This window comes from Callorhinchus milii, unplaced genomic scaffold, assembly GCF_018977255.1.
Source record: "Callorhinchus milii isolate IMCB2004 unplaced genomic scaffold, IMCB_Cmil_1.0 Scaffold3, whole genome shotgun sequence".
Classification (NCBI taxonomy): domain Eukaryota; kingdom Metazoa; phylum Chordata; class Chondrichthyes; order Chimaeriformes; family Callorhinchidae; genus Callorhinchus; species Callorhinchus milii.
Window position 1 is genome coordinate 28,183,315 of NW_024704744.1, and position 213,333 is coordinate 28,396,647.

At 41.7% G+C, this 213,333-nt stretch overlaps 6 protein-coding genes across 15 annotated transcripts; 3 read left to right on the top strand and 3 right to left on the bottom strand.

The window, feature by feature from the left end:
- The first annotated feature begins 15,164 nt into the window (after window positions 1-15,164).
- LOC103184994 (24-hydroxycholesterol 7-alpha-hydroxylase) lies at window positions 15,165-30,517 on the top strand. Of its 2 annotated transcripts, XM_007903286.2 has the most exons (12): window positions 15,165-15,330; window positions 17,943-18,078; window positions 21,270-21,444; window positions 24,910-25,059; window positions 25,892-25,985; window positions 26,157-26,252; window positions 26,732-26,822; window positions 27,060-27,193; window positions 28,050-28,145; window positions 28,989-29,077; window positions 29,646-29,733; window positions 29,911-30,517. In XM_007903286.2, the coding sequence occupies exons 3-12, from the start codon at window positions 21,320-21,322 to the stop codon at window positions 29,977-29,979; spliced, it is 1,032 nt and encodes a 343-aa protein (XP_007901477.1). In that variant the 5' UTR covers window positions 15,165-15,330; window positions 17,943-18,078; window positions 21,270-21,319; the 3' UTR covers window positions 29,980-30,517. The 2 variants fall into 2 exon arrangements, with proteins under 2 accessions (XP_007901477.1, XP_007901478.1); XM_007903287.2 differs by lacking the exon at window positions 28,050-28,145 and having other exon boundaries at window positions 29,911-30,501.
- A 3,109-nt stretch (window positions 30,518-33,626) lies between these two features.
- On the top strand, window positions 33,627-44,856 carry slc25a27 (solute carrier family 25 member 27). Its single transcript, XM_007903284.2, has 9 exons — window positions 33,627-34,016; window positions 35,981-36,169; window positions 37,478-37,562; window positions 39,321-39,443; window positions 40,391-40,503; window positions 41,458-41,542; window positions 43,072-43,164; window positions 43,508-43,610; window positions 43,704-44,856. Exons 1-9 carry the CDS (start codon window positions 33,938-33,940, stop codon window positions 43,773-43,775), a joined length of 942 nt encoding a protein of 313 aa, XP_007901475.1. The 5' UTR covers window positions 33,627-33,937; the 3' UTR covers window positions 43,776-44,856.
- On the bottom strand, window positions 44,856-48,850 carry tp53i3 (tumor protein p53 inducible protein 3). The gene is given in 6 exon segments (XM_007903282.2): window positions 44,856-45,114; window positions 46,013-46,063; window positions 46,065-46,216; window positions 47,181-47,393; window positions 48,000-48,267; window positions 48,707-48,850. Coding segments are annotated over 6 exon segments (1,017 nt in total). The 5' UTR covers window positions 48,845-48,850; the 3' UTR covers window positions 44,856-44,919.
- Window positions 48,851-50,491: 1,641 nt separating this feature from the next.
- Window positions 50,492-60,973, bottom strand: pfn4 (profilin family member 4). 6 transcript variants are annotated; one of them, XM_007903296.1, is made up of 5 exons: window positions 60,733-60,973; window positions 55,686-55,820; window positions 52,826-52,960; window positions 52,152-52,257; window positions 50,492-51,221 (listed from the first exon to the last, which is right to left on the bottom strand). In XM_007903296.1, the coding sequence occupies exons 1-5, from the start codon at window positions 60,787-60,789 to the stop codon at window positions 51,193-51,195; spliced, it is 462 nt and encodes a 153-aa protein (XP_007901487.1). In that variant the 5' UTR covers window positions 60,790-60,973; the 3' UTR covers window positions 50,492-51,192. The 6 variants fall into 6 exon arrangements, with proteins under 6 accessions (XP_007901487.1, XP_007901489.1, XP_042189597.1 ...); XM_007903298.2 differs by lacking the exon at window positions 60,733-60,973 and adding an exon at window positions 60,596-60,722; XM_042333663.1 differs by lacking the exon at window positions 60,733-60,973 and adding an exon at window positions 56,769-56,931.
- On the top strand, window positions 58,810-74,527 carry fam228a (family with sequence similarity 228 member A). Of its 4 annotated transcripts, XM_007903289.2 has the most exons (8): window positions 58,810-59,212; window positions 64,761-64,895; window positions 66,070-66,147; window positions 66,266-66,448; window positions 66,533-66,613; window positions 67,187-67,274; window positions 72,648-72,792; window positions 74,136-74,527. In XM_007903289.2, the coding sequence occupies exons 1-8, from the start codon at window positions 59,069-59,071 to the stop codon at window positions 74,179-74,181; spliced, it is 900 nt and encodes a 299-aa protein (XP_007901480.1). In that variant the 5' UTR covers window positions 58,810-59,068; the 3' UTR covers window positions 74,182-74,527. The 4 variants fall into 4 exon arrangements, with proteins under 4 accessions (XP_007901480.1, XP_007901482.1, XP_007901485.1 ...); XM_007903291.2 differs by lacking the exon at window positions 72,648-72,792; XM_007903294.2 differs by lacking the exons at window positions 72,648-72,792; window positions 74,136-74,527 and adding an exon at window positions 67,649-68,279.
- Window positions 74,528-75,515: 988 nt separating this feature from the next.
- LOC103184995 (intersectin-2) lies at window positions 75,516-198,436 on the bottom strand. The gene is made up of 40 exons (XM_042333599.1): window positions 198,383-198,436; window positions 171,533-171,596; window positions 155,787-155,879; window positions 151,988-152,051; window positions 150,506-150,669; window positions 150,060-150,260; window positions 148,090-148,186; window positions 146,119-146,255; window positions 145,105-145,168; window positions 143,450-143,587; window positions 142,526-142,617; window positions 141,127-141,389; window positions 140,033-140,182; window positions 137,617-137,757; window positions 135,962-136,049; window positions 130,665-130,804; window positions 128,455-128,535; window positions 122,078-122,217; window positions 119,908-120,371; window positions 117,135-117,262; window positions 114,970-115,145; window positions 113,667-113,811; window positions 110,067-110,272; window positions 109,772-109,833; window positions 109,019-109,185; window positions 104,763-104,808; window positions 104,205-104,326; window positions 103,640-103,736; window positions 101,002-101,196; window positions 92,939-93,060; window positions 91,665-91,771; window positions 90,757-90,940; window positions 89,176-89,274; window positions 88,128-88,295; window positions 87,516-87,731; window positions 85,616-85,737; window positions 83,929-84,011; window positions 82,137-82,220; window positions 80,957-81,130; window positions 75,516-79,867 (listed from the first exon to the last, which is right to left on the bottom strand). The coding sequence occupies exons 2-40, from the start codon at window positions 171,558-171,560 to the stop codon at window positions 79,710-79,712; spliced, it is 5,406 nt and encodes a 1,801-aa protein (XP_042189533.1). The 5' UTR covers window positions 171,561-171,596; window positions 198,383-198,436; the 3' UTR covers window positions 75,516-79,709.
- Between the last annotated feature and the right edge of the window lie 14,897 nt (window positions 198,437-213,333).

The following is a 213,333-nucleotide window of genomic DNA, read 5'->3' on the forward strand; positions in this document are numbered from 1 at the left end:
TCAAAATTAGCCAAATCAATATTGTCCTTATTAAGTATTTTCTTATTTGTAATGTATCTTTCACATTAGTCATGCTTTGTCAACAGTATTATATTCTACATATATCTCATTAACATTTGATTAGTAAAAAGTATTTTATTAGAGTATAGTTTGTATTTTTTGTGCGGTTGGGGTTTCAGGGTACCTGCCCACCCTCTGGAACACCATCCAAGAGTCCCTTAGACTAACCCTTCCCACACCTCCTTCAAAGTCACTGGATAGTTACAATAGTAATAATAATCCTTGCCTTTGGTGCACCCTAAAACGTTGAGAATGCTGTTATGGTGGTGTGGAAAACTCACCGCAGTGATTCAAGATACAATTTCAGATCGTCCCTAATTTTTTTGCAGATTTTTACCATTCTATCCTCCTCTCCTGAAGGGACTAACCCACATTAGTCGTGTGTGAGTTAAGGCAACATGTTTTAATAGACTATTCAATCGAGAAGGGTATCACAGCCAAGCTCATTCCCATCCTCATCAAACATCCATACACATGACTTTCCAGCAGGGATCATCAGACAGTGAACTTGTTGGAATCTGACAACTGGAATTTGTGTACCATAACACAGGGCAGTAAGGTTAACTGCTGGCTATCAACTGGGAATATCAGCTATCAGCAGGAGTTCAGATATTGAATTTACCACCTTCTGGCCAGAAAGTTTATTGGTGGTCCCTTTACACAGAGATAAATTCTAAAACAGATAATCAGTTGATATGGATTTTCAGACCATTTCTACATTTCAGTGCTAAGCTAATTGGGTTATCAGGGTGGGTATTGTTTTGATGCACAGCAGTACAGGGTTCAACATGCAGAACAGAGAAGGAATCCTTCGTGGAGTCCTGTAGCTCAGTGGTTAGAGCACTCGCTTTGCAAGTGAGAGACCTGAGTTCAATTCCAGGCAGGGCGAAACCTTGGGCAAGTTTCCTTACTCCACACACCTAATAATAATCCCTCCAAAAACAAAAACAATAATAAATTGGTCATTTTCAATCTATGACTGTTTGTGGGACATTGCTGTGTGCAATTGGCTGCTGCGTTCGCCCACAAATATACAGTCAATTCACTTTGCAGTGTGTTCTTTGAAGCGCTTTGGGACGTCCTCCCGACATGAAAAGCGCTATATCAAATGCAAGGATTATTATTATTAAGACCATTTGGAACATCTATCTTAACAAGAGACGACTGTTTTGAAAAGTAATGTGTTTACCGTTGTGGGTTATTTCACAGAAGTTGCAGCAGTAGGTACACCATCTAAATTTACAATGTAGCATTAACACACTATATAAAGGGAAATATGACCCAAAATGTGTACCACAATATAAAGCATGTGTGCTCAGACATCAATAAAATCAGATATCGTGCATAGTTCTCTCTATGGAATGTAACTGTCATAATGTGGCTACATGACCACGTAAGGAAAGTCAATGTGAAAGAAGGTCACATTGCTCCAGAAGTCACAATAATAATCTTTGTTTTCCATATAGCACCTGCCAGGAAGGCAGCTCAAAACGCTTCACATGATTTACTGTAAAGTGTAATAATAATAATAATTCTTACATTTAATACAGTGCCTAATATTGAGAATATCTCAACAACAACAACTTGCACTTATATAGCGCCCTCTGCGCAGGCAGCATGTCAGAGCGCTTAATCAAAGCGCTTCACAGTTTCTGTAGTGCAGTGACTGTATTTATTAGGTGAATATCAGTTCTAGCCAAGCTCCACTGGCTCACTGTCGCCCAACGGATCGATTTCAAGATCCTCACGGTGGTTTTCAAATTCCTTCGTGCCCTGGCACCTCCCTTCCTCTCCGACTTGCTTACCCCCCAACCCACAGCCCCGCTACCTCCGCTCGACTGGCTCCGACCTTCTGCATGTCCCTCGTACTCTCCATTCCACCATTGGTGGCCGTGTTTTCAGCCACTAGGCCCTGAAACTCTAGAACACTCTTCCTCTATCCTTCCGCCTTGCCCCTTCCTTACCCAACTTCAGATCGTGCCTGAAGATCTTCCTATCCCCCTACCTACCTGTTCCTCTGGCTCCGGTCTGCTCCACATCCGCGCCCCAACCGCCCTACCATCGGTGGCCGGGCCTTCAGCCTCTCAGCCCCTAGGCTCTGGAACTCTATCCCCCAGTGCCTTCGCCGCCTCCTCCCTTTCCTCCTTCAAGGCCGGTATCAAGACCTTTCTCTTTGACCGTGCCTTCAGCTCCCCTCTCGACTCTCTACCCCCTCCTCACTCCCTCCCTTCCCTCCCCTCACCCTGACCATTTCCCCTCCAATGCTCGGGTCCTGACCCAACTGTCCAGCGCCTTTGGACGTCCTCCCGACGTGAAAGGCGCTCTATAAATAGAATCTTCTTGTTGTTGTTGTTCCTATTTGACCGTGTATATGGTCCCCTCCTCATTGGCTCGGAGTCGTGCTCGCCACTGTCAAATGCTCTGATGCTACCCTGCATGAGGGGTGCTATATAAAAACAAGTTGTTGTTGTTGTTGAATGTGGTAGGCAATTTGGGTACATTAATTCCTCCCCAAACCCGTCAAGAAGTGAATCATCAATTTTATTTGGAATATTCTTGACCAGAGAACTGGGTAAAATTCCCTTCTCTTTTTGAATAGCGTCATGGGATCTTTAACATCCACCTGAACAGGCAAGAATGGACCTCGGATGAACATATCATCCAAAGGACGAACTTTCTTCAACGCAGCACTGTAGTGAAGTGTCAGCCTAGAGGGATTGTGAGTTTAAAGTTCTGACATGGGGCTTGACCCCATAATCTCTGACTCAGAGGCGAGTGTGCTGCCAACTGAGCCAGAGTGACACTGAAATTAATAGTTGCCACATAAGATCATGGAAATTTATGCTGCCCTTTCCATTATTCATGAAAGATAACCTGGTTCTGACACTTCAATTTAATCAGTGTATTCAAACACTACAGATACAAATTATACAAAAAGGAGTCTCCAAGGTTTGATTGGCAAGAAGGCATTATATTAGGAGTCAATGTTTAAATGATGTTCCTTCATTGAAAGGGAATCAGGAGCTAACTCAAAGTCCTTGTTTCCTTCATAAGCATACAGGTTTATTCATGTTTGACTGCAAGTTCATACTGCTCCAGTTCTAGCCATCAGAGAGAAACATATTTCAATAATTTTGTCTCTTGAAAAAAGGCAGTAAGGTTATACATTCAATTTAGAGAAGCACCAGTGCTTCAGTCCAAATATCCAGAGGGAAAAGCATATCTAAAAACGAACATCCACCTAAATGTTTACGTCAATCAGTGTTATATTTTGCTCTGACATAAAACGCAGAGCAGTGCTCGGGTGAGCATACTCAGGTTTTGATCCTGTGCCATTAACGTCATCCTACCCGTGGCATCTGATTCCCAGAGGCTTAAAATGATGTCAGTGAGCGTTCATGACCAGAGCTGGGACTGTAATTGGAGGACAAGTAATAAGAAAATAATGAATGTCATCTTCTATAGGATTCATGACGTAATATTGTCCAACAAGGTCATAATGAATTGATGCATCTTAATATAGTGAAAATCAGAACTAGACTTGCAAAGCACCTTCAAGTTTAAAACATGGTAGAAATGAGTCTTATCCCAAAACAAAATTAAATCTATATAAATAGATGGCTGCTTTTTTATAATGAGGGTGAGTCATTAAAAATGCACAGAGCATAGCACAAAGAAACGTACTGAAACACTTGTATGCAAAACGAGGCACAAATGTATATAGCAAGATGATTCATTCTTCAATCAGTGAATTTTTGAACAAGGCCATAGTTACAGGCAATACTTTCTCATGTCCCCTGGTGACTTTCAGTGCTGCTGACATATACGCTTTAGAGAACTGCATCCCAGCAGTGACTCCTCTTCCCAAACAGCATGAAGCATTGAATTTCAAAAGATTGTTTTCACTTTTTGTTTCCAGATTGATCTAGTGAGATAAATACTTACATGATGGCAATTATTCATCTACGTGGTCCCTCAGCTATATCTTTAGATAGCTTGTAATCTTAGCTGACATTTTTTGAGAATCCTGCTAAATGTGTATTTTATCGCAATCAATGCATATTCTTTCAGATTTACACAGGAAACAACCTATGAAATTCATCAATGCTGAGTATATACAGTATTGCAATAATTCATATATTCTGATGTGATGCAAAAAATTAAATTAAAAAGCAATATTAGCGAACAACAACAACAAAATTACATTTGTATAGTGCCTTTCATGTCGGGAGGACATCCCAAGGCGCTGGACAGACAGAGTTATGGACCCGAGCTGAGGGTCGGGGTGGGGGAGGGTGGAGGGCAGGGGGGAAGCAGGGAGATCGAAAGCACGGTCGAAAAGGAGGGTCTTGAGGTGGGTCTTGAAGGTGGCGAGGGAGGAGGGGCTGCGAGATGGAGTTCCAGAGGGTGGGTGCAAAGTGGCGGAAGGCCCACCCATCGATAGTGGGGCGAGCAAGGCAGGAGAGGTGAAGCAGGCCGGAGCCCGCTGAGCAGAGGGAGCAAACAGGATGGTAGGAGGCTAGGAGGTTAGAAAGTTGGGGGGAGCAAGACCGCGGAGGGATTTGAAGGTGAGGACCAGGATCTTGAACTGTATCCTCTGTGTGATGGGAAGCCAGTGGAGTTGGGCAATGATGGGGATGATAGGGTCACGGAGCTTAGTGCGGGAGAGGATACGGGCTGCAGAGTTCTGAATGATCTGCATCCTGTAAAGGGAGGAGTTGGAGAGGCCGACAAGCAGTGAGTTTGCATAGTTGAGCCTCATACTTCAATCTCATACTTAAAGTAATACTCTGAGATAACCCTGTAAAAGGGTTGGAGAAGTTATTCCAAATGTAGGCAGTTTGATGCCCTGAGAAAAATGGCAGTCCCTAATGATAAGAGTACTCTGAGTGATATTGACACCATTTTTAAACCTCTCAGATATCCTCCTTGCAGAGAGATGCACTCTTTGAGGTACCCTGCTGGTGCGGAAAATGGCTCGCAGGATCCCAGCACTTGGGGCATTAAAATCCGGGATTCCAAAAGGGCACCGGGATTTCAACCCCTGCAAACGAGCCTAGCATAAGGGCAGCAGATCCTGTCAGGAGGATGCCTGAAACTTCTTGATGAGATATAATATAAAGTGTGTTTTTTTATACGCAATAGCCAATTTGCGCATAGCAATGTCCCACAAAAAGCCATGAAGTGGTTGACCAACTTTATTTGGGTCATTGTTGTCTAGCACACCATGATAAACTCCCTTCTCTTTTTGAATAGTGCCATGGAATCTTTAATATCAATTTGAAAAGGTCGAATGGGCTTCAGTTTAATGGTTCATCCAAAGGACGGCACTTCCAGAAATGCAGCACCATCCCCAGCACTGCATTGGAGTGCCACCTTAGATTACGTGAATTCCATGTCCTAATGTGGGACTTGAACTCACAACCTTCTGACTCTGAGGTGAGATTGCTCCCAACTGAGCCAAGCTGCTGTGCCTATGCACAATTGTGCTTAATATCCTCCTAATGACCTTCAACAGAATCCAAATAAATTCAAGTGGTATTTTCATATGTTCCTCCATTTTTGAGGGCAGCAATTTCAGATGTCCATGAATCACTTCCATTACCAATAAACTTCTAAAATTCCTCCTCTGTTTACACATCTATAGTTTTTCTAGCCTAGCAAAGAGAGGCATTTTGAGCCAATAATCCATATTTATAGAAAAGAGATGGGGAGAAGGATTTAATCTCTAACATATATTAAGAATCTGAAGTACAGCATATCAATTGACCTAGTTAAAAATCTTTAGAGGAATAATTTGCTGCAATCTATGAGAGATTATTGAACAACTGAATTAGTGAGTGATTTGTTTGAGATATTGTTAGACTCCTGGGAGTTTCTGTATGTCAGAGTAATTCTGATCTACTGGGGAAGTGTGCTACGATTGAAGAATACGCTCTCACCTTGGAATAAAGTCTGATTTATTACACAAGCAACGACCGTATTAAACGGCTTCTAATCTTCCACTGCGATGTAAAATCATTCCAGTTTCCTGTGGTTCACCATCTAAAGGTAGCCACAATTAACCTTGTGTTATATAGTATGTGTTAACTTTGCTCAGATAGATGACAATACATGTAGAGGGAATTTAAAATTTCACTTTGATGCAATGCAGTGTTCAGCTGACATTACGGTTCAGGTACAGTGTCACAGCAATATAAAAGCACTTTATTTATATTGAGTTTGATCTACACCGCAAACCTTTTTTTGACAGAATGATGCTGGCATTAACTACAAGCAACAATCATACATACATACAAAAGATTGCCTAGAAAAGCAACCTTTGCAATTCAAATGAAAACAAAGCACGTAGTAGCACTCCAGTGTGTACCAGATCCAACTATCTGTCTTATCTAAAGATCCATTTCCTAAAATTATGGGAGCTTGGGTTATCAAGTTGACGGTAATTCTAAATGTGACATTGAAACAGTTGTTAACTCGAGAAAACAGAGCAAGTCCCAACCTTCCTCCTTCCTTCAAACATTATGAAACCTTTTAAATATAACGCTTTGTTTCTTTGCCTCCCTCTACTGTTCCAAAAAGATGATTCTCACATCAACACTTCAAAAATAAGAATACTACACAGGCCATGAACTCTATGTTTAAACTGACAAGTAATTGTGAATTGCATGTCTTTAAGGTAATATTTATTTATTATGCTTCCTTTCATTTTCCCTTTCTAGGATCTCTTATGCTATGTAAATGTGCCAAATGAAAGTCCAACTAGGCAGTATAATAGTCCTTGCATTAGCATTTGATATAGCACCTTATCACTTCATTGAGATGCCTCAAAGCGTTTCACAGGATTTTACAGTAAAGTGTAGTGACTGTATATTTTGGAGGTGAATCCAGTACTCTCCTGGCCATGTGCCCATGTACCTCTACAATTGCAGGGAATAATCAATTGTCTGTGCAAGGCAATGTGGACCTTTATGGCATCCTAATGCCTATTTAATCATAAGGAATTTTATTCCAACAAGGAACAAATCAGTATACAAATATTGCTACAATGTAAAATATCCTGATTCTCATGATTAATTTATTGCACAAGATTCATCTAGGTCTGACTTTTTCCAACCTTCACCTCTGGAAGGCTGGTTCCTTGGCAATCTTCCCTGCCTTATGTCAACATGGCAGCTGACACTAATTTGGTATCCAAGAACAACAGCAAAAGTAATTTTCAGTCAGGGACTGAACACAAGTTGAAGATACTTTCAAAAAAAATCCACTGCCTTGATTATTCGGAAAGATATTCAGCAACAATATGATGGTTGAAGGTTGACCATTGAAGGTTGTTTAGATTGTAGTAGTAATGTTTCATGCTACAAAGTATTGCCAACATTAGGAATCCTGATGCCAGTGATGAAGTATAGGTAAAAGGGAGCGCAACATTATTGGACGTGTTGTCTGCAGTTGAAAGATTAAATGCAACATCCAGAATGAATGTTAAAGGTCCCATGAAAAGAGAAGGGAGTTTCTCATGGTGTCCAGGGAAACAATCCCCCAGATAAATTAGGCATTCACCTGATAGCTATTTGTGCGATGTTACTGCATGCAAAATTATTCCTATGCTTACCTACAAAAATAGTCACCACACTTTGACTGTAATTCCTGTTTGGAGATGCTTTGATAAGGTGCTGTAAAATTATGAGTTCTTTCTTCTTGCTAACTAATGCTGGATTTAGCTTACAAAATACACTTTAAAGTGAATTTTATGAAATGTTTGGGATATCCTCCCAACATGAAAGGCATATATGCAATGCAGGAATTATTATTATTGATTATTATTTGGAGTCTGCTGCATTCGGCACAATGAACTACATTCATTAGGGGCGCTTCTCTCTTTTTGTAGTTTTTTTAAAAATATTATTTTCCAATACCATACACATCTGAAAATGTATCTTTTCACTGCACTTTGAGTGATCTTTCCCTTCCTCGCCCACCTCAGTTTCCAACCCAGCTCCTGTGCCCAGTCAGAATTGTTAAGCGCTTTGAATTGTTCTCCTGACGTGAATTTGTATGTCAGATTGGCTCAGTTGGTAGCATTCCCATTATCTCTGAGTCAGAAGGTTTTGGGTTCAAGCCCCATGTCGGGACTTGGAACTCATATAGTCAATGGTGACACTCCAATGCAGTGCTGGAGGTGTGCTGCATTGTCGGAGGTGCCAGCATTCGGATGAGAAATTAGACCTGTCTGCCTATTCAGGTCGGTATTTAAAGTTCCTATGGCACTATTTGAAAAGAAAAAGGAGTTTCTTCCAGTGTCCTGGCCAACATTCCTAAAGCTAAAATTGGTTATTCATTTCATGGCTGTTTGTGGGACCTTGCTGGGTGCACATTGACTGCCATGTTCGCCCACCAAAGCACAAAGTCACAACACTTTACAGTATTCCTTGAAAAGCTGTGAAAAGCGCTATACCAAATATAAGGATTATTTATTTTATTATTATATTGTATTGTTATTTTCCAATTTCATTTCTAAACCAATGATGCAATCTTGCTATATAAGCAATGGCATTATACACATATACATACTATTACATACATAATAATAATAATAATCCTTGCATTTAATATAGTGTCGATCATGTAAAAATGTTTCAAACCACTTCTCAGACAATTCCTGTTAAGTGTAGTGACTATGTATTTGTACCCAGATGCAATAGTCAATTTGTGCACAGCAAAGTCTCACAAACAACAATGAAGTGAATGATTAAGTTATCTGGGGAATTGTTGGCCAGGACATTGTGAGAAATTCCCTTCTGTTTTCAAATAGTTTCATTGGCACCTTTAAAATCCACCTAAACAGACAGATGCATCATTCTAACAATGGCACCTCTTAGAATTCCACCCCATCCCAACATTACACTGGAGTATCAATCTAGACTATAAATCTCAAATTCTGATGTAGCCTAGGCTATGATTCTCCAGTCCCAAAATGGGACTTCAACCCACGATTTCTGAACCAGAGATGAGAATGCAACTAACTGAGCCAAGCCCACACCCTAACTTGCAATGTTCTGCATTTGCACAGAATATTGGTCAACCATTTCCCCTGATCAGCTTCTACCCAAATAATGAGAGCAGAGGCTGATATTCCAAGCCTGACGATTACTCCTACCCATTTCCTCACTTCCCCTTATATTAATTGGGTCTTTTGGGTGTTCCACTGTCATTTTACATGCAATAATAATAATTTGATGAGATGAAAATACAGTATGCTGATCTGAGTTCATTCCTCTTGTATTACCTTGGTGTCTAAATTTATGTTTCTGGACTATAGGTCAAGGATTAGTATGTAACAATAGCTTTTCGTCTTTACACCAACACCATGGAGAGTTACGCTATTTGTTCTTCGGTTTCTCTGCAGTGTCATCTAGTGGTTAAAATAAATCAAATCAATCAATATCATTACACCACCAAGTGGGAAGTACTAGATACTACAGGAATAAAAAAATCTCATGCCGTAAGCCTAGGTATTGCAGCAGAGCACTTTGGAACAGGAACCTGTAATTTATACATTTTGTTCCTAATCACTGGGAGCTGAGGAGAGCTCTGCACATTCATATCTTAATATATACACAGAACTATACTAACTAGCAGCAATTTGCACTTATATTGCACCCGTCACATAGGGTGAAGATCTCAAAGTGCTTTACAAAGGTGAGATAGTAGCCTGAGCTGGAAAGCAAGAAGGAGGAGTAGGGGGGCAGAAGGCGCAGTAAGCGGGATACATCTTCAGATGGATTTTGAAAACAGACAGGGAATGGGCAAGGTGGACGAATTTTGGACGAGAGTTCCAAAGGGCAGAGCTGTGTTTGAACGCTCACCCACCAATCGTGGGGTGGAGTGAACATGGCTTTGTGATGTTATTGAAAAACTACAAGTGGAAATTGGCACTTTGAACGAGTATTATAAGTCTTTTAAATGTTCTCAGGTGACTCAAGAAATTTTAAGGGACCATTTTAGAAAATAATCCACATGAATTTCCACCTACAGCTATATTCTTTATATTATTGAAGCTGACATCCTTCCCACTGGTATCCGACATATATTCACAAAGATACTTACAACAATGAATTCAAGGTTTTGTCGGTGTTTATTTGGAGCGATACCCTTTTATAAAAAAAGTTGACAAGTTTTTTTAAGGTGTAAGCTATGATGCCATACATTTTGTCAAAACCTGTTGTGTTTGATGTCAACATATTGAAAATAATAACATTTGCCATGATGAGAGTTCATGTCTTTAAAAATGGTAAATGAACCTAGGTTAGCCAAGAGCTCATTTCCACGATGAACAGCATGTCCTTCATCTGTGCCATAAATTTCTATGGTTCTATCTATGTTCAGTGCTAGTTGAAATTGTAACATAACTGAGTAAAATACTTTTCCTGTCTGAACTGCTATTAATCATCATCCTTGCATTTAATATAGTGCCTTTCACATCAGAAGTACAGCATTCACTGTGTGTTTTGGAGTCAAAAATGTCAGGCAATTTGCACATGGCATTAACAACAACAACAACAAGATTCCATTCATAGAGCGCCTTTCACGTCGGGAGGATGTCCCAAGGCGCTATACAATTGGGTCAGGACCCGAGCAAGGGGGAAATGGTCAGGGTGAGGGGAGGGAAGGGACGGAGCGAGGAGGGGGTAGAGAGTCGAGAGGGGAGCTGAAGGCACGGTCAAAGAGAAAGGTCTTGAGACCGGCCTTGAAGGAGGAAAGGGAGGAGGCAATAATCCCATTAATAACTTTTTTTCCCTTCGGTTTAACACCTCATCTGGAGGACAGTACCTCCAACAATGCAGCAATCTCCCAACACTTTATTGGAGTGTCAGCCTAGACTATCTGTCTGAAGGCAAAGGACAGTCAAGGCTATGCGCAGAGTGGGGGTTGGACTCCAAGCTGCTGATTGCAGTCCTGTGGTTCCATAGGCTCTCTCCCTCTGGTACCTCCCCACTGGTGATCCTAGTGAATGATTTTATTGGACTGTGGAAAGGCACCAATGCTGAGCCAGATACTCTTTTAACCCCAAACAGACTGGGAATCAAAACTGCAATTCTCAGGTATGAAAGGTCAGCGCTGTACTAGATGGTTCTGTTATTTATTGGGGCACCCTCTAGTCAAAGCATTGTTTTAACAATGACTACATTTTAACTACTACTGATACATGTCCAGCAAATTTTGATTAAAAAGGCAAACCTTGAAAACAATAAAACAAACAAAATTACATTTGTATAGTGGTTTTCATATCGCGACGACGTCCTAAGGCGCTGGACAGTCGGAGCTTTGACCCGACCTGGAGGTCGGGATTGGGGAGAGTGGAGGTCGAAGAGAAGGGTCTTGAAGGAGGCAAGGGAGGGTGTGAGGCAGACGGACTGCGGGATGGAGTTCCAGAGGGTGGGGGACGAGTGGCAGAAGGCCGCCCGCCATTGGTGAGGCGGGTGAGGCAGGAGACGTGAAGCAGGCCAGAGCCCTCTGAGCGGAGGGATCGGGCAGGTTGGTAGGGGGTTAGGAGGTCACAGAGGTAGATGGGAGCAATACTGTGGAGGGCTTTAAAGGTGAGGACCAGGATCTTAAACTATCCTCTATGTGATGGGAAGCCAGTGGAGTCGGGCAAGGATGGGGGTGATAGAGTCATAGAGCTTGGTGCGGGAGAGGGCACGGCTGCAGAGTTCTGAATGATCTGCAGCCTATGGAAGGAGGAGTTGGGGAGGCCGACAAGCAGTGAGTTTGCATAGTCAAGTCTGGATGTTATGAATACGTGTATGAGGATCTCTGCGGCCTGCGGTGTGAGACAGTGGTGGAACCCGGCAATGTTGAGGAGGTGGGGGAAGGCAAACAGGGGCAGGGAGAATAAACATCATGATTCAAATGCACATTCATACTAGCAAATTAGGTTCACTCATGCCCACTACATAATTGCATACTTAATTTTACATCAGCTTCTTGTTGCCATGTTAAGCATTTAGGGCAGACTACATATGGTGTATTCCAATCTGAAGTCTGTAAAATGCTACACTTGACTTCTCTTCAGTCTGGTAAATGCTAAACAACTCACTTAATCTGTCAGTTATATGCAATTTTTTAATCATACTTTGGATATTTTTACATAAGCAAACAAATATTTTGTGATTTGACAATGATAGAACCTGGAAGCACTACGCTGGCCTCAGCATCCAAAATTAGAGAGACAATACTGAACCAGCTCTGCTCCTGATCACTATTTAGCCCTGAATGCAGGAAGTGCTTGTGTAGAGATTGACTGTGACAGCCCCATCAAATTGACACCCTCAAGGCACCCTGGGCAAGATAACAGAAGTAGCACCTTGGAACTGTCCATGTGAATATTTATGAACTACAAATAAACCATAATACTGACTGGATTTAATTGCTGAATAAAATAATGAATTAATTAATAATAATAATCCTTGCATTTGATATAGCGCTTTTCACGACGGGAGGATGTCCCAAAGTGCTTCACAGAACACACTGTAAAGTGAATTGACTGTATATTTGTGGGCAAACGCGGCAGCCAATTGCGCACAGCAATGTCCCACAAACAATCGTAGATTGAAAATGACCAATTTTATTATTGGTTTTGGTTTATTTTTTGGATTATTATTAGGTGTGTGGAGTAAGGAAACTTGCCCAAGGTTTTGCCCTGCCTGGAATTGAACTCAGGTCTCTCGCTTGCAAAGTGAGTGCTCTAACCACTGAACTACAGGACTCCACAATTGAATGTGATATGAACAGATTTAAATAATTTAAACACTTCCTGACTGGATATAAACAAATAATGAGTAGGTTGACTTGATTTCAACTATATACAGTACAATACTAACTTTCAATGAATAGTTGATCAACTTCACTAAATAATTAAATAAGCACCAAATGAATTTAATGAATAGGTTTGCTGAGTAGGTGTTGTAAACCAGTGAGTTGAAGGCTAGGGAAACTACTAATTATATTTATCAAGTATTTGAACTGTGCAGCTATGACATCTACATCCTAGATTTCTTCTAAAGCTCAATTCTTCGTTATTTCTTTTTCTGGGAAGCTACTTGGCTCCTAACATGTCAATCTATGTGGCGACACAGACACAATGGGCTGAATTGCCTTCTTAGGTGTTTTAAGTTTCTATTGTGCCATGTTTCTAGCTGAGAGGTCAAGTTTGCAGTCCTTCTCCAGGTATCCCACCTTGCATATCTGGTAACCACCTGTAGAGTCATCTGGTTTGATGATTTGTGTTTATAATAACCCCTGTGTTTTAGCAGCTTATCACATCATTGAACATCTCAAACCACTTCACAATAAATTGTAATGACTGTGCATTTTGTGGGCAACCAAGTCACGCATAACATTGTTCCACAAACAGACATGAGGTAAATGATGAATTTTACCTGGGGAATTGTTGTTGTCCAGGACACCAAGAGAAACTCTCTTCCCTTTTCGAATACAACAACAAATTATATTTGTATAGCGTCTACCACGTCAGGAGGACTTGCCAAGTCGTTGGACAGTCAGGGATTTGGACCCGAGCAGGGAATTGGGATCAGAAGGGGTGGTGGTGTCAGTTTATGAGATTCTCACAATGTAATACAAAAGGCTGACTAGCATTCCTCAGAATGAAATTAATGCTTTAATACAGCAAACATGATAGTGATAAGTTGGTATACCATACATACAACCTGGGATGCATAGTTTGGATTTAAAGGTGATCCAATTCTTTCTCCGGGAGAGAAAGGTGACCACTTTGTGTACGTTGAACTGAACTCCTTCTCTTGCCTCAGTATCTTTCTCTCTCCTCTCTTTGTCTCTGGATCTCTTACACAGACAGTTTAGAAGGAGTTTTTCTCTCTCCGTCCCTGTATAAAATGGCGACCATCTATCTCTGCTTCCCAAGACACACTTCTCCCTCTCCCTAGCGGCTGCCTGATTACCCTACGCCTGCACCAACCCCTCACCAGGTGTCACATTCCCCCTATCAAAGAGGATGCCCCTGATCATGCAGCCTCCAAGAGCAACTTGTGTCTGCCACCACCAAACACTCCTTCAGCATACACATAGGCCGATACAACAAAGTCTCTCTCCCACAGAAACCAGCCCACCTGGGATGAAAAGGGTGGTGGGTGGGGGGTGCTGCAGCCATACCCTTTCTGCTAGGATACACCAAGTAAATCACCAAGTGCAACTCGTGCAAAATCATCAGCTTACAGTGGTCACGGAGGGTAGGGGTAGGAGGGTGGCCAAAGGCCAGTCAAAGAGGAGGGTCTTGAGACGTGTCTTGAAGGAGGCAAAGAGACTGTGGGATGGAATTCCTGTGGGGGCAGGGAGGCTGAAGAGCCGACCACTGATGGTGGGGCAGGCCAGGCAAGGGACATGGAGCAGTCTGGAGCCTACTGAGCGGAGAGAGCAGATAGGTTGATATGGTGTTTGTAGGTCACAGAGATAGGAAGGAGCAAGGCCGTGGAGGGTCTTGAAGGCGAGGATGAGGATTTTGAACTCTTCTGGGGGATGGGGAGTTCTGGATGATCTGCAACTTGTGGAGAAAAGAGTTGGGGAGGCCGACAAGGAGGGAATATCCGTAGGTGACGAATGCGTGTATGAGGGTTTTGGAAGCCTAAGGAATGAAGCAGTGGTGCGAGTCAAGACAATGTTGCAGAGGTGGGGGAAGGCAGGGTGGGTCATGGAATGGATATGGGGGAGATAGAACAGCTGAGGATTGAATAAGATGCCCAGCATGGAGTTGGTGTAGAATAGTGCAGCTAATCACTTTGTTGAAGCCTTGGACCAAAGATCAGCAGCCAGTAAAGATCGGCTTATTATATCAATCAAAATATAAAGTGGGAAATCCAAGATCAGAGGAACTGAAGTCTATGCTTAACAACTCATTTAATTACTAAGGCAAAAAGACATATAGTTTCACATTGATTCAATCAACAGGGTTGCAATAGGTAGGATTACAATAGACAACATTATGCTTTTATCCTCACATTTAGTAAGTCAATGTGATGACAAACAATATCAAAGTTCAGATGCAGCAGGCAAACATCTCTTGTTTGGGGAATGCTGATAATAGCAGGGAGAGGATTTTCAACTCTATCATTTTGCAATTGTGTTTTTGTAGCGTCAATATCTGTTTTTTTCTTTTTCTGATATTACCTAAATCTTGGAAGTTTAAGCGACTTGAATCTCGGATCCTTGGGTGGGAATTCTGCCTTCCTGGAGGTGCAATCAATATACTCACTCTCACATCAACTCTAACTGCTGAAGTGTAGCTCAGCTATACAGCTACACAGCTGTGCAGTATTGTGTAGTGGCTGCCCTGCCTTGTGTTGTGCAGTGTCGTGTAGGGCTGTGCAGTGTCGTGTAGGGCTGTGCAGTGTCGTGTAGGGCTGTGCAGTGTTGTGTAGGGCTGTGCAGTGTTGTGTAGGGCTGTGCAGTGTTGTGTAGGGCTGGGTGCAGTGCAGTATAGCCCTGCCCTGTGTAGTGTAGCTCTGCCCTGTGCAGCTCTGCCCTGTGCAGTGTAGCCCTGTGCAGTGCAGTGCAGCTCTGCCCTGTGCAGTGCAGCTCTGCCCTGTGCAGTGCAGTGCGGTGTGAGAGCGGCTATGGCTGTGAGCTGCGCTGAGTGGCTGTGGCTGGCGGTGCCTGTGGTGCTGGGGGCTGTGTTGGGGGCTGTGCTGTGGGGGCTGTGTGGGGGGGTGTGTGGGGGGTGGGGGTGGGGGCTGTGCTGTGGGGGCTGTGTGGGGGTGTGTGTGGGGGGGTGGGGGCTGTGTTGGGGGCTGTGCTGTGTGGGGGGGTGGGGGCTGTGCTGTGTGGGGGGTGTGTGGGGGGGTGGGGGCTGTGCTGTGTGGGGGGCTGTGTGGGGGGGTGGGGGCTGTGCTGTGTGGGGGGGTGTGTGGGGGGGTGGGGGCTGTGTTGGGGGGTGTGCTGTGTGGGGGGGTGTGTGGGGGTGTGTGTGGGGGGGTGGGGGCTGTGCTGTGTGGGGGGTGTGTGGGGGTGTGTGTGGGGGGGTGGGGGCTGTGCTGTGTGGGGGGTGTGTGGGGGGGTGTGTGGGGGGGTGGGGGCTGTGCTGTGTGGGGGGGTGTGTGGGGGGGTGGGGGCTGTACTGTGTGTGGGGTGGAGGCTGTACTGTGTGGGGGGGTGGGGGCTGTACTGTGTGGGGGGGTGGGGGCTGTGCTGTGTGGGGGGGTGGGGGCTCGGGCTCCCCCCTGTATCGGAGGTTGGATCCCATGGCTCGGAGCTACTTTGCGATTCGGAAAAGCTCCGCTTGAATTCATCGAACAAACCCGAGTGGAGGTAAAGCCGCGAACCCCAACACCATCTCCAGGAGCACAGCACACACTGCAATTACTGTGATTACTGCCTCCGAAAGGCCAGACTTAGTGACACTCGTTTGGGTTTAAAAATCATAGTCTCTCCCCCCCCCCCCCCCTCCCCTGCGCTGCCCTCCCTGCCATCCCTGCCCTACCATCCCTGCTCTGCTCTGCCCTCCCTGCCCTGCCCTCCCCTCCCCTCCCTGCTCTCCCCTCCCTGCTCTGCTCTGCCCTCCCTGCCCTGCCCTCCCCTCCCCTCCCTGCTCTGCCCTCCCTGCCCTGCTCTGCCCTGCCATCCCCTGCCCTCCCTGCCCTGCTCTGCCCTGCCATCCCCTGCCCTCCCGGCCCTGCTCTCCCCTGCCCTCTGCTCTGCCTCCCCTGCCCTGCCACCCCTGCTCTCCCCTCCCTGCCCTGCCCTGCGCTGCCCTCCCTGCCCTGCTCTCCCCTCCCCTGCTCTGCCCTGCCCTCCCCTCCCTGCCCTGCTCTCCACTGCACTGCCCTGCCCTCCCTGCGCTGCCCCGCCCTCCCTGGCTCTCCCCTGCCCTGCCATCCCCTGCCCTCTGCTCTGCCCTCCCCCGCCCTGCTCTGCCCTGCCCTCCCCCGCCCTGCCCTGCCCTCCCCCGCCCTGCTCTGCCCTGCCCTGCCCTCCCCTGCTCTGCCCTCCCCCGCCCTGCCCTGCTCTCCCCTCCCCTGCTCTGCCCTGCCCTCCCCTGCTCTGCCCTGCCCTCCCCTCCCCTGCTCTGCCCTGCCCTCCCCTGCTCTGCTCTGCCCTGCCCTGCCCTCCCCTCCCCTGCTCTGCTCTGCCCTCCCCTGCTCTGCCCTGCAAGACAAGCCTATCTGTGTTTAATTGTACAGCAGGCACCAGAACCAAACTGGTTCTGTCCTCGGGTGATACTGGCAGCTGCTGTCCTTTGCTTAAGAAATATAAGATGAAATGTACTGCTCTTAACTGCAATGGCTTTGTGCGCTTACGAAACGCCACGCAAAATGTTTGCAAAGTGTTTGCAAAATGCTGGTGGATTAAGCACAACCTTTTTTCTTAGCTTATCTATAAATCCCTTCATGCTCCAGCACCTCCCTATCTCTGTGATCTTTTCCCACTTCACTCTTCTGCTCACCCACTCCGCTCAGCAAACTCGAGCCTGATACCTTGGGAGATGTTTTGCTTCATTGAGATCCTTGGGTTTCCATTGGAAAAGAGCTTGGTTTCCAGTGCTGAGGGACATACATTGTAGACGCCACTGTGTAATGGATAGCTGGAGCAGGTTTCCAGGTAGGATGATTCAGTAAGAAACAACTTGATGGTGAATCAGGAGATAGTCGTCTTGGTTTTCAAAAAGCATGTGACTAAATGGCCAAGAAAACCATTCTTCACTTAAACCTCTATATGTTTCTCCATTTAATGGAGATTCCATGTTTACTCAGATACAGTATTAGTACATTTGTTCCTTTTTTTTATTTTTGACATTCAAAGTGAGAACATATCACACTTTCTCATGAAATCTAAAACTATTATATTTGTAGTATGGACCAATTTTTACGGTGCTAACTGTTGGAAAGAGACTTACCTTTGTTACAGAAGTGGATGATTTCAAGATATTCTTTGGATCCAAAGATGTTGACTTTCAACAAGCAGTACAGGATCCTGTAGAGCATACAGGTAAGAAATAATAGAAGTTAACCTTTGATTAAAAGGTTCCCAACACATCGATTTCAATTGTACTTTAGTTTCTCCCGGTGTCTGAACCAACAATCCTCCAAATTTTAACAAAAATGGTCATTCACTTTATGGCTAATTGCATAGATCACCGTCACAAAAAATACAATCCACAAATAAACAATCACTATACTTTACAGATATTACGTGAAGCACTTTGACCTGTGCTCCACGTCATAAATGCAATATCAAATGCAAGGATTATGATTATCAGTCAGAAAGTGTTATAACAAGGATGGGAAGCATTGTAACTTTTTGGCAGTGTTGAGTAGGTTTAGAAATTCCACTGAAAAGTGTCAGGAGTAAGAGGACCGACAAGAGTCTGACAAAGTACAATTTGATCTTTGTTTTACCGTTAACCCTGAGCTGTAGGATGAGTGTTGATAGCAATCTACTACGGTCCAACTGAACTGCAGAGATAAAAGAGTAAAATCACAAACAGCTTGTTGTAGACCTGTCAGGTCAGAGCTATATTAATTACATTTAACATATTCCAGCAACTTACTCTGTTGTGCAGCTAGTTTGAAGTAACATCTTGCTAACTAAAATCAATTATGCCTCGCTGAACAGGCCTTACAATAGCTAACTATAGATATTTTGCCCAACATAAAATACAGTCACAAAACAGTACCCGTTGCCTCCGTTCCCCTGGGTCTGGCCTCCTCCTCATCTTCCGAGTCCTCCGCTCCACCCTCAGCGGCTGTGCCTTCAGCCACTATGCCCCGAGGCTCTGGAACTCCCTTCCTCACTCCCTCCGTCTCGCTCCCTCCCTTCCCATTTTCAGGTCTCTGCTGAAGACCTTTCTTTTCGACCGCGCCTTTGGTCACCTTCCTCCCCCTCCCCGTGGCTCGGGCCCGGGATCCGTGACTGTAAAGCGCTCTGAGACGCCGTCCGGCGTGGACAGCGCTATATAAATCCAAGTTGTTGTTGTTGTAGTCAATTCACTTTACAGCATATTCTGTGAAGCGGTTTGAGACGTCGCAAAGACATGATAAGGTACTATATCAAATACAAGGATTATTATTGTTCAATATTTATGCTATTTACAATCTAGGATAAGTACTGTTGTGTATAAAACATAATTACAAATGATTTAGTATCACCTCTTTCATGACATTTACAATTTTTGATTTCCTCCCCCCTGCCCCCCCAAAAAATCTGTTTTTCTCATGAAAGGCCTGGCTGAGGTGCACCGCCTGCACTTCATCTCCTCAATTGGCTTCTCCTCTAGCCCCAGGACCGTCTTGTGGGGCGTTCCTCGGGGCTCTGTCCTTGGTCCCTTCCTCTTCAATATCTGTATGCTCCCTCTTGGTGACATCAACTGCAGACGTAAATGGTCAACTTCCACATGTATGCGGATGACACCCAACTCTGCCTTTCTGTCTCCACCCTTGACTCCAGGACCACTACTGTCCTGACAGAATGTCAGTCAGACATCAAGTCCTGGATGAGAGCGAACTTTCTTCAGGTGAACTTCAACAAGATCAAGGCCCTCCTGATTGGCTCCCGTCAGCGCCTCCTCACCTCAGGCGCTGACAGCATTACGATCCATGGTTGCACACTCCACCTTGCTAAGCCAGTCCAGAACCTTGGGGTCTTGTTTGACCCTCAACTATCCTTTCTATCCCACACCTGTGCCATGACCCACTCTGCCTTCCCCCACCTCCGCAACATCGCCATTGTCTCATACCACAGGCTGCCGAAACCCTCATAAACGCCTTTATTACATCGAGGCTCGACTATGCAAACTCACTGCTTGTCGGCCTCCCCAACTCCTCCCTTTACAGGATGCAGATCATTCAGAACTCTGCCGACCATGTCCTCTCCCACACTAGGCTCCGCGACCCTATCGTCACCATCATTGCCGAACTCCACTGGCTTCCCATCACACAGAGGATACAGTTCAAGATCCTGGTCCTCACCTTCAAAGACCTCCGCAGTCTTGCTCCCCCCTACTCTCCGACCTCCTAACCCCCTACCATCCTGTTCACTCCCTCTGCTCAGCAGGCTCCAGCCTGCTTCAAGTCCCCCGCCTTGCTCGCCCCGCTATCGGCAGGCGGGCCTTCCGCCACTCTGCACCCACCCTCTGGAACTCCATCCTGCAGTCCCTCTGCCTCGCCCTCTCCCTCGCCACCTTCAAGACCCACCTCGACCTTTCTCTTCAACCGTGCTTTCTATCTCCTTGCTTCCCCTCCTGCCCTCCATCCTCCCACACCCCGACCCCCAGGTCAGGTCCATAACTCTGTCTGTCCAGCACCTTGAGATGTCCTCCCGATGTGAAAGGCGCTATACAAATGTAATATTGTTGTTGTTGTTGAGAATTAACACTGGGTCTAGTGGAGACAGTGAACAATGTCACTGCTATAATCTGGTGCCATGAGCAAAGACTGTGTTCCCAGACAAAGGCCCACAATGTGTCAGTGTTAAGACCATTGTCTTCAAATTTCACACTGTGAAGAATTTTGAAAATGTTTTAAATTTAGTTTAATTAAGATGACTTCCATATTAAAACAGAAATTAAGCATTTTTCAAAATGATCTGCACAATCTTAAATTTTAAGAAAATGTGTCTTGAGGTTAAAACCATGAGAAATTCCAAGCCTCCTATCTCTTGTGATATCTGACTTTATCCTGGGTTCTCATGAATAAAATTCAGTCTTGATATTTTACCTCCTCGTTGGGATTTAACTGCAGCAGAACATAATGACTTTTTTAACGAGTGGAGCAAAAGCAGTTATTATAATAATGTAATAATAATCCTTGCATTTGATATAGCGCTTTTCACGTCTTCTAGACGTCTCAAAGCGCTTTATAGAATATGCTGTAAAGTGAATTGACCATATATTTGTGGGTGAAGCACGGCAGCCAATTGCACACAGCAGTGTCCCACAAACAGTCGTGGATTGAAAATGACCAATTTATTATTGTTTTGTTTTAGAGGGATTATTATTAGGTGTGTGCAGTAAGAAAACTTGCCCAAGGTTTCGCCCTCTGCCTGGAATTGAACCCAGGTGTCTCACTTGTAAGGCGAGTGCTCTAACCACTGAGCTACAGGACTCCAGGTCTGATCAGAGAATCATAGCAGATTTTAAACATTGCAGAGTTATTATTAAATATATTATTCTTTGTCAACAGCTTCTATTACCAAACACAGTTTTTATAAACACCACACAGAAATCCATGACATGATGAAAAGGAGATTGGCTCTGTCCAATTTACACCTGTTCATTGGTAATCTCTCTGAGGAGTTTACTGAGCGACTGACATACCTTGGAACTGAAGGCACTGATGACTTGTGTGACCTCGTCAGGTAGGTGAGCATCACTATGATGTGAAATTTCTATTGTTTGCATATAAGGTAAATGGTGTCTGATAGCAATTTCTAACTGGATTCAATTTAGGGAATCTGAACTTGTGTTGTGCTGACTCGCAAGAGTGCTTCTCAGATACAATCTGCTTTCAAACAATATTCACAATTTTTGTAAATAAAAAAAATCACTTTCCTTTTCATAACTTGCAGATTCATTCACTACATGTTTTTCAAAATTGCACACTGTCTAATCTGATCCTATGCATATAAATTGAGGATACATAATGAGACATCATGATACCTGAGTGACAGAGCTATGGATCCTTATTATGCATTCCGTCATGTCACTCAACTAATGGAAATAATAATTCAGTTTAATCATTAAATCATTCAGTAGATGTAATCAAAAGTATTATTTTCTGCTCCTATCAGCAAGACAAGTGGTAACTGAAACCATTTGAAAGTGACTGAATTACACAACAATTACGATTGCACAATTACTCCACTTTACCCTGTGTAACACTTGAAAGGAGCCATATCAAATGTAAGGATTATTATTATTATCTGCGAGCAGATACAGAATGTGGAGGATTTTTTTTTCATTTTGTGCCAAGAAAACTAAAGGTTCTCATTTATTCACAACCCATTCAAAGCACCAATTGTGACATTTGAAAGCCGACAAGGTGTGGGAAATAAAAGCCTGGAGAGAGAATCTGGCGAATATTGCAAATTGGACTCAAGAGATTGGAAAATCTGATGAATGGAGAGCAAATAGCTTTGAGAAACCTTGACCTTCTCACTTCTGGCCTCTCCTGTATTCTGCAATGATTTATTTGCAGTAATTTGACATGCTGTTCAGAGAGCCCAAATGTCCCTTTTGTATGGTACATTTTATACTGTGCAGTCACGTGGGCCTACTTTATGTCAAAACCCAGCCTCCAAACCAGGTGCCAGGATTGCAGAAGATTATGCTTGAAACACCAGAGTTACTTGTATTTGAGTCAGGCACTCATATTTTGAGTGAATTTGTCAGTATAATTTCATGGGAATACCTCCCCCCCCAACCCCCCCCACCCAGTCTTTCAGCTTTCCAATTGGCATTGCTGTCATAGACTTGTCCTCAACTGTGAAAGACATTGTCAATGAGTTCCTGTTGGGCAGTTGAGCCTGTAAAATGGCCATTGTTGTCTTTATAAGAATCACAGCATTTCCGCGCCCCCCCCCCCCCCACCCTACCCCACCTCTAAATTTTTCAGACGCACATAAAATAATCCTATAATCCTTTCATTTGATATAGTGCCATTCATGTCGGGAGGACTTCTCAAAACGCTTCATAAATTATACTGTAAAGTGGAGTGATCATGCCTTCTTTTAGTGGTTGAACTTCTTTACAATGGAATGTCTCTCCCTTCGACTATATTATGTGACACGTAGTAGACAGCTATAATCTGCAACTCTTCAGTGCAATGCTATTGTATCACACCACCCAAGTAGTCCAAACAGTAAAAACAGTGTCCTGAATGATGATGCAAGTACTCTTTTGCACAGGTTTGTAGAGTTCCTTGGCTGGGATCTGTGGGGGTGCCATGAACTGAGGGCATAGTCCCTATTCCCAACAAATCATCTTTGCTGTTGGAAGTGCAAAATGCAACCTTTACTAACCCTCGCCACTTCATTCATGGTAAAGAAGCCCTTCCTGGTTTTATATGACAAGAGGTATATGGACGAGCACAGATTGCCTCTCTATCACAGGAAACCAACAAACTCAAAAGAAACAGTTTTATCTTTTGGTTTGTTAGCATTGAGATAACCCAAATTTGATGTAACTATATTGATTCAGGTACATCTGCAGGGTCACCTGTTCCATGCTCTGGTGGGCTGCAAGTTGAATGACTCCCTCCAAGTCTCCCCCCAGACTTTAGATGGAGTCTGTAGCATATAATTGAGAGCTACTGTCCTGATGCAATTTCAAGGCATTGAGGTTGGGTTTCTGAGATCCTGCCAGCTCTTTCGATGTGTCCTTTGGCAGGTATGGTTGAGATATACATTCCTGCTCAGTCATATCCTTGAAGCTTCTTCTACTGCAGAATCTTCAGTGGAAGCTGTAATGACTTCCTCTGGGACCAAATGGCTAATGTTGTTCCAATTGGCGGACCATGTATCTCTTCTCCCTTTCAGCCTCTCCAGTGACGTGTGCGAGGCAACGTCTTGCTTCTATCCAATATACATACATCACAATTCAACAAACATTAGTGTGAGATATCACAAAGAATGCAGATTACTATCTAACCGCTAAGGCTGTGAAATATTGTAGTTTCCCCATTGTAGAAAATCTCCTAAGTTACAAACATCTGGCAAAATTGTGTTAGTAGGTACTTACCATAGACAGTCACTGCCAAAACAGTTTCAAACTTTTTTTTGCTGCTCCTGTAGGTTCCCCAGTGAAGTATTTGGAACTCTATGTTGATAGAGAATTATCTGGAATTTCTAGCCGATTCTTCCTAAATGTTTCTTTTCCTGTTTCAGTAGATTTTTCATTCACAGAAAAGCAGCACATTTATACTTGACTAGCTGTACCCTTTTACAGTTTAATCGGCCTTCTCTCTTTCGGCTGGCATTTTTATTTGTCCTTGAAATGCTTGATCTTCTTAGGCATCTTTATCCCTTAAGATTATGAAAATGTGGTATTGAACTTGTTAGCATCTCTTGTTCACATATTTGTACACATATCCTTTAGGGAGGGCTCCTGGTTGGGAGGGCTCCTGGTTGGGAGGGCTCCTGGTTGGGAGGGCTCCTAGTTGGGAGGGCTCCTGGTTGGAAGGACCTTGTTGGAGTCCATACATGTGTGATGAGCTTGTTTAGGTCACAATAGAAGATCCCTGAAAAAAAAATATGCCCATGAAACTCCCCCATGCAAAGACCTTTCCGATAGGTATGAATCATGTCTCTACGTCAATCGGTTAGGCAGACATTTTGTCTATTAGTATAGAAGATGTATCTCACCAGAAAGGTGTGTGACACCTTTCTCTACTTTATACCATGCATACCTTTTGGGGACTTAATTAAAGCATTTTTTAATATATTTTTTAATATAGCTTATCAACAATAGGAGATTTCCCCTCCCCCTCCAAAAAACAATGCCCATGACGTTCCCCCACGCAAGACCTTTCCGATGAGGTATAAATCATGTCACTATGTTAATTGATTATTGCATTCTTGGCAGACAGACAGACATTTTATCTTTATTAGTATAGATAGATAAGCTTCAGAAAAACATATTTCTCTATCATTTAGACAATAATAAGAATAATGTCCATGTAGAATTTAAATGAGTTGCATCAAACTTAAGGCTTATTTCAATGACTGACTGGGTGTGCTTTAATTCATATTAGCGGTAGAAGGTTTCTACATGATATGCATTAAAAGCCCTTTGAATGGAAATTATTTTCTTTTTTTCATTAACAGGCACAGTATGTATTCTGCAGTTGTGAACCAGCTGTTTGGTAGAGGTATCTGTATCACTGATGGAAACGCAGTTCGAGAGTTTGAGGATCACTTCAAGATTTTTGACAAAGGCTTTGAATATGGTAGCCAGCTGCCAGAGTTCCTACTAAAGTAAGGAATCCAGTTTGCTTTCTGTGTATATTCAAGATTAAAGATATTGCATACATACTTATATTTGATTCCTTTAATAGATTTTGTAAAATACAATGAGTACTTTACCCCTGTGGTATTGTCTTTCCTTTTCTCTGTGTTTCTATCCATTTTTCTTGAAGATGTTGGCTCCAATTAATGTAAATGATGAGGTTTTCCAGGCTAGTTCAACTGTTGAGGGAAGAGAACATTGCTCAAGTTCGCACTTGATATCTAAACACGCGTATGTTTTCCAGCTGTGATCACTGAGTAGTCCAACCCTGCCACTGCACAGCGGCCCGAAACATTATCTTATGTGAAGGACACTATATAAATACAAGTTGTTGCTGCTGCTGTTGTTGAATAACAATGATGAGAGCCCCTAGTTGATTTTTCATACTGTTTTACCCAAGATATACTAATCCCAATTGTAGTTCCCTCCAAAGCCCTGATTCGAAAAGTGCTATGTAAATTGTACTGTTTAAGGTAATTTCATGCCATGCTATATCTTCTTGCAGTTCTGGAAAACCTTCTATATTTATCCTGTTCATATTCAACAGCTGGTTTTAAAAAAAACACTGAAATTAAAATGGTCCTGATAACCTTGCATTTAAATAAGATGCAATCTGACAAGCTACAAACTTTGGGGTGTATCCTATGCTGTTCACCAAAAGTAGCAATGTTTTCACTATATTTAGTGAAATCTATCAAAAAAAATCTAGCGAACTGCCCAAGATAGACTTCTTAGCCTTTGATAAACCAAGATAATTTGCCTAAGGTAGACTCTGAGATAGACTATGATTTCTCTTTGCAGAAATTGGTCTAAATCGAAGCATTGGCTGCTATTACTGTTGGAAGGTGCTGCAACTAAAGCTGGAAAGACAATGCCTGCGGACAGTGACTCAAAGGTAATCATGGAGTTTTTGGAATATGAACCGAACTATTTTTTGCGGGAAGCAACTAGCCCGGTTTGTTTATTGTAACTTCAAGATGGTTTACTGAATACTGAATATTAAAACGTAGAAATCCTTAAGGTTAAAATGTCTATCCAATATCAATTTATGTTTCATATTTTTCAGACTTTGTTACAGCATCTTTTAGATATTGTGGATGGAAAATTTGGTCCCAATTACGTTTTATTGATGCTATGGGCTTCTCAAGCCAATGCACTTCCTGTAAGTACATACAGAACATTCATACCTGAGGTAATAATATTAGTTGGCACTTTTCTTAAACAAGATCTCCCCCTGGGCCTTTATTGGGACGATGCTTACCTTGTTTCAAGGTGTGAAACATAGTCGCAGTTTCTATATATTTCTCAATTCTGGCTTGTTCCTTGTTCATCTTATCAATTTTTTGACTTCATCATCTCTTCTGATCTCAAGTGGAATTATGACATTTCCATATTTGAAGTAGCCTCCTTAAATTTGAATTTATTCTTTCAATCTAGAAAAAAATCCCCTCAAAGAACTTGTAACTCTCTATATAGCTCAGGTTTGTCCATTACTTAAATATTTCTTATCTGTGAAGGCTCTTCTGGCAGCTTGCTTTATTCTTCTATCACCACTTTCTCAGGAACTTATGCATTGCAAAAATCACTGAATATTCTCCATCATAGATAAACTGCATTATCACTTGCTGTTTTGTTTTCTAGATTACATTCTGGTCTCTTGCATTTATAATTTCTGACCCTTCGATTTACAAGACTGTTATGAAGGAACTTTGTTCCGTCTTTGATAGCCAAGGTAATTGAAAAACTTGTAGGATACATGACTTAAGTTACTGCAGGCACATTTATTTATAACATTTATAAAGTTATGGAAGTTATCGAAATTACCGAACAGAAATATTTATATTTTCTATAGATCTGTACCTTTATATTGAAGTGAGAGAGAAATTAGCTTCACTGACATACTGCAGAGATTTTTGTTATGAGCAGGCAATGTATTCGTGCTCTCTTGTTTGCTTATTCCATTTGCCAGCGGACAAAACGATCAAAGTAAGTGAGACTGATCTTCGGAAGCTTCCATACTTGAAGTGGTGCATTTTAGAGGCAATTCGCTTGCGATCTCCTGGAGCCATAGCTAGAAAAGTGGTGCGGCCTCTGAAAATTAAAGTGAGTTTCCTGTGGTTTGATCTATGAGATGTGATGGGGAGGTCCAATGGGATCACATGGGGAAAGGTTGCTTTATGGGCACCCACAGGATTGATTGTTCAATCTTGAGATTTATTGACACCTGCAGTGTACTGCGATCACTGGGGAGGTTTGCCAGACCCACAAGCATAAAGTGCAGACATTAAGCGTAGCAAAGCATCGGGATATTAACATGGGGACAAGAACAATTAAAAGGAAGCACGTAGGGTATCCGAGTCAATGGAAAAATGGAGATAAGTTCTTAAGTTGAAAAGCAAGAGAAACAAAATCAACAGAAGAGAAAAAACAGAAAAATAGAATATGTCACATCAGCTCAGAATTTGCCGTAGATATTAAATAGTATATTATTGAGGTAAAAAAGAAGCACAATTCTCAGAGTTCCACAGGAAATTCTGCTGGTGTTAAACCTCCAACAATCACTCACAAATATATTTGGTCAGTCAAAATGTAGATCCTAGTGGAAGTGAACTGACTGAATAAAACTACCTTCTCATTATTATTTGCCACCAATTTGATAACTTCACTCAGATATGAGGGGATGGTCCTTGAGGGGGGATGAAATTCTGTGGTGATTTTACCTGTATTGTCATTATTTCAGATTGTGCTTATATTCACTCTTAAATTTGGAACTTTTTTTCTGCAATTTGTTTTAAAGAATTTCAGAAAAAATGGCTTTGCAAAAATTCTGCACAATCCAAAATCCTTCGACAGTTTTCTTCCACTCAAAAGTACTTCTTTTAGGACATTTTAAAGGGGGATAAAATGCTGTCCATGTATATTACATGTTGCATTACATAACTGTGATTTCTTACTTTAGAACTACATCGTTCCTCCAGGAGACATCCTGATGTTGTCACTTTTCTGGGCACACAGGAATCCCAAGTATTTTCCTGAACCGGAAAAATTTCTTCCCGTGAGTCAATTTGGACAATAATATTTTATTGCTGATCATTGTGTGTGCTTAATTACGAGGGACTATTCCCCATTTTCACTGCTCTATACAATGATAAAATAATTATTTTGAGCAATAAAAGGACACAAAATTAAATTTCATGAAATTAGACATCACTTTTTAATTTTTAATTTTTTTTATCAATAGCTGACCCCTGGGTCATAAGGTCACCACAGACATTACTTTCGCCCACAAAATGCAAACAATCCCATCACTTTACAGTACATTCTGTGAAGCGCTTTGAGACACTGCGATTATGTGATAAGGCGATATATCAGATGCAAAGATTATTATTAATATTGAATATTAGCAGGCACTACATGCAGGAAGTGACATTTTGGTCGTCAAAAAACTTGCTAAAAATCAAAAAGACATGGTACAACAACAACAGATTATAGTTGTATAGTGCCCTTCATGTCGGAAAGATGTTCCAGGTAAAGTAAATGTCTAAAATAAAAAAATCAAGGTTGATTAAATGTCAAAATAACTTACAAAACTCTGCTATTAAATGCTTCCAGTTTTCGTGTTCACCACTGTAGAGGTATATAATATGATTCACCCAAAACACACAGTATAAATGGGGGTTAGACATGAAAACCTGGAGCTACAGTCAACAGAAAAAGTCAGCATGTATTTCAGTCAATGGATGTCAATCGTTTACTCTGATTTGGATTTTAAACATTACCTGGTGAATGCTATAATGTCTCCTGAAAAGTCAATGTCTCATTGGTAAAACGTGAATGTATGCATTACATTATGATCTTGTTTGTGAAGTGCTGACCTGAGAAAACTTTCTTTCTACAGGAACGGTGGAAGGAGGCAGATTTGGAAAAGCATGTATTTTTGAATGGCTTTATTGGTTTTGGAGGAGGCAGATATCAGTGTCCTGGAAGGTTAGAACTTGCTCAGTTTCCTCTATTTATTATCTGTCCCAATTTTACATTTACTATTTTTGTATTAAATATTAACCATTGATCAACCCAAGTAAATATCATCTTGAGTTCTTTTTGCAAGATCTTGGCTGCTTCCTAAATCTCTAGTTTCAAGTTCCCTAAATCTTAATATATGAAAATTATTGACCTTGACTTAAGTTTGCAAATCTAGTCATTTAAGGCATTCTTGAAATGAGAGAAATCCTAAGACATAAATCTGAAGCAACCCACTCAATATCTCCCCCATTTTGACCAGGTTCCAGTTACTACTGCGCTCTGCTTCTTTCTCTCTAGGAAAATATTAATCCATTTATTTGGATATCCCAGCCTTGGTAACCACTGACCCTTTAATTGATAAAGAGTGGTCTTTTGGAAGTTTACATCAACTGCATGACATAAATTCCCACTGTCAATTTGGGATGTTATCACTTCAAAAAATGGATGGGGTAGTCAGTCACGATCTACCAAATGATTGGTCTGGATGCAGTTTTCTCTTTGAATAATTCTTCCTGTTTCCTCCCACTCCCAGGTGGTTTGCTCTGATGGAGATCCAATTGTTTATCGCTCTGATACTTTACAAATATGAGTTTACTCTATTGGATTCTGTCCCAAAACAGGTAAAAAAAAATAGAGACTCCAATAAAAGCAGTGGACATTGTATGGTCTGAATTTAATTAACGATCATATTTTTACAGTACCTGAAAATTGTCACCATGATGCTATGTAACATTTTGTGCAAGTAGGTTTGTCAATAGAAATATGATTTGCTGATGAAGTGTTTTGTTTGTTCACAGAGTCCTCTTCATTTAGTCGGAACCCAGCAGCCAATGGGTCCTTGCAGAGTTAGATATAGAAGTCGGTGATCATTATTGCTGCAAGTACTCCATGGGATTGAACTGCAGCCCAACTGCTGCACGTAGTGCTTTCCTTCCTTACTGTGTATGTATAACGTTTTACAAATTACTACAATTCGACTAGACTGTTCAAGGATGCTGGAACAGCAGTAGTAAATCTGACACTGTAAATCTTAACTTCCTTACATGATGTTGTATGTTAAGCAAAATGCTTTTAACTTCAGAACTTCAGTGATGATTGGAGTGGTGGAAATCAGACAACGGAATCTTTTTCTCCTTCCTTATTCATGATCAAGCCATATTGACCACGTAAATCTCTCACAGACTTAATCGTGTAAGCTGTAGGTTATAACTTGCTATGTGTTCTGCAAAGGCTTACCTTATAAAATTTGCATTGTAATTTTTAAAGTAAGGAATACTATGTTAAAATCAATCTTGCTAACTTTATGCTACTGAAATTATGAAATACAGTCATTATTATGGTTGTGATCAAGATAACTATTATCTGCATTGACAGGAACAGTGCAATAAAGTCGCTGTCAATATTAAATAAAATGTGTCCTATCCAGTTATTGATATCTCTTGAGACTTATTAGCAAGAGAAGATTTTCATTGTGGAATAATAGTAATGGAAGCTCTGAGACCAACAATTGTTCGTGAGATAAGGATGTAATTAAGCAGCTCAACCAATTTCTTAGACGTAGCAATGAGTAAAGGGCTATGCTTATGGCTGATAGAACTCAGAAAAATCTAGCAGCCATGAGATGCTAATTTTATGATCTCATCGGCACATACAGTTAAGGAGGTGCCATTATGTCCTTATACTTTGCCCATCCCTTCCCCCTTTAGCACAATGCGACATCAGCGTGCAGAATGTTTTAACGTAGAGCAACTGACTAAGAAGATTGTGCCGTTTCCAGGAACAAGACAAAGTTTTGTAAAATACAGCACAATAAATTTCTGCTAAAAAACAGGGAAGGAAAAAATGATCGCATGAAGTATTTACAAACGGCCCTCAAAAGATTGTTTTGGCTACAAAAAATTGCTTATTTATTATTAAACAACTCTTCCTCTATCCCTACACCTTACCCCTTCCATCCCCATTTTCCCAGTGCGCCTGACAGTGGTGGAGCACGACTCTGATCAGGGGAAGTCGGAGGTGACCATAGGCACAGTTGAATAGATAGGACTTCAGGCACGACCTGAAAATGGGGAAGGAAGGGGCAAGGCATAGGGACAGAGGAAGAGTATTCCAGGCACCGTGGTGAGTGATGCTAATGAGGCATCAGCCCAATGTGTGCAGGTGCTTTGCCGAAAAAGTCTATGGCAGGATGAGGACAACTTCAAATTTAAGGCTGAATTCAACAATTTGCCAAATTCTACACTCTCTACATTAAGAAAATGGAGTAAATCTACATCCAGGTAGAATTTCTCCCCAGCAGATAGTAATAATTTTTGCATTGATAAAGCTCCTTACCAGGTCAAAGCTTCTCAAAGCACTGCGCACAGTTCTGTAACAAGATTTTTGGTCAGCGAGATGGCTGACATATGCAAAAGGAATGAAATGCGCATTCTCTCTCCAGAGGAATGCAGTCTGCTTACCTAATTTCAGAGTGTTAGACAAGTTAAGGCTTGGGGACTCCATTACAGGTTTTACCTGTTTAAACTCCAGCAGTACCCCAAGCTAAGGTACTGCTGGAGTTTAAACAGGTAAAATCACACAAGTTGCTAACTTGAGACTGTCTGTCAATCTTCTCAGTTCTTCTCTAGCTTTGAACATCCGAATTGTTAGGGTTCGGCTTGTAAGACAAACAGGAGCTGAGTGGGAAGAATCCCAGTTCATCATACGAATGACAATATCCCCATTGAAGCCCAACGTTTTTGACCACACTTTTGGTCACTTCCCCCCCATCCCTTACTTGGCATCCAACCCCGCCACTGCACAGTGCTCCAAGTCACTGTCCTACATATAAATACAAGTTGTTGTTGTTGCTTACCCCCACCCCCATCCATCCAAAGGAAAATAGTAGTTTTCTGCAAAGTGCAGTGCCTCCAAAGGCATGGCAACACCACCTGGTTGAAGTACAGAGGTCCTGCAGCTGCTGGTGTTGTTCCCCACAGTGTCATGTCTCCCGGCTTCTCCCAACTTCCCAGCACTCATAAACAGCCAGGCAGGCACGCAGGTGTAGTGAATGGGGTGGGGGAGTGGGATCAGTGCCTGGGAATGTGGCGTGAGTCGGGCCAGAGCGAGAACAGCTGCTCCCACAGGACATGGTGCACAAGCATATCCAGTAGGTAAGTGGCAGCCACTGGAAAGCTTGAGAGCAGTGCGGAGAATGGGAGAGCCCGGCCTCGAGGCACCGTCACACAGTGGCACTGGGCACTCCTGTCTCTCCTCAAATTTTCACCAACTCCCAGATACAGCTCCCGTCACTAGATCTCCAGAACACCATATATCACCCTGGATGCTCCCCAACATGCTCTTCCCCCCATATATCATACCCCCAGACACCGCCATCATACCTCCCGGGTGCTCCCCGCCTCCCGATTATTTATCATCGCACAGGCGGCTGAGGTGTGGGAGGGGGCACAGCGTGGGGAGGGGTTTCAGTGTAAAAATTGCTCCAGCGCCACTGAGCGACTATATTTGTAGGTGAATGGAGCAGCCAATTTACACATAGCAATTTCCCACAAACATCCACAAAGGCTGCGTTTAACAATTTGCCAAGTTCTGGATGCTATGAAATGCTAACAGAGTAAACGAAGACTCAAGTGGAGCATCTCCCCCGTATTTCTTATTTAGTCCTTGGAACTACCTCGACTGTCACAATAATATAATAATAATAATAGCTTTTGCAATAGCGGCTTTTATGTCCGCGCCTCAAAGCGCTTCACAGGATTCACTAAAAGTGTAGTGACTGTTTATTTTTGGACACTTACTAACATTGAAATCTCCACCTGGGTGGATTTCTCCCCGACACAGGTAACAATAAATCCTTTGCAGAAAGAAAGGTTCGAGCTTTGCAAAACATTCGCAATGCACATTGTAAAACAATAGCAACAATATAGCAACATATAATCATTATTAATACTCATTATTAATAATGAATCCTGTAGCTCAGTGGTTAGAGCACTCGCTTTGCAAGCGAAAGACCTGAGTTCAATTCCAGGCAGAGGGCGAAACCTTGGGCAAGTTTCCTTACTCCACACTCCTAATAATAATCCCTCCAAAACCAAAAACAATAATAAATTGGTCATTTTCAATCTACGACTGTTTGTGGGACATTGCTGTGCGCAATTTGCTGCCGCGTTCGCCCACAAATATACAGTCAATTCACTTTAGTGAGTTCTGTGAAATGCAATATATATATATCAAATGCAAGGATTATTATTATTAATTAATAATAATTATTGGTAATCATTATTGTTAAAAGCTGAATGCAGAATGTAAAAGAAAAAAAGGAACGAGAGAGAGAGGGGGGGAAGGTGGATGGGGGAGTGTTCTGGTCTTCCCAATGTGGGTGGTTTGCAAGTGCTGTAACCTTTCAACGAGTTGAGTGAGTGCACAGAGCTTTCCTCCAGTGAGAAGTTAGGGGTTTGCACCATTGCCACTGTACACTGGGAGGTGTAGTGCTAACAGAGGACAGACCAGGCAACAACTCCCGGCCACCTCGCTGGGGGAAAGGAAGGAAGGAAGGAAGGGAGGGAGAAGCTTTTGCAAACTGGGAAGCTTGTTCTGCAGACCCAGTGGTCGTTGGTTTCGAACCATTTTTTGCTGCAATTTTTTTTTTTAAAAAAAATTCTTGTTCAAGGAGACAGGAGGGAGGGAGAGAGGGAGGGGGAAACTCTGCAGAAATCAGCGAACTGGCTTTTGCACAAGAGTGTGAGACGTTGTCCCTGGGATACAGAGTGTGTTGGTGGAGGCAGAGGGAGGTGATGTGGGTTGTAGTTGCTCAGTGACTGAGGAATGAGCCAGGAAGGGGGCAGGTGGAGACCAGCAACTAAGTTCATGCTGTCAGCCTGCGCTGCTGCTGTGGCTGAAACAGGTGCTGCTTTCTCACCTTTTATTATTATTATTATTATTATTATTTATTATTATTATTCTAATTCTTTCTTTTGGGCTTCACTTCTCAGGATTTCTCTCTCTTTTCAATTGACATCTCTCTCCCCTCCCCCTCTCTCCCTCTCTCCCTCTCTCTCTCTCACACACACACCCACACACACATGCACTTTGGATCCCAAAAGTTGCTTGTGATTTGCATACCTTCTGCAAAAAAAAAAGTGGTTGGATTTAGGTTTGGTTTTAAAAAAACAAGTGCAAAGTTTTGTAGAACGATTGTAATCCTCGCTTTCGGAACAGTGTCTTTCGCATCGGGAGGAGGTCTCGAAACGCCTCGCAGGATTTTTACTGTAAAGCGTAGTGACTGCTTTTTTTTACCCCACCCAACGCAGTTGACAATTTGTGCTCAGCGAAGCCCCACAAAAAGCCTGAAAGTGAATGAGTGATTCCCAGGACACTGGGGAGAAACTGCCTTCACTTTTCAAATAGTGTCATGGGATCTTTAATGCCCATCTGAACAGATAGAACGGGTTGTACCTGAACTCACCAACTTCACATTTACTCTTGGTTTTGGTTCCATACTCTTGCAGGAATCAAGTTTTGTTTACACAGTAGCTGTGGAGTTAGTTTGTGAGAAGTTTTAACTCTTGTCATTTACCCTCTTTTGACATAACCAGTGAATTGCTAAACTGGATGTGAATATGAAATTCTTCTTTTGTAAAACGCGTGATGTGGTGCCTAACTGGTTGTAGGGGCGTTTGAACAAGAAGAGTGATAAAATAGAGTTGAAATAGAATACACAGTATCTCCTTCAAAAACAACTACATGTATTTATGTAGTGGAAAATCCTGTATATATTTCCAATGGAAAATCCCAAGTATAATATTTTCCCTGAGTCTTTGATGTACATTTATGGTCTTACTACTCAGGACTGACAGAGGCTCAGGTCATCACTGGTGACAGTACAAAATACATCAACTTGCACGTCAGACCTGATGAACCTTGTGCTGATTGTTTGCAAACATGAAATAAGTGTGAGAATGCCTTTAATATAGTCTAATGTTCTGAAAGAGGGCATGATAACTAAAATTGCTGAGTTAACGCTGACATTTTCTCATGTGACTTGTGGTGAACAGTTTTTTGGTGAGGTCAAGGTTTGTTTGAAGTAGAAAATCCTGATGTAAAAACTACCTTTATGTAATCGGTGCAAACACTTGATTCAATTCTGTTTGTATTCAATGTCATCTTAGCACCAGCTGATGTGCTGGGTCTTATCTGAATGTGCTCATATTCCAGGTAGACACTTCACTGCAGTGAGAATTTAAAATTTAAACACAGAATTCCTTCACTACTGGTATCAACATTCCTCAGTTGGTGGCACTCTTGTGCCTGGGTCAGAATTTGTAAATTCAAACCTTGTGAGTTCAAGCCTGATATTGGGACTTTGAATTCACAGTGTAGGTTGATTCTCCAGCTCAGTCCTGCATTGAAGGAAGAGCATTATTGATCTCATTGATCTAACAACAATATTTTTCTATGAAATCATGTTTTGAGGTAATGTTGTGTCCTGGGTAGTGAGATGGGGCTTCACTGTGGGGTTTCCATTCTCGATTATGTGGCGATGGGAACTGCACTCCTACACTTCCTGATCTTGGGTTCCAAGCAGCTTTCTCAGAGTTAGTTAACTCCTGGCTCAGATTCTCTGGGTAGAATGCATTACTTTCTTTCATTCATTTACAAAGCATCTTCCCCTTACTGGTTGTTGCACAGTTGTACTATTCTTTGCTGACCCAAGATTTTAGCTAGAGAACCACTTGAGACACACCAAGATTATATTTCACAGGATTTGACAGGTTGGCAATGAAAAATCTATGAATAGCTGGATCTTAGTTTAATTGCCTTGCTACTTGTGACTCTAAAATGACCATAATCTTTTTTCTTTCTATTTAGTGACCTTTCCACTAGATTTGACTAAAACCAGACTTCAGATTCAAGGAGAAGCAGTCCAGGATCAGCATGGAGGCCGTAGAAGAGCAGTTCCTTACAGGGGGATGATCCGAACAGCTGTAGGAATAGTGAAGGAAGAGGGCTTATTTAAACTGTGGCAAGGCGTCACTCCTGCTATCTTCAGACATGTAGGTGAGTATTCAACTGGGTTCAGATTGAACTGGGCAACAATTTTAATTTGTTAGTAAACGATCAAATAGAGAGACGAGGATCTTTTTTTTCATGCATAGAGTGTTTAGGAGATGGAATACCCTGCTGGGAGTCAGTAGTTGAGCCAGAATCCATATTGACTTTCAAAAGGCAACAAAATATATATCTAAAGAAGGCATAACTATAAGGGTATTGGGAAACCGTAGGTAAATGACACTGAAAAGATTGCCCAAATGGCTTTCTGTGCTGTAAATTTATTTGATTCTATTTCTACGGCTCTCTGATTATGGACATATTAATCCCTAGACGTTCAGGCATAATGTCTCTGTTAGTATTCAGCTTATGCAATAATATCACATTAATATTATATTCAGGGTCACATGCATGAAATTAATATTATAAATGTGACATTATTAAGGCCTCTTCAAACATTAGGTATAGGTTTATCACTGTGATAGTAACATAAACTATGAAATTAAATTAATAAATGCAAATTTAAATAAATGTTGGTCATTTTACCTTGGCTTCCTCTGCTGTTGTTTTGATGGAAGCTGTTTAGTTGGTTAGAAGTGTATGGTCCAGATCCTATCAAAGGCTGTGGTGTGTTCAAAGTGATGACAAACTAATCCCCAAAGTGTTTCAAGCCAAAGCCACTCATTAATGTTGTAGGCGTCGAAGGCAAAATGCATTTGGGCATTAGATATACATTACTGAATAAAATTGTCTTAGGAAGCTTTCCTTCTTGCAATTGTGAATTTTTAAAGATTCCTAATTTTGCCTTTAAAGAAGCCATGTATGTCTTTAACTCAGCTGTATATTCGAAAGAGAAAACAACTCAAGAGGATGGGTCACTTTAATATACTTTAGTTTATATCTACCATAAACTTCAGATGGCTATGGTTACTTTTCTGAGATACTATTAACATTTTCAAAAATGTTTTATTCTTTTCAAAGAAGCTAGAAATGGGTCAACCTGCCACCTGCTAGTGGAAAGTGGTAATGCAACAACATGGGAACAGGAATAGGCCATTTCCTCATGTAGCTTACGGTGCCATTATGTCTATGACAACTCTCATTATTTCCATTTCCCTGTGATTCTCTGTATCCTCAATACACATGCTTACAAACTATCTTTCCTTTCAGGATTCTGTGGTACACACACCCACTTTGTCTGGAGCAACTTTATTGTGTTAGTTTTAACATAACATACAAAACATTGCACATTGTTACACACGTGGAATGTGAATATCAGTTTCACTGGTGACTTGTCTTTCCTATGGTGTGTTCCAGTGTATACAGGTTCACGGATGGCGTTGTATGAACAAATGCGCGATCTGGTATTCCGCAGGAATGAAGATGGCAGTTTCCCACTGTGGCAAGTAGCTACTTACTGCGAAGCATATAATACATGTACTTTAGTTGGTTCATGAATTGTTGTATTTTTGAAAATAAACTTGCATAATTCCGTTAGACCTGTAGGTCACAGGTTATCCACAGGACATCAGCTTGGATCAGATGACAGTACTCTTGCTTGTGCGTCAGAAGGTTGTGGGTTCAAGCCTTATGTCAAGATCAGCTCACAGTCACACTCCATTGCAGTACTTGAGGAGCGATGTATTGCTGGAGAAACTAGCCTTCGAATAAGATATTAAAGATCCCACCTGTCTGTTCACATGTATGTTGAAAGGTCCCATGATTCCAAGCAGGAAGCTGAAAGACCAATTTGCCAAGGGGGAAGCTGAAAGAGATCTAGAGGCTGTCAGTTGACTCTTCACTCACTGTCAGAATAATGTGAGGCAGCAATAAACAAGGCAACCAGGATGCTATATACTGTAACTATATTATAAAATCAGGTGAGTTCAGTAGCCCAGATGTCATTCTCAGGCTGTACAGTGCTCTGGTCAGACCTTGATTATTACATACAGTTCTGGTCACTGTGCCAAAATGGGGCTCCCCAGGCCCCAGAAGCGATACAGAGGAGAACAACAAGGATGATCCACAGTGTTAAGAGGAATATGAGCTATAAGCAAAAACTAGACAAGCTAGGGCTCATCAGTCTTGAAAGAAGACGACTCAGAGCAGACCTCACAAAGGTGGGATTTTAAAATGGGATAGAAAAAGTAAACCCAGATCATTACTTTAGGATGCATTATGACAGTACAACCAGAGGCTGTAGTTTAGATTTGTATAGGGCAATTTCAGGACAGATACTAGGAAGTTTTTCTTTACACAAAAGTCAATCAATGACCGGAACAGGTCGCCAGGAAAGGTGATGGAGACCAAGACATTAGACTCATTTAAAAAGCAGCTTGATGCAGTGATGGGGGGGAAAGGTAGGGTGAGTGTTATGGAGGGATGAGGTTAGATGGCTGAAGGGTCAGCTTCATCCAGTCTGTTCTTGTGATTCTGTTTGAAAAGTGAAAGGAATTTCTCCTGGAGTCCTGACCAAGATTCTTCCAAATTAACTGGTTAATTTGGAAAATTGCCTTAATTTGGAAGCCAGCTTTTCCAATTCTTTATAAGGCTAAAATCCCTTATGCCCACTTTCCCTCATATCTTTCTTGGCCCATTTTCCTTGTTTAGGTGTGTCCTTCCGCACTTTCTATCTGGGGTTGTGAATGTCCCTGAGACCCGAAAGATTAAGTACCACTTGAATAATTCCTGGCATTAGCTAACTTGATATCCATTGATGGGGTGGTGGAGAACTGTGGCCTGGATTGGCCTCAATGCTGAAAGGGGAATAATAATAATAATAATCCTTGAATTTGATATAGCGCTTTTCACGTCGGGAGGACGTCCCAAAGCGCTTCACAGAACACACTGTAAAGTGAATTGACTGTATATTTGTGGGCGAACGCGGCAGCCAATTGTGCACAGCAATGTCCCACAAACAGTCGTAGATTGAAAATGACCAATTTGTTTTTGTTTTTGGAGGGATTATTATTAGGCGTGTGGAGTAAGGAAACTTGCCCAAGTTTTCGCCCTGCCTGGAATTGAACTCAGGTCTCTCGCTTGCAAAGCGAGTGCTCTAACCACTGAGCTACAGGACTCCACTATGAATGAATAAATGCCAAATGGATTTAAAGATTAAAGTAATGAAACATTAACTTTTATGTTGTTTATTTTGTTTCAGGAAAGCCACATTAGTAGGAATGATGTCTGGTGCCACTGCTCAATTTATTGCCAGCCCAACAGATCTGGTGAAAGTTCAGATGCAGATGGAAGGGAAGAGGAGACTTGAAGGGAAACCACCACGGTGAGACACATAGGTCAGATGCTTATCGAATATATATTGCAATGCATATACCTAACTGCTGTGTGCAATTGGCTGCCGCGTTCGCCCACAAATATATAGAAATTAACTTTACAGTATATTCTGTGAAGCGCTTTGAGACATCTGGAAGATGTGAAAAGCGTTATATCAAATGCAAGGATTATTATTGTATTTAAGCCTTGATTTCATTGAGCATAAATATTTTGGTAACAAGCTAACTAACCATCCTGTAGTAATCAAGCTTACTGCACTAGGAACACAAGGTAAGGGAAAACACATTCAATTCATAATGTAGGAATAAATCAAGGATCAGAGTTTGAGGTCCATTTGACACTTGACCCCACCAGCCTCTTCTGTACTCTGTTCATGCTTGGGATGCTGGCAGTGTATTCCCTTCATATCGCTTACATTGGCTGACTCTGGCCTTGGCTGAATATGTAGTTGTGAGGAGCCACAGGAATGGGAGCAACCTTTCTTTCCACAAAAATCAACAATTACAATAAAAATAACCACATATTAAAACTTTCTTTTAACTGGATGACTCATTCAGTTTATTCCTTTTTTTCTGGATGTTTTGCAGCCCAGGTATCTTGCCTAAGTTATCATTCATCGTGTGAAACTAAATTACAAGTTTGACCGGCTATTTAGCTATTTAAAGGCACCATTATAGTTCCAGATGCGATCCTCATTTGATGTCCACAAATACTGTGGACAGAGATCAGGAATAATAATAATAACAACATAATAATCCTTGCGTTTGTTAAAGCTTTTATCACGTCTTGGAAAAACATGCCTGATTTTCCCCTCCTTAAGCCAGGGATCCGAAAACTAATTGAATCACCCTTCCACTACTGTCCCACGAGAGATCAGCTAACAGCGCAGACTAAACCCGAGAGTTTAGAATATTTGGCATCCTAATGTTGTTGCAGAGTCCATGGGATGTACCATGCGTTGATGAAGATTCTGTCTGAAGGTGGGATCCGTGGATTGTGGGCTGGATGGCTGCCGAATGTACAGAGAGCTGCCTTGGTGAGCCTGGGAGGTACAGCTTTAATTTTTTTAAAAAAGTGTGATGTAACAACACTGTGTGTTTGCAGTAATTGCATTGAGAAAATATAGCTCACAAAGGTGATCCTGCTGAAGGGGACTTTATCCCATTGTCCTAGCCAAAAATGCCTGAGATACAAATGATCATTCACATCATAGTCATTTGTAGGACATTGCTGAGCGGAAATTGGCTGCCACATTCACCAACAAAATACATTTTATAGTAATAATAATAATCCTTGCATTTGATATAGCGCCTTATCATGTGATCAAGAGGTCTCAAAGCACTTCACAGGACATAGTGTGGATTGACCATATTTTGTGGGCGAAACATAACACCCAGTTGTGCACAGCAATGCCCCATAAACAGGCATGGAGTGAGTGACCAAGTTTTATTTGGAGGATTGTTAGCTAGAACACCGGGAGACACTCCCTTCTCTTTTTGGATAGTGTCATGGGATCTTTAAAGTTCACCTGAACAGGCAGATGGGATCTCGGTTTAACATATCATCCAAAGGACAGCACCTCCAATAATGTAACATCCCCCCGGCACTTTATTGGCGCATCAACTTAGACTATGTCATTCCAAGTCCCGGACATGAGGCTTGAACCCACAACCTTCTGACTCAAAGTTGAGAGGGCTGACACACTTCAAAGTAAAATTCTATAAAGCACTTTGAGGGGTCCTGACATGAACGGTGCTATATCAAATGCAAGGATTATTATGAGTTTGGAATTGATTTGATATACAATTCAAAGTAGGAATAGACGTCAATTTATCTGAATAAGTTTTATCCATCTGGAGTACCCAACATAGTACTTAATCAAGTGGGACATTGAGAATATGCTTCAATTCTCTTTCCTCCCAGAAAAGATTCCTTTTTTTCCCCTTTCCATGTCACGATATATTTTAAGTCTTAACGTTCTTAACAATCTCTCCTGTTTCCAGATCTAACTACCTATGATACGGTGAAACATTCTTTATTGAGGAACACATCTCTACAGGATAACAGTTTGTGCCATAGTTTAGCAAGGTACCGATTCATTTTTCTTGAATATTTTGTGCAGCAATGTTGATACAAACAATAACAATAACAACTTGCACTTATATAATAATAATAATAATAATCCTTGCATTTGGTATAGCGCTTTTCACGTCGGGAGGACGTCCCAAAGCGCTTCACAGAAGACACTGTAAAGTGAATTGACTGTATATTTGTGGGCGAATGCGGCAGCCAATTGCGCACAGCAATGTCCCACAAACAGTCGTAGATTGAAAATGACCAATTTATTGTTTTTTTGTTTTGGAGGGATTATTATTAGGCGTGAGGAGTAAGGAAACTTGCCCAAGGTTTCGCCCTGACCTGCCGGGAATTGAACTCAGGTCTCTCACTTGCAAAGCGAGTACTCTAACCACTGAGCTACAGGACCCCATATAGCGCCCTCCACGCAGGGTAACGTCTCAGAGTGCTTATAGGGTGGCAGAGCCTGACTCCGAGCGGGAGAGGGGAGGTGGCCATGACCACGGTTGAAGAGGTAGATTTTCAAGCGAGACTTGAAAAAGGGTTGATAGGGGGAAGGCAGAGGGATTGCGGGAGAGTGTTCCAGAGTTTCGGGGTGTAGTGGTTGAAAGCACAACCTCCGATGGTGGGCCAGAGGGTGCGAGGGAGAGCAGGCGGCTGGTGCCAGTCGAGTGGAGGCACCGTGTGGTGGATTGGGAGTGAGGTCGGAGAGGTAGGGAGGTGTCAGAGAGTGAAGGGATTTGAACACGAGTGTGAGGATCTTGAAGTCGATCCGTTCGGTGATGGGGAGCCAGTGGAGCCTGGCCAGAACTGGTGAGATGTGGGCATGGAGTTTGGTCCGGGTAAGTATGCAGACTTCACTTGTAACTGAAAACAAAGCTTTAATTTACTTGGAATATGCTGAATCCTGTCCTTAAGTTTCCCCGACAATTCATTTGAAATTTGTTTTCTTTATAATTGATGTTCATTGCTGCACAATGCTCGAAAATAAAACTCCTCTCCCCTTCTCCATGCCATATCACATCAACTCACTGCAGAACTGCCAGTTCAGACAAAGTAATTTTGTTTTTGTTTCATTCATGTGATCAATTAAACCATTCGACATCTGTGATGAGACTATTCACGGCCTTGCTCCCTCCTACCTCTCCGACCTACTATCCCCCTACTTACCTGCCCGTACCCTCTGTTCCTCTGGCTTCGGTCTGCTCCACATCCCCCGCCCCAACCGCCCTACCATCGGTGGCCGGGCCTTCAGCCTCTCAGCCCCTAGGCTCTGGAACTCCATCCCCCAGTGCCTTCACCTTGCCTTCCCTTTCCTCCTTCAAGGCCGGTCTCAAGACCTTTCTCTTTGACCGTGCCTTCAGCTCCCCTCTCGACTCTCTACCCCCTCCTCGGTCCCTCCCTACCTTCCCTCCCCTCACCCTGACCATTTCCCCCCTGCTCGGGTCCTGACCCAACTGTCCCGCGCCTTGGGACGTCCTCCTGACGTGAAAGGCGCTCTCTAAATGAAATCTTGTTGTTGTTGTTGTTTCTCACTTCAGCATCTGCTCAGGTGTCGTCGCTGCTACGATGGGAACCCCTGCTGATGTAATTAAAACCAGGATCATGAACCAGCCAAGAGATCGTCAAGGAAGGTGAGGGTGTTGAGTGCAGCCCAATAGCCAAGCCAATAAAATGGTGATTTTTTTAAAATTCAATTTGTTACTTTATTAAGGTACCTTTATCCCACACAATATGGGATTCCAGTGGTTCTATGCATGGACATTTTTTAAATAGTTTTTTGAAGTGGGATTTAAGTAATTGTATAATCCTTAATTTGGTGTAGCGCCTTTCAACTCAGGAGATTGTTTCAAAGTGCTTCACAGTATATCCTGTAAAGTGGAGTGACTGTTTTTTGTGGGCGAACGGGGATTTGCCAGAATGTACATTGATTTTAAGATACCTTCACAGCATTGACTTTACTTTATTATTTTTTAGGGGCTTGCTGTACAAGTCCTCCTTTGATTGTCTAATGCAGTCAGTGAAGGGAGAGGGGTTCTGGTCATTGTATAAGGGATTTCTACCAACCTGGATGAGAATGGTAAACATTAGAAAATCTTTAGATATTTTTATTTTACCTTCAATGTAGAAAATTAGTTTTTGTGTTAACTTGATGTACGTATTTCTATTTCAGGCTCCGTGGTCACTGACATTCTGGATCACCTTTGAACAGATCAGAAAGCTAGCAGGAGTCAGCTCGTTTTAGCAGCTTTAACGTACAGGTTTTGAGGCTCTCAATTAAGATTTAATTTAATCAACATCTTCTACAAAAACAACAGTTAGCACCATGTGGAAACAAGCAAAGCTTGGAGATGTTCTGATTTCTGCGGTGTGTTCTATAAAGAGCCTGACATGTGGTTTACAACATTCAGGATATTTTAAGGGAAAAAATAAAACTGTCTTTAAGAGAACTAAAACCATCTAGTACTATATCTTGTTCCCCCTGAATGACTCAATTATGGTTAACAGTTATTCAACCTTTCATAACCAGTCTCACAGATATAACACGGTTGGAAATATCAGCTTTATTTTACAGCTCTGTATGGAGCACAACTTGAAATGTAATTGACAATTAAAGAAATTTGGAGTTTTAATTAATCTGATTACAATAAAGAAGTGAAGACGTAATGGAAATCAATTAGTGGGAGGTTAAGATGTAAGAGCATGAAACTGATTGTTTCCAGGTTCTCCAAACTTTAGTTCTTGCCAACCTGTGCCTAACACTTTCCAAGATTGGGTGAGCAGGAAGTGCCCCTGCCATTCTAGACAAACAGAATTTTCCATGCATATGTGTTTTGATACTCTTGTGCATAGTGATAAGTTTCATCATGCCTTAGAAGCCTGGTTGATGTACACATTCTGGACCCTGGATATTAGTTATGAACAAGAAGCACAATCCCAGTTTCATGTGAATTAAAGTATCCAATGTGATCACTGGAAGACAAAATGAATGTCAACTATTAACCAAGGTTATGCAACAGCAGTGCAATAAAATATTAAGTATTTTCTTTTAAGTACTCACAAATGTACAACATTTTTTTTTACTGAGGCATGGTTTGTTAATAAGATGTGAATGCAATTAGTGTCTTCGTTGGAATAAGTGACATTAGTATCCCATCAGTGGGCCAGGTTTGGAATCAAAGTCACTGAATTTGAAAGGAGATGTGATGGGAGAAATGCAGTGCTCCATTATCTAATGGAATTAAGACATTAGATAACAATGAATACTAGAACTGTTTAAACCTCGAGTAAATGAAGGCCGAATGTATAGATTTCATCCTTTCCAATGATTTAGCAACAGTCATGATTAATCACAGTTGGTTTTGTTATACCCTTTCAGAAAATGTTCTTCAAGGTTGAGAAGACCTTTCTTTCTTCACCTCAATAATGATCTTGCCTATGTTTCTGTTACATTCCATGCGTCTGTGGGCATCAGCTATCTTGTCCATAGGGAAAATGCAGTCAATGATTGGCTGAAGCAGGCCTTCGGGTTCAAAATGTGGCAGGACATCTGCTGTGAATGCTTTAACCAGTTCTTCTTTATGCTGGGGGAAAAATGCAGGAAAAATTCAGGTCCTACAGGATAACTTTTCTTTTGCGAATTGAGCTGTTTCACAATTTCCAAATACAATATAATATTCTTAAGACCTTACTTGTGCAGCAACTATAAGGTTTACTTTACCACAATAACATCCACTGCTTTTCTTTAATGATTGTTATTGCTTTACTGAGTTCCTGTATTTCAAATTTCATCAGTGGTTAATAAATTAATAAATTGCCAGATTTGTGCACAAATTAATAAATGAACCACCGATGCATCACTGACTTGCACTCATAAATGAAAGGTGTAGGTATTTCATAATGTTTTATTGTTTAAAGTTGTTAATGTACATTAATCATCAATAGCAGTTAAAATGAAGCCCAGCACTAGGAATATGGATTGATGAACAACTTCCTTTAGCACATCTCCACAGAGCAAAGATGTGTGCCTGTATCAGAGTCATGAGTTGAGTTTACTACTTTAGGTGTTCATTGAATATTATCTGATTCTATTGGGGACCAGTCCACTATGGACCTGGCATTTATAGGAAGATTTTCTGCCTTGTCAACTATCCTCCACATATTGGAAATCAATGAGGGAGGTGTCCCCTTTAATTTGGTGATTGACCTGACAAGAGGCAGCTGTTTCAGCCAAAGAGGTATTTCTTCAATGAACATACTTAAGAGGAAATTTCACACATTGTTGTGGGAGGAAGGAATAGAGGCTAGGGGAGAAGGCTTGTATGTGGTATGAACACTGTCACAGACTAATCGGACTGAATGGTTAGTTTCCATGCTGTAACGTTCCATATAATTCTGGCTAATCTAACATTTCAAAGGTGTGTTACATTAACCAAAGCTCAGGGGTTACCAAGAAAGATGTAAATAGCATGAAAGACCTACCTTCAAAGAACGTAACCGTAGCAAGCTAGTACGAATACTTCCTCTTTTGTCTTTTGAACAGCAGTTCTTTCAGAATATCTCCACGCACGTCACTGGGCACCATCAGTCCATACAGCACCCAACGGCCATCCATAGCCAGACACTTAACATTCTTCTCCCAATAGGATCCACCAACACAATCTAGTATAATATCAACTCCTTTATCTTAAAGGACAAAAAAAAACATAAAGGGCAACAGAGTCAAGGAACAGTCTGAATCAACTAAGCCATAGTTTAATATTCATTTTATCCCCCACAATTTTACCATTATGTTTATTGCAATTCTTTCAAAAAGATCAATTCAAACTAGGCGAACAGATTAAGTCCAGTTAACACCAGCCTTGTTGGTCCAGGGGCCAATGATATCTGGGGGATGTTCTGTGTGCCAATGGACTGCTAGCTGTGAGAGCTGTTTTGTGTGCCACTGGACTGCTGAAGAGTGGAGGGGATAAATGCCTGTCCTCAGCAACTGTGCGTAGTAGTGTGACTAAAATTTGCAATTAAAGATGGGGGCTGTGGTCTCCTTACTCCATAGTGTGGTGTGCTGGAAGCAAACTAGGAGAAGCCTTTGAGATGCAGCTTTCAACAAGTTGATGAGTAACATGATTCAGGCAGAACTCAACATCTGAATATCTAAGCTTTTTTTCTGGACAAGTACTTGACCAAACCAAGTGGATGCATAAAGGTTAATGGAATCTCCCAATGGCTCTGAATGAATGGACTACAAGATGCAGCACTGAGTCATGCTGACTCCTACATTTCTTCCCTGCTCTGTGGTCCTCTATTATTCAATATCAGCCAGGGTTTAGTGGGGGCAGTACAACTGGCCTCAACAATCCTGGTCTCAAATACATAATGAGGGTAGAAATTTTATTATTGGGCAGGACTGCTACATTTGACTTCAATGTGTTAACTCTTGGAAAGTTGAGGAAATTGTATGTGAGGGCAGAGTTGGGCTGAAATATAATGGTCTTCAAGGTTAAATAACCGACTAACGTATACACTGTCCAAACTTGTGAGGAATGGCTGCTTGGGTCAAGTACTGGAGTAGTGTTACTGACAGTATAAGTCTCAGTCCTAATGAAAGGTGCAAAGAAAAAAAATCTATGAGCTGACCTCTGTAACTCACCACGAGTAAACTCTGTTGCTCTTTCTAAGAAATCCTCTTCCTTGTAGTTAAATCCAGCAGCTGCCCCAAGTTCTGCACATATTCGCAGTTTCTCTGGTGTCCCTGCAGTTACTATGGGAACTGCTCCTGCCAAAAGAGTCAGCTGAATTACCGCTGTGCCAACACCACTGGCTCCAGCGTGGATCAATACCACGTCTCCTTTCTGCACCTTAGCTTAGCAAAAAAATAAATGATTACAAATTATAATCGCAGACCTGGATTCAATGCTGAATAATAATTTTATACACCCAATGCTGTCAAACACATAACCTTTTAAAAATATGCACACAAGGATTCTAATGTATGATCCAATTCAAGTCACTTTAGACTTTTTTTGTCCCTTCGCTTAAACCCCCCCCACCCCCGGAATAAACATTGGCACAGTTTGCTGTGCTGAGCACAAATTAGTTGCTGTGTTTCGCTTGCAAAACACAGTCAAATAACTTTGCTGTATATCTTTTGGAACATCCTTCTGATGTACAAGGTGCTATGCAAGGATTATTATCAAAAATTATTCTTGCTCATTATACTGTATCATAACACACTCTGAATGACTGGAAAATAAATGACAATGCATCCAGTAAGCTGAGACTTGACTGCACATGACTGATGCAAAACATACATTCTTTGCAAAGAGCTCTTGACTACCCATTACTCAAAATAGGTACTTGAATAAAGTTGATCGTAGTGGTTAAAAACTACACTGAAAGCACTTTCACTCGCACAGCACAGCTCCCCTGAGGGCACACGTTGTAGTCTTGTTGAAAACTTATTTCTTACCTCCAAAATGCAGCAGCTGATAAGCAGTCAACCAAGCCTCAGGAATGGCTGCAGCCTGGCAGAAGATCATATGACTTGGGACAGTCATCAGTTGTTCCTCAGGAGCTGTAACATACTCTCCATAGCCACCGCCTGCCAACAACACCATCACGCTGCTTCCAAGGGAGACGATTCCCTTACAACCATGTCCATGGCCCACCACAGTTCCTGTAGCTTCTAGTTCAAGAACCTCACTCTCTCCTTTGGGGGGAGGGTACATTCCTTTTCTCTGCAACATCAAAGCCACCAAAGGTTTCAAACTGAAACTAAAAGAATATCAACAACCACTCACAGTGAATATCAACTTCCCAATCCCAAAATAGCATTTTTTTATTGAAAGATTCCAATAGACGTCCTCCCGACATGAAAGGCGCTCTATAAATGGAATCTTGTTGTTGTTGTAGACCATATTTTTTTTATCCGCAGCAACATCTAAATAAGAAATGTCCATAAAACTTTTCCGCAGGTTTCTTGAAAAAATTCACCCCCTTTCTAAAAAGAGAATCAGATTTCAGTTTAGGTAATGCAATAATGAACAATTACTAAACATGTCTTCCTGGAGTTCTGACTATGAATGGTTCATTTAAAGACTCAAGGAGCTGCCTCTCTTCTAGGACAGCAAGGTCCTAATAATAATAATAATACATTTATTTGATAATAGAAATTACCTGCAGTAAATCAGCCCTGTTCAGAGCAGTGGCAAAAACGTTAATGAGCACCTCTCCATCCTTTGGCTGAGGTGTAGGCAATTCTTTAAGGTAAAGATTTTCTGGTCCTCCCGGCTGATCAAAATATACTGCCTTCATCTTGTTCTGCAATAAAAAATGAATTTAATAATCAGCTTTTTCTGCAACTGACCACTATTCCTTCTGTGGTCTCATTAAAATCTATTTTTGAGCAAACAAGCCCAAAATTCCTCTGCTCCCTATTGAATGGGGCAGAATTTTACGGACTCACACTGGGAGTTCAGATGTAAAAGGCTTCGTGACTTATTTCATTCCTCAAGAAAACCAATGCTGGCTGTTTCTTAAATGACCAGTATTATGTCACCATATAATTGAGTGTGTTTTTTTTTAAAGAATGTTATGGCATCACTTTCCTTAACCATTCACCCTCTGTGTGAAAAAGATTATTTGTTATAATCTTGAACCTATTGTTTTGGTCTTATTTTACTATTCTGCTTAGCATCTTATATTAGCTATAAGCTTCCCTCTGAGATATCTGTTTTCAAGGTTGAAGAGCATTAGATTATCATAGTTCATCCATCCAACAGTGCGAAACAGCTTTCAATGGGGATCCGTTGCTCCGAGTTTGTGCTACTGCAAAACATTCAAACTTTATTCACGTGCTATATAAATGCAATGTGTTGTTGCTGTACTACTGTCTGTTGGGCCTCTACGTGCCCCTTTTGTCATGGTGGTCAGCACTGAAGAATCCCAATGAGGATTCAACAGTACACTGTACAGACTGATCACTGACCTTTAGGGATCCACAGAGTCACTCACTAAACTCTCCATCGCAAAATACAGTAAGTGAATCACAATAGAAATTACATGCAGTAAGTCAGCTATGTTCATGTGGAAAAACACATTTAATAATCATCTTTTACCTGCAACTAAACACTACCCCTTCACTTTTGGAAGTTGTGGTCTCATTTAAAGCTTTTTTTGAGCACGCAAGCACAACATTCCTCTGATGTGAATATAATCCTTGTTATATCATGGATTATTTTATTATTTTCCATATTTTACTTCACCATAGATACAGTATGATTTGCACTTTATTTAGGACCTTTTAGGTCAGACGAATGCCTCAAAGCACTTTAACACTGGGTACCCGAGCTGGGGTTGAAGATGACCGAAAGCACAAAGAGGTACTGAAAGCACAGTAAATCTAAAATCAACACTATCCACCTTGGTGAGCAATCATACTATTGTGTATGTTTCTTACAGCATAAAAGGTATCAACAATGTTTAATATTATTATTATTAGTCAATGCTGTAAAACCCAGGGAGCAATCCTAACCTTTAAATGCCTCCATGGCCTTGCCCCACTCTACCCCAGGAACTCCTGAGATTCTATGTCTCCCACCCCTTCCTCTCCACCAAGTCTAGACAACTTAATTACCCCCAACCATTCATCATCCCTGCACTAGAGAGGATCTGGGCTGTGGAGCTCGTAACTTGTATGTGGAGAAGTTGAGCAGCGAGGAAACAACAAACCATACTACAATCATGTTAAGAAAAATGTTATTTATTCAGTTACAAAGGAAACATAAACACTCCTAAGGACCAGTCCAAATCAACCGAAATTTGACAGTTCAAAGGTGTAGCACATTTAACATAACATCACATTTAGGAGCAGGAGTAGGCCCTTTGAGCCTGCCCTGCCATTCAATCATGGCTGATCTTCTAATCTAACTCCAGCTAATAACCTAACTGTGCCTTATCCCCATATCCCTTAATCCCTTTTGCAATACGAAATCTCTCTATCTCAGTCTTGCACTAGCTTTTGAATTCTTAGAGATTTATAAACTAATCTAATTTTTTATATTGTTGGAAGTAAATCATGAGACTGAGGTTGACTGCCAGTGTTAGAAGAGCTACGAGGAATTATTAGATAAGATAGAGTCTTTAATTTCAAAGAGAAGTCTCAGAAAGCACCTTATAAAGATATATAAAACATGAATCAGAGAATGGAAATCTAGAACAGTGCTTTCAGATACACAGGATAGCAGGACAAGAAACCACACATTTATAAGAACATAAGAAACTCTAGCGAGAAAAGACCAAGGCCATCTAGTTTACCTTCAACCTTCCTAGCGGTCGCATGTACATATGTCCCGAACTACCTTTGTACTGTATCCCATAATATTATTTCCTAAAAGAAAACTGTAGATTAGGTTAAGATTTGGGTTGAGAAGGTAAACTATAGAACTGACATTGGGATTTTTTTTTACACCTGAAGGTAATAAACAGCTGGAAAGGGTTTCAAGGAATAATAGTTGAGAAGCAGCTTGATATTTTGATAGAAGATGGTAGGTCTGATATTATGGAAGGATGAGATGAATGAGTTGAAGGGCTTTCTTCACATGAACCTCTCTTATAATCTTGTGATGTCTGCAATGCATATAGTGCATTTGTCTTCAGGCCTTTTATTTACCCTTTGACTTGAAGTATTCAGCTAAAATAAAAAAAAGTGTTAGCAGATTCTCTTTCTTTTGTTGTAAAAGGACCATTGTCAGAAATATGCTTGTTCCATTTCATGCAGGGCTGTAATAATAATAATCCTTGCATTTGATACAGCGCTTTACACATCTTCTAGGCTCTCAAAGTGCTTCACAGAATATACTGTAAAATGAATTGACTGTATATATTTTTGGGTGAAACGCAGTAGCCAATTGTGCACAGCTGTGTCCCACAAACAGTCGTGGATTGAAGTGACCAATTTATTATTGTGTTTTTTTCTTGAGGGATTATTATCAGGCATGCGAAGTAAGGAAACTTGCCCAAGGTTTCACTCTGCCAGGAATGAAACCCAGGTCTCTCACTTGCGAGGCAAGTGCTCTATCCATTGAGCTACAGGACACCGTATTGTTAGTTGTATTTGTAAACAGTTTGTACACTTGCAAACAAAGACAGTATCCAGTATCATATTGTAATTCTGAAATTAATTTAATGACTTGAAGACCACTTACTTTCAACTACTGGTTAGCAAAACTCCGTAAGTTCATAGTCCCACTAACTAGCACTCGAAAGTGTGTTCTACAAGCCTTAAAACAAACCTGGTTTCAGGATATCGCCTTTGAGATCACATATGGCACCAAAGCAGCCATTCTGCCCAACTAGTCTGCACTTTTGGCACAACTAGTCTGTGTCAGGGATCTTACTCCCACACATCTGGGTATTTCAAATTCAATAATTAAGGAATCTCTAAATTTAGATCAGGTTAAATCCCATAATACTCTGTGAGGAATTTCTGCTGTGTCTGAAACCTGACATAGCTGTAGCAATTAAAAGTTTATCTGAATTTGATCTCAAATAAAAAGGTTCAGTTGGATTAGAATCCTTGTCTAATCTTGTTGCTTTATATTCCAAATGTCATCATACTCACCTAATTTCTCCAAAGCTTCAACACACACACTTGGATACATGCCCTCAATGTAAGTGCCGACAATCAGAAATTTTGCTGTTTTAACTATGACCATTCCTTTTCCTTCCTGTTGAAAGAAGCCAACATTCTGCCAGTGAACAGTTCAAATAGGTTTGCAAACCATTTGCTGTAAAAATTGCAATGCGATAATTTGCTGCTTCAAAAATCATGATACATAAATCCCAACCAAAAATATAGCATTTTCTATGATCAATTTCATTTTATTCTTTGTGCACTTGTACACAGCAAGCAAAAAGTCGCAGCGATGCTTCCTGCCATATTGTGCCCAAGAAGTGACTTTAGGAAGTCAATCATTTTTTAGTATGGGAAGCCAGGTGTCCCCAAGTCTACTGTGGATATGCACTTTAAGCAAGGCAGTGCTCTGTGGGGTATGCGTGCTGTATTGGGATTCCCCTGCAGAAAGATAAACAGAACTGGAAATCATGTTTTGTTTAAAATGGACTAAGACTAGTCAATCATAAATCAAAATAGTAGAACTAAATAAATTACAAGATCGCAAGAAAAATCTAGATGAAGAAGGCATTTTGGGCCATTTCATCCCATTCTTTCACAATATCAGCCATATTGACAGGTCATTAACTGAGTAGAAAGTTCTTTAATTCTTAAAGGCTTACGTTTCTAGCATACACTGAATGATTGTCGACTCTGACACAGCTGTACTTTTCATTCTGAAAGTAAATGCCATCATCTCGGATTACATTTGCGTTTTTGAAAGCTCTCTGGAGTGTTTGAATATCCTGTAAGCGTAGCTAATAAAAACAAAAGGATTTACTGGTAAATGCAACAATAACTTGTTTCTCAACCTCCCCAGCCTAAATTACAAACTCACTGAAGCAGTGTGCAACCTCGATGTCCTGTTCAATTCTCAGGTGTCCTTCCTGCCCACACTGATCTGCTCAGCCACCCCATCCACAACGTTCAGCTAATACAAAAGTTCTGTATCCTCACCCGCGCCAAACTCTGGAAACCCATCAACCCAATCCTCTCCAGGTTCCACTGACTCCTGTCTCCAAACGGAGTGACTTTAAGATGCATACTCTCTCATACAAATCCTTTCACACTCTTGCATCTCTCTGATAGAACCCGGCTCTCTGATAGTACCCCACTCTGCCCGCTCGATTCACTTAGCTGACACAGGCCTACTGCGTATCCTGACCCCTCCACCTCACCGTTGGTAAATGTGCCTGCTGTCATTGTACTCCCAATCTCTGAAACTCCCTGCTTCAACTTCGCCCACTCATTATCCATTTGTAATCCCACCTGAAAACCTACCTCTTCAACAGTGCCTATAGTCACCTCCTTTTCCCCTCCTCCCTGGCTCAGTGTCTAATCCCAGCACTGTACAGGTCACTGAGATATTACTCTATGTGAACAACACAATAAAAATATGTTCTTCTTGTTATATAGTACCTTTCACTTACATAGGGTAATGTTTCAAAGATGTTTTTCATTTACCTGAACATACTTTAGTTTCATACAAATATAACAGTGTACATACATGAGGTATGTATGTACCTCACTTCCTCCCTTGCCTCCTTCAAGGCCGGTCTCAAGACCCTTCTCTTCGACCGTGCCTTTGGTCTCCCTCCCACCTCTCTGCCTTCCCTCACCCCTATACCACCCCTCTCCCATGCTCGGGCCCAACACCTGATTGTTCAGCGCTTTGGGACATCCTCCCGAAGTGAAAGGCGCTCTATAAATGTAATTTTGTTGTTGTTGTTGTATATGATCAATGCTGAATAATCATTTTAGGAAAGTAAAAACTTGTATTCTTCAATTATCATATGCATAGCTTCACAATTGCTGAATTGCATGGACCAGGAATAAATTATTTGAAATGGTGGGAAATTATGGAATGACATCGCCTCTGAGTTGCAGACTTTGCATTTGACAAATCTGCTTTATAAATAATTTATTTAAAAATGTAGTCTCTTCACTGAAGCTGAATAAAGATATAATTATTTCCATAAACTCTGAAACAACGGTAATGTTCTTAAAATGGAATAATAATCCTTGCATTTGATAACCCACTCCCACACTCTCTCCCCATACCCCTACAAACTTGTCCTCCGCAAATAATTATCTACTTCTCTTGTAAAAGTTGTTATCGAATCGGCTTCCACCACCCTTTCATGCATTCAGATCCAAACAACTCACTGTGTGAAAACATTTCTCCTCACCTCCCCTCTGTTTCTTTCAACAACTATTTTAAATCAGTGCTCTCAGGTTACTGACCCACCCGCCAGTGGAAATAATTTCTCCTTGTTCACCCTATTGAATCCCCTCATAATTTTGAAAACTTCTATTAAGTCTCCTCTTAACCTTCTCTGCTCCAAGAAGAATAATCCTGGCTCTCTAGCCTCTCCTGATAACTGAAGTTCCTCATTCCTGGTACCATCCTGGTAAATCTCTTTTGCACCCTCTCCAATGCCTTGACATCCTTCCTAAAGTGTGGGGCCCAGAACTGAACACAGTCTCTCGCTGAGGCCTAACCAGTGTTTTATAAAGGTTTATCATAACTTCCTGACCTTTGTATTCTATGCCTCTATTTATAAAGCTTTGTATCCCGTATGCTTTTTAAACAGCTTTATCTACTTGTCCTGTCACCTTTAAAGATTTACTGATATGAATCCCCAGGTCTCTCTGTTCCTTCATCCCCTTTACCATTGTACCATCAGCTTATATTGCCTCTCCTCATTCTTTCTTCCAAAATGCATCACTTTGTATTTCTCCACATTAAACTTAATCTGCCAAGTCTCTGCCCATTTTACCAGTCTGTCTATGTCCATTTGCAGTCTGCTGCTATCCTCCTCACTGTTTACTACTTTTCCTAACTTAGTATCATCTGCAAACTTGGAAATTGTACTCCCTATACCCAAGTCCAGATCATTTATATAGATCAAAAACAGCAGTGGTCACAATATTGACCCCTGGGGGACACCACTGCACACTTCCCTCCAGTCAGAAAAACAACCGTTCACCACCACTCTCTGCTGTCTGTCTCCCAGTCAGTTCTGTATCCGCTGCCACTGTCCCTTTAATACCGTGGGCTTCTATTTTGCTTACAAGTCTATTTTGCTTTTTGCTTTTAAGTGGCACTTTTCAAATGCCTTTTGGTTTTGCCCTGCTGGGAATCAAACCCAGGATTCTCGCTTGCGAGACAAGCGCTCTAACCATTGAGCTACAGGAATCCACACTGTACCAAATGTAAGGATTATTATTACAGAAGCAGCACACAATGTCATCACTAGGGCATCCAATACATCATATGGTCCCATAGGAGGCTGCAACTGTTGAGATTGAGGATTTATTTTCAGTCAGTCACAAAGCAAAGGATCATTCAAGGACCACTATTTGGCATAACATAACTAATTTTAAAATGAACATGTGTAACTCAATACCATCATTTCATCTTGACATTCACCAAAACAATTACAAACCTGAAATGATTGAACTCATCACCTATATTCTTACTTTAAATCCTTTGGATGTTCCCACCACTTTGCCAGTTTTTATAATGACCATTGCACAGTTCTGTACATGATTTGTTGCAATCAGAGCATTCGTCAGTAGATTGTCTATTTGGTCTAGGGTCATTATTAAATTATACTGCAAAGAAAAAAAAACACTGAATGAAACTCCGTGCACCTAACATTAATATAATTTCAAAAATAGTGTGTGGCTCCAGAAAATACTGCAATTGCAACAATAGTTTACTGAGATTGAGGATTTAATTTTCAGTCAAAGTCGTAAACCATAGCATCATTCTAGGACCACTATTTGGTGCACATTGGAAGCCAAATGAAATAATTTTCAAATGAACATGTCTGGCCTAATATCATCATCATCTTAATGATCACCAAAAATCATTATTTCCAATAGAAATCAGCTAGCTGATTGGTCTGAATTATTAAATAAACTAACCTTAGCAATACTTCAGTGGGATGAGACCTTACTTAAATTTAATACAATATTCTCTACATTGTGCATGTCTCCTTATAAACTCAGTACTCTTCCATACCTACATTTTCCCTGAAGGCTTAAAACCTTAATCAACAAATTGTCAACTTTTAACAGTTATTCTGTGAAAAGTGATATGCATTTTGTGCAGTTTATATGTTGTTGTTAGATGCTACTTCACACACTATAAGTTAAATAAAAGTGGGAATGGAAATTAAAATTATTCTTGTTCCTAAAGGTAGCAACATATATTCATTACAGTTACAAGTTTGAGTAATAATTACTCAGTTTTTAATTGTACTAAATTAAAAATGACTTCTTGAATGACTGTACATTTCAAATAAATTGTAATAATACTGACATTATAAACCAATGTTAGGTAGGTATTATTTTTGAAGAACACTGGATAGTTTGTGCTAGAAGTTCAATAGCCTCAGTCCTGTCTTTATGTGCCTGAGTTTCTCACCACCTCATTCAAAACAACTGGTCCAAGTTCGAGTGGTGCATCGTGCGAGCTGGTCCTGTCTGCTGAGGAAAGTCAGCACAAAGACTGGCCATCATGGACTGTGGATCAGTGTAGCTTTGGGGAGGACTCACATTGATGAGGGGGTGTTCTAAAGGACCCTTCACCGGAGGGCAGAGGCCGGAGTGGTCCGAGTGCAGAGACTGAGGGTGTGAATCCAGAGACTGGGGGTGTGAGGGTTTGAGACCGGGGCTGAAAGAGGGATGTGAAGGCAGTGACTGTGGGGGACAGTGACTGTGGGGGTGAGGGCAGTGACTGTGGGGGGTGGGGGCAGTGACTGTGGGGGGTGGGGGCAGTGACTGTGGGGGGCAGTGACTGTGGGGGAATGAGGGCAGTGACTGTGGGGGAATGAGGGCAGTGACTGTGGGGGTGGGGGCAGTGACTGTGGGGGGCAGTGACTGTGGGGGAATGAGGGCAGTGACTGTGGGGGAATGAGGGCAGTGACTGTGGGGGTGGGCGCAGTGACTGTGGGCGGTGGGGGCAGTGACTGTGGGGGAATGAAAGCAGTGACTGTGGGGGGTGGGGACAGTGACTGTGGGGGAATGAAGGCAGTGACTGTGGGGGGTGGGGACAGTGACTGTGGGGGAATGAAGGCAGTGACTGTGGGGGGTGGGGACAGTGACTGTGGGGGGTGGGGCAGTGACTGTGGGGGACAGTGACTGTGGGGGAATGAGGGCAGTGACTGGGGGGACAGTGACTGTGGGGGTGGGGACAGTGACTGTGGGGGACAGTGACTGTGGGGGAATGAGGGCAGTGACTGGGGGGACAGTGACTGTGGGGGGTGGGGACAGTGACTGTGGGGGACAGTGACTGTGGGGGGTGGGGACAGTGACTGTGGGGGAATGAAGGCAGTGACTGTGGGGGGTGGGGGCAGTGACTGTGGGCGGTGGGGGCAGTGACTGTGGGGGAATGAGGCAGTGACTGTGGGGGACAGTGACTGTGGGGGACAGTGACTGTGGGGGGTGGGGACAGTGACTGTGGGGGGGTGGGGACAGTGACTGTGGGGGACAGTGACTGTGGGGGGTGGGGACAGTGACTGTGGGGGAATGAAGGCAGTGACTGTGGGGGTGAGGGCAGTGACTGTGGGGGCAGTGACTGTGGGGGCAGTGACTGTGGGGGTGAGGGCGGTGACTGTGGGGGGTGGGGACAGTGACTGTGGGGGACAGTGACTGTGGGGGGTGGGGACAGTGACTGTGGGGGACAGTGACTGTGGGGGAATGAGGGCAGTGACTGGGGGGACAGTGACTGTGGGGGGACAGTGACTGTGGGGGACAGTGACTGTGGGGGAATGAAGGCAGTGACTGTGGGGGGTGAGGGCAGTGACTGTGGGGGACAGTGACTGTGGGGGCAGTGACTGTGGGGGTGAGGGCAGTGACTGTGAGGGACAGTGACTGTGGGGGGAATGAAGGCAGTGACTGTGGGGGGTGAGGGCAGTGACTGTGGGGGACAGTGACTGTGGGGGACAGTGACTGTGGGGGGTGGGGACAGTGACTGTGGGGGGTGGGGACAGTGACTGTGGGGGACAGTGACTGTGGGGGGGTGGGGGACAGTGACTGTGGGGGTGGGGACAGTGACTGTGGGGGGACAGTGACTGTGGGGGGGGTGGGGACAGTGACTGTGGGGGAATGAAGGCAGTGACTGTGGGGGGTGAGGGCAGTGACTGTGGGGGACAGTGACTGTGGGGGCAGTGACTGTGGGGGTGAGGGCAGTGACTGTGAGGAGTGAGGGCAGTGACTGTGGGGGCAGTGACTGTGAGGGTGGGGACAATGACTGTGGGGGTGAGGGCAGTGACGGGGGGGGTGAGGGCGGTGACTGTGGGGACAGTGACTGTGGGGGTGAGGACAGTGAGTGTGGGGGTGAGGGCAGTGACTGTGGGGGCAGTGACTGTGGGGGTGAGGTGCCTCACGGGTCTAACAAACTTGGTTTTAGGCTCCGCCTTCTCTTTAATCCAAATGGCTGAACAAAGGATGAAGCGCTCCTATTGGTCACCTTCCCCGCCAGTCAGGCCAGTGGGCGGCGCCATCACGTTAGGTTGCAAACTAGTGCTTGAGTCAGAAGCGTCACCATGGTAACGGGGCCGCCTCACCCCCGCCCGCCCGCCTCCCATCTCCGCCGGCGGAAGGAGAAGGCAAAACCAACAAGACAACGTTCAGTTGCGCAAAGCAAACGGCGGAACCGTGCGCCGCGCAGTGGAATAAATCGAGTGCACCGAAAAACGGGGCGATGTGCGAGCGGTACATCGGTTGGCAGTGAAATAATTGGGCGAACTACTTGCTGTGGGCAATGATATTAAGGCGCGCGCGGGGAGGGGGGGGGTGTGTGTGAGTGGTGATGTGTGTGAGTGAGAGAGAGAGAGCCGTGCGCTCCGGGGACGATGCCGGTGGTCAGGGCGAAGCCGGATATCATCATTTTCCACAGCCCCGTGGACCATTACAGCAGCATCGACACGATACACCTGTTCGTGGAGAAGAAGACGGGAGAAGAGGATGAGGAGGCACAGGCGCTGTCTGATCCTGAGGTAAGGGGGGGACAGGGGGCGGACCCCGCGTGTGGGGGCGGAGTCACACAGACCCTCAGGCGGCCCCGCTACCCGCTTCATGGCTGACTTCCACCTCAACACCAACCCCACCACCTCTCACTGCTTACACCTCACCACCACCTGACATCTCACTACCCTCACCCCCCCCCCACCCCACACACACACCCCCACCCCCACTCACCCCCCACTCACAGCCCCCCACCCCACTCACACCCCCAACCTCACTCACACCCCCCCCCACCCCACTCACCCAACCCCCCCCCTTACCCCCACTCACACCCCCCCCACTCACACCCCCCCCCACCCCACTCACACACCTCCACCCCACTCACATACCCCCCACCCCACTCACCCCCCACTCACCACCCCCACCCCACTCACCCACCCCCCCCCACCCCCACCACCCCCCCCCCCCCACCCCCACTCACACCCCCCCCCCACTCACACCCCCACCCCACTCACACCCCCCACCCACCACCCCCCCACCCCACTCACACCCCCCCACCCCACTCACACCCCCCCACCCCACTCACACCCCCCCACCCCACTCACACCCCCCCACCCCACTCACACCCCCCACCCCACTCACACCCCCCCACCCCACTCACACCCCCCCACCCCACTCACACCCCCCACCCCCACTCACCCCCACCCCAGTCACACCCCCACCCCCACTCACCCCCCCCACCCCACACCACCCCCACCCCCACTCACACACCCCCCCACCCCACCACCCCCCACCCCCACTCACCCCCCCCACCCCACTCACCCCCCCACCCCACACACACCCCCCACCCCACTCACACACCCCCCACCCCACTCACACACCTCCCACCCCACTCACACACACCCCCACCCCATTCACACCCCCCACCCCATTCACACCCCCCACCCCACTCACACCCCCCCCCACTCACACCCCCCACCCCACTCACACCCCCCCACCCCACTCACACCCCCCACCCCACTCACACCCCCCACCCCACTCACACCCCCACCCCAGTCACACCCCCACCCCCACTCAACCCCCACCCCCACTCACACCCCCCCACCCCACTCACACCCCCCCACCCCACTCACACCCCCCACCCCACTCACCACTCACACCCCCCTCACCCCCCCCACCCCACTCACACCCCCTCACCCCCCACATCCCCCTCACCCCCCCCACCCCACTCATCCCCCACCTTTGTGCTTTTCGCCCACAAATATAGTCAGTTCACTTTACAATAATCTTCTGTGAAGAGCTTTGAGGCGTCTCAACGACAGATAAGGTGCTATATCAAATGCAAGGATTGCTACAATTATTATCCCCCCTCCTCTCACTGCCCTCATCTCCTTCACTACACCCCCACTTCTTACCTCGCCATCATCTCCCCCTGCGCTGCCGCCATCCCTCAGCACATCGCCACCACCTCCTCAACCAAATTCCCACCCCGAAGCGGTGCCTCGCTTTTGCTTTGCAAGTAAAAGTTGATCACCTGCTGTGCTGTACCTACCGGGAGAGAGCTGCTCAGTATCTTATTCAAAGACTTCAAACTCTCAATTTGATCCATGATGTTCTTCAAATCAGTGGAGAGGCAGATGGCTGTGTTCAGTGTGTATGATGGCAAGTTGCTATGGAGATGCAAACGGAGGCGTGCACCGTTTGACAACTAATTTCAACTGCAGTGGCTGAGGAAAATGTCATTTCACAACAATTTCTTTTATGATGTCAAAATCACTTATCCTGTGTCAACAGCGAAGGTTGAATGCAGAATTTCAAAAAAAGACACTTTGTCAAGAATCGAATGTGTTTTGGGGCAATTGATGGATGACCTTATTAAAAAAAATCAGTGAAAACAAAATGGTTTTATATTAATCACCCAGGATCAGTATCAAACTGCTCTCAGGTAGTTTTTATCAGGCTAATGACAGCAGTATAGTGTGTTAATAATAAACCTTACATTTGGTATACCATCTTTCACATCAGGAAGAGTTCTCAAAGCGTTTGACAGAACGTACTGTAAAGCAGAGACTATATTTTATAGGCAAAACGTTGTTATTCCAGCACTGCTGTGAAATATGAATTTCCCACTCACAGTATTATTATTATTTTTCCAAGAGCAGTATCGTTTCCTCTGAATTGGAACTGCTTTATCATAGTCTATTTGCTATAAAATGCAGTGTTGTGGGGGCATTACATTGTCAGAGGTCCCATCGTTCAGATGAGAGGTAAACCGGGGTCCCGTCTGCCGAGAGACATCAACAATCCCGTGGCACGATTCGAAAAGAGAAAGAAGTTTTCTCCCAATGCTCTGGCCAGCACATCCCTCAAAAAAAAATTGATCACTCATTCCATGGCTGTTTGTGCGACATTGTTGTGTGCAAACTGTTGTGTGCAAACTGGCTGCCGCGTTTCAGCTACAAAATATACAGTCAATCCACTTTACAGTATATCCTGTGAAGCACTTTGAGATGTTTTGATGACATGAAAAGGCGCTATATCAAAATTATTATTATTTGTGGCATCTCTCTTGACCGAAGGTGCTGTCAAAGAGGTAGGTCTTGAGATGGACCGAGCTGGGGCAAGGCAAAGGCAGAGGGAATCCAGGAAGCAATTGCAGAGATTGGCGGCTGAAAGCCTGGCTGCCGATGGTGGGCAGGCTGGGCAGGGATATGAAGCTGTCTGGTGCCTATTGAATGGAGGGACCAGGTGGGTTGGTAGTGTTTTAGAGGTTTCAGAGGTAGGGTGGGGCAAGAGAATTCGTACGAAAGAATGTAACAACAAATTACATTTGTATAGTACCTTTCAGGTTGGGAAAACGTCCCAAGGCGCAGGACAGTCAGGGATTTGAACTCGAGCTGGGGTTGGGATCACACTGGGTGTAGCGCAGGGAGAGTAGGGGTAGGAGGGTGACCGAAGGTGTGGTCAAAGTGGAAGGTCTTGAGGCAGCAAGGCGAAGGGACTGGGATGGAGTACTAAATGATGGGGGCAGAGAGGCTGAAGGCTTGACCGCCAATGTTGGGGTAGCTGGGTGAGAGTCATGGAGCAGGCGGGAACCTGCTGAGCAGAGGGTTCAGACAGATCTGTATGGAGTTAGCAGGTCAAAGAGGTAAGAAGGGATTTGAAGGTGAGCACGAGGGTTTTGAACTGGGGGATGTGGAGCCAGTGGACCCATGTGACGATAGGGGTGATAGGATCACGGAGTCTGGTGCTAGAGAGGATCCAAACTACAGAGTTCTGGACGCTCTGCAACTTGTGGAGGGAAGAGGTGGAAAGGCCAACAAGCAGGGAGTTAGCGTAGCCGAGCCTGAATGTAATGAATGAGCGGATGAGGGTTTCGGCGGCCTGAGGGTTGATGCGTGGTGGAAACGGAGCGATGTTGCAGAGGTGGGGGAAGGCAGACTGGGTCATGGCACGGATGTGGGGCAGAAAGGACAGTTGAGGGTGAAACAAGACACCGAGGTTCCATATTGGCTGAGCTCTAAGTGTGTGTTCAGAGAGAGTGAGAGATGTCATAAATGAGGTGCGACATAATTCCAATTCAGAAGAAACCACTTTGACTTGAAAAACAACATTTTGAGCTGGGAATAACTGGAGTGGACGTTTCTGCCCTCACTCTCTGCAATTCCTTCCTCTGCCTTGCGCCTTCTTGGTCAAGAGAAATGCTACAAATAATAATAACTGGGCTGGCAGTGGAATAACTATTTATGTACTCTCCATCATCTTTACTGAACTTCAGTTTGCTAGAATCTCATCTGGAAGCCAGTAATCCTTCTGTTGAGGGTGTGTTCATTATTTTCTATATTTATTTACTTCTGCTTCCTTCCATCACCTGGCACTGTATAGCATTCTACTAATTTATCCAAGAGGTAAATAAATCTGTTTTGATATACTTGTTAGTTTGAATCAAATTACCAAACTGTGACAGATGGAATAATACTGCTGAAACATATTTTTGAGTAGTCTTCATACAGAGTTCTGTATCTTAGTGGTTAGAGAACTCGCCTCGCAAGCGAAAGGGCCTGGGTTTGATTCCTGGCAGGGCGAAACATTGGGCAAGTTTCCTTACTCCACACGCCTGTTTACCTAGCAGAAAGTGGTCACTTAATCCACAACTTTTTGTGGGACACTGCTTTGCGCAATTAGCTGCCGGGTATTGCCCACGAAATACACTCTTTACAGTATTTCCTGTGAAACGCTTTGAGATGTCTCGAAGACGTGATAGGCAATAAGGCGATATATCAAATGCAAGGATTATTATAATAAACTGATGTTGTGAAACATTCAAGCCACTAGATGGAGCTTTGTGATGGAAAGATATTTAGTCTTCTTTGAAATGAATATTATGCAGTCCACACATTCCTTTACATATTGAAGTGCAAAAGACTCGCTTACCATTTAGGTTGCACTCAATCACTACTGAACAAACAAACAATCTTTCTTGTACAGCCATCTGCCATGCAATTTTTGTGCAACAGCTTTGTAGCTCTGTAGCCTCTGTTATTATATTGTAGACAGTAATGGGTCTTCCACCTAAGCTTTTTGCTGTGATCAAACTAAGTTTGTAATTAGATTTCTAATCATTGACAGTGATATGCATTCTGAATTTGTCCTGAATTGTGCTTTACTATACGCTACCCTAATACAGGATCTTCAACCTATATTTGTAACTGCGTTTTATCGAAGCAGGAGATACTTAACTGAAAAAAAACAATTTATTTGCCTCATTGAAGCCAACATCTCTCACAGTAAATGGCTAAAATAGATTGTGGCTGTTTGCTGCTCCCACTCCACCCCAGAATGCCCGTTTGCCTCGCTCCTTCCCTGCTTCAAGGTCCATCTCAAAACCTTCCTCTTTGTGCCTTCGGTCATCTTTCCTCTCCCTGCTTGTGTGCAATCCCTCAATTGTCCAGTGCCTAGGACATCCTCTTGATGTGAAAAGTGTTCTATATATACAATTTGTTGTTGTCTTATGTTTAAAGCTGATCATTTGTGGCTTACATTAGTTAGTATTGCAGAATTTATGCCAGTATTCCACTTTTTAATTTTTTTTATTTGTTACCATTAACTTCAAGGCCCTTTACGGACTTGCGCCCTCCTACTTCTCCGACATGCTGACCCCTTATCATCCTGCTCTCTCCCTCTGCTCATCAGCTCCAGCCTGTTCCATATCCCCCTCCTGACCCTCCCCACCATCAGCGGTTGGGCCTTCAGTCTCTTTGCCCCCAACCTCTGGAATTCCATCCCACATTCCCTTTGCCTTGCTCCCTCCCTTGCCTCCTTCCGGGCACGCTGCAAGACACTCCTCTTCGACCATGCCTTCGGGTACCCTCTCTGCTCTCCACCCTCCCTTATCCAACCCCCCCCCACCCCCCTCCCAAATCCCTGATTGTTCAGCACCTTGGGACTTTCTCCCGATGTGAAAGGCGCTTTACAAATGTAATTTTATGTTGTATTACTGTTTTGAAGGCAGGACTGATCAAAGTTGTGCTGATAACTTTTGAAATCTACGATGTTTTCTAATTCTGTTTCTTGGTATAGGCTAGTTCTGCAACAAAACCTCTCAGAGAATCAAGGTCGGAGAAAAGGGTATCAGATGACTTGAGTGCTTTTACAGATTTAACAAAGCAGGAGTGTCTAGCATGGCTTTCAAAGAAATCTTTTGATCATCTTCAGGTATAATTTTAATTAATTTATTTTTAAGGTGTTCTTCCGAAAACAGCAATGTTTGTCACATGATATTACATGAATTTGGTAGAAGAAATGAAAACTAACTGCTTAAAACAGCATATTTTATTTTCATGTCACTAGATTTTTCATGTAATTCTGTAGTTTTACCCTATTGCTTTATTAAAAAGCATATCAGCTCAGTGAGGTGGATGAGTTCCGGCAAATGTTGTCATTTAATGCTAATTTTTAAATGTTTTCAAAATGGTAGAAATGAGGTGTAAATAAAACTAGGTTAATCTATAAATTGGTTGGTGTTCAAGCAATCACAATAAAAACCAAGCAGTCTCGTTCATCAAACCATGTTGTCTACTTTCATTATACTTTTGCCATCTGTTCAAATGTAAATTAATTTGGCCGCTCATCTTGTTGTTTATGGAATTTTGCCAGTGCAAATTAGCTCTACATTTGCCCAATTCACTTCATATCTACTCAACTATATTTTGTGAAGCACTTAGATACTACATGAAAGGTGCTTCAAGAATGCAAGTTATTAGTATTATTTTGCAAATTAATTTTCTAAAATTTGATTAAAGGGCATGTTCTTTATTTTTTTTTAAAAAAGTGTCCTGATGAATAATGTGTAAAATTTAACGAGTAATTAAATATTTTTTTGAAAGTTGAACTTGAAAGTAGGCTATTGTAAGTTGGTGAAGCACAATTTAGAAGGAAAGTACCAACTGATGGAGTCCTGTAGCTCAGTGGTTAGAGCATTCGCTTTGCAAGCGAGAGACCCGAGTTCAATTCCAGACAGGGCGAAACCTTGGGCAAATTTCCTTACTCCACACGCCTAATAATAATCCCTCCAAAACCAAAAACAATAATAAAAATTGGTCATTTTCAATCTACGACTGTTTGTGGGACATTGCTGTGCGCAATTGGCTGCCACGTTTGCCCACAAATATACAGTCAATTCACTTTACAGTGTGTTCTGTGAAGCGCTTTGGGACGTCCTCCCGACGTGAAAAGCGCTATATCAAATGCAAGGATTATTATTATTATTAACTCTAAAAATTAAAGTAGTTTTTCCGAGTTCCTGAAATTATATTTGCACCTCAACTTAAAAATGCTGACATTTGAACGTTTCTGAAACTTGAAATTGCTTATTAAATATCTTCTTCAGGCTAAAGTAAATATGGAATACAGTGAATCTGATGCTCTTTGCCAGACAATTCGTGACACAGAAGAAACCTTTATAAAGGTATGAACTGTTAGATGCTGACTTTTAATCTTATATTTTCCTCTTCCAGAGATTTCTTCATTTTTTTACCTGTTCAGCAGTGGGCATTCTGTTTAACCATTTAATTTTTGTATCATAGGATGTGAATAAATACTTAGCCCATACAGACATGCTAAATCTGCGAAAGAAGGAGCTCCTCTATAAGAAGTGGACGGAGTGTGTGTACAACCCTCAGCAGCAGAAACTCAATGCAATTACAAACCAGGGAATTGAAAGGAGACGTGCTCCTATTTTACAATACTTGGACTACTGCAATAAAATGGTAGTGAGAGAAATATATTTGTAATTAATATTTGAATGCAGTCTGTCTATTGGTGGAAATATTTGACCATCTTCCCTTTAACAGGAACCTGTGCTTTTGGAAGATTATAACCCAGATGACTACAATCCATATGTACTCCACATGTGTAAACCTCAATACCTTAAGGTATGAAGTGTGAATTGATACCATTAACATCTGAAATGTTCTTGTGTTAATATACAATCATAGAATGCTAAACCACAGAAACAGGCCATCCAATCCATCAAGTGTGATGCATTGTTGTTTCTCTCCTCATGAACCACCTAATATAACCCCACTGCCAATGAAACATCTATCTAATTTCCTTTTAAAATAATACATGGACATTGGTTCAACTATGGCTTTGGCAGAAATTTCTGGATTTCAGCCACACACTCTCAGTGTAAATATTTTTTCTAAACTTCCCTTTAATTTTTTATGTTTATCTTAAATTTGTTCCATCTTGTTATTTGACTAGCCGACCAATGAAAACAAATCTATTTATCCTATTGAAACCTTTCATTCTCAAATTTTTTTATCAGGCTATTTTGTATCCTCACAACTCAAGTGAAAAGATTTACCTGCTCAAATTTTCCCTCATAACTGAAACCTCCCATCCGTGGTAACATTCTAGTGAATTAAAATTAAAATAACTAGATTGATCCTCAGACTCTGTCGGTTTCAAAGTAATTTCTCAGTAATAATGTCCTTTTTCTGCAGGTAAAGGATTCACTTCTCAAGAATCCGATGCATTTTCAGAGTCAGAGCCGGTTGGAGGAAGATAGTGTGTTATTGCAATGTCAAACAGGTTTGAAATTTTGGAAGTGAAAGTACGCACTTCAGCATAATAAAATAGTTTTGCATGGCCGTCTTTAAAATCAATAAAAGCAGGGGAAAGAAAGGAAGAGTTAATCTGAGGCAGAGAATGGTCCAGTAACTTTAACACGCTCTTAAACAGGAGAGAGTTTGTAGGTGCACTTATATTGGTAAAATCCCATTGTAACAGAGCAAAATAACTAATTTTCAAAGAATGAGAATGGATAAAATAATAATAATAAGCATTTAGTAGATGTTTTAAATATGTCATCAGAAAAATTAAAGGCGAAGCTCTGTTCTTGAGCCTGTTTCTGCAACTTCATTGTGATAAGACCTGTTATAGTTGGAACATCTGCTTTTCAAAAGGCACAATCTGAAGCATGGACAAAAAAGATGAATTTGAAGAAATGCCTTGCCATGAGTGCTAGGAACTTGTAATACACCTCAAACAAACTACGCGAGGTAGTTGTTCGAAGCCAATACCTGGAGACCCAATTCGATTTATTCGTGGAAACGGTGACAAAAATGCAAAGGATCACCTATTTTTGGCAGCAACTGCTGGTGGCTCCTGTGCTGAATGCAGCAAAAACAGCAAATGGTTCATCGCATATTGCTAAGGAGAATGTCAGCAGTGGAGAACGATTGACTTCAGCTGCCCACAACTGAAGTGAAGATAAGACACACAAATGAACAATTCAGACTTATTCAGTGGAATACTGAAGAAATTTGGCATATAATGTTCATAAAACAAAAGTCCTCCCCTGTTCAACATAAGGAAATGCGAATTTTCGAAAAGGCCTTGAAATTTGAATATTTATGCATTGATTAAAAACAATTGTAAAAAGTTGGGTGCATTTGTTGTGAAGGACAGAGAGGGTACACTTAAGAAAGTGTGAAGAGAACCACACGAGTTTTATGGATTTTCTCTCGAGTGGTAGAATTGCTGTGAAAGATGCTTCTTAAACATTTAGCAGTGGAGAGAGTTTTGCAAGACATCTGGAAAATTATGCTACTGAAAGGTTATGTTGCGATTCTGGTGGTCTACATTGCAACTCGTACCTTTCCGAGATAAAACCTGAAAATGCCATTAACTTGCAGGGCTTCCTCAGGCCACTGAAACTCTTTTTCATGCCTTCATCACCTTCAGGCTCGACTATGCAAATGCCCTGCTTGTTGGCCTTCCCAACTCCTCCCTCCACAGGCTACAAATAATCCAGAACTCTGCAGCCCATGTCCTCTCCGCACCAAACTCCGTGACCCCATCTCCCCCATTCTTATCCGACTCCATTGGCTCCCTATCCTTCAAAGGATCCAGTTCAAAATCCTGGTCCTCACCTACAAAGCGCTCCATGGCCTCGTCCCACCCTACCTCTGCGACCTCCTAACCCCCTACCAACCTGCCCGTTCCCTCCGCTCAGCCGGCTCTGGCCTGCTCCACGTTCCCCGACTCACCCGCCCCACCATTGGCGGGAGAGCCTTCAGCCACTGCCCCCAACCTCTGGAATTCCAACCCCCAATCACTCTGCCTCGCCCCCTCCTTAGCCTCCTTCAAGTCCTGCCTCAAAACCCTTCGACCATGCCATCGGTCACCCCCCCCTTCCCCATCCCTCCCTTTTCCCCCCTTGATCCCAGTTTGGGTCTGAAATGCTGTACACTGTCCAGTGCCTTGGGACGTCCTCCTGACGTGAAAGACGCTATAAAATGTAATCTTGTTGTTGATGCAGTGGTGGAAAAGGAGCTAGCTTCCCTGTACCAATTTGTATGTCCTTGCCCATGGCTTCAGAGATTGCAAATTAATAGAGTTAGAAAGACAAGGTCTCTCCCTATCTGTCTAAACAAAATGGTGAGCCTTCCTCAGTATCTGGAGAAGAGAGTCTTTGAGCAAGAGCAAGCTTCTCTCTTTGCCTATGATGACACAACTGGCAGCTTTGATGAAACATAAAGGGACTAATGAGACTTTGGAACTGTGAAAATGTGTAAATTACCTTCTCTTGCTATCAAAAGAAATTGCATTACCTCAAGTTATTTCCTGCTGAACCTCGTGTCTCTTTTGCACTTGCACTGAGCTTGCCTTTGTTCCCTGCACAAACCTCCATTTAACATAAGCATTGTAGAAGTTGAAATGCTAACTGCTAGAAGAGGGATTGAGAATGTGAATACACCCCATATCACTGCATACCTATCAAATGTACTGATTCCCAGAACTTGAGGATCCTGCTCATAGCCTTGTGTCGCGATTCCCTTGCATGGTTGCAAGGCCAAGAAGCTTGTTGAGTTACCCGTTGCTTGGCTCAATTGTTGGATGGTGTATTGTTGCTCCCAGAATTTAGCTTGTCTATTGACCTTGCACTTTTTTTTAAGTGGTCCTTTAAGCAACATCTAGTTGAGTGTATAAAATTACTGAACAGGTGGGTGGATAATAATAATAATAATAATCCTTGCATTTGATATAGCGCTTTTCACGTCAGGAGGACATCCCAAAGCACTTCACAGAACACACTGTAAAGTGAATTGACTGCATATTTGTGGGCGAACGCGGCAGCCAATTGCGCACAGCAATGTCCCACAAACTGTCGTGGATTGAAAATGACCAATTTAATTATTGTTTTTGGTTTTTTGGAGGGATTATTATTAGGCGTGTGGAGTAAGGAAACTTGCCCAAGGTTTCGCCCTGCCTGGAATTGAACTCAGGTCTCTCACTTGCAAAGCGAGTGCTCTAACCACTGAGCTACAGGACTCCACGATGTAAAAAAGGACTTTCTGACATGATATAATCAACAACAACAACAACAAAATTACATTTATAGAGCGCCTTTCACATCGGGAGGACGTCCCAAAGCGCTGAACAGTCAGGCGTCGGGGCCCGAGCCCGAGTTTGTCGGGGGGAGGAGTGGTGTAGGGGTGAGGGAAGGCAGAGAGGTGGGAGGGAGATCAAAGGCACGGTCGAAGAGAAGGTTTTGAGATCGGCCTTGAAGGAGGCAAGGGAGGAAGCGAGGCGAAGGGACCGTGGGATGGAGTTCCGGAGTGGGGGGTCAGAGAGGCTGAAAGCCCGGACACCGATGGTAGAGTAGGAGACATAGAGCAGGCCAGAGCCCGCTGAATGGAGGGAGCGGGCAGGTTGGTAGGGAAGTCAGCAGGTAAGAGAGGTAGGAGGGGGCAAGGTCATATATAGCCAAATAAGGTGAGGATGAGGATCTTGAACTCGATCCTCTGGGGGATGGGGAGCCAGTGGAGTTGGGTGAGGGTGGGAGTGATGGGGTCACGGAGCCTGGTGTGTGAGAGCACACGAGCTGCAGAGTTTTGGACGATCTGCAGCTTGTGGAGGGAAGAGTTGGGAAGGCCGATGAGGAAGGAGTTCCCGTAATCGAGCCTTGAGATGACGAATGTGTGGGTGAGGGTTTTGGCAGCCTGAGGGGTGAGGCAGTGGGGGAGTCTGGCAATGTTGCCGAGGTGGTGGTAGGCAGTGCCGGTCATGGCGCGAATATGGGGGAGAAAGGACAGTTCAGGGTCAAACAGGTTCCTGACTGGCTTAGTGAGGTTGAGTGTACAGCCATGGAGGCTGATGCTGCCATTGCCTCAGGTGCAGAGGTGCTGGCGTGAGCCAATCAGGAGGGCCTCGGTCTTGCTGACGTTGAGTTGTCCAGGACTTGATGTTGGACAGGCAGTCGGTCAGGACGTCAGTAGTCCTGGAGTTTTCAGGGTGGAGGCAGAGAGGTCGAGTTAGGTGTCATCCGCATATATGTGGAAATTTATTCCCAAGTCTGCGGATGACGTCACCAAGGGGGAGCATGTAGAGGGTGAAGAGGAGGGGACTGAGGACGGAGCCTTGAGGAACAGTGCGGGGGCTGGAGGAGCAGCTGTTTGCCACGAAGAAGTGGGGGCGGTGTGAAAGGTAGGACCTGAACCAGTCAAGGACAGAACCTTGAAGGTTGAGGTGGGAGGAGAGGCGTTGGAGGAGGATTGAGTGGTCTATGGTGTCAAAGACAACGGAGAGGTTGAGGAGGACGAGGAGGCAGAGGAAACCCTGGGGCAAGGAGGTGGAACTGGGATTTAAGGAGAGGGGTAGGAATGGGGTCGAGGGAGCAGTTAGTGGACTTCATGGAGGTTATCGTGTTGAAGACAGAGGAGGGCGTGACAGATTCAAAGGTGTGGAAGGAGGGATGGGTAATTGTTGGATGGGTAATTGTGTGGGGTGGAGGTAGGGAGGGGTTGGAAGTTAGGAGGGCAGTGGCAGCTGAGCAGATTCCCTTATTTTGGACTCAAGGAAGTCCAGCATTTTCTCGCAGTGAGAGATGGTATGTACAAGGTTATATAAGTAGGAGATTTAAACTTGCATACAGAGTAGGAGAGCAGTACAAGTAGAAAAAGCAGTGCAGAGTAAGTTTGTAAACCGTGTGTCTTATTATCAACAAAGGAATGGACCATACTTGCCATATTTATAAGTAATGAGCCAGAACTACTTAGCAGTCTGTTAGTAAGAAAGCATCTTGGGACGTCCTCCCGACATCCAGCGCCTTGGGACGTCCTCCCGACGTGAAAGGCACTCAATAAATGGAATCTTGTTGTTGTTGTTGTTGTATCTTGGGAATAGTGACCATAGCATGATTAAATTCAATATCAGGATTGAAGGGAAGAAAGGAAGATTACAAACCAAAATGCTGAAGGGCTGAGAAAGTAATTAGCTAAAATAAGATAGGAGCAATTGTTGATAACCACTGGTATCAAAGAAAAGAAGTCTTTAACTTTCATTTGAAAGTGCAAATGTGTGGAAATCAAAGTTATTGTCTGGAGCCATTTCGAAGTAGGCAATTATAAATAGTGTAAGTCTAGAAAAGCTGATATAAAGGGAGACATTTAGACATTAAGGGAAATTTGGAATAATGTGGAAATTATGAGTTTTACAGAGGATGTGAGATAAAAGGATGGATAAACATGAGGTGGGAGGATCTGGGATGGGAGGGTGGGGGAGTTCCAAGGATCAAATATTATAAAATTATGCATCAACAACAACAACAAAATGACATTGATCGAGCGCCTTTCACGTCGGGAGGACGTCCCAAGGCGCTGGACAGTCAGGGGTCAGTGGAAATTTATTCAAAAACGTAATTTGTACGAGCAATCCACAGACCAAGAATTGTAAAATTAAGCATCAATAAAAATTTATTCAAAAATGTAGTTTCATCTAGGTCAAGTAATCATCAGATTTCTGCATTTGAAAAGATCAGGAAAATTGCTCAAAACATTTTCAACATTCCACTAAAATACAGATTTAGGTTTGTACTTGTATTCTTGCAGCAGTCAACAGAGTATTTTGTTAGCTCGGTAATTTTATGTACTGCCTCTTCTCTCTCTCTCCCCTAACCAGGGAAGGTTTATACTCTGCAAGAAATTAATGAAACACAAAAGGCAAAGTCGTCTTTGATTCCACTGTGCCGTGAAAATATAGATCCTTCATTTTGGCCAAAAATACCACTAGGATATATTGATAGTGAAGTACGAATAAGAGCCAGGTACAGGATGTTTATAAACATATTTTTTCTTTTCCTTCGTCTCTTTCATTGCTGCACTGGAATATTCTTTCAATCTTTTGTGCTACAGTGAATTATTAAATGTAACCAACACCACATCTAAGAAATATGTTCATTATTCTCCAGGTGCTTGATCAGTTTGAATAACTTTATAAATCCTTAACTAAGATAGCGACTAGGAGATCTAAAGAGAATTTAGGAGAAACTTCATGCAGAGAGTAATACAAATGCAGAACTCGCTGCCCAAAGCAGAAGATAATGATACATTTAAGAAGAAGCTGGATTATACAGATGAGGTTGAACTGTATTGAAGGAAGTAAGGAGTGGGTGGAGATTCACGTGGAGTATATGAACCAGCACAGACTTATTGGGCTATTAATGGTAAATGTTAGATAGAAAAATAAACTTGAGATATATCTATAACATCTATGATATAGCTAGCTAGAAAAGAGCTGTACACAAAAGGTGTGGGAATCTGAGGAAGATGAGTGGGGAATATGAGCGACCCAAGACATGGTTCAAGAGAGCGGTTTTAATGGGGGGGAGGGGGAGTTGAGGCAGAGTGATATTGTGATGGAGTCTGAAAGTTTGGCTGCCAATGGTGGGGTGGAGGGTGCCGAAGGCTAAGTTTATGTAATGGAGGCAATGGAGACTGAAGCTGGAGGATATTTTGAAGAGGTAGGGTGTAACAAGGAAGTAGAGGAATTAGAAAGTCACATTCCAGCTTTGAAGTCCATCTGAATATTTGAATAAAGACCTATTATTTTATTATTTTTGTATTATTATCCTTGCATTTGATATAGGGCTTTTCACGTCTTCCAAACGTCTCAAAGCGCTTCACAGCATATAATGTAAAGTTAATTGACTGTATATTTGTGGATGAAACGCATTTAAATTTAAAGTCATGGATTGAAGTGACCAATTTATTATTGTTTTTTTCTTGAGAGATTATTATCATTATTATTAATTAGTAACAACTCACATTAACAAAGAGGGAAAAAAATTAAAACTGGATTTTTTTTACACAGCGAGTCATATGATTATGGAACCAACAGTTCCACTATTGACAATTATTCAGATTTATTCATGTTGTGTCGTGCCACTAAGTGTTTCAATTTAAATTTTTTTTTTTTTTTAAATGAAACTGTTAGTCTATTCAGTCTCATCCTTCCAGCAGGATAATCATTATTGCCTCATTCAACCATGCTAACTTTATATAAATAGTTGCATATATAACAGATTAAATATAAATTTTCTTTGTTTACTTCATATATTTAAAGCTTTTAAAATTGAGTTTTAACATTACTTTTTTTTTATCTATAAAGAGTACGAATACATTGGGAACCTAAGGAAACAAGGAAGACCAGTTGAGTTCCATCAATATCCATTTCGCTGAGAAGATGCAGATCTGTGGCACAAATTGGTGGGGTGTTCTCAAACTACCTGTTGTGGTGTGGAGACCTCAGACTTACCAGATGGAATTGTTGTTAGAGGCAAACTAGATCTTTTTCTATCATTTGAAGCCTCATTATGATCAATTTAGAATAATTATAAATAATGTAAAATATTTAATACAAAATGTAGTGATCAGTATGTTCCATACTGCTTATATGAAATCAATTAGGACTAGAGTCACTTCAATTGCCAGAACCCAAGCCCGAATGTAATTTTGGTGTACAACTTGTAAGCAATTAAAAGTAAATTTCTCCTCCTCTTATTTGGGATTGGTTATTCAAACACATACAGAAAGTTCTGTTTTTTTCTCGCCACCTAATGAAGGCTCAAACCTGTGTTTGTTTGATGTCAAATAACCAAATAGTGACCATCTTTCATTGCACACAGCTAGCTGGAAGCCTGAGCTGGGATGGAGTGGCTGAAGAAGGAGGGGCAAGGCAGAGGACTTAGAATGCCTGTCCAGGAGGCAGGGACAGAATGACTGAGAGCTCATCTGCTGATGGTGGGATAAATTGGGTGAAGGACATAAAGTACTCCAGGGATTGCTGAGCAGAGGAAGTGGTAGGAGCAGAATTTCTGGAAGTCACAGAGGTTGTGGAGGGATTGAGGATGAGGATCTTGAATTCAGTCTGCTGGGGGAAACCAGTTGAGCCAATAAAAATGGGATCGATGGGCTTGTCGAGCCTGGTGCAGGAAAATATATGAATGGCAAAATTCTGGGTGGTCTGTAGCTTATTTAGGAATGAGTAGAGGAATCCAGCAAACAGGATGTTTGAATAATTGAGCCAAGACATGATGGTGTGTATGAGAGTGGCAGGCGGGGGGAGCATGGTAGTGGAGGCAGGCAATGTGTAGGTGAGGGAAAGCCAAGTGAGTGAGAGCCGGGCATACCCGAGCAACAGAACAGTCACTGTTGGCAGGAATTTGTCTCACACAGCTGTTAACTCTGCGAGTCAAAGCCCTTAGGGGTAGGATGACCCTAGCTGAACAAACAGCAGGAAACATAACGGATGGTGCTTTCAAAGACGAACTGCAATTTAAATTGCTAAACTACAGCAGGACCGCACTGTTTTGGGGGTTTCAAACTTTGGCTCTTGCCAACTTGAGAACATACTTTGCAGAATTGGGTAAGCATAATTAAGGTACAAACCTCCAGGGGCTGCTTATTCCCTTCCAGATACAGGAACATATCAATGCATAGGTGGAAAATACAAGTGGAATCTTTGGCACAAAATGTGACAACTACCATCCATAATTCAAAACTGTCAATTTTATTGACACCATATCTATACAAAGACTTATCAAATTGCATAACGTCATACAAAGTGATTCAGTCTACAAAAAAAACTGATAGTATACAATTAGACATACCACAGTAGTGCAAAGAGATTCCCTACAGCAAACTGCATAGAAAGGGCAGTGCCATAAAATCACAGCAGTTTTATTTTTTAAAAGAAAGTTTTACATGATTTAATGTAAGAAAAACAAAAGATTTACACATCAAGACTTTTAGCACTTAAATATTATACTATTATTTCCAGTTCTATTTCCCCTATACTCCTTATGTTCAAATGCAAACTAAATAATAATATGACAGTGGTATGACTTATCAGAGGTTATATACCCCACAGTGTATTTCTATAATTGGTACAACTATTGGTCCTGCAGGGAGGAAAAATATTTGGCAAATAGACATTCTCATTTCCCTCATTTACAATAAACGTCTTAGCACTCAAAGTAGCATGGCTTAAATGCTTTTCAGAATTCTTCATACATTCCAATTCAAGGGTTAGAGAAACAAATGGCTTATGACCACAAAAGACACCATATACTTTAGGTAGTCATTTATCTTTTTAGCAGCTTGCTCAAAAATAGGACTGCTTTCATAGCTGTTTGGAAACGTATCCAAACAATAAACCGTTGAGTGTATACTATTTATACTGTGTTAAAGTTCAGTATCTTTTTGAACATGTTTATATTAATTAGGAATTGGCAGATTCTTTATATGGCATTTTCTTGCACATTTACAGGATGTTTTATCAGCACCATACTGGAGCTATCAAGCATTGCACTCATCAGCTTTTGCAGAATTAAGAGGTGCCTAGAGAATTTCTCCCCAAAAGAATATGGCATTGCCAATGTCTGAACGCTTGGCCGTATTCAGGGAATGTAGTCAGAGTAACTGTGCTTTAATCCTCACTTTCCTTTATCTTGCATGGACAAAAGCAACCTATTTTCAGCTTGGTTGAAGCAAGGCAGTTCAGAACTCAGCAAGGAGACCAAATTGGCCCAAGCTTTTGACCACCAAACAGACCGCAACAGTGACAGCACACAGAATGGTTTGCAGCCACTGCTGGAGTTGTTGACAAAGGAAATAATAATGAGGATTAAATTTGAACCCAAATCATATACTTGGCACTCCTGGTGGTTCAGTGAGCCAAATAGACCAGAGATGTTTAAAACATACTGTAGGGGCATCACAATTGATCTAAGCATCCTGGATTTGGGAAAATCAGTTAAGGTTCCTAATTGTAATTGATATCCAGTGCCACCTACTAGGAGTATAAGTGTAACCACAATTGGTACATCTATGATTCTCCTCTATTGTTAAAAGCCCATCTATCTATCGTCACTTTCTGGGTTCACACACAAAGAATAAAACTAGAGAAGCAGGAAAGGATGAGAAGATTGGAAAGGGGAGAATAGTATCTCTTGCCTGCAAATATCAATATATATTATATACTTTGGCCAATTGATAAGCATATTGCCTGAGGTCACACACATCACACAAAAATACACATTACATTTTTGTGTGCAATATATTGGAAATATTAAGAGTTTTGGGTGCAATGAAATAATTCTATACTTATGAGCCAGAGTGGTCCTTTATTTAACATTATATTGGTTACCATCTTACCTAGCTCATTTAACACAATTTGAATTCAATGGGTACATTAACCAGCAGTTCTATTAGCTGACATTCCTGTGAAATACAATGCACTGCTGCTATAACTTTTCTGATCTAACAAGTTCAGTATTTGCTGTGTTGCATTCATACAAAATCAAGTTGAAAGTAGCAAAATTGCAATATTACTCTGACATTGACTGGTAACTGAATGTTCATGGTTCTTCAAGTATTTTACTGCTGAGCTCATGACTATAAATTGACAGATATTTCACTTATTCACAATATTGGTCTTTGAATATCTCTAGTTACAGCCCATGTCTACTAAGCAAAGCCATAAAAATGCTATCTGTAATTTTCCAAGATCCAGATATTTTAGTGAGAATTCTTCAGTTGTGAATATCAGAATTCTGATTATTTAGAAATAATTATTTTTTGAATTGTACTACAATCTAACAGCACGTACCAAATCCTATGCTGCTAGTTCATATTGCAGTCAAAGAACATCAAGGAGAACAGCATTATTCCAAAACTAGTCATTTAAAAAAAACACAATTGGGTAGATTATCCAAGAATGTAACAGCAATTGCAGAATGTGTGTTTTGTTTGCAACACAAATTAACTAAAGGGGATGCAAACAAATATTTGAAACCTACTGGAACACAGTTCTGTATACTGTATCACAGACCTTCTAAACATTACACAGACTTATCAAGTAGAAAACTGATAAACCATGGATTCTCAAAAAACAATACCTATAAACACATGCAATATTGGTAAATAATGCAGTTCATGGTTACATCTCTTAACTTTAAATCCCACAGATTCCTGGCAGCAGTCGTTAGTACAATTTGGACAACTAAAATGATTAGTAGTTTCTCATGTAGATCGAATCTGCAAATAATTTCTCTTTGCTAATACTAACAACCCAAGTGTCTCTCACACTCTGGACAGAGGCTCCAGTTATTGCAAGAAGTGGTGTTGCACCAATTAAAAGTTGGATTACAACAAAGAACACTTTTTTAAAAAAAAACTTAAATGTACAACACGCACTAACCTAACTAAAGAGGTGCACCTCCGACATCAGGCATCAAACTTGGTCAGATCTGATAATAAAAATAGTTTGTTTTATAAAATGTGAGCTTGTATAGTAATACCATAAATTATGATGTTCTTTTCACAAGTCTCTATAAAATGTACTGACACTGGCTAAACTGTTAGTATACTTTATGCTTTGTTATATACTCTACAGATAGAGAAAGATTCAGATTTATCATTAGTTCACACCGGATAAAAAGATTGTTTTTTCAAAAAGTCAGGTCTCAATTTATGAGTTTTGAAAAAACTAAGGCAAGAAGGGAAGTTGCATTAGATACTGTTAAAACTGAGTAGGTAGACACTAATGTAAAAAGATGGGTTATGTGCCATGTTCTGTTATGAACACAATAACAAGTTTGTTTTGTTCAATGAAGGGAACAAAATTAAGTTCTACAATTTTTTTTTACACTTCTAACAGAAATTCAGTAGCTGAGAATTTTTTTAAAAAAAGTTTTCAACTCCAAAAAGTTTTCAACTCATTTTGCTTATCACTAGTTCAGCGAACAACCTGAGACATTATGGAACAGCTTATACTAGCCTAAGCTGTGATTTGCTGTCTGACTGCCATTGCTTATCCTAATTCATTTATCTCAAAAATATTATTCCAACATCAGCCAAACAAACTGCATTGAAACCATCCATTTTCAAATGTTATTTAGTTTTGAATTTTACTCATTACTTTAGAAAAGAGCTTGTTACATGCACAGCATTAGCAATTGTGGAGAAACATCACCATTTTCAGTGTTGGTTATCTTGAATTACAATTGGTTTAATCGTCCATTCTCATCTTGTACTTTTTGATGTTTGCACAATGCCTACAGTGGATTAATTTCAGTGAGAAGTTAGCAGTAAAGTTAATGTGTACTTTACCTTGACCCTATTGGATCTACCTGTTCTGAGCTTGTCACTGATATGGCAGTCCTCTCCCCCAGGTGAAACTTTTGGCTCTTACATACAGTGACTGCTGAGGCTCGAAATCCTTCAGGATTTTAGCCTCAAGATCATTGTTTTAAGTTTCAAGAATAGGCAGAACATTTAAATATTCTTAAATTCAATCTTTAATTTGATTTCTGCAATATCTGAAAAGAACTGCAGAATGCTAATTTCCAAATGACTGAATTTACAAATTTTCAAAAAAACTGTTCCATCCCAAATTTGAAGACGACGGTTAAGGCCAAGACCAGAGGAATTTCGGGACTCTGATGCCTATTTAAACTCCTCTACTGGCCTCTACTGTAACTTCACATTGCTTGAAGGAAATGCTTACCACAGCAAAAATACAGGTCGCTATTTGTCTACAATGAAGGCTGACCGCCACAGTGTACGTAGTTCTTTGTGAGGTTTTACTTGTTTGGCTTCCTCCACTTTTTGATAAGTTTTATAGATTTTTTGCTGCTTTCCTCAGACAGAAATATACATGGCCCCAACTGAAGCCTGTATTTCAAAGCAGTGTTTTCTGTTCGTACAGCTGGAGATCGAGCCGAACCCACACTTCTCCAGTTTGCACTTCATGCAAAAGAAGGCGCTTTGTGGAAGGTCCCCTGCCTTCCTGTTCCTTTTTGATTGTTGCCACTGGAATCTCCGTACGACCTAGAAAATCTGTCAAATAATGAATGAGAGAAGAGCTAAGAGAAATTCCTCAAAGACTTAACAAGATCTTTAGGTTCAAAAAGCTTGACTCGTTTTGATGGGTCCTCTTCTGAGAAGACGCTGTCTTGCTGGAGTTTGGTTCTGTGAGTGCTTGAATTACAGTAACATCAGGGGCCTCATCACTCCAGGATTAAGTCAGCCCCAGCTACCGGCAAGTGGGTTTGGTAGGAAGTGAGGTTGTTGGTAGGGGCACTTGGGATGTGTGTGATATTGGGTGAGGATAATAATAATAAACCTTGCATTTAACATAGGGCTTTTCATGTCTTCTAGACGTCTCAAAGCGCTTCACAGAATATACTGTAAAGTGAATTGACTGTAAAACTGGCAGCCAATTTTGCACAGTGGAGTCCTGTAGCTCAGTGGTTAGAGCACTCGCTTTGCAAGTGAGAGACCTGAGTTCAATTCCAGGCAGAGGGCGAAACCTTGGGCAAGTTTCCTTACTCCACACAGAGCCTAATAATAATCCCTCCAAAACCAAAAACAATAATAAATTGGTCATTTTTAATCTACGACTGTTTGTGGGACATTGCTGTGCGCAATTGGCTGCCGCGTTCGCCCACAAATATACAGTCAATTCACTTTACAGTGTGTTCTGTGAAGCGCTTTGGGACGTCCTCCCGACGTGAAAAGCGCTATATCAAATGCAAGGATTATTATTATTATTATTATTAGGTCATGAGGTCCTCCTGAAGGCCTTTGTTCTGTACCGGAGAGGAGGACACAGAGCCTGGGTATAAAACTGATCCACGACCAGTCTTTCCTCGGCAGACTTTATCCAGGGACCGGATGTAGAGCCTGAGAGGGAGTGTAGGACACCGACTGCGAACCCTGGTGTCTGCACCCCTTCAGGTCTCTTAGAGATTGTAAGGCTCCTCATGACTTACCCTGGGTCAATAAACTGTGACTCATGAACAAAGTCTGCCAGGCTCAGGTCGCAGTAACAATAGTTCACTTGCCGAGAGAGGGGCAGCAAAAATTTACAAAATGCTCTGCCCTATTATTATTTGAATCCACTTCAAAAATATTAAGCAAACATACCATCGGGAGAGAACTGATCCCTTTCAAACACTGTGATGCACAACACGTCTTGGTAAAGATCCTTGATAAAGAACTGGCAGTTGAAGTTCCACTTTGGGTTCAAAGTGTCTGACAGTGTTCTAGTTGTGTAACATTGTGATCCCATGCTGACTTCACAGAAAGGATTGCTTTTCCCTAGTCATGACATGGAACAAACAATCACAAAGGGTTTTAGGCAGAGATTTCAAAATGTAAAACACTTGCAAGAAGCATTGATCATTGAATCATTCAACGTCTTTCTTTACGCAGAGGGCGGTGAGAATGTGGAAGCAGTGGTTGAAGCAAAAGGCATTAACATTTTTAAGAAGCTTAATGCATACACGAGGGAGAAGGGAATAGGAGAGAGGATTAGTAGGAATGGAAGCTATTGTGGAATACAAGTATGGACTAGTTGGGCCAAATGGCCTAGTTCTTGCTGTAAAGTTCTATGTAAATCCCATCCCTTCTCACTAAACAGGAATCACTACTATCTGCAACAGAAGAGGCTGCAGTCTGTCAGATAACTTGCAGGCAGTGAGCGAGCTTGTGTAACCCACCTGGCACAGTTCTATTGCTAACTGCTGCATGAACAAACACAGTACTACGTTACCTGCCAAGCTCCTGTTTTCCCTGTATGCTGAATACAGTCCGAATTAAACCAGTAGAAACAAAGCAAAAATTAGGATTTGGGAATTTTTCTAGATAAAATTAAATATCCGCACTCTCCTAGGCCAAACCGCCCCCACCCAACTTTTAGCAATTGACCTACACCCTTTGAGCCTGCTCTGCCATGATTACTACAAGTTAGCCCTATATTGGCTCTAAATAATCTGGAGCCCACTGTAGGACTTACATTTTGTACAATTATTGCTTCAATTAAAACACAAAATGGGGTGCCAGGACTCTGAGTGGAGTAAAACACTTACCTGGAGAAATTGCTCTTAAATACCTTTTGGAATCCTGCAAATTTTACCCGGTAATTTTAGATGACACAAATACATTCTGACTTTTACAATTCTTGTTTAATTACTGTAGGATAATATAGCTTTATAATGACAACAAAAAGTACATGTCAAAGTGCTGCTCAAAGACATTACGGATCATTGAATCGAGTGGGAGGAAGCAGAATTTAAGGCAAAAACAATTTCTCTGTCATTCTTACCATTAGACCTGCAAGGTTTCAGCTCTGTGGCCTCAATAATGCTCACCAACAGTCGCCCTATTCCACTTGTCTTTTGTGAGCGTGCTGAAAGATAATAAATAAAACACATGGTCAGAGAAAGATGGTTTTGAATTGAAGTATCGGGTGAAACTCCTCATTGTACTAAGACTTTGAAGATGAGTATAATAATAATTGAAATGCCTGTACTATAATTGAATTTTCTTTTTATAAGTACACGTTACAAAAGCTGATACACTCAAAGTATGACAGAGATTAGTTTAGCTGCTCCTGAAGAAGATGAGCTTTAATGACCCTCCTGATCTAATGGAGAATGTCGTGCCACAATGCAGGGTGACAGGTTGTCTGAGGATTCTCCATGTGATGTACTGTAAAGTGGGTCCACAAAGTCCTGTTACCCCCATGTTTTTTCTCTATAATTTACTGACTAAGAGCTGAAACATGTGGAAGGATGATGATACTTAATTGTATTCAGTACAAGTGTTTAACTGTATTTAGAAGTCCAGAGGATCAGTGTGAGCAGCATCATTTTCATGATCCCTCACCATGTTCGGTGCAACATCTTCTGTAACATGATGGAGTGACGAGGGGAACTGCATCACTGACAGCTTGTTTCAGCTCCTCTGTAGTCTCATATCGTTGTTTTGTAACTTTTTTTTTTGGTCAGCTGGGTGTCTGACACAAAAAGAAAAACCATCCCCATGCTTAAAGTATCCAAACCAAACTGAGGTTTCCATGCATCCCACCTGCACATTGAAATCCCAGAGATAGATTGTTGGAGTGGAATACACACTCTCCCTGGAGGGACACATCCTATTTATCTAATTCTGGAAAGTATTAGGCGCAGGTTGGCAAGAGCCAGGGCTTAGGGACCCCAGAGTATGCGTTGGGATACTGCTGGAGCTAAACCCGCATAGTTTACCATTGATATTGCTGTCTGGCAAGCTTTCCTCCTGCTTGTCCAGCTAGGACCACCCTACCTGTTAGGGCTTTGGTTTGCAGGGGTAACAGGAGCTGAGTGGGATGACTCCCTGCCCCCAGTGACTGGTCTGCCCTTCCGGGTCCTGCCGATGAACCAGGCTGGCTTTGCTGTCATCAGCAGTGTCCTGGAATACTGTGGACCCCCCTGGATCAGGAACTGGACAACAGAGACTGCCACAGAAGGATAACCAAATCCGACATTCCGTTTTCAGGCATATCACCTTGGTGCCTGTTCAGTCCAAGGAGACCCTGCTTACCTCTCCCCCCTCCTCCCCAAGGATCATAGTCACTAATTGGTTGTTTGACATTCAACAAGTGCAGGTTTGAGCCTCACTAGGTAGATTGTAGGTACAAGGAATGCTCTGCGAGTTTCCTGGTGGGCAACGCATCTCAGCATGAAATGTGTGAAAGTATTACCACCATCTTCCTGTTCACAGCTCGGCACACATCCCTTCCCATTTGAGCGATGGTTCCACCAATTGGAGGTTGTTTTATAATGGGGTTAAGAGGACTTTGTGGACACTCTATACAATCTCAGCTGTGTATCAGGGAGAGCGACAAGACCAAGGTTCCTCATGTGGTCTACAATCTCAGATGTGCATCTGAGAGATGCAGCATATGGCTGGCTGGCTTCCCATAAGGACGAAGGAAATATACCTATTTACTCTTAACAGTTGGCTTGAGTAGAATTGGCAGACATCGGAACCAGACTGCTTCTCTCCATTCTCCAAGGAATATGTTTTTTATAGCAAGCAAATAAATCAAAAATATTTTAAAGTACTTTTGTATGTACCTTGATAGGCTTTCTCTCGCTTCCCTTTTTCAGTTTCTAGGAAGTGTTCTGATGCTGCCTTAATCTTCTGAACCCAGGAAGTCCTGTCAGGGAAGCCAGAGAAAGATAACTCATCAGTGTTACACGAGACTTAAACAAAAAACAACAAACATCAAATTGCATTTATTTAGCACCCTTCACGTTGGGAGGATGTTCCATGGTGCTAGACAGTCGAGAGTTTGCACCTGAGCTGAGGAGTTGATTTTGAAAGAGTGGAGGCCAAGGGAGATGGGCTTGAATGGGACTGTGACTGAAGGCACTGTCAAAGAGGATGGACCTTTAAGGAGCCAAGGGTACGGGTAAGGTGAAGGTTCTCTAGGATGGAGTTCCAGAGATTGCGGGTAGAAAGGCTAAAGGTCCAACCGCTGATGGTGGAATGGGCAGGGCAGGGGACATGAAGCAGGTCACTGCTTGGACAAGCCGGGCAGTTTAGTAGGATTTTGGAAGGTCACAGAAGTAGGGTGGAGCAAGACTATGGAGCGATTTAAGATTGAAGATGAAGTTCTTGAACTCAATCATCTGGGGAATGGGGAGCCAGTGGAGCGAGGATGGGGGTGATTGATTAAGCAGAGCCTAGTACAGGCGAGGAGAGGAACTGAAGAGTTCTGGATGGTCTGCAGCTTGTGGGGGAAGAGTTGGGGTAGTCTAGCCTGGACGTGATGAAAGCGTGGAGAAGGGTCTCGATGGCCAGAGGAAAGAGGTAGTGCGGAGGTGGAGGAAAGCTGAATAGGTCAGGGCAAGGATGTGGCGTTTAAAGGACAGTTGAGAATCGAACAAGGCAGTGAGATTCCACGTTGACGGGAGACAAGCAGGAGAACCTCTGTCTTGGTGACATTCGCCAGGAGGAAGTTAGTTCTCATCGACCTCTTCCTGGACCAAACGTTAACAAAAATAAACCAAACAAACTTTTGTTCATCTTGGATGAAAAGAAAAACTGAGCTGCTATGTTAGTTTGAGTGGTTTCATGGGTATATCTTACCTGAGTGGCTGGGTATTCATAGGTGATCCTGAACAGTAAATCTTGGTAAACTGTGTGAGCATCAGCCATTCTCACCTGATGTCCACATGTGAGCAGTTTCAACCTGTGACCTTTCTTCATCTATAACCATGATCAGTGAGTATCAGGAGGTTCAAGGCATGACTCAAGACCTCCTCCTCTTCGATCATGTCTTCGACCATTCAGTGAACCTCCTACACCCCCCCCACCCGCTCAGGTCGAAATCCCTTACTGTCCAGCGCATTGGGACATCCTCCTGACGTGAAAGGTGTTATACAAATATAATTTTTAATTATATTATACTGTATATATGTATATAAAAACCATCACAGCTAATGTTAATCCAATTTCCAATATCCACAATGTCTGTGTTTTAGCAGGTATCACAGAATAACAAGCAGGAGTGAGGATCCTAGCTGCACTATTATTGATAAAGTATACTATAAAACCATAAGATGTAGGATTAATTATTTTAAATTAATTAAACCTGTCCTAGCAGTAAGCACAGAACAGTTCATAATAGCATAAGTTGCTCGTAGGCTTTTGAAGATGTGGAGATGTGGCACTTCCTCATCTCAAGCATTCTTACTCTCTCAACAACCTGGCAGCAGCGGGAATATGTAAGTGGACTGGCATGTCAGTGTTCCTCACCTCTCATTATGAGACTCCAATCGAAGTGTGTGCACCCGGTCGATGTGAGAGATATGAAAGACGGGATCATCACTCGATGGATCCGTTGGCAGTTTCACAAGTACTTCATTCAGGAAAATGGGCTAAAAGAATGAGAAATAAGAAAATAAGACAATAGGAACAAAAGTCTGTCAAGCCTCCTCCACCAGTATGTTAGCTGATCTGAACTCAATACAATTTCTCTCGCCTTTCACAATATCCTTTTGTATCTCTGACTACCAAATATATCTCTCTCTCTTAAATATTTCAATTAACTCATATTTGATCTATAACGTTTTGGGGCAGTGACTTCCATATTTCCACAACCCTCCGTGTGAAAAAAATGTTTTCATCGAGGATATCAAGGGATTGGAGAGGAGATTTACCAGAATGGTACCAGGGATGAGGGATTTTTGTTATATGAAGCGACTAGAGAAGCTGGGATTGCTCTCCTTGGAGTAGAGAAGGTTAAGGGGAGATTTAATAGAGGTGTTCAAAATTATGAGGGTTTTCGATAGAGTAGATAAGGAAAAACTTTCCACTGGCCAGTGCGTCAGTAACCAAGGCACATAGATTTATTATTATTATTATTTAAGATAATTGTGAATTTGGACATCTATATCCTTTTGCCCATCCATCACTCCTACTCTATCCCTATTACAAATGTATCCAATTTGTCTTTCTTCAACCCAAAGTTTGCTACCTCACACTTCATTGCACAAACTCCATCTACCATAGTTCTGCCCACTTGTTTACTTTGTCTATATTTTACAATTTCCTGCTCCCACCTGCAGAATTTACTATGCCTGTAATTTAGTAAATTAATCCAGTTGATCAAAAACTCCACCACTCACATACTCACCCGTACTGAGCTCCATAATCCCATCACACCAGTTCTAGCCAGTCTCTACTAGCTCCCTATCGCCGAACAGATCGATATAATAATAATAATCCTTGCATTTGATATAGCGCTTTTCACGTCGGGAGGACGTCCCAAAGCTCTTCACAGAACACACTGTAAAGTGAATTAACTGTATATTTGTGGGTGAACGCGGCAGCCAATTGCGCACAGCAATGTCCCACAAACAGTCGTAGATTGAAAATGACCAATTTATTATTGTTTTTGGTTTTGGAGGGATTATTATTAGGCTCTGTGTGGAGTAAGGAAACTTACCCAAGGTTTCGCCCTGCCTGGAATTGAACTCAGGTCTCTCGCTTGCAAAGTAAGTGCTTTAACCACTGAGCTACAGGACTCCATAAGATCCTCACACTCATTTTCAAATCCCTTCATGCCCTGGCAACTTCTGGCAACCTCTCCAACCCACTCCCTTAACCCACTACCCTCTGCTTGATTGACTCCGGCCTTCTGCATGTCCCTCATGCCCTCTGTTCCACCATCAGTGGCCGCACATTCAGCGTCCCCAAACGCTGGAACATTCCTCCTCTGTCATGCCGTTTTGCCCCTTCCTTCCCCATCTTCGGGTTGTGCCTGAAGACTTTCTTCTTTGACTGTGCTTATGGTCACCTAACGCCCTCTCCCCGGCTCAGCGTCGAGCTTCGCCAGTGTTCAGCGCTCTGGGATACTACCCTGTGTGAGGGGCGCCAAATAAATGCAAATTGTTGTTGTTTGTAATGTCATTTGCAAATAGATATACCTCTCTTTACTGCTTCAATCAGGTTCTTTAACAAACTTGGTGAAAACCTGAGGCCTCACTACAGATTTCTGGAGGACACCATTTGTTACCTTCTGCCACTCCAAGAATGCAGGATACAGCTTGGCAATCTCACATAGTACCAGATTTCAGGGCATCTACAACCCTGACCATAGTCATGTAGTAAAAGTATAAATTTTCCCGTTCCCCTTGGGGTAAACCAGACTTACTGTTTTGTACATTTTAAACTGAGAGGTGCACTTGGAGCTGAATAGCTTGTCGGAGCCCGATGAGCTGAATGCTTGTTTCACTATGTAGGTGAGCAAAAGGAAGTCATTGAAGAGAAATGCGTACAGCTCCTTATTGCTCTTTGCTTTGTGAAGCTTCCCGCTGTGTAGCAGTTTCCTTGGCCCTAAGCAGTTTGTAATGGAGTTGAATACAATTTGCTGAAAAACAAAAGATACAAAGGTGTCTATGGACTCCCCAAACCAGACTGTGGTCACATTGTCAGTGGTGAGACCCTGCAAGCGTAGATGATCATTTAGCTTTTGGCTCCTCTCAGATGTCAGGGCCAGCATTTATTGCCCATTCCTGGTTGCCCTGAGAAGGTAGTAGTGGCCCTTCTCTTAATTGAGTGACTTGCTGTGCCAATTCAGACAGCATACAGAGACAACTATGTGGACCCAGTAGTGTGAGTGGTAATATTACCGATTAACAAAGATCCTGTGTGTTGACTTCATTTCAAAACAATAAACCAAAAAAAAGGCCATTTTACATTTAAAGCAATACAATGTATTTTACCAGCAAACTAAGTCTAAGAGAAGTGTCTGCTGGAACCTTACCTCTGCCAGTCCTTCACATTGTACGTGTGACTGCATCCACTCCAGCCTGTCCGAGTTCTCCTTTTCACGCACACCTTCATTCACATCGGAACACAGTTCCTCCGCACGCTCCAGAGCCTGCTTTAAATAGTTACGGTCTGCATGATTTTCAGGAGTATTTTCTAGGATCTGTAGAAATAAAAACATTTTATAGCATTCAGAACGTGCTGGGGTCAGCATAGAGTATCTGATGTCTATTTTACAACATCCATTTCTATTAAATACCCTTCTCTACCTCTACTAATTCCCTCTCGAATATTCCCGATTCCCTTCAATAAAGTCAGACAGACAGTCAAATAAATAGACAAGCAAAAAAAAAACAGATAAACAACCAAACCCTTCTCCCTTATTTAGGCAAAGATCAAATCTGTTAAAAAATGGGAGAATTTTAGTTGATAATTATCAATCTATACTTTGTTCTAAAATCCTCCACAACTGTGATTTTTGCCTGAAGCCTCTTTTCAATATTGTTCAGTTTCAAACTTTAATACCTTCTCAGTAATAGAAGCCTGGGAATACATATATCATCCCTGGAGGCAGTGTTTGAATGCAGCTTCACAGGATACCAGTTAAATTAAACTGACAGTTTATTTTTGGCTGCACAAATACACCATTCTCTGTGGTCGGAAGTAGGTCCCATCATTGTATCAAAACCAGAGGATATTCTGAACATGGAATATCCTCCCTTATAATGGAAATGCATTTTCAGGAAAAGCTCAGGAAACTTTGTGGAGTTAGTTATGAGAAACACCAAATTGTTGGGCACAATTTAAACTGGATTTTCATTCTTTATGACAATTATATTTCAATAGAAGTTGAGTACACATTGAATAATTGACACACATGGAATAATTGACTAACTACAAGAGCAGAAAAACTAGTTAACGATGAATACATGTTACATCAGTTGTTAATTGCATTGAAAGGCGTCATATATTTATTGGCTGTACTTCGAAAGGCCTCCCATTAAATATATGCAGTGACACCAGGATGCACTGTGTGCACTTACATTCTTAATGATCAGTGGATACCGTGTAATACGCTGCATGGGCTTCAGCAGAAAGCTGGAGAGTGGCATTCCTTTACAAGAGGGATTAGATGCTAGTCTCTGTGGAAAAAGTAGAAGATTTTTAAAAAAATCAAGAGATACATACTGCTTATTTAGTAACTTGCAATTTTGCTCAATTAATATCTTTCAGGTAACCAGAGGTCACGGCCTGCGATTGAAGGCGGGTAAATTCAGAACAAATCTGCGGAAACACTACTTCAGTGAGCGAGTAGTAACTGTGTGGAAAAGGCTCCCCAGGGAGACAGTGGAAGCAGAAAATGATGTTTGTTTCAAGAACAAATTAGATAGGTTTATGCTAGAAAATAATTTGTCGAGATACAGTATGTAGTTTTGGGACACGACATGTCAAACGACAGCCAGGATGGTGGAAGACGAACAAGATCGACCTTTAGTCGTTCCTCGCCTAGAAAATTCTTATGTTCTTAATGCTCATTATATTAGCTTTTATAGTTATTAATAAAATGGAGACTTGTTAATTGAACCGTTTTAATTAAACACCATTGTCATTACAACAATGATTTACATTTATAGGGCCTTTCACGTCAGAAGGATATCTCAAAGAGCTTCAGAAACAGACGATGCACAGAATTGTGCAGAATACACTTATATCAGCTATTTATAAGCTGCTCCATTAGCAATAACAAATTACATTTGTATAGCCTTTCACACCAGGAGGATGTACCAAGACGTTAGAGGGCACTACATATAGCCACTTTCATAGAGGATATGAGGGCATCACACAGCTGCCTCCATTTCACCAAAAAATTGGAAAAGATAGGCAGAGCACACACTATGAGGAGAAGCAGAAGAGTATTTTTAGTCATAATCAATTTAAAAGGGGATGCCTAGGCCTTAGAGTCAGTACTTATTTTGCAGTCAGCTGGGAGTTTGTTGTGAGTGGAATCTTATCAATAGGCTTAAAGGCAGTACAGAGGAGGGTAGTAAGAATTATGAATTGTGAGAAATGAGATGAATTAGGGCTCTTCAGCCTTGAAAAGCGATGTCTCTTCTATACAAGATGCTAAATGGGAATAAGAAAATGAATCTAGAACAATAACAGATAGCTGGATAACAAAGCACAATTTCAGGAACTGGAATCAGGAAAATCTTCAATCAGACCGGGAAGTGTACAGATTTTGTGCTTTTTCACCAGTTAGTGGGCTAAAAATGATTTCAAAATTATGAAAGTTTGAAGTAAAAATCAATTCTATTGACAAGGAATCAAAAAAGGATTCCCTTTGCTACATTAACATCAAAGATAACTGGTTCAGGTCCGAAAGAGCTGGAAGGAGAAACCATTCTCTCGTAGGTAAGGGGGTATTCAGTCCTAAACCTGCAGGTTTTAAGCATGTTTTTCATCACAGTTTCTGGACTGTGCCTTATTTATCGTGGGTGATAATTATGAAATGGAATGCATTTAGAAATAATGCAATTTTGACCCCACAAACTTTAAAAGAGAAAAGAAATGCATAAAATAGTTTTGAGATTTTTGCCAAACACAAAAAAACCTTTGTGTAATACCTTGAGGAAATCTTTAAACTCTGGCTCTTCATCAGTTCTGTGCTGCAGTATACCTGCTCCATTTAGCTGACAGCTGCAGAAGCGGATGTAGGCCTGCATGTGGGACAGCTCAGCCGCTAAGATATCGCCAATTATCTGCACTGGCATCTTCTCTCCAACAGTCTTCTTCCTCACACGCAGAGCTCTACAACCATGAATGATAATAGCATTGGCAAACATTTGCAAAATAGCCTGAAGTAAATGAGCCAGAAGCATTGCGAGCGATCTTTCTTGTATAAGATACAACAGACCATTAAAGAGAGCTGCTGCACTGCTATACAAGTAATTGCCTCATCTGTCAAGTGTGGTAATTTGCAGAAAATCATACTTTGAATTTAAGATCAGTTACAAGGTTATCTGTGCATTTTTATTTCTTACTTTGCCGTACATTAAAGTGTGTCATCTTCCAGACATTAAACTGTTAGCTGTACGTCTTTTTTAAGATTTGGGTATACAGTCCTACAAAATAGTTTCTTTAAATTTGTGTACAATTCTTGGAATGATCACCATAAATTGTGACAGTTCAGCTCTTTTCCTTGTCAGTTCCTTAATGAGATCGCCCCTCCCGATGTTTTATGTTGAACTTAGTCAAGACAGCAAGCCAGTGGAACTCTAAAAGCTAATACCATTCCATTCAAGAGTTGCACAGCAACATAGGAATAATTTTCTATCCATATCCTAGAATACCTGTATTTCTGAAGAATCTTCTTACTCAATCTTTGTGGGAAGAAATGTTCACTGGATCAGTTTAGCTCTAAATTGTGTCATTAAGATTACGAGGCCGGGATTGGCCCAAGACCAGACAGAGGTGAACCCAAGTTCCAGTCATTTTCTCCTACTGCAAAAATTAAAACCACGCGCACACTTACTTGAACAGTTTGGTGCTAGACATAATGAGTTCCTTCCAGTTCACAAAGATTATTCCCAGTTCAGCTTCTGTCAGAAGCCCAGATTCAGCCATCGGCTTCTGAAAAACCTGTGAATATATTATGAAATCTCACATCTGAATGTTTGCTCCCCTCCCTTGTTTGGTCGGCCACTTTTCTCCTTTTCAATCCTCTCATGAACATGTTTGATTCTATCCTCCATGACAGGTGCCCCTGATATTTGTGGTATCTCACCAAAGTGGTTATTATTCATATAAATAATTAGTGAGTGTCATGATGCGATTTAACTGCAGAGATGTCACGACTGAGCCTGATTCTATATTCATATGTGCACCTTCTATGGTGGGGGCATGTGTTGTTGCTGGAGTGTGAATCCTGATTGATTTTCTCCCCCCATCACAGAAATGAGCTGATTTTCTCTGCTTACTGGGAACCAGCTACTTGAAGCAGGTGGATTGAGAGATAGCACCTTTCTGGTTAGTGAGGTTCAATTGCTAAATGGAATAAAACTCTAAGATATTGGATTGGCAGTCAGTGGAATTCTGAAAGATTTTTTTTTGACAATCTCAAACTGACTTTCCTAGTAGAAAATAAAACCAAATTAAAAAAAATCGACCAGATAGTTTGTTTAAATATGACCTTTGACGATAAAATATTTAGAAACAAAATCAAACTGAGCTCTAGGAAGTTTGATTCATGCCAGTTGCTTTTTTTTTACTAAAAGTCTTTCCAGATCTTCTTTGGATGTGCAACTCTTGCTGACAAGATGCTGAGGTACTCTCAGCCTCCAACAATAGAAAATAACCTTTCATTTGATGTCGTACCTCATCATGTTGAAACATCTCAACATGCTTTTAGGCAATAAAGTACGTTGAAGATCAGTGGTTGTTATGTAAGAAATCTGTTCTAATCTGCTACAGAAACGTCGCATAAATAGCATAGGATGAATAATTCAGTTATTGTTTTGTGAATCTGTTGGTTTAACACTCTCTGGAGCACAATGCAAGAAGCCTGATAATCACACCCAAAATGTTACTCCTTTCTCCCCCTCAATCCCTACCCACATTGGGGGGTGGAGGGGGGAGGACAGAAACATGCCCAGCCTCTATCTTTCCTGAGCCACAGTAGGATTAAGAACTCAGAGGCAGACAGGAACCTGAGCCTGAATCTGAATGTTACGTGGAATAATGCGCTACCAGCACCACTGCTGCTTCCTCACCAAATGTTACACAGCTTATGTTTCGTGTTATGCTTACCTCTAGAACCAGTTGTAAATCCTCCAAGTACCTCTCTTCTGTCTGGATCAGCTCATGGATATAGCCCTGTCGCTTTCTTTCCATAGGGAGCATGGTGTCCAGCGACTGGAGGTCAGCACACCCTGCAGGTTATCACAGCTCATTACCCACTGATTTGCATATAACATTTCACTTCCCAAATGTGGTCCATATGGTTGAAGGATTATCTCAGCATGTTGCAACGAATAACTCTCCAAATGCTCTTAAGGCTACTAGAACTGTACGACAACTATTTTATCTGGATTCTAAATATTCCTACTTACTGTTGAATCTCAATGTTGAAAGTCTCGAAATGCAACAACTCCCCAGCTCATGCTAATGTTTATTATGTGGCACCTCAAATTGTTCCCACCATTACATTTGTTTTTAATACAGCACAAAATACTCTTTCCAAATACACGTATGTGTCTCTTATTTCAAGGAAATGTGCCTGGAAACAACAGACACGTAATCTAAAGCTGATGGTTGACCAGATTGTCTGGATCATCCATAAGATTTAGACATCCATAACATTTAGACATGCATTGAGTGGAAGCTCCTGGCTGGAAAGGTATTACTCTGCAGTTACCAGTTTTTAATTTCACAGTTATTATTATGCTTTGCTGATTTCCTAATTAAGAGTATTAAACACTTTAACACTTCTGTTTATTGACCCATCTGTAGGAGATCCTGAAGCCATACACACTGACCATGGATTCATTCGAAGAGCAAAGTTCATAGATCTTCATCTCAATTTTTCAGTGATTTCTTTCCTTGCCCTGTCAGGGTTCACATTAATGATGGTCATTTATTCCAGCTTGCTGGCATTCCTGCAGATGTGTTGATGTTTTCTCAGCAGAAGATGCCCTTCAGTGATCTAGTACAGTAGTTTTTTCTCCTAGTGATTGATTTTCCCCCTTTCCTCAGCTAACCCAATAGACTGGCAAATGTATCTGCTTGGAGCATGTGTGGCTATTTCTCATTTTGGTCCCCTTACATTCACTGTTGTTTGCTTCTCTGTTTTGCTGGAAACAGATACCCATTGAGCCACAAACTTCTCCATCTGTGTTGTTACTCAAATTAACCAGAAAATAGACGTGCATCTTATTTAAGCAATTTCTCACATGCAATCTTACTTCCCCTGCTCTCAACTCACCCCAGGTCATCCCTTTGACTTGGATGTTAATCTTCCTATGTAATGGAAAATATGCAGCCACAGCTTTTTTTTGTGTTTCAAGTCTATAATAATAATCCTTGCATTTGATATAGCGCCTTATCACATCTTTGAGACGTTTCAAAGCGCTTCACAAAATATGCTGTAAAGTGAATTGACTGTATATTTTGTGGGTGAAACACGAAAGTCAATTGTGTACAGCACTATCCCACAAACAGTCGTGGATTGAGTGACCACATTATCATTTTTAAGGGATTATTACCCCCGGAAAAGCGATCCGCCAATACCCCGGGAGTGCAATACAGTGCTGTGTAAACTAGCAAGTGAAAGACCATGGCAGTGATTCCACAAGCAGAGCTGGTCAATTTGCACACACGCACAAACCGAGCTTGATGAGCATGCAGAGGAGCTTGATGCATGCAGTTTTGCTTGTGTTCTAATAATTATATTGAAATAACTAGAGCTTATAAAAAGCAAATTGATCATAGTGTATAGCAATAGTGTGTTACATAAACAAAGAAAACATTGAATGGAACAAAAGCCATTTGCTTCAACAGGTTTGTTCCGTCCATGGACCACACAAAACTGACCCTATTGTGGACTCTTCTCCAACTGTTTCAATTTTCCAGTGAAAGTTCAGAATAAATACGCCTGATTCCTAAAAATAATCAGTCTTCTGAGACATCAGCCTATGTGAAGGGTTTTATACAGGATGAATCAATAGTCCTTATTCCTTAGGTCTATATCAGATGTTCAAACTGGAGGCCATGTAGGTGTTGACACACATCAACTCGGTGACAAAAACCTTCATGCACACAATAAGAGACATCTTCTGTAATAGCTGTTTATACTGTATCTATGTTGTCTTTTGAAAATGAACATAATTCATAATCAAATCTCTGAGTAAGGACTTATGATTCACCCTGTATAAATGCAAGTCTTTGGTGTTACTGTATTGTAATCCAGCAAAAAAGTTAAGACTAATCTCCATCAGGAAACCATGGTCTCCCTCCTCAGACAAAGATTCCAACCTGTCTCTAGCAGCAGTTAGTATTTGTTCTCATTCTTCACCCATCTTTAGATTCCCTTCAATACTGTTTCTAAGATGTTATGTATTGATTTGATTTTCTACAGCTAAGTATATAAATTGTGTGGTAAATTCAAATCCAAACCCCTCGTCTGTCAAGACACCCTTGCACTGTATGTGTTGATTACTTAACACGTCATGTTTTGGGAAGGACAGGCAGAATGAATAATGACCTGGTTGATTCTATCCAGTTGCTCTTAGCACCCCACCTCCCCACCCCGGTCTTGGCTATGAATCACATTGTTCATAACACACAACAATATTTAACTCTTTGCATCATTTAAACTGAAGAGTGCAATTTTTACTAACATGAAAAGAAACTACAGTATCTAAGTAAGAAGTACAGAAATCAAGCAAATAATGTTCTTTAAAAAAGGAAAAGTTCACAACTCTTGTACCGTCAAGTTTGTATTTAATGAAAACTTGCATAGTACAATAGTGATAAATGCATATACACTCAAGTTCACTTATATGTAAATGTGATACAGTATAAGCAAATTTTCTCATGTAAGCAAACCTTTAACAAATTCCTGGTTTATTTTTGATTTAGTCCATACTGGTATTTACACCCTTTCCTGTTGTATGCACATCTCATAAGTCGCATTTATCATTTGCTGAACCCACTGCACATAACAGGATAGTACTATACTGTACTTGCATTACGTTTATTGTAGCAATGCTACTTCTCAATCTTCATGCAATAATTTAATTACATACTACATTTGTACCACTTTAAACCTCTTCTGCAATAAGACTTAATACTGGGCAGAAATACACAACCACCAGTTTACGTATTAAGTTGCTTCAGCTTTACTGCCAACAATGAGAAGGTGAGCATCTTTGACCAAAAGTGAAGTGCAACTTTTCCAGCTTGCCCATTAGATTTATCTGGGTTAAAGCTGCATTGACCCATAATTACATTTCCCACCCTAAGTAAAATCCCCTGAAAGAAAACATATTTGAAGTGAAAAGTAAATACCTTCTAAATTGTTTCTCAATGAGGGCAATTTGGAAAATGCATGGTTAAGGAACTTATACTGTTAAATTCTGCTGTTCACTTTCAATTTTTGCCACTCACAAATCAAAGAATTTGTGAAACAAAGTGTAAATAGCAGAGACTAGCACCAAATGCAAGGCACATACCACCCAGTGTTAGTCCCTAATGGAACAAATGAAATACTTTTATGGTAAAATTTTATTTCAAAGGTGATTTGCAAGTTATTTTAGATAGCAAAAAAATGTATGTGGCAGCACAGCTTTAAGGACCCTACATTACACTATACATAGTCTATAAGCAGAAAGAAAATGAATTTAAATTGTGTATTATATTTCCTAGTTTAATACAAGCTGAATCATTAATAAACTCACAAGAAAATTAAAATCACTGAAATAATAAAAAACTGCACAATACAAGAGCAATGAATCTTATTTCATTTCCTTTCTTCAATAACACACAAGCTTTCAAACCTGGTATCATTTCCTGGTGACAGGGCGAGTACAGGCACCTGTACAGGAATCTCTCAGGTATCCAAGACTTGTTAGGTGACCATTCTGGAAAAACAAGCCTCAAAGGTACACCAATGCATTTGAATGGTGTATAAACCACGACAGAGTACAATGCTTGCTTTTTTGAAGGTGCAACATTTTAACACTTTCCTGCTTGTTCCAGCCTACCCAAGTATGAATAACAAATATGAAAATTTGAATATTATTGAGTAATTATTGAGTAAGCATGTTGTGGTACATTCGAGCCATTGCACTTCTCAAGGTAACCGACAGATTATCCCTTGTTTAACCATATTATTGACAATTTATTCTCTCTTTATCCAGTCTTAAAAAAAGACATTATTGGGAAAAAAATGTTGAAGGTCTTTCTCTCACTTTGTTACATAGCAACAGATTCACGTATTACTTAAACAACTTTAACTCTTTAACCCAGAACTTCTCTCATTAATGGTGTGCTCAGTTCAGAGGCCAACTGTGAAATCTCACTGTGCATGGCACTGTACTGGCACTGTTGGACAGCACTCAAACACAAATGTCCGAGTGATCCAAAAGAATGCTTAGAGCTGAACCCTTCTGATCGTTATGTCTTGTCACTGAAATTGAGATGAGCATCAACATGAGATTTCATAGGTTAAAGAGTTTTGAGGGATTTATCAAGAGTACGGGTGTACAGAAAGGCTCTTGCATTTAAAAAGGAAATGGTTCCAATAGTGGGTCTTTTTGTGACAACGATTAGCTCAGGGGGAGGTAGGGTCCACCTTACAACAGATGATACAAGACATAGTATTCCAATGAATGTACAAAGTCTAGATTGTCTGAATGGCGAAGCAAGAAAGCACAAGAACAATGAAGGTTACAGGAAAGAAAGCCACAGAAAGACCCACTATCCTTCTTTTACACTAGCTCATAAAACACAAATTAATAGGGCTTTCAATTTCAGAAGAAAAATATAACTTATTTTTTTAAATCAGCTAATTTGTACCAATCTTTATACTACAATGAGAACAGGCACGATATATTTTAAGACCAGGACTGCACTGTCACCACCTTTACACAAATGTACAGATGTGTATAAGAACGTTGGCAGTTTCAAAGGTGCATTTCCGTATTACAAATGCATGCAAAGATTGCAATAATAGAGTAAAATTCACTTGGAAACCGTTCGCCAATTGTCAACAGTCGCTAACCAGATAAGACCTCACCAGTAGGTTACCTGATTTGTCAAAAAAAAACTGAAAGCCTTCTAAGCTAAATAATATATACTGTATGTTCTTATCAGATGATAGTTTTCCTATAGAGCCTTTATTAATCAGTAGGATCAATCATGCAGCTTTCGTTTGATCAAGGCTGAATGCCCAGCGTCCACGCTGCAGTGAAACTGGGGATAGTGGGTCTCTGTGAGGGCTTTCATAGTCTGACTTTGAGAAGAAGGCAACAATACGGTCCTATAAAAAATGAGGAAACAAAAATAAGAAAACAGAACACATTGACAGATGAAAAGATAGAGATGCAGAATGAGGCACAGTAACCATGGACAATCAATGGAATTTTAGAGCTATGCTCAGTTATTTGCCAGAAAGCAGAAAGGTTGAGATTAAGCACTCAGCAACTGAATGACAATTCAGAAAAATAACTTTAAATCAGTGTGTACTTAGCTGATTCCATTAACCTTTAAAACATTGCGATAACATTTTTTTTAAACCATTCCTGAGAAAATGACTATGTAAATTTACCTACAAAGTGTCCCATCATAAGCTCGTATTTAGCTCTGAACTTTGAACCACTTTTACAAACCAAGTCTTGCAAATGGTCAGGATGATCAGATGAGAAATGGAATGGTACAGCCTAGACCATGGAAAACTCCTCAAGTTTTTTCTTTTCTGACTCCTGTTTAACAGAGCTCCCTAATCTATTACAGAGTTCCCTTTTTGGAATACAGCCCAATAAATAAGATTCAGTCAAATCAAATACCAATCATTTGTAAAAGGATAATGGAGGATTATCATAATAATAATCCTTGTATTTGACATAGCACCTCATGACGTTGTTGAGATATCTCAAAGCGCTCAAAGGATATAGTGTAAAGTGGAGTGACTTTATTTTGTGGATGAACATGGCAGTCAGTTTGCACACAGCAATGTCACCTAAACAGCTATCGAGTTTATTCGGAGTATTGTTGGCCAGGACACCTGGAGAAATTCCATTCTCTTTTCGAATAGTACCATGGGATTTATAATGTCCACATAAACAGGCAGACGGGTCCTCAGTTTAACAGCTCATCCGAAGGATAGCACGTCCAACAGTGCAGCACAACTCCAGCACTGCACTGGAGAATCAGCATAGACTATATTCAAGCCCTGTATAGCATAGACTATATTCTGGCTCAGAAGACCGAGTGCTACCAATTGACTCAAGCTGATACATAATCATTGATTAAGCAGGTGCATTTTATAAACACACTCTACCAGGGTATTAAATACTAGAACATAATTTCATATAGTCACAGTATTCTGGTAGACACAATCAAGTAAAGTCTACGCTTTACTCGGTGAAGTCTGCATTAGAGTTGAAAGTTTTTTTTCCCCCACACAAATCTATAGCTAATTTAGCAACCTTATGGTATCATCAGCACAACAGTGATAGGAATCGCTTCTGCAGTTCCTGACACTGAGTTCCTGATCTCAGCTGGCAAAACATATCCCTGACAGGTGGCAAAGATAGCCTGTTATAGACAAGTTATCCCAGGCTATTCCAGTGTCTCCTGCTGACTACTAATAGCAGAACGCAAGAGATCAGAAGCAAGCTACAATCTCAGACAGGTGGAAAAACATCTCAAAGGTGGAACTGAATCTCTAGAGAACATGTGGAGAGGAAGGAAGGAGGGAATCAATTCTCCTTTAGCAGGCAATCAAAAGAAACAATGAAAAGAAGTAATCAACTGGAAGTCTAACTTCCTGATCTTTTCTGTGATTCAGTGTCCAGCGATCAGCTTTCAATCAGAATTAAAGACAGAGCCTGAACCTGTAGCGTCCCTTAGAGAGGGAAACATTGTGAATGGGAGGGACACTGACGATGAGCATTAATAATACAAGTAAACATGAAACCTTTTCCAATCAAAGGTTAAAATACTAATTTTGAAGTCACACAGTCACATACAATTGAAACACAAAACAAGCGGAATGCTCTGCACACAACTAACTTCACTTTAACCCTGAGAACTCTAAAAGGTAAAGGGCTAGGAATTGTGAATTACTGCATGATAAACAAACACTTGAACAGAGCCTGATCATTGCTGCATCTAACAGTACAAACAGCTGAATGAATTATCAGCTTTAAAACCATTACACTACGTGATGCTTAGCTGTTTGACTTTCAGTTGAAATAGATCTTTGGTCAGGGCTAAGATTATTTTATTTAAGTTAACTTGCAGGTTACGTGCTTGCATCGACTTGTGCTATTTGCAGGCCAGTTAGAATTTTTGCATTGTTCCTGTTGGATTTACCTGTAGCTCATGCTAACTATTAATCATGTCCCTCTCAATCTTATTGGCAAGCCCTCATCACAAACTTGTTTTCAGTTAAATTCTGTAGTAGTGGCATACACAAATTTTCTTGATTAACAGACCATTTTTGATGGGGACTGTAAATAGCACTGGACTACAATTATCCATTTCACCTCCAAAACTGACAATACAATAATTCTTGTATTTAATATAGATTTTATTGCACCAAAATGTCTCAAAACACTTCATACAGCAACTGTGTATGTGGAGGCAAATACAGCAAGGCAATTTGTGCAAAGTCCCACAAACAACTGTGAAGTGATATCGGTTTTAATGTCTCATCTGGAACGAAGGCACCTTTGAGAGTGCAGAGCTCCCCCAGTATTGAACCAGAGTGTCAGCTTAGACTATGAGCTTGAAGTCTCATCAAGTGGCTTGAACCTACAATCAAAGGCCTCAGTGGTGAGAATGCTATCAACTGAACCACCTAATGGGTTGTGAAGACGTAGAAATAATCGGTGCCACAAAGAAAAGCTGAGCAGCAGGTTGTGAACATGACCAGTTAAAGTATGCAAGCGATTAGAATTCTGACTGGCACATGCGGAAATACAAAACCAACAATATTTTGCTCATGAGGTTAGTTCCAAGCAGTGGATATACTAGACATATCGTGAAATTATCCCTTAACCAAGGCTGCTGGAAAGTGGCCACAATTTGCCTCAAAATATTTGAATATTCTTTGAGATTTCAAATATTTGAAGTCTTTTGTTACTTACACTGTTGACTTGGGTCACAGTCCGTGGTCGTCATCTTGACGTAATTGGAAGGGAACAAGCCGGTCGCTCCATCTAATTCTCCCTGCCACCAATCCACATCGTCTTTCTTCAGCACATTAAGGACCTGTCCTTTGCTGAAAGTAAGTTCATCTTCATTCACGGCACTGTAGTCATACACTGCTATGACCTGGCACACTGTGGGAAGGAGGAAAAAAGATTTTAAAATTATGTGGCTGTATGTAGCTCAGTAGCTGCTGACAGTCTGTGGCTAGATCAATGGCTGCTTGTATCATTCAGGGAGCAGTCTGCCTCATTTGTCAGCGCCCTTGTCTCTGTGTCAAGAAGTTGTGGGTTCAATTTCCAATTCAGGACGTTGAATTTACAGTCGAGGCTGACACTCAAATGCAGTTCTGAGGAAGTGCTGCATGTTGGAGATGCCGGTCTTCAAGTGAGACATTAAACCGTGGTTCCGTATGCACATTCAGGTGGACATTTAAGAGTGTTTTCAAAAAGAGAAGGGAGTTTATCCTGATGCCAATCCACCAGATAAACTTGATCATTCGCGCCCGTGTTCGTCTACAAATACAGTCAGTGTACTTTACAGTAAAATCCTGTGACATGTTTGCAGGTGTACTACTAACTGAAAAGGCACTATATTGAATGTAAGAATTCTTCTTATTTTTACAGTTTTAATATTTTAAAGCAGGAGGATCAGTTCTTCACTCAGTGGCCTTCACCCCAAGAGTCCTGACAGTCTCGACATGCGGGAGGAGAAATCACGTTAACTAAATCTGTTACCTTCTCATACTTGGTCATGAACAAGTCAAGAAGATTAGAATTCAGAAGTCTGATTAAAATATTGATGTGATCTCTCCAGATGGCCTAGTGGGTAAGATAGTTCCAGTGGGAATCTGAAACTCTCTCCCCCAAAAGGCTGTCGATGCTGGATCAATCAAAATTTTCAAGACTGAGGTTGATAGATTTTTGTTAGGTCAGGGTAAAAGGGATATGGAGCAAAGGCAGGTAAATGGAGTTGAGGTATATATCAGCCATGATCTATTAGAATGGTGCAACAGGCTCGAGGGGCTGAATGGCCTACTCTTGTTTCTAAAGGCACCAGCCAGTGAGTCCTAACCCATGTTCTGGCCTTTGCTGTGTTAGTGGATCTAAACCTGGATAATAGTTGAGGCTATAATTGGCCTCAACACCCTGGGTTAGGAAGGGAAAATTGATCACTCGATTGTGGTTGGGCTTGACTGATTGGTCAAATAACCTGAGATACTCAAGTAACACGCAGGACACTTCCAGCGCCTTGGGACGTCCTCCTGACAACGAAAGGCGCTATACAAATGTAATTTTGTATTGTAACATTTTTTGAAGGTTTGCAAACATTTTTAGTATTTGTTGCTATAGACAAGTGTTGCAGCGGCAGCTGCATGAATTTAAGTGAAAGATACACTGGCAGGAAGAGAAGGGACAGTTTGTGTGCTGGATAAGCAATTGTAATCTACGGGGAAATCAAGGGAACACAGGAAATCCAGCCTCGCCCACATTTAACTTGGCTCTTTCTGTTCTTTTCATCAACTTTTTTGCATTATTTTATTCATTCTTTCCTGCAGTTTTCCATCATGTTCTCGCACATTTACTTTCACTCTGTAATATTGTCTTTTTTTCCTTATTGTCTTTGTTTTTGATTTATAAACCTTAGGCAAGTTTCCTTACTCCACACGACTGTTTACCGAGCAGCAAGTAGGAACCCAGTTGTTAGTCGATTGGCAAATAGCTTTTCCAGAGGTAATAATCCCTCCAAACAAAAAATTAATTAAAAAATAATAATAATTTGGTCATTCAATCCACGATTGTTTGTGGGAGGCTGCTGTGTGCAATAGCTACGATTCACCCACAAACTACAGTCACTACACTTTACAGTGAATGCTGTGAAGCGCTTTGAGACGTCTTGAAGACGTGATAAAGCGCTATATCAAATGCAAAGATTATTATTATATTACTTTCTTGCGTTCCTCTTACCAGGATAATCCTTGCATTTTTTTTTCTTGCATTTCAATGATTTCCCAGTTGGAGGCTGGCAGAGTGCCAGTCAACACAACCTAAATTATTAATCACAACAGCAGAAATCTTTCTTGCATATTTATTTGTCCTGCGGCTTTTTTCTTTGATGCCACTGTTTCTTACTGTTTTTCCAGTTTCCTTCACTCTTTCCAACTCCACTCACAAGGCTGTGGAAGTGGAAGCCATTTACAATTCCAGGCAATACTGCTTCACTGACTGCACAGATATGTTACAAAGAAAGAAACGTTTATTTATGATTAAAATTTCAGGAAAATGAGCAGCAAAAAGGTTATAAAAATAATCCTTGCATTTGATATAGCTCCTTAGCACGTCCTCAAGATGTCTCAAAAGAGCTTCACAGGATAAAGTACAACAATGTGCATTTTATGGGCAAAAGGTTGTGTATAAGAGAGACGACTTTGTCATCATTATAATGGGGAATCACCACTAGTTTATAACAGGGTTTTCTTATATTACTTTATACCACTTCAAAGACTTTGAAAAGGACTTGACATTGCTACGTAAATAAGAGTCAACAATGAACCATTCTGCAGCAGATTTTGCTCACCTGCTAGAGGAGCCGGAGTGGATTTGCCACTCGATTGCCCAAGCAATTTAACGTGACTGGCAGGAAACCATCCTTTTTGACGCTTTTTGCCTCTGGCCTGTGTGGGCAACAAAACCAAAACATGGTGAATGGCGAACTGGACAACATGTTTTCTGTCTCTCAAATTACTGTAATTTGATGTTGTCCTCATTTTCCTGCATTTTGTTCCTTTCCCTCCAGGTGGCGCTCAATGCAGCAGTCTTCTCAGTGTTTGTGTGGCTTGGTAACCAGGCTCTAGATTCATGCGGAGCCAAGCAATTAATTAGCCGTTGACAAGGTCAGTCATTCGGGCAACGTAACCTGATTTTTTTTCTAAATATCTCAATTCCCCTGGATAAAGGAACAATGAATTCACCAAAGCTGGGTGAACATCCCTCACTAAATTCACTTTTCAGAATGCATAAATATTCTTAAAAAAATCTTTCCCACTTTGACAGCGATGTTTTTAGAAAAGAAGCTAATTATTACATTTAAAAGTTTTTATTAAAAGTTAAACTAGAAATCGCAGGGTTTTTGAAATACTTACCTGTAGTTCGCCTTGCCACCATCCAGAGTCACTTTTCTTTAGAATAAGTATCAACTGTCCTGGGATTAAATTCAACTGCTCGCTGCCCGCTGCAGTGTATGTTGAGGTGACCTGAGCAATCTCTGTAAACATATTAAGCAGATTACAATGCAAACCTCAAAGAATGTCAGTCTTAATGTAATGTCATTGTTCTGACACAATGGAGAATCAATACTGCTCTGATGTTTTAGAGAACAGTTTAAAAGAAATCAGTCACAAATTTGATATTTTATTTTATTTTGCATGGAAATATTCGTGACTTGGAACATCGTGTTAAAGTCAGATTATAGCAATGCTGGAAAATAACAGAACTCCCATCTTACACAGCCATGAGCTCTGGGCGTTTTCTTCTTGCTGTTTACAAGGAGCTGTTTTGGGCTCACGCGGCTTTGCATGTTTGAGAAGGCAGAGGAAACACCACAGTAAGGGGGAGCATATGAATGGTGAGGAGAGGACCAAGTATTAAAAATATATTTCTATATTAAGGCTGATTTACAGATGGAACGTACAAACCAATACCTGGTTTCTTGTTTAATGTCCCGGTTCTTCCTGAAATACTTGATGCCTGAACAAAGAAAATCAAAGTCAGAATCAAGCGGCTTTAAACAGCAAAATGTTCAAAGGTGAACATATAAGTCAAAGACAACAAACTGATTCTCTTTCCAATGCAGCTACTGCTGTCTTCAGCCACAGTGTTGGCACCTATGATGTGAGTTGGGTAAGCCATGTGTATAAATGAGGGAATATATGGTCAACATCATTGGTTATGGTCAGGATAGGTCAATGGACAATCAGGAGGTCAGGGGGACAACGGAAAGAGTGGTAGTAAATCCGGCATTAACCTTGAGCAATAGATATTAGATCCTTGGAACTTGTATTGACAAGGAAGCCAGTGAGGTGGAAGGAAAAACTACTTCTAACACTGGGGCAAACGAGCGGATGGTTGTCGTCATTGGGGATGAGACTATTTGACAGACAGACACAATCATCTGCAACACCAACCAGAAGACCCGAAGGCTTTGTTGCCTCCCTGGGGCCGGGGTGAAGGATGTCTCGGCAGGGCTAGAGGACAATTTAAAATACGAGGGCAAGGATCTTGGTGGTACTTCACATAGGTATCAATGACATCGGTAGAGTTGGCCAAGATGACTTGAGAAGGGAATTCAAAGAGCTGGGGTCCAAATTGAAGTCAAGATCATTGAAGGTGGTGATATTGGGACTACTGCCTGTACCATACGACAATTGGTACAGGAACAAACAAATTAAGGACTTGAATGCATGGCTAAAAGAGTGGTGCGGAACTCAGGGGTTTCCTTTTATGGGCCATTGGCACGAGTATTGGGGGAAAAGAGAGCTCTTTCAGAGAAATGGGCTGCATTTAAATTGGGCTGGGACAAATGTCTTAGCTAAACGAATTAATAGGGAGGTAAATAGGAATTTAAAGGTGGGGGAATATATAGGTAAGAGAAACCATAAATTAGCATTAGAAAAAGTAAAGATGACAGTGCAGAATAGCATGCCACATAATAGGAATATGATAACTAGGGGTAAGAAGCTTGGCAAAGCAGATAAGGAATCAGAGAATAGAGGAAATGGTAGGAAATTAAAAATGTTATATCTGAATGCGCGAAGCATTCAGAATATAACTGATGAATTAAAAGCACAGATAGATACATATGGGTACGATCTAGTAGCCATCATTGAAACATGGTTACAAGGAGATCTAGGGTGGGAGTTAAATATTCCAGGGTGCTCAGTTTACAGGAAAAATAGGCACTGTGGGAAAAGAGGTGGGAGTGTAGCCCTGTTAATTAGCAGTGGAGAGGAAGGATCTGAAATCCGATGACCAAGAGCTAGAGACAATATGGGTGGAAATAAAAAATAAGGGGCAGAAAATATTAATGGGAGTGGTTTATAGATCCCCAAACAGTGATCACAATATAGCCCAAGGTATTAATCAAGAAATCAGTGGAGCATGTAGGAAAGGTAAAGCGATAATAGTGGGTGATTTCAATCTCCACATAGATTGGGAAAACCAAATCGGCAAAAGTAGGTCAGAAGAAGAGTTCATTGAGTGTATGAGAGATAACTTTCTAGAGCAGCATGCCGAGGAACCAACTAGGGGACAGGCCATCCTAGACCTTGTTTTGTGTAACGAAACAGGGCTAGTTGGCAGTGTAGGTATTAAGACTCCTCTAGGGCAGAGTGATCACAATATGATTGAATTCTGCATTAAGTTAGAGAGGGATATAGTTAAATCCGAGGCAAGTATTCTGAATTTAAATAAGGCTAATTTTGTAGGTATGAGGAAAGATTTAGGTAAAATAGACTGGAGAATCAGATTAAGAGGTAAAAATGTAGACCAACAGTGGCAAATATTTAAGGATGTAGTGCATAATTCTCAGTGGTCACATATTCCCTTGCGGAATAAAAGTACCACAGGGAAAGCAATTCACCTGTGGCTAACTAGAGCAGTTAGGGAAAGCATCAAATTAAAAGAAAAAGCTTATAAAACTGCCAAGAAAAGCGGCAAATCTGAAGATTGGGAAAGTTTTAGAAACCAGCAAAAAAACCCAAAAAAACGAGAAAAAGAACGAGAAAAAGGAGTATGAGGGTAAGCTAGCTAAGAACATTAAGTCTGATTGTGAACATTTTTACAAATACATTAAGAGGAATAGGCTAGTGAGGGTAAATGTAGGTCCACTACAGTCAGAGATGGGAGAAGTTGTAATGGGGGATAAGGACATGGATACTTTGCGTCTGTCTTCACCCTAGAAGACACAACAAGTCTGCCAACAATAGAGATGCACCAAAGGGATAAGGACAGGGAGAAACTTAGGGAAATTTTCATCAGTAGAGAATTGGTGCTAGAGAACCTGTTAGCAATAAAAAGTGACAAATCCCCTGGTCTGGATGGCTTGCATCCCAGGGTTTTAAAAGAGGTAGCTTATGAGATAGTGGAGGCCTTGTGTCTGATCTTCCAAAATTCCTTGGATTCTGGAACAGTCCCCATGGATTGGAAGATCACAAATGTCACACCACTATTTAAAAAAGGTGGAAAGGAAAAGATGGGGAACTATAGGCCAGTTAGTCTCACATCAGTGACAGTAAAAACTTTAGAATCATTGATTAAGGATGTGGTAGTGCGGTATTTAGAGGAGCACAATATAATTAGGCCAAGTCAACATGGCTTTACAAAAGGGAAGTCATGTTTGACAAATCTCATAGAATTTTTTGAGGATATTTCGAGTAAACTAGATAAGGGTGAATCAGTGGATGTGGTCTATTTGGACTTCCAGAAGGCATTCGATATGGTGCCGCATAAAAGGCTAGTCCAAAAGATACGGGCCCACGGAATTGGGGGGAGCATATTAAAGTGAATTGGGGAATGGTTAACGGGTAGGAAACAAAGATTAGGGATAAACGGGTCCTTTTCAGATTGGCGGGATGTGACTAGTGGAGTGCCACAAGGATCAGTCCTTGGGCCTCAGCTGTTTACCATCTACATCAAAGATCTAGATGAGGACATCGAAGTTAATGTATCTAAATTCGTGGATGACACAAAACTAGGAGGAAGTGTCAACACAGAGGATGACATTAAAAAAATGCTGTGCGATATAGATAGGTTAGGTGATTGGGCAGATAAAGTATAATGTAGGGAAGTGCAAAGTCATCCACCTGGGTAGCAAAAACAGTAGAGCGGGTCTTTTTTTAGAAGGGAAGAGACTGGAATGTGTTAGCATCCAGAAGGACTTGGGTGTCCTTGTACACCAATCACAGAAAGTTAGTCTGCAGGTGCAGCAGCAATTAGGAAGGTGAACGGTGTGTTAGCATTCATTATGAAAGGATTAGAGTATAAGAGTAGGGAAGTCTTGCTGCAACTGTATAGGGCCCTGGTGAGACCACACCTGGAATACTGTGTGCGGTTTTGGTCTCATTATTTAAGGAAGGATGTACTTGCCTTGGAGGGGGTGCAGCGTAGATTTACTAGGTTAGTACCAGGGATGAAGGGGATGAGTTACAAGGATAGGCTGACCAATTTGGGCCTATATTATCTAGCATATAGAATAATTAGAGGGGATCTTATAGAAACCTATAAGATCATCAAAGGGCATGATAGAGTAGATAGTGGGAGATTGTTTCCCCTGGTTGGAGAAACTAAAACCAGGGGTCACAACCTTAAAATCAGAGGCCAGCTTTTCGCACTGAGTTGAGGAAGAACTTCTTCACTCAAAGGGTGGTGAATGTATGGAACTCGCTACCCCAAAGGGCAGTTGACGCTCAGTCCTTGAACATATTCAAGACTGAGATAGATAGATTTCTTATTGCAAAAGGGATTAAGGGATATGGGATAAGGCAGGGTCAGGTTATTAGCTGGAGTTAGATTAGAAGATCAGCCATGATTGAATGGCGGGGCAGGCTCGAAGGGCAGAATGGCCTGCTCCTGCATGTTATGTTATGGCCTTGTTCCCTTTGCACTAAATTGAAATAATTAATCATTGGAAGGATTACAGGTAGTTTGGTAATTCTCTCTGCACAAATGTGCTTTTTTACATATGCATTTGTTTACCCACTCACATAATACACACAACCCAGGAGGTATGCAAATACAAAATAGAAATTGACACAGCATTACAATCTTGATTGCAGATAAAGATAACGAATTGACCAAAAAAATATATTCCATCTTTGAAAGAAAAAGGATTTTATTATACACCCCAGTCTTTGCTATGCATAGGGCAGTGATCAGTCATAAACTAAATCCATAATCTTACATCTGGATCCTTTGGTTTGACGTAATTTGAAGGAAAGACGCCAGTTCTGTCATCAATTGTTCCTGTCCACCATTCACCCTCCTTCTTTGTGATCTGAATAGTCTCTCCCTCAGAGAAGGTTAAATCTCCAGTTTCGCCACTCTGATATGAATATATTGCAACATACTCTACCAAGAAAGAAAACAGAAATATTAAAACTACAGAGAAAGGAAACAATGATTGAATGCATGTACATTCTTTTCAAATAGCTGGACCTTTTGACTTTTGTGAAGCTTCTTAAAAAAAAATCCTCCCTCCCATTGTCCAAGAGGGTAGGGATCTAACCTACTGCCAGGCTATTTTGGGGGGCATCAGCCAGTGTCTGTCACATGCGGAAACCCACACCTTGTTTAAGAGTATCCAGACCAAACTGAGATTTCTATGCATCCCACATTACAATGATTATGTGTAGTGTGTGATGGTTAGCACTCTGAATCCAGCGATCCGAGTTCATATCTCGTGGAATCTTTATTTCTCCTATTCGACTCCTGGCTCGGAGTCAGGCTTTGCCACTGTTAAGTGCTTTGAGACGCTACCCTGCGTGGAGGGCATTATATTAATGCAAGTTGTTGCTGTACATTCTGATCAGTGAGAATGAAAATATTTTCTCCCTTTGAAAGTGAGCAGGCTATGAAGAGTCCTTGACACATGTTGAAACCAGACAAATACAAGAAATTATGACAGTACACAGAAGAACAGTCCTGAATCTCTTACCTTCCAGGGGCTGAGAAGCTGGGCTGAAGCTCTTGTTGACTGCAGCGTAAACAGGTTCTGGTCTGTTGGTAGGTTATTGTGAACAATTAGATACTTAGCACAAGACAAACCTATTATATGTTTAGGAATGAAGTGAACCATATATAACCACAAATCCAAAGAATGCGCAAACATATTTACACATAAGGCAAATGGGACATGCGGTTTATTAATAAGATTTACACAGTTTAATTCTGAATCTACTTTGATGATCAGCATGCAAACACACTGAAAATACAAGCTGGTAAGAACTTACTCCACTGGCTGCTTTTCGCGTTCGGATATAACCTTGACGTACGACTTGGGAAACCAGCCCTTTCCACCATGAACCTCTCCAAACCACCAGTTATCCTGCTTCTCCAGAACCTCAATTATGTCATCCTTCGAGAAGTTTAAGTGGTTGTCTTTCTTTGCGGTCCATGAACAAAGTGCTAGTGCCTTAAAACATTTCACATGTTGGCCCTGAAAGATGAGGTTAATATATGATTTTTTTTCTTTACAGTAAGTCAGTGCCATGGATAAATTAAATCAGAAAAACATTTGTAAAAATTTTAACATTTCTATTCATATACATGGCACTCACAAATACACACACACACACACACACACACAGACATAAGAGCGGTTATTTTACACTTTTACTTAAATTTGATATGACAATAAAGTCCTTGCATTTGAGTAATCTGACACTCTACCCTATACGAAGGGCGCTATAAAAATGCAAGTTGTTGTTGCTGAAGTACTTTTCAATGTCGGGAGGACGTCTCAAAGTGATTCACTAGATTTATTGTAAAATGTAGTGACTGTATTTGTAAAGCGAGCGTGGCAGCTCATTTATTCACAGCAATGTCCCACAAACGGACATGAAGTGAGTGACCAGCTTTATCATGGGAAATTGTTGGCCAGGAGTACTCCCTTCCCTTTTCAAGGAGAATGTTGGGATTTTTAATATCCACCTGATTAGACAGACGGGACCTTCTTTGCATTGTTGGAGGTGCCACCCTTCACATGAGAGATTCAACCTACATCTCACCTGAAGAATAACACTTCCAACAATGCAGCGAACCCCCAGTGGTGCACTGGAGTGCGAGCAAAGGCAAACATGGCATTTATAACTGTGGGAGTTCAAAGTCCCAATGTGGGAACCCACACCATTCTGACTCAGTGATGAAAGTGCTATCAATGGTGTTATTCTGGTACACAGCAGGAGTATAGTCTACAGAGTAAAAGACTACAAACATAGTATGCACGGTAAGGTAATTTGGTTTGAGGACCTTGTGGTAAAGTTCAATCTCCCTATATGTTTTTATATGTTCTCTACACTTTGAAACAGTTTTTCAGATCATATAACAGCATATGTGAAATAGATATGTTTCTGTTAATAGATGGTGATACTGTTTTGTGCTGAAAGGCTGATGGATAAAATGTTAAGGAAATTCCTAAAAGGCAAGACATTGATTTGGGGAGTTCTTTTTACTACCAAAACGGTTTATTAATTTTACTAAAACTGATTCCTCCTGTCAGCTGGTCAAATTAACCTTTGGTTTGTGCTTCAACACAAGTTGCTTGCTACCATTTGATGCAGTCACACAGAAAAGAAATGTCTCTGACTTTTGAGACAGCAATGGCAAAGCACTGTGTTTAAAAATAATTTTTTATTCAATGCTATAATGGTCCATTTGTTTGGTCAGCCAGGTGCCTGCGGAAATCTATCACCATACTTAAGAGTATCCAAACCAGACTGAGGTCAGTCCAAAATCCATACTATTTGGATGAAAATGTAAAAAAACTCTCATAGACTTCAGTAATTCATCCTCAGCCCTAGTGTGCACTACTGCATATTAATACCGAGCCACTTTATTTGGCCCGCTACACAGCACACAGAATGTCAGTAATTAGCTACAGATTAGTTCTCAACAGCTGTTAACATGCACACATCTATCAAACACGCCAGAACTATTAACTATATTAATTTTCTCATATTATCATATAATTACCACTGTATATTTAGCACATATTAAGGATTGGAATGCAAATACAATTGGGACAAAAACAGACAGGAATAAAATATAAATAACTCAAACAGGGTACACATTGGGGTGAATTTAAATCTATAAATCAATCTAGGGATGAGCAAAATAAACTTGTCTCTCAATCATTATCACTCCAAGGGCTACAATAATTTCTATTTGTTCATTGAGGAAACACCTGTAGAATTTTGTTTATATTTGAACCTTTGTTTATGATGAACCTTTATAAAACACTGGTTAGGCCTCAGCTAGAGAATTGTGTTCAGAAGTGAGCCCACACATTAGGAAGGATGTCAAGGCATTGGAGAGGGTGCAAAGGAGATTTACCATGATGTCATCAGGAATGAGAGACTTCAGTCATCAGAAGAAGCTAGAGAACCAGGATTATTCTCCTTGGAGCAGAGAAGATTAAGAGGAGACTTAATAGAAGTTTTCAAAATTATGAGGGGATTCAATAGGGTGAACAAGGAGAAAGTATTTCCACTGGTGGGTGGGTCGGTAACCTGAGAGCACTGATTTAAAATAGTTGTTAAAAGAAACAGAAGGGAGGCAAGAAGAAAATTTTCACACAGCGAGTTATTCGGATCTGGAATGCATTGCCTGAAAGGGTGGTGGAAGCCGATTCGAAAACAACTTTTAACAGAGAAGTAGATAATTATTTGGAGAGAATAAGTTTGCAGGGCTATGGGGAGAGAGCGGGGGAGTGGGATTGACTTGGATAGCTCTTTTCAAAGAGCCGGCAGCGACACAATGGGACAAATGGCCTCCTTCTGTGCTGTATAATTCTATGGTTCTATATGCACAACAGTATATATGCATACACAGTACTTTTATTTTGCTTAAAGTTATTAAGCAGCTATTTTGTCAGCCTGGCTCAGTTGACAGCATTATCTCCTCAGAACATTGCGGGTTGAGGACTTTGAATTAATATTATCTAGGCTGACACTCTAATGCAGTTTTGGAGGGTGGGGTGTTGCATTGTAGGAGATACTGTCCTTTTCATGAGTCAGTAAACTGAGGTACCATCTGCCAGTTCAGTGGACATTAAATTTAAATGGCACCATTCGAAAAGAGAAGGGGATTTATCCCACTGTCCTGGCCAGCCATTCCCCAAATAAAAGTGATCATTCATTTCACGGCTTTTTGTGGGACATTGCTATGTGCAAGTTGGCTGCTGTGTATGTGCAGTCATTTATATTAAATCTTGTGAAGCATTTTGAGGTGTCCTCCTGATGTGAAAGGCACTGTTTCAAATATAAGAATTATTACTTGTAGTAGTGGTAGTAATGTGTGAATTATTATTTGTAGTAGTGGTAGCAATGTGTGTAACAAAAAAATCCAATTAATTTCTCGTGTGGTAATTTATGCAAAATGTGGCTTGAGGCGGCTCTGTGATTCAAGATGTCAAAACAATTGGTGATGTGTATTGGAAACCTACATGGAAAGTTTCTGTACTGTATCTATTTAAATATTGTGGTATGTAGATTATCCATCTTTTGGATGAGACATTAAACGGAGGTCCGTCTGCCTGTTCAGGTTGATGTTTAACGATCCTATGGCATTATTTGTAAAGAGAAAGGAGTTCTCCCGATGTCCTGGCCAACAATTCTCCAAATAAAATTGGTCATTTGTTTCATGTCTGTTTGTGAGAAACAGCTTTGTACAATTGTGTTGCCACGTTTGTCTACAAATACGCAATCACTCCACTTCATAGTAAATCCTGTGAAGCACTTTAGGACATCCTTCCGACATGATGTACCAAATGCAAAGATTATTTATTTATTATCATTATCTTGAGCAGACTAATACAGCGCTGGCAGACATACCTGGCCATGCATAGGTGAGCCCGAACCAGGAACAAGAGTTGGGGTAAAAGCAGATTTCTGCCAAATGGGACTGCCGCTGATGCCAGAAAAGGTTTGGTTTGACGGAAGGTTCCTTTCATCAGCCACTTTATTCTGAGCTTGTGGTCTGGAACAAGGAGACAGATGATTTTTCATTCTCTCATCACAACACCTTCAAGAATCTATGGTGGAAATTCTACCTGGGCTTACATTTACTCTATTAACTTAGGATTTTCAGAATATCCAGAATTTAGCAAATTGTTGAATTCAGTTTTAACTTTGAAACCCTTTTCAGTATATCTTGCAAGAGTTTACAGTAAAATGGTTTCAAAATGAAGGACTGTATTTAAGATCTACTTTTTCACGTTTACTCTGGACTCCAGTTCCACTGATGTTGTCTGTCTTGTCTGTCCTACTCCTTTGAACATGCCGTTGGCCACCTACCTCAGTGTCCAACTCTGTCACTATGAAGTGCTCTGAAATGTTACCCTATATGAAGGGTGCTACATAAATACAAGTTATATATGCTTAGTGAAGTGCACTCAACAACAATTTTACATTTATATAGCAACTTGCATGTCAGGCGGATGTCTCAAAATCACTTAAAAGCAATACCCAGCATTCATACCACAGTAATATTGTGAACCAGTTTTTCAATCCTGTGTCCGTGTGATCTAGTTTCTGAAGCACTGTGCCAGCTCAAGCTGCTGTACTGAAGCCAGCTCCACTTCCTGGAGTCACAGCAACTAAACTGTTCAGTGTCAGTACTTCAAGGAAATGTGAATTTTTTCACCCTCCCACTTCTTCTGCCTTTTTTTTTGTTAGCCGGGTATCTGACATACACTGAAACCCATCCCCATGCTTAAAAGTATCCAAACCAAACTGAGAATTCCATGCATCCCACCTACACATGGCCTACACATCTATCCAGAGATAGATTGTTGGAATTTCTGCCCTTTCAAGTCCTACCAATGGGCCAAGATAGCTGGGCTGTCATCAGCAGTTCCCTGGAGTACTGTGGATCTGCCTGGCTAATCCATGGTGTCCCAGACCACTGGGTTCCACAGTCAATGAGTACACTCAAGCAACTCACCCAAGTGCCTATTTGTGACGCTTGAAAGCAACTCACACAGTGAGTTCTAGCAGACAACTAACCACTGGGGGGAGGGGGCTTCACAGCTGAGTCCCATCCAGTGCTCACCCGATATCCATACACTGTCTAGTATGAGTCTCTGGAAAGTGGTCAGGGGTAGATCTGAATCAAGTCAACAATAGAAAGACAAACCCAGGGGACTTTGAGGTAGCTGGTGCAGATTTCGAAGGTGGCAATAAAGCCCTTCTGGGGGACAAAGGTACTTCACTTTCTGGCATCTTCTCCACATAGTTTGCTGGAAACCAGCCGAATTTTCCTTGTGCAGTACCATAAAACCAGCCTGGCTCTCCTACAGTCGTTTCATCAACCTGCGTGTTAAGGAATAAAATTAGATGATTCAGGGGTGCAGTTTAAGAGGCAAGCTCTTTGCTTGAATCTCATCACATCAATACAGCCGTTTTGCCTCTAACTTCCATCTGCGTCTGCCTCAGCATCAAAAGAAAAATTAGATATCCATTTCAAAAAAGCACACACAAGTGTACACGCACATGGTTTGCACAGGTGCAGGTTATTTCTACTGTTCAGTCTTTTTGTTTTCACACAATGTCACAGTAGGCGATTGATATGGCCAGTAAATGTTGGGGGATGTCATGATTGTAAACTTGCTTCATGATAATAAATGAGGCAATATCATGAGGAGGCAAAGACACCCAATGATGTGCCTAGATTAGGTTCCAGGAATCAACTGCGTATATGGGGAGAGTGAAGGTAAGTAACATGACAATGTTTCTCAAATTCAATTTTGTGTATAAAAAAATAACTTCTCAAGTAGTTCTGAACTAAATGCGTCTCGAACAATGCTACAGCACATATCGTGCACCAAAGAGGTACAAGAGGGTTTTAATTTGTGTGTGTGTGGGGGTGGGGTGGGTGCGAGTGTTTGAGAATGGTAGAACGTAATCATTTTCTGGCAGTCTGGGAAACGCTGAGTTCAGACCTGAAACAAACTATGTAGGGAGAAAGATTGTACGGTGAATCAACCCAGGTAGCTCTCATGTAATAAGTGGCTGTCGCTTGTACACATCAGTAACCTGGATTCAGACACAGATTATCATTCAATCACTATTGATTCTGCCTCCATAACTATTTGAGGCACAGCATTCCATACTTTACAGTCCTTGGTGTGAAAAGTCATGCTTCCTGACTTCAGTTCCAACCATTTCAGTTTTGATTTTAAGGCTATGCCCCTTTGAAATGGAGCAGAGATGATTTGGCAATAGAGCGAGTTAGATGGTCGCAAGTGGGTTGAATGGCCTCCTACTGTGTCATAGGTTTTGTGCTGTGTATTGCACAACAGACTTCACTAGAAATCGGAAGCCCTGGGTAATTTTTTACTTGCTAGTGTGAGTTATTGCAGTCAATTACAGAAGTCATAGTGGTCAGTTGACTCAAAATATCAGTTGTAATATGTAGATCATGATAAGCTGTTTTATCTTGTTCAGAATAGTACAACCAGAGGGCATGGTCTGCAATTGAAGGAGGGTAAATTAAAAACACATCTGTGGAAACGCTCTTTCGGTGGGCGAGTAGTAAATGTATGGAACAGGCCACCTAGGGAGACAGTGGCAGCAGAAAGTATCAATTCTTTCAAAAGCAAATTTATTTTTAGGAAATAATATCTCAGGGTCCAGTATATAGTTTGGGACGTGACATGAGAATGTGACTGCCAGGATGATGGAAGGCAATCTGAATGGTTCGTCCAGCAATTCTTATGTTGTTGAGATTAAAAATTGACATTGTGATAACCACCAGAGTCTCAGAAAGCCATTTCAATGGATTTTCATCAGTTATATGATTAAAAAAATCTACATGATTTTAAAAACTAAAACCTACTGCATAGAACAGATATAAAATCTCAATTCTGGCAATCCAACACAATAATCATCACTCAGATCATGATTTATAAGCCCATACATAGGGCTAATTTGTGAAGGCTGGAAGTTGAAGTTAAGACTTGTAAAAGGGAAAGTGTTCATTTGAACTCCTTGGTTGGCCTAAGCAGTGGGATTGGGATCAGACATTTCTGAAGGCCATCATATGATGAAAAAAGACTCCAGAGCAAAACGGACACCGATGGGGAGATGGTATTTTGTTTTTAACTGCATTTTAGTAATTTTCAGAAACCACAATTGCTGCTTCTCATCCCATTTGTGAACATCACAAATTAGCCGTTTATTGCTGCCGATTTCCGCTGGCCGTAACACAGCCGCTGGAAGGCTCCACATGTATCCACCTCAGATACGGGAGCAAAGTGACAATGTGTGAATGTGTGAAGATTCTGAAAGCAGAATTCCTACCTCTATAGGATCTCCAGCCTGAAAGTTGAGTTCATCACTGTTTCTTGCTTCGAATGGATACAGTGCTCGATAACTCACCAAAATGGCAGACTTTCGAAAAGTGGAGGTTTTACTTTTGCCCGCTGAAACTATAAAATGTGCAAAATTATTCACTGTATGAAGTTATCATCATACATAATAAAGTTGATGCATTTTGATATAGAGCCTTATGACTTTGAATATCTCAAAACACTTCACAGGATTTATTGTAAAGTGTAGTGACTGTGTATTTGTAGGCCAATGCAGCAACCAATTTGCACGTAGCAGTGTCACAGAAACAGCTATGAAGTGAATAACCAATTTTATCATGGGATAAACTCCTCTTCTCTTTTTGAGTAGTGCCATGGGAGTTTTAATATCCACCTGAACAGGTAGATGGGACAACAACACCAACTTGCATTTATGTAGCGTCCTTCATGTTGGGTAGAGTCCTGGAGAGCTTGACAGTGGCGGAATCTGACCACGAGCCAGGGTAGAGGGAGGTGACCATAAGCATGATCAAAAAGGAAGATCTTTAGTCAGAATTTGAAAGTGGGGAGGGAGGGGCAAGACAAGTGATTGAGGGAGAGTTCCAGAGTTTCAGGGCATAGTGGCTGAAGATACAGCTACCGATAGTGAAGTGGAGGGGACGAGGGACAAACAGGAAGCTGGAGCCAGCCGAGTGGAGGCAGTGGCTGGAGGAGTGGGGGGGTAACTGTGGAGGCCTATAGCTCAGTCGTCAAGACGTTTGCTCCACAAGCCAGAGGACTTGGGTTCCATTGCCAGGCATGGGAAACGTCGGGCAAGTTTCCTACTTCACACGCCTCTGTTTATCTAGTGGAATAAGACGTGATAAGGCACTATGTCAATTGCAAGGATTATTATTAATATAAGCAAATCGGCAAGGGTATGAAGAGATTTGAAAACGAGTGAGACAATCTTGTAATAATAATCCTTGCATTTGATATAGCGCCTTACCACGTCTTCGAGACATCTCAAAGCGCTTCACAGAATATATTGTAAAGTGAATTGACTGTATATTTTGTGGGCGAAACGTGGCAGCCAATTGCGCACAGCAGTGTCCCACGAACAGTCGTGGATTGAAGTGACAATTTTTTTATTTTTTTTGGAAGGAATTATTACCCCTGGAAAATCGACCCACCAATTGATTAACGAACGGGTTCCTACTTACTGCTAGTATACAGAGGCTTGTGGAATAAGGAAGCTTGCCCAACATTTCACGCTGCCGGGAATCGAATCCAGGTCTCTCGCTTGCAAGGAGTACTCTAACCACTGAGCTACAGGATTCCACAGATCTGGTCGATAATCGAACCGTTTGGTAATTAGAAACTAGCGAAGCCTGGCAGGGTCTTGTGTGATGGTGGTACAGAGTTTTGTGCGGGTAAGTATCCGGGCAGCGGAGTTTTGAATTTGTTGAAATTTGTGTATTGTGGAGTTGGGGAAACCAGCGAGGAGCGCATTGGAATACCCCAGCCAGGAAGTGACAGAGGCATGGACCACAGCACTGCAGTGCACCACCAGTCCTACATTACATGTTCAAAGTTTTGAGGTAAGGTTGAACCAACAACCTTGTGATTGAGAGTAGAGCATGCTGATACTGTGTAGTAATGTGATATAAAACAACATGTAGTTATATAGCACCATTCACGAAGGATTGTCTCGGACCATGTGGTTTGATGCCAAGCTGGAAAGAGATGGGAGGTGAAGGAAGGCACGGTCAAAGAGGAAAGATGTCAGATGTGATTTGTAGGCAAAGAGAAGGCAAGATGAAGAGATTGAAGCAGAGTTCCAGAGATTTGGGGCATAGTGGTTGATATAGCACCTGGGACACAAAACATCTGACAAGTAATTGTTGTGAAGTACACTAACTGCATTTATAGGTAACATAACTGTCAGTTTGCACAAAACAATGACCCACATACAGTCATCAAGTAGAAGACAAAATTAATTGGGGAATTCTCAAGACACTGGGAGAAATGCTTTTCTCTATTCAGGATTTAACGTTCACTTGAACAGGCAGGAAGGACATTGGTTTCATGTCTCATCTGAAGAAAAATGTCTTTAATAATACAGCACACCCTCTGTCCCAGAGGGTCAGCTTAGACTGTGCACTCAAATCCCTAACACTATGTGGGGCTTGAACTCTAAAACCTTCTGACCCATAGGCAAGAAGGCAACCAACTAAGCCAGACTGACTTAAGAGTGATGCAGCACTGCAGCATCAAGTGGTAAACAATCCCTACTGTTTTAGGGTTGGTACCTGAAGCTGGAGGCCACCATGGCATGAGGTTTCCGCACATTAGTTCTATCTGTCTGCCCATATGACCGAAAACAAACACAGCCAGAGAGAAATGTGATAAAGGAGACGCCATGGTTTTCAACAGGAGAGGACCTGATGTCATCAGAAACGATCTACCCTCCTTGAGATAATACAAATTTACATTCATACAGCGCCTTTCATGTGAGGACAGGCTCCTAAGCATTTAACAATGCTGGCTTGGCACCTTGAGCTGGGGGTGGAGAGGGAAAAGATGACCAAAGAGATAGGTCTTGAGATGGACCTTGAACAGTTATAAAGGAGAAAATGCAAGGATTATTATTATAATAATAATGAACAAGCACAGGTGTGGGTGACACCAATAGAGTCTGAAAAGTAAAGCCTGGATTGGAAAATTGTTTTAAAATATTTCAGTACTGACATCAAAACCAAAACTAGGGGATTTCATTGAATTACCTTCCTTCCTTGATCCGTGTATTGGCTTATCATCAAAATGTTTCAGCAGATCTTTCAGTTTCTCCTGCACGTCAGTTCGTGAATGACGTTTTTCAGACTCATCTCGTTTTACAGATTCTGCTCTTCTCTTCTCTTCCTCCTCTCGCTGACGCTTTTCCTCTGTTTCTCTTAGATTCTGAGCTCTTTGCTTTGCTTCGTCCTCCTGCCAGCGTTTCTCTTCAGCCTCCCGCTGAAGTTGCGCCAGCCTCCTTTTTTCCTCCTCTTCTCGGCGACGCTTCTCTTCTGCAAGGCGGTGATTCTGCGCCTCAATTTCTCTTTGTCTGGCGGCGGAGTCTTCAGCTTTCCTTTTCTCTTCATCCCGGATTTTCTCTTGAAGTCGCTCTTCCTCGAGCTTCCTTTGCCTTTCTTCCTCTTCTCTTCTGACTTTTTCTTTCCAAAGGTTTTCTTTCTCCTGTTTTGCTTTTCTAAGGAGTTAAAAAAAAATTCAAAATGTTCTGCTGTATTGTTGCTTATTGCGTTGGTAAACCTTTGCAAACAGGCCATTCCCAACCTCTCTGTTAGTGTCAACATTTGTGGTGTAGTGGAGCAAGTGGGTGAGGCTGTTGGTCCAACAGCCTCACCCACTTGCTCCACTACACCACATTTGACCTTTGTATCACCTGCCTCCACTGCCCCACAAACAGTGAGCAAGCTTTCAGACACTTTGCCCACGTTCTCTTGAACCCTGACCCTAAATCCCCCACTTCCCTATGTTTGACAAATGTGTCTACAAAACTCTTTTTTGACTGAACTTTCGACCACCTCCTCCCTGCTTCTCATATCCCATCCTGCTCAGACTCCCATTCCATCGCTGTAAAATGCTTTGAGGCATTCTCTAAAGTGGAAATCTGAAGGAAACATCTTCTTAAACAAAGCCAGTACCGAAATCAATCAACACCAGCGAAACATATATCAGCTAAAATGTCAGAGTGGCTTTAACAATCATTAACAGGGCTTTTATTCTGATTACTGACAAATATCTAAATAATCAGTTATTCTCTATCCATTATGAAATTGCTTTTGGATGCACTGCAAATATCATGAAGTGTTAGAGCGACACAGAATTAATTTATACAAATAGTATTAGGAAAAAAATGGTTTTATCCTTTGCTCAGTGTACCATGGGCTATCATGAGTTAGTATTACTGATGGACACAGAATAATCTCATGTCCAGTTAGTTGGGTGTAGGAGGAATTGGACCAGAATTATAAAACCAAAACACAGCAAGATTTGAGGTAACAAGTTAAAATATCCTGGAAGAATTTGCAATGCGTTTCTGTCAATAATTCATCTGGATTCTTTTAATTACTTAATAACTGCAGATAGGTTAAAGGACAGAAGGTGAGGGTTATCATAAACATGTCTAAACTCACTAATTGCGTGCAAGATTCTGAATGCCGATCAGAATCCAAGAAACTAGAAATGGCAGAGAAAAGCAACTGTATCTTACAATGGATATTGATATGGAAATACTGTACTTTGAAGTCCTATGTCTTGAACCCTCTTCATTTTCTTTCTAAAATGAAAACACGTTCATTTCTGCTGATATCTGCTCATAACATATAGACCAAGTCCTAAAATTATCACTGTCAAAGTTCTGTAACCTTCCCCAGTGTAATCAATATCCTTCTGACGAAAGGATGCCCAAAATTTGACACGGTATTGTGACTAAATGTAGCAACACTAGCCATCTACACTTGGTTAGAATAACATATTTTGTTTTATAGTCAAATAACCTTCAAATGCAACCAAGTATTCGATTAACTTTTGCTAATAGCTTTACATTCACTGGAAGATTTCAGAAGAACAATCAATAATCACATGAAAAACCCTTTGCTTCACCTCTACTATTGAGAATCTTTTGGGTTGTGAACACATACTTTACTGTTTTATTTTCTCTCATATGCCTTACCTTATATTCATCTACATGAAAATCCTTCTGCCAACCCATCTGTTTAATTGGTTCATCTTCCATTCCATGCTTCTTCCTTACATCACTCCTCTAGCCATATAGCTAAGTAAGTAACAAATGGCACTATTTTCCAAATCATTTCTTGGCTCTGGTCCCTGAAGACATTCAAAGCAATCTTATGAAATAAATATTTATTCCTTAACATAAAAATAAATGACCTTATGGCGTCCTCCTCTTCTCGTTTCTTCCTCGCTAACTCTTCAGCTTTTTTCCTTTCTACTGCTCGGATTTTATCATCTTTGATTCGACAGAGCTGCTCCAGAGCAAGCTGCTGTTTGCTGAAGCGCTCTCGCAATTCCTGTTCAGGGAAAATACACAGGTTACATAGGGCGATGTGCTTGCCCCTCCCCACCCACCTCCATGACCCAAACATTTTACTATACCGATTTTTAAGCTGCTGCCATTACACAGATTAGTTCTAAAAGCACGAACAGCACATGCGTTTTACAATGACCATTAAGATGAAAATACTGCATGTGCAGAGGTATGTGCACTCATTGCAGCCACTGCTTGCTGCACACAGATTGAACTTCACAGCAAACTGTGGATCCCAGTCATCCTTCAATGGTGGTAAATATAGCACTTTGACAATGTGTGCTTCTAATGGGAAATACCAATAATCATCTACACTGTCAAAGTGCGCTAAAACAAAGGTGTTTCTCTCTCCACCCCTTGCTACAATAATTATATCTTCACAATCCTTTTTGTGCAGCACATTATATATGCAAGTAAAAATATTTAAATAAACTGACCAAAGTTAGTACAGATCTCAGCAGAGGCCAGTTTGGAGTCAGTATTTTGGTAATGTCACTTTCACTGGTCCTTACTAACATGAACTGAATATTCCCATGATAAATTCTATTACAAGAGTTATGACAATTTTGCCCTCTTCCGCAAATACTTTATTCACTTTTTAGATTCTTATTACTTACTTAACATTTACTGCATAATATTTGCCCACATTAAATGTGATTTCCCCCTTGGCAGCTCAACACCCTATCAACCCAGATCCCCCTGTAACTAACCATTACTTGCAACTATCCGAGTTAGCGATCAGCAAACTGGCTGACAGGTTTGCTTCTGTCCCTTCTCCTAAATCATTTATACAAAGGTAAATATATTATTATAGTATTAAATACATAAATAATGATCATTATTAATAGTATGGGACTTTACCTGGATTCCCAAAGAACCACATGTTTTCTCAATGGAATACAATGTTATAGTGTGCCAGTTATGAATTGTACATTATATCTTCCTCCCCTTGAGTAACAATTACAGGTATTTGGTATCAAGAAGATTATGTTTACTAAAAAGACTATTTTCTCAATAGTGTTGAGATCTTCTCTTTCCTACCTCACCTGAAACTCCTTATGCTACCTGAATACAATTATGTTAGTGACAGTAACACTCTCTCATCAATCACTGAGCATTGAGTTATTTTAAAAAAAATCTCGGCAAGTTTTCACTCACCATGTTTCAAGACTATCTAATCTGTTTGAAGTCTTATTTTCCTCTGCAACCAGTGAACAATTCACTATAAGAATGTCCAGAACTGTGTGTTGACAGCAAGTAATGGGAGAAATGATGGACTAGTGAACATTTCCATCCCACCTTCTGATGGATGGGCCATTTGTTCAGTGGGAAGCACTTTATACTTCACATTATTCAAGTGAACAATGCAATTTAAGTCTTCAATAAATATAATGGCCGAAATTTTCCCCTCAATATCCCAGTGCTAACACCACAATGGTTGCTCTAAAGGATTTATATTTGCAACAGTGACACAAGTAATTCTTCCCACTATGAAAGGGGCAGAGCATTCGAAAAGGACGCAGAGTGATAACAAGATAGCATGACCTCAACCTTTGTGCCCCTTTCACCCATTTTTTTCTTTCTCAGTTTCAAAAAAAAAAAGATTTACAGGTAGTTTCATAATATCTAACCTTTTTTAACATGAGTTTCATCTCAAATTCAAAAATCCCATTGTAGAGGCATTGTCTTACTGGAAGAATTCCATATCTAATCCCATGCTGCCAGCAGCAGAAACAGAAGAACAGAAAGCTCTCTTTTTGCACTGTAAGTGCATTCTTAAAAAAGATTGCCAGATATTGACTCTGCAAAATCATCTTCTGCATGCACCATTCTTTACCTTCACTGGGTTGTCGTGGGAAGCTAGCAATTGGAAGTATGGGAGGATATAGGGCGGGTATTGAGCGAGGTGGTTTCAGGCCATTCACACCGACTTTGAAGAGGCCTTTTTCAAAGCAATGTTAGCACTGAGGCTCAAGTCACCTGTTTGTTTTCTCAACCAGCAACCAGAAAACTGTACATAGTGTCAGCTGTGCAACTTCCTTAAATAACTCAACAGCATTACAGAGAATACAGTTATTTTTGTTAGAGGCAAAAATGATGCATTTTGCTGTGCACCAAAGTAAAACTTTTTAAATCAGAGGGGAAAATTGAGGCCGATGTGAGTGACTTTAATACAAACAAAACAGCACAAGAGGAGAAAAAACAGTAGGTAAAAAAAATGTAAGACTAAAGTTAAGTTTAAACACGAGGGTAGAAAGCATTAGTAAACTGTGTACAAAACAAAGCGGCCAGCAATGAAGTATGTCTGAACAGAGTACATGGTTACGCAATAATGAACAGACTTCTATAGGAATTGGAAAATGCGGATTGTGCTTTACTGTTTATTAACATGACATTAATATATCACAGGCACTGAAACTCTGAAGATGAAATACTAAAAGCTCCAGTTTTCATAGAGATCCTGGATAGCAATCCCCTTGTACCTAAGCAATTGGTATTTCAGTGCAAGGAATTGCAGAATCTGTTGTGATGAATAGTTTTCTATTGGTCTCATCAGCATAGCCACAAAAGTCTGACAGAGGTGTGCAGGGCATTCTCTGCATGTTATTATGAATCATAGAATCCTCCAGCACAGGAGGCGGCTATTTGGCTCATAGTGTCTAGGTCAGCTGTGAAAGCACTATCCAATTAATCCCACTCCACCACTCTTCCCCATAGCCTTGCAATTTTTTTCTTTTCAAGTAAATATCCAATTCCCTTTTGAAAGTTATTGCTGAATCTGCTTCCACCCTTTCAGGCAGTACATTCCAAATCTTAATAACTCGCTGCGTAAAGAAATGTCTCCTCATCTCCCCTCTGGTTCTTTTACCAATAATCTTGAATCTGTGTCCTCTGGTTCATAAATGCCTTCATAAACTGATCGTGTTTTCTTTTTTTTAAAGAAACAGAGATAATCGTTTTCTTTGGATCTCCCTTTAACACAAACAACTCTTCTCTTTATATGACCTCCCTGAATAGATTTCCCTCTTAGCAAAAAAAAAGTATAAATAGTTGCAGCTCACAGTGAGAAGCAAAGGTTTCAGCGCTTTGGAACGTCTTCCCGACGTGAAAGGCGCTCTATAAATGTATTTTTTTGTTTGATTTTCTCTGTCCCAAGAATCTCCAAAAAAATACTAGCCTCTCCCCTGTTTAAAGTGTTGCCTTGTTTTTTTAAAAAACAGTGTATTTGTTGGAGCATTGGAACTTAAGTGGGTGTTGGAAAGTGTTATTGCACTTCTCAAAGAACTAGTAAAACTTGTTTATACTTTCAGTTCCCAATGTGCTGGGCTGCTCTTTTTACTTGGGAACAGAGACTAGTGAAAGTGAAGTCAAGAGGCAGGGGATCATTTAACAAGAGTCACAAAAAGATCTTGATATTCTGTCCTCTTAAAATCACAGGCGACACCTGACTGACTTTTTTTGCTCAGCTGGGTGTCAATAAGTCCAGAAATGCATCTTCATGCTTGAGTATCCAAACCAGACTGGGAGTTCTACCCATGTTTACTGCCTACACATAGAAATTTAACTGTGCGTGGAATGGAATGTGCACAGACCCCTGGAGCTGCACGCTGTGCTTACCGAATTCTGGAGAGAATCTGTCGTAGGTTTGCAACAGCCAAGCCTTGGGACCCCAGAGTATGTGTATTGGGGTCCTGCAAGTTAACCAGGTAAAATCTCATTGCTTGCTAGTCCTGCTCTTGTCCAAGTAGGACCATCCTACTTGTTAGTGCTTTCGCTTGCAGGTTAACAGGAGCCTAGTGGGAGGAATCCCAGCTCACATTCATCAGTTTACCTCTCCATGTCTTGCCAATGAGCCAAGCTGACCGATGTGCAAAGAGCAGTAACCTGGAATACCACAGATCCACCTGGTTCAAAATCACCACAGAGGGTTGAGCCGATCTGTCATTCTGTTACCAAACACCTCATGGTGAACTCAGCTCAGGTCCAAGGAGACCCCGCTTAGCTCAGCCACAAATGGCATTCAATAAGTGTAGGTTGGGCCCTCACTAGATGGATAGAGGTTCCAGGAAATTGTTGCAAGTTTCTTGACAAGCAGCAGAAATGCATGATAGCACTACCGTCATCCTCCTGTCCACAGCTCAGACATACATCCCTACCCAGTGAGCAATGGTTCTACCAGTTGAAAGTGCAGAGCTTCAGCTGAAGTTGCTTATATACCTCTCTATATACCAATCAAGGTGGATACCTTGGATATGTGGTGACTGACTGATATGTGGTGGGTGTGAAATTGAAGAATTTACAAAAGGAAACAAAATAATAAGAATAAAATAACTGATCAAAGTAATTGTAATACATTACATCCTCCAATTTTACAGGTAGGGAGATTGTAATGTGATCATCTCATGAGGTTTAGCAGTGAGCTGGTGAACAAAGATTAGACTAAGAAGAACCTCAGGCACAATAATGCTAAGTTATCTTGGTTTCAGCTTTATGCACATTTCCAACTCTCGTCAGCAACTAGTTTTATTTTTAAAACAGATGCTGTGAGAAAAGAAAATAGGGATTGAGGAGAGGCAGAGCATGAAGAGAAAAACAATCACACAAAGTTATCTGCCTAATTTCAATCTATTGTGTACCTGCTGGCATTTCACATTTCCAGAATTTTCCACATCCAGTCTGTTGTGAACATAAATATTTTTGAAGCAAACTGGAATGACCTTTGACATATTACAAGAAAAAAACCTAAACAGTATGTTATCACACATTTTGATGTGATGAGCCTAATTTATCATTTGCTGCAATATAGGCTGAGGCAGCTCATTATAAAAGTGTCTATTTTACTGCACAATGAAGGAGAAACTACAAAATGGTTTTGGGCGGTGCATTTCTATTTAACTTGTATCCATTCAGCTAAAAGTCATTAAGTACTATGAAGGGTAATACTTTCTCACTTAAGTTCCAGTCCTACATTGTGATTTGAGCTCACAGTTGTTCCTCTCGTACAGTAGCAGAGGAGTGTTCCATTGCTGAAAGTCCTGCCTTTGAATGAATCATTATGTTAATTCAAGGTCCCTTCTGACTGTTCAGGTGGATGTTAATGATCCCATGATAACATTCAAAAGAAGAAAGGAGTTTCTCCTTGGTGTCTTGGTCTATGAACAACCAGATTAATTGCCATTCACCTCATGGCTTTTTTGAGGACTTGCTGAAGCAATTGGCAGCCATGTTTGTCTACAAAAATACTTGTCTATACTTGACAGTAGTTACTTGTGAAGCGCTTTAAGATTTTGTGACATGATAAGATGTTATAGAAATGCAAGTTCTTTCTTTAGTCATCCAGTATCAGCATCAAGAGGATAGAGAATCATCCCCATCCCCCACCACTACTCTGTTCCTATTTTATCCCATAATATGAATCATATCTGATAAACCAGTAAAGTCTTCCACTTCCCATTTCCCACACCGCCTATCCTTATGGCCCTTTCTGAATGACACCAGGAAGCATTTCTTTACACCAGGGACAATGAATGGCTGGAATGGGATGATGGTAAGATGGTATTTTTAAAGGATGTATTAAGGATGCAAATTGGGTCAAAAGGCCTTCTTCATCCAAACCTCTCTCGTCATGTTAATATATAGAAGTATTTTGCAAAATTCATATTTTAAATGTTATTTTACAAATGCAATTAATAGCACTGGGTAAATATCACATTGATTTCAGTCTGTAGTTATCCAGAATATGACCAATAACAGTCTATGTTTCCAACCCTGCTTCTCCCCAATTCAACAGATTAAGTCTGGGTAACAAAAAGTGTGCAAAACTTTACAAAATCCAGTGTCATTAATTTGAAGTACTCATTAGTTAAATATGTGCCATTAGAAATATGTGCAGTTCCATTCACATTTGTTTGTATAAAATTCAGTATGTGTACCTTTCTTTCCTCCATGCAAGTTACTGTGGCTGTGTATGTGTGTGTGTGTGGGGGGGGGGGGAAGGCTGCACAGCTTGTGTACAGGAAAGACTGTCAGTCTGATCAGATTATTTCTCTTGTTAGGAAGACAGCGATTTTATTGGGTCATGGGAGATTTCTGGAGTATACTTAGAAACATGATCAGATGCACTGAGGATATATTGTCAATAAAGCACAACTGGGTAAGTGATTGGAGAAACGGTAAAACATAGAAGCAGGGAGAAAATAATACATTTCCAGCAAATAACCTTTAGTAAAAGGAACAAGTTGCTGAGACAGCCCAGCAGAGAGAGAAGGCACTCAAGTACAGATTCTTCAATTTCCTCACACTGTAAGATAACAAAGCAGGGGAAAAAAACAAAAGATCAGTTGTTCACTGAATGCATAAAGACTGTACTATGAAGTGCCAATAACAGAGGATTTCTACAGAAGAAAAAGGACATGCAAAGGAAGATTCAGATTTCTCACAGTTGTTCCTCAAAATTACCACTCCACAAGTTCATGCTAATTTTACCACAGCCAGAATCAGAACTGTGAATCACCAGTACAAAAGGCAGACACAAGAAGGCAATTCAGTAACTGGAGCATGTTGATTTAGAAGTTCAGGTTATTAAGTGTCTTGCTAGAAAATGTGTTTGCTTTTTAAAGCAGCTGTCCTGTGGATAAACAGTTATCAGAAGTGCGGTTCACTTCAGGGTTCTGGGTAGCTTCTGGCATTAAAAAATGGCCAACTCCAGATCATCAGGTGTCACATCTTGTCTGCTTGGCACAGGAAGTGTTGCTAGCGTCACTTCCCGCATGCTATACAGGCATAAAACCCCACAGGAAGTGATGGTGGTGGCAATCTGCCACAACCAGGAAATTGGCCATTTTCTCGCACTCCCTTTAAAACATGTAATCTGAGATCCTGGACCAGATGATTGCTCTATAATGTGTTACTGTAGCCAGTTTAGTGCAGCTTCCAACCTTCAATTTGTCAGTGTGATGAATGAATGGAAGAATATCATGGAATATAACAAGGGCACCTGACCCATCAAACCCATTCCTCCCACAGATCACATCTGATCCACTCAACCCAATTAGTCTCCTGAGGAAAAGTTATGAGACATTCCCCCCTCCGCCCAAAAATGTCAAGTGAAACATAAATTTCACCTGCTACATCTAACAATTTCATCCCAGACCAGTCCCATTCCTTGGCGCACATTTGTTTGATCCCAGCAGGAACCATCTGTACTTTATAATCTTTTTTTTCCCAACTAGGTATTTATTCATTCTTAAAATAATAATAATTATTGCATTTGATATAGTGGCTTATCACGTCTTCAAGATGTCTCAAAGTGATTCACAGAATATACTGTAAAATGAATTGACTGTGTATTTTGTGGGCGAATAATAATAATTAAGAATTAATAAAAAAGTATTAACTGGCACAGCAGTGACTGCACCACATACCCAATAAATTCCCTCTTCCCTGTGATCATCATCATAACTGTTAAACATTTTGTGAAGTTAATCATGAATGAAAGGTCCTATGCATATGCAAGCTGGTCTGTGACTTTGCTTGAGGTTTGTTAATTAGGTATCAATTTCCCACAAGCTACATGCCCACGGTCCAAGTTAAATAACCTAACAATCTGCATTAACCACTTTTCTCTCAACACCAAAAGACAAAGTCATACAAAAGCCGATCACACAGAGTGAAATTTGAGTGACCAACACTGAAAATCAGAACCTTCCGAATTTCCATTTTAAGGAATATGCTGTGACTGGTGTCTTAATCCTGATAGCTCTACTCACACATTTCTTACAGTGACTGATGAAAAATACATTGCACCCTGCACAACTCAGCATCATAAGGGAATGATAATAGAAAGTCTAATAAATCCTTACCACTTCCAGGATCTGTTTTCTAGGATCAAGCAAAACAGATATTTCTGAAACAGTCAGCATTCCACTAATATCAGCAATTTAAAAAAAATGTAGGCAAATGCAACACCTCACTCTTAAGAAAAGCAGTTACAAATTGAAATTGTAAAAAGGCATAATAAAATTAACTTGGAAAAGTAATACTCTGAGTTACCACAAAAATCTAATGATTTAGGTCTGATCCCATTCTCTCCAGTTAAACTACAGAAGGTTGGCGTTGGGTTAAGAGAAGGGAAATCAAACCTTTGAATAAATAGCCTTTAAAATCTCTTAAAGACCAGTTTAAAAAGTTGCATTGGCAGAGAATCTTGACTGCACTCTTGGCTCAGGGTAAAGAAGTGAAGAAAATGTGTTTTAGATGACAGGTTCCATTAAGGTAGAGAGAAGACAAACCTGTCTTGGCAACGGAGCACAAAGCCTAACATTAAAATGCAATTCTAGTCCCATACAAGACATTCAATATATCCTAATAAACAGAATTGAAGCTGAAAGGTATATGGACCATATGGGAATGATGGCGGAAATAGATTACCTTCAGTTGGCTGTTAAAAGCATCCATTTCTGCAAGTTTGTCAGCTGTTTGTTTTTCCAATTCGTTTAGCTGTTGGCGAAGTCGCTCGCAAGATCTCTTCTTCTCTGCATTACTCCTGTTTAACAGCACCGTGCTTGAATCTGAGGAACAAACATCTTACTTTGAACAACAACAGCTTGCATTTATATAGTGCGAATACCATCTCGAAATACTTAATAGTGGAAGAGCTTGACGCCAAGACGGGGAGAGGTGACAATGGGCATGGGTGAAGAGGAAGGTCTTCAGGTGTGATCTGAAGATGGGCAAGGAGGGGGAAGGTAGAGGGATTGAGGAAGAGAGTTTCAGGGCATAATCGCTGAATCAAGGCCACGATGGTGGAGTGAAGAGAATGAGAGACGTGCAGGAGGCGGAGCGAATGGGGCGGGTAGAGAATTGGGTATCTATTTCCCATAGGGAGAGAAGTAGGGTGTAGGCATTTCGAAGAGGTAGGGTAATGCCAGAGAGTCAAGTGATTTGTAGAGGAGTGTAAGGATCTTGAAATTGATCCAATCTGCAATAGCGGGCCAGTGGAGCCTGGCAAAGACTGGGGTGATGGGGGTATGGAGTTTGGTGCAGGTGAGGAAATGGGCGGCGGAGTTTTGAATTAATTGATTTGAAGAATGGTGGAATTGGGGAGGCCACAAAGGCATGGGGAGGCATTGAAATAATCGAGGTGGGAGGTGGCGAATGAGTGAATCAATAGGGAGACTTACATCAATCGGTTTTGTTTTAAACACTGGTTACGACACTGGTTACTGACTAGTGCATTGATAAGTATGACTTAAAGAGCTTTTATAGTCACGATATCAATGGCGAGATGCCAAATGATTCCCTGAGCTCCTGAGTAAGCCTCTAATAGACATTTCAGGATTCAGCCATCCTCTGTAGCAATTTACAATGCCAGTCAGAGCCAGCATAGTGGAGCTTACACCCATCATTACGTTCTACCTAACGTTCTGCATACAGTGTTTTAAAACATGGTTTACCAATCACACTTAATAATAATAATAATAATCCTTGCATTTGATATAGCGCTTTTCACGTCAGGAGGACGTCCCAAAGTGCTTCACAGAACATACTGTAAAGTGAATTGACTGTATATTTGTGGGCGAACGCGGCAGCCAATTGCGCACAGCAATGTCCCACAAACAGTCGTAGATTGAAAATGATCAATTTATTATTGTTTTTGGTTTTGGAGGGATTATTATTAGGCGTGTGGAGTAAGGAAACTTGCCCAAGATTTCGCCCTCTGCCTGGAATTGAACTCAGGTCTCTCGCTTGCAAAGCGAGTGCTCTAACCACTGAGCTACGGGACTCCACTTGGTGTGCAGTGAGACTTTTAACATACAATAATAATCTTTGCATTTGATATAGTGCAATACCATGTCAATGAGATTTCTCAGTGATCTTACTGTGAAATATAGTTACTGTGGACCCTACCCTGCACGAGGGGCGCTCCTTTCTTCCTCATATCCGCACCACAACTGGCACCGCCTTCCATCACCTCCGAAACATCGCCAGACTACGGCACTACCTCACCCCTCACGCTGCTGAAACTCTGGGTCCACGCCTTTATCACCTCAAGGCTGGACTATGGGAACTCTCTCCTCGCCGGCCTTCCGGCACCTCCCTCCACAAGCTGCAGGTCATTCAGAACTCTGCAGCTCGTGTACTGTCCCGCACCAGGCTTCGCGACCACATCACTCCCACCCTCGCTCGCCTCCACTGGCTCCCCATCCCCCAGAGGATTGAATTCAAGATCCTCATCCTCACCTACAAGGCCATTCACGGCCTTGCTCCCTCCTACCTCTCCGACCTACTATCCCCCTACTTCCCTGCCCGTACCCTCCGTTCCTCTGGCTCCGGTCTGCTCCACATCACCCGCCCCAACCGCCCTACCATCGGTGGCCGGGCCTTCAGCCTCTCAGCCCCTGGGCTCTGGAACTCTATCCCCCAGTGCCTTCGCCTTGCCTTCCCTTTCCTCCTTCAAGACCTTTCTCTTTGACTGTGCCTTCAGCTCCCCTCTCAATTCTCTACCCCCTCCTCGCCCTCTCCCCTCCCCTCACCATTTCATCCCTGCTCTGGTCCTGACCCAACTGTCCAGCGCCTTGGGACATCCTCCCGACGTGAAAGGCGCTCTATAAATGGAATCTTGTTGTTGTTGTATAGAAATGCAAGTTGTTGTTGTAGGGAAATATGACAGCCAATTTGTGCAGAACAATGTCCCACAAATTAGAATAAGCTCACAATAATAGGTGGCACACCGTACAAAGCACAACAGTGAGAATTTGGGTTCCTGTCCTCAGGCTAATTGATCTGAGACTGATTGTGCATATAGAATCATACAGCACAGAAAGAAGCCATTTGGCCCATCGCATCTGCGCTGGCTCCTAAAAGAGCAATCCAACTCAATCCCACTGGCTTGCTCCATAGCCCTGCAATCCTGTCCTCCCAAAATACCCATCTACTTCTCTTTGAAAGTTGTTATTGAATCGGCTTCCACTATCGTTTCAGGTAATGCATTCCAGATCCGAACAACTCGTTGGGTGAAAACCTCTCTTCATAACTAAGGTCCTTCATTCCTGGTACCATCCTGGTAAACCACCTTTGCACCCTCTCCAATGCCCTAACATCTTTCCTAAAATGCGGTGCCCAGAACTGAACACAGTACTCCAACTGAGGCCTAACCAGCATTTTATAAATATTTAACATAACCTCCTGACTTTGGAATTCTATGTCCCTATTTATAAAACCTAGTATCCTGTATGCTTTTTTTTTTAAAAACAGCTTTATCTACTTGTCCTTCCAACTTCAGAGATTTGCTTATGTGGACCCCCAGGTCTCTGCTCATTTGCCCCCTTTAAGATTGTACCATCAGCTTATACTGCTTCTCCTCATTCTTCCTACCAAAATCCAACACTTTGCATTTCTCCACATTAAATCTCATCTGCCATGTTTCTGCCCATTTCACCAATATATCTAAGTCTGGTGCTAGCTATCCTCCTTACCATTATCTACTTTTCCGAGCTTAGTATCGTCTACAAATTTGGAAATTGTGCTCCCTACATCCAGTTCCAGATCATTAATAATCCCTCCAAAACAAAACAATAATAAATTGGTCATTTTCAATCCACGACTGTTTGTGGAACACTGCTGTGTGCAATTGGCTGCTGCGTTTCGCCTACAAAATATATACGGTCAATTCACTTTACAGTCTATTCTGTGAAGCGCTTTGAGACGTCGAGAAGACGTGAAAAGCACTATATCAAATGCTAGGATTATTATTAATATAGATCAGAAAGAGCAGTGGGCCCAATACTGACCCCTGAGGGACACCACTACACACCTCCCTCCAGTCAGAAAAGCAACCGGTTACTACCACTCTTTGCTTTCTGAGGCATTTAGGCAACTGACAGATAACTCATAGTTCAGCAGACTGACAGAGGTCAGACACTCCCACATGGAGAGATGTGGGCGCAGAGATCAAAAACACGTGATTGAAAGTGTCTGTGGCCTTGCATCTTTGGTTTTCAAGTAGTACAGCTGATTAAAAACATTGTTTACCGATCACACTTGGCGTACAGTGAGACTTTCAACATATACTAATAATCCTTACATTTAATTTAGTGCCTTATCACGTCGTTGAGATTTCTCAAAGTGCTTCACATGATTTTTCTCTGAAGTATAGTGACGTAGGGGCCATTGAATCTTTAATGTCCCACTACATAGGCAGCCGGGATCTTGGTTTAACATCTCCAATGAAGGTCGTCACCAACTGACAATGCAGCCCTCACTCAACATTAAACTGGAGCGGTAGTCTAGACACTGAATTCAAAGATCCAACATGGGGCTTGTTCCAAACAGTTTTTCAACATATTAATCGATTTAATCTAGTTTTCTTTTCTAAAAGATCTGGAGCCAGTCCTCAACGAAGACTGAATTATACCAAATTCACATGTGGGATCTTCTCATAATCCTTAAATCTATCAGTGCCGAGTGTCAACAATGTATTATGGAGGCTGGTCAAACAGAATCAGAGCAGAAAAGGATTACTGGATAATGCTGCATATATACAAGGCAAAGAAATATGATCTGTTTTTACAAGAGAATTGATAGAAGTTGCTATTCACTCATTTTATAATAATCTTTAAGATTGTGGAGTCCTGCAATGTATTGATTAGAGCAACCCGAGTCTTCTCACTTGCCTCACAAGTGAAAGGACCCGGGTTTGATTCCTGAGCAGGTCGAAACCTTAGGCAAGGTTTGTTACTTCACACGCCTCCGAATACCTAGCAATAAGAAGGAACCCAGTTGTTAGTCGATTGGTGGATCGCTTTTGTGGAGGTAATAATCCATTCCCCAAAAATGTATAATAATAATTTGGTCACTCATTCCACAACTGCTTGTAGGACACTGCTGTGCACAATTGGCTGGTGTGTTTTGCCTGCAAAATATAGTCAATTCACTATATATATTCATAGAATATATATATATATATTCTATATATTCTGTGAAGCAGTTTGAGATGTCTTGAAGAATGATACGTTGCTATATCAAATGCAAGAATTATTATTATTATTTTAGCACCTTCACATTATCGAACTGTGTCAAAGAAATTCACAGCGATGTTATCTGCAGGCTTCCTGTTAACTTTATTGTTAGCTTCTCAAGAGGATGTCACCCAACTCTATCTCTCTGCCTTCCCCCATGATTCCAAGACAACAGCTATTTTGAATGATTGCCTCAATGAGAGCTAACTTTCTCCAGTTGAATGTCAACAAGACAGAGGCTCTCTGCTTGGCTCCCGTCAACACCTTCTCACCTTAGGCACTGACAGTATCAATCTAAACGGATGCGCACTCCAGAGCCAATGTGAAACCTCAACCCCTTGTTTGATTCTCAATTGTTCTTTTAAACCCCCATACCCTTGCTCTGAGCCATTGAGCATTCACCCACCTCTGCAACATTGCAACCTCCGTATCTACCTCTCCCCTCAGACCACTGAGATCCTTATCCATGATTTTATCATGTGCATCAATTACGCCAACTCTCTGGTTGCCAGATTTCCCAACACTTCCCTCGACAAGTTGCAGACCATCCAGAACTCTGCAGCTCTTGGCCTCTCCCACACTAAACTCTGCGAGCCTATCATCCCCATCCTTGCTCAAATCGCTGGCTGAACAGAGGGGGATGAGGGGACGAGAGAGAGAGAGAAAACACAAATGTGGGAAATGGACAATTACTCAGAAAGTACTTACTCTGGAAAGTGTTGGACTGACTGTGTTTTATTTGGTCGCTCAGAGCCTGTTTTTCAGGAATTAGCTGACTCAGCATTTTCTGATAGTCCTGCAAGAACAGATGTAGGCATGGAGTTTTCAAATGGATTAAAAGCAAGACAGTAAAAAAACATATTCCATAGCAATCTGAAATGCAACTTCTGAAAGATTACAGATGCTCAGATTAAATGCATTCAGCAAACATTAAAGAACTAAAGCAAATACTGAGATTCTAAATCACATCAGTATATTTATTCAGATATCCTGGAGTGACTTGGGGAAGCAGCAACACATTAATAGGATGTCAATCCAATCACTGAGTTAGCTGTGGAAAATCTGGAAAGATGGAGTTACTCATCTGAGCACTAAACTGCAGCTGAGTCCTCTGATCCGATCCATTCTATCTGGCTGAAAGGGTACGGACTTTGAAGAAAGACAATGAAAATTAAAAGCCGTGTTTCCTCTCTGATTAATTTGAGAATTTTTTAACAGTCACTGGCAAACCATGCTCAGGAACAAAACAATAAAAACTATGGCTTGGACTGATATTATAGAGCAAGACCAATTGAAACAAACGATGGAGATCCAAAGAAATAGAAAGAAAACAAATTGCTGGAAATTGTAATGAAACCAACAGCTAAAAAATGATAGGCCAATGTCTGGGTACGTCCTTCATCAGAACATTTATACTCAAATCCCACCTCTTTGAATGCACCTATGGCCACCTCCCTCTTCCCCCCTCCCTGTGAAATGTTGCAAGATATTATCCTATGTGAAGGGTGCTATACAGATGCAAGTCTTATAGTTTGAGAATATTAGGTATTGTGTACCCAAGATAAGTCATGCTGAACATTAGGGTGCATTATCGCCACACATTACGATGTTTCACGGAAACAGCCAATCTGAGATGACAGCAACGCTACCAGCTGGATCCAGTTCTGCATTGACATAAGCATTGTTACCCCTAAACCCACGCCTCAGTAACACAAAAGCTGAGCATTTACACAATGAGTCATCAAAAAAGACCTTTAAAGGTTTTAATTGAACTACAATTGGTTGCATTTTTCTACCTTTCCCTGCAGCACAGTTGAATCCCCATCCAATACAGGAACACGTTGGCTCGAGCTGCTCTTGAGCTGGTTGGTTAAAAGTACTGATCTCTATTTCCCTACCTGTTTGATTTCAGTCCCCTCTTAAAATATTAAGCGACATAGGAGAAAAATCTAAAGAATGTGGGATTAATAACAAAAAGTCAATGGCACAGATATAATGGACTGAACAGCTCCCTTCTGTACAGAACATTTGTTTCCATGTCAAGTTCTGTCAAATAGAAACTATCCTGGAAAACCATTCTGTGGCTTACCTTGTTGGAATACCATTATTCTGTGCCACTGTATTATATGAAGATCAAAACAGTGCAACCTTGAATGGGTCCATTTGTTCTGCATGACATTTAATCTGCATGGTTTTATACCAGCAGAAAGGCGAAAGCATTAATGTTATTTCCTGGGAATTCAACAGATTAAGCCTGAGTGAATCAAGGGTTATTTTCAGTAAATACCATGTTTTTGGTCATATGTCATCAAACAATGAACAAAACACACCTGCTAAAACAGGAATTACAGTGAGGCCATTACCTGGAGCTCCTGTTGTAACACATTAATTTCTGTTAGTCTCTGGCCATGTTTCTGATTTATCAAATTCAGTTCACTCTTTTGAATCTGTTTTCTGCTGTGAACATCCTGCGATCTGCTCGACAGCTTTTGCTGCTTTTCGGTCTGAGACAGTGAAGAGATGCAATTAAGCGACTTGTATATAAACACTGAAACAGCAATTTCACACAATCAATAATGAAACTCTACAATGTTACCAAACCAAAATTAATTGCTCTATATCAGCATGGATCATTAAGCATTTGAAGCAAGCAACAAAAAAAAGATAATTCAGCCCTTTATGCCTATTCCTTCGAACAGAGCATTTGCACGATTTCATTAACATGGACTCATCAATTTCACAGATAAAAGATCAAAGAGGAGATAGTTAGATTTTATCCTGCACTCCGAAAGGCAAATAGAACAATTATTCTGAGATTGCAACCTGCATTACTCGGCTCTGACAAACTGCATTCCACAGATAACACAGACAACATGGTCTCACATTCCAGAACCTATTTGTGTTGGAGAAGCTAAATGACAAGTGCATGCAGAATTTTCTGCAGTTGATCTAGCATCATTAGTTTATTTTCACAGTTTAAAATATCAGTAATTTTAAGAGTGAAATATATTTTTTAGTGTTTTCTCTTATTCAGTACTTCAATTTTCACACTTTTTTTATTTAATTTTACTGATATGGCTTTCTTCTTTCCTTTCAGTTTTTTTATGGTGAATTATTTTTTATTTATCTTGCTATTTTGAGCACTTCTACATCATGTATAGAATGATTAGAGCTCGCGTTCAAGCCACCCTGTACTGCAGGGTTTCCATTTCCCAGCTATCCTGGGAGTGAGTGACAAATAATATTGATTTATTGCTGAGCTGAAGCTGGGACGAGACTGCTTCAATTCATTTCACACTGAGCTCTGACAAACAATAAAGGGACTTTCATTCCAATCAGTTCGCTTTCATTTTGTGTGTGTTTCCTTCATTTGATCTTGTTGTCTGGCGATACATCACATTATTCATAATAATAATAATCCTTGCATTTGATATAGCGCTTTTCATGTCTGCTAGACGTCCCAAAGCGCTTCACAGAATATACTGTAAAGTGAATTGACTGTATATTTGTGGGCGAACGCGGCAGCCAATTGCGCACAGCAATGTCCCACAAACAGTCGTAGATTGAAAATGACCAATTTATTGTTATTTTGTTTTTTTGGAGGGCTTATTATTAGGCGTGTGGAGTAAGGAAACTTGCCCAAGGTTTCGCCCTGTCAGGAATTGAACTCAGGTCTCTCGCTTACAAAGTGAGTGCTCTAACCACTGAGCTACAGGACTCCATTTACTCTTATTTGTGGCTTCTTTTTAACTCATTGCAGCCTTAGGTGTGGAAGATTAGGCCCAGTCAGTCCTACTTTGGGTCTAGAAGTAGTATCATAGAATCATACAGCACAGAAAGAGGGCATTTGGTCCATTGTGTCTGCGCCCACTCCTAAAAGAGCAATCCAACTCAATCCCACTGTAGAAGTCTCTTCAATCAGCACTGAAGAATTATCACAATTGTAAGGACAAAAATAATCAAATGGATTAAAGAATATGGATTAGGGCAGGTGTTGGAGCAAGAAAAACGGCTTCAAAAATGAACTAGATAAGTTCCTGGATATTAAAATGATTATATGATGAGATAGCGATAGTGAAGAAAACTTTGGGGAAATTGGAAGGGCAAATTAGATGGACAACTGGTTTGTTGTGATAAGGTACTATATCAAATGCAAGGATTATTATTATTATTACTCCTGCCTGAAACTAAGAACATTACATTTCTCTTCTTACACTGTCATTTACAGCAAAACTCATAGTAATTGCGCACTTACTCTCCTTACTCGATTGTTACAGTGGAACATTTTACTATATTTGGTCAGTGCCCTGTTTTTCTCCCACACGAATGTACAGATTTTGTCTGGTGAAGGAGAGCAAATTAACGCATCATTAGTCGTGCTGATTCTATTGGCAGTTGGGGGATACAAAGGTTTCAAGGATTTCAAGGTCCCCAAACCACAATAGAATACTGGTACCTATTTATGAGATAAAAGTATTAGAATTTTGAAGTGTAATTCTGCCTCTACCCTCTTGTGAGCTGGTTTTGTTTAGCTGTAATTTATTTAGATGCAACAAATTGAAAAGATTTTTTTTCTAAGATAGTATGTATCATGTACATTAAACATCAGTATATATCACGTACATTAATCTTCTGAAAACTCTGACTTGTGTTGGGCTGCAGTTGGATATGAACTGGTTTGTCTCTTGTGCTTTGCCTGACTTGCTGGACAGTGATAAGTCCTTGCTATTTTTAATTGCTATTTTATCCCTATACTTTAATGTTCACACATTTACTTACTAATGCCTCCAGTTCTAGTTCCAAACTTTTCTTTTTTGCTTTTAACTGGACCATCTCATCTTGTTCCCGGTTCCGTTGGTTCAAAAGTTCTTGCCGTCGGATCCTCTCCCATTCAACCTTTCGTTGACGTTCGAGTTCCTGTTTAGCAGCCTAAGATGCACAATAAATGCATAATAATTGTAGTTAAGGACCACAAAATACAGGTAAATATGCAAAGAGCACAAGCTGACAATATTAGACTAACAAAAGAAGTTGGGCTATTTTCTTCAGTGGAATGAATGCTTTACTATAACCTGCCAAGTCTATAACTGCATTTAAAAGTCAATTGGATAAATGCTTGAGGAAAAATAACATTGAACACCAACAATTTGCATTTATATAGCATCCTTCATGTGGGATGGCATCTGAGCACTTCAACGGTACAGTATTGAACAGTACAGAGTAAGAGGAGGGGGATTTGAATTGGGTTGAACTGGGTTACAAGAGGTTGCTCTAGTGGGAAAGCTAGCAGCAGAAGAGACATTACAGACCCTTTCTGTGTGAAACTTTCTATGATTCCATGGATCTAAGATGAACAACGCTGGATTCCTACAAATTCTTCCATTTGGCACAATCAAAACCATTTCACCTTCAGACTACATTTTTTCCAATATACCGGTCACTAACTTAATCAGCTCCACAGTTCACATCTGTCCTACAGTTGACTCCATGAGCTCATCTCCCTATCATGACCTGGCTCCAGTCTCATAATCCCTCACCTTTCGAATCCTTGTCCTCACCCTCAGACACAATTTTTTTCCTGGCCTACTTTTTGATGTCCTTTGACCCTTCTCTCCTAGTGTTTCCCTCTATTCTGCCAACTTCATTCCCCCATCTCCTGCACCCCACCATTAGTAGGGGAGCTTTCAGCCACTTTGCTTCAATCCTCTGGAAAATTAACATTTCTTTCATCCCCACTGCCACCATAACAACAAATTATATTTGTATAGTGCCTTTCATATCCAGAGGACGTCCCAAAGCGCTATAAAAAGCACAATATAAAAATCAACCCCTTCAAAAAAGGAAGCATGTATTTAGAATTTGTCATTACAAACCTCTCGCCTTTCTACTTCTTTCCTCCGTTCCTCTTCCCTTTGCCGTTCCTGCTCTCGTTGTCTCTCCAGCCGTTTCTCGAGCTCAAGCTGCCGTTTGCGTTCTTGCTCTTGCAGCTCTCGTTCCCTCCTCTCTTGCTCCTCCCTTGCTCGCTGCGCTCTGCGGTTAGCCTCTCGCTGCTGCTGGTCCTGAAGCACCTGCCGCCTCCTCTCCAGTTCCATGTTCCCTTTTTGATAGTTTGCTTTTCTCTTATCCTCAAAGGTAACTGTAAAGATGTAAAGATAAAGATTGCTGTCAATCCTGGAAATCCTGGACAGCTGCTTCCAACACTTGCCGTGTGGATCCAATAAAGCAACACATTCAGCATTCTTTTCATTCAGGCTTCTTATGACAACTACTGTCAGCCGCTCTGGCCAAATACAATCGGTGATGCTCTTACCCTGCTCCATGTAATTTACTAACATGTCGGTTCTGTTCTGCTCATGAGGACAGCATAATTCATGGTGATTACTATGTGCGGTATACATTCAATCCCATTCACTTTCGAGGCTGGTAGGAAAATGGCCTGAAGTAATGTTATATCATGTGTTCAACTGGCCTCGACTAAGTTAATTTCACTTCAGGACCACTTTGCTGCAGGCCACAGAAGTGGCTAGCCATGCACATGACTCCATTACATCACACGCAGATAACACTGCTACCATCACGACTATGATCGGACGTTTCCCTGGTTTGGGTACAATCTCACAAATGATTATATTTTGTTATAGGACTGGTAAATTAAATCAAACTCATTATTTCCTCCATTCACCCATATTAGGCACCATAAACATGTGACTATTTAAAGTATTTATTTAGGTAGAAACAAGTTACAGCACCTATGTGTCATGTTAAGAAACACTGGGCAGGTTCCCTCCCCACATCAGCTAAATTCATGGAAAAGAACCATGTGGAGACCAGACACTTTTATATGTTGGATGGGTGAGGGGGGAAGGGAAAAGAGAACAAGAAAAAAAAAACTTGGTCACAAGTTAACCATTAAATTAACAACAACAACAACAACAAGATTCCATTTATAAAGCGCCTTTCACGTCAGGAGGACGTCCTTCAACCTTCATTCTGCCGTCAATAAGACACACTCTCTATTTGATGGGACGCAGCAAAAGTACCTACCAAATTTGGGCCAAAAAAACGAACAAATAGAGTGTTGTTCACTGCAAGCCACGTCACACAATGAAGCAGGTCCAACTATACAGCTTGAAATGGAAAAGGCGATGAAGGAACTAATGGACTGGATGGGAAACAAACAAAATGACCTTTTCCTCCCATGATCAAAAGTGCTTATAATTTGACCTTCCTGCACACAAAACACTCAATGTGCACAAACAGAAGATAACTTGCCTGGCGACTTTTTTGAAGGCTCCTGGATTTCTTCTACACTTTCCTGATGCTGAGGGGATGCTCCATTTACTCCATCGCCCCACTTGCTTGATCTAAAGAAGAAAGCGGACAGACTGCATTCTCCACTAAATGTTACGTGTGTTTATTGACATTGATTCACAGCTGAAACTATTAACTTTGTCAGGAATTTCTCTTTTACATACGTGATCAAAATACAAAATTTCTAACTTATCAACTAGTCAAATTCTATTTAAAAAAATCCAATGAAAATTACGAGAGGAACAATCTGGGAAACAAAGAGAATAACAGATACAAAAAACAGCACAAATCTGAATAAAAGTGCTGGAAAAGAATATCGAGTCAATCAGTATAGGAAAGAACTAGCCTTTAATCTTTAAAGTAAAGAAGGCAAGAGAGTAACTTTTCGTCTTTTTTTTGGAAAGCCAAAAAAAGGGACACATGAGGACACCCAATACCATAAGTGTATCCAAACCAGACTGAGTTCCATATATGCATGCACCTAGACATGAGTTTCACATTTGTCTGGAATAAAGTGTGTACCATCACTTTGTTGGGTAATGCAAAATTCAACACCATTTTCACTTCTGATTGTTTTATTTATTGAATTACAGATAACTGAATGAAAAATTGTTCACCTTCTTCACCTAATTCCATAAACTATTAGGAGCAGGTTGGCAGGAGCCAAGGCTTGCGCAGCAGTCTTTCCGCTGGGGTTCTGCTGAGGTTTAACCGGATAAAAGCACATAGCTTACCATTGCCTGGCCCGCTCCCTTCTGCTTGGCCAGCTAGGACCACCCTACCCCTTCAAACCATGCTGAATTAAAAGGGCTTCACTTGAAATGCGAAGCTGCCTTTTTCTCTCAGATGCTGAGTGATCCCCTTTTGTTGAAGAGATTCACATACCTGAAAGAAGGAGGAGTGAATTCTGGGGGAAGTGTGAGAGGAAGAGGTTGTCCTGATTTGGCCATGTCAATCAAATGCATCGCTAAAATAAACTCTTCGGCTTTGAGCTTTCCATCCTTATCAATGTCCGCCAGGTTCCTGCAATTTATTGAACAAGTCCATTAGAGGCAGGAGTTAGCAAGTTGCTTGCAAAATTAAAAGATGGAGTAATAAAATTAATAATTCTTGCAACTGATTAGTGCCTTTCATGTCAGGAGTCCATCTCAAAGTGCTTCACAGAGTATACTGTCATTTGGATGAGACGTTAAACCAAGGTACTGTGTGCCTGCTAAGGTGCCGTTTATGATCTTTGGCACTATTCAAAAAGAGAAGGGAGTTTCTTCCGGTGTGCTAGCTAACAATGTCTAGATAAAATTGGTCATTCACTTCATGGCTGTGTGAAAATTGACTGCCAAGGTTACCTACAAAATATAGTTATTACTCTTTACTGTAATTCTGTGAAGCGCTTTGAGGTATCCTCACGTGAGAGATGATATAAAATGTAAAGATGAATATAATTACTATTATAAACAAAGTACATTCAACTCATCTTACTTCTAACCAGCTTCGCTCCTGTTTTAAGATTATGAATGATTAATCATGGAGCACGGGGCAACCAATACACAGATGAACCTATTATCATTAACCCATTGTAAAATTTGAATATCATTTTCACAATTAATGTAACCTACGAATTTTAGTCGGAACAAATAATGTGGATGACATGCTGCTCTAAATACACCCTTAACATAGTGGAATGGTTTCAAGTCCAAATGGCTCATTTGTACTCTGTGTAAACTATGTGATGGAGACGAGTTAATGCTTTGGGTCCTATACATTTTACTGGCAGAGAAGCAATAATCTAAATAGTCTTACCTTAACAAGAAGATAGCGTACATGATGCCACAGAGCTCTAGCACTCGACAGTGCCATAGAACAGTAGGAAGGAGAATCATGCCTACAATTTACTAAAATGTTAGACCTTCATTCATGCCATCATAAGGTGGAACTGAGTGGAGGCTAGGCATGTGACTACAGAAAGGGAGTGGGAATTGAAAGGCAAATATCTGCCGTTCCTGGTGCTGGTACAACCAGTAGCACAGGCCCCTGGAATTGACACTGTAGAAGATACAATCTCTGTCCATTCACTTTTGGCATTAATCTGTTGCCCATGCTGAAAATCTCCTTCCATGAGAAAGGTTTCAGGTCATAGCAGGGTTTGAAATCGAGATGATTGTTCACATTAACCACTTTTTGTTCGTTGTAAGGTACCTTGAATTCACCCTAGGCATAATGATCCAGTGTAAAAGCTTGTAAAAATAAACAGGAGGTTTCAAGACACCCCAAAAAATCAGGACTGAATGTCTGGAACTGGATGCCAACCTCAGCAGGGTTCGCCTGTACAGATTTCAATTTATTTTATTAAAATGCAGAACTTTAAAAAAAATCGCTAATAGCAGAGTCATACAGTGTTGAGTCTTGCAATATTCAGCAAACCCTGACTGTAATTACATCCTAAATACAGTAATTGGATGGGGCACCACTGTGCAGCTACAGGTGGGAGCTGTTGATCAGAACAATACCTAGAGAGACTGGTTTATTACAGGTGAACTCACCATATGGTAGCGAGCTGGGTCTGTGACAGGCTGGACTGCACAAGCGCATTCCGAGCTTGCGGCCCTAAAATGAAATTGACAGCCTGAGTAATACAGAAGAATAACCACACAAAGTTTCCCTTTGTTCATAACTGTGCATACAGCTTCATTTTAGCTTTCTCTAAACAAACAGTAACAGGTATGATTTCACCAAGACATCTCAATGGGTCACTTTTAAAATTTGCTTGCACAAAAGGGCACACATTTAAGGAATTGACAAAAGTAATTAAACGAGGAGGTTAGGAAAAAATACATGCAGAGGGTGGGTAGAATGTGGAATTATCTGCCATGGTTGATGCAGAGTCCATAAATTATTCAAAAAGGAATTAGGTGTTGGAAAGAGAGGTATATTAAAGGATTTGCGGAGCAGGGAGCAGAGTGAGATTAGCGTAGGTGGTTCATTTGTGTAAAAAGAACACCAGCACAGACTTGAAGTGCCAAATTGCCTGTTTCTCTGCTGTAATATTCGGTGAAAGAAACACATTAGAGTAATTTTTCAGACACAACCATTGCACATTTACAATGAGCAAAATGAAATGAATATTTTGCATTTTGTGATGGATGGAGCACCAGTTGTTTGCATGCAAATGTCACGTACCATCAGAATACTGAAACTGCTGAAGGCTAGATTCTTTAAAGGTGTTCTAGACTGGGCTGCAATTACTTGCTTGGGCAATTGTTCAGTTGGCACAAACATAATCTGGCCCTAAAGCTTGCAGTCACTAATCCACTGAAGTGAAGTGAGCATCACTAGCATGCCGAATGGAAACATCACCTATATGCCAAGGGTACAACTGCTGCCTCTTCTCTACAGACAATTCCAATTCCAAAAAACAACAAAACAAATAGTGATTCAACTTGCAAATAAATAGGAGGCTCCCTAGTGATGTGGTACTAATTGTTAAATCATCTTCATTAAGTCTGCACCAGAGGAAGGTGGGCATGAACGATCACAAAGACAACTACTTTGCTGACCTGAGAGGTAACCAGACATGGACTTATCCAGGCTGTTAAAGAGCTGTCGATATTTAAGCCTGGAGGACTGAGGCACTGCCCAGTCAGTTGAGCTGATTTTGGGCGAGGTCAGAGAAGTCGTGGATGAGGATGAACTGCTGGAAAAGAGAAAAGAAAACAAATGTGTGGAAGCATTAGAAATTCAGAAAGTTTCAGCCACAATTGAAGTGCTTATATCAACCTTCAGCACTTAATGCTGCCGAGTACAAAATATCAATGACTGTAGGGTCCCCAGCTTGAGCAAAGATAACATAATAAAACAATAACAAAACAAAGACACGTTGAAACAAGCACATTGAATTTGCCGCATTTCCAAAATAGAAGACCCTTGACAGTGCTGACTCCCGTCCTTAGGTTGATAGGCCAAATGGGCCATTTCTGTGCTGTAACATTCTGTGAAACAAACATTAGAAAGTGCTTTTCCAGACACTACTATCCTACATTTATATCGAGCAAAAGGAAGTTCTGACGAAGGGTCGTCAACCCGAAATGTTGACTCATTTTCCTTTCTCCATAGATGCTGCCTGACCTGCTGAGTTTTCCCAGCTGTCTCTGTTTTTGTTTTAAAGGAAATTCATGATTTGTATGATCGGACTAAGCTGGGTAGCCCAGCAATGTACATTGGTGGTGTCTGGAAATGTACTTTGTAATGCGTTGATTCTCAGCAAGCTGTCAGGCTGGTTGCACTCTAGTTTCTGGTCTGTAGGTTGAAGGCTCATTCCCCAAGTTGGTGTTTTGAGCTCACTGTCCAGGCTGACATTCTGGGAGAGCTCTGTATTGTTATTCTTCAGATGAGAAGTTAAACTCAGGCAAAGATCCTATCTGCTTCTTCAGTTAAATGGCACTATTCAACAAGAGTAAAGTTTCTCCCAGGTAAAAAATTGGTCAATCATCTCAACGAAGTTGGTGGGGCATTGCTGTGTGCAAATTGACTGCTGTGTTCACCTACAAAATACAGGCGCTGCACTTTACAATGCCTGTGAAGTACTTTGGCATGACTTCCCAACGTGATAAGGTGCTACATCAAATGCAAGGATTATTGATACCAAGCAGAACATCTTAGGTAAGAGTGAACTAATAACAACATCAAAATATAAAAGCTAAGAATTAATAGCCAAGGAGTATCACATGAGGCTTACTCAGGTCTAGTTTTGCAATGATGCTTGAAACCAATACCGCAAGATTGAAAACCCAAGACTTTAGTACTTATGTGGCTCAGAGCCATACCATAATCCATTTACCCATTCAGGAAATTCAAATGCATTTTTGTTTAAAAAAAAGGAAATGTATCAATTTTACCTTGACTGCATAAACATTATTTCAGACAAAAACAGCACACTTCTTTTGATTAAAAACATTCTCAGTTTTTCTCAGCAATAATTTTTGAACTTTAAACCTTGCCAGGTCACCCTTCTGTGTAGTGTAGCATCACCCTAAAGCAACAACACAATCTACTGTGGTGCTTTGGATCCAATAACTCAGAGACCATGCTCTAAGTGAAACAGAACAAAAATGGCTGATTTTTGGGTGATCAGGTCGCTCCTAACATAATTTCCTGTTTGGTGTGTACAAAAGTTAGTGTAATTGTTGTCGCTTCCAGTGCTGATACCTATTCGTGAAGCCAGTGTTGTCAGATATGTTTCTTGCTTGCAGCGTACAAGCGCAGAAAATGACCTCAGCAGTGCTTCCGGTACATAAGTTTGTCAACTACTTTGAGATGTCTTCCTGACATGAAAGGCGTGATATCAATATAAATTGTATTGTTACAGGCCATGTGCGCAGAAAGTGGCAACTTGATGAACCTGAAGTGAAACAGTGGCCATTTTGTTTTATGAACTCGTTATAATGCAGTGTCTAATTTTTCTTGAACCGAGACATTGTATAATGGGGCTGCTCTGCCCTTTGGATAAAATAATATATTTTTCCTCATACCTGCTAGAGCCAAGATCGATCAGTGACCGTGCCTTGTGTAGACTGGTGCCACCAAATCCTGATAATGACTGCCTCAGAGACAAATTGGGTGGAAGTGCTGAAAAACAAGCACCAGGACATGAGAAACAAGTGGCTGAAGAATGTGTACAATTACACGTATTCTGCTCTTCCCCACCCCAAAAGTCAGCTATCCATCCAATCCAACATCTGAGATCAAGAACTTGCTGTACAGACATAGTGGGAATAGGTTGATATGTTCCTGAGATAGTATGCTGGTGTATTGAATCCACTGCACTGACATCCTATCCCTTAAGGTGACTTAAGAAATACTAACAAAAAATTATAAACTTGCACACTATAGATACACACTAATAATATATGTAGATAAAGCTATGAAGAAGAGCTCCATTTTAACACTGTCCCAACCCCTACCCCATTAAATCGAGGCCACAGTTGTTAGTCCATGCTTCAGCATTCACTATGCATTCACACAGCTAGCCAGCTCTCCTGCACTGAAAAGACGTTGAATTTAGGTCATGGACAATATCACTTCTCTGGCAACCCGATAACCCAGAAGTTGGCCTTTTTTTTCAGTGAGTCAGTGTCAGCAGTCCACACTCCCGACCATGCTAAATGCAAACCCGTATTTATAAGGAAGTGTATAATTAAGGGGTTATATTGTAAAGTTAGAGTGTAAACACAGACACATTTTGAACCATTGCACAATTATTTGTATGCTATTTGCCAGAACAAAGATGGAGATAGGTTCTCCAAATCATCAACATGTTTATCTGTCTTTGGTGGGTGACCAACAAGCAGTGAGTCAATGGAATATTTTGGATCATACAGAGCTCAGCTACTGAATGAGTTCAGAATTGCACTCAAGTCATGTATCTCAGTTATGCAATTACAGGCAGTGTGCATCCATTAGAATACTGAAATTGTGGGTTGATTCCTTCAATTTCCCACAGGGCAGGCTCCAGGTGGCAGCCGGGTTACCAAGCAAGCCTGTAGGCTCTTTCTCCTAGGAAAGGAAAGAAAGCCTCCAAACCGACCTCCAGGAAAATTTTAGAGTACCATGGGATGATGTACATCATTTTCATTAGTCAAATGCAACAAGAAAATTTATGTTAGTTTTCTATCCGTATTTATCATTTTCTGGACGTGCTGAAATGCTGAGCAATCAATGGTGTTGAAGGAAATTAATGGAGTTCATAAAGTCACAAGTAAGAACACTTTCCCATAATTACAACAGAGCAACAGGACTTGCAACACTGAAAGAGAGGTGGAGCAGGATATCAAAGGTGAGAATGTCAAGGTGAAGAGTATAACAATAGTAGTGGAACAAGATTAGAAACATCTTCATAGGTTAGACGCATAATGTGACATAACTGAGGTGCAGTAACCAACAAGAAAAAGACAAGCTGATTACAGCAAAGACTGAATAAGAAATGGTTTGAAGGTTTTGAAGGTCGTGATAATGAATGTTGTACTAAAATAATTTAGTAGAAGCAGGAATATCACTGGATTTTTACAAAAGGGCAGATTGCCTTTTTAAAAGAACAGTTAACAGGAATGCCCTTTGCTATTGATAAGGGAGTACATGCAGAGTGCATCATGATCTTCTTTAGTCACTTCACACCCGAGTTTAGGGCAAAGATTAAATAGTTCTTTCATCTCTCACCTTGCTCACAAAGGAACACGTTCATTTAACACAAAGCAGTAACTGATAAAATAATTAACACAATCCATCTGACAAACTTGCAAAGAAGTTTGCCTCATGTTTTCCTTGCTTTCCCAATGAACAGAGAAGACAATGTCAATGAAGGAAAAACATTGGGAAAATGAACAAAATTACATGGAACTTTTCATAAATACATGGATTAAGTGTTATGAATTATTACTAAACATAATTACACACATCTAATACTTATTTGCCTAAGTGTTAATATGCAATAGTTACTACTTACTTGATGTGCTCTGTGATGCTAAAGGTTGAAGAAGGGCAGATGTACCATTTGGCAATGATGGAGGACTAACAGAAGGCACCGGGGGAGTTGACATGCCCAAGGGTGGCAGGGAGATCACAGATATCAAGGATGATGTGGGAGCCAAAGGAGTGAATGAAGGCATGTTTGGAGGGATTGACAGATTTGGCATACTTCCCATCCCTATATAGAAATTTAAAATAGGAGCTATTTGTAATACATCATCATTGACATAATTGTGACTGTACAGTTGAAATGACAAAATGCTCTGTTAAATCCTCTAAATACTTGTTTTTTTCATTTTAAAAAAACACAAGTTAGACATTTAACACTAGATTTCAACAAAAGCAGAAACACCACTAACACACTGCAAACAAAAAAATTCAACACTTCAGCATATACTCTGCTTTTAGAAGGATTTGAATTACCAAACCGCGCCGAGGAGAGAGGTGATGGGATTGGTGGCTGCTTCATAATGGGTGGTAGAGTGGTGGGTACCAGGTGACCTTGCAGCGTCATCTTGATCAGTTTCATGGCTATGGAGAATTCCTGTTGATTCATCTTTCCATCGTTGTTTAAGTCTGCCAGGGTCCTACAGAGAGAAAACGGGAAAACTCCAGTATAGTCCTTTCGGCCATAATTCAGAGAAAATTAAAGTTCTTGTTCAGTGTTCATGGCAAAAAAAATGATCCTTTTGGACGAAAACTGCACAAGATAAGCTGAACAGCCGCTTCTCATTCCTACCTGACAGGCATAATTCTAAAGACACTAAAAAATACAAGTAGTGTCAAAGAGATTTGAAGGGAGAGAGTGAACAAGGCAAAGGAATTTTGTAATAATAATAATCCTTGCATTTGATATAGCGCCTTCTCACATCGTGGCGACGACTCAAAGCACTTTACAAAATATAAATAAATGATTGAATGTGTATTTTGTGGGCTAAACACATTAGCCAATTGACCACAGCAGTGTCCCACACACAGTGACCATTTTTTTTTGAGAGATTATTACCCCCGGAAAGCGATCCACCAATCTATCAACCAGGTTCCTACTTACTACTAGATAAACAGGCCTGTGGAGTAAGGAAACTTTGCAAGGTTTCGCCCCGCCAAGGAATCAAACCTGAGTCCTCTAGTTTGTGGGGCGAGCATGCTAACCTGTGCAGTCCTGTAGTTCAGTGGTTAGAGCACTCGCCTTGCAAGCGAGACACCTGGGTTCAATTCCAGGCAGGGAGAAACCTTGGGCAAGTTTCCTTACTCCACACGCCTAATAATAATCCCTCCGAAAAACAATAATAAATTGGTCATTTTCAATCCACGACTGTTTGTGGGACACTGCTGTGCGCAATTGGCTGCCGCGTTTGGCCCACAAATATACAGTCAATTCACTTTACAGTCTATTCTGTGAAGGGCTTTGAGACGTCGATAAGACGTGAAAAGCGCTATATCAAATGCAAGGATTATTATTATTTATTATTATAACCTATACTCTACAGGATTCCACAATTTTGGGACTGAGTGCCAGGGAGTGGGGCCTAATTTCTGACAGATCAGCCACCAGTGATGGTACGGAGAGGGTAAGGGACGTGTAGCAAGTCTGAATGGAGCTACAAGAGATGAAACTACCTTCCTCAAGAGTGGGATAAAAGAGGTAATGTTCTTTCTTTCACTGTTTTCTCCGCTGATTGAACAGGTGGTTCCCAAAACAAGGTTAATTTATTTGATTGAAGATTGCTGCAAGTAGGGTGGGTTCTTTTGAGATTTAATGGCATTTGGAGCCATTTCTTATATCCATCCTCAGCCTGAAAACAACTCATCTAAAATTCAAATTTCATGCCTCATTCACTTCCCTCAGAAACAAAAAAAAGTGTAAAGGAGCAGCCTGTCCTCAGTTCAGTTTTCCACACTCACCATATCTCCGCCAGCACCATCTTTGGCAGACCAGACTGCAGAAAGAAATTTCGAGCTTGGTCACCTATTACACATTGGAAGAAATAAACATTGTTATGCTATTGACAAAGATCAATGCCAAACCAAGCAGTCAATTCAAAAAGAACAGTAGAGACAATTATTGATACTAATCAGGACTGCTCCCTTATGGATAAGCGAAAAGTGAGGATAATTGAATAAACAATAATTAAACAATTAAACAACACATCATTTACATACTTCAGCCATCAATCAATGAATTCCAGTACCTAAACTCAAACCAAAATTGCATGGATGCTGCTGTATCCCTCTATAACCCTCACGTGATTGTAAAGGCAGGTGGTTTTACAGAGGTCCATGTTCCTGCTGTAGCACAGATTCAAAATTGTAAACTGAGGGTATGAGAGCTCTTTTATTGTTTCTTATAAATTCTTAGAAAAACAATTTGATTGTTTGTGAAGCAGTCTTTTATTTAGTACATTGTGAAACGCCTTTTGGAAGCTGAGATATACCATTTCATATGGCATCCCTTCATCAATTTGGGCTTATTTACAACAAAGGCGATAAAGTTGGTGAGACAAAATGTAACCTTTCTGAACCCATGTTGACTGTTATTTATTACAACAATAACAACAAAATTACATTTGTAAAGCGCCTTTCACGTATGGAGGATGTCCCAAGCCTCTGAACAGTCAGGGATCAGGACCCGAGCATGGGGAAACAGGTTTGGGATGAGGGAGGGAAGAGAGGGTAGGAGGGTGGCTGAAGACATGGACAAAAAGGAGGGTCTTAAGTCGTGCCTTAAAGGAAGCGAGAGAGGGAGCAAGGCGAAGGGATTGTGGGATTGAGTTCCAAAGAGTGGGGGCAGAGAGGCTGAAAGCCCGGAAAGCGATGGTAAGGCGGGTCGACCGGGAGCAGGCCGGAGCCTGCTGAATAGAGGGAGCAGACAGGTTAATAGGGGGTCAGCAGGTCAGAGAGATAGGAGGGGGCAAGGCCGTGGAGGGTCTTGAAAGTGAGGACAAAAATTTTGAATTCTATCCCCTGAGAGATGGGGAGCTAGTGGAGCCGGGCGAGGGTGGGGGTGATGGGTCACGGAGCCTGGTGTGGGAGAGGGCATGAGCTGCAGAGCTCTGGATGATCTACAGCTTGTGGAGAGAAGAGTTGGGGAGGCCGATGAGGAGGGAATTTCCGTAGTCAAGCCTTGACGTGACGAATGCGTGTATGAGGGTTTTGGCGGCCTGAGAGATGAAGCAGTGGTGGAGTCGGGCAATGTTGCGGAGGTGGGGGAAAGCAGAGTGGGTCATGGCACAGATATGGGGGAGAGAGGTTTGAGGGTCGAACAAGAAGCCCAGGTTCTTAACTGGCTTGGTGAGATGGAGTGTGCAAACTTGGATGCTGATGCTGCCAGTCCCTGAGGTGCTGAGGCACTGGCGCACGCCAATCAGGAGGGTTCTCAGTCTTGCTGACATTCAGCTGTGGAAAGTTATCTCTCATCCAGGACTTGATGCCAAACAGTCTGTCAGGACGTCAGTTGTCCTGGAACCGAGGGTGGAGGCAGGCAGAAGGAGTTGGGTGTCATCCGCATACATGTGGAAGTTGACCACCTGTCTGCGGATGATGTCACCAAGGGGAGTATGTAGAGATTGAAGAGGAGGGGCCCGAGGACAGACACCTGAGGAACACCGCACAAGACTGTGCGGGGACAGGAAGAGAAACCATTGGCGGAGCCAAATTGGAGGTAGTGTGAGAGATAAGACCTGACCATTCAAGGACAGAACCTTGAAGGTTGAGATGAGAGGAGAGGTGGTGGAGGAGGATGGAGTGGTCCATGGTATTGAAGGCAGCAGAGAGGTCGAGGAGACAAAAAAAATGTTGTTTGTCACCTTGACCAGAGCAGCATGGAAATACAATAGGAGGGACTAATGAAGGGAGAGATAGGAGAGGAATGAGTGAAGCCGGGAAGCAATGACTCTTTCGAGGACCTTCAAAAAGGGAGGTTGGAGATGGGCCGGTAGTTAGAAGACAGGGATGGGTCCAGAGAAGATTTTTTCAAGATGGGGCGATTATAGCTGTTTTTAGGGGGATGGGAACGGCGCCAGATGAAGGGGAGAGATTGATGGTGTCAGAGAGTAGAGGGATGAGGAGGCGGAGCTAGGAGGTAAGGAGAGGGGTGGGGATGGGGTCAAGGAGCAGGTGGGGTGTTTCATGCTGGATATGGTGGTGATGAGAGAGGAGGGGCAGACAGGTTCAAAAATATAAAAGGAGGGATGGATAGGGGTCAGAGAGTGGGTGGGAGATAGGGAGGAGGCAGCTGAACGGATCCCCTCGATTTTGGACACAAAGAAATCCAGCATCTCCTCACAGTCAGAGCTTGAGGAGAGAATGGGCGAGGCGTGGGAGGGTAGATGAAGGAGCCGGTTGGTGGTGGAGAATAGGAGCCTGGGGTTGTCTTTTGCCTCCAAGATTATTAGATTACATTTATATGAGTACTCTTCCATTTTCTTTCTGATGTTGTTCCATTACACGCAACACTGTTGACATTGTAGTAAAAAAACGATCCAAGATGTCATATCACAGATACTGTGAAGACCAAATTAAGTCATTCCTTTCCCTAATAGGTAAAGGCCTGTAAACACAAATAGCTTAACCTGAGCAGCAGCACTTAGAACAAAGTAATGACAATAATAAATATAACTACACGGAGCTCTCAAAATAATTCATCTCAATGCTGACAGCTAGCGTTAACTTCTGATGTCTGATCAAGAATGCATTTCATTTATCACGGCACCACATTGGCCAATAGCTAATAGTTAATTCCAATTACATTTAATATAATTTCTGGTAGGAGAGAAGAAGAAACGCGTGGAAGGTCGTCACCATTCCAGATTGCTGAGATACAAAGCCATGAAAGATTTAGTATCCCAGCTGATGCACAAGTCCGGAATTCCACTCTCGTTAGGCACATTTTTCCTTCCATTAATCATTACTGTAATACTTAATAATTGGAAACAGGAAAATGTAAATTTTGCCCTCCAAGAAAAAAACAACCCTCATTATGCTAAATACTCATTTGTCTGTACAGAACAGTGAAAGCACACTCAGGTGCCCAATAAATATGCAGATGAGACACATCATTAGCACAGCCGGCTTGGATGAAACTGCATCATCTGAGGCAGCACCACAGGGCGCAAACCGTGAGCAGCTCACTAACTGCCTGTTATGAATTATTTGTGTGCTAAAAATATTGTTGAATTTTTTAAATGGAAAAACAATTAAAACACCAGTGTCGCAAAGTGTGAATACGCTTGGAGGTAATTGTAGGGTATGGCTCCATTAAGCTTCCTGTAAAATTTTTAAAGAATTAAATCAAAAATACATTTTTTGCAGAACTTTTTTGAGCACTAAAACACCAACTTGAAAGCTGAAACCAGATTCTTCAAATCAAAGGAAACTGTTGGGTTAATCATCGCCCAGTTCAAAAAGGGCAAAAAGGTATCTCTGGGTGCATGAAGCAAGCCGAGGGGGCAAGGTATGAGCATAATTCACTTGTAATACTGCATCTTCTGTTTTCTGTCAATCATTTATCTTAGCTCCCAGTGTAATGAATTACCTAATCAAATACAGAAGGATGATGAGATTAGTAATGATAGAGTAAAATGTGAACATTTACTGGATGTTCTTACAGCGTTTTATACTGCAGCCATGCTGAAGTCAATGTTGCACTGTAGTGTGGAAGGGCAGGTATATCAGTATAGTCTCTCCCATTCCTACTGATGATTACCTGAAATTAACCCTCCAAGGGGTTTGAGACTTGAAAACTGCTGGTCATGTTTGATACGCTCCTCTGAGGTGATGGCCCACATTTTGGGGCCACCTGTAAAATAAACAAAAACACGATCAACACGCAGAACACTTAAATCACCTTACAAAACTACAGACAACACCAACTTGCATTTATAAAGCGCCCTTCATGCAGGTAGCATCCCAGAGTGCTTAAACAGTGGATGAGCATGATGCTGAGCAGGGGGGAGGTGAACATAGGCATGGACGAAGAGGAAGGTCTTCAGGCACAATCTGAAGATGGGGAAGGAAGGAGCAAGGTGGACAGATAGAGGAAGAGTGTTCCAGGATTCGGGGATATAGTGGCTGAAAGCTTGGCCACCAATGGAGGAACGGACGGCACAAGGGCCAGTTGAGAAGAAGCAGTGGGTTGCTGGTTGGGGAGTAAGCAGATCGGAGAGGTAGGGAGGTGCCAGGGCATGAAAGCATTTGAAAATAAGTGTGAAGATCTTGAAATCAATCCGTTCGGCGATAGGGAGCCTGGCTAGAACTAGTGTGATGGGGGTATGGAGTTTAGTGCAGGTGAGTATTTGCACAGCAGAGTTTTGGATCAGCTGGATCCTGTGTATGGTGGAGCTGGGGAGAACGGCAAAGAGGGCATTTGAAAGGTCGAGTCGGGAGGTGGCAAATGCATAGATGAGTATTTCGGCTTTGACTGGGGTAAGGTATGGTTGGAGGCCGGCAATGTGGAGGAGATGGAGGAAAGCGGTTCTGGTCAACAACAACGGCCAATAATATTGGTGCTGATCATCATCTACTGTACACTTAGAGGATGTTCCACATGTAACTGCAGATAAAATATATAGCTATACACATTTCTTGCATTCAGAGCAAGGGTTTCGATCCACCATAAGGTGGGAGGGGGGGGAAATATTCTTGGCGGTGGGGAAGCTGAACTGAACCACATTCTCCTCATACATCCTGACCGCACTTTGTGGAGGACTGTACATCTGTGTGTGTGTGTGCGTGTGTGTGTGGTACTGGATCCAAGTCCCGCTCACTAAACTATACGCTCGATTTATTTCACGTCCAATTGCACACTGAGGAAAGCAACGACCCTCTCTGGCCAAGACATATCATTAGACGAAACTGGAGATAAGGTGGATGGGTGTGTGAGTTTGGAGACTGAGCCTATGCTTCCAGGTCACATTCTACTTCATTGTTAATTAGATCTGATACAATATGTGCACTATTACTGCAAATAATAATAATCTTAACAAATTTTACAGCAAATCAAGATGAAAGCAGAGTACAGTATTTCTAAACTGGAGTTAACTATAGGAGATCAAGGTGTCCAATGATCTATTTTGTTTGACTTCAATGACTTAATAATTTCTTTCTGACTTTGAGTTTGCAATAAGGTACCTTTCATAAAGACAGCTTCCGAATGTGAAAACTCATTAACTTACTCCTGCTTTTACATCTTTTCGTGCCACCCCATACCATTCACTGTCTGAAGCCCCCAGGCAAGCTTCAGACAGAAGTGCTCTGCAAGCAGCTGATGGAAAGTACACAATAATGGTGCTACGATAACTCCTCGTCCTCCTCCTCCTGTATTCCCTTCTAGCTGAAGAGGTACCTAGCATTTATTTTGAGTTTCCTTTTTCTCTTCTGACCTGTAGACCTGTGTTACAAACAAAGGAAATAAGCCTCCAGCTGAGCACTCTCACAGCAACAACACAACAACAAAAACAAGATTACATTTGTATAGCTCGTTTCACGTCAGGAGGACATCCCATCAGCACAGCACATATGGATGTCTGTGCCACAATCTACGACAAAAGGTGACCTGAGGTTTCTTTTCCGCTCATATACTATTAACATAACATGTAGGAGCAGGAGTAGGCCATTCGGCCCTTCAAGCCTGCCCCGTCATTCAACCATGGCTGATCTTCTAATCTAACTCCAGCTAATAACCTGACCCTGCCTTATCCCCATATCCCTTAATCCCTTTTGCAATAAGAAATCTATCTATCTCACTATTGGAGAGCCTCATTTCACAGACACAACCACCATCTACTGACCCAAACCTTTTTCACTGACAAAGGCATCTAGATACTTGTGGAGCTGAATCTAATTACTGTTAAATGCAATCCAGTTTTAGTCTTAAAACTATTTGATGAGTGATGGTTTGATTACACAAGAGCCAGCTGTATATCTTTATGCAGTAAGAAATATTTGCACCAAGTAAAATTCTCTAGGAAAACAAAATCCCGCTGTGCAAAAATTAAATTCGAGCTGGGCTCATAATTGGTTCAAGGAAAACAGCTTGATTTTAACACTATTATATTGGTACTTTTCTCTCCCGGATTCATTCATGGGCTCTCTCAGTTAAGCCAGGAAGCGAGTTTGCAATCAAAACTCCCCAAGGGTAGCAGTCATGTCAAACAAACAGAAGAGACCAATGGTGTTTTGTTGTCAGCCTCATGCATAGCGATATGCAATCAATGCTAGACGTAATATTCAAATTATAACACATCTTTCGGGTTTTACATTTTAAACAAATGTTGTCTTTTAAAAAGACTAGATAAAGGAGGAAGTGAATAAATGAAAATTGAAATGTTCTTTTGATAAATAACCCTACATTCCTCCATGAGCCCCCATACACATCCCTAGGTTCCTCACATAGTCCTATGTTCCTATCCAGAGGGCAGTAAAGGGAATGTGAATTGGGATGCTTAAAATGAGGATGGATAGTTGCTGGCAAACTAAGGGTATTAAGGGGCACAGAGAATAAAATATAGGGAAGTGCCTCAGTTTCCTAAATTCACAATACTAAACCCCTAATTTCAGCAATATCACCGAGGGAATTGTACAATTATATCACTTTTTTTAAAAAAAACCTCTTTCCCTAACAGTTTCTAATGTTCTCAGTTAAGAACACAAGTAGTGGACAACTTGCACTACAAAGTTCTGCATCTCAGTTTTCTCCATCTAAGAGCAGAACAAATGGAGTAGCCAATAGAGTAGGATTCACTGCTTATTTGGAACCACACCGCACAATAATGATTATGCCATCATTGTGCAGAGTATTACCTTACCAATAATAACAACCACATTCTCCTGCTTACCTGGCTAGAAAGCTGTCTCTGACTAAAATTGTCTTTAAATAGCAATTTATTGTAAAATACTGAAGTACAACGAAGCAGCGCCATTGAGAATAGTTATAATTGAAGTCAGTTTGTAACCACTGATCTACAGGATTAATGTCACAATAGCCACCACACGACAACTCAAAACCACAAACTCATATTATGATATCATTTTGGCAACCAAGTATATTACATGAATAAATCTAGAGTTTGCAGAAATATTTTTTAGCCAGTGTCACTGGAGATGCCTGAGCTACTCTGGGCTCCACACACCATTAGTACTGAGAAGGTCTAGAAGGATAAGGGGGTCAGGGTCACGATAGCCAAATTTAGGCAAGCACCAGGAAGTATTTCTTTACACAGAGGATCAATAGTTGGAAAGAATAAGCAGGGAGGCTAGTTGAAGCCAAGACCTTGCTTAAGTAGCAGGAAGCGTCTCCTTCCCTTATTGCATTAACTGAAGACTAAACAGAGTTCTGGAAATCCACAAATGAGCATTTTCACAGAGTTCCAATATTAGCAGCAATAAAATTGGCCCCTTAAATATTCCTGGGATAAGTTCTGAGCAGAGTCTGGATCACTGTGATATATTACAGTTGTTCAAGTTAGTATGCTGCTGAAATGGTCACAATCCAATACGATTGTGCTGCTCTGCGGAAAAGAGATTGAATAAATCACAAAGAAAGTGGGAGGTATCCAACAGCCTAACCGAGAAAAGCACAAAGGCAGAATGAATGTCAACCTTCAGGTTAGGTTCAAGCAATCCTACTGCAACATCGTTTGGCAAATAGGATTCCCCAGCTGATTATGTCGTATTGTTTCCAAAAATATACATCCACAAAATATGCAGTCAATTCACTTTACAATATATTCTGTGAAGCGCTTTGAGATGTCTGGAAGACGTGATAACGCGCTATATCAAATGCAAGGATTATTATTATATATAATTAAGTTCTCTGTTTAAATTAGCAAATGAAAAAGAAAATCATATGGTACCAATTCAAAGTTGAGATGTTCTACAACGAACATCATCATAACTAGAGTGCAGAGTGGCCTGAGAGAACACAACCATTCTAAATACCAACGCTGCAATCAGGTCCAGAAATGACACGACAGACAGTGACAATGTGTTTCAACTACATCCTTCTGCAGATCCTGACGTTAAAATATTCAGGATTAGAGAGCATTTCAATAATAAAGAACGTCACTGTAAATACATCACCAAAATGTCATTGCGTAAACTATTTTTCAATGTTGTTGACTGCTAGAAATACTACACTGTATGGGGGGGGGGGGGTTCAAAATGCAAACAGTTAAACGAAACGCTGCTTCAAAAAAAGACATTACGTTGAGGCTTTGTAATGTGATTTACACCTCTGATGTCACAAACCTATTGTTCGTTATTGCCAATGGCCTCCTCATTGGTGAGGTCAACTCATCCTGACACAACACTGACTATTTGGGACAAAGGGAGGAAAGGGAAAGTAAAAGGGAACTTGTATATAATTCACAAACCAGCAGATGGTCGGTGTGAATTACAGATGTCTATGTGCTCCCTTGTTTATCTGAGGGTCAGGATGTATAGGCAGCTCTGCACTTCTGGCAGATGTTGTTCAGTCTCACACTGGTGTCTTCGTGGTGAGGCCATCTTCATTGTCCCTTTTCGTAGCCTTGGCCATCAAAGGATTCTGTTGTGCCAGCCAGGTGTCAGCAATGGCAGTCAGTTACACTGCTTCCAACATAGCCAACAGTAAGTGCTCAACAACCGTACCTGACTACTGAATAAGCCATCACGTGCACCTCTTCCACAACAGCACTGGGTCTCTGAACAGGTCTGCTAATGTTACCAACACTGAAAATGTCATTTGTTCCTGGATTTGTTGACGTTGGTCACATGTTGCTGATCTATGTTCCACACAGGGAAGGAGAGAAGCTGCCAGGTTTCTTTCCTCTCCCCAACCTTTGTTTTGTTGATCTGTAGTTTGTTGCTCTTGAGCATTGCCTAAGTGTCTTCTTTCCCGTCATTGTCCTTGACAAGCAAAGGATGGGGAGCAATGATGCAACCTCTAGACAAATGTGAGGGGAGCATAAAGATCTATTCACTGGTTCCACTCTGTGCTTCTCAGAATGCCTGAGGGAGACAACGTAAATTTAAACTGAAAACCAACCTGGTTAGAAGTCAGATTGGAAAACATTTCTTTACACACAGAATGATGAGAACACACTACCCTAGTGGGCTGTAGGTGCAGAATTATTGGGATGTTTAAAAAGGAGATACATAGGTACTTGGGAAATAAGAGCATCGTGGGAAAAGGAATGGGAGAGAAGGGGCAAAGCAGAGGGATTGATGGAGAGTGTTCCAGAGTTTTGAGGGCGTTATGGCTGAAAGCACGACCTCCAATGGTGGGGCTGAGGGTGCGAGGGATGAGCAGGAGGCCGGTGCCAGTAGAGTGGAGGCGCCAGGTGGTGGATTGGGTAATGAGGAGATTGGAGAGGAAGGGAGCTGCCAGGGAGTGAAGGGATTTGAACACGAGTGTGAGGATTCAAAGTTGATCCATTCGGTGATGGGGAGCCAGTGGAGCCTGGCCAGAACTGGTGAGATGTGGGTACGGAGTTTTGTCCGGGCAAGTATGCAAACCGCACAGTTCTGAATGAGCTGGATCTTGTCTAAAGTGGAGCTGGGGAGACTGGTGAGGAATGGGTTGACTAATCCAGGCGGGAAGTGATAAAACACATGCACGAGGGTTTCAGCTGCATTTGAGGCAATGTACGCTCGGAGGCGGGTAATGTGGCGGAGGTGGAAGAAGGCGGTCCTGGATAGGGACTGGATGTGGAGGAGGAAAGACAGCTAGGGGTCAAACCGGATGTCTAGGTTGAGCACTGGTTCGGTGAGTCTGAGGGGAAGCCCAGGGAAGTTGAGGAGTTCAGATCCGCAGGAGTGAAGACGTTGACGGGAGCCAAGGAGTATGGCTTCCATCTTGTCCATTTTCAGCTTATGCACTCAGGCACTGCCCTACGTGAAGGGCACTATATAAATTCAAGTTGTTATCAAAAAAAGGAGATGGAGACAAAAAAACGACGCAACTTTTTCCCATTCTGTTGCTCCTATCCATGGTGAAGGACTGGAAGACTATATTAAAAAGCTTGCAATACCTGTGACAGAACTGCACACAGTACTAAGTGTGGTCTAACCAAGGTTCTATAGCAGTTTACCACAAATTTTTAAATTGTATTGCTGATTCCCGAATCCAAATCATTAGTGTATATTGTGAACAACAGTGGTCCCAATACCGATCCTTGTGGAACACCACTGCCCACCCCCTGCCAGTCTGAGTAGCTGCCCTTTACCCCTACTCTCTGTTTTGAATCTCCTTTGCACCCTCTCCAAGAGAAACAGGGTTTTTGCCACTCGGATACCGAAACACTGAACAGCAAAATGAACTTCGAAACAAAGCAATCACAAGAGAAATAATATCTTGCAATTGAAAGCAAAGCAAGCACTCTGTAAGTGCTTTAGAAAACATACAAAACAAAACCTTTCCACATAAAACTTTGGTTCAGTATTGCACTCATTAAGGCCTCTACAAAATAGCTTAGCTGGAGACAATGCAGTACAGTGAAGTAACTCTTCTAATTAGATAGTCTAAGGACGAGAGAAGCAAACTGTGCCTGATGAAGACAAAGACCCTAAGAGTTCACAAAGCATATTCCACGGTGACATTAACAAAATAGCTCATGAAGAATGCACTTGTGTCTGCAAGGAATATTTTTCTTGTAATTATTTATTCCATGCAAGTGTAAAACTGGAATGATTTTGGATTTTTAAAACGGATCGACATTCTCCTCTCCCTCTACGTGAGGCACTTAACCCTGCAGACAAAGAACAGCAATGACAAACTATATTTCCAGATACCGTACTCAAGTTGTGGTAGGTTCCGGTAACTGAGATATGTACTTAGTATAAGGGTCCAGGTGGTCTTGTATATAATCAGTGCTGTTACTAGACATATTCATGACATTAATAAAGAAACAATTTCCATTTTACTGCATCTTATCTTAAGACATCTCAATGAACTTTTATAGTGATTACTGTCAATTATTTTTGCAGGCAATTTTTTTTGCAGGTTACTGCAGTTACTATTCTTTGCAGGCAATTATTTTATACACAGCGAAGGCCAAAGGACAGCCATGAGGTGAATAACCAATACATCTTTTGATTCCTTATCTGGAGGATTGTTGGTCAGGATATCAGAAGAAACTATTTTTTCAAAAATTACAGATTAGTTTATTTTTAAATGTTACAGATGATGTACTATATTTATGTAATCTTCATATTCTTTCATAGTTTTATATCCTAGGGTTGGCCACTTGATTGTGAAAAAAACAGATATTTGGAACCAAGTCTTCAGGAAAAATAATATCAATAATAATCTTCCTTACATTTGGTATTGTGCCTTTCACGTTGGGAGAACATCTCAATACTTTTCACAGAATATATTGAAAATGGTAGTGACTATCTTTTTTGGACAAATATAGCAACCAATTTGTGCACATCAATGTGCCACAAACAGCTCATGCTGTACAGTATCTCCCACAGAAGATTAGGTATTTCAGGACATGCTAGAAAAATATTGGAAAACAAGTCAGATCAAAGGATAAACTAAACAGAATGATTTAAGCAAATAGTGTAGTATTACTATTTTTTTTAGGTGTAGCGGGGCGAAATTCTGTTCTGCGTCCCTTTATTTTCATTCAGGAGTCCTATAGCTTAGTGGTTAAAGCACTCGCCTTGCAAGCGAGAGGACCTGGGTTTGATTCCCAAAACATTGGGCAAGTTTCCTTACTCCAAACGCCAGTTTACCTGGTAATAAGTAGGAACCTGGTTGTTAGTCGATTAGCAGATTGCTTTTCCGTGGGGGTATAATCCCTTCGAAAAACAAATAAGGAAATAACAAAAATAATTTGGTCACTCAATCCACGACTGTTTGTGGGACACTGCTATGCTCAATTGGCTAGCTCCTTTTGCCCGCAAAATATAAATTCAATTCACATTACAGCATATTCTGTGAAGCATATTGAATCATAGAATTGTACAGCACAAAATGTACTATATTTATGTACATTCGGCCCATCGAGTTTGTGCCGGCTCTTTGAATGGAGCAATTAATGTCAAACCCACTCCCCAGCCCTTTCCCCATAACCCTGCAAACCCGTCCTCCTCAAATACCCATCCACCGCGTTTTTAAAAGTAGTTATCGAATCGGCCTCGACCACCCTTTCAGGGAACGCGTTCCAGATTCGAACAATTCGCTGCGTGTAAAAATTTCTTCTCACCTCCCCTCTGCTTCTTTTAGATACTATTTTGAATCTGTGACCTCGAGTCACCGACACACCCACCAGTGGGGACAGCTTTTCCCTTTCTAACCTATCAAATCCCCTCATGATTTTGAAGACCTCTATTAGGTCTCCTCGTAACCTTCTCTGCTCCAATGAGAATAATCCCGGCCTCTCTAACCTTTCCTCATAATCAAGGTCCCTCATTCCTGGTACCATCCTCGTAAATCTCCTCTGCACCCTTTCCAATGCCTTAACATCCTTCCTATAGTGTGGTGCCCAGAACAGGGCCAGTGTTCTAACTAAGGCCTAACCAGTGTATTATATAGGTTAATCATAACCTCCTGACTCTTGTACTCTATGCTCCTATTTATAAAGCCTAGTATCCCATATGCCTTTTTTACAGCTTTATCTACCTATCCTAACACCTTCAAGGATTCATTTACCTGCACCCCCAGGTCTCTCTGTTCTTTTACCCCACTTAAGATTGTATTACCAGCCTATATTGCCTCCCCTCATTCTTTCTACCAAAATGCATTACTTCGCATTTCTCTACATTGAAACTCATCTGCCATGTGTCTGCCCATCTTACCATTCTGTCTATGTCTTCCTGCAGTTGGCTCCTATCCTTCTCACTGTTTACCACCCAACCTAACTTTGTGTCGTCCGCAAACTTGAGACTTCTCGAAGATGTTATACGGTGTTAAATCAAAAGCAAGTATTATTAGCTTATTATATTCAACTCGCTTTTCCCGTTCGCTTTATTCCAGATAAATTGAAATTTTAAAAAAATCTGTGGATCATGTAATTTTGTGGAAAAAGTTTGCAGTGTGAAAATAAATGGAGCATATACCTAGATTTCTAGTGTTTCTCCCTCCCCCCATTGCAAAAGAAAATCCACAAACTTGTTTTCTATTGTTGATACTGCAGCAATTATTCCATAATCATAATCCTTGCATTTGATATAGCGCCTTTTCATGTCGTTGAGACGTCTCAAAGCACTTCACAGAATATACTTGAAATTGATTGACTGTATTTTATGGGTGAAACGCGGCAGCCAATTGTGCACTATAATCTCAATTTTTCGGTATAGACACAACCACAGAGAAGGATGGCGTACTCAAACGACAAGTTACACAGCCTCAGAGTGGGGAAAAACACATTCAAGGCTGACTCACCCACACAAATGGCACCATGTATTTTTACAACTGATATCTGGGAACAACTTTAAGGATAGAATTTCGAAGGCCAACTAATTTATCATCTTCCATCCTGCAGGTCATATATTCGGAACACCACAACAAGATTAGAGCCATGTAATTACTCTTAGCTGACATCACGCTTCTCCTCCATGAATTATGTTATATTATTCACGAATTCACAAATGAGATTTAGATGAAAAAGTGCCTTTAGCCATCTCATCTCATGCTTCCTGAATACCAATTATTCCATCTTTCCATTACAGCAAAAAGCAGTTTCTTAAATGTGTCCAGTGTCCTGGCCCCAACTCCCTCCAACCTTCCCTTGTTTTTTCATCTAGCATCGTTTCTATCTTAAAATTGCCCTTCAGAATCCTAACTCTATCGCCTCTTATCCTGCTCCCTTGGTGTGTATTGACAAATCGCAACAGCAACATATTAGTGTCAATCCAAGCCACCTTCAACACTTATAGCAACACCACAGCAGAATACAGTTGGCACAATGAGCTCAAAGCTATAATTAAATCTTGAAATTCACATGATATCTGCAAACTTTGCTTTCATGGTATCTTATGTGAACCCCTTAAATAAAATATTTTTTTCCATTGATTCAAACCATGTGCAAAGCCTATTCAAAAACTGGATTTAATAACTTTCACAATTTCTTCTACAATATGTGCAATACTTGTGTTTTTTATTTTCATTAAGCTTATCTCAGCTAACTTAATAATCGAGTATATCAGCAAAACATAATTTACAGATGTAACATTGTAGAGCAAATCTAGCAGATTTGAAGGATATTAACATCCTGTCCTTGCAGTAAAATTAGGCCGATACAAAAGAAAACATGTTTTATTTTTAATATTGATTTTTTAAGAGTCATAGCACAACAGCACATTTTACTAGTCTTTAAAATGGCAAATAGATCACTGTTGTAAAAATGTAGAAACATGTCGCTCAAACAGCTTGCACAGAATAAAACTTTCACAATTTCTTCAATTTCCTTTCATTCCAAACTTTGGAATCCTGCTCTTAAGGAGTAATAAATCAGAACCTTTCAACGAGATACCTTATTCTGGAGCAGTGGATTTGCAATTGTTGAAATAATTTCTCTCTAAATTGGGAGAATCAGTCAGCGTCAGGTCAAGTTACGTCGATAGACTTCAGTATGAACCTTCAGCCACGATCATACAGAGCGAGATTACACAGCTTGAAATCTCAGACCACAGATGGAACATCTGGTTGAGTTCCAGAAACAGCTCGGTTTATATTCTTGGAATTAATTTTAAAAGGTTAGGATTTTTTACAATGTAAAAGGTTTCACAAAGTTTTTCCCAAAAGTTTACAACGTGCAATGTTAGTGGTATTTAACAACAGCAATGACTTTCATTTATGTTGTGTCCCTGACGTACAATAACGTCTCCGAGCGCTGTACATTTATGAGGTTGGATTCTCGCTGTATTAGCGGTTCTTTGACTGGCAACTGATGCTACGATATAGCACTGAACAAGCTTAAAAACAATACTCAATTTTCACAATGGCAATGAATCATTTTAGACATCCTGATGACCAAAGTGGGAACACAGAGGTACAATAATAAAAGGCTGAAAAACAGGCAATGCTAAGGCACATGGTGATCAGACATTTTCATGAAAGGGTGACTTTTGTTTATATAAAACAATGCAACCACTTTTATACTAGGAATTGTCTCTGGAGGAAAGCCTGCCTCAGGATCACCTTGCATTGTAAAGTCCCTAGTCACAGAACTGATTTTCTCAGCTCCTCTGTCACCTCCATGACGGTGGAAAATAACCAAGTCCGAGCAAGTGGGCTATAACGTATCTTGACGTCATCACAATGGGATTAAGGCACTCGCATGTGCACAAAACTGCCACTTTCTAGAATTGCTTTTGTGATCTCCGTCAGATGATAGTAGTGGAATCACGAAAGAAGTCAGCAACAAAGTCATCTAATTTCAGGGAGCACTGTCTGACAATCACCATTGTTATGAGGCTAACGACGAAGAAAGAAAATTCCAACCACAGCTAAAGCCTTGAATTACTATTGTAACAGTCATAGGACGACGTCAAGACATCAGCACGTGGACAGAATGGTCAGTTTCTGCAGGCAGTCCCCAGGAGCTCCAGAAGGCTTCGAAACATGTAGCGCTGGAGTACAATATCGCACTTATTTGTGGAACCAATACACTGCTCTGGTACAGCTCTTACAGAGGTCAGGGATTTTGAATCCGCAGGGAAAGTAAAGAGAAGGGAAGTTGTTCACAGCTCGACTGGTATATTTCTCCGATGATGCTTCTGGGCAGCAATGTTGACAATCTTTGCTACCTGCTGTGCTGCCCAAGAGATGGATGGCCATTATTAAATACACATTTCAGCAATATGAGTAAATGCAATAAACCTCAGCTCTAATTATAAGTCAATTCATAAGTCATTATTGCTGCACTGAACATACACTAATCATACAAAATAGTAATCTTATTAATTTGGAATCCTGTGGTTAAAGCCTTTCCGGGGAGGGGGGTAATAATTCCTTTAAAACATGTGGTCACTCAATTCACGACTGTTTGTAGGACCCTGCGCTGCACAATTGGCTGCCGCGTTTCGCCCCCAAAATATACAGTCAATCCATTTTACAGTATAGTCGGTGAAGCACTTTGAGACGTCTCGAAGACGTGATAAGACTCTATATCAAATACAAGGATTATTATTTCTTTATAATGGGAAATTTCATTATAATGATGTACTGAAAATATTGGTATTAGTGGCAATTAGTGTCTGTTAATTGCCTTGTGGAACAATCAGAAACAAAATGAAGAAATCGAGTGATTTAGTGCAAGCAATTTACTGATATCTACAATTTAACAGCCAGCGAGAAGCACAGCCCATTTTAACTGCCTACAACCTGACTGAGATGTCGGTTTCTACCCAATGCTTCAAGAAGGTTTTCAATCTGACACGTCTGGCTCGACTATCGGGGAAGGTTGGTTTCCTCCCTACTCCCCAAATTAGGTTAATAATAATAATCCTTGCATTTGATAATTTGACATAGCGCTTTTCACGTCTTCTAGACGTCTCAAAGCGCTTCACAGAGTATGCTGTAAAGTGAATTGACTGTTTATTTGTGGGCGAAATGCGGCAGCCAATTGCGCACAGCAGTGTCCCACAAACAGTTGTGGATTGAAATGACCAATTTATTATTTTTTTTGAGAGATTATTATCAGGCATGTGGAGTAAGGAAACTTGCCCAAGGTTTCACCCTGCCGAGAATAGAAACCAGGTCTCTCAATTGCAAAGCGTGTGCTCTAATCACTGAGCTACAAAGACATCATCTGCATAGCCCAACCACTGGCTCAAGATTGCCACATGCAGCAGATAGGGAGTACATGTGGAAGAAGTCAATCGAGCAACTCGCAACCTTCCCTTTCATAAATCTGCAACAAACTAATCTAAACCTTGTGTCTTTGTCTGAAGAAGTCTCAGGAAAAATAAACGATTACCCACCACAGAAATCTAGAACCAGCTCGGATCTCATTGTGCACAATTTTTAAAAAATTTCCTCCCAAAAAAGATGCTCAAAAATCTGCCATGTGTGTTCCAGTGCCATCATGCATATCTCAATAGTTTGGTTTGACTGCTCCAACATAGATTGTACAGCACAGAAATAGGCCATTCAGCCCAGCTAGTCTGTGCCAGTGTTTATACTCCACATGGGTCATGGAAAAGAAGTGGGGAGAGATTTTTTTCCAGGGGCGGTAGGTGATAGAAGTTGGTTGAGTAAGGGAAAGGGGTACGGAGGTGTTAAGGGAGCTGAAGTGATGATCCGAGATGGCTTTATGGTGATGTCTGAGATGGTGAGGCCTTTCTGGTTATTTTAACAGGTTGAGGGAGTGAGCGTAGACGTGGGTGCCGGAGTGGATGTGGAGGGAGAGGTTGAGGGAGGAGAGGAGGGAGGAGAAGTCAGCAGAGGTAGAGCAGGAAGGGGTGAAGTTGCGGTTGATGTCGACTATGATTAGGAGACATTCAGAGCAGAGGGAAAGATTGGAGGGTGGAGATGTCAGGGAGTAAGATGGGGGAGGGCTTGGGAGGGGTGATAAAATAAGGAGAATTTTGAAGGAAAGATTGGAAGGGTGATATAGAGGGTAAGGTGCTCAAAGGAGGGGAAGGTTCCGGAGAGGTAAGGTAATAGGCCAAGAGGGGACCGGGAGATGAAAGCCACCCCGTCACCACGGCACTTATGTCGTGAGGTATGATGGAAGGTGTAGCCGGGTGGTGTGGCCTCTGTCAGGGGGAAGGTGTCGCCTGCAGTGACCCAGATTTTGGTGAAGGCGAGGATTTTGATATTCAACTTCAACAATGGAGAGTAAACTTTTTAACATCAGTAAGATAGTTTAGTAACCTGAGTCGGAAGTGGGGGAGGGGAAGAAACATTCAATGGCAGAAATGTTTTCTCTTCCAAAGCAGAAAAATCATTGCTGATTATTTTACTCTAAACTGCAATAGCAGCAACCAGTGGTGATGGTTCTTGTGTCTTTTTTAAAAAAAAGTCTATTAAAAACATAAAGGGAAATGAAAAAAAGTGCTGGAAAGTGGGATAAGTTTTAAAAAAGGGCAATTTAGAATAAGAGGAGACATTGGCACAGACATGTTGAGCTGAATAACTTGCTCCTGTATAGAAAATGTCTCTGTTTATATGATTTGTGTGTGTGAGTTTCTTCCTCTGCTGCTGGTACGCTCGGCTGTTAGAAGCTACAGAAGCTTAATCTTGCAAGAGCTTTTAATTTAAATCACAGAGCTAAAAATACTTCAAACCCTAACATTTACAGACTCATTATCGAGGCCAAACATTTCCACAAACAGGTCAGCACCTGGAGAGCAGTAGTGACTAGTGGGTATTTAATGACAGTCAAAATCAAGACTTCAGTCAAGGTTCAACACACTGTGCTCTGGTAGTCATGGGCTACTGATTCTCAACTGGTGACATTTTTCCACGAAGACAACTTTAATCATTAGTCTAATCGCTGCAAGAAAAACTCAGTGATAGTGATTGTTTAACTTGAACTTTTCTGCTGGCTTCAAGAAGTACAGCTTGCCAAGAAACAACAAATGCCAACTCATCACTTGTGTCCTGGAGACATTGAGAATTTTGGCACGCAAACAATCAACCTGAAAAGCAAACCGCTTTGCTCTGTCCCCATTACGGATGCACAGACAAGACGCACAGATTTAAATGCATTTATTCTCACAAACAACCAAGTGTAAAAGGAAGACGCACCTATTTGAATTTGGTTAAGATAGCGCCTACTTTATATTCAGCAAAAATATTTACCAATGAAAAATCATTATGGATTACTGTAATTTACGTACCAAGCAATATTTTACTTGGAGTTTATTATGCAATGAACTAAGATCATGAAAACATATTTCTAGTTAGTAAACAGTAGTAGAGCCAGGCAGTGTGGTCAATCATTAACAATGTTGTAAAATACTGCAGACCTAGGTCAGGTATTGTCACCAAGTCTACTATAGTGATACGACTCAGTTCTGTTCTCTTTCCACCAGCCTGCTTAAACCCAGAAATCCCCCTCCCCGTCCCTCCCAGAGCATCGGGGGAAATCTAGAAACCGGTCACTTGCCATCTCTCCTGGCAGGTGTATGATGAATAGCATGATATATATATAGAGAGAGAGAGCGTTAAACAAATAACTGCTTTGCACAGTGAAACATCACGTCCTATCATTTGTTCCACTGTACGCTAACAATTTCACAGTCACTTGAAGCAAAGTGCTGATGTTTCATACTGGGTTCTATTAATCAATTGCAATAAGATAACCAGAATTCATAGTGTCTGACTTAATTTCCTAAGAGTGCATCTATTTTTCAGGATCAAACAGTTTCGATTATGCTGTAAGATTGATAAAAACCTGCTGCACACAGCTCTCTGCTGAATTTCTTGGGGAATCCTGAAGGTGGAAAGAAAATCCCTGCCCACTTCCAAATCACACAGTTGGAAATTCAAGTGAAGGAAAAGAATAAGCTGCTTACCATTCATGGCTGTGGGAATCTGAGCCATTGTGGTCCGGAGTGCGCCTTGCTAGCTATCAGCCATCTGCAACAAAAACATGTTCCATTAATAATGCATCAAGGACAGACGCCAGTTTACTGCCCTGCTGAGCAGAGAGAATGTCAGCTCTATCTAGCCTTTAGCTCACACTTCCGATAATGAACAATACATGGGTTCAGGGCTCTGCTGATGAAGCCGAATTCATCAACAAAAAGTTCACAGGATAGGCGGAGCAACTGGCAGGGTATTCCCAAAGAAAGTCCAGCAAACTTTGAGTTTAGTCTTGGAATAGCTCAAATCCCTGAAATGATTAGGGATGCACAACCCATCTCAGATACCCCCAGCAGGAAACCGAGATCATTATAACACAGCACAAAGAGCTTTGACTCAAAGATGTTAGTGAATGCTTCAGAATATGTTTGTTTGAAAAACAAGAACATAGTGCATACTGCTTTGAATGGAGTTTAGGAAACGATCAATAAAAATAGATTACTTGTATTTTTATGGCTCCTTATCAGTTGTGTAACATAACTAGTGTACACATTGTACTGGACACAAATACTATCAGATGCCCTACAACAACTTGCATTTACATAGCGCCATTCACCCAGGGTGGAATCTCACGCCTCCAGTGGTGGAGTCTGATGGCAAGCCGGGGAGAGATGACTGTAAGCAATGAAGAGGAAGGTTTTCAGGCATGATCTGAAGATGGAGGGGCTAAGATGGAGGGCTTGATCGAGAGTTTCAAAGTTTTGGGACCCAGTAGCTGAAAGTACAGCTGCCGATGGTGGAGAGGACGAGGGACAAGCAAGAGGCTGGAGGTGGCAGGTAGTGGAGTGTGGAGTAAGCAGGTCGGAAAGATAGAGTGCAACCAGGGAGTGAAGGAATTTGTAGATGTGTGAGGATTTTGAGGTCGATCTGTTCTATGATAGGGAACTAGTGGAGCCTGGTGAGGACTAGTGTGATGGTGGTACGGAGTTTAGAACAGGTGAGCATATGGGCGACTGTGTTTTGAATTAGTTGGATCTTGTGGATAGTGGAGCTGGGGAGGCCAGCAAGGACGGCATTGGAATAATCAAGGCGGGGAAGGTGACAAAAGTTTGGATGAGGGTTCTGGCTGCATTGGGTGTGAGGTACCAGGTCGGAGGTGGGCAATGTGATGGAGCTGGAGTAAAGCGTTCCTGGTCAGGGACTGGAAGTGGGGTAGGAAGGACAATAGGGGCAACAGATAAAAATGTAACTCAACATCCTCTCTCCCTTCCCCTTTTTGTATTTTAATGGAACTTGCTGTTGTTTCAATTACTTGAATGGAGGAAATACAGGAATTAACAGGATGCAGAGTTTATCCCAAGAGTGAAGACAAACCAGCATTCAACAGACGGAAAGTCACGAGTGGGCTAGATCCTGTCCAAATGTCACTGCAACCCAATGGTTAACTAGAACTTGGACAGGAGAAGTACATCCTGGTAAAACTACTGAATATGAATTCTCAGTAAAACTCCCTGTTCCCATTGTGCTCTACAGAATAGAGCAATGCTCTACCAATGCTGGCCAAAAGCTAAAGGTCAAAACCTAGTCATTCAGAATGAAAATCCCCAGTCATGCAGTCCAGGAAAGTTACTCTACGCTGTTAGCCGATATCAAGACAATATTGCAAATGGGATAGACCGATTATTGGTTTCAATTCTGCTATTTCTGAATCTCAGGATTTGGGGATTTTGATGCCCCAAATCTCAGGATCTAAAGGTGCTAAATCTTGCCTTGGAAAAACAGCAGGGAATTTGTCAAAGAGGATTGACGCAATACAAGATTACATTGTATCGCACCTTTCACATTGGGAGGACGTCCCAAGGCACTGCCAGCAACCTCTCTCCAAGCCAGTCAGCGACTCACCTCACTCCCCACCCACCTCAGCAAAACAGTGGCCTGACAACAACGGACTGACCAAGACAGGAAGGAAGTGCCACACACACACACGTGTAATATATACTATATATATATATCACACATATACATGTAGAGAGAGAAAAAAGGGTGACATAACACAAAAGGACTGAAGGACAGTTAGTGACACTGACTTTTTTTGGCCAGCCAGGTGACTGACACATGCGGAAACCCATCACCATGCTTAAGAGTATCCAAACCAAACTGAGATTTCCATGCATCCCACCTACACATGGAAATCCCAGAGATAGGTTATTGAAATGGAATGCGCACTCTCTCCCTGGAGGGACACATCCTGCTTACCTAATTCTAGAAAGTATTAGGCGTAGGTTCAGTTGCGACTGAATATAATTTGCCAAAAGTATATCTTTCAGACATCTAATATAAACACAGGGTAAGAAAACGCCAGTAAAATACAGGAGACTTTATCACCTTCATTGTTCTTCCAATACTTATTTTACACTCTTGCATATTCTAAGAAGCTATTGGATTTTTATAGTAGTTTATTATGACAAAACTCCTGAAAACACCTTACAGGTAATCGTTGTCAAGTGTAGTAACAGTTTTTGTTGGCAAATGCGGCAGTCATTCATGGCAACAAGGCCTCACAAACAATCATGAGGTAAATAAGCAATTACAACAACAACTTGCATTTATTTAGCGCCCTCCGCACCGGGTGGTGTCTCAGAGTGCATAACAATGGCGGAGCCTGAGGCCGAGCCAGGGGGAGGAGGAAGGTGACCAAAGACTCGGTCGAAGAGGAAGGTCTTCAGGCGCGACCTGAAGATGGGGAAGGAGGGGGCGAGGCAAAGGGGTTGAGAGAGGGAGTTCCAATTTAATCTAGAGTGTTGTGGCCAGGATTCCCGAAGAAACTCTGTTAATTTTTTGAACAGTATACATGGGGATTTTTAACATTGACTTGTACAGTAGTCAAGAATTTGATTTGCCTTCTATGAAAAACAACGCATCACAGCCTCTGTACTAGAGTGTTACGCCTTTCTCACCTCAAGGCTGGACTATGGGAACTCTCTCCTCGCCGGCCTTCCCGGCACTTCCCTCCACAAGCTGCAGGTCATTCAGAACTCTGCAGCTCGTGTACTGTCCCGCACCAGGCTTCGGGACCACATCACTCCCACCCTCGCTCGCCTCCACTGGTTCCCCATCCCCCAGAGGATTGATTTCAAGATCCTCATTCTCACCTACAAGGCCATTCACGGCCTTGCTCTGACCTACTATACCCCTACCTTCCTGCCCGTAGCCTCCGTTCCTCTGGCTCCGGTCTGCTCCACATCCCCCACTCCAACCGCCCTACCATCGGTGGCCGGGCCTTCAGTCTCTCAGCCCCGAGGCTCTGGAACTCTATCCCCCAGTGCCTTCGCCGCCTCCTCCCTTTCCTCCTTCAAGGCCGGTCTCAAGACCTTTCTCTTTGACTGTGCCTTCAGCTCCCCTCTCGACTCTCTACCCCCTCCTCGCTCCCTCCCTTCCCTCCCCTCACCCTGACCATTTCATCCCTGCTCTGGTCCTGACCAAACTGTACAGCGCCTTGGGACGTCCTCTCGACGTGAAAGGTGCTCTATAAATGGAATCTTGTTGTTGTTGAGACTGTAAGCTCAAGTCCCTGTGTGAGGCTTGATCCTACCCCGAGGTGAAAATCACTCATCACTATATGCCTTTTAAAAGGTGAGTTACATGGGACAAGCTTGAAGTCAATGGCTCCTCTTTATTCCCCAATTGAGCCAGGCTGACACCTCTTAACCAGTAAAAATAACTTTCCACTGCAGATTGTGGGCAGTGGATTTATTTGCCACAGGGAATTTTGCTGAGCAGGGCTACCAATATTTTACACAAACAGAAAGTTTTTGAATATCAAGCGTCACCTTTCTGAAAGCTACTTTCAACACACACGTGCACACACGTACACATGCGTGCACACGCGTACGCACACACGCATGCACAGAAATCTTTTGCTCTAGTAATAGTTTTTATAGCAAAATAGAGCAAAATGTAATGTTATTTCAAAATAAAACCATCAATTAGTTCTAATGGAAATCCCCAAATTCTGCACAGAGGAAGTCCTGAAACCTCAGTCAAGAAATTCAAAACAGAAAATTTTTCGCTTGAAACAGACCCTCAGAAAAAAAAACATTGTTTTACACCTTTTCCTGTGCTATGTCTGGGAAGCCAAGCAAAGACTCCTTATACAGCAAAGGTTTTGAGAATGCCAAGGTGCTTTTAGAAATATTACACAGGACAAATAGGTAGTATTGTAATCGTATATTTTCCTTTGCAATTTGGATGAAAGCACTTTTTCTGTGTCTGTAAAAGGCTGGAATTTGGACAGCTCAAGCAAGTTCCTTGTGGCACAAGCCCAAAGTACAGAATATCCCTTAATTTAATATGAACAGATATTCTCAGACTGAGGCCATAATAATAGTTGATGCGTAAAATGGGAGAAAACACCTTGTAAAATGGGTTGCCCTCAAAACCTGTCCAGCCTTTGCTCTGATAGTTTATCCTCATCAGCAGGCAAAAAAAAATCAGGAGATGTTTAAATATATTTCTGGAAAGAAGGGATTGTTCTCAACATTATAGACACTATATAAAATGTAAATGCAAGATATGGTGTGTAGGTGGATGGGGTTCACACCATTTGGCCTATTTGCATCTGTGGTTCTTAAGTTCTTATTTTGCACAATATCAGTCAATGATCTAACTATTAAAACTACATCAAGAATGCCTAACTGATTTGATTACCTTTCGGGTGAGGGAAGAAAAACTTCACCTCAAGTCAGCCTAATATGTTGTTTTCAGCACAAATACATTTAAATATGTTGTGTCCTTTTGAAGAATTGTTAAATACATGCAAATTAGAGAGGTTGTTCATATCAAATAGGATTTAGAACAGAAAGATATGAAACTGCACTAATGTATGAGGCATACATGATAGAGGGGTGTGGGCAGAGAGAGGTTCAGGTTGGTGGATCAGGATGGGTGGAGGCTAATGTGGTGGATAAACATCAGCATGGACTCATTGGGCTGAATAGTCTGTTTCAGTGCTGCATGTGCTGATTCTATGTAAATCTAAGAATAAAGCCGTGGCCTACCTACATACCACTGAGCGTCCACCCAGTAAAATATCTGGGCTTTTGTCATTTCATTTAAAAATACTAGTTTTCTTTCTGTTTCTTATACTGATAGTTTAGCTTGGCTCCAATTGTTTTTGAAAGAAAAATCAAGGTACTTTATTGAAATGGAATAAAAAGGCAAAGTTCAACTGGCTTAAACCAGAATAAACGGAAAGTGCCAAAGTCATAACAGCACAGTGAGTCGCGATAACAGACTTGTACATGGTTTCCAGATTGAGCTTTTCCCACCTATACTATCTTGGAACTTTGAACACTATTTGAATTCTGTGCCAGTGTGTATAATCCTGTCACCACCCCACCCCAACCGCGTACTCCGGGAAATACTGTTATTTATTATTCAATAAATAATAATAATTGAATCACTTATTCCGTGACCGTTTGTGGGACACTGCTGTGTCCAATTGACTGCTGCGTTTCGCCCACAAAATATACAGTCAATTCACATCACAGTATGTTCTGTATCAAATGCAAGGATTATTATGATTACTGTGTGTAGAAGGGCTAGTATTCAAATTAAGAAACAAATTAGAGAATCACCACAAAATTAGAGATCTATATTCTGAAGTATTTCATACAAGAAAGTTATGCTGATTACAGAAAACAAGAACACTGATCTTTTATTTTCTTGTTCTTGAAACCATCCTTTTCATCATGCGCCAACCATTTGAGCTAAAAAGGTCCTTTAACTGCCAAAGATGTCTATGCTATAAATACTACATCGCTTTATAAAATAAATTTACATACAGTCAGAAGTCAGAAATCAAGGGCAATCTAATTTTTGAGAAAGCTAGTCAAAAAGCAGCTGTCCAAAAATCCTTATCACATTTGCTATATTTATGTCAAGAATTCAAACAGCCATGAAGCAAATTACATTGGTTCAACTTTGAACATAAAGAAAAATCTTATATCTTTCTCACCATTGAACTTAATTCCATCATAGTCAATGAGAAAAATGGATCAAAATTCATACTTCAAAGAAAGAACAGGAACTACTGCTCTAACTTTAACCACAACATCTTTCTGTACAGCCTCACACAGCACAGAAACCAACATTTTTCAACTCAGTCTACAACTAACTTACCAATTGGTAGACCACAGTCCAGAAGCAGACCACAATGCCATTTTATCTGGACAGAAGAGTGAACATTTTAAAAAAACTTTTAAGCAAGTAAGCCACATTTGCACAGACAGGACACACACACATTTTGGGCTAGTTAAGTTATATTTACATATTTTTACATATTTATATTTACATATTGTTCAATGAAGAATTCACACCAGTAGAAGCGGTATAGGGGAGGGACACATACCAGCGAAGATCAATACAGCAGGTGAGCCATTCACTCATGAGTCAAAGCAGTTTCAATTCTAGCTCCTATTCAAGATCTAGAAAGGAAAAGTGTAGTTTTCCCATATTGTTTAGTAGTGCACGTTTTGAACAGGACACTGGGCTGATTTGAGGAAAATTTGATGGTGTAATGAGAAGAGGGTAAGGTTATTCCAGAAGGATGAGACTAAATTGTTCAAAGAGCCTTCTCCATCCAAACATCTTTTGTGTGACCCTGCTATAATACATATGTACAGTTTCAAATATCAGAACAAATCTGTGAGACGTACACCAGCTGATAACCATCCGTTTTCACCTTTATTAGTACTAATGGTGCATTAGTACTAGTTTAGTACTAGTTTACTCTGTCAGCTAGTCTATTATCAACTTGAGTTGATGTTGTTCAAGCGGTTGGAAACTGTCTATTATTTTAAATATAGAACATTTGAGTGTCTAATTTGAGTCCCTACTTCAGGTCCCCACCCAGTCCTATCTAATATCATGATGGTATACTGTCTCTGTACAGGTCCACATGAACAATGTTACCAGAAGAAAACATGTTCTGAAATGAATCATAGAAGGTATTAGCTTCCTTCTTCCACTTCCTCTTTGTATGTCCATCCTCCCATCCAGAAATCAAAAGATCAAATGGACATCAGAGGATGATTTGGGAAAGTCTTTTGATCGTAATGCATAAACATAGCAGCAAACCCCACAAGGGACAAGGCATTTACTCAGANTTTTTTTAGTCAAAGGAAAACAATCATTTTCCTACCAGGTTGTTGAACTATGATTCATCAGCTGTAGCTTGTGTTATTCTGTAGTAAATTCCACCTCCTCCTCAAACATTTAAATGTCAAAAATACTGTGGCTGACTGTAACCCTAAGTATTAGATTATTCCCCAATTGAAATATTATAAATAGACTTTGAAACACTTCATTTTATTCAGATATTACTGCAAAATGCAGAATCTGCTGTGGTTATAATAAACTTGTAAAAACAGACAAGGTTAAAGACATTTGCCCATTTAGGTAAAATTATAATTCAGCTATTTCCAATTTCAATATGCAAGTTGAGCCATTACTTTGAGCATGCTTACCATTAAAATCTCTCCACAGAATTTGTTGAGTCAACTATGCAGAATGACTAATGAATGTTAGTTAATGACTGGCTGTCTGGCAAAGTGGTTTAATGGGGTACTGTTCTGATAAATTAAGATATCAGATACTCACAATATAGAAATGTACAGCACATACAGAGGAGGGCAATATGGTGAGGGATGAAAAAAGTAGTCTTGGTCAGGGACCGAATGTGAGGGAGAAAGGAGAGCTGAAGCTCTAACTGGATGTTAAGGTCTGTTAGCGTTAACACTTTCCAAAAGATTTTTTAGAATGGTTATTATAATAGAATAACCATTATTATAACAGAAATTATTATTAAAACGGTTATTATACCAGAAATTATAACAGATTATGAGATAGAAAAGACAGAAGAACAGCAGTGGGGCAATTTTGTCAATCAAACTTCCCCTTTCTTTCTCCATCTCTTACTTCACTACTATCTATCTCCCATGGAATCTGTATCGCCAGCCTTTTGGAGAACTGGATTACACATCGTCTCAACACTTTGTGTGAAGAAATATTTTGTGGTTTAACTTTTAACTGTCCTAACAATGATTATACAATTATGGCCTCTTGTACTGGATTGCCTACCAGAAGGAAAAGTCGCCCATTACTATCTCTCTTGTAAATTGCCTCTATTATCTTAAACAACTTAACCTGATCACATATAACCTTAACAGCTCTATAAAAGTTTCCCTAGAATCACTAAGTCCTTTCATTCCCGGTATCAGTCTGATAAATCAAGTATCTTTGTAATGGTTTATGGCTAAAGAGCCAGGTAACTTAGTCAGTTGTCTGCAGCCAAACTCATACCAGCATCACATCCACAGTAGGTGAGGGCGAGTTATATTAGTGACATGTACAGGTACGTGTATAACTATTATTCACAATAATCACAATCCTTATTTCTGGTGTAGTACCTCGGGAGGATGTCGCAAAGCACTTCATTTGTGGGTAAAAATATTACATATTATAGATTTGTGATGTCCTCCCGACATGAAAGGTGCTATACAAATGTAATTTTGTACTGTATTTTGTATTTGCATAGATTTACATAGACTAGACATCTCACCAGTTCTGGCCAGGCTCCACTGGCTCCCCATCGACTTCAAGATACTCATTCTTGTGTTCAAATCCATTCACTCCCTGGCTCCTCCCTATCTCGCCGACCTTCTCACTCCCCAATCCACCACCCAGCACCTCCTCTCAACTGGCACCAGTCTCCTGCCCGTCCCTCGCACCCTCCGCCCCACCATCAGAGATCGTGCTTTCAGCCACAATCCTCCAAAACTCTGGAACACTCCCCTGAACCCCTCCGCCTTGCCCCCTCTCTCCCCTCTTTCAAGTCCCACCTGAAAACTTTCCCCTTCGACCAGGTTTATGGCCACCTCCTCCTTCCCCCCGGCTCGGAGTCAGTCTCCGCCACTGTTAAGAGACTCTACCCTGCGTGGAGCGCGCTATACAAGTGCAAGTTGTTGTTGTAAAGCATGGAAACAAACCATTTGGCTCCACCCACTCCTTACCATACCTTTCTATTCCCTTCTCCCTCCTGTATATGACCAGCATCCTTAATATAATAACCATCTTTACATTTGATATAGCCCCATTCATATTGAGAGGGTATTTCAATTTACTTCATAGCATATACTATAAAGTGCAGTAACTTTGTCGGCAAACAAAGTAGCCAATTTATGCAAAGTAATGTCCCACAAACAGAGTGGTGCCATTCAGCCTGTCCAGCTTCCCCTTTCTTTCTCCATCTCTTACTTCACTAGTATCTATCTCCCATACAACCTGTATCTTCAGCCTTCTGTTAACTAATGATGTTGCTACACATACAGTCATGAAGTGAGTGACCAATTTTATTTAGGGAACTCAGTACAACATCAGAGAAAACTTTTTTTTTTAAAAAGTGTCATAAAGTTCCTAAAAAGTTTAACTCTGCTGAAAATTTCCATGGGTAAATCCTTCCAATTATACTGGCAGTTCAAGAAACTTCAGAATTAATACAATTAAAGCATGTAGGACCTTGTGGACATGATGCATTCAAAACAAGGCTTCCAGAGGTCTCCAGACTATTAATTTGTTACTAAAGAAACTCAAAAAATAATCCTTAGATTTGATATAGCGCCTTTCACTTCGAGAGGACACTTCAATGTGCTGCATAGGATTTATTGTAAAGTGTAGTGATTGTATGTTTTGTAGGCTAATGCTATGTGTCCAGCTTGCAATCATGAAAGAAATGAATAACAAAGTACAGAGTCAGGTGCAGGAAAAATGTTACTTGGGTCGAAAAAAAGATAGTCCAATAGAAATGGCTGAATGAATTCTTCTGAAAAGGAAGAGCCTTCACAAGTGTTATATTCACATAATTTGTAAAACTCACTAAAAGAACTCAGCCACATGGGGCTATTCATGCACTTCACATTTCAGTTATAATTGGCATCTAAATTATAAGCATTCCCTAAATAGCATCCTGAATCCAACACAAGCACACATTTGTACTTGTTCGAAAAAAAATACTCTAATTTGTAGGGTAGAGGCATACAATATACCCTGAGGTATTAGATTACCTCAAAGGCAGATCTCATGCTCTAAAGTGTCCTGATAAAGCTGGTCTGCTCTTAAATACAGACCATTTGCAAGCCATAATAATGAAACAAACTTATTTAATAGATACCAAAGAGAAACATCTTTAAAAGGAGTCGTTTCAATTTCAAAGCAAAATAGATTTTCTGACAGTATAAAGTTCTATATTATTTTGCGTCTTGTTCCTGAAATGGAGGATTAGAGCAAACCAGAAAGAAACAGGTGGTGAAGCTTACACATCAGTCTAATGCCAGCTCTACTGAGATACCTAACAGGCGATAACTAGAGGTTACGGTGGCTGCTGTGCCCATATTCTCTATACTTAATTTTGAAGATCTTCTGAAGGGGAACCATTCTCACATGCCAAACATGGGTCATGTAGGGTTTATTTTAATGCACTGTCCAGCACATTAATGAAATTCAAGCTCTTTTTTGGAAAGGCAAATTGGATTTGGTTTTTCCGATATTGTACTCTCATTTCTCATCACTGAGAGGTCTCATTCCATCACACTGTGATATCCATGACCATGCCAAAAATACACCAACAGCTCTTACAAAGTCATAGTTAATAACAGAAGCTTCAATGAAGACTCAGATTTTAAACCAAACGTTCTCTGCTTCCCATTTGAATTTATGCTCAATTCCTCTTCACGTTTGCCCTTGTTGCACACTATTTCCAGCCATTTAGGGCAGTCAGATCATTGGTTACTAAAGTCCTCTCAAGTCAGCAACCAGCAGGAAGTGCACAAAAGAAGACCTGGACAATCTGACTATGAATGTTTCTTCCTTCAGCCTGGGCAAGTGCAAAACTTCACTTGGCTACCACAACAAAGACCAACTACTTGCCAAGTGAGGAATCACAAGTGAATACGTAGGTTTTAACATATCATTTTTAAATTTAATGCGCAGTTAAATACATCAAATAAGAATGTTTTGTTCTCCCCATTTAAAATCTATGCTAAAGAAACCGTGCTGGTCTTTATTTTATTTTTACCCGGTAAGTCGATACAGTACTATAAAAATTAAGCTCATGATTTTACATTGACAAAAGACCAATTCTGTTTATTATTCATAATACAGTAAATAAATACTGTCATACCTTGGAGTCTGCTGAAGACAAGATGACTGGAACAACCACCTTTCCTTTATTCACTACATCGTATCCATCCTCTACCTCCCATCAAATTATCCAGCACTTTTAAATTCTAGATGGAAAATTAATGACCCAACTGTTTTGGTTATTCTAAATCAAAGCTTCTCATCCATATTTCTGGCACACAATTCTATATTCACAGGATATTCTTCTTGAAACGCATGCATTTAAACTAGGATACAGAACTGGTTTAAAAAATGCACAGCAAAACCAGCAATGAAATATATCGCCTGCGGAAAAAGTCTGAATGTAATGCGGGTGAAGTGGCGGCGGGGGGGAGATGATCTTAATTGTTAAATTACAGTCTTCGATCAATGCACCCATATCTGCGTGCCAAAAGAACAAGCAGACTGTGCGGTGTGCAGCAAAAATATGGTCAGGATGCAGCAACACCAAAGGCTTAAAGAAAGGGAAGTGCACCAACCAGAATACAGTACAGCAATGTAATTAGAAGTGGAATATTTCAAACACTATAAGGGCCCATCTGGTTAGTAACCTCCATCAGCCAAAGAAACAGGCAAAACAAACTGGAATGCTTATGCAGGTAGAGCCAAGTTATATGGATTGAGAGAAAACACCAGTGTTTCAAGTACAAATTAAGGAAAGTGGTTGCAGGTGCAAAAACAGATTACAAACTAAAGCTGCAAAGTGCTGCCAAGGCTACAGAAAAAAGCTACTAACAACCAATTAAAAGATAAAAGTAACTTTGTAAAGGATAACAATGCAAGGAACTGAGGACAATCTGGAGGTGAAATCGGAACTGAAGTAAAAATCTTTTTTATAGTATTGTCAAGAAATTATTTGTTAACCAGAGAAAAACAGATGGCTGAGATTGTGTGTTTAATATGCACAGGATGCGTATTCTACAGAGAAATAAAATACACAAATGCATACGTAAAATTACATAGAATGATACTACGCACAAAACAGGCCATTCAGCCCAACTAGTCCGTATCGGTGTTTATACTCCACATAAGCCTCCAACCCTTTTACTCTTTACCCCATCTATTCCCTTCTCCCTCACGTATGCATCAAGTTTCCTATGAAACACATTGATAATAATAATCTTTGTATTTGATACAGTGCCTAATCAAGCCTTCAAGACATCTTAAAGCGCTTCACAGAATATACTGTAAAGTGAATTGACTGTATAAGTTGTGGGCGAAACGCAGCAGTCTATTGCCCTCAGCAGCGTCTCACAAATAGTTGTGGATTGAAGTGACCAATTTATAATTTTTTTTAAAAGGGATTATTACCACCGGAAAAGTGATCCGCCATTCAACTAACACAGGGCTCCTACTTACTGTTAGGTAAACAGAGTTGTGTGGAGTAGGGAAATTTGCCCAACATTTCACCCTACCGGGAATTGATACCAGGTCTCTCACTTGCGAAACGAGTGCTCTAACCACTGAATTAATGATTCCATATTTCAACCACAGCTTTGACGGTGAGCTCCACATTCTATGACTCCCTTTTAGATCTTCTACTGGCTATCTTACAGTTAATATGCACTGGTTTTGGATTCACCAACATGAGGAAACAGTCCGTCAATGTCCACCTTCCGGCATCCTTTTATAATCTTAAACTATAATCTATTTGTTCCCCTCTCAATTCTCTCAACTCTAGCGAGAAAAGTTCCAACCTGCACAATCTTTCTTCGATAGGTAAAGCCCCTTCCAGGTAATATCTACACTGTACTCTTATCTGTAATATAATGATCAGCACAGCACATTATACTTCAAATGTGGTCTAACCAAGGTAATTTTACCATTACTTCCTTTCCTATATACTCTATTCCTCTTGATGTAATGTCAATGATCCTATTTGATGCTTTATGGCTTTGTCCACCTGTGCTGCTACTTTTAGAGTGACAACCTAATAATATTTCCATGCAAATCCCATGCCTTGATGGAAAGAGACAGTATCTATCTACTGTTATTCATCAGATCCTCTATTACCAGGTTAAATCAAATAGAAAAAAGAAAATCCCTGTACAAAAAACTTGCTGAAAGCAAAATTCGATCCACGCTCAAAGATAGATAAATTAACAGATCCGTAGAAAAGGCAGACAAATGTGGTTAAACCGTCTACCATGATCTAATGAAATAACGGACAGACTTGATGGGTGAAATGATTTCATCCTGTCCCTATGTTTCCCCCTCTCCAACTCTACCTTGTGTTACTAAAGATATGAGTTTATGTTAAGAGCAGATCGATCCCCAGGCTCCACAGGACTCTGCTGAAGTGATCAATCTTCTCTCTTGTAATTTATCGTACCCTTTCACCCATTTGATGAGTGTTGACTTGACCGCGTTTATCCCACGTACAACACAACTGAAAATTTCTGACAACATCCAGCAGCTTTATGTGGTTATTCCCAGGACACCATGAATTCACCAACATGCCAAAAATATAACACAGCATTAAACTCTTAAGAAGTCTTTTTCACCCTTAGCAACAAAGGCTTCAATGAACAATTAGCCTCCAATCTGAATTTACATGGAGTGATACAGAACGGAAACAGGCCACCTGGCCCAATTAGTCCATGCCAGTAAACTTCTTCTCTTTCTGGTTTTCTCAGAATAACTCAACATATTTACAGAAAGTGCATTTTTCCACTGAATACACAGTAAAGTTGGAATTACTCAAACCCACTCCTTGTTGGTCTCCCCAGCTCCACTATTCAAAAGATCCAGCTCATTCAGAACTCTGCCCTTGCATACTTACCCGGACCGAACTCCATACCCACATCTCACCAGTTCTGGCCAGGCTCCACTGGCTCCCCACCACTGAATGGATCGACTTCAAGATCCTCACACTCAAATCCCTTCACTCTCTGGCACCTCCCTGCCTCTCTGACCTCCTCACTCCCCAATCCATCACCCGGCGCCTCCACTTGACTGGCACCGGCCTTGCTCTCTCTCTCCCCTTTTCCAAGTCCCGCCTGAAAATTTTCCTCTTCGACCGTGCTTACAGCCACCGCCCCTCTCTCCCACACCCCCGGGTCGGAGTCAGTCTCCGCCATTGTTAAGCTCTCTGAGATGCTACTCTGCATTGAGAGCTCTATATAAGTACAAGTTGTTGGTGTAAAACTAAATACTGCACATACCCAGCCAATGATAGTTTCAACCTCAGCAGCCCAGTTGAGTGAGTGCAGCTTTGATCTGTATAATGCAGATAACTGTGGTTTATCTGCATCACTTGACAGGAAAACAGGGATTTACCATGAGATTGAACTCTGAACCCTGCTTGGTTTAGTGTAAGAGGAAGCGAACAACAAATATGTACCGTTTTAACAGAAGCGATACCTATAATCTTTCTTGTAGGTTTTTCAAAGATGCACGTAAAAGGAATTGGTAATCTTGATCTCTAGACTGTTGGGCATATTGCAAATAATCTTCACCCAGCCCAAGCAATTTTACAACAGATTATAATGCAATGGATCCAGTATAATAGGAGTACAATAGTCGGTCAGCGCTATATTCACTGGGTATTCTCACAGAAACACAAAATGACAGACAATGCGGGGGGGGAATTAAGCCAGTTAGTGTTTTGAAGCTCCAATGGAGTGAGCCTGCGTATTTTGGCTGTTTTGAGTAAACAAATGTTGGGATGCAAGAGCAAGCTCACATAATAGTGCACTTCGTAATAGGTTCTACTTTAGAGATTCAATCAAGGCTAATTGATTCTGGGCAGGTCCTTATTTTAGTGGTGGTTTGGCAAAGGAAAACTTCCCCATGTGGAGGTTGAGCAATCAGTATAAAACACCTGATAGAAATACTTGTGATGAATCAACAGCAATTACCTATGAAGCGATTTGAGATACTTCAATGTTACGTGTGCTATCCCAAATGGAAGGATTAGGATTATTTTTGTTTGGGAGAATGGATGAAACCATGAAAGAAACGGCATGCCTTTGAGTTTCCCATGCAAAACATTTCCAGCAGTGTCACCCAAGACCTAAATTCTACAATTGAATACATGTCTATTAAGTAGGATTTCCTTCATGTTTAAAAAAAATGCAGGATTTCAGAGACAGCACTTAGCTTTTTAATGTCTACATTTTTTGAGACATATGATTAAATTTCTGGAGCAAAACCTGCTTCCTGATGGATGAACAGACATACACGTGTACTCATATACATACACAGAATTTCTAATCTTCGTTTTTCTCAAATTCTCAAATTTAAAATGAAATCAAGTACCCAAAGCATCATTACTTTTCCTGGTCAGCTACTGCCATTACCATACATTCCTCGTTGTTTTCAACCAGCAGTTTCTCTCTCCGTAATATGGTTTCTTATTGCCAAACCAGCCTCGAAAAATATGTTTTTCTCTCTTCAGCTCAGCACCTCATATGTTCCAACAAAAGGCTTGCTCGAAGAGGTGGAAAAAATGACAGCAGAGCACACAGACCTTTCCTTCCTACTTAACAAAAGCAAGTTATAGTCAGTCTTCAGGCATCCTCAAAATTACTCATTAACAAAGAAACGTGACGCTGTATGAATTATTGTTTCATTAGACAGCACTGTTTGGTGAATTACAGCAGCCTCATTTACAGTCATTTAATTCCTTTCAGGTCTAGTGTGAGGTTTTTGCAATCTGATGCTGACGTCGCTGAACTATGAGTGGAATAACGGTTACATTTCAGTGAAAATAGAACCATACAGTGCAAGAGGAGGTCATTCAGTCAACTGAGTCTAGAACAGCTCTCCGAGCAAGCTGTACTTTCAATCCCACTCCGATGACCTATCCCCATATCCTTCAGACCTTTAAATACAATGTATAATTTACCCCCAATGTACACAGTTATTCCACTTTACAGTAATTCTTAGGAAGTGCTTTAAGGCTTTGTCTCGGCATACAGAATGACACCTTTACAATGACCGCAATGTACATTCCAGTTGGTTTTTAATGCAGAAAGAATCCACATAGAATCATAGAAATTGCAGCATAAGAAGAGGCTATTCGCCCCATAGAGCCTCTGCTGGTGTTAGTCATTGTTTTTGGAGCTATTATAACAATCAGAATCCTTACATTTAAAATAGCACTTTCACATTTGGAGGAAGTTTCCAAGCACTTCACAGGATTTATTGCACAGTGTGATGACTGCTATTTACCTCACTAAATCACAGAAATCTGAAAACCTTACCCAGGTCATAACAAACTGGAAACGTGACACTAACAAATCCTATTGATTAATGAATATGAGCTTGGTCTCATACGGGCACAGTTGCCAGGCAACCTGCATGTTGCCTCAAATTATGAAGGATTTATATTTTGGGGTGACCATACGTCACTGATTTCCGGGAACAGTCCCCAGATGACTGTATTATGTCCCTGGCCAAATTTACCCTATCACGAGTTCAGCAAAAAACTGAGAAAGAACAATAAGATTCTAAAACAGATGCACTCATCAGAGAAATACAGCCATTAATCCAACAAGTTTTGCCAGTACGGCAGCATCAGCAATTGTGGTGAGGTCAATTTTTTTTGTGTGTCCTTGGATTTGATTTACAAAATATGGTCACCTTAATTTATAACACACATTTGTTCCTGGAAAGCCCAAGGCAATACCATATTTTTGGTATAGTCTAAAAATAAACAGTGCACTGAGAAATAAATTCTTGATTTTACTCTATAAATCATAGATCTACATAGATTGATATAGCACAGAAACACCACTAAACCAAACTGGTTTTACTCGACTGAACCCCCCACCACTCCTCATCCCCTCCTTTATATCCATCTATTTTCTCTTCCCTCGAATCAAATCAGGATTCTTTGCTTTCAAAATTTATTTTCTCATTTGCCCTTTTCTCACTCGCAATTTCTACACTATCATAAAGCAGGCTGGAATATACACTCTGCATGAAAGAAAGCTTTTGTGTTTATTGCAGCAACATCTGCCTCAAGGGTACTGCAACAACAACAACAACAACATTCCATTTATAGAGCGCCTTTCACGTCGGGAGGACGTCCCAAGGCGCTGTACAGTTGGGTCGGGACCCGAGCAGGGGGAAATGGTCAGGGTGAGGGGAGGGAGGGAGAGTCGAGAGGGGAGCTGAAGGCACGGTCAAAGAGAAAGGTCTTGAGACCGGCCTTGAAGGAGGAAAGGGAGGAGGCGGCGAAGGCACTGGGGGATAGAGTTCCAGAGCCTCGGGGCTGAGAGGCTGAAGGCCCGGCCACCGATGGTAGTGCGGTTGGGGCGGGGGATGTGGAGCAGACCGGAGCCAGAGGAACGGAGGGTACGGGCAGGTAGGTAGGGGGATAGTAGGTCGGAGAGGTAGGAGGGAGCAAGGCCGTGAATGGCCTTGTAGGTGAGGGTGAGGATCTTGAATTCGATCCTCTGGGGGATGGGGAGCCAGTGGAGGCGAGCGAGGGTGGGAGTGATGTGGTCGCGAAGCCTGGTGCGGGACAGTACACGAGCTGCAGAGTTCTTTCAAACATTTTGAAAGGCCTTTCAGCAGCAATAGGTGTTTGAAGTCATGCATTATTTTAAGACTAGGGGTTAAATGTATCATAAATGCATAGAAAAAATGTGTATGTTTGTTTCTTCTCTCCTCCTTCTGCCACCCTCCCCTTCTTACACATTCACACAAATACATAAATTAGGATTTCCTATAGGATTAAAAGATCAATGCAGGAGCTATATTGAGCGCTCGGAATTCACTGTGAAGTGCAAATTTGGCAGCCAATTTGCACTCAGCAATGTCCCAAAAGCTAAAAATGAAGTGAATTACTAATTTTTATCTGGGGACTTGGCAGCCAGCTAACCGGGAAATAACTGGCTTCTCTTTTCAAATAGTGTCACCTGAAAACGCATACGTGATCTTGGTTTAATGTCTCATTTGAAAGACGGCACATCTGACAATGCAGCGCACTCCCAGCACTGCACTGTCGTGTCAGCCTACACTGTGAGTTCTAATTGTGTAGAAATCCAATGTTGCACACAAAGATATTGGATTTTAAGATCATTTGAGGTCAGTCAAATTTCAGAGTATGTTTCCAGGAGAAAAATGTTGAGGCATCTTTACAAGCAAGAATCTTCATTGCATTGTTACCCTTGTAAAATAAAAAATTAAGAAAAAAAATGTTGTTTTTTTCTACTGTGTTTCTACTTTAATTTGTTCCACATCTGCAATTTATATTCCTCACTCAACTTCAAATCTACCATTGAGGATCTGAAGACAAATACCACAAGGAGAATTGGATGGTACTAATTCACAAACAGTCATTATAAATAGGGGTTTAACGTACAGAAAGGAGGTATGTTATTCATAATGCCAATAGACAACTCATGAAAAACATTCTGAGCATCTATAGCAAGAGACATTACATAAAGTCAAATTCTAAACCTTCTGTTTTGTTTTCAGTATTAAACCAGACCTTGGAAAAGTTCACCATCATTGATTTCACTCATGGAAATGTGAACTGTCTAGACATTGGATGAGGACCGGATCAGGCTCTGCTGTGATATGTTCCCCAATGGTCAAAGGGAATAAGGCTCAGACATGAAAAAACAGCTCCTTGGCAAGACAGCAGAGGCTGCACCCCCACCCCCACCCAGGAATTGCACTCCAGGAGAAGGAGAAAAAACACCCTCAGGTGGAAAAGCAGGTAAAACTTGAAAGAAAAATGTAAAAATAAAAGCATTCACTGCCATAGGACCATCATATCCCTATGATACCCACCAGCACCTGCCTTCCAAATGTCAAAATAACTAGTTTGTAAAATAGCATGTTTCAGAAGCAACTACACTGTTGGAAAAATTGCTTGAAGGTCACATCCTGTCATTCCTCCATAACTTACAATGGCACAGGTAAATAATGAAAAACAGAGTCCTGCAGGCAGATTTTAGATCATAAAAATTTGAAAGGAAGGGTGAAAAAATGCACAGCTGAAACATTAAAACTCAATAACTTGAGGCAGTGTTTTGGTTGCAACAGAAGAATGAAAACACCAGCAATGGCCGAAAGGATAATTTTCATGTCAAATTCCAAAACAGAAATTTACAACTGAGCTCAGTAAAAAAGGGATTGTGAATTATGGTTCACGTGAAGTAGCAGACAACTACTAGATCTTTCCTTCCCAACTGTACTCAGAGTGACAAGGTGTTTAAACATACCTGCAAGGATCCCAAGATTGGCAGGAAAATAGCAAACAAACAGAAGGAGGAAAGAAAATGGGGGAAATTTCCAAACTAAAGATATTTCTTCATTTTTAGTGAGCAATTGATGAGGTATGAAATCGTAAAAATCCAACAGCCTTGATTTAATGATCTATGAAGGAGGGAAGGAAAGATCGTTATTGCAGTTGATCGAGTTTTCACTGTAATACAGTAATGCGAAGAGGGAGAACTACTTTACCAGTGCACGTGTTATGCATGTGCATTCAGTATCTGCAGGAAATGAGGCAACATAATTTGGGAAGAAACGGATTTAACCATTATTGAACAGTTTTCTTTTGTGTAGTAAGCAAATGCTACATCCTACATTGAATGCAGGGAGTAGCAGGATAAAGCAATCATTCAATGTACAAATGCTGTATTTATTAAAGCTAAACATTTGCACTAACCACTATGCAGAATGTGGAACAACACTGTGATCACTTCACAGATGATCAGAAGCGGCTTTGTTCAATCACTGGTCCTCAACTGCAAACTCTTTTATCTTTCCAACTCCTGTGCAATACCGAACACATTAGACTTAAACCAAAGGATTAGGCTAAAATGCTCTTACTAGCTTCAAATTGATGAAAAAGTAACACGGTTTAAATCAGGCCTTTGGATTAAACAAAGATTACTTGTATTTAGCTTTTTTTAAAAAAAGAAAAACAATGACTCAAATTATAGTGTTGAAACGGCAGCAAGAATATCTTTAATTTGTTGCTTACAAAATTGGGTTATTTTCTCAACTATCACCGGTGGTCATTTTGATAGAGTGCAACAACATCAATACTAGTAACTGGAATAATTTAGTAAGGTGGCCAAAGGATTGTGTGTGTCATTAGATTACTAATAATTATCTCTAGTATTGGAATTAATTTCATTGTTGTAAAGCGAGGCAACATAATCTTGGGAACCAAAACAAGAACATTGTTACAAGCTGTAGGGATGCAAATTACTGCTTTTAGCATTGATGCCGCGGAGGAATTTTCCTGAGTAAATGTTGATTTTATTCAGAGAATTCTATTGTTCCATTGTGAAATTGTGGAACTCAGTTCATGCAATAAATCTCTGAATATGCTGTGTGAAATCAGATAATTATTCCAACAACATTCTTGATTTAATTTTCCTATACATTAGTTTGGAATATGATTAGTTAGGTTACTGCCGATGTTATTGATATTTGACAAATACCTGTATAATGTTGAAAATGAATGCATCGATATGTATAACTCCGTAATTCAAACTGTTTGTCTAATGGAAATCACCTAAAATCAGCCTTAAAATGTTGTTAGATGGATCAGTGTGTAATTCTTGTGTAACCGATCCTTTTGGCTCACGAAAGGGGCAGGTTCAGTTGGTTAGGATGAGTCAGATGATCTCAATCTCAATAGAGACATGGCAATTGGCCTCAACATTGCTAGTTCAGGGGAGAGGGCAGAAGAAAGAAATCAGCAAAGGGCTTTCCTGATTGCTGCGTTAACAACTCCTATAAAACTTTTGCATATGAACGTTGAGTTGGACAGGAGAGGGTTTAGCTATTGAAATCACTCCTTCCCTGTCATCAAATATCTTGCTGATCCTCATGGTTTAGGCTGATATTTGAAGAATAGCCTTGGGCAGGTTATCCACCGAAAGGCTACCAGTCCCGAGGAACCATCCTATAGCATTGCTCACTGCTTTCAGGAAAGGAGATGAATAAGTTTTACTTCGAGATGCTGTCCTGTATGATTAACAATGTATCTGACCAGATATGGCATGCTGTATGTGGCCTTTCACTTTTAATCACAGATCACAAGTGAAATTCACAATGGCTATTGGACTTTTGTGAAGTAATGCCATTGAGAATTAAATATCTTCTCTAGGACGGCAATTATTCCCTCATAAACCATACATCAAAAAGTGCACATGTACACTATAAAAACATCCCACTTTTAAACATTCCTATTTATTCCTCCGCTATAGCTTTCCAGGTAGAGCATTTCATATCTTCACAACCTTCTGTGTGAAGAAATGCATCATGATCAGTTCCAATGGTCTTGGCTCTGATTTTAAGGCTATGCCCTCTTGCGATGACCCCTCTACTAAAGGGAACAATCATCCTCTATTCCACCTGTCAATTTCTTTCATTATTTTAAATACCTCAATCAAATCACTTCTTAATCTCCTCTTCATAGCCCCAGTAAACTCAGCATCTCATCATAGATAACCCCTTTAGCCCCAGGTATTACTCTTATGAACAATTACTGGACACCCTAAAAGGCTAGTGTATCCATCCAAAATTCAAATGCCCCAAGCTGACCTTGGTACTCAAAATGAGGTCTGACCATGGATCTGTATAACTAGTGAAGTGTTCCTTTTTATAATCCTTACCACACAAAAGTATGTAAGTAACAAGAGCATATTTTGAGGCCCACTGGCGATATACAAATTTAAGTCAAGTCTCAGAGAAAAATAATAAAATAATAATCATCATCCTTGCATTTGATATAGTGGCTTATCACGTCTTTGAGACATCTCAAAGCGCTTCATAGAATATAATGGAAAGTGAATGGACTATATATTTTGTGGGCGAAATGCAGCAGCAATTGTACGCAAGTGTCCCCCAAACAGTTGTAGATTATTTTGAAGGGATTATTACCACCGGAAAAGCGATCCGCCAAACAACTAACAAACGGATTCCTACTTACTGCTAGGTAAACAGTGGCATATGGAGTAAGGAATCTTGCTTAACATTTCACCCTGTCCAGGAATCGAACCCAAATCCTCTTGCTTGGGAGGCGAGTGCTCTAACAGAAATTCAATGCTCACATTAAACAGTAACTTTCTAATTAACTTTCTTCAGTTGAACGTCAACAAGACCGAGAATCTTCTAATTGGCTCCCGTCAGCATCTCCACACCTCAGACGCTGACAGCATCACCATCCATGGTTGCACACTCCACCTTGCTAAGCCAGTCTGGAAGCTTGGGGTCTTGTTTGACCCTCAACTATTCTTTCTACCCCACATCTACACCATGACCCGCTCTGCCTTCCCCCACCTCCGCAACGTCGCCCGGCTCTGACACTGTCTCGCACCGCAGAGACTCTCATACATGCCTTCATTACATCGAAGCTCGACTATGCAAACTCAATGCTTGTCGGCCTCCCCAACTTCTCTCTCCACAGGCTGCAGATCATCCAGAAATCTGCAGCCCGTGTCCTCTCCCGCACTAGGCTCTGCGACCCTATCACCCCCATCCTTGCCCAACTCCACTGGCTTCCCATCACAAAGAGGATACAGTTCAAGATCCTGGTCCTCACCTTCAAAACCTTCCATGGTCTTGCTCCCCCCACCTCTCCGACTTCCTAACCCACTACTATCCTGTTCTCTCCCTCCACTCAGCGGGCTCGGGCCTGCTTCAAGTCCCCCGCCTTGCTTGCCCCACTATTGGCGGGCAGGGGACGCTGCACCCACCCTTTGGAACTCCATCCCGCAGTCCCTTCGTCTTGCCCCCTCCCTCGCCACCTTCAAGAACCACCTCAAGACCCTCCCCTTTGACCGTGCTTTCGATTTCCTTGCTTCCCCCCACCCCCCGCCCCGACCCTCAGCTCAGGGCTGTAACTCTGCCTGTCCAGCGCCTTGGGATGTTCTCCCGATATGAAAGGCGCTATACAAATGTCATTTTGTTGTTGTTTGTTATTGTTGACAAGGCTCATTTCTCTCGACACCAAGCAGACTTCAGAAATGCTGAGGTTGTAAACCCGTTCTCTTGGCAGAACAGCGTCAAGATTTCAGTTTAATGCAAACGGAATAAAAAAAAGGGTGTAAATGAAAAACATAGCCACTGTAAATATGGGTATTTTCACCAGCTTTTGCCATCTTGATCTATGTTTCTTTCCTGAGAGGCCAACAGATGGTGGGAAACGTCCGCCACATTATCATTTGGAAATGATTATTTAATAATTAAAAGTAACACAGCTTTTGCAGTGAAAGTATAATAACTAACTGGAAGTTATTAAACAACCCTGAAACCAAGGGACAATAATTGCACAACAAAATTACTCTCTAAAACAATATTTTTGTTTGACTAGATATACAGTCTTTTCACTTTATGAAAACAATCGGATGAAGCACTTTGAAGGACATTTTGATGTCGTGATAAGACACTATATCAAAAACAAGGATTATTTATTTAGCTGCCCAGTTTTATAACATGACATTAAACATTCAGCCAATTCAATTTTAAACACTAGGAGCATGGAAATACTAAAACAAAATCTTTTTAATGGAAAAGGAAATTATCGGACAGTTTGTGCAGGCCATCTTCCCTGAACTAATCTGGCAAACCGGACTGTTTTGCCTGCTGCATTTTTAGGATGGGTGGGGTTCTTCCAGAATGTTGGTCTACAGAAGGCAGCAAGGCAGTTCCACAGTACTGGTGATTCAGAAACCAACTTGTTAATAAGCCGTTTCTTTCACTGCTGTTGCCAATATGCTTCTCACATCCCCTCAGTGTATGTCAAACAAAACCATGGCATCACCACTTGCAATTACAATGCACAGAAATCAATTCCAAAACCATGAAAGTACGCAGATAAAATGGCCACAAGACAGCAAGTTCTGTGGCTCATTTCTAACCAGCTTGATGTAAACTGTAACAAGCAAAACAGAGATGCTGATAAAACAAGACATAAAGGTCACCTACGCAGAAGACCTCCTGATGCTACTGTCCCTATAAACTGCAGTAACAAACCAATTACCTGAAATGAGGGCAGTCTCAAAAGTGGTCTTTTGAACAGGTTTTATCATTCACAAAAGACAACAGTGTAGTACCCACCTCATTCCAATACATTGTGCCACTTTTACAATGGTTGATACATCCAGTGATGTGCAATCTGGAAAGCTAATGTGTGCACAACGGGTGAGGCCAATTGCATGAAATTAATCAAACATCATTTTTAAACTGTTCAGTGTCAAAGCAAGAACTTGCTTTTTTTTTAAAAAAAAAGTGCTTTACCACCGGAAACATCCCGAAAGCTCTTTAACAGTAAGAGTTGTGGAGTCTTGCAGCTCAGTGATTAGAGCACGTGTCTTGCAAGCGAGAGGCCCTTGGTTCGAATCCCGGCAGGGCGAAACTTTAATCAAGTTTCCTTAATTTACACGCCTCGGTTTACCAAGCAGTAAGTAGGAACCCAATTGTTAGTCGTTTGGCGTATCATTTTTCTGGGAGTAATAATCCATTAAAAAAAATTATAATTAGGTCACTCAATCCACGACTGTTTGTGGGAAACTTCTGTGTGCGATTAACTGCCGCATTTCACCCACAAAGTATTCAGTCAATTCTGTGAAGTGTTTTGAGGTATCTCGAAGATGTGAAAGGCACTATATCAAATGCATGGATTATTATAGTAATTACAATCAATTGGTGAGTATTTTTGTAGGCTAATGTCACGTTGTGCAACAGCAAAGTCTCACAAACAGCCATAAGCGGATGATCACTTAATCTGGAGCATTATTGGCCAGGACACCAAAAGAAATCCCTTCCCTTCTTGAAATAATGCAGGGGATCTTTAACGCCCATCTGAAGAATGGGTAGACTGGATTTCAGTTTGATGACAAATCTGAAGGATGGAACCTCTGACAATAAAGCACTCTCCAGCACTGCACTGGAGCATCAGTCTAACCATGAGCTCAAAGTCTTAACAACGGGCTTGAGTCTACATCCTTCTCACCTCGAGATGAGAGTACTACCTATTGAACAAAGCTGACAACAATGGTTTTGCGGCACAGCACATCAGTGGTACCACACAGTGACTGGATTCAGGTTCATAACAATCACTTTCTGCATATCCAAATTCTCAATGGTACTTTTTAAATATCCAAAGTCTCCATGGAGGGAAAATATTCATAGGCTCAACTCTTAAAGGTTACAACACCAGCAAAGACAGACAGCAAAATGAGTCCCCAATAATATTGCAAATGGGGAGCCCTATGGTATGGTGAACAGAGAACAGTGTCTCTGTGCTCTCAGTCGAAGTCTGAATTGGTCCATCCTTCCAGGGGGTAAGAAGCCAGAGTCCCAAGGAGAGTTTCTGCTCCTGGTCCCTCTGTAGCAGTCTCTATGGGTAGTGTGCGAGTGTGTGGCAGCCGGGTTTTATTGTGATGCCCTTAATGGTCGAATGGCCTATTGACACTCACTATCACACATGAACACTTAGACTGGTACTGGAGGGCAACCAGCAGCCTTAGAACTACACACTAGCAAGAGGAGGCTTAAGCAGGAGCAGATAGATACTTGCCAATGGATAGAAAAGTACAAAAATAATTGGGCACACGAAGTATTTAGAAAAATACTGCAAATGGAATAAAACCTGTGCCCTGTCTCGACCTCCCCCTTGGCCACTCAGCTAAAAATATTTTATCTACTGCTAACTTTGATTCACATACTTCCTCAAGGCGATCGGGTGCATCATTCAAACTGCATGGAATAAAGTTGAAAGTTCTTTTGAGTTTGAGGAAAAGCTAAAATAAAGTAGCTCTTTGAAGGAAGGGTTAACAGAGCTGCAGGTTCACTCTCACTGCAGCCTCCCTTAATCAATCACTTAATTTGGATTCCAACTATTTGCCACAATCAGATAATGCTCCTCCCAGTCCTTCCAGTTATAGCACCACAAGGATTTAATGGCTCTCTGAAAGCACTTAAAATATAAACATCTCTCATCCACCTTCTGCAAGCACAGTCCTGACAACGTCCATTACATTAGGTTTACAGAGGCTTCAACGCTTTCCCTGTTAACTCATGACTGTGCGGCTACTTGCACTGTTACGAAACGGAGAGATGATACATTCCTGGCAGCTGTTCTGGGGCTGCAAAAAAAAAATCTGGAGTTGAAGTAGCATGAAGGTGTAAACACTGCGGTATGAAGCTACGTGAAAGAATCCATTGAGAAATCACTTGACCTGTGTTGCAAGCAGTGCACGTCATCTCAATTACAAACAAACCTCCCCAACTGGAGATCAAGGAGATGTTGCTGTATACAATAGCCACGTAACAGGAGGTGACTTAATCATTAACCACGTCGAGATGGTCATGTGACGGTACATTGGATTTAATTTGTCTTAACACGCGAGAAGGTAAGTCTTTTCATCTACTCACACTACAACATTTAACTATTTTTCACTGACATTCAGCCACCGCTCCTCATTTTTCAGCAGTGCTTGCTATATTCACAGTTTACAGCCGTTTTTACCCCAGTCCTCTGCTGTTACTTCCCTCTAGTCATGTGAGAAATAAATATAGGTTTTGAAGGCTTGTTCAGAGGCAGAAGTCAGTGAACCAGGACTTTAACATTCTCAAATAAAGCTACTCAAAAGCCAAACCTCTTTCAGTCTCAAACTTACAGATAGTGTAGCACAAATCAGGTTTCCCCTGCAACATGCACTGGATTCACAGAAGCTGTCTCAGAGAGGAGTGCACCGGAACAGCAGCCTCTCCGATGAAGAAGCTTTACATTAGCTGCTTCAACAGTTTCAGCCCCTCCCAGGATGTCAGTATTTACCAAAGGATCTCTGAAGTTTAAAGTTCAGACACTGCTTGTCCTTCATTCAGGACTCGGAATGCCAGAACCAAGAGTCGAGACAACGTTTTTTTTCCGACTCACTGAAGAAACTTCATTTCAACATTACTAACATCACAAATAACAATAGGCACAAGTGAAAGACTGGAATCGCAGTCAATACAAAACAAATTATGCACAAAACGCTGGGTGGACACACTGTATTTTACACCACTCTTGCTGGACAGGTTATAATTTAGCTAGTTTATGACTATAATTTATTTTATTCTCACGGGCGGCAACAGACTTTTTTTTAACAAAAGCATACATTTTTCTTCCCTTACCCATAAACAACACCGTCAACAAACATGCGATCTCTCCAGGGGAGTACACCCAACGATGTCATTGTGCTGCAGGCTCAGTTCCAGAGTGGACCAGATTTCACCTTCCTAATCGTGAGGGCAGTCTATTTTACTGTGGAATATGATAATAATGATCCTCGCATTTGATATAGCGCCTTATCGCGTGTTCGAGACATCTCAAAGCGCTTCAAAGAATCTACTGTAAAGTGTATTTTGTAGGCAACTGCAGCAGCCATATGTTCACATCAATGTCCCACAAACAGTTATGGCCTGAATGACCAAATTCTTATTATTTTTTGAAAGGATTATTACCCCCAGGAAAACAATCTGCCAATCGATTAACATCCAATATAAAAAACAAATCATACCCACACATTCTAGCAGGCCATGTCCTCTGGTTTTACTATTCTGGACAAGTTGAAACAACCTGTCATGATCTATATTGTTTTGCCCCTTTGGAATCTTAAAGACAGCAATCATGTCGCCAGTCAACATTTTTTTCCCCAGTGTGAACATGCCCAATTTACTTAGTCGCTCCTCATAGTCCAGTCCTTCCATTCCCTCAATCATTTTGGTTGCCTTCTTCTGTATCTTCTCGATTTCTCCAATATCGTTTTTGTATTGCGGCGACCAGAATTGTACACAGTACTCTAAATATGGTCTCATCAATGATTAAACAGTGGAAGGACTACCCCACTATTCAGGGGTATTGCTACATCCCAACATCTGGTTTGTTTTACTCACTGCCACAGAGCATTATTCGGAGAGTTTCAATTTCACAGGTCCTTTTTGTTTTTCATACATATTTTCTTTCTGTTCAAATAATAGTCCCTACCAGGATGTTTTGACCTCATGTGAAGTACTTTACATTTCTCCACATTGAATTTCATCTGCCACTGATCTACCCAATTCCCAAGTATGTTCAAATTCTTCTGTAACCTATCTTGTTCAGCTTGGTGTCATCTGCAAATTTAGCCACTATGCTTGCGACTCCTAGATCCAGATCATTTATAAAAATATTAAACAAAAGAGGTCCCAAAACAGAGCTTGTGGAATTTCACTGGTTAACATTTTCCCAGTCTGATGACATTCCCTGTACCACCACCCTCTGGTTCTTCTGGTCAACCAATTCCGTATCCATTGTAATATACCTCCACTGATTCCCACTTTCTTTACTTTCAGTACCAGTCTCTCAAGAGGAACTGTATGTATCAAAGGCCTTACTGAAATCCAGATATACAACAACCACAGCCTTACCCTTATCAAGCTCGCTTGTCACACTATCAAAGTAATCCAGTAAATTAGATTGGCAAGATCTTCCCTTCATGAACCCATATTGGCTATCATTTATGATTTTATGATTTATGATTTTAGGTGTCTCAACGATGTGATAAAGAGCTATATCAAATGCAAGGATTATTATATTAAAATTATGTTTCAACGTGCACAACAACCACTATTTTACATCTATACACCTTTCATATAGGGAGGTGATCTCAAAAGCTCTTCAAAAGATTATTATTATTATAAGTCTAAATTGCTCAAAATTGTGATAAAACTGAAAATAAAAAGATACTTCATTCCGGTACTCTGCCCATGAGCACTTTAAGAGAAACAAGTGGAAACCTTATTGCTTTATTGTTGCCTCCTACAGCAAGGCCTGCTGAAAACACAACTTATTGAAAGCGGAACTTTGTTTATTCAACAACAACAAGATTTCATTTATAGAGTGCCTTTCACGTCGGGAGGACGTCCCAAGGCGCTGGACAGTTGGGTCGGGACCCGAGCAGGGGGGAAATGGTCAGGGTGAGGGGAGGGAAGGGAGGGAGCGAGGAGGGGGTAGAGAGTCGAGAGGGGAGCTGAAGGCACGGTTGAAGAGAAAGGTCTTGAGACCGGCCTTGAAGGAGGAAAGGGAGGAGGCAAGGCGAAGGCACTGGGGGATGGAGTTACAGAGCCTGGGGGCTGAGAGGCTGAAAGCCCGGCCACCGATGATAGGGCGGTTAAGGCGGGGGATATGGAGCAGACCGGAGCCAGAGGAACAGAGGTTACGGGCAGGTACGTGGGGGGGGTAGTAGGTCGGAGAGGTAGGAGGGAGCAAGGCCGTGAATGGCCTTGTAGGTGAGGATGAGGATCTTGAAATCGATCCTCTGGGGGATGGGGAGCCAGTGGAGGCGAGCGAGGGTGGGAGTGATGTGGTCCCGAAGCCTGGTGCGGGACAGTACACGAGCTGCAGAGTTCTGAATGACCTGCAGCTTGTGGAGGGAGGTGCCGGGAAGGCCGGCGAGGAGAGAGTTCCCATAGTCCAGCCTTGAGGTGATAAAGGCGTGGACCAGGGTTTCAGCAGCGTGAGGGGTGAGGTAGTGCCGTAGTCTGGCGATGTTCCGGAGGTGATGGAAGGCGGTGCCAGTTGTGGAGCGGATATGGGGGAGAAAGGACAGCTCAGGGTCGAACAGAACGCCGAGGTTCCTGATGGCTTTGAGAGGTGGAGAGTGCAGCCTTGGATGCTGATGCTGTCAGCGCCTGAGGTGCGGAGGCGCTGACGTGAGCCAATCAGGAGGGCCTCAGTTTTACGCACGTTGAGCTGAAGAAAGTTATCTCTCGTCCAGGACTCGATGTCGGACAGGCAGCTGTCAGGACATCGGTGGTCGTGGAGTTGAGGGTAGAGGAGGAAAGGTAGAGTTGGGTGTCATCCGCATACATGTGGAAGTTAACCCCATGTCTGCGGATGATGTCACCACAGGGGGAGCATATAGAGGGTGAAGAAGAGGGGACCGAGGACAGAGCCCTGAGGGACACCGCAAGAGACAGTGCGGGGGCTGGAGGAGAAGCCGTTTGCAGAGACAAAATGAAGACGGTGGGAGAGGTACGACCTAAATCACTCAAGGACAGGGCCTTGAAGGTTGAGGTGGGAGGACAAGCGGTGGAGGAGGATACAGTGGTCGACTGTATTATTGAAATCTCGATTATTCGTTGCAATTCCTAACAGGTGGAACGTGGGAAGTTTAAGCAGGACTAGCAGGCCTGGTACTAAGCCTAAGTGGGAGATGGGTCTATTAGTGATTGGGAGGGGCTGGATGGAGTCTGAGCAGGAGGTGGAATAGGAGAAGATAGGACCCAAGTCAGAATGAAAACAGCTTCTCCCCCCTGCAGGGCAATCTGCCTTGTGTTAAAAGAAAATCCATAAGAATAGTACATGAACTTGTTTCCATTAATTATATTTCTCGTAACAGGTGTCTCACTGAACCTACTGGGGGCCAGTCCAGTCACTGTGTTATCTTGTTGGTGGCATCCCTTACAGTGAAACCTCAATTTGACACAAGTGTGATTATCCTCCCCTCCATTATGTGGGATAATTCAAGTTCCACTGCAGTTAAGAATATACCCCTTAAAAACCTTATGCTTTTTTTCTGTGAACTTATTCAGTGCTTATTGTCTTTGTTGTGCTACCACTTGCACTCCACAGCCTCTACACATGACCACAGTGGAACTGACGACCTGACAACAGGAGATGAATTTGCAAAAGAAAGCAAACGCCTGTGTCACAGTAGCCCACTTGTTTGGGAACAGCGTCATTATTACAGTAAAACTGCCACTGAAACCAGCCAAGAAATTATGAGAGTCAGAGTGCTTCAATTCCAACCAGTCATGAGACTGCAAAATGCTGCCTGGAACATTTTTGTTCTAAGTTAGATAATTGTATGAATAAATCTAAAAGGCATCTATTTGCAGGGATCATGCAGTAATCCATCCACTGCTTGAGGCTGGTATAATTCAAGTTAAAACATTTTTTTCCTGCACAAAGGGTTGTGAGAAAGTGCAAAGCATTACTAGAAAAGAAGATTTTAAAATATACACATACGTAGGAAGAATGATTGTTAATGGGTTTGAAGAAAGAGTGGGAAAATTATATTAAAAATATAAAATACTGCCATGATTTAATAATGATATTACATTTGGAGTCCTGTAGCGTATTGGTAAGAGCACTTGCCTCTCAAGTGAGAGGACCTGGGTTCGATTCCCGGCTAAAGGCGAAATCTTTCCTTACACCACACGCGTCTGTTTACAATTTTGTATTGTATGTCCAGTAATATCTAGGAACCCAGTTGTTAGTCAATAGCTTTTCTGGGGGTAATAATCTCTTAAAAACAATGCGGTCACTCAATCCACAACTGTTTGTGGGACACTGCTGTACACCATTGGCTGCTGTATTTTGCCTACAAAATATACAGTTAATTCACTTTACAGTATATTCTTTGAAGTGCTTTTAGACTCCCCAAAGATGTGATAAGGCGCTATATCAAATGCAAGGATTATTATTATATTTGATGTAGCCTCTTTCATATCAGAAGGTCATCTCAAAAGCATTTCACAGGATACTCCGTAAAGTGTAGTGACTGCGCATTTGTAGAAAACAATTTGTACACAGCACTGTCCCACAACTAGCCATGAAGTGAGTGACCAAATTTATTTGACAGATTGTTGCCAGGACATAATAACATCAACAAACTGCATTTATATAACACCTTTCACATTGGGAGGACATCCCAAGACACTGGACAGTGAAGGGTTTACACCAGGAGAAACTCCCTTTTCTTTCTGACGTGAATAAGCAGACAAGCAGTTTAATGTCTCTAAGTAGTGGAGAAGGCAGGTTAAGCTGGCAGGACTATTAATCTTCTGGGTAATTTACATTGAGTCAGGCGATATGCGCCTAAATTTCCTTCACACAAATACATACAACGATAATATATTTGGTCTGCAGAAAACCAATAAGATATGCTACATAAATTGAGCACTGGTATTTATCACAGACAGCCGCGCGCTGAAATAATCATTTAATTTCTAACCTCATTTGTTGCTTCACAGACAAAACAGTGCTCTAAGTGACAGCATATTTACACTTTTAAAAAAATGATCATCTCTTCAAAACAGAATTCAGCAGTTCTAGGGAATATAATTATGTAGAACAAGAATTAAAATTTTGTAAATTGTTATATCTTGGAATAAAGACCACATTTTCCCGCTGCACTATTGTGGCAGTAAACTGATTCTCCTTCACCTTCTCCTCACCCCATCAGTTTGTTTGCAGTGTTTGCTGAATTGCTGCAGTTATAATAAGCATCTGGCAGAATGAAAATCATTCATTTGTTTGTTTGCACCTCAAAACTTAATGAAATGTGAAAAAACAATTTTCTGCCATTGGAAGATCTTACTCTATTTAAAACTGCATTTATAATCCTAATGCTCATATTGCTTATGCAACTGTGAATGAGCCCAGCTCATTATTTTGCCATCAGATAACGGACTGTGAAACTGCACAAAGTGTTTCTTTCTGTTGTAAAATTACTACAATTAGATAATACAGCACAGAAATAAGCCATTTGGCCTAACTAGTCCATGCAAGTCTTTACACTTCACACGAGCCTCCACCCTTCCTATTTCCTTCTAAACCCTCATTTCCTTTATTATATTTATTGTGTTAAATAAATATCTTGCTCACACATCAATAACATCCCAGCTGAACACCTGACTTGGAACAACAACAACAACAACAAAATTACATTTATAGAGCGCCTTTCACGTCGGGAGGATGTCCCAAGGCGCTGGGAAGATATGCTCAGGGAGTGGGAAACAGAAAACTGGGGCCTGCCTAGGACTAACATGTCCACAGTCATCCAAAGTCTAGTAGTCTGAGTGGTTCATGAATGAGATATGTAATCACAGATATGTCCTTAATCCTACTAGCCAAAGTCTTAACTGGTAAGGTTGTCTGAGATTCATTTTTTATATACACATATACACTGTATATAGTTTCCTGACAAGAGTAATAGCTCAGCTGCAAAATGTTGCTGAGAATCAACCTCTCAAGGTGCAATAGCAGCTTGGAAAAAGAGGGGTGGGCGGGGGTGTAGAGAGGCAGAAAAATACAGACAGCTGTTTGTTAGAAGTACATTATTTAGAACAATAGCTTCACAAGAAGCTTCCTGTTTGTGAGAGAACGGCGTGGTTGGCATACACTGGTGCTGACTATACATGTAATATCTGTATAATCACATTTGTGTTGTTGCTAAATGCACTCGCCTCAATCCAGCAGGCTCGCACTGTAATTATATTTGCTCTGAAATAAAATATGAAATCGAGTGAAAAATTATGCATTTTACTAACAAATACAACACTACATTACCAATTCAACATTCCATATAACCACAGCAACACAGCTGATGTTTCAATACACTGCAAAGTTGGTAGTCATTTGAACAGGGAGGGATATGCAATATTCATTTACCAAAGATAGAAATCCAACACATCCCTGCAAATAACTGCGGTATTATGAAAGTGATCAATATCCTCACAGAATGTTGGAATACAGACACAGTGACATCAATCCTCAAACAGGCAATTTTGAAAAGCACTTAGTCACTGGGTATTAACTCTTCTGACAGCCAAAGTGGTAAAGGTTTGCCCAGTGGATCAACACACCTGAAGTTGCAGGTTTACATCTCAACCTTTGCTAAATTAGCTGATCTCAACAACTGGGAGTCCTATAAATGGTCTCAGTGCTCGTGGGTTAGAAATGAAATATTTGATTATAGAGTTCCCACTACTGAGGCTGATATTTATCATTGTGTCAACCTTAAGACCACTGATTTGGATTTTAAGATTGCACAACAGTTTGGGAACTTCTTAAATTGGGTCTGAGTTTGAAACCTATATTTAGCAGTAACTGTGCAGAATTGCAGAAATCAGCTTCCTACAAGGACTTGGAGAAAACTGGCATCCAAATTAAAACTAAATTTAAAGATCTTCCCAAATTCTACACAATCTTAAATTCTACACCAACGGTCTCAAAGCTAAAACTGAGAAATGTCAGGCCTATCCAGAGGCCACCCCACAGAAATCATTGAATCATAGAATTATACAGCACAGAAGGAGGCCATTCGGCCCACAGTGTCTGTGCCGGCTCTTTGAAAAGAGCTGCCCAAATCAATCCCACTCCCCCTCTCTCTCCCCATAGCCCTGCAAACTTGTCCTCTCCAAATAATTATCTACTTCTCTCTTAAAAATTGTTATCAAATCGGCTTCCACCACCCTTTCAGGCAATGGAATCCAGATCTGAACAACTCATTGCGTGAAATATTTCTCATTTCCCCTCTGTTTCTTTCAACAACTATTTTAAATCGGTGTCCTCGGGTTACCAACCCACTCACCAGAAGAAATAGTTTCTCCTTGTTCATCCTATCGAATCCCACCATAATTTTGAAAACTTCTATTTAAGTCTCCTCTTAACTTTCTCTGCTCCAAGGAGAATAATCCTGGCTCTCTAGCCTCTCCTGATAACTGAAGTCCCTCATTCCTGGTACCATCCTGGTAAATCTCCTTTGCACCCTCTCCAATGCCTTGACATTCTTCCTAAAGTGTGGGGCCCAGAACTGAACACAGTCTCTAGCTGAGGCCTAACCAATGTTTTATAAAGCTTCATCATAACTTCGTGACTTTTAAATTCTACCCCTCTATTTATAAAGCTTAGTATTCTGTTTGCTTTTTTAACAGCTTTATCTACCTGTCCTGCCACCTTCAAAGATTTCCTTATATGAACCCCCAGGTCTCTCTGTTCCTTCACCCCGTTTAAGATTGTACCATCAGCTTATATTGCCTCTCCTCATTCTTCCTCCCAAAATGCAGAACAGAGAGGGGAGAAAGTATTTTGCAGAGAAAAAAATAAAAATAAGTTATTAGGAATAACCAATATAAGAAATCAACCTAAAAAACTATTCTAAAACTATAGCTGGAGATAAACATCTTCATACAAATAAACAGCATTTTACTCCTGAGCTTTTTGCTGCCCAGTATGAAGTAGATCATTCTTACGCCATATGCAAAGATACAAAAACTGCCAACAAATGACCCTAAATTACTGAATGAGAACAAACTGGGCAAAATTCAGCAAGTTAAATACTGTGGTTACAACACTGACTGTATATTTTTTGGGCAATCAACTGCAAATTTTCACAACCATTCTATGTGAAAATCCTCACATTCTCAGTCACTCTGGGTGGACTAAAAAGCACTACATTGGACACAACAATTAACAAATACCCTGAAGTGATTTCAAAATAGTAAGGTAATTGAGAGATTCTGATGACAATTATAAGCCTGACTCTTACATTTTTTTTAATCCTTTAATTAGTATTACACTGTAGTCGCTCCCAGATGCTAATTATTTTGCATCCATCCATCGTCAGAACATTGTAACTGGCACTTAAACACGTTCTTCCTTCGGTGAATAATCCAGTTGATTTACTCTGCCCAGCTCTGTACTGCAGCAGGCAGTGCACTTTCCTATAAACCCAATCCAGCATCTGTGCCTTATCCAATGAGCAGAATTCCATTACAGTGACATTTCCAGATGGTAAGAGTCAATACCAGTTCTGGAGCGTAAAAGACATGACATTTACCTCCATCTTTTTCCATCTTGAGGTGACTTTTATTTTCCTCAAAATGATATCAATTTCAGATAGAAATGTTTCCCAGAGCAGTCTGCTTGCGCAAGAGGCCTTCCAGTCCGCACCTAGATCCTGAAATGTCAATGGTGACCTGATGTCCTGAAAGCGGGACCAGTGGCCATTATTGTCATGAACCTGTTATAACATGGGGTCTAAGTTCGTGAATCCAAAACTAGGTTTCCCTGTATCTGTGCATCTGCCACAATCAATGTTGGATTATGGACAGTTCTGTCACATAGGTTTATTTGAACCCAATTCTGATTGTACGTTCTCTGTACTTAATTTATTTAAGTACAGCTGGCATTCAGTCAACTTCCATTCTGCCATCTGGACCAATTTCAATTCACACTTCAGGAGAGAAAGGACTGTTTAATTCCCTCTCTCCAATCTTTCTGCTCACTATTCCTTCAAATAAACTTATATTAAACCCATTTTGAAGATGCAACACAAGTTATACATACATGCCACAAAATCAAACTGTAGAATGGTTTCAACGCATAAGATCTACAGTATATCATGCCTCTGCTGGTAGAGCAACAAAATAGGGTAACAGGACCGTGTGGTCACTGTGCGGAATCTTTCAAAAGGGAATGAGATCGGGATTTGAAAAGGGGAAAAAAAAACTGCGGGGATGTGGGGAAAGAGCGGGGGAGTGGGACTGACTGGGGAGCTCTTCCACGGAGCCGGCGCTGGGAGGGTGGGCTGAATGTCCTCCTTCTGTGCTGTAATATTCTATGATCCTATGATATATCATAGTATATGATATATATATATATGACGTGAAAAGCACTATATCAAATGCAAGGATTATTATTATATGATATGATATGGGAAATGAGTTGCATTTATGGGGCCTTCACATGAGGGAGAAGGGCTATGGGGGGGAGTAAGGAATGGGTGAAGGGCTATAAAGAGCAGCACTGGCTGTCCCCGGGCCCGGTGGCCTGTCCCCGGTGGCCTGTCCCCGGTGGCCTGTCCCCGGTGGCCTGTCCCCGGTGGCCTGTCCCCGGTGGGCTGTACACACACTCTCTGTAAACCTGTGCGGTTTACACTGTACTATCAATAGGGCGTGAGTCAGGATCCTATGATGTGACGCAGGTCACAGCTGATTCCCATCCATCAACGCCGCTGAGCGTAAACCCGGAGCAGCTCCGTCGTTTAACACCCCCCCAGCGGGAGGGAGGGAGGGAGGCGCTCGGCAAACCCCGCCCTACCTTCTCTGTCCTGCCGGAAGCTCAGCAGGCTGTCCTTGCCGGTGGCGGCCAGGCGCGGGCACTTGCGAGGCTCGGCACCTGCGGCTCGGCTGTTGCTGGTGAGAGCCTCAGTGAGTGTGAGCTGCTGCGGCCTCTCACTGTCCCCCTCCTCCCCATCGCTGCCGCCGCCGCTGCTGCTGCTGCTGCTGCTGGTGGACTCGCGCCGCCGCGGCCGCAGGTTCCGCGCGCGCTTGGCCCGGAACATTCCGAGGACAATGGCGGCTCGCACTCTCCCCGCCCGGGCCACGTTCTGAGCCCCGCCCCGCCACGGGGAGGAGCCAGGGAGTCAGGGGGAGGAGCCAGGGGGGGGAGGAGCCAGGGCCAGGGGGAGGAGCCAGGGGCAGGGGAGGGGTCAGGGGGAGGAGCCAGGAGGAGCCAGGGGCAGGGGGAGCAGGGGCAGGGAAGGAGCCAGGGAGTCAGGGGGAGGAGCCAGGGAGTCAGGGGAGGAGCCAGGGAGCCAGGGGGAGGAGCCAGAGAGTCAGGGGGAGGAGCCAGGGAGCCAGGGGGAGGAGCCAGGGAGTTAGGGGGAGGGGGCAGGGGGAGGAGCCAGGGAGTCAGGGGGAGGAGCCAGGGAGTCAGGGGGAGGAGTCAGGCCGCCACTCACTGTAACACATCACACCGCAGCTTCAGTCCCATTGACACCATCTGCGCAGACTCAGCGTTCCAGCCACTGGACAGCCAAATAGCACAAGCACTGCACATGCAAACACTGGGCACGTAGTATCAGAATAAGTTGCACGATAGCTTTTGCGGCAAACTCCTTTTCAGCTTTTGTTCTGTATCATATATATCTCCGTGTCATTGCACCGATCGTGGGAGTAATTCATGTCTTGTTTACACTCACTCTTATTTACACCGTATTGATATGTGAAGCGTGAACAGCTACTAAACACGCCTTTCACCTTTCAGTTGTAACCTGGCACACGTTCTTGTGAAATCAACACCTGGCTTGATACTCGCCTCTTCTTCATAATTCAGAAGAAGGAAAACATGTATATATTCCAGGAAATCACATCTTGGCAGATGATGGATTAAGAAAGTACTGTACATGCGATTTTGGATTTGCCAGTGCACCACTAGAGAGCAGATTGGCCTCCAAACCCGTTGAACACCACAGATATACAGGTACTGTATCTGCAATTGATTCTCGTCATCTGTTCCAACGTTCTAGTTTCAAAATATATAGATGACTAATTTAAATACATGCAAATGTATTTCAGCCGCAGATGTTTGACAGCATCTCTTGGGAGCAGTAATAAATAGGGTTTTAGGTAGTGCATTAGCTAAAACATTTATATCTGTGTTTTCTTCACAAGTTTGTTGTGCCTGACAGAACAGGGTCATTTCCTGGGTAGCAATGATAATTTGTGACAATAAATGAACACGATAAAATTGTGTTTCTTGTGTTTATTTTCTGCTGTTTGATGACTGAGGAGCTTTCCAGAGCCCATTAAAAGCATGTGTTTATTCAAAGCTATATCAACATCTTATCCTGTATGAACAACCACAGTAATTCTGTTTTCCTTAAAGGGTGAGGATTGCGACAGTAAAGTAGATAAGACACTTTATTACCTTGCTGAAAGAATTTATTACAATAACCTCATTGCATCAATGATCATGTCTGCCAGGGTGACAGGAAGAGGAGCGATACAAAGTGTTTCTCAAGATTTCGCTGTGAAGTGTAGCAACTATGTATTTTATAAACAATGCTCTCCATCGCCAGAACATTGTCTTTTTATTTCTATTCCTTTCCTCTCCTGGCTAATAATAATATAATAATAATCCTTGCATTTGATATAGCACTTTTCTCGTCTTCTAGACTTCCCAGAATATACTGTAGAGTGAATTGACTGTATATTTGTGGGCGAACGCGGCAGCCAATTGCGCACAGCAATGTCCCACAAACAGTCATGGATTGAAAATGACCAATTTATTATTGTTTTGTTTTTTTGGAGGGATTATTATTAGGCGTGTGGAGTAAGGAAACTTGCCCAAGGTAATGACATCACTATTTATACCTTCATCACTTCCAGGTTAGATTATTTAATGATCCTCGTGCCAGCCTCCCTAGTTTCACTCTCTTTGTATTTTTATATTGCTTTGTTTATCTTATCTCTAAACATTCCTCTGATGGCGCATTACACTTTCTTTTTCCTTGTGACATAAGCCCTATTCCTCACTTTATCAATTACTCTATTTCTCACTCGAATCATCACTCTCCATTGCTCATTCATTGCAATGCTCTCAATTTCTCTTGTGGTGCACTGTTTTCTATTTCTTGGTGAATTGCTCTACTCATCATGGTGTTACATTACTCTTTATTTCACACATTTGTACAACTCTACATTCCACATTCATAGAGTCACGTTCAAATTCTCTCTCGGTGCATTACTCTCTATTTCCCAATCATAGTATTACTTTTCATTTCTCACCCAGTGCATTGCTCCCTATTTCTCACTCCGTGCATTACTTTTCATTTCTCACTCAGTGCATTGCTTCCTATTTCTCACTCAGTGCACTGCTCCCTATTCCTCACTCAGTGCATTGGTCCCTATTTCTCACTCAGTGCATTGCTCTCTATTTCACACTCAGTGCACAGCTCCCTGTTCCTCACTCAGTGCACTGCTCCCTGTCCCTCACTCAGTGCACTGCTCTCTGTCCCTCACTCAGTGCACTGCTCCCTGTCCCTCACTCAGTGCACTGCTCCCTGTCCCTCACTCAGTGCACTGCTCCCTGTCCCTCACTCAGTGCGCTGCTCCCTGTCCCTCACTCAGTGCGCTGCTCCCTGTCCCTCACTCAGTGCGCTGCTCCCTGTCCCTCACTCAGTGCGCTGCTCTCTGTCCCTCACTCAGTGCGCTGCTCTCTGTCCCTCACTCAGTGCGCTGCTCTCTGTCCCTCACTCAGTGCGCTGCTCTCTGTCCTACTCAGTGCACTGCTCTCTGTCCCTCACTCAGTGCGCTGCTCTCTGTCCCTCACTCAGTGCGCTGCTCTCTGTCCCTCACTCAGTGCGCTGCTCTCTGTCCCTCACTCAGTGCGCTGCTCTCTGTCCCTCACTCAGTGCACTGCTCTCTGTCCCTCACTCAGTGCACTGCTCTCTGTCCCTCACTCAGTGCACTGCTCTCTGTCCCTCACTCAGTGCACTGCTCTCTGTCCCTCACTCAGTGCACTGCTCTCTGTCCCTCACTCAGTGCGCTGCTCTCTGTCCCTCACTCAGTGCGCTGCTCTCTGTCCCTCTCTCAGTGCACTGCTCCCTGTCCCTCACTCAGTGCACTGCTCCTCTGTCCCTCACTCAGTGCGCTGCTCTCTGTCCCTCACTCAGTGCGCTGCTCACTGTGCCTCTCTGTCCCTCACTCAGTGCGCTGCTCTCTGTCCCTCACTCAGTGCGCTGCTCTCTGTCCCTCACTCAGTGCACTGCTCTCTGTCCCTCACTCAGTGCACTGCTCTCGCACTGCTCTCTGTCCCTCACTCAGCTGTCCCTCACTCAGTGCGCTGCTCTCTGTCCCTCTCTCAGTGCACTGCTCCCTGTCCCTCACTCAGTGCACTGCTCTCTGTCCCTCACTCAGAGCACTGCTCTCTGTCCCTCTCAGTGCACTGCTCTCTGTCCCTCACTCAGTGCACTGCTCTCTGTCCCTCACTCAGTGCACTGCTCTCTGTCCCTCTCTCAGTGCGCTGCTCTCTGTCCCTCTCTCTCTGTGCCCTCTTCCTGTCTCCCGGGGCGGGTGTCAGCGCCATGTTGTTGCTGTGACACTGCGGCTGCTGCGCGGGTACGGGATCTCTGGCGCGGACCGCGGGCGCTGCCGGGACCTGAGAGCAGAGAGTGGTGAGTGAGGGGGGTCCGGGGGGGGTCGGGTCGGGTCCGGGGGGGGTGTGGTGTGGTGTGTGTGTGGGGGTGTCGGGGTCCGGGGGGTGTCGGGGTGTGGGGCCCGGGGGGTGGTGTGGTGTGTGGGGGGTGTCGGGGGTCCGGGAGGGGTGTCGGGGTGTGGGGGTCCGGGGGGGGGTGCCCGGGGGGTGCCCGGGGGGGGGGGGGCGGGTGTCGGGTGTGGTGTGTGTGTGTGGGGGTGTCCGGGGTCCGGGGGTGTCGGGGGTGGGGGTCCGGGGGGGGGGGTGCCCGGTGGGGTGCCCGGGGGGGGGGTGCGGGGGGGGGGGTGTCGGGTGTGGGGCCCGGGGGGGGGGGGTGTCGGTGTGGTGTGTGTGTGTGGAGGGTGGGTGTGGGGGCCCGGGGGGGGGTGGTGTGCTGTGTGGGGAGGGTGCCCGGGGGGGGGGGGTGCCGGGGGGGGGTGTCGGGTGTGGGGCCCGGGGGGGGGGTGTCGGGGTGTGTGTGGTGTGGGGGGTGGATGTGTGGGGCCCGGGGGGGGTGGTGTGCTGTGTGGGGAGGGTGCCGGGTGGGGGGGGGGGTGTGGGGGGGGGTCGGGCCGGTGTGTGTGTGGGGGGTGTGGGGGGGTGTGGTGTGTGTGTGGGGGGTGGGGGGTGTGGTGTGTGGGGGGGGTGTGGTGGGTGTGGTGTGTGTGGGGGGGGTGTGTGGTGGGGGGGTGTGGTGTGTGGGGGTTGTGTGTGGGGGGGGGGTGTGGTGTGTGGGGGTGTGGTGTGTGTGTGGGGGTGTGGGGGGGGGTGTGTGTGTGTGTGTGGGTGGGTGTGTGGTGTGTGGTGGGGTGTGGGGGGGTGTGGTGTGTGGGGGTG

Bases quoted from the DNA above. Each gene is read 5' to 3' on its own strand.
- LOC103184994 (XM_007903286.2), top strand. From the start codon at position 21,320: ATGATGAAAAGGAGATTGGCTCTGTCCAATTTACACCTGTTCATTGGT. The intron at 21,445-24,909 runs GTAGGTGAGCAT...TTTCATTAACAG, and splicing joins GACTTGTGTGACCTCGTCAG to GCACAGTATGTATTCTGCAG. The intron at 25,986-26,156 runs GTAATCATGGAG...CATATTTTTCAG, and splicing joins CTGCGGACAGTGACTCAAAG to ACTTTGTTACAGCATCTTTT.
- slc25a27 (XM_007903284.2), top strand. From the start codon at position 33,938: ATGAGCCAGGAAGGGGGCAGGTGGAGACCAGCAACTAAGTTCATGCTG. The intron at 36,170-37,477 runs GTGAGTATTCAA...GGTGTGTTCCAG, and splicing joins TGCTATCTTCAGACATGTAG to TGTATACAGGTTCACGGATG. The intron at 40,504-41,457 runs GTACAGCTTTAA...TCCTGTTTCCAG, and splicing joins TGCCTTGGTGAGCCTGGGAG to ATCTAACTACCTATGATACG.
- fam228a (XM_007903289.2), top strand. From the start codon at position 59,069: ATGCCGGTGGTCAGGGCGAAGCCGGATATCATCATTTTCCACAGCCCC. The intron at 64,896-66,069 runs GTATAATTTTAA...TATCTTCTTCAG, and splicing joins AATCTTTTGATCATCTTCAG to GCTAAAGTAAATATGGAATA. The intron at 66,148-66,265 runs GTATGAACTGTT...TTTGTATCATAG, and splicing joins CAGAAGAAACCTTTATAAAG to GATGTGAATAAATACTTAGC.
- pfn4 (XM_007903296.1), bottom strand. From the start codon at position 60,789: ATGGATCAAATTGAGAGTTTGAAGTCTTTGAATAAGATACTGAGCAGC. The intron at 52,961-55,685 runs GTAAGAATATAG...TGTTTTTATTAG, and splicing joins GAACATCCAAAGGATTTAAA to CTACGCTTACAGGATATTCA. The intron at 52,258-52,825 runs GTAAGCCTTTAA...TTCTTTCAACAG, and splicing joins ATTCAGTGTATGCTAGAAAC to GAAGGAAAAGGAATGGTCAT.
- LOC103184995 (XM_042333599.1), bottom strand. From the start codon at position 171,560: ATGGCTCAGATTCCCACAGCCATGAATG. The intron at 136,050-137,616 runs GTAATGGCCTCA...CTGTTCTTGCAG, and splicing joins TGTTACAACAGGAGCTCCAG to GACTATCAGAAAATGCTGAG. The intron at 90,941-91,664 runs GTAAGTGTGCGC...TCATGGTTGTAG, and splicing joins TCTAGCACCAAACTGTTCAA to AGCTCTGCGTGTGAGGAAGA.